At 43.7% G+C, this 288,358-nt stretch overlaps 2 protein-coding genes and 1 long non-coding RNA gene across 5 annotated transcripts; all 3 read right to left on the bottom strand.

The window, feature by feature from the left end:
* Nucleotides 1-17,836: 17,836 nt before the first annotated feature.
* On the bottom strand, nucleotides 17,837-32,698 carry POLR2M (RNA polymerase II subunit M). The gene is made up of 4 exons (XM_077263822.1): nucleotides 32,475-32,698; nucleotides 29,714-30,244; nucleotides 26,088-26,298; nucleotides 17,837-20,532 (listed from the first exon to the last, which is right to left on the bottom strand). The coding sequence occupies exons 1-4, from the start codon at nucleotides 32,585-32,587 to the stop codon at nucleotides 20,395-20,397; spliced, it is 993 nt and encodes a 330-aa protein (XP_077119937.1). The 5' UTR covers nucleotides 32,588-32,698; the 3' UTR covers nucleotides 17,837-20,394.
* A 45,346-nt stretch (nucleotides 32,699-78,044) lies between these two features.
* On the bottom strand, nucleotides 78,045-203,721 carry MYZAP (myocardial zonula adherens protein). 3 transcript variants are annotated; one of them, XR_013215665.1, is made up of 17 exons: nucleotides 202,882-203,721; nucleotides 159,412-159,501; nucleotides 137,185-137,268; nucleotides 114,430-114,591; nucleotides 113,973-114,065; nucleotides 109,833-109,946; nucleotides 107,030-107,182; nucleotides 102,624-102,749; nucleotides 96,317-96,445; nucleotides 96,102-96,196; nucleotides 95,094-95,199; nucleotides 86,871-86,954; nucleotides 85,603-85,703; nucleotides 82,050-82,139; nucleotides 81,446-81,493; nucleotides 78,540-80,278; nucleotides 78,045-78,381 (listed from the first exon to the last, which is right to left on the bottom strand). XR_013215665.1 is itself a non-coding variant. In XM_077263820.1 (16 exons), the coding sequence occupies exons 1-16, from the start codon at nucleotides 202,936-202,938 to the stop codon at nucleotides 80,164-80,166; spliced, it is 1,647 nt and encodes a 548-aa protein (XP_077119935.1). In that variant the 5' UTR covers nucleotides 202,939-203,721; the 3' UTR covers nucleotides 78,045-80,163. The 3 variants fall into 3 exon arrangements, 2 of the variants coding, with proteins under 2 accessions (XP_077119935.1, XP_077119936.1); XM_077263820.1 differs by having other exon boundaries at nucleotides 78,045-80,278; XM_077263821.1 differs by lacking the exon at nucleotides 82,050-82,139 and having other exon boundaries at nucleotides 78,045-80,278; nucleotides 202,882-203,720.
* A 30,230-nt stretch (nucleotides 203,722-233,951) lies between these two features.
* LOC143773556 (uncharacterized) lies at nucleotides 233,952-234,554 on the bottom strand. Its single transcript, XR_013215229.1, has 3 exons — nucleotides 234,484-234,554; nucleotides 234,241-234,303; nucleotides 233,952-233,967 (listed from the first exon to the last, which is right to left on the bottom strand). It is a non-coding gene; the product is annotated as an uncharacterized LOC143773556 (long non-coding RNA).
* Between the last annotated feature and the right edge of the window lie 53,804 nt (nucleotides 234,555-288,358).

Raw genomic sequence — 288,358 nt, 5'->3', positions numbered from 1 at the left:
CCCTCTTCTCTTAAGAGTCTTCAGAAATTTTTGGGCTTTGCTAACTTTTATCGTCGATTTATTGCTGGTTTTTCTGATGTTGTAAAACCATTGACTGATTTGACTAAGAAGGGTGCTGATGTTGCTGATTGGTCCCCTGATGCTGTGGAGGCCTTTCGGGAGCTCAAGCGCCGCTTTTCTTCCGCCCCAGTGTTGCGTCAGCCTGATGTTGCTCTTCCTTTTCAGGTTGAGGTCGACGCTTCTGAAATCGGAGCTGGGGCGGTGTTGTTGCAGAGAAGTTCCGACTGCTCCGTGATGAGACCTTGTGCTTTTTTTTCCCGTAAATTTTCGCCCGCCGAGCGGAATTATGATATTGGGAATCGGGAGCTTTTGGCCATGAAGTGGGCTTTTGAGGAGTGGCGTCACTGGCTTGAGGGGGCCAGACATCAGGTGGTGGTATTGACTGACCACAAAAATTTAATTTACCTTGAGTCTGCCAGGCGCCTGAATCCTAGACAGGCGCGCTGGTCGTTGTTTTTCTCTCGGTTTAATTTTGTGGTGTCTTACCTACCGGGTTCTAAGAATGTTAAGGCGGATGCCCTTTCTAGGAGTTTTGAGCCTGACTCCCCTGGTAATTCTGAGCCCACAGGTATCCTTAAAGATGGAGTGATATTGTCTGCCGTTTCTCCAGACCTGCGGCGGGCCTTGCAGGAGTTTCAGGCGGATAGACCTGATCGTTGCCCACCTGGTAGACTGTTTGTTCCTGATGATTGGACCAGTAGAGTCATCTCTGAGGTTCATTCTTCTGCGTTGGCAGGTCATCCTGGAATCTTTGGTACCAGGGATTTGGTGGCAAGGTCCTTCTGGTGGCCTTCCCTGTCACGAGATGTGCGAGGCTTTGTGCAGTCTTGTGACGTTTGTGCTCGGGCCAAGCCTTGTTGTTCTCGGGCTAGTGGATTGTTGTTACCCTTGCCTATCCCGAAGAGGCCTTGGACGCACATCTCGATGGATTTTATTTCGGATCTGCCTGTTTCTCATAAGATGTCTGTCATCTGGGTGGTGTGTGACCGTTTCTCTAAGATGGTCCATCTGGTTCCCTTGCCTAAGTTGCCTTCTTCTTCCGAGTTGGTTCCTCTGTTTTTTCAAAATGTTGTTCGTTTGCATGGTATTCCGGAGAATATCGTTTCTGACAGAGGGACCCAATTCGTGTCTAGATTTTGGCGGGCATTCTGTGCTAGGATGGGCATAGATTTGTCTTTTTCGTCTGCTTTCCATCCTCAGACTAATGGCCAGACCGAGCGGACTAATCAGACCTTGGAGACATATTTGAGGTGTTTTGTGTCTGCGGATCAGGATGATTGGGTTGCTTTTTTGCCTTTGGCGGAGTTCGCCCTCAATAATCGGGCCAGCTCTGCCACCTTGGTGTCCCCGTTTTTCTGTAATTCGGGGTTTCATCCTCGATTTTCCTCCGGTCAAGTGGAATCTTCGGATTGTCCTGGAGTGGATGCTGTGGTGGAGAGGTTGCATCAGATTTGGGGGCAGGTGGTGGACAATTTGAAGTTGTCCCAGGAGAAGACTCAGCTTTTTGCCAACCGCCGTCGTCGTGTTGGTCCTCGGCTTTGTGTTGGGGACTTGGTGTGGTTGTCTTCTCGTTTTGTCCCTATGAGGGTTTCTTCTCCTAAGTTTAAGCCTCGGTTCATCGGCCCGTACAAGATATTGGAGATTCTTAACCCTGTGTCCTTCCGTTTGGACCTCCCTGCATCCTTTTCGATTCATAATGTTTTTCATCGGTCATTGTTGCGCAGGTATGAGGTACCGGCTGTGCCTTCCGTTGAGCCTCCTGCTCCGGTGTTGGTTGAGGGTGAGTTGGAGTACGTTGTGGAAAAGATCTTGGACTCTCGTGTTTCCAGACGGAAACTCCAGTATCTGGTCAAATGGAAGGGATACGGTCAGGAGGATAATTCTTGGGTCACTGCCTCTGATGTTCATGCCTCCGATCTTGTCCGTGCCTTTCATAGGGCTCATCCTGATCGCCCTGGTGGTTCTGGTGAGGGTTCGGTGCCCCCTCCTTGAGGGGGGGGTACTGTTGTGAAATTGGATTCTGGGCTCCCCCGGTGGCCACTTGTGGAATTGTACTTGTGTGCATCATCCCCTCTGTTCACCTGCTCCTATCAGGATGTGGGAGTCGCTATATAACCTTGCTCCTCTGTCAGTTTCATGCCGGTCAACAATGTAATCAGAAGCCTTTCTGTGCATGTTCCTGCTACTAGACAACTCCCAGCTAAGTTGGACTTTTGTCCTTGTGTGTTTTTGCATTTTGTTCCTGTTCACAGCTGCTGTTTCGTTACTGTGTCTGGAAAGCTCTTGTGAGCGGAAATTGCCACTCTGGTGTTATGAGTTAATGCTAGAGTCTTAAAGTAATTTCTGGATGGTGTTTTGATAGGGTTTTCTGCTGACCATGAAAGTGCCCTTTCTGTCTTCTGGCTATCTAGTAAGCGGACCTCGATTTTTGCTAAACCTATTTTCATACTACGTTTGTCATTTCATCTAAAATCACCGCCAATATATGTGGGGGCCTCTGTCTGCCTTTTGGGAAAATTTCTCTAGAGGTGAGCCAGGACTGTCTTTTCCTCTGCTAGGATTAGGTAGTTCTCCGGCTGGCGCTGGGCATCTAGGGATAAAAAAACGTAGGCATGCTACCCGGCCACTTCTAGTTGTGCGGCAGGTTTAGTTCATGGTCAGTATAGTTTCCATCTTCCAAGAGCTAGTTCTCATATATGCTGGGCTATGTTCTCTCGCCATTGAGAATCATGACAGATCACGTAAAACTAGTGCAATGATATTACAGCAGTATGGTAATCTAGTGATGGGTTGTTGTCACACTAGACCGTCTCAGATATCTTTTTCAATACTACTAATTTAATTTATGTATGCTCTAGTGAGATTGGTACTGTATATTATATTTTATGGCCCTGTGGAGATTTACTCCTCTGGATAGGTTGCTATTACCATTTTATACACATTTTGACATGTGGTTTTGGTTAGCATTTACCATTAAATTGATTAATTATTATGGATTTGCAAGAGTGAGCTTGTTTTTTTTTTATATATACATATATACAGTATGTATATTATTGTTTTGGTTTTTTATATTTTTCTGTTGTCCTCATAATTCATATCTCTTTTTAGATGTTTTAATGTACAGTTCTGGCAAAAATTAAGAGACCACCACATCAAAACCCTGTCATGGGCAGCCCAATCTCCAGACCTGAACCCCATTGAAAACCACTGGATTGTAATCAAGAGGTTGATGGATAGTCAGAAGCCATCAAACAAAGAAGAACTGCTTAAAGTTTTGCAAGAGAACCAGTGTGAAAGACTGGTGGAAAGCATGCCTGCCAAGACGCATGAAAGCTGTGATTAAAAATCATGGTTATTCCACAAAATATGGATTTCTGAACTCTTCCTGAATTAAAACATTAGTATTGTTGCTTCTAAAGGATTATGAACTTGTTTTCTTTGCATTATTTGAGGTCTGAAAGCACTGGATGTTAGGGCTGGCGCAACGCACCGAGTAAATATAGATGTTATCATTGGTGCGTTCGCAGCCAGGGGTCCACCGTGCAGGAGGAGAACCTGCTGCTAGCAAAATGGCACTATATGGCGGTATAAGCGATCTCTGTTAATTCACAGAGTCGCAGAGATAGAAAAGCACTGTGTCCTGTTAAGCTCACAGGAATTCTCAGCTAATGGCTGAGCTGATAGCAGTCAGTGGTCATGCAGTCAGAGTAGCACACAAACAATTCCTCACCGGAGGTGCCGGCAGGGCCGGACTGGGACTAAAATTCAGCCCTGGCATTTGAAGTTACACAGGCCCACTTGTCACATGATGACTGTATAATATCTTTGTACACTTGTAGGCAGGGCAGGTTTTAGGCAAAGTGGGGCCCTAGGCAAATTTATAATGGGGCCCCAAATGCTAACATATTGCACATCACACAAAAGCATTTTGGTTGTATTTACATGCGCTGATCTCAGGCCGCTAAATGAGTTTGATCGACAATACTGAAGTTGTTCAACGCTTGTTTCCCGGCCTCTTTCCACCAGCTGAGGAATAAAGATGGGACAGAACGATCACTAATAGATCACTAACAGATCACCATACAGTATCATTTTATCAGCAGCACATCTACAGTTTACACTGGCGATGTGCTGCTGAGAACAATGATTTTTGTTCCAGCAAAAACAATCTGAATATGCAGCATTTTACTTGTTTAGTAAAATACACCCCATAGTCCTCCATATACAGTATTATAATGTGCTCCACAGTCCTCCATATAGTATAATACACTCCCTATAGTCCTCCATATATTAAAATACACTGCTCAGTCCTCCATATAGCATAATACACTCCTCATAGTGCTCCATATAGTATAATGCACCGCCATAGTCATCCATGTAGTACAATTCACTTCCCATAGTATTATGCACCCCATAGTTCTTCATATAGTAGCACAGCCCACATAGTAGTATACAGCACAGCCCACACATTAGTATACAGAACAGCCCACACAGTAGTATATAGCACAGCCCACATAGTAGTATATAGCACAGCCCCCATAGTAGTATATAGCACAGCCCACACAGTAGTATATAGCACAGCCCACGTGGTAGTATATAGCACAGTCCACACAGTAGTATATAGCACAGCCCACATAGTAGTATACAGCACAGCCCGCATCTCTCCTCCCCCCCTGAGAATGGCCCCACAGTCCAGTAAAAAAAAAATCTCTCCTCGTGCCGCGTTGCTCCGTGCTCCTGTCTCGGCGGCTGCCGCTGCACTGCCTGGGACACAGTGAGTGCACGCGCACCCGCAGTGTCAGAGGCAGAGCAGGGAATGATGGGAGAGGGCAGATGCGCTCTCCTCCATCATTGCATTTAACTGTACCGGCATCATAGACGCCGGTATAGTTGAATGCGGTGGCGCTGGTGGGGGGGGGAGTCGGCTTGCAGCGGCCCACTACTGGCACCGGCCCTTCTGGCATTTGCCAGAACTGCCCGATGGCCAGTCTGGCCCTGAGTGCGGTATTCTAGTGGCTTATTTCAGCCGGCCCTGAATACATGCAAACAAACTTCTCACCGGAGGTGCCAGTATTCTAGTGGCTTATTTCAGCCGGCCTGACCACAAGCATACATGACCACACTGGCGCAAAGCATATGACAAAAATTGATACTAGCGCATGGCCTTGCGGCCATGCAAACCTTTTATAGTTGCAGCAACTTCAGGACCTTCCTAGAGGACCAATGGGAGTTGCTTCTGGACCTGAGCACGTGACCCCTGACCTCCAATGAGAGGTCTTCCTTTGGGCATGCTCAGAAGGGAGAAAGCAGCACTTAGTCCCAGAAGCGAGTCTTCGCCGATCAGTAATGGCTATAATGGCAGAGCCTGGAAGAACAGCAGTAGCCAGGCGCAGAGTATCTGCCTGAGCCAGATGCTGGGACTGATGTCTCCGCTGAGCAGGCCCCACTGTGGCTTGAGAAGAATGGGAGACGGCAGAGGAGATGGTTCGAGATTCCCCCTGTGCCGAGGTGGGAACTCGACACCTAACATTGTTTTTTTTGCTTTTTTTTAATTTTGTCCATTTTTCTTCGTCAGAAAAAAAAATACAACATTTATTTCTTGGAAATTCGATGACATGTTGTCAGAAGTTTATAGAATAAAAGAACAATTTACATTTTACTCAAAAATATACCTATAAAGAGAAAAATCAGACAAACCGAACCTTTTGAAGTGCTCAATTTCTGCCACAGCTGTATATGGATGTTTGTCTTATTTGGTTTGCATAATTGCATTTATTATATTTCACATACAGTCATGGCCGAATGTGCTGGTGTAAGGATGTGACAGAGACCGTCATATACCTGCCCCTGAAGACAATTTAGTGTGAATATTAGCATGCGGTTGTATTGTGTTTTGATGGTAAAATATAAAATGCATAGTGTTATTAAGTACTGACGCTGCTGTGTGAGTACTATATTGGTAATGCCTAAGGTAACCTGGTACACTCAGTTCAGAGGTAGGGACAGTATAGAACATAGTTTAGAGTTTAGTTAGTGATAGATTGGAACATTAGGCGATACTGAGTGTTAAAGACTGATGTACTTGAACTGTCCAGTAAAGTTGAACTTCTTTATAATGAACAGAGCGTCCCCTGATGTGTGTGCGGTTGATTCTGGACCTAAGGACGTGGATCCAGCAGAGGCCTCCAGCCTGCAAGTGAATTCAATGCGATGTACACAGCACAAAACTAATGGACTGGGACACTGTTTGCGGGATGCTGGGGCATGGAGAAGCAGCAGCTCGCCCACGGCTACCACCCTGGGCATCTTTCCCTGGCACCCTTGAAATTGTTTCAGAAAATGAAGAATGCCTCCAAGAAAACTGTTATAATAAGATGTTTTGTTATATACATTTCCTTAGTGTATTGAAACACACACACAAAAAAAGCAAATTAGACAATTTACTCCCAAAAAAAATGTTGGCATCTTTACAATAATGTGGGTAAATAACTGTTTCCAGCATGTGATGCTTGTTCAAACTTACCTGTGGCAAGTAACAGGTGTGGGCAATATGAAAATCACACCTGAAAACAGATGAAAAGGGGAGAAGTTGACTCAATCTTTGCACTGTGTGTCTGTGTGCCACACTAAGGGCTTGTTTCCATTTGCGAGATATACGTCCGTGTCTCGCATGTGGAAACCAAGCTCTGGTGCCGGCACTTAGGAGCGGAGCATGCAGCCGCATAGGAACACATGGAGCTGCACGCTCCGCTCTGGAGTGCAGGCGCCAGAGCTTCGTTTCCACATGCGAGACACGGACGTGTTTCTTGCAAATGGAAACAAGCCCTCAGCATGGAGAACAGAAAGAAAACGAAGGACTTGAGAACCTACATTGTTGAAAAATATCAGCACTCATTTTTACAATCAACCTACAAGAGCCATAGAGTACAAAAGTCCCAATATGTAAAAAGTATCAATTTTTATTACACCAAATTAAGGTAACAATAATAAACATTAAGTCACAGAAAAGGCATAAGACAGGTGGCGCACGGTGCCAAAAAGAAACCATTGTGCGGTTCCACACATATAAATAACAGGCACGGGATAGATCAAAGCATCTTGCCAACATCAGTATAACATTGTTAAAATGGGCCTCCTTGTATAAAAATTCACTAGTAAAGATGTACATATAACAAAAAAAGGTCTTTACGCCCAATCAATTAGTCATACAGGTAAGCAAGACATTATTATTAAGACACTGTCTCACAAATCTGTTGTGCAATAAAAATCAATTCAATAAAATATAAGTATAAATGCACAAGAGATAATCTCACCCATGGTAGCCTGTGTGTGGTCACGCCTAACAATGGACGACAGCCCCAACGTGCGTTTTGCGTGGGCTTCCTCGGGGGGCCGTGACTCCATGTGTGCTCGATCGATGTTATATAGGAGCAGGTTAATCACTTTCCTTACCGTCAGATGTGGTGTTACGGAGTAGGCAGGGAAATCAACGCATGCGCCATGTGAATCACCGCCACAGTGACACCGCTTCTGACATTCACAGTGACGCTGCGGGTAGGGGAAATCCCCTAATAACATCATTTCCCGCAGGCGTCACAATCGGGCGCCATCGGCGGCGCCAACCAGCGTGTGGCCACAGAGCGCATGCGTACGGCCTGTACTCCGTTAATAGGTAGGGGCGAAATCATATGGTAACATAGCAACAAGGCAAATCTAGAATCGGCAAACTCCTGACCATACAATACTAAAAAAGCTGTGTAAAATGAGCGCGATCAGAATAAAGTGACAGTGCAAAGCGAACTCCTGTTGCCAAATGGCAACCATGGCAGAAAAATAGAAATACAGGCAATAACATATTACGTAATGCGTATAGTGACAATATGCATATGATAAAGTGACAGTGCACATACAATGATATAAATAAATAATATATATTGTCTATTATCAAAACATATAATGATAAATATCAACATAAATAACAGCCAAGTATACAGTAATGACTGGGTAACAATAATAATAATGTTGTAAGTGAAGAATTAAATTGCTGGTGCGCAGGACACAAAAGCACACATTTCTTCTCTTGTATGGCAATGCAGAAGCAGCCGACTCAATACTTCTCCCACTGATGAATAAACGCTCCAAGAGAATAAAGGTTAAAAAAACTAAAAAACAGTAAAAGACAAAAGACACACAATTAAAATAAGGTCCAGGAAAATTGGAGCTCACAAGCAGCTCAAGCACAGAAAGTATAGAAAAGAGGAGAAGCTAAGTTGTTCATTTAATCCAGCTGGTATCATCGTACCAAGTAACGTGATCCAGCGACATTCTAATTGCGTCAATTTTTTCTTCAGGTCTCCCCCTCGGACCTCACCTCTGATCCTATCAATCCCCCTCACTTTCAAATCAGCAGAATTGCAATGGTGAAATAATTTGAAGTGACGTGGGATTGTTTTTAAAGTTGTAATATCCAAAAATAGGTATTAAGCTTACCGTTAATGATGTTTCCAGGAGTCCATCCTGACAGCACCCTGGAGGACGTCCTCCTCCCCTTGCTGGGACAGGAAACACACGAGAGTTCAAAAGGTCCGGTCCCACCCCCAATCCTCAGTGTTGTAACAAGAACCGCCTCAAGGAAATGCAGAAAAATATACTTTAATGGTCAATAGAACATATTACATCATGTACCAGGAACATATTACATACATGTCAGGCTTATATTACATATGCATATCAATATTACCAGGGAAGGAACTACCAGTGCTGTCAGGATGGACTCCTGGAAACATCATTAACGGTAAGCTTAATACCTATTTTCCAGGACGTCCCTCCTGACAGCACCCTGGAGAGTACCAAAGCACTTCCTCAGGGTGGGATTACCGCTTGGAGAACTTTTCTCCCAAACACAGTATGTTGACCAGACAAAACATCAAGTTTATAATGTTTACAAAAGGTATTTGCACTAGCCCATGTTGCGGCCTTACAAATCTGCTCTAGAGAGGCGCCTGCCCTCTCGGCCCAAGAAGTAGCTATCCCTCGAGTAGAGTGTGCGTGGAGACCATTTGGAGGTGGAATTCCCTCCGACTGGTAGGCCTCAGAGATCACAGACGTGATCCAACGAGTGATAGAGGCCTTAGAGGCCTTTTTACCTTTATTCTTACCACCAAACAAAATAAACAAATTTGGATCAATGCGCCATGAGTTGGTGGCTGACAGGTAGTCAAGGACCGCCTGTTTGACATCAAGAGAATGCAGAGCTTTTTCTTTAGAATTAGAAGGGTTACTGCAAAAGGATGGTAACACGATTTCCTGATTCCTATTTTTAAGCGTTCCCACTTTTGGAATAAACGAGGGGTCCAGTTTAAGGATTAAGCTATCATCTCTAATCTGGAGGTACGGATCCCTTGTGCACAGGGCCTGAATTTCCCCCACCCTCTTAGCTGTGGTAATTGCTACTAAGAATGCTGTTTTACGTGTTAGGACTGGGATGGGCATGTTATCAGCTGAGGCGTAATTATCTTTACAGAGGAATCTGAGGACCAAATTAAGGTCCCAAGAAGGCGATAATGGTCTAATGGTGGGGCGCAACCTTTGGGTGGCTCTGATAAATCTAACTATCCACGGGTGAGCCGCTAGGGGATAGTCTAAAAAGGAGCTAAGTGCCGAGATCTGCACTTTCAAGGTGCTTGGTTTAAGCCCTTTGTCAAACCTGGCCTGCAGAAAGTCAAGAATTCTGGGTAAGTCGGGAGTGCCTGCTGCAACCTCAGACCTGCCACCCTCCAGACAGAAACGCCTCCAGATCTTCAAGTAAATTGCCGATGTGACCGGCTTCCTACTGGACTTGCGAGTGGCTATTACTTGGTTCGACAGACCTCTTGCCTTCAGGATGTTCCCTTCAGGATCCAGGCTGAGAGATGTAGCTTCTCTGGGTTCGGGTGATACACTGGACCCTGGTGGATTACATCTGCCCTGAGAGGAAGCTCTACTGGGTTCTCGATTGCCAGGTCCACTAGAAGAGAGATTCAACTCCTTCTTGGCCAGTATGGAACAACCAAAATAACTCGAGCTTGATCCTCCTTGATCTTTCTGAGAACAGCCGGAATTAGAGCCAGAGGAGGGAATGCATATGAGAGGGGTTCCGTCCATTGCTGGCTTAGACCATCTATCCCTTCCGGAAGATCCCGAGGGTTCAGCGAGAAGAATCTTGAGACCTTCGAATTTCTCCTGTTTGCGAAAAGGTCTATACTGGGAGTTCACCAACGAAGACACAAATCCCGGAAGATATCTTGGTTGAGTTCCCACTCTGTTGCAAACACCCTTTTCCTGCTCAAGTAGTCCGCTATGACGTTCTGGGAGCCCTCTAGGTGAATTGCCGAGATGGAAAGGACCGATCTTTCTGCCCAGCGAAATATTCTCCCCGCCAGCTCCTGCAGCGGATGGTGTCTTGAACCTCCTTGGTGCTTCAGAAAGGAAACCGTTGTCACATTGTCGGACAGTATCCTGACATGACAATTCTCCAGAGTGTGACGGTTCCTTCTCAAGGCTTCCCAAACAGCATACAGCTCTTTGAAGTTGGATGAGTTGTGAATGATGTCTGGAGGCCATCTCCCTTGAAAGATCCTGCCTTTTAAATGAGCTCCCCAGCCCCAGGCGCTGGCATCTGTAGTAACTACCACGTAGGGATCGGTAGACCATAGCACTCCGTTTCTTAGCTTCTCTGGGTCTGTCCACCAAAGGAGAGATCTTCGTACTGGATCTGGAAGACTTAAAATACTGTCCAGAGAAGACTGACGACGGTCCCACTTGGAGAGAATTAATCTTTGCAGTGGTCTTGAATGGAACTGTGCCCATCTTACACACGATATGCAAGCCGTCATTAGGCCAAGCACTCTCATGGCCATCCTTATTGAGACTCTGCATTCTAATAGAAGTCTGATCTGAATTTGTATTGCCTCCAGCTTGGACTCGGGTAGTAGAGATATTCTGTTTGCAGAGTCCAGACACACCCCCAGGAAGATCTTTCTGTGTTCCGGAATCAGGTCGGATTTCTGCCAGTTTATGATCCATCCCAATTGTTCCATCACAGAGATAGTTCGGTTCCTGTGATCTGACATAATTTCTGGTGTTCTTGCTACCAAGAGAAAGTCGTCGAGATATGGGACTATTATGATCCCTTGGTTTCTCAGGAAAGCCACAATCTCTGACACCAGCTTTGTAAATACACGAGGTGCTGAGGCAAGCACGAACGGAAGGCACTGAAACTGGTAGTGACAGATCCCGGAAGGCAGAACTACTGCAAACCTCAGAAGCCTCTGAGATAGACGGTGGACAGGGACCTGATAATAGGCACTCTTCAGGTCGAGAGTGCACATCACAGCGTCCTGATCTATGAGGAGGATAGCTGATCGTATTGACTCCATACGGAACCTCTTGTACCTGACCCAGGCATTCAGAGGTTTCAGATTTACTATTGTGCGAGAATCGCCGGATGGTTTTGTTATGGAAAATAGGGAAGAGTAGTGTCCCTGGCCTACTTCTAGTAGTGGTACTGGGACTATGACTTCTGAGGAAAGCATATCCATTAAGTCTATCATCATGGGAGAGTCTCGCATAACCACCGTAGGTACGATGTACCTGTCTGGTGGAGGGGAGTAGAGCTCGATACTGTAGCCTTCTGACACAGTCTGAAGGACCCACTGATTTTGAGTGATTCGACCCCAATTGCTCGCAAAATGACAAAGCCTTCCCCCTATAAGGGTGGAGTCATTGTGTCTTAGATTTAGAGGAGGGGCTGAAGAAGAAACTTCTGTTCTTATTACCCTGGCTACGGGAACCCCTATTAAAACCTCTATTGGACCTTCCCCCTCTGAAGTCGGACTGTCTCCTGAAGGGAAACCCTCTCCGAAAGGACTGAGACTTCTTAGGCTTGTCCTCTGGAAACCCCTTTTTCTTGTCAGAAGCCGACTCTAAGATAGTATCTAGGGAAGGACCAGATACCCTTGCTCCTGAAAAGGGAATTGAACACAATTTTGACTTGGAAGCATTATCGCCAGACCAAGACCTTAGCCAGACCGCCCTTCTAGCCGCATTGGATAATGAACCATTTCTAGCTGAAAATCTGACTGATTCAGACGTCATATCAGACAGAAAAGCCGTGGCAGATCTCATTATAGGGAGAGAATTTAAAATTTCGGACCTCGGGGTCTTATTAGAGAGATGCTCCTCCAATTGACCCATCCAAAGGTACATAGACCGGACTACCGAGGTAGCTGCAATGTTGGTCTTAATTAGAGCCGCGGAAGATTCCCAGGCCCTCTTTAGCAGTATGTCCGCTTTCCGATCCATAGGATCGCGTAAGTTTGATGAGTCCTCGAATGGTATAGCTGTCTTTTTGGCAACCTTTGCCACCGGGACATCTACTTTGGGTATCTCATCCCATAGTTTTACATCCTCCGGCTCGAATGGTAGACGCGCCTTGAAGTCTTTAGACAGTACCAGCCGACGTTCTGCCTCTTTCCACTCTTCGAGTACCATGGCTTTAATATGCTCACTAACTGGGAAGACAGTCTGCCGACGTGACATAACTCCCCCAAACATCAGGTCCTACCTGGATTGTGGCTTAGATGTCTCTTCTATCTGCATTGTGCATCGTACCACCTGCACAAGATCATTCGTATCCTCCGCCTGGAAGAGATATTTCCTTTGGTGGTCCTGGCTCCCTGAAGGAAGCTCACCCTCTTCTTCTGAGACAAAGTCTCCAGAGTCAGACTTGTCCTCGGAGGTAAATTCCAGCTCTTTTAAGTCTCGTTCCCATCTGGCTCTTTTGCGGCTGGGAATGGGGCTGGACTTTTCCACCATGCTAGCCAGAGAAGCCTGGACTTCTTCTCGTATTAGGGACCTCATTTCAGGCAATAAAGCGGGCTGCCCATCTCTCATAACCTTGGATGTGCAATCTGTACATAAGGTTTTCCCATGAGCGTCCGGAAGCTTCACGCTACATATAGGGCATCTACTGGACTTTCCAGAAGCCTTGCCGGACTTCTTAGCTGGACCAGGGGGGACAGCGGGGGTTCCCTTATCCTTAAATGACATAAGATAGGGAAAGTAATGGGGCAGCTGCTCGGGCTTGCAGATAGGGGAGTTTGCGCTATGCGCACTTACCCCCTCCTCGGCTGGCATGCCTTCCAAGATTGCCGAAGTAGCAGGTCCCCGCAGCTCACAGCGCCGAACAGAAGCGCTTCAGCCGCTGTGTGATCCACACTGGCGCGCACACACTTCCCCCGTACATACAGCGTTACCGGAAGTGACGGTAACGGATAACGCGAAACCGGAAGTGACGCGGTCCCTGGGAACTTCCGCCGGAAGACTCCGCGCCCGGCACCACGCCGTCTGGATGCCGATGCGAATCTCAGGAACCGCGTCCACAGCCGAGAGCCTCCCACCGGGAGGAGCGGCTGCTGGTCTTTGGAGCAGAGGGACCCCCCTCTGGAGGGTTTCTGCCCTGAGCCTCTTGACAGGGGGAAGGGTATTGGCAAGCCGCACGATCCCCCTGAGCTCCGGTAAGCTGCGCAGCTTCTCTCGTGCGTCCCTTGCAGGGACAGGAAAAACACTGAGGATTGGGGGTGGGACCGGACCTTTTGAACTCTCGTGTGTTTCCTGTCCCAGCAAGGGGAGGAGGACGTCCTCCAGGGTGCTGTCAGGAGGGACGTCCTGGAAACATCCTTTGCTGCCACTATGTCTCTAACATGCTCACGGATTCGAATCCGTAACTCCCGTGATGTGAGGCCTATATAAATCAAATCACAAGTACATGCTGCATAGTATACAACATAATCTGTACTGCATGAAATGTACTGCGTAATCTCATACTCCCTATTATGATCAGATGAAAAGAAATTAGTTGATCTTATTGTATTCCTACAGGCCAATCACCACAAGGAAAGAAACCCCATCTTTGTTTGCCTTCTCCAAAGGGGTTTCTGGGTTTACTGACATAGTGGCTATATACAAGGATGTCACGGAGGTTCTTACTTCTCCTGGAGGTCATAAGGGGCAATTGGGGTAGAGATTTAGATAAAGTGGGTTCTGTCATCAGGACAGGCCAATGTCGATTCAAAATTTTACACATTGTCTCCCACTGATGATTGTAAGTGGAGACAAAGCGTATTGCCGAATTTTCCTTCTTATTGTATTTTGAAATAAAATACAATAAGAAGGAAAATTCGGCAACCCACTTTATCTAAATCTCTACCCCAATTACCAGTGACGCTTGCGGGAAATGACGTCATTAGGGGATTTCCCCTACCCGCAGCGTCACTGTGAATGTCAGAAGCGGCGTCACTGTGGCGGTGATTCACATGGCGCATGCGTCGATTTCCCTGCCTACTCCGTAACACCACATCTGACGGTAATGAAAGTGATTAAACTGCTCCTATATAACATCGATCGAGCACACATGGAGTCACGGCCCCCCGAGGAAGCCTACGCGAAACGCGAGTTGGGGCTGTCGTCCATTGTTAGGCGTGACCAAACACAGGCTACCATGGGTGAGATTATCTCTTGTGCATTTATACGTATATTTTATTGATTTTTGTTGCACAACAGATTTGTGAGACAGTGTCTTAATAATAATGTCTTGCTTACCTGTATGACTAATTGATTGGGCGTAAAAACCTTTTTTTGTGTTATATGTACATCTTTACTAGTGAATTTTTATACAAGGAGGCCCATTTTAACAATGTTATACTGATGTTGGCAAGATGCTTTGATCTATCCCGTGCCTGTTATTTATATGTGTGGAACCGCACAATGGTTTCTTTTTGGCACCGTGCACCACCTGTCTTATGCCTTTTCTGTGACTTAATGTTTATTATTGTTACCTTAATTTGGTGTAATAAAAATTGATACTTTTTATATATTGGGACTTTTGTACTCTATGGCTCTTGTAGGTTGAAGGTTTGATAGTGTCCGTTTTTTGTTTTTGGTCCAATTACCATCAGTATGACATTTGGCGTCATATGTTTTTTCTGTTTGGTTGATATTGATTAACTCATTTTTACAAGTCCATCTTCAGAGACCTAAGCCATGGCTCTGTAGCTAATCTCCCTGAGCGTGCATGATATTTTGCAACGCAGGATAGTCTAGATAGTGGATAAGCAGCCCCAATGAAGTTTCAAAGAAATTCAAGCTGTCCTGCAGGCCAAGAGTGCATCAATGTCAGCGCGAACTATCCTTCGACATTTCAATAACATTGAACAGTATGGCAGGAGACCCGTGAGAACCCCACTGCTGACACAGAAACATAAAAAAAACTAAACTGCAGTTTGCCAAAATGTATGTAAGCTAAAATCCTTCTGAGAAAGTGGTTAGAGGTCAAACGTGATCAAGATAGAAATTTTTGGTAAAGCACATCATTCTGTTTACAGAAAAACAGAATGAGGGTAACAAACAAAAGAACACAATACCTACAATCTAATAGGGTGGAGGATGAATGAGGTTTCGGTTTTGCTGACTGTGTGTAAGGCATCATGAAATCTGAAGTTTACCAGAGGATTTTGAGTCATAATATAGTGCCCAGTGTCAGAAACTTGAGTTTGCGTCCTAGGTCATGGGTCTTCCTGCAAGACAATGACCCCGAACATACTTCAAGAAGCACCCAGAAATGGAAGGAAGCAAAGCATCGAAGAGTTCTAAAGTGGCCAGCAATGACTCCTGATCTAAATCCTGTTGAACACGTATGGAGAGATCTTAAAATTGCTGTGGAGAGAAGGCGCCCTTCAAATATGAAAGCCCTGGAGCAGTTTGCAATAGAAGAATCCTCCAAAATTCTAGTTGAGAGGTGTAAGAAGTTTGGTGATTGTTATAGGAAGCGATTGATTGCAGTTATTTATTCCAAAGCGTGTGCAAATATTAAGCTGAGGGTGCCGACAACTTTGTCAGGCCCATTTTTGTGGCTTTGCTTGAAATTATGTCCAATTTGACTTTTTTTTTTTCCTCTCAGTTTTTTTGTGTTGTTCAAAACACTCAAATGAAATAAACGTGTGTAATAAAACGTGTAGTTGCAATAATTTTCTGGAAGAAACACTTCATTTTCTGGAACAATTTCAATGGTGCCAACTAGTGATGAACAGGCATGCTCGTGCACATTGGGCACAGTTAAATAATATGTTTGAGTCCCTGCGGATGCATAATTCGCAGTCGTTAGGCAATTCCTGCATGTGTCACGGCTGTTTGTTAGGCAATCCCCGCATGTGTTGCAGCTGTGTAACAGCCACAAAATATGGAGCTGCAGGGACTCAAACATATTTGAGCACACCTGAGATACTCTGATAACACCTGAGCATGCTCGGGTAACACGATATCCAAGCATGCTCGCTCATCACTAGTGCCAACACTTTCTGCCATGACTATTACTTGGATGTGCACTGCTCCATTGTTATATGATGTGCACTGGCTTTATTGCACTTTGTTCATATTTGCTAACACATCAGTTGTACGCCGTACACTTTGCTTTGCCAGCATTCTCTGGCACACGACTTGAAGATTAATGACACACAGCACTCTGCTTGTCACCTCCCCATATATTCAAGCACCCCAGATATTGCAGCCATGGAGGACAACACTTACATTAACCTCTTCACACTGCAGCCCATTTTAGTTTTTTCATTTCCGTTTTTCCTCCCTTTCTTCCCAGAATTGCACCATTTTACTGCATAGTGTACTCGAAAAATGGGGGAAAAATTCCAAGTGCGGTGAAATTGTGACACCCCCCCAATTCTTACGGTGTACATTTTGTGGTAAAAGTGACCACGCAATATGATTCTCCTCATCAATACGATAATGGTGATACCAGACATGTCCAGTTTTTTTTATTTTATCGGTGAAAAAAAAAAATCTTTAGTTTGCAAAAAAAAAAAAAAAAAAAGGTTGGAGTTGTGTCACCATTTTCCAAGACTTGTAACATTTTTATTTTTCATCTGATGGTGCTGTATGATAGCTTATTTTTTTGCAGGGTGAGACGACATTTTTTTAGTACTATTTTGGGATAGATGTGACTTGATCGCTTGTTACAGCATTTTTTGTGGAATTGTAGTGACCAAAATAAAAAAACCATAATCTTGTCGTTCTTGAATTTTTTTATGTTTACCGATCGGATTAATTGTTTTTATATTTTGATAGATCTGACTTTTCTGAACTCGGCGATATCACGTGTATTTTTTTATATCTTTATTTTCACTGGCAAAAAGGGTGGTGATTTGAACTTTTATTTTTTTTCAATTTTTTTTTCTTACACTTTTTTCTTTTTTAAACTTTCCACTTATTTGGTTAGCTTCAAGATGTGATCATCCGATCACTTATGCTATATGCAGCTAAACTTCAGCATCACAGTCTCCTTTGAAGCTATGCCACATGCAATGTTTAAAAAAAAAGCTCTGTAATAGTCACAGGGGTGATCATATGACCTCCGGTTGCTATGACAACCCATCGTCGACCTGTGGTCATGACAAGGGGACATGGGTGCGCCAATAGGCGGAAATATACACACGCTGGTCGGCACGATTGACAGCGGCATTTAACAGGTGAACAATTGCAGGCGGAGGTCTGCTGCACCTGTGATTGTTAGCGGAAAGTCCTGGCTGTAATACTCAGCCTTTACCTGCTGGATATGGGGCGGGCTAGCTGAATGTTGTGAAATGGTTAAGAAAGGTAAACGTTACGGTGCAAACAACCCCTTTATATGAATATTTTATAGCGGTAAAGGACAATACACACATTTCATACAAAATACTTTATTGAAATATACAGCTTGTAAAAATTATTTGAGTCTAAATTTCAAATTAAAACATAAAAAAAAAATATTAGACATCCATGTGAGGCCTGGGAATTTTTGACTAGGAAATAATATATTTGTAAGAATATATGCAATATATCAATAAATAGAACAATAAATCAGTAAACAACGGTGTGGTGTGTGACTGAGGGTACGTTCCCATGTTCAGGATTTGCTGCGGTTTTGACGCTGCATATTTATGCAGCATCAAAAACGCAGCGGCCGGATGTTACAGCATAGTGGATGGATTTCTATAAATCCCATGTTCACTGTGCGTCAATGTGCACCTGCGGATCACCGGAGGAAACTGACATGCGACGCGTCTTTCAGATCCGAGGCATGTTCATTTCTCTTGCGGGTACACATGCGGATTTTCCCCATAGACTTGCATTAATGAGGAAAAGCCGCAAGTGTAAAAACAAATGCGTGTCCGCTTATTTGCACAATAGGTGCGGAAATGGTGTGGACAATCTGCAGCGTCAAAACCGCCGCAGATCCTGAAAGTGGAAACATACCATATAAGTGCACAGAGCATTAACTGCTAAGGCTTTGCGGGGATGGAAAGTTTACTCCAAGATGTGAAGACAACTATGTTATACCAGTTACACAAAAAGTGAATGTATTACTGTGTATGGTGGTTGGCAGGCTGTAAATGCAGGTTAACATAGAAGAGAATCCATATTTTAGACTTCATTGCTTCATATGTGGTAAATAGTTTGCTCGGAGTGATGCTGACAAGCTAAATCTTTAGTGATTCACCCATCTAGTCTGTCAACATGTTGGCTCTAATAGGAAGTGGTGGAAGCTTATCTTGTCCAACAACTGAAGGCAACTTCCACAGGTACTGGTGTTTTTCCTTACTTCCCTCCTAACTAGGAAGTGCCCTACTCTACATATACCTTCAATTGGAAAGTAACAGGAGCCACCATTATGCAGTTTGTATCTCGGATGACATCTGAAGCCCACCAGCCCATATAGCAGGTGGTATCCTACAGGAGCTCCACCCAATTTAGACCCTGCAGGACTAACAATTATTTTAGATATTTTTCACCACAATATTCTCCTAGCAGAATATTCCAACAAAACATAAGGAGGTGTTGGTGGATGGGGTCATTACACTACAGAGTCGCTTTAAGTGGCTTCTAAATATTAACCCCTTCCCGACTAGCCATTTATTTTCCTCTCTTTCTTCCAGGTGCTGTGTCCGATCACTTGTACTAAATACAACAAACACCAGTCTTGTTGGTGTTCATAGAGGAGTGATTTTTGTTTTATACAACAACGGGCTGGCTTCCATAGGAGTAGCGCCATGACAGTCTCAGGAGTTTTCAGCAGTTGCCCGACAGCCATGGCAGCCCATCAGGGTTGATGATGGGCAGTTATAACAGTGCGCCCAGTGGGCTGTAAATGCTGCTGTTATAGACTTCTAGGGGCATCTAACAATTTAACGGCCGGTAAGAGTCAACTGATGGCTGAATAACACAGCCAACATCTGCCGGCAAAGATTCAGCTCAGTACCTGAGCCCACATCAAGCACAGAGAGCCTACGTATGGCACATCATTACATCATGTCCGTAACAGGGTGAAGAAAACGATCAGTTTATGAACCAAAATTACGGGTTTTTAATCAAAATGTGCCATTTACAATGAAAAAAAAAACTTAAAACTACATTTCTCATAATCCTCAAATGTTTCTGCAGCGAAGCCTTCTCCCTCCCAGCCTGCGTGCCACCCACCTCTCCAATTGCAACCTACTGAACACGTATGGCATGCAAGTGGAGTAGGAGGAGGGCAATCCCCAAATAACAGGGCATCAATGTAGTTCTAACAGCAGGGCAGTGGCATAAAGACTGACTGTAATGTCATCACTTAAGGAGACTTTTGCCACAACAGGGCTTGAGCCCCTTTAACTCTGTCTGTGACATTGAGTGTGTAATCAGAAATTTAGTTTCACTGGTTAACACAGACGTAACTTTCCAGAATAAATGACTGACTATGGCAACGTCGCTATATTATTTGTCAAGAAAAGATGGTATCAGGCAGCATAATGGCAGATGAATCGGCTCACCAGTGTAAACTGCTCAGCATTCAAAACCGTCATCATTGTGAAATTAGTGACGTTTGAATGAAAACAAACCTGTTAAATCTTTAATGTAGCAATGTCAGCAGTTGTAAGGTTATACTGGAAAATGGCAGGTACCGATGCGGCTATAGATGCCTATAAAAAGTGGTATCACTAGCTAAGAAGTCCATGTCTCACTAAATGTTATGCCTTAAAGTGGAGTCACCTTTCATTTGTGAAAGCATTTCATTAGGTGGAAATCTCGTATAGAATAACACAGTAGGAAAACAGAAGTAAGCAGTGCATGCATTTGCCCAATCATACCTCCCACAGTGCATTCTTGTACAGGGCATATAGCAATAATGGGTAAGATTACTGTATACAAGGCCGATCAGGGCGATAAATAGATAACTGCACAGTCCATTCTTTGCTTATCACCTGCAGGTTATTCTTCTGTCCCAAATTTGTCTTCGTCTCTGTGATCTCTGTATTTCATGTACGAATCTCCTTCAGGGCTAAAAGGCTTCATTTCAAGGTTCAGCTTCTGGAAAAGTTTTTGTGCTGCAAGCTTAGCTTGTTTTTCCTATGGATATATAAAAAAAATTAAACCTTTTTAGAAAAAAAATCACAGCAAGAACATGGCGTTTATGATATGATATATACAAGGAGGGCTCATGTTCACATATTCCCTACGTGTGCGAGGAAGACCATGCAACAGCTTACAACCTGCTAAAAGACTGTCTGCTAACTGTGCTGCAGTGACTTGGCCAGAGGAAGAACGCAGCAGTCCTGCATGTCATAACGTAGGATCAACATGCATGCAAGTTACACACAAACAGTGGGGGAAATAAGTATTTGATCCCTTGCTGATTTTGTAAGTTTGCCCACTGACAAAGACATGAACAGTCTATAATTTTGGACTCACTGGATTGTAATTTTCTGACACAGTTACCTGCAGCCTAGTTCTGCTGCTCTAGGCGGTCCAAGTTTAATAAGGGGTGACCTGTCATATGCATTGCTATGTACTTACACATAAAACAGGTACAAAATTTTCTAAATGTTGGCAAAAAGACACCGGTTCAGAGAGGTCATACAGAAAAGAGATGTTTTTTTTTCTGGTGAGAGTAATGCCATTAGGTGGCATATAGAAAACGATTTTACATTTTATGTGCCAAATGCACATAAAAGAAAATCAGAACGGATGGAGCCAGAGGAACTGTCAAAACAACAAGAACAAAGGGTATATTCAGAGAACACAGAAGCCATGTTTACTGCATATGTTATGCAAACCATGAACGGTCTTTAGCAATTTACACACGCTGAAGTAACATACATACATACATACATATATACATATATATATATATTATTATATCTTGTTCTGCAAAAAAAAAAAAAAAAAAAACAAGCCCATACTCAACTATATCGATGGGAACATAAAAAATGTTATGGTTCTTTCTTGGAAGAAGAGGGAAAAAATAAAAGCACTAAGGCCATGTTCACACTTTGCGGTTTTTACCGCGGAACCGCGGCGATTTTGATGCTGCGGGTCCGCATCAGTTTCCATAGCGTTTACATTAACATGTAAACCCTATGGAAACCGCAAACCGCTGTGCACATGCTGCGGGAAAAACCGTGCAGAAACGCAGCGGTTTACAACCCGCAGCATGTCACTTCTTTGTGCAGAATCGCTGCGATTCTGCACCCATAGGAATGCATTGAACCGCTTACTTCCCGCATGGGGCTGTGCCCACGTTGCGGGAAGTAAGCGGTTAATGTGCGGGTGGTACCCGGGGTGGAGGAGAGGAGACTCTCCTCCAGGCCCTGGGAACCATATTTGGGTGTTAAAAAAAAGAATTAAAATAAAAAATCATGCTATACTCACCTCTCAGCGCTGCCCGCGGCGTCCGGTCTCAGTTGCTGTGCCGAACAGGACCTGTGGTGAAGTCGCGGTCACATGACCGTGACGTCACGAAGGTCCTTGTCGGCACAGCCGCTTGCAGCGCCGGGGAGATCGCGACGTCAGAGGGTGAGTATAGCCAATTTTTATTATTTTTTACATTACTATTGATGCTGCATATTGCTGCATATGCAGCATCAATAGTACAGGAGTAATCCCGCAGCGGAAACCGCGGAACAAACCGCGATAAATCTGCAGGGATAACCGCAGCGGTTTTGCCCTGCAGATTTTCAATTCCTCTGCGGGATTAACCCGCAGAGGAACCCGCAGCGTGTGAACGTGGCCTAAGAGTATTGTTGCCAACACATCGCTGTTACACAAACAAAACAATCATTTTTTTACACCAGCATGAAAGGTGCGTTTTGCTGACAAACGAACGCCAAGTTCACATAGTGATCTTATTAACACTTATTTGCCAGATTAAAGGCCCTTGTCAAAGAGTCTTAAAGGGAGTCTGTCATAACAAAAAGACTGTTCTTAACAAGCACACAGGCACTGAGTGCACCCTTGGGTTGGCTAAGCAGTTCAGAGGGAAGAAAAACAAGTAGATGGGAAGGTGCAGTGAACTATTTGGCAACACCAAGGGTACACTGATTATATCTGCGCTTGGATAGAACTGTAATTATGTGCTGATGGACTTCCTTTAAGGATCGTGCAGACAAACATATTTTTGGTCCAAATGTGAACCGAGAAAACACTGGATCACACTCTGACCAATGGTATTCAATGGGGCAGTGCACTTGTCAGATTGTTTCCTCGGACCGAGTCTATCCAAGGAAAAAAAATGTTAACATGCACGATTTGCATTTGTAAATCGGACTGCACTCAACCATGCAAATGAATGGGTCCATAAAAAAAACTAAAAAAACACCGCATTCTCATGACAACTGAATGCGGTTCAATTTTCTCAGATTGACAATAGAGAAGATAGAGAAATATTTTGTTCCTACCTTCTTCTCGTATGAGTAAATCGGATCACACTTTGATCAAATTCTCTTCAGTGTGTTTAGCATCACTGTACCGATTTTCTCGGTTGATAGAAAATACGGTCTTGTGACTCTAGACTTAAAGAGACTCACTGTTCAAACCAAGCACAAGCACTCAATGCATCATGGCGTGGCTAACCATTTGACTACACCATTCCACCTGCTTGTTTTCCATCTATCTCCACCTTTCTCTGGCTCTATCAAGCTAGAACTATCAAAGAGATGGAGGGAAAAAAAAAAAAAGAGTAGGTGGGAAGGTGTATATAAATGATTGGCCCAACCATGAAGCATCAAGTTCCTGTACTTGGCATGAACAGTCATTCTGTGCAGACAGAGGCCCTTTAACCCCTTTCTGCCCTCAGACGGAATAGTAAGTCTGAGGGCATAACCCCCGCTTTGATGTGGGCTCCGGCGGTGAGCCCCCATCAAAGCCGGAACATGTCAGCTGTTTTGAACATTCCGCCCGCACCTATTAACTAGTTAAATACCGCTATCAAACTCTGACAACAGCATTTAACAAGCGCTTCCGGCCATCCGGCCAGAAATGCGAGGACCGGTGACCCCCGTCACGTGATCGGGGATTATCGGCGCGTCAGCATGACAACCAGAGATCTCCTAGAGACCGCTATGGGTGTTGATGCCGGATTGCTGTGAACGCCAGCGCGCATAGCAACCCTGTGACATCCCCACCGTCATCATGGGTGATTTCAACATCCCCACTGCTTTTCCCCTCTCCCCATCTGCTTCTCACCTTTTATCTCTGACCTCCTCTTTCAGCCTCTCGCAGCATGCTAACTCTTCAACTCATGAAGACGGAAACTCCCTCGACTTGGTCTTCTCCCGGCTTTGCTCAGTGGATGATTTTACAAATTCCCCTCTCCCACTCTCTGACTACAACCTTCTTTCATTCTCTATCAACAACTACCATCCCGCTCAGGTCACCCCCACTTTCCACACTTATAGAAACATACAGGCCCACTAACACCCAGAAACTTATGAAGAACTTGCAGTCCTCATTGGCCCCTACCTCCTCCCTCTCATGTCCTGATTTTACATTGAAGCATTACAATGAAACCCTGCAAAGTGCCCTGGATGAAATTGCACCTCCTATACATAGAACAACTAAGCAGAGATGGCGACAACCGTGGCACACGCTGCAAACACGTTTCCTGCAACGGTGCTCCAGGTGCGCCGAACGTCTGTGGAGAAAATCTAACCTACCCGAAGATTTCATTCATTATAAGTTTATGCTTAAAAACATACAACTCCGCCCTTCACCTCTCCAAACAAACCTACTTCAATACCCTCATCACCTCACTGTCCAATAACCCTGAACATCTCTGACACTCTTCATTCCCTACTCAACCCAAGAGTGCAGATCCCAACCACGGATCTCTGCTCTGACGATCTGGCCAATTATTTCAAAGAAAAAATTGACCATATCCGACAGGAAATTATTTCCCAATCTTCTCATATCATGCACTACCCTCCCTCCCCCACTGCATCTAGCTCCCTCTTTGACTTTGAACCAGTTACAGAAGAAGTAGTAATCAGGCTCCTTGCATCCTCTCACCCGACCACTTGCACCAGTGACCCCATTCCGTCACATCTCCTCCAGTCCCTTTCCCCTGTTGTCACCTTTCACCTAACAAAAATATTCAACCTCTCTCTCTTCCGGTATCTTTCCCTCCTCATTTAAGCATGCCATTATACATCCATTACTTAAAAAAACCATCCCTCGACTAAAACTGTGCCGCTAACTATAGACCTGTCTCTAATCTTCCCTTCATCTCTAAACTCCTCGAACGCCTGGCCCACTCCCGTGTTATCCGCTATCTCTCAGATAACTCTTCTCGGCACTCTTCAATCTGGTTTCCGCTCTTTACACTCTACTGAAACTATTCTCACTAAAGTCTCTAATGATCTACTAACAGATAAACCTAATGGACACTACTCCATGCTAATTCTCTTGGATTTCTCCACAGCATTCGATACTATGGATCACCAGCTCCTCCTCACTATGCTCAGCTCCATCGGCCTTAAGGACACCGTTCTCTCCTGGTTCTCCTCCTATCTCTCCGACCGCTCTTTCACTGTATCTTTTGCTGGTCCCTCCTCCTCTCATCTTCCCCTTACTGTTGGGGTTCCTCAAGGATCAGTCCTAGGCCCCCTCCTCTTCCCTTTGTATATCAGTAGATTTGGGTTCCAGTACCATCACTATGCTGATGACAATCAATTATACACTTCTGCTCCTGATATCACGCCTGCCTTTTTAGAAAACACCAGTGATTGTCTTACCGCTGTTCCTAACATCATGTCCTCCCTCTATCTGAAACTGAACCTGTCAAAAACTGAACTCCTCGTGTTTTCTCCCTCTACTAACCTACCTTTGCCTGACATTGCCATCTCCGTGTGTGGTTCCACCATTACTCCCAAGCAACATGCCCGCTGCCTTGGGGTCATACTTGATTCCGAGCTTTCATTCACCCCCCACATCAGATCACTGGCTCGCTCTTGTTATCTGCACCTCAAAAACATTTCTAAAATTCAACTTTTTCTTACTTTCGCCTCTGCAAAAACTCTTACTGTTTCTCTTATTCATTCTTGTTTGGACATGGTAAAACCAATTGTGTCGTTCAAAAGTACAACTCTTCCCTAAAAAAAAACAAAAAAAACCCCTCACATGGCCATATTGACAGAAAAATAAAAAAGTTATGGCTCAGGAAGGAGGGGAGCGAAAAACAAAAGCAAAAACGAAAATACCACGGGTCATGGAGTGGTTAAAGGGGGAAAACAGTGACACAAATTATCTTTGATGGAACAAAAGCCATTAAAAATTAGTGCATGAAAATGGTAACACAAAGTTATAACTGAGCCCAACTCTTCTTCATTAGGTAAAAAGTTTACTTGGAATTTAGTAATCTTGATCTTTAAAATCATAGTGTATGCAAAGCAAATTAAAATTTAGCATAAAGACAAAAAAAGCCCATTTTTAATTTGCATTGGCCAGTGTGACCAATACAGGACAAGGCCATGCCACTCACAGGCTGCAATAAAGATACTTCTGCTCCATTATGAGATCTACAAACTCAATGACAAGACCACAGTGGTCACACTGCTGCTTGATTGTCTGCACTAGAATATGCCATCACCTCCACTATTTAGAAGCCTTGATGTCTGGAGAAAACATACCTCATAAATATTTTTCTGTTCTATCTGAAGCGCTAGAGATTCCTCTAGAGGTAGTAACTGGGCTGGAGAGTGATGAAGTGGTGGAAGCCTAGCGGCAGTGATGTCATCCAGATGTTTCCGGTCATGTAGTTTTCTCTGTTCTGCAGACAATGTAAGTGCTTTATCTCCTGGTGATTGATTTGGAGTTGAGCTGTTTGAGTCTGATGGCAATCTAAAAAAATAAATAAATAATGGCTTTGGTTACGAAGATTTTAAAGGTATATCAGAACACTGATTTACAATGCCCAATAAAAATACCTATTCTGACATTCGAAAATTATAATCTGGTAAGTGTCAAGGGCAGTCCCATGTTGGCTTATCAGGGTTATCCGGGCCGGGCCGGGATTACTTTTCTGCAATCAGTCTATATGACTGCAGTTTGTTGACTCCTAATAGTGTGCAATGTGAGTCCGCTCCATTTGTCTGCTGCAGAGGTCATCACTCATTTGTGATTTGTATACTTGAGATCATGTGTCAAACTACTTTTCCTGCTAAAAGCAAAAAGATAATACCAGTGGCACATGACCGCAGGCACTCAAATCGCAAATGAGCAATCATGTGACGACAGCACCAGTAGACAAATAGAGTGGAATCACGTTGCACACAGACACTCGTGTTGACATGGCCCATTATACTTTTCCTCCGATTGTTCCACTCCAGATTTTGGCTTACATATACTGACCAAATACAAAACTTGTGCACAATCTAGCCTGGCTTTGAAAAACCTTTCAAGGGTATGTGCACACAATGTCTAAACTCCAATTCCAAACTAACAAGGTTTTCCTAGTTGAAGTCGAATTCAGGAAATCGCTGGCAGTTATTTTCCTGAAGTGGCTTCGTGGGAACTTTTGCTGCCATTTTTTGTCTTTTTCCTACACTTTCAACTAAAAAAAAAAGTGTGTGATTTCCAAATGAAATCACCTGAGAAATGAACATGTTAATTCTTTCAACCACTTCACAGTTTCCTAACACTGAAGCAGTTAAAAGTATCAAAAGACTGAACAAATCACCAACAATGTTGTTTTTACATTGCTGTGCCTTACATTCATTTATTTTTTTTTTAGGAGGTTTTTGGCTGCTTTCTCAGGAAAAATCACTTCCTCAAGGGGTGCAGAAGAACCCCCAGATGAAGCAATTGAGAGCACATGAAACATGAGTCTAGGGAACTCTGCATGTTACACCTCATTATGGGTAATACTATTCATGTTCAAATAGGTATCTATACTATTAATACATATTTTATGTATGTTATGGTCATTATGCTTTACAATCATACCCACATTACAATGCGATATGCATCTCTATTGTCATCTATGAAACACTGCAAAGTGCCCTGTACGAAGCTGCACCTCCTACACATAAAACAACTTGGCACAGACCGCGTCAACCCTGGCACATGCTGCAAACATGTTTTCTCCAGCGGTGCACCAGGAGCGCCGAATGTCTGCGGAGAAAATTGAATCTGGCTGAAGATTTCATCCATTATAAGTTTATACTAAAAATATACAACTCCACCCTTCACCTCTACAAACAAACCTACTTCAACACCCTCATCATCTCACTATCCCATAACCCTAAAAGGACTGACACTTGACTGACTGTCACTCTCTCCTCAAACAGTACAGGCCCCCACCCCATCGATGAAGATCTGACCAATTATTTCAAAGAAAAAAAAATTACCATATCCGACAGGAAATTTTTTCCCTATAACCTAATGCTATGCAGTCTCCTCCCTTCTGCACTGCATCTTGCTCACTTCCTATGTTTGAACCAGTAACACAAGAGGAAGTGACCAGGCTCCTTGCATCTTCTCACCCTACTACCTGCATCAGTGACACTATTCGCTCACATATCCTCCAGTCCAATTCACCTGCTGTCACCACTGACCTAACTAAAATATTTAATCTCTCCCTCTAATTTGGTATTTTTCCCCTCATCATTTAAACACGCCAGCATACATCAATTACTTAAAAAACAGCCTTTGACCAGAACTGCGCTGCTAACTACAGACCTGTCTCCAATCTTCCCTTCATCTATAAACTCCTGGAAAATTTGATCCACTCCCATCTAACCTGCTATCTCTCAGAAATCTCTCTTCTTGACCCTTTACAATCTGGATTCCGTTCTTTATATTCTACTGAAACTGTCCTACTAACACCTAACTCTAAAGGTCACTGGTCCCTGCTGATTCTCCTGGATCTTTCTGCAGCATATGACACAATGGATCACCAGCTCCTCCTCACTATGCTCTGCTCTATCAGGCTCAAGGACACTGTTCTATCCTGGTTCTCTTCCTATCTCTCTGACTGCGCCTTCACTATCTTTTGCTGGCTCCTCTTCCTCTCCCCTTTCCTTTACTGTCAGGATTCGTCAAGATTCAGTCCTAGGTCCCCCTCCTTTTACACCGCCCCTATTGGACAAACAACCAGTAGATTTGGTTTTCAGTACCATCTCTATGCTGATGACACCCAACTACATACCTCATCTCCTGACATTAACCCTGCATTACTAAAAAAATACCAGTGCTGGTCTTTCCGCTGTCTCTAACATCATGCCCTCCCTGCATCTAAAACTGAATCTGTTAAAAATCTGAACTCCTCATGTTTCCTCCCTCCACTGACCTATGGCTATGACCGTGTGTGGCTTCACCATTACTACCCAGCAACATGCCCGCTGTCTTGGTGTCATCTTTGATTCAGATCTTTCCTTCACTCCCAACATCGGATCACTCGACGCTCATGTCACTTACACCTCAAAAACATATCTAGAATTAGTCCTTTTCTTACCTTTGACTCAGCAAATACGTTTACTGTTGCTCTTATTCATTCTCGTCTGGACTATTGCAACTCTTTACTAAACGTCTCCCTCTTACTAAACCCTTCCCTTTCCAATCCATCCTGAATGCAGCAGCCAGGATCATATTTGTTTCCAACTTCTACACCGACGCCTCTGTACCCGTCTGTCATTGTTCGTTTGTTTACTGTAAGTGATCTGTAATTTGCATGTAACCCCTTCTCATGTACAGCACCTTGGAATCAATGGAATAGTGCTATATAAATAATAATCTGGGTTTGTAGACCTGTGTTCCTTGGCATTAGAGCTGTCTTTTTATGGATCATATACAATAATACACATAATTTTAGCTAAAAACTAATTTTGCCTTTTTTGCTCAAAGTTGCTAAATAGTTACTACTATTGATACGATAGAGGCAGTTTTCATGTTGCATTAGCTTATTCTTAATTTGACTATGTACTTGGTAGATCTTATTTTTTTGAATTTGCAAATTCTAGTAGTGGAGTGAACTGGTGTCTTAGTAACACAAAACTGGTTCTCCTGCATTATAAAATGTCGCTGGCGCCATCACTCTCTGATAAATTTGGGATCCAGCTGCCAGCACCAGGCCAGTACCTAAAATCCCTGCACAGCAATGCTCCCTACAGTTTTAACGGCATTTAAGTAAATGTCTCCCCCCTAGCAATCAGAAAGTGATGGCAAATTCAAAAATAGACTGAAGGTTTTTATTTTAAACCATTTACTTGCCTGGTTACTTATTTTCCAATACTAGGTGTCTCCAAAATGTTCATACCTGTTTGTTCGGAATCTTTCCTTTCTCTGGACTGGGCTCATTGACCTTTTTTCTATAACTTCGACATAATGAGATTTCTGGGCTCCACTTGCACCTAGACAGGAGTTGGTCACCTTCTCCGCACTTTCTTTTATACTAATCATCTTCAGACTATTTGCCAGAGCATCTGCTGAATTTTCATCTGTGTGACAGTCATTATTGCGGGTCTCATCATTGATTATAACAGATGCAAGAGATCTGTGTGTGTCCAGGGCATGTGCCGCCTCGGCATCATTCTCATTAGCAGGCCTGGATGAGTTCTCTTTATCCTGTGGCACAGTCGGGGAAACTCCTGTTACCTTCTCCTTCTGCTCTCGGGAGGATTCAGCGGTCACTTTCATGTTACATTGTTGTTCCTGAAATTGTGACTTAAATGCAGAAAGGAGATCTGCGTTTTTTTTCCATTTATAATATTCAGCAATGGCTGCTCGGACTTTTTCAGCGTAATCTGAAATCTTTTTTCCTCGGTCTGGAAGTTTTGCAATGAATTTCCTGTGAGAGATAAAAAGAGATAAAGTCAAACAAATCCAAGCCTTACAATTGTTATGCAAACCATGAATTAAAACAATTGTGGAAGCCCCAATTTATTAGGGTGCTTGAGAGTGAAAGGTCTCACATACTGTGGATTTCAGACTATTACACTATGGTGACGGGGGATATCTACGGTTAAAATTTGCGCCAACATAATGAGCATAGTGTGGTGTAGAAATCAGCAGTGAATTTGTTCTTCCCTCCAGTTTTTTCCCACTACATGTAATGGTGTTTTTCAAAATCCCGACCACAGCAAATATATCATGACCTGAAAGTTAAGTACCACTTGGGCTAAGAAAAAAAAGCCTATTTTTCAGGTTTGGTTTGAGGAATGCAAACTTAGTGCCAGTGTCTGTATTACTGTCCTGGCATCCACATAGATGTCACCATGATGTGGGTGACTTTCCCATGAGGTAATGGAGCATATCTTCTAATTACTGGTGTGACCACCCCTCAGGAATTTTTCTGATGTTTGCATTGTATTTCTGGCATCGGAAGACACCACATAAGGCCTTGCTCAGATCTAGCTTTTCTTCTTACATACAGTAGGGTATCCACCAGGAAGAATTTCTGATAGACACATTAGAGGGAACCCAGACAAAGAAATATCAGCCGACAGCACCTCAGTCCCAAGTCCAATGACCCAATTGGACATAAAGTGATACAAACAATAGAAAGGAACAGCATCCAGTCCAGGTGATGAAAAAGAAAAAAGCCTTTATACATTGTATCATGGCGGAATAAAGGCTTTTTTCTTTTTCATCGCCTGGACTGGATGCTGTTCCTTTCTATTGTATGCATTATGTTAGAGGGTCCGTCAGCTAATTCATACTGCACAAACTGCGGGCAGCATGAATCAGAGCATGATCGCATGAGTGCAGCCAGGTATACTATATAAATAAAATTATTTTTATGCTTTTCTCTTAAACGCTCCAGTGAGTTCTGCCTGGGTTTCTCCCTTATCGGCAGACCTGTCAATCACCTAGAGCGGTGCGGGGAGGAGCCGGCCAGATCTTCAAGCTATGTTTTCTCTGAAAACCTGAAATGTTTCAGAGAAAAAAACATACCTGGCTGCAATGGTGTTAGCAGGCTCCGCACATAAATGCAGAGATGGCAATGTTTATGGGCTACAACCTGATCGGCTATATGGACTCCGCACCAGCCTAGAAGTGCCCCAGTATGGCATCCGTCACACATTGGCATGTATTGCATTCCATGTAAAGCATGACTCCAGTGGGTATTTGGTGGTTTTTTTTCAAGCGCTGGAGTGGCACTTTAAGGGTAAGTTAACACTTGGCGTTTTTTCAGTAGCTTTTTTTCTGCGGCAAACCCTGATCTCTTTGGCGGGAAAGAAGCTGCAGTCCTATTCCAATAGAATCAGGTTTTACCCCCCAAAAAAATTAAAAAAAAACACAGCAAAACAAGATATCTATGTTTTTTTCACCACCCACTCAAGTAAATGGATGAAAAATGCTAAAAAAAATTTTTAAAAAAAAAAACCACTGAAAGAAATGACACACTCCATTGTGCAAAAAAGAGGCAAAGCACAAAATCCTGATGACAAATAAAAACCCAACGTGGGCACGAGATTTCTGAAATCTCATGGGCTTTGCTGGTACTGTTAAACGCAGCCTGAAATTAGTATAAAAAACATCCAAAAACACACAGCAAAAACGCCCTGTGTGACCGTGGCCCAGAGGTAAGTCCCTTGTCGTATACTCGTCCTCCGAGGTCTTCACTGGCTGTCGGCACCACGTTCCCAGCGGCCATAAGTCAGAAGTTCTGTCACAAGAGCTCAGTGGAAGTCTATGAATGAGGTTCTCATAGACTTGTATTGAAAAGTGACCCCGTCGCGCTCCTGAGCTGCCAGCAGGTCACCTGTCGCCGGAGACTGATGGGAGCGACCTGGAAAGGCGGCTGCAGGTGAGTGTGAGGCAGGGGGCAGGGGGCGTACATGCAAAGCACCACTCAGGGGCAATAAGAAAACATCACTGGTGCGGGGCCTGAAAGAAATGGAAAAGTCCTAAAAGTCTAATAATATATAGGTTTAATAAAGACTATGTCAATCCTGGCACTGCCCGTAGTGACTGGGCCCAGAGCTGGTGCTCCCCACCACACGCCGGGTACAGCCCGCCCCGCCGTACTGCGCCTCTCCCTGCAGCGCTCATTACTAGCTATGGAGGCCTCATACTTGTTACTCAGCAGCTTCTCCTGCCGCTCCAGGATCTCGGCGAGTTCCCCTAAACTCTTCCCGCGCAGCTCCCCCGCGGCCTCGGCCCTGCCTCTATCCACCGGGGCAGACATGCCGGAATATTATCCCAGGGCTTCCAGCCGCGCACGCACATTCTCTGTAGGACCTGCATGACGTCACGGTCACATGACTCTGCCACGCCACGTGACCTTCCGTTTAGGAATAATAGCGCCGGATTTCCGGGGTCTAATATTGGGCGCTTGTGCCTCCACTTACAGGGCGATTAAAAGTGGAGTAATGGGGAGATACAATGGGAGGAACATAGGTATACGTTTTGGGGCTTCATTCCCCCCTGCATTTAAGTGGACACAGCCAAATGTGCAGAGGGTCAGGCTGAAGATAGATCAGACCATGCGCTGCCGAGGGGTGGCGACTATGTGCTCTCTGGGGGTCTGCCATCTCCTAAGGCCTCTTTCACACTAGCGTCGTGCACTACACGTCGCTAGGCGTCGTTTTGCAGAAAAAACGCATCCTGCAAAAGTGCTTGCAGGATGTGTTTTTTCACCATTGACTAACAGCGACGCATTGCCACACGTCGCAACCGTCGTGCGACGGTTGCGCCGTGTTGTGGCGGACCGTCGGCTGCAAAAAACGTTACATGCCGACGGACCGCCATTGCCGACCGCGCATGCGCGGCTGGAACTCTGCCCCCACCTCCCCGCACCTCACAATGGGGCGGCGGATGCGCTGGAAAAATGCATCCGCTGCCCCCGTTGTGCGGCGTATACAACGCTAGCACCGGTACTTCGGCCCGACGCACTGGGACGGGCCGAGTACGACGCTAGTGTGAAAGTAGCCTAAGACTTTTATTAGCGACGCAGTGCAACGCATTGCCACATGTCGCAACCGTCTTGCGTCGTGTTGCGTTGGACCATCGCCACCAAAAAACGTTGCTTGTAACGTTTTTTGGTGCGTCGTCTGCAGCATTTCCGACCGCGCATGCAAAACCTCACCAATGAGATATTAAAGGGAACCTGTCACCCCCCCCCCCCCCCCCAGTCGTTTCAAACTAAAAGAGCCACCATGTGCAGCAGTAATGCTGCATTCTGACAAGGTGGCTCTTTTAGTTCTGGGAGCTGTAACTACAGAAATAATCAGTTTTTTAATTTGTCAGAAATACCTGGTCTTCAGTCAAGGAGGCCGGCGTTTCCCCCCTGCTTCAGACGCCACACTGCTGTCACTCACATCTTGGCGCCGGGCGCCGCCTCCTCACCGCTGTTTTGAAAATAGCCGGCGCCTGCGCTCTTTTCCCCTGCCTGGTGCAGGCGCAGTGAGCGCTGGCCGTCTGTCCTCATATGCATCCCAGCTGACTGCGCCTGCGCGGCCGCCCTGCCTGTGAATCCCAGCCCCGCAATGTGAATAAATCATAAGTCACTACGGGGCTGGGAATCACAGGCAGGGCGGCCGCGCAGGCGCAGTGAGCGCTGGCCGTCTTTCCTCATATGCATCCCAGCTGACTGCGCCTGCGCAGGTTCCCTTTAAGAGTTCCCATCAAACAGCAGATCACATTCATAACCAGCAGCTTTTGTGCTGGCCAAAAGAATTTTTAAGCTGCCACCATGACACGGTAGACTCTTTTGTCCCAACCGTACTCTAACCTGTTAAATATAAATGTATTTTTATGTATTTTTCTTTAAGGGAATGAGTCACATTTTTAAAAATTACTATTAATACCATATACAAGGGACAAATACTGTCACACCATGACCAGACCACATATTACCACCACATAGTCACCAAATAATACCACATACAAGGAACAAATACCGCCACACCATGAGCAGACCACACAGTGACTGACTAGTACAATACTAAAAATTAAAAAAAAACAACACTAAGTGCCATTATACCTTTTATAGTGCCTTTAACCCTCCCACTTCATCATATTCAGTCTCCCTTAACCCCCATGCTTGGTCATGTGCAGTCCCCACCCCCACCCCCCCACTTCACCATTTGCAGTTCCCCCTCCTCCTCTCACCCATGTAATTCATTTTATAAAGAAAAAAGAAACGTTTTGTATACTTACATCACAGACATTCCTCAGCAGCTCTGCTTCCAGCGTCCGATACATGTTGGCGCGTACACGTCGCCGTCACCTGACAGGAAGTACACTGAAGACGTAGGGAGGTTAGACGGCCGTGCACAGCTCTGAGAAAGCTCCCGTGCATGTGCGCCGCAGCACGCACCACTTTAATGCACGCTCGGGCCCGGTGAGCAGATGCGCATAAGCGGGGCCCCGGACCTGCGGGCCCCTCTGTGTACTGCTGCTCACCGGGCCCCACACACCAGTAAGAGCAGTAATGCCCTGATGGCGGTCCTGCTACTGGGCAAGCTTTGAGAGTGACAAAGAAAGTTATTACTGGAAAATCTCTGTGTTTTGAGTTTTTGACTGTTCTATGTGATTAATCTATGTATACATGTACATCATGGTTCGTCAACAGGATGAATTATGTGTTGGATTCAGACACTGCCCTAATTAGAGTATGAGTTTTTACCATTGAAGTTTCTCTCTCAGTCTGTTTCACTAGGAGTTTAGAGCATGGTGCATTGATCAACAAATTGATGCCATGAAGCATTATAGAAATAAGATAACACAAAAGCTGCTGAAATGAAATGACATGAGAAATTATCAGTGGCACATCACTGGACCAGAATCTAAAACACCAGTGCAGTGAGGGCAGTCAGAGACTATTGTCAGATGCCAGTGTAAAAAGTGTTTTTTTTTCACTTTGAAAGACCTTTTGCTACAAAAAAACTAAAACAAAGTGCTCTGAGCAGTTTTTTTTATTTATAATAATTGACAGCTAGAAGTATTGTTAAATTATTGCAGGTTACATATTTTCCACTAGATGTCAGCATGGCATCCTCATAGCATTCCTCCTGTGTTCTACTCCCTGCATGGAGCTTGGAGATGAATGCACTGTGCTGTTTTAATTAACTATGCAGATTTTCCCTTCAGGAAGAGGACTGAAACTCTAGTGCCACCAGTTGGATGTAGCAGTACTAAAAGTCAATATCAACCCTTTAAAAAATACACCAGACACTATTTGCAGACATATGTTTTGAGGTGTTTGCTCCTCAGTCCACAACAGCAGGTCTGATGTGGCTGGATGAGAAGCCTCTGACGGTGCCTAAGGGGTAATGTCTCCCCTTGAGGAGAGTGTCGAGTTGGCGTAAGGAGATTTATAAGCATAGCTCCCAACCTTCCCTCATACTGCAGGACTGTCCCGATTTTGAGGCTGTGCCCCGCAGTCCCTCATGGGAGTCTGCTGCTCCCGCACAGCCAGCAGGAGTAGCAGCCGACACACCCCCTTGTATTAAGCTACGCCCCCTCTGTATCTTCTTCCGGTGGTTCAGAGAGGGAGTGAGGACATTCAGAGGTACCTGTGTGTGTTGCAGCTGGCCCTGCTGTGCTTACAGTACAAGGCATTATAACCAGGAGTATTGGCAACAGTTAGAGCAATCTAGTGCAGCCTGTTAGTCATAGGCAAGGTATATATATATATATATATATATATATATATATATATATGTGTATATATATATATATCCTTTATGTACTACAGCAGTTATGGAGTGGAGCCAGTAGTAGTGGTGTCTGAATGCATGCAGAGTTCTACATTACAATGTGCAGGATTTGTGAGGCAGCAGTGTGGACCGCGACAGGTGGTGAAATCTTTGCCTGCATTGTAAGCAGAGCTGCTGTGACAAATCTACAGCCCCGACTGTACACTGGTAACATCATGTGTGGCTATTATACAGTATTGATCATCATGTGGGACCATTATACTGTACGCAGCATCATGTTTGGCCATCATACAGTATGGAGCACTGTGTGGCCATTATACAGTATTGAGCATCACCTGGGGCCATTATACAGTATGGAGCACTGTGTAGCCATTATACAGTATTGAGCATCATGCGTGGCCATTATACAGTATGGAGCACTGTGTGGCAATTATACAGTATTGAGCATCATGTGTAGCCATTATACAGTATGGAGCACTGTGTGGCCATTATACAGCATAGAGCACTGTGTGGCCATTATACAGTATGGAGCATCATGTGGGGCCATTATACAGTATGCAGCACTGTGTGGCCATTATACAGTATTGAGCATCATGTGGGGCCATTAAACAGTATGGAGCACTGTGTAGCCATTATACAGTATTGAGCATCATGCGTGGCCATTATACAGTATGGAGCACTGTGTGGCAATTATACAGTATTGAGCATCATGTGTAGCCATTTGTTATGATCTGGTGGCCTAAGAGCAGCATGAGACGTACTCTGGAGAAGGTGGAACCTGTACTGACCGCAGACCCTGAACTTAACACCGCAACTAGAAGTAGCCGTGGAATGTACCTAGCGCTCCCTAGACATCTCGACACAGCCGGAGGACTAATTACCTCTAGAGATAGAAAAGGGAAAACTATCTTGCCTCAGAGAAAATCCCCAAAGGATAGACAGCCCCCCACAAATATTGACTGTGAGAGGAGAGGGAAAAAACATACACAGACTGAAATGAGAATTTAGCAAAGGAGGCCACTTCTAGCTAAATAGAAAGGATAGGACAGAGTACTATGCGGTCAGTATTAAAACACTAGAAAATATCCACCACAGAAAATACAAAATCTCCACAGCTAACTAAAGATATGGAGGGTATATCTGCATCTCCAGAGATACCAGCTTGGCTAAACAAATCCTTATACAGACCAAGCTGGACAAGACAAAAACATGGAAAAGAACTAAACAATAAGGCCCACAGCATGTGGACTGCAAAAATCAAGGTCAGAACTTATCTTTGTTGAAATGAACTGCAAAGCAGAAGAGACCAGGCAGGGATGTGAATCCTCCAGGAACAATGGACAACTGGCACTGACTAAAGGGTGAAGCAAGACTAAATAGCCCAGTCAAAATTGCAAAAAGTGAACACACCTGATAAATGCTGCGATTCAGAGACAGCAGCGCTACCACTTACAACCACTGGAGGGAGCCCAAGAGCAGAATTCACAACAGTACCCCCCCTTGAGGAGGGGTCACCGAACCCTCACCAGAGCCCCCAGGCCAATCCGGACGAGCCAAATGAAAGGCACGAACCAAATCATCAGCATGAACATCGGAGGCAACAACCCAAGAATTATCTTCCTGGCCATAACCCTTCCATTTGACAAGATATTGAAGCTTCCGCCTCGAAAAACGAGAATCCAAAATCTTCTCAACCACATACTCCAACTCCCCATCAATCAACACCGGGGCAGGAGGATCAACAGAGGGAACAACGGGCACCACATATTTCCGCAACAAAGATCTATGAAAAACATTACGGATGGAAAAAGAGGTTGGAAGTGCCAAACGAAAAGACACTGGATTGATAATCTCAGAAATCCTATAAGGGCCAATAAACCGAGGCTTAAACTTAGGGGAAGAAACCTTCATAGGGACATGACGGGAAGACAACCAGACCAAATCCCCAACCCGAAGCCGGGAACCAACACACCGACGACGGTTAGCAAAACGCTGAGCCCCCTCCTGAGACAACACCAAATTGTCAACAACATGAGCCCAAATTTGCTGCAACCTGTCAACCACAGAGTCCACCCCAGGACAATCAGAAGGCTCAACCTGCCCCGAAGAAAAACGAGGATGAAAACCAGAGTTACAAAAGAAGGGTGAAACCAAGGTAGCAGAACTAGCTTGATTATTAAGGGCAAACTCGGCCAATGGCAAGAAAGCCACCCAATCATCCTGATCAGCAGACACAAAGCATTTCAAATAAGTTTCCAAAGTTTGATTAGTTCGCTCGGTTTGGCCATTTGTCTGAGGATGAAATGCGGAAGAAAAAGACAAATCAATACCCAGCCTAGCACAAAAGGCCCGCCAAAACCTAGAAACAAACTGGGAACCTCTATCGGACACAATATTCTCCGGAATGCCATGCAAACGAACCACATGCTGAAAAAACAACAGAACCAAATCAGAAGAGGAAGGCAACTTAGGCAAAGGTACCAAATGAACCATCTTAGAAAACCGGTCACAAACCACCCAGATAACTGACATCCTCTGGTAAACCGGAAGATCCGAAATAAAATCCATAGAAATATGCGTCCAAGGCCTCTCAGGGACCGGCAAAGGCAAAAGCAACCCACTAGCGCGGGAACAGCAAGGCTTGGCCCGCGCACAAGTCCCACAGGACTGCACAAAAGAACGCACATCCCGTGACAAAGAAGGCCACCAAAAGGACCTACCAACCAAATCTCTGGTACCAAAAATCCCAGGATGACCAGCTAACACAGAACAATGAACCTCCGAAATCACTTTACTAGTCCATCTGTCAGGAACAAACAATTTCCCCACTGGACAGCGGTCAGGTTTATCAGCCTGAAATTCCTGAAGAACCCGTCGTAAATCAGGGGAGATGGCAGAAAGAATCACCCCTTCCTTCAGAATACCGACCGGCTCAAGGACCCCAGGAGAATCAGGCAAAAAGCTCCTAGAGAGGGCATCAGTCTTAACATTCTTAGAACCCGGAAGATACGAGACCACAAAATCAAAACGGGAGAAAAACAGGGACCATCGGGCCTGTCTAGGATTCAGCCGTTTGGCAGACTCGAGATAAATCAGATTCTTATGATCGGTCAAGACCACAATACGGTGCTTGGCCCCCTCAAGCCAATGTCGCCACTCCTTAAATGCCCACTTCATAGCCAACAACTCACGATTGCCGACATCATAATTGCGTTCCGCAGGCGAAAACTTTCGAGAAAAGAAGGCACACGGTTTCATCAAGGAACCATCAGAATTCCTCTGAGACAAAACGGCCCCTGCCCCAATCGCAGAAGCGTCAACCTCAACCTGAAAAGGAAGAGAAACATCCAGCTGACGCAACACAGGGGCAGAAGTAAATCGACGTTTAAGCTCCTGAAAGGGAGAAACAGCCGCAGAGGACCAATTCGTCACATCAGCGCCTTTCTTCGTCAAATCGGTCAGGGGTTTAACCACGCTGGAGAAGTTGGCAATGAAACGGCAATAAAAATTAGCAAAGCCCAAAAATTTCTGAAGGCTCTTCACGGATGTGGGCTGGATCCAATCATGAATGGCCTGAACCTTAACCGGATCCATTTCCATAGATGAGGGAGAAAAATGAAGCCCAAAAGAGAAACCTTCTGTACTCCAAAGAGGCACTTAGACCCCTTCACAAACAAGGCATTATCACGAAGGATCTGAAATACCATCCTGACTTGTTTCACATGAGACTCCCAATCATCTGAAAAAATCAAAATATCATCCAAATATACAATCATGAATTTATCAAGATAATTCCGAAATATATCATGCATGAAGGACTGAAACACAGATGGAGCATTAGAGAGTCCGAATGGCATCACAAGGTATTCAAATTGGCCTTCGGGCGTATTAAACGCAGTTTTCCATTCGTCACCCTGCTTAATACGAACAAGATTATATGCCCCTCGAAGGTCAATCTTAGTAAACCAACTAGCCCCCTTAATCCTAGCAAACAGATCAGAAAGCAAAGGCAAAGGGTATTGGAATTTGACCGTGATCTTATTCAAGAGGCGATAATCAATACAGGGTCTCAAGGAGCCATCTTTTTTGGCAACAAAAAAAAACCTGCTCCCAATGGTGAAGAAGATGGCCGAATATGCCCCTTCTCCAAGGACTCCTTAACATAGCTCCGCATGGCGGTATGTTCTGGCACAGACAGGTTGAAAAGTCGGCCCTTAGGGAACTTACAGCCTGGAATCAAGTCAATAGCACAATCACAGTCCCTATGCGGTGGAAGGGAACTGGACTTGGGCTCATTGAATACATCCTGAAAATCTGACAAAAAACTCAGGAATTTCAGAAGAGGGGGAGGAGGCAATTGACATCAAAGGAACGTCACCATGAACCCCCTGACAACCCCAACTAGTCGCAGACATAGATTTCCAATCTAATACCGGATTATGCACCTGTAACCATGAGAAACCCAGCACAATAGCATCATGCAAATTATGCAACACCAGAAAACGACAATCTTCCTGATGGGCTGGCGCCATGCACATGGTCAGCTGTGTCCAAAACTGAGGTTTATTTTTAGCCAACGGTGTAGCATCAATGACCCTCAAAGGAATAGGACTCTGCAAAGGCTGCAAGAGGAAACCACAACGCCTGGCAAAGTCCATTAAGTTTAGAGCGGTGTCTGAATCCACAAATGCCATGACAGAAAATGACGATAACGAGCAGATTAGGGTCACAGATAACAGAAATTTATGTTGTACAGTACTGATGGTAACAGAACTAGCGATTCTCTTGGTACGCTTAGGGCAATCAGAAATAACATGAGCAGAATCGCCGCAGTAAAAACACAACCTATTCTGACGTCTGAATCCTTGTCGTTCAGCTCTAGACACAATCCTATCACACTGCATAGGCTCAGGACTCCGCTCGGAAGACAATGCCATAGTGTGCACAACTCTGCGCTCGCGCAAGCGCCGATCAATCTGAATGGCCAGAGACATAGAATCACTCAGACCAGCAGGTGTGGGGAACCCCACCATAACATCTTTAACGGATTCAGAAAGACCCTTTCTGAAGATTGCCGCCAAGGCATCCTCATTCCATTTAGTCAGTACAGACCATTTTCTAAACTTCTGGCAATATGATTCTGCCGCTTCTTGACCCTGAGACAGGGCCAACAAGGTCTTCTCAGCATGATCCACTGAATTAGGTTTGTCATACAATAACCCAAGCGCCTGATAAAAGGTGTCTACATTAAGCAACGCCGGATTCCCAGGTTCCAGGGCAAATGCCCAATCCTGGGGGTCACCACGCAGCAGAGATATAACAATTTTAACCTGCTGGATGGGATCACCAGAGGAACGGGGTTTCAGAGCAAAAAACAGTTTACAGTTATTTTTAAAGCTCAGAAATTTGGACCTATCCCCCAAAAACAAATCAGGAGTTGGAATTCTAGGCTCTAAAGCCGGAGTCTGAACGATATAATCAGAAATACCCTGTACTCTAGCAGTAAGTTGATCCACATGAGAAGCCAATCCCTGAACATCCATACCAGCGCCAAACTCCTGAGCCACCCAGAGGTAAAGAGGGAAGAAAAAAACAAAACACAACAGACTACAGAAAAAAAAATGTCTCAGCACTTTCCTTCCCTTCTTCTGAGATGCGGTTAACTCACTGTTGGCCAGTTGTACTGTTATGATCTGGTGGCCTAAGAGCAGCATGAGACGTACTCTGGAGAAGGTGGAACCTGTACTGACCGCAGACACTGAACTTAACACCGCAACTAGAAGTAGCCGTGGAATGTATCTAGCGCTCCCTAGACATCTCGACACAGCCGGAGGACTATTTACCCCTAGAGATAGAAAAGGGAAAACTATCTTGCCTCAGAGAAAATCCCCAAAGGATAGACAGCCCCCCACAAATATTGACTGTGAGAGGAGAGGGAAAAAACATACACAGACTGAAATGAGAATTTAGCAAAGGAGGCCACTTCTAGCTAAATAGAAAGGATAGGACAGAGTACTATGCGGTCAGTATTAAAACACTAGAAAATATCCACCACAGAAAATACAAAATCTCCACAGCTAACTAAAGATATGGAGGGTATATCTGCATCTCCAGAGATACCAGCTTGGCTAAACAAATCCTTATACAGACCAAGCTGGACAAGACAAAAACATGGAAAAGAACTAAACAATAAGGCCCACAGCATGTGGACTGCAAAAATCAAGGCCAGAACTTATCTTTGTTGAAATGAACTGCAAAGCAGAAGAGACCAGGCAGGGATGTGAATCCTCCAGGAACAATGGACAACTGGCACTGACTAAAGGGTGAAGCAAGACTAAATAGCCCAGTCAAAATTGCAAAAAGTGAACACACCTGATAAATGCTGCGATTCAGAGACAGCAGCGCTACCACTTACAACCACCGGAGGGAGCCCAAGAGCAGAATTCACAACAGCCATTATACAGTATGGATCACTGTGTGGCCATTATACAGCATAGAGCACTGTGTGGCCATTATACAGTATGGAGCATCATGTGGGGCCATTATACAGTATGCAGCACTGTGTGGCCATTATACAGTATTGAGCATCATGTGGGGCCATTATACAGTATGGAGCATCATGTGGGGCCATTATACAGTGCTGAGCATCATGTGGGTCAATTATACAGTATGGAACACTGTGTGGCCATTATACAGTATGGAGCATCATGTAGAGCCATTATACAGTATGGAGCATCATTTGGGGCCATTATACTGTATTGAGCATCATCTGTGGCCATTATACAGTATGGAGCATCATGTGTGGTCATTATACAGTATGGAGAATCATGTGTGGCCATTATACTGTATGGAGCATCATTTGGGGCCATTATTCAGTATTGAGCATCACGTGTGGCCATTATACAGTATGGAGCATCATGTGTGGCCATTATACAGTATGGAGCATCATGTAGGGCCATTATGCAGTATGGAGCATCATATGTGGCCATTATACTGTATGCAGCATCATGTTTGGCCATTATACAGTATGGAGCATCATGTGTGGCCATTATACAGTATGGACCATCATGTGTGGCATTATACAGTATGGAGCACTGTGTGGTAATTATACAGTATGGAGCATTATGTGAGGCCATTATACAGTATTGAGCACTGTGTGGCCATTATACTGTACGCAGCATCATGTGTGGCCATTATACAGTATAGAGCATCATGTGTGGCCATTATACAGTATGGAGCACTGTGGGGCCATTATACAGTATGGAGCATCATGTCGGGCCATTATACAGTATGCAGCACTGTATGGCGATTATGCAGTATGGAGCATCATGTGGGGCTATTACACATTATTGGGCACTGAGTGCATTATACAGTATGGATCATCACGTGGGGCCATTATACAGTATTGAGCATCATGTGTGGCCATTATACAGTATTGAGCATCATGTGGGGCCATTATACAGTATGGAGCACTGTGTGGCCATTATACAGTATGGAACATCATGTAGAGCCATTATACAGTATGGAGCACTGTGTGTTCATTATACAGTATGGAGCATCATTTTGGACCATTATACAGTATTGAGCATCATGTGTGGCCATTATACAGTATGGAGCATCATGTGTGGCCATTATACAGTATGGAGCATCATGTAGGGCCATTATGCAGTTTGGAGCATCATATGTGGCCATTATACTGTACGCAGCATCGTGTGTGGCCATTATACAGTATGGAGCATCATGTGTAGCCATTATACAGTATGGAGCACTGTGTGGTCATTATACAGTATGGAGCATCATGTGGGGCCATTATACAGTATTGAGCACTGTGTGGCCATTATACTGTACGCAGCATCATGTGTGGCCATTATACAGCATGGAGCTTCATGTGTGGCCATTATACAGTATGGAGCACTGTGTGGCCATTATACAGTATGGAGCATCATGTGTGGCCATTATACAGTATGGAGCACTGTGTGGTCATTATACAGTATGGAGCATCATGTGGGGCTATTATACATTATTGAGCACTCTGTGGCCATTATACTGTACGCAGTATCATGTGGGACCATTATACAGTATGGAGCACTGTGTGGCCATTATACAGTATTGAGCATCACGTGGGGCCATTATACAGTATTGAGCATCATGTGGGGCCATTATACAGTATGGAGCACTGTGTGGCCATTATACAGTATGGAACATCATGTAGAGCCATTATACAGTATGGAGCACTGTGTGTTCATTATACAGTATGGAGCATCATTTGGGACCATTATACAGTATTGAGCATCATGTGTGGCCATTATACAGTATGGAGCATCATGTGTGGCCATTATACTGTACGCAGCATCATGTGTGGCCATTATACAGCATGGAGCTTCATGTGTGGCCATTATACAGTATGGAGCACTGTGTGGCCATTATACAGTATGGAGCATCATGTGTGGCCATTATACAGTATGGAGCACTGTGTGGTCATTATACAGTATGGAGCATCATGTGGGGCTATTATACATTATTGAGCACTCTGTGGCCATTATACTGTACGCAGCATCATGTGGGACCATTATACAGTATGGAGCACTGTGTGGCCATTATACAGTATTGAGCATCACGTGGGGCCATTATACAGTATTGAGCATCATGTGGGGCCATTATACAGTATGGAGCACTGTGTGGCCATTATCCAGTATTGAGCATCATGTGGGGCCATTATACAGTATGGAGCACTGTGTGGCCATTATACAGTATTGAGTATCATGCGTGGTCATTATACTGTATGGCATCAATATAAAGAGAACCTGGCACTCAACGTAGGTATAGGAAACTCAGCATTTATTGTGTAGTACCAATAAACGTTTCGGTCAAAGGCGACCTTCCTCAGTAACGTACTGGTAGACTTGGAGAGCGATAGTGGTGATTGATCAGACTGAATCCTGATCATTTATGCTTCTTAATAATGGTAGGTCATCCATCAAGAAGGATAGAGAAAGGGTATGAGCTGCTCACTGCGGGTCCTGGGTATGACGCGGAGTCCACCGATTGTCAATAAGGTGCACAGTGAGTGACTTCTTGATGGATGACCTACCATTATTAAGAAGCATAACTGATCAGGATTCAGTCTGATCAATCACCACTATCGCTCTCCAAGTCTATCAGTACGTTACTGAGGAAGGTTGCCTTTGACCGAAACGTTTATTGGTACTACACAATAAATACTGAGTTTCCTATACCTACGTTGAGTGCCAGGTTCTCTTTATATTGATGTCACATTGTGTGGGAACCTACCTTTGCACCCTTCCAGTAGTGCTCACGTTTTATTTATTTATTATACTGTATAGAGCACTGTGTGGCCATTATATAGTATTGAGCATCATGTGTGGCCATTATACTGTATGGAGCACTGTGTGGCCATTTTTTTTCTATTTATAATAATTGTTTATGAAGCAGTGTGATCAGTAGTGCTAAATGGGTGTGGTTAGGGCATGGATACGGGTGTGACTAGTTGTGAAATGGGTGTGGTCAGGGGCGTGGCCTGTGGATTTTGTGCGGATTTCTTCTGTTGTGAATTCCGCTCTTGGGCTCCCTCCGGTGGTTGTAAGTGGCACTTTTGTGAGTTCTGCTCTTGGGCTCCCTCCGGTGGATTTAAGTGGAACTGCTGCTCCTTGGATTTAGCAGTCAGCAGCTGCTTCCACTGATCGTCTATTCTGGCTCGGCTATTTATCCTGGCTCTATCCTTCAGCTAGTGCCAGTTAACAATGGTTCCTGTTTGGATTCACATCTCTCTTGGATTTCCCTGATATTCTGACCAGTTCAACAAAGATAAGTCCTTGCTTTGTTCTTTTGCTTTCCACTTGTTGTGGACTTAATCGTTCAGCATGCTATCACATGACCGCTCTGGCCTGTGATTGGCTGCAGTGGTCAAGTGATTAGAGCATTTCATCATCAGATGTTTGTCTGTCGATGCTCTTCTTGTCACGTGACTACTGAAACCAATCACAGGCCAGCGCAGACCTTTACCAGAGCTGGTAATGGCTGATCAGTGGGGCTGTCAGGTTTCAGGTATTGATGTCCTATTCTAAGGCTAGGTCATCCATCTGTGTCCTAGTAGTTGAACACCCCTTTAACTGTAGCCCAATTGGAATATCACCACTCTCACCTGGATATATCACCAACAAGACAATATTTTCTGTCATGTGCCTTTGTTATTTATTTCTTGTGTTCGTAGAAACTGTGTGGCTACTGTATGGCTAAATATTTGGAATCGATATGGCGATATTTATATGATGCTGTTTTCGATCGCCTGCTTAGTGTGAACAATGGCCTGGTTGTCATCCGCTCAGCTGTACAACAGTTTGCAGGGAACACTGGTGAGCAGTTACAGTAGGATTTCACTTAAGCCAATGAAAGGACAATGTCCAAACTGTTCCTGTGGATCGGGACGGCTATTTGCACTACATAACTGTAGGCCATAGAATAGAGCATCCGCCATTAGCAGCGCTGGAGTCCTGGGTTCTAATCCCACCCTTGACAACATCTGCAAAGAGTTTGTATGTTCTCTCCGTGTTTGCGTGGGTTTCCTCCGGGCACTCCGGTTTCCTCCCACACTCCAAAGACATACTGATAGGGAATTTAGATTGTGAGCCCCATCGGGGACAGCAATGATAATGTGTACAAATTGTAAAGCGCTGTGTAATATGTTAGCGCTATATCAAAATAAAGATTATTATTATTATTATTAAAGGCATCAGCTCACAGCTCTTATCCCAATGAGCTTCGGAGTTTGTATGTCTTACTTATTACAATCACTAGGGGGTGCTCATACATCATAAAATAGTAAGGAATCTTGTAGTGTCTGGAGCTTTACATTAGGTTTAAATCGTGATACAAGGTTTATTGAAAAATATTACAATGTGGGAGTCCTCAATGGTTGATGCCTTTTAATGGCTAACTGAAAAGATGGTAACAAATTGCAAGCTTTCTAGACTACTCAGGTCTCTTCATCAGTCATAGAATAACACAAAATATCAAGAATCACATATTTATGCACAAGAGGGCACAGGAATAATGCAATAGATAAGACAATGAGGACTCACATTTTAGTATTTTTCTGTCTACTGGCTAACACGGTACAAAGATGTATCTTTTTCCTCTAACAAGGATGTTTGACACTCCACAGACATTGCTCATTTTCTTCTGCAGAAGCTTGCTTCTACAGCAAGATATTCCTGTGTCAATAACTGGTTGGAATGTAGTGTCCCCTAAAGAGGTTCTTCGGCAGTTACAAAGTATGCATACAATAATCTGCACAACTTATATACATATGCCTGATAAGCATATCGAGTTATAAAGCCCACAGAAGTGCAAGTAAAAAAATGTTTTATTACTTAACATATGAAAATCGATAGGAAAGACTCAAATGAGAACACAGGACAGCAGATGACTATGGCTAACAAGTTATGTTATATAGTAGAAACATAGTGATATGGCCACAATGCATGTATGAAAAAGAAGCATACGGACATTTGAGAGACAAAACAACATACCAAAGATTAGATCACAATCCCTTGGCCACCTACTCAGTGGAATTAGAAACTATTTTTCACCAGGCTTTTGAGAAGGGAATAATTCCCCCCCAAAAAAATTAGAGGGCTTATTATTTAAATTTCCCAAGATTCTAACTATATACTTTGTATCCAAAATTCATAAAAATCCAGTGGACCCGCCGGGATGTTCTAATGTGTCCGGCATAGAGGGGTTGTGTAAACCAATCTGTAGATTAATAGATTACTACCTAAAACCCCTAGTGGAATCACTCCCTTTCCATGCCCTTGACACAATGGACATCCTGGTGAGGATTGATGGAATGGTATTAGAAAAAGACATGTTATTAGTAACAGCAGACATAGAATCTCTCTACACATGTATCCGCCACCAGAATGGGCTAGATGCGTGTTGGTTCTTTTGGAGGGTAGCAACTGGGGTGGCCCTATCTGTGACTTGGTTTTGGAACTGCTTATATATATTCTAACTCACAACTTTTTTGTTTTTCAGGATGTTTTATTTGCAGCGGTGCAGCACTGCAATAGGTGCGGCCTGTGCGCCCTCCTTCGCCAACCTCTTACAGGGGTTCTGGGAGACGGAGGTTTTTGGAGGGGAGGGCACCCAGGCCTCTGACCACGTGCAGTGCTGGCTACGTTATATTGATGACGTGTTCATCATTTGGCAGGGGACACAAAATCAGCGACAGGATTTTTTGAACGGTTTGAACACCAATAGATTTAACATAAAGTTAACTTATACATTCAGCAATACGGAGGTGGATTTCTTGGACATTAAGATCCAAGTGGATCAACATTTACAATTACACAGGGGTGGACATATCATTGGTGCAACCTGTGCCACCGCACAGGGGCCCAAGGGGTAAGGGGGCCCATTTCAACCTCCAAAGCAGGTGCAATTTTGCATTTTTAGGAGTCCTTGGGCAGCAAAGGGTCTATATATTGTTCTTGCACAGGGGCCCTTTTCTGTCTGTGTCCGCCAGTGCAATCACAGATGCATGTTTTTCGGAAGCCCACCTCGGCTAATGCTTTCCTGCATGCTGACTCCTGTCATCCCCATGCCACGATAAGGGCCATCCCGGTTGGCCAATATTTGAGAGCAAGGCGCATCTTCTTATCCGATGCGAAATTTTAACAGGCTGAGGATTTAAAGGAAATATTCCAAACTAAATGGTGGCCCGATTCTAACGCATCGGGTATTCTAGAATATGTATGTAGTTTATTTATGAAGTTTTCAGAATAAGGCAGTTTATACACAGGATTCGGCTGGCCGGCCGCGACCAATTAGCGAAGCGTGGTTCAAATTCCGCTCCAATTTGCTGGCGGACTGCGCCTGTCGCTGATTGGTCACGCCCGGCCGCGAACAATCAGTGAAGCCAGGGCCGGCTCCAGGTTTTTGAGGGCCCCGGGCGAAAGAGTCTCAGTGGGCCCTCCTCTTTAACACATACCACAATTCATGATGCACAGATACAGCAGAGAAATATAGCACAGCCAAGTAGCATATAACACAGCCCACGTAGCATATAGCACAGCCCACGCAGTATATAACACAGCCCACGTAGTATATTGCCCAGCCACGTAGTATATTGCCGAGCCCACGTAGTAAATAGCACAGACACGTAGTATATTGCCCAGCCACGTAGTATATTGCCCAGCCACGTAGTATATAGCACAGACACGCAGTATATTGCCCAGCCACGTAGTATATTGCCCAGCCACATAGTATATAGCACAGCCACGTAGTATATAGCACAGCCACGTAGTATATAGCACAGAGACGTGTATATAACACTGCCCATGCAGTATAGAGCACAGTGATGTAGTATATTGCCCAGCCACGTAATATATACCACAGCCACATAGTATATAGCACAGGCCATAGTATATAGCACAGAGATGTAGTATATAACACAGCCCATGCAGTATCTAACACAGCCCACATAGTATATAGCAAGGTGGGCACCATATCCCTGTTAAAAAAAGAATTAAAATAAAAAATAGTTATAAACGACGCTCCAGTCCCAAGAGTGTATTGCGGTCTCGCGAGATGATGACATAGCGGTTTCGTGAGACCGCTACATCATCATCTCGCGAGACCGAAATGCATGGACCGGTCACCGGAGTGTCGCGAGGAGCGGAAAAGGCCTGGGCTGCATCCAGGGGGCCGACGGAGGGTGAGTATATAATGATTTTTTATTTTTTTATTATTTTTAACATTAGATATTTTTACTATTGATGCTGCATAGGCCGCATCAATAGTAAAAAGTTGGTCACACAGGGTTAATAACAGCGTTAACGGAGTGCGTTACACCGCGGCATAACATGGTGTAACGCAGCCATTAACCTTGTGTGAGCGCTGACTGGTGGGGAGTATGGAGGGGACACTGACGAGTAGGAAGCGGCCATTTTGCTGCCGGACTGTGCCCGTCGCTGATTGGTCGTGGCCGTTTTGCCGCGACCAATCAGCGACTTGGGATTTCCGTGACAGACAGACAGAAAGACAGACAAACAGACAGAAGTGACCCTTAGACGATTAAATATATATAGATGAGAGGGTACAGCAATAGGTGTAGTAGATAGGGCTACACCAGAGCCAACAAAAGTAGTCGTGAGGCACTTCTACACCCTCCATGTAAAAATAAGGAATCACAAGATCAGATAAGGTTGATTTCAACCTTTAATGGAGAATGGTCTGCCATGAGGGAGTACCTCCAATGTTGGAATGTTCTACAAACAGAACCAACCCTGTCTAAGCATCTGCCAAAATACACTCTCATGACGGCTAGAAGGAGCCGAAACTTAGGTGACATATTGGTCCACAGTCATTATGTTCCCTTCACCAGAAACCCATTTCATTCTTGTGGGCAACCACAGGGATGTTTTCCCTGTGGAAATTGTGTTGCATGTAAAAATATTCTGCATGCTTTCTCGTTTGTGTCAGCAGATGGCATGCAAACTTACTCCATAAAGCAACATATCACCTGTGCTACCACTCAGGTGAAATATTACGCCAGCTGCAGCTTCCCCCAAAATTTATATTGGTCTAACATCCCGTCAACTTAAGATCCGTACACGAGAGCATGTCGTGACATAGCGGCTGCTGAAACTGCCCTGTCCTGTCCCATTTAAAATCCATCCCACGGCACTACAAAATGTTCCACCATTGCAACCCCAAGTCCTTTATTGTACAAGGTATCCAGCATGTCCAATGCAGAATTAGAGGGGGAGACATAAAACGTATACTCGCACAAAAGGAATGCAGGTGGGTCACCATCCTGGGGATCATGACCTCTCTTGGCCTCAAGGAATCCCAAGGATTTGCCTCTTTTCTTTAATTATATTTCTCAAATCATATCCAAATAAGGTCTCTGCTGCCCCCTGATCTATCTGATATTTTATGGCTGTTTATTTGGTATTTTACATCTAATTTCTTTCCATCTGTTTCCCCTGTTACAGTGACCTTTAGTGACCAACTTTCTTTTATAGCAACTTACATCCCATTATCTTCTTGTGATATGGACATTTCATCATCCAGTATCTCTGAATTGAACTAAATTGTGTTAGGAGAGCGAGTTACAACTGGAAGACACTTATTCAGCCTGTGGAGGTTTTACCTATAGTGTCTGTATATGCTTGCCAATAATTATGACTTTTTGACACTTTGGTTACAGTTATATTAGCGAACAAGTATAAATGTATGCTTCATTGACTTTCTGTACCCTATATTTTAATGGGGCGGGACTAATGAGACATATAATTATGCATTGCATCTTATACTTTATGTAACCTTTATACTTTGTTGTTATCATTCAGGTACACAGCTTTCTCCCTCTAGCCGGATATAATCTTTATATTATTGAAATACCTAATTTAGCACAAAGGCACTTTATAATCAAACATGCACCGTGATAACAATGTGTCCGATGTGTCTCGCCGATCTTTCTCAGCTGGGCGCCCTCCTGTACTTCCTGGTTTGATGCGGTTGCTGTGGATACAGTCAGGCGCCGGCCGCTCCACATGACTGCATTGAACCGACGGGCAGGCGAACAGCTGTGAGTTGTCTTGGTGCGGACACGCATGTGCCGATCTACCATCATGATTGGCTCCAGTCGACCATGTGACTGGAGGAGCCAGCTATTTATAGATTGACATGGGATTTAACAAGCCACGCCCCCTGAATAAATGAGTTAGATGCGAAACGTACGTTGGGGATAGCAGGCCCCGTGCTGTGCTTTGAGGAAAAGCTATGGGTAACTATTAGTACTTTCTATGCCCATCTTTTTATTTGTTACTTTACTGTTGCCTTGCTATAGCATGTGGAGCGCCCCCAGTAGGGCTATGGGGTACTCGGAGCCGGGCCCTTCGGTTTTCGGCAGGGATGTCACGGTGGCTGACCCGGTCTGTGGCCCTAGGGACGTCCGTTGTAAATGGGGGAAAGGTCTTTAAAGGGATAATGTTCGTGACGCCACCTGTGGTATTCGGTCAGGGTGACCGACGCTGCATAGGGGTCCGCTGGGGTGATTTTCTGGCAGCTAGATGGTATACCTTCCCACAGGTGAAGTGTATCCCCAGGGCTTCCCAGAGGTGTAGATGGTGATGGTGGATGGTGTAAGGCGCAGTGAATAATGAGGACACAAGGTTGCAGTCTCTTTACTGAAGGCTTCAGTGTCCACAATCCAGGGTACGGACCACAGGGTAGGCAGAGTCCTGCCGGTCTGAAGGCAAATCCAGAGTCCCCCTTATCCAGGTGGAACTCAATAGCCTTCCTCTAGCGCCTGGGTGTTGTAGTACCTCCCTGCTGAGCTTCTCGGTAAGGTCCTCACAACTATTGCAGATGTTATGTCTCTGTCTCTCTGTCCCCCTGATGAATAGGATAGGACAAACCCGTATGACTGATGGCCTGAGGCTTTTTACAGGGACTCTATCACGCCCCGGCCCCCACAAGTTGCCACCGTGCCTCCTGGGTATAAGGTCGGGCAGCCAACGTGGAATTAACTGTCCTGCCAGTCTCTGAAGTAAAGCGTAGAGATCCTTACTCCCTCGGTGTTCTGGCTACCGGATTACTGCGCCTCAGAAGGAGGCAGCCTTTCTCAGGGCAGAACTCCTGGTTTCCTCTCCTTTTTGCTATGACTTCGTTTCTCACTCACTACAATGCAAATCCCTTCATTGTCTCTCTCTTTGGATGCTGCCGCATGTGGGGCAGGTGCAGCTCCGTGGACCCTCGTCCTCCTCAGACCGCAGTCTGGATCTGACTGGAACTCACTCCAGCCAGCTTCTGCCTGCTTCTGGTGCTGACTGGGTGAAACCCAGCTCGCTTCTGCCTAACTTTCTGTCCAAATCACCAGTTTTACCTAACTGTGATGAGTGCCCTAATAGATAGGAGCGTGGCTCCCCCTGGCGGCCTGGAGTGTGAAGTGTGTTGTGTGGTTTGTGATACCTGGTAAGGGGATCTCTTTTATTGCCTTCAGACGTAACATCACTGCCCCTGGTGGAAGAACAATATTACTGCAACGACCAGGACTCTGGGGCACTGCACATGAATGTGTGTTTAGGCGTGTTTCTACTCACAAAATACCATCTACTGAGTGTACTTAGGGTTAAATGAGTAGTGGATTCCTACCATACTGTGGCCACAGTGCAGGAACTGTGTGGAGATCCATTCCCTACAAGTAGGATATTTGGAGATCCAACTCCACAGACTAATACTATATCCCATATACACATCATTTTTTGTGCATGCAGCTTATCTGGACAAATGATACACAATTTTTACTTAAAAATGGGTATATTTGACGTATAAATTGTAAATCATTTAGCTGATACCCTTTATTCCTCACACATTGTTGTGGGCCGCATCATCTCTGTGTTTATTGTCACTGTTCTGCTCTATATGTATATATATATTTTTTTTTTCTTGCCCATTTTCTATGTATTTAAAGGGAACCTGTCACCCCCAGCATCAGGGGGCTTATCTACAGCATTCTGGAATACTGTAGATAAGCCCCTGATGTATCCTAAAAGATGAGAAAAAGAGGTTAGATTGTACTCACCCAGGGGCGGTCCAGTCTGATGGGTGTTGCGGTCCGGTCCGGCGCCTCCTATCTTCATCAGATGACGTCCTCTTCTTGTCTTCACGCTCCGGCGCAGGCATACTTTGTCTGCCCTGTTGAATTGTATATAAGGCAAAATAGATAAGAGAAAAAAAAATGATCATGAGAATAAAACTTATTTATTGGATCACTTTAAAAACAATCAACATACAGACAACCATGTAGAACTATTATTTCCCTCACACTGTAGATTCTGATTAGCACTACCTGTCAGCGGAGGTTGGCACCCTAGAAATATCACGAGATTGGCGCCCCCGCTCCTCGGCGACTGTCCCTAAAGCTCCTGTATGTCACCTATAAACAGTGAGCAACAGATGAATCATCATTCGGTCACAACAGGAAAATTGAAAGTGGACAGTAATTGCCGATTAATGCATGGCAGTCTTTAGACAGTGTGCAAAGAAGTGAATGACAAAATAACAAAAAAAGTGCATAAGTGCATAATATACAGAGTACCTCACTACAGCTGTTCCCTTGCCTCCTCAAGGTGATATTACCAGTGTTGATATATTCCTCAGTCTTGTGGAGAGAGACTTACGTAAAATCCCATCGGGATTTCTGGAATCTAACTTAACAGGGTGTGAACAGGAGGCATTGCCTGAACTTATGAAAAACAATGCCTTGGTTATAAAACCCTCAGATAAACGGGGGAACTTGGTAATCATGACAGAACTAGATTATATAAAGATTTGCAACACCGTTCTGAGAGATTCTGAAACTTATGAAATTCTGCCATCTGACCCCTCAGTAGTCTACAAGAAAGAACTAACATCTATACTGGAGACAGCAAAAATAAAAAATCTAATTTTCAAAGATGAGTTTGATTTTCTCCTACCAGCATATCCCTTGATTGCCACGTTTTACACCTTGCCGAAGGTGCACGAGGGTCTGGACCCAATCAAAGGCCGCCCTATTGTTTCGGGCTCTGATTCGCTAACACAGAACTGTGGGGTGTATATAGACAAAATACTTCATCCCTTTGTACTTACTCTTCCCTCCTATATTAGAGACACCTCAGATCTCCTTAAATTAGAGGGCATCCATGTCACTGAAGGCTCCTTCCTGGCCTCCATAGATGTAGAGGCTCTGTACAGTAACATACCACATGAATCGGGCTTACGAGCAGTAGAAAATTTTCTCAGATCAAGAGCAGTACAGTATAAGACCCACAGCCAGTTTGTTCTTGACCTCCTGCGATTTACACTTACCAAAATTTTTTTCATATTTGATAGGAAGTATTTCCACCAGCTCAGGGGCACGGCTATGGGCAGTCCCTGTGCCCCTTCTTATGCAAACCTGTTCCTGGGCTGGTGGGAGGAAACCATTGTCTTTGCTGATGACACACAATAGTGGCAACAGCATGTGGGGGTCTGGTACAGATTTATTGATGACATATTTGTCATCTGGCAGGGCACACACCAGGAATTCATTGATTTTATGACAGAACTTAACAATAACATAATTGGAATGAGGTTTACTTTTAATTTAAATCTAACCTCACTGTCTTTCCTGGATGTACAGATCCCTAAATACATTGATGGATCATTAAAAACACAGATCTTTCATAAGCCCACAAGTACAAATAGCCTACTCAGATGGGAGAGCCACCATCCAAGAGCACTAAAGAGTGGCATTCCCAAGGGCCAGTTTCTGAGGCTGAGGTGGAATTGTTCGGACATGGGTGCCTTCCTTCAACAATCAGTGGACATGAAGAAAAGGTTCACCGAGAGGGGATATCCAAGAGGGATAATAGAGGCAGCATATAATCATGCCCTCTCAAAGGATAGGAATTCTCTACTACAAACACAGGCGAGGGGTTGTGAGACGAATACAACTGTAACCAGGATCATTGGCAAGTACGATTGTCAAAATAACAGGGTTAAGAGAGCCCTTACAAAACACTGGGACATTATAACAGCAGACCCTGATTTGGCAAAATTTGTAGGACCAAGGCCCTTAGTAACTTTTAGAAAGGGTCACTCACTTAAAGATAATCTGTCACAGTCACTTTAAAAGATCTGTTCCGATGGGTACCTGGCTGGACCGTAAATGTGTGTTTTTTTTAGATGTGGAAATTGTATAAACTGTAAATTTATGAAACCATGCAGGTCCATCATTAGCTCCTCTAATGGTAGGGAATTCTATCTTTTTGACTTTTCGAACTGTAAGACTAGTGGCCTGGTATATGTGGCCACTTGCAGTTGTCCCAGAGATTATATTGGTAAAACAAAGAAGGAGTTCAGGAGGAGGTTGGGTGAGCATATCGGAGACATTAGGCATAAACGTGATACCCCCATTGCCAAACATATTAATGAGGTACATCAGGGTAACACTGGTGAAATCTTATTTAGCATTGTGGAAATATTCACCCCAAACCCTCGAGGTGGCAATTTTGACAGACTATTGCTCCAAAAAGAGTGTGCCTGGATTTATTGGTTTGATTGTTTAACACCGAGGGGCCTCAATTAAAATTTATCATATTCATGTTTTCTCTAGGCATTAATAAATCTTCCAACTCATATAACTGGTCCCACTGTCTGAACCTATGACTTTAAATGTACACCCGCCTTTGACCTTGTAATGCCTGGTCGTCCTTCATTTACAGCTTTTCTCCAGGGTTTATATTATATAACACTTGCCGTGTGTGGCCTTAGTCCACATTATATACAATGGGGCTCACAAATTATTGTGGATATCAAATTTTATCAACAATGGTTCATGATCATCTTCTTTATTATTATTTTAACATCTATGTGCTCTACATTAATGTCCCCTTAATTTATCTATTGCCATATGTAATACTATATTTTGGGCTGCCTTGTGTAAAAGGGATGAGTAAAGTGCTCCATCTTCAGCCTGGGGTTCATTATACACTTCCCCTGGCTAGGACTAAGGTGTAATTCACAGTGGGCACCCAATCAGACATGCGCGGTATCACTGGGAAGCATATTTGCTTCCAGTGATGCGCGCGCTCATCACTTTGTCAGTGGCGCCCAATTGGACATGCGCAGTATTGCTGGGACGCATATCTGCGTTCCAGTGATGCGCATGCGCACTTGTTCGGGTTGAGCGATTTGTTTCCGGACATGCGTAGTGGAGTGGTGGATGCACCGACACTTTATGTGGAACGCACGCCGGACAGTCTTCCGGTGTGGAAACTGCTACAGGTATTTACATATTATACCTCCCACCAATGATTGAACTTTATGTCTGAACAAGGCACCACTATTGGGAATGTAGGGGAAGAGATGGGAATTGAACACAATATAGCGGGATTGCTCTGGTCCCCATTATGGCATTTTTGAATCCCTGCCTCTATCGTTTGTAGGAAGTTCCTCCCTATTGGTGCAGGGTTTATCTATAGCCATATATATAGCAGAATCAGCTGGTCACCATGCAGCATCTGTTTATCTGGGCCTTTTGATGATCCCAAACAGTGAAAAGCAATGAGGTGCTCCTTTCCTGTACATCTGATATGATGAGTACCATCATTTTCTTGAAGCTAAATGGGACACCAGTCTTTTCTCTGCACTGTGTGTCTACATGCTTTAGTTGAAATCAGCCTGCTTCTCACCAAGGTTCTGGCCACTGGTTGGGCCTAATATATAATGTTCCTGGGGCCTATAAGTTTTGATTCTAGGGACCTTTCAGGGTAAGTCATCGTTGAGTAGGGCGCCATATCCGCTGAACAGTAGGGTGCCAACCCCCACAGTTAGGCAGGTTGTTCATATAAGCAGGGAACAGCTGTAGTGAGGTACTCTGTATGTTATGCACTTATGCACTTTTTTTTGTTATTTTGTCATTCACTTCTTTGCACACTGTCTAAAGACTGCCATGCATCAATCAGCAATTACTGTCCACTTTCAATTTTCCTGTTGTGATCGAATGATGATTCATCTGTTGCTCCCTGTCTATAGGTGACATACAGGAGCTTTAAAAACAGAAAAAATCAAAACCTCACCCTCTTCTTTCATTGTGAATAATCAAGTCTCAATAGACAAGGGGGCACACTTCCAAAACCAGGGAGCCCCGTCTGGACCAGTATCAAGACTATAGAAAGCACAGAAGGACAGCTGTTGTGTATCCGCTTTTTGGGCTCCCCTGGTGGTTGCTGGTGGTATTGGTGACTTGTTTGCACTTTGCTGCTTCTGTTCACCTGCTTCCATCAGCGTTTGGGAGTTTCCTATTTAGCCTTGCTCTCCAGTCATTTCCTTGCCGGTCATCATTGTAACCAGAGCCTTCGGTTGCATGTTCCTGCTACTAGTCTGCTGATCAGCTAAGTGGACTTTGTCCTTTTGTTTTGTATCTTTTGTCCAGTTTGCAGTTTTTGTAATTCTCTGTAGCTGGAAGCTCTTGCGGGCTTAAATTGCCACTCCTGTGTCATGAGTTGACACAGGAGTCTTAAAGTAATTTCAGGATGGTTTTTGAAAGAGTTTTCAGTTGACCGTGAAGTCCTCTTTTGTATCTTTCTGCTATCTAGTAAGTGGACCTCTCTTTGCTAAATCTACTTTCATATTGTGTATGTCTTTTCCTCTTAATTCACCGTTATTACATGTGGGGGGCTGCTATCATCTTTTGGGGTATTTCCCTAGAGGTAAGTCAGGTCTGTTTCTTCCTCTACCAGGCGTAGTTAGTCCTCCGGCTGGCGCGTGGCATATAGGAAGCCGTAGGTATGCTCCCTGGCTACTATTAGTTGTGTGGTAGATTTAGCTCACGGTCAACTCGAGTTTCCATCACCCGAGAGCTCGTTCGTTATTTATATGTTTCTTACGTTCCCTTGCCATTGGGAACCATGACAGTATGACCGGCCATAGTTAAAACTTATTGGCAGAAGAAAGGAGAGAAAAAAGAAGTCTGTAAAATTTATTTATTTTTTTTTCTTCTTTTTCCCTATGCTTGCTCCATAGTTGGATCAGTTGTATTTCAGCTCTAATTACTGCCTTTGCCTTTCTCTCCTTATAATCCTTGAATGGCTCTGAGCTCACCTGTTTAAAGATGGATCCTCAGAGTTTGGCTGCAGGTTTAAATAATCTTGCTACGAAGGTTCAAAATTTACAAGATTTTGTTATGCATACTCCTATTTCTGAACCTAAAATCCCTACACCAGAGGTGTTTTCCGGAGATAGATCTCGGTTTCTGAATTTCAAATATAATTGTAAATTGTTCCTTTCTCTCAGACCTCACTCCTCAGGAGATCCTGTCCAGCAGGTTAAGATTGTAATTTCTTTGCTGCGAGGTGACCCTCAAAATTGGGCATTTTCATTGGCACCAGGGGATCCTGCGTTGCTCAATGTGGATGCGTTTTTCCTGGCTTTAGGGTTGCTTTATGAGGAACCTAATTTGGAGATTCAAGCTGAAAAAGCTTTGATAGCCCTATCTCAAGGGCAAGATAAAGCTGAGATATACTGCCAAAAATTTCGTAAATGGTCTGTGCTTACTCAGTGGAATGAGTGCGCCTTAGCGGCAAATTTCAGAGAGGGCCTTTCTGATGCCGTTAAAGATGTTATGGTCGGGTTCCCTGCGCCTACAGGTCTGAATGAGTCCATGACATTGGCAATTCAGATTGATCGGCGTTTGCGGGAGCGCAAACCCGTGCACCATTTGGCGGTATCTTCTGAAGAGATGCCAGAGAAAATGCAATGTGACAGAATTATGTCCAGAAGCGAGCGGCAGAATTATAGGCGTAAAAATGGGTTATGCTTCTATTGTGGTGATTCTGCTCATGTTATATCGGCATGCTCTAAACGTACTAGGAAGGTTGACAAGTCTATTTCAATTGGCACTTTACAGTCCAAATTTATTTTGTCTGTAACCTTGATTTGTTCATTATCAGTTATTACCGTGGATGCCTATGTGGACTCTGGCGCCGCTCTGAGTCTTATGGACTGGTCCTTTGCCAGGCGCTGTGGGTTTGATTTAGAGCCTCTGGAAGTCCCTATACCTCTGAAGGGTATTGATTCTACACCTTTGGCTTGTAATAAACCACAGTTCTGGATGCAAGTGACTATGCGTATGACTCCAGACCATCAGGAGGTGATTCGCTTCCTTGTGTTGTACAATTTACATGATGTTTTGGTGCTTGGATTACCATGGTTACAGTCTCATAACCCAGTCCTTGACTGGAAAGCTATGTCTGTGTTAAGCTGGGGATGTCGGGGGGCTCATGGGGGCACTCCTTTGGTGTCCATTTCATCATCTATTCCATCTGAGATTCCGGAATTTTTGTCTGATTATCGTGATATTTTTGAAGAGCCTAAAATTGGTTCACTCCCTCCTCACAGGGATTGTGATTGCGCCATAGATCTGATTCCTGGCAGTAAATTTCCAAAGGGTCGTTTGTTTAACCTATCTGTACCTGAACATGCTGCTATGCGCGAGTATATTAAGGAGTCCCTGGAAAAGGGACATATTCGTCCTTCTTCATCACCTTTAGGAGCCGGTTTTTTCTTTGTCTCTAAAAAGGATGGCTCTCTGAGGCCTTGTATTGATTATCGACTCCTGAATAAAATTACAGTCAAATATCAGTATCCGTTGCCTTTGCTGACTGATTTGTTTGCTCGCATAAGGGGGGCTAAGTGGTTCGCTAAGATTGATCTTCGTGGGGCGTATAATTTGGTGCGAATTAAGCAGGGGGATGAGTGGAAAACCGCATTTAATACGCCTGAGGGCCATTTTGAGTATTTGGTAATGCCTTTCGGCCTTTCTAATGCACCTTCTGTCTTTCAGTCCTTAATGCATGATATTTTCCGTGAATATTTGGATAAATTTATGATAGTGTACTTGGATGATATTTTGATTTTTTCTGATGACTGGGAGTCTCATGTTCAGCAGGTCAGGAGGGTTTTTCAGGTTTTGCGGGAGAATTCTTTGTGTGTAAAGGGTTCAAAGTGTGTTTTTGGGGTTCAAAAAATTTCCTTTTTGGGGTACATTTTTTCCCCTTCTTCTATTGAGATGGACCCTGTCAAGGTTCAGGCTATTTACGACTGGACGCAGCCTACTTCTCTGAAGAGTCTCCAGAAATTCTTGGGCTTTGCTAATTTTTATCGTCGATTTATAGCTGGTTTTTCTGGCGTTGCTAAACCTCTGACGGATTTGACTAAAAAGGGTGCTGATGTTGCCAATTGGTCCCCTGCTGCCGTGGAGGCCTTTCGGGAGCTTAAGCGCCGCTTTTTGTCTGCACCTGTGTTGCGCCAGTCTGATGTTTCTCTTCCCTTTCAGGTTGAGGTCGATGCTTCCGAGATCGGAGCGGGGGCGGTTTTGTCGCAGAAAAGTTCCGACTGCTCAGTGATGAGACCTTGTGCGTTCTTTTCTTTTCGAGTTAGTCCTCCGGCTGGCGCGTGGCATATAGGAAGCCGTAGGTATGCTCCCTGGCTACTATTAGTTGTGTGGTAGATTTAGCTCACGGTCAACTCGAGTTTCCATCACCCGAGAGCTCGTTCGTTATTTATATGTTTCTTACGTTCCCTTGCCATTGGGAACCATGACAGACAGCGCCACACTGGATGGTGAAGAAAATAGCTTACATTCTTTATTCTGCCTCCTGTAGCGACGTTTCGGTCCCACAAAATCGGTCCTTGATAAAGGTCGTGGGACCGAAACGTCACTACAGGAGGCAGAATAAAGAATGTAAGCTTCTATTTTCTTCACCATCCATTGTGGCGCTGTCCTTCTGTGCTTTCTATGGTCTTGATACAGGAGCTTTAGGGACAGACGCCGAGGAGCGGGGGCGCCAATCTCATGATAATTGTAGGGTGCCAACCTCCACTGACAGGTAGTGCTAATCAGAATCTACAGTGTGAGGGAAATAATAGTTCTACACGGTTGTCTGTATGTTGATTGTTTTTAAAGTGATCCAATAAATAATAAGTTTTATTCTCATGATCAATAAGATACAAGGTATTTTCTGTTTTTTCTTGATTTTTAGACCTTGAATTGCATTTTGTCCTTGGTTTCTTCTGTAAATGGAATGAGGCCTACAAATAAAAGTTAAATAGAGCACTAAAGTGTCTCCTCCACCTGTTGGGAGGTGCCTGAGCAATGTGTTTAGTCAGTGTGCATGCTAGCTAGTTCTCAGGTCCCCTGTGTGTAACTGCCAGTACCTACCAGTTCCCGCTATTACCTGCCTGTACCTACCAGTTCCCGCTTGCTCTTGCTTGTTCCTGCTTGTGTATTCCAGTGTGCCTTCCTGCACATGCCATTCCAGTCTGTACACCACCCATACCTGCCCGCACCTGCAGTGCCAGTATGTATATGAGCCATACCTGCCTGCACCTGCCGTGCCAGTCTGTATGCCAGCGGTACCTGCCTGAACCTGCCATGCCAGTTTGTATATCTGCTGTATCTGCCTGCATCTGCCATGCCAGCTGTACCTGCCTGCACATGCTGTGCCGGTCTGTATTCCAGCCGTACCTGACTGTACCCACCGTACTTGTCTGTTTACCAGCTGTACCTGCTTGCAAACTGTTGTGCAAGTCTTCATACTAGCTATATTGGCTTTCACCTGCCTTGTCTTCCCGTATTCCTGCCGTGTCTGCCTGTACCTGTCAAGTCCATTTATTCTTGGCCGTTCCATCTTCCTGCCCCTTTGAGAGTAAGCTGCCGTGTATCCAAGATCGGCCCTGGAGTAGCACCTGCCGTCCATCCGGCGCCAAGCCTATCTCCACCATCAGGGGCTCTAGCGAAGAGACAGGTGTTCACCTAGTCAAGCCCCTCCAGGCTCTCCTTGGGCTACGGCACTGTGGTTCCACTACCGTGGACATTACACTTATTGTAGTTTTCCAATCCTTTATTTTAAGATCTTTTAATTAAAATATACTTTGTGGGACAAGCCATTTAAGTGTCTTTCCATATGAAAAGATTCATCATTGTATTTGATGATAAGGAAAAACTTCAATTATTCAATTTTTTAATAAATAGCAAAGTTGGCTCATGAATTTGTCCACACTTTTAGTTTTGTCCCTTTATGTATTTGAGTTTGACATCCCTGTTTTAAAGAGTTGTGCACCATTCTATGTCATTTTTACTGAGTCTTTTCCATAGCCTTTGAACCCCAATAGAGTAGTACTGCTCAGTCTCATTGCCCTGCTGAATGCATATGTAGATCTTCTTGCAGGGATCAGCAATAGTCATAATGTCTCTAGCCTGGTTACAGTATCCTCCTGAGTCACACTCTACCCCAGGGTGAACCCAAGACAGCTTGTCAGGTATCTCTCTCCAGCTAGATGAGTATATTCCCACCACTGCGAACCCCATCAAGTCTCCATTCCTCTTGAGTGCATCAGGTGAAAGAATATGCCTTTAAACAGTGGCCTAATTAGAGATTGATGGACTCAAAATGCAAAATTTAGACCTGGGCCCCCATCTGCATGTTGGTTAGTGTTCTAGTTCCAATAAAGAGATGCATGTTCGCCCCTCATACAGTGGGTACAGAAAGTATTCAGACCCCTTTACATTTTTCACTCTTTGTTTCATTGCAGCCATTTGGTAAATTCAAAAAAGTTTATTTTTTCCTCATTAATGTACACTCTGCACCCCATCTTGGCTGAAAAAAACCCAGAAATGTAGACATTTAAAAAAAAAAAAAAAACTGAAATATCACATGGTCATAAGTATTCAGACCCTTTGCTCAGACACCCATATTTAAGTCACATGCTATCCATTTTCTTGTGATCCTCCTTGAGATGGTTCTACTCCTTCATTGGAGTCCAGCTGTGTTTAATTAAACTGATAGGACTTGATTTGGAAAGGCACACACCTGTCTATATAAGACCTCACAGCTCACAGTGCATGCAGGGGCGGATTATCAGAGGGTCAATATGGGCGGTAGCCCAGGGTCCAGTGGTGTGGGGGGGGGGCCCTGGGCTACCGCACAGATTGACCCTCTGATAATCCGCCCGAGTGTGACTGTGAATGCCCGCCGGCATTTATGTGCCCCCGGACCCGGTGGGCAGAGAGAGGGGGCCCGCATCGGGCCCCTTCTCATCTGCTCACCGGGCCCCTTCCGGTGCTGCGGCGGTTTCCTATTGACGTGCGGGCGCGTGCCCGCACGTCAATAGTTAACAACAGCCGTCAGCCAATTGGAGGCTGGCAGGTGAAGTCGGCCGCAGCGCACACGTCGCCGGCGTCTGACGTCATTGTCAGTCGCCGGCGAGTGTGCGCTGCTGGAGGGAGCTCGCCGCCTGGAGCACTGGTCAGGTCAGGAGACTCTGTTTTTTTTGTTTTGTTTTGTTTTTTGATAAGCTAACGGTGGACACACTGGGGGCAATGCTGGAGGACAGACTGGGGCAATGCTGGAGACACTGGGGCAGATTGCTGGACACACTGGGGGCAATGCTGGAGACACTGGGGCAGTTCGCTGGAGACACTGGGGCAGATTGCTGGAGACACTGGTGCAATGCTGGAGACACTGGGGCAGATTGCTGGAGACACTGGGGCAATGCTGGAGACACTGGGGCAGATTGCTGGACACACTGGGGCAATGCTGGAGGACACACTGAGGCAGATTGCTGGAGACACTGGGGCAATGCTGGAGACACTGGGGCAGATTGCTGGACACACTGGGGGTAATGCAGGAGGACACACTGGGGGCAATGCTGGACACACTGGGGGCAATGCTGGAGACACTGGGGCAGATTGCTGGAGACACTGGGGCAATGCTGGAGACACTGGGGCAATGCTGGACACACTGGGGGCAATGCTGGAGGACACACTGGGGCAGATTGCTGGAGACACTGGGGCTATGCTGGAGACACTGGGGCAGATTGCTGGAGACACTGGGGCAATGCTGGAGGACACACTGGGGCAGATTGCTGGAGACACAGGGGCAATGCTGGAGACACTGGGGCAATACTGGAGATACTGGGGCAGATTGCTGGACACACTGGGGCAATGCTGGAGGACACACTGGGGCAGATTGCTGGAGACACTGGGGCAATGCTGGAGGACACACTGGGGCAGATTGCTGGAGACACTGGGGCAATGCTGGAGACACTGGGGCAGATTGCTGGACTGTTGTGGATTCTGTTTGTGGGCTCCCTCTGGTGGTTACTGCTGGTACTGGGTGACTTTGGTGGGTTGCGGCCTTTGGTTTCCACCTGTCCATCAGAGGCTGGGTGTTTCCTATTTTACCTGGCCTTTCTGTCATTCTCTTGCCGGCTATCAATGTATTCAGATGTGCTCTGTTTGGTTCCTGCCTACCTGCTCCCAGATCTTTCAGGATAAGCTAAGTGCTGATTTTTAGTTGTTTGGTTTTTGTCCAGCTTGCTTATCATGTCTCTATGCTAGCTGGTAGCTCTAGTGGACTGAGGTTCTCCCCATGTGCCATGAGTTGGCACATGGGTTCTTGTAATCTCAGGATGGTTTTTTTGATTAGGGTTTTTTGCTGACCGCTCAGTCCCCTTTTGTATCGTTCTGCTTTCTAGTTTACAGCGGGCCTCAATTTGCTAAAGCTATATATATCATCTCTATGTGTGTGCCTTCCTCTCATTTCACCGTCAATACATGTGGGGGGCAACTATATCTTTTGGGGTTCATTCCTCTGGAGGCAAGTGAGGTCTTTATTTTCTCTGCAGTACTAGTTAGCTCTTAGGCTGGTGCGTGGCGTCTAGAACCAACGTAGGCACGCTCCCTGGCTATCTCTAGTTGCGTTTGTCAGGCGTAGGGCAGCGGTCAGCCCAGGTTCCATCACCCTAGAGCTCGTCCGTTATTTATTTGTACTTTGCTTGTCCTGTGCTATCCCTAGCCATTGGGATTCATGACAGTATAGCCGGCCCACAAAGTGTTAATTGTTTGGGCTGAAGCAGGAGAAAAAGAAGTGTTTAAGGGAAAATTTTTTTTTTTTTTTTTTTTCCCTTCAGAGTTTTGCTGCCTAGCCCTTAATTGCTGTCTAGCTGCTTCTTACCTCCTCTTAACCCTTGAATGGCTCTGATCTTAGCTGTTTAACATGGATGTCCAGAGTTTGGCTTCCAGCCTGAGTAATCTCGCGGCAAAAGTTCAAAACATACAGGATTTTGTTGTTCACACTCCCATGTCTGAACCTAGAATTCCTATTCCAGAGTTCTTTTCTGGAGATAGATCTACCTTCCTGAATTTCAGGAACAATTGTAAATTGTTTCTTTCTTTAAAATCTCGCTCCTCTGGAGACCCTGCTCAACAGGTCAAGATTGTAATATCTTTCCTGCGGGGCGACCCTCAGAATTGGGCATTTGCATTGGCACCAGGGGATCCTGCATTGCTCAGTGTGGATGCGTTTTTTCTGGCATTGGGATTGCTCTATGAGGAACCTAACCTGGAGATTCAGGCTGAAAAGGCTTTATTAGCCCTCTCTCAGGGGCATGATGAAGCGGAAATATATTGTCAAAAATTTCGGAAATGGTCGGTGCTTACTCAGTGGAATGAGTGCGCCCTGGCTGCTAACTTCAGAAATGGTCTTTCTGAGGCCATTAAGGATATTATGGTGGGGTTCCCTACGCCTACAGGTCAGAATGAGTCTATGGCTATGGCCATTCAGATTGATCGGCGTTTACGGGAGCGCAAACCCGTGCACCAGTTGGCGGTGTCTTCTGAACAGGCACCTGAGACTATGCAATGTGATAGAATTCAGTCCAGAAGTGAACGGCAAAATTTTAGGCGGAAAAATGGATTGTGTTTTTATTGTGGTGATTCAGCTCATGTTATATCAGCATGCTCTAAACGCACAAAAAGGGTTGATAAATCTTTTGCCATTGGTACTCTGCAGCCTAAGTTCATTTTGTCTGTGACTCTGATTTTTTCACTGTCTTCCATTTCCGTCGATGCCTATGTGGATTCGGGCGCTGCCCTGAGTCTTATGGATTGGTCATTTGCTAAACGCTGCGGTTTTAGTCTGGAACCTCTGGAAGTTCCTATTCCTCTGAAGGGAATTGACTCTACACCATTGGCTATGAATAAACCGCAGTATTGGACACAAGTGACCATGCGCATGACTCCCGTTCATCAGGAGGTGATTCGCTTCCTTGTACTGTGTAATTTACATGATGTACTAGTGCTTGGTCTGCCATGGTTACAAACTCATAATCCTGTCCTGGACTGGAAAACAATGTCTGTGTTAAGCTGGGGATGTCAGGGGGTTCATGATGATGCACCTCCGATTTCAATCGCTTCATCTACTCCTTCTGAGATCCCTGCGTTTTTGTCTGACTATAGGGATGTTTTTGAGGAGCCTAAGCTCAATTCGCTCCCTCCCCATAGAGATTGTGACTGTGCTATAGAATTTATTCCTGGCAGTAAGTTCCCTAAGGGTCGTTTATTTAATCTGTCACTGCCAGAGCATACTGCTATGCGGAATTATATTAAGGAGTCCTTGGAAAAGGGACATATTCGTCCATCTTCGTCCCCTCTGGGAGCAGGTTTTTTTTTCGTGGCAAAAAAAGATGGTTCCCTGAGGCCTTGTATAGATTATCGCCTTCTGAATAAGATTACAGTCAAATATCAGTATCCATTGCCATTATTGACTGATTTGTTTGCTCGCATTAAGGGGGCTAGGTGGTTCACTAAGATAGATCTTCGCGGTGCGTATAATCTGGTGCGGATAAAACAGGGTGATGAGTGGAAAACCGCATTTAATACGCCTGAGGGCCATTTTGAGTATTTGGTAATGCCTTTTGGACTCTCCAATGCTCCGTCAGTCTTTCAGTCCTTTATGCACAATATTTTCCGTGAATATCTGGATAAGTTTATGATTGTGTATTTGGATGATATTTTGGTGTTTTCTGATGACTGGGAGTCTCATGTTCTACAGGTCAGGAAGGTGTTTCAGGTTCTGCGGGCCAATTCTCTGTTTGTGAAGGGCTCAAAGTGTCTCTTCGGAGCCCAGAAGATTTCTTTTTTGGGGTACATTTTTTCTCCTTCTACTATTGAGATGGATCCCGTCAAGGTTCAGGCGATTTGTGACTGGACACAACCTACATCTGTTAAGAGCCTTCAGAAGTTCTTGGGGTTTGCTAATTTTTATCGTCGGTTCATTGCTAATTTTTCCAGTATTGTTAAACCTTTGACTGATTTGACTAAAAAGGGTGCTGATGTTGCTGATTGGTCTCCTGCGGCCGTGGAGGCCTTTCAGGAACTTAAGCGCCGGTTTTCTTCTGCTCCTGTGTTGTGTCAACCAGATGTTTCACTTCCTTTTCAGGTTGAGGTTGATGCTTCCGAGATTGGAGCGGGGGCGGTTTTGTCACAGACAAGTTCTAATGGCTCGGTGATGAAGCCATGTGCATTCTTCTCTAGAAAATTCTCGCCCGCCGAGCGCAATTATGATGTGGGTAATCGGGAGCTTTTGGCCATGAAGTGGGCATTTGAGGAGTGGCGTCATTGGCAATGCTGGAGGACACACTGGGGCAGATTGCTGGAGACACAGGGGCAATGCTGGAGACACTGGGGCAATACTGGAGACACTGGGGCAGATTGCTGGACACACTGGGGCAATGCTGGAGGACACACTGGGGCAGATTGCTGGAGACACTGGGGCAATGCTGGAGGACACACTGGGGCAGATTGCTGGAGACACTGAGGCAATGCTGGAGACACTGGGGCAGATTGCTGGACTGTTGTGGATTCTGTTTGTGGGCTCCCTCTGGTGGTTACTGCTGGTACTGGGTGACTTTGGTGGGTTGCGGCCTTTGGTTTCCACCTGTCCATCAGAGGCTGGGTGTTTCCTATTTTACCTGGCCTTTCTGTCATTCCCTTGCCGGCTATCAATGTATTCAGATGTGCTCTGTTTGGTTCCTGCCTACCTGCTCCCAGATCTTTCAGGATAAGCTTTTTTAGATTTTTAGTTGTTTGGTTTTTGTCCAGCTTGCTTATTATGTCTCTATGCTAGCTGGTAGCTCTAGTGGACTGAGGTTCTCCCCATGTGCCATGAGTTGGCACATGGGTTCTTGTAATCTCAGGATGGTTTTTTTGATTAGGGTTTTTTGCTGACCGCTCAGTCCCCTTTTGTATCGTTCTGCTTTCTAGTTTACAGCGGGCCTCAATTTGCTAAAGCTATATATATCATCTCTATGTGTGTGCCTTCCTCTCATTTCACCGTCAATACATGTGGGGGGCAACTATATCTTTTGGGGTTCATTCCTCTGGAGGCAAGTGAGGTCTTTATTTTCTCTGCAGTACTAGTTAGCTCTTAGGCTGGTGCGTGGCGTCTAGAACCAACGTAGGCACGCTCCCTGGCTATCTCTAGTTGCGTTTGTCAGGCGTAGGGCAGCGGTCAGCCCAGGTTCCATCACCCTAGAGCTCGTCCGTTATTTATTTGTACTTTGCTTGTCCTGTGCTATCCCTAGCCATTGGGATTCATGACACTGGACACACTGGGGCAATGCTGGAGGACACACTGGGGCAGATTGCTGGAGGACACACTGGGGCAGATTGCTGGAGACACTGGGGCAATGCTAGAGACACTGGGGCAGACTGCTGGACACACTGGGGCAATGCTGGAGGACACACTGGGGCAGACTGCTGGACACACTGGGGCAGATGATTGCTGGAGACACTGGGGCAATGCTGGAGACACTAGGGCAATGCTGGAGACACTGGAGCAATGCTGGAGACACTGGGGCAGATTGCTGGACACACTGACGGCAATGCTGGACATACTGGGGCAGATTGCTAGACACACTGGGGGTAATATGCTGGATACACTGGGGCAGATTGCTGGACATACTGGGGGCAATGCTGGATACTCTGGGGCAATATGCTGGACATACTGGGGCAGATTGTTGAACACACTGTCTGGGGGCAATGCTGGATACACTGGGGCAATGCTGGAGACACTGGGGCAATGCTGGAGACACTGGGGCAATGCTGGACACACTGTGGGCAATGCTGGACAATTGGACATACTGGGGCAGATTGCTGGAAACACTGGTGGTAATATGCTGGACACACTGGGGCAATGCTGTACATACTGGGGCAGATTGCTGGACACACTGGTGGTAATATGCTGGACACACTGGGGCAGATTGCTGGACACACTGGGGCAGATTGCTGGACACACTGGGGGCAATGCTGGACACACTGGGGGCAATATGCTGGAGTCAGACACTGGGGCAGATTGCTGGAGACACTGTCTGGGGGCAATGCTGGACACACTGGGGCAGATTGCTGGACACTGGGGCAATATGCTGGACATACTGGGGCAGATTGCTGGACACACTGGGGGTAATATGCTGGACACTGGAGGTAATATGCTGGACACACTGGGGGTAATATGCTGGACACACTGGGGCAGATTGCTGGACACACTGGGGGGCAGGACTGGAGGCATGGGCAGAATATAGACATGGGGCATGATTGGAGACACGGGGCAGAATGAAAGACATGGGGCAGGATTGGATCATGGGGCAGGATGGATACGATGGAGACAGATGGGGCAGGATGGGGAGATCATATGGTCTAGAATGGATACTCATGAGTGCAGGATGGGAGAACATATGGCTGGAGCCAGGAATGAGACACACGGGGCCAGGGTGGGGAATATTATTACCATAGGGGCTAACTAAGGGATAATATTACTGCAGTGATGTATTTATTTTATTTTTTGAGTATACTGTTTTAAATGGGGGGGGGCGGTCCTGTTACTGTGCAGAGTGACACTATATCGCCTTTTTTTCTCCATGTGGTATAATGTAGAAGTTGTGAAAAATTAAGTAATGTGTTCTGCAAGCAGAGCTCGAGATAACTGTGTTATTTCCTGCAGAAACGAGTCCTGGCTGGAAAAAATGATGGCGGTCTGTGCTGGATGAAAGATGAAGGACTTCACCTAGAGACGTCACTGGTGAGTCAGTGTTACCTATACACTGACACTATACACTGTATACTATATACAGAGGTCCTGTGTACAATGTCACCAGTGATCACTGTATTACCTATACATTATATACAGAGCTCCTGTGTATAATGTCACCAGTGATCTCTGTATTACCTCTACACTGACACTGCATACTAAGTACAGATCTCTTGTGAATACTGGCACTTATGGTGATAGTATTGTGTTTGTTTGTTTTTTAATTACTGATCAGTATTGTAGTATTCAGTCACTATGTGGTGGTAATATGTGGTCTGGAAATGGTGTTGTGGTATTTGTCCCTTGAATGTGCTATTTGGTCACCAAGTGGTGGTAATATGTGGTCTTGACATGGTGCAGTGGTATTTGTTCCTTGTATGTGATATTATTCGATCACTGTGGTTGTAATTTGTGGTCTGGTCATGGCGCGGTGGTATTTGTTCCTTGTATGTGATATTATTGGTCAAAATATACCTAAATTGTATTGCAGATTTTAACAAATATTTAATAGGTTACAGTAGAGTAGGGCCCGGCAATTTTTCTTGAATAATCTGGTTCGGGTATAACATGACCCCCGTCACATGACCCCCGTCACATGACTCCCCGTCACATGACCCCCCCGTCACATGACCCCCGTCACATGACCCCCGTCACATGACCAGGGGGGCCCACAGTGTCTGAACAGCCCGGGGCCCTGGCTACCCTTAATCCACCCCTGAGTGCATGTCAGACCAAATGAGAATCATGAGGTCAAACGAACTGGCCAAGGAGCTCAGAGACAGAATTGTGGCAAGGCACAGATCTGGCCAAGGTTACAAAAGAATTTCTGCAGTACTCAATGTTCCTAAGAGCACAGTGGCCTCCATAATCCTTAAATGGAAGAAGTTTGGGACCACCAGAAGTCTTCCTAGACCTGGCCGTCCAGCCAAACTGAGCAATCGTGGGAGAAGAGCCTTAGTGAGAGAGGTAAAGAAGAACCCCAAGATCACTGTGGCTGAGCATCAGAGATGGAGTAGAGAGATGAGAGAAAGTTCCACAAAGTCAACTATCACTGCAGCCCTCCACCAGTCGGGCCTTTATGGCAGAGTGGCTCAACAGAAGCCTCTCCTCAGTGCAAGACATATTAAAGCCAGCATAGAATTTGCTAAAAAAACACATGAACGACTCACAGACTATAAGAGAAATAAGATTATCTGGTCTGATGAGATGAAGATAGACCTTTTTGGTCATAATTCTTAGCGGTATGTGTGAAGAAAACCAGGCACTGCTCATCACCTGCCCAATACAATCCCAACAGTGAAACGTGGTGGCAGCATCATGCAATGGGGGTGTTTTTCAGTTGCAGGAACAGGACCAACTGGGTGCCATTGAAGGAAACATGAATGCTGCCAAGTACAGAGATATCCTGGATGAAAACCTCTTCCAGAGTGCTCTGGACCTCAGACTTGGCTCAAGGTTCACCTTCCAACAAGACAATGACCCTAAGCACACAGCTAAAATAACAAAAGAGTGACTTCAGAACAACTCTGTGACCATTCTTGACTGGCCCAGTCAGAGCCCTGACCTAAGCCCAATTGAGCATCTTTGGAGAGACCTGAAAATGGCTGTCCACCAACGTTCACCGTCCAATCTGACGGAACTGGAGAGGATCTGCAAGGAAGAATGGCAGAGGATCCCCAAATCAAGGTGAGAAAAACTTGTTGCATCATTCCCAAGAAGACTCATGGCTGTACTAGCTCAAAAGGTGCTTCTACTCAATACTGAGCAAAGGGTCTGAATACTTATGACCATGTAATATTTCAGTTTTTCATTTTTTAAAAATTTGCAAAAATTACTACATTTCTGTTTTTTTCAGTCAAGATGGGATGCAGAGTGTACATTAGTGAGAAAAAAATGTACTTTTTTGAATTTACCAAATGGCTTCAATGAAACAAAGAGTGAAAAATATAAAGGGGTCTGAATACTTTCCGTACCCACTGTATAATAATGCCCTCTATCCTGGATCCTTCCTATAATAATCACCCCATCCAGGCCTCTCCCAGGAATAATGTTCCCCATCCTGGGCCCCTCCCTGACCTTTTCAGTAAGAAAGACCCCCATTATGGGCCCCATGGTATAAGAATGTCCATCATCTAGGGCCCCTACCTGGCATAATGTCCCCCATCCTGGGCCCTTTATTTAATCATTTCCCCCATCCTGGGCTCCTTCCCATAATAATGTCCTCTATGTTTAGCAAATTCCAGTAATAATGTCTCATCCTGGCCCCTTCCAGTAATAATGTTCTCTGTCCTGGGCCCTTCCAGTAATAATGACCCCATCCTATAAAAATGACCCGCATCCTGGGACTTTTCCTGGTATGATGTTCACCATCCTTTTATAATGTCCCCCATCCTGGGCCCCTTCTTGATATCATGTCTATTATCCTGTACAATGCCCACACATGCGACTTCTTCTATAGCAGGCACAGAAGCTGGCAGCTAACTTCAGTGGGCCGGCATGGTCAATGCATAACATCAATTCCATGTGCCGCCCGTCACAGGCAATCCAACGTGTCTTGTGATGTAGGGAGCCGGCGGGTCTCTGTGCCGCAATACATTTCATCTTAATATGCATCTGAGAACATAATTCCGGCTGAAATAGTTGTTGGTGTCGGCAGGTACCCTTCCTGCATGGTTGCGTGGGTTTGCTCCAGGTTCTCCGGCTTCCTCCCACACTACAAAGACATACTGATACGGAACTTAGATGGTGAGCCCTGATGGGAACAGTGATGTTGATGTTTGTAAACTGCTGCAGAAATTAATGGCGCTATATAAGTGAGTAAAGTAAATAATAAACAATTCTGTATATTTCTGCTCTGTAACACCTATGCACTAACATACAAATTTGGCTGGTGAGAGGAAAATGCACAAAAAGAAAGCTTGGGTGCACTATGGAGTCGTCTTTTCAGATGAAGCACACGTGGAAACTTCTTAGGGCTTACGGTATTCTCTTTATTTCCATTGAAAGATGCTTTGTGAACATTTATGTGATAGTTATTCAATACGAAGCATTATGAAGGTAATGCTATACAGTTCATTCTTCCTACAGCTGCTGACAGAAGTAAAAGCTAGCTATACATTGTTAGCACTCATTCACGTGAATGGTGGCTAATGCTGGGTCACTGTAGGATTCACAGCATTGGCACTCGGGGAGCCACAAAACCTGGCCTAAGCTTCAAGTGTTCTGAAGCAGTTTCACAATTTTATAGAAGCCATAAAACTTAATTCTTCATTTTGGGAAATGCTGTGAATACCACTAGCAAGAACGCCCATGGGGGACTCTAGCATAGTAGACAAGCTTCATAGAATAATCAATGGTCCCTTAAAGATGTTTATCTCCCTGGTGGCTCAACACACTTTATCAGAACTAAGACTAAAGGTACCTTCACACTCAGCAACTTTGCAAAGAGAACGACACAATCCGTGACGTTGCAGCGTCCTGGATAGCGATCTCGTGTTTGACACGCAGCAGCGATCTGGATCCCGCTGTGCCATCGCTGGTCGGAGCTAGAAGTCCAGAACTTTGTTTTGTCGCCAGGTCGGCGTGTATCGTCATGTTTGACATCAAAAGCAACGACGCCAGCAATGCCAGACATGGAGCTATCAACCAGCGAGAACGATAAGTGAGTCGCCGTTACGTCACTGGATCGCTCCTGCATCGTTCTGGAGTTGCAGTGTTTAACGTCTCTACAGCGACCTAAACAGCGACGCTCTAGCGATCTAGTTTAGGTTGGCTCGTTGTCTATATCGCCGCAGCGTCGCTGAGTGTGACGGTACCTTTAGGGATAGATTGTTGCACAGAGATGTAACTGCTTTTAATATTTACATTTGTACGTGAATAAAAGTTCACTGGTACTTCATTTTACTAATGTTCTAAAGCAGGCCTGCTAATGGGTCATCTTCTAGTATTGCCATAAAAATATTAGACTTTGCTTACAGTCATTATTTGGCCCCCATTCATCATTTCTGTTTCTCCATTTATCTGGAGTAATTTCCTCCCTTATATTGGCTTTAGTATTTGACCCTTATTCTCTATACATTTTGCTTCATTTTTCAAGTTACCTTTCTTTTTTTAATTAAAAAAAATGGAAGAAGCTCACCCACTCCTGCCAATTACCAGAGAAACCAGAGGGTGCTTGAATCAGCTAGTGGAGCACACAAGTAATCGGCAAAAAGGAAAGATATTCAGCATATACAGTACATCCCATAAGAATGAATAAAAAAAACTTTATTTACTTAATTACAAAGAAAAATAAGGGAGAGATTATAAAACTGATGCGTTTCTGGTGCACTCCGCACCCTTAGTGATAGTATGTTACTAGAGTTTTTTAATCTCTCCCTTATTTTTCTTTGTTTTTAATGGACTAAATAAATATATTTTTATTAACTCCTACAGGATGGATGTTCTCAACAACTTTACTTTCTTTTTTTCTCATTTTATAGTCTTTCCTCAACAATTTTTACAACTTTTCCTCAACAACTTTAACTTTTTACTTTTCAGTGACATGAAAATAGACATGATTTGGATAATTCAAACAGATTCATGAAATGTGACTTTAGTCAGACACGCAAAAAATTCTACATTTTATTAAAGTCACCACAAACCCAACTCGCACTGGGGTGAGGTTTCTGGAAGAGTTTTCAATTTGGCGCATTTTTGCTACTTTTCAAAGGATTTGTGAATTTTGGTGTAAAAAAAAAACCCGTCACCCCTGGATGACGAAGAAAACAAAGAAAATTTTTGAATTTGCACCAAATTCACAAACCACAATTTTGAAGAATTTGGAATAAAAAACATTAGCAAATACCACACAACATAAAAAGAGAATTGACTTCAATAATAATCAAATGATGATTCCGGCCCTTTGTTCCAAGAACTAGGTTCTCTTCCGGTTTTGTTTTAAGCAGCCCATAAAAACCAATGACATGTACAGGAAGGCAAATCTTTCAGCAGGCACATTACTCTCACAGTTAGTATTCCGAGTCCATACACACTCCCTGGTCAGGTTACTGTACACATTACATAAGTCTGCCTGTTACAGGTTCTCCAGATTAAAAGGAGATCAGGAGCTGGGACAAAACTTGTGCCATGCCAAACCTTATGCATTTATAGTGAATAAAAGTTTACAAAATATACCTTTGCAATCTCATGTATTATATTCTGCATTTTGTACAACTCCATTTACCATAATTATATCAGTAGTTAGAATATTTATTGCAGTAGGGTTTTAATTTAAAAAATCAGATTGCAGACATTTTACCCAAATATGTTTCAACTGATGTTACATTTATAGTATCGAGTCTGTATAATGTAATGTAACACCGCAAAATATCAAAACTTGCATATGAATATTAAAATATCAAGAAAGTTGCATTTAAGGCAAATGGCAGTATTTACATGTAGAACATCTGTGTTAACACATATAGTCTTTTTATTATGGTTATAAATAAATGTACACTGGAGGCAAGGTTTACAGCTATAGATACAGTATACCATATGTCCATTGTAGCTAACTATCTGAGTTATAGGTTGAACAATGTAAAAGATCTATTACCGCCTGCTGAAGATTTGTACAATACAGTACTCAGAGACAATGTTTTCTGTATGTATAACCAGAAAGAAAGGCACTGTGTACTTTGACAAAATTCAACATATTTCGTGATATGTTCATTAGCTTTCTTAAAATCGGAGCTGTTACCAAATCCTAACATATCTGTTTAGCTAATATTTGTTTTCTTCATAAAATTTCATTTCTGGAGCACCTTTTCTTAAGGGTCCTATACACATTAGACTAACATTGATGAACTCTAATAACACACTTTTAGTGGCTGGAAAAAAGTCAGATGCTTTTAAAATTTTAATTCGATCTAGTCAAAGTTATATTATTCATGAATGATCTTTCCTTATCAAAACATTCCCATAAAAATAAATAATATTGAACATGTATGAGGAGTTCAAATGACTGCAACAGCCGATTGTGGATGTCTGTATGGTTAAACAATTGTTCACCATATGATAGATTATTCACCATTAGTGATGAGCGAGTATACTCTTTACTAGGGTTTCCTAGAGCATGCTCGGTGGTCTCCGAGTATTTTGGTGTGCTCTGAGATTTAGTTTCCGTTGCCTGCAGATGCATGATTTGCGACTGCTAGACAGTTTGAATACATGTGGGGGTTGCCTGTTTGTTAGGGGATTCCCACATGTGCTCAGCCTGTCTAGTAGTCGCAAATCATGCAGCTGCGGCGACAAAAACTAAATCTCTGAGCACTAACAAATACTCGGAGACCACCCAAGCATGCTCGGGGAAACCCGAGTAACGAGTATACTCGCTCATCACTATTCACCATTGTTCAGCCATAAACTTACTTCTAGCTAACGCATATGACAACCTTTAAATACGTTTTGTTCTATTTTTCAAATAAATTGACAACTGAGTGTTATCATTTTCTTGACAAAGGGGCATGTCACTATACAGATTGGTACTGGCAGCACTGATTGGACAATGCCAGGCTGTGCAGGAACATACCCCTTAATGGGTTACACCAAGTTGTCCATTTATTCATACATTACTAGGAGCAATAACTGAGGTGTAGCACAACAGAGTGTTCAAAGAAAAAACTAATAAATTGTTATTTAACGGAATAGAAATAAGAGACATGGCAGGAGAGCGGACAGGCTTTTCATAGCCAAAAGTTTCTTTTTCATTAGGGAAAATATTTACATAAGGCCTCATGCACTTGGCTCTATATCTATCCATACAAGTTGTACACAGCCATAAAATGGATATTTACTTCTTCTGATTTTCCATATTATAGAAATATTGCCTTGGCAGAACAACTACTTATCAGCTTTGACTACTGTTTTGGAGTAAAATTGATTTGGTCGTGGAGCCATTTGTCAATGTGAGGCCACATTTTACTCATGATACTTTGAGCAGCCAGCATAGCCTAAACAAGCTACCATGGCGTGCAACAACTAGTCTCCCATCGAGCACATTGGGGCATCATTAGTCGGCAATTGCAAAAGGAGCTGCCAGCAGCGAATCTTGATGATTTGCCCAAGTGCATTCAGTGTAGCAGAACTTTCCTCAGACAACCATTAAAAATATCATTGATAGCATGCCAAGGTGTGTTGTTGTGTATATTGCTGCCAGTGGTGCTCGTACTTGATACTGAATAAACAGAAATTTTTGCTTTCATCTTTTTCATCATTTGTATATCATCAACCTGTCTATCGATGCTGTGATTTCAATAAATATACATATTTTTCTACCTGGAATTGCAATGTCGGCGTTGAGCATAATTATCAGCTCCAGTATATGTAGTGTAATATTTCCATTAGTTTCTGATGATGTTCTAATTCCCAGCCATTTCTAGGTTCTTGATATATCTAGTATTGTGTTCACTAAATCTATTTGATTATCCATACAAGTTGATGAAGAATTTGGAACACTGAGTATTAACTAAGATATTCATTACCATCATATACCAAAAGACATCTCCCTTTTTCACATGGGAATATAGAATACACAGAGTAATGGCTGACAGACATTATAAAGTATTTGTCTTCAATGAAAAAAAAAACACATACCGGTATATTCAGTAACATTGCAAGTTCATAAATTCACCTATAATATTACATAGCGTGTGAATATTACTCATTACTATACAGCGTATTTTCCAGTGCCATTACAGAGAATACACTGATATCTGTCCCTGCTCCAGGAGGAGCTCACAAACTAATTTTACTTTACTCTCGCACAAACATTAAGTCAGAGGTGTCAAACTGCATTCCTCGAGGGCCGCCAACAGGTCATGTTTTCAGGATTTCCTTAGCATTCCACAAGGTGCTGGAATCATTCTGTGCAGGTGATTAAATTATCACCTGTGCAATACAAGGAAATCCTGAAAACATGACCTGTTGGCAGCCCTCGAGGAATGCAGTTTGACACCTCTGTTGTAAGTACATACATACACCATTCAAAACCATTTAAATAGAGCCAAACTGAACAGCATTCTGCGTTTCCTTTTACATCAATCCTTAAATATTGTTATATGGTGTTGTGAGGTAATAGAGCCCACGACTTTTTAATTATTTAAGGCATATCTACCCATGTTCCACGTCTACAGCTATGTTATGCTGGTCTATTTGATTTCAGGCAGTGATTCATAAAATCTATCAAATATATATGACTCTTATAAGAAAACCATTTGACCTGAAGTTTAAAAAATAATCACCTTTGTTGTATTATCATATAAACTGTAGTATTATAATGCTAAAATGCAGTTTTAATAAGGCACAGCAGTATCATGAAAATACAAGGCTCATATATGTACTGTTATAAGTTAGTTATTCCAACTCTTTCCCTTTAAAAAGAGATCTTATTTCTAGGGGCAAGAGCAGAAAACTTAATGAGGACCAGATTCATGAGACAACACCTTTAAACATATTTGTACCTTTGGAAATCAAGTCCAACTATTACTTTTGGATCATTTGCATTCCTAAATTTGTAAGAAAATCAAGGGCTCTCTCTTGCTTAAAATATCAATCCCTTTTTTTTTCTATAACTGCACCCCCAGCTTGGTTATACTCTACATTTTTATATGTAATGTACTGTTGCTTTCTTCCCTTAAGACAGCATCTTGATTGTTAGCTTACATTTAGCAATTTATAAATGTATACTCTGTTATAAATCCCATAATGCATCAGAACAACATCTCTTAACCAACTTGTGCCGATATTATTGCTGTCCGCTGGGAAGACATGATAATTATCCTAACCATCTATATTCTTTCTCCTAAATATGGAAATAAATTATAAATATAAAGTCAGGAGGCTGAATTGTAATTGTGTGGCGGGAGCTGTGCTGTCATTATCATGATATGCGATAGAAACTTCTTCTGTCTTCTGCCTGTGAAGAACTTCAGTGGTATAGTAAATGCAAATTCATCATACAGTAACTTCTATTGACTAAGATGGTGATCTCTTTAGGAACATAAAAGCATGTAATTCCCACAGAGAAGTATGTCATTAATTTCCTGATATAAAGAAACAAGTAAGGTAGACTAGCTGAGTTATACATTTTGGGGTCCAGTGAAAGTATGATTTAAAAAATGGAGTGTTATTTTAGAGGGCTGGGTTGTGGTAAGCCTCTCTTCTTCATGAGTTATAGATATTTAATAATATACAGTAAGTGCAGTATATATGTGTACAGTGCAGCAATAGTGTATACGTGGGTATCAACGTATAGCGAAGTGCATTACCTTTGGATAAAGGATCAATATAGCAGTGACAGATGCGTATTTTCCAGACCCAAACAGGAGTGCAATAAAAAACTGTTTCTTGTTACCAATTCATACTTAGGAGCTCAAATGTGAGGCAGCTTTTAAATAATATTTTGATGCTTCCGAGATCATTTTGGCACCTGATTATTTTGGATACTGTAAAACTGTCCTGCTGCAGTTGCCTGCATGTGCCATATTGCTGAGTTGTTTGTCTTAAACCAACACTTAAGTCTGAATGTAGAAGTGGGAAGATTTTTGGTGGAATGTTTCTTTTCTTCAGTAATCTTGAGCTTAGGACACTTTATTCTTCATACTCAACTCTAGGACTCTCATGTAAGGGGTGTATGATCTTTGAGGAGGTCCTTTAGATTCAGGTGCAATGCCATTTGGTTTACAGCTATCAATCCTATTAAAAAGAAGTGGAAATAATTATTATATAGTAATTGCATATTAACTACAAAAGAAAAATCTTTACTACCAAGATTTTTACGTTTTCGGAAAAGAATAAGACAGAATAATCTCTCATTGTCAGACTGTGATGAGTTTTATAAAGTAATCATTTGTATAATGTGGATGCATGTATGTTTTCCCACATTTGTCATGTTGAACTGGACATGCCATGTAATTGTTGCTACAGAACATGATAACATTTTTTTATTTATTTATTTTTAATTTCGCCTATCCAAAAAGAAAACCTTTTATTCTACTCCAAAGCCACTGTTGCATTGTGAACAGTTCAACAGGAACAATTTGATGAAAGATACTCTTAATTATACAATTGTTCACAATGATCATACTAATCAGATTGATTTTTGTACAATGATTTCATATAAACCTAATTAACTTTAAAAAAAAAAAAAGAAAATTGGGGAAAAAGCTCTAGAATCGCTGCAGGACTGAAACATAAGGAAACAATGCTGAAGAAGTAGTAAGTAAAAGGAAAACTTTATTTTTACATTAGACAAAGCATTTCAGCATTGTATGGATGTCAGCAGGCCATTGATAACACTTCAAAACCTAGGCCAGTTGGGGACCCCCAGCTGAGGATCCTTCTCAATGAGCTAACAAACAATGTCTTTTGGTCTGGTGGATCTGCTCCACCATGGACGGCCATTCATCTGATGATATATCACCACCACAGATCAACTGATGGTCTGATCATCATCAATAGTTTCTTTTTGCCGAAAAGTAACAGCTAACCTTGATTCAAAAGACTCAGTCAAAGTAGAAAATATTTCAAGTAGCTTAATAGTGCCCACTTAGTAGTTTCTGCTACAATATTTCCCAACCAAATGTGGGTGCTACTGTTCCCAGATAATAAAACATTTCTCAAGACTTGACTGGACATTTAGGTTTTTCCCTACCTCATAAGAAATACCTGTATGAAAGAGAACTACACATTTAGGTCACATTGTGGCCATGTTGGTCATTGACTATGAAGATCAAATTCCATACAATATTTAGGAAATTAGCATGCATAGCCTCATACCACAGTAGACCTTGCCTTCTGGATTCATCTTTTTTAATTAATACCATACTAATATTTTATTCGTTATTACAGATTTTAACTTACTCGGTAGTAGTTGCAGTGTTTGTACTTGGAGGTGAATCTGATGAGAACCTGCGAAGAGAAAATACACGACACTAAAACAATGAGATTTTTCCACATGCTAACTGCTTTTCCATGATCACATACAATGGGAACGACGGGCTGAGAGAATCTGAGTAAAGAAACACATGTAAAGCACTTTTGGGTGGGACCATTTCATCTTTGTTAATGTTGCTTACTACAGTGAACAGAACAGGATGTTGTTCTTACTACACAATACCCAGGGGTCCCTGGAACAAAAGGTTACCAAATGCACGGTTATAGCACAATGTACAAAATAACTTTAGAGAGCCATAGACGTATACTATGGCATCTGACTAACAAAAGCAGTACTGCTATCCACAGGAAAAACTGTGTGCAAGGTAATAAAGAACACTAAAGGTTACAAACCTTCATTGCCCTTCAAGACTCACAATAAAATAAGCATTTTTACTCCTGAGCCAACAGTGACCTGGTCATGAGTAACACGACACAACATATACATACCGGTGACGATAACTAAACACCTATGTCCACTCTGTGTTTCCCAGGCTGCTAATATAGTGTTCTTTAGATTAGCGGTCCTTACCTGCCTACCTCTGGATCGTAGTTATACATTTTCTTACTGGACTGAGTAATGGCCAATACTATCCGTGGTTGTTGGGGCTGCACTTTTTCCCTGAGTAACAAGGGGAAAGATGGTCAAATTGGTAGCATTTAGGGTACAATATCTATAAAACCCGGCTGCAGGGAAAGGCAAAAGATAAAAACCAGATGAGTTTATATAATGATATTCTAGAAAGCCTATAAAAAATGTTCTTTATTACCAAGTACTATAGCAGTACTGTTTAAGTCACCATGTCTGTACCCAAACTATACAGTATGCACAGGTCTATGACAAATCATTTATTTGGTGCCGGTTAGTACAAGGCATTTTGTGCAAGTGTCTTCCGAAAACTAAGAACTTTGCTATGCATGATTTCCCAATTATGTTCTGTTCAGCACTTTGTGATAAAACAAATATATGCTGAAAGAAGGAGTGTCATATAGAAATGTTTACTGGCATAATATTGATTGTCATAGGCAAGACACAAGGTTGTGGAAAGGAATGCAATAAAAGTAGAATAAACATTTCTCGGGTCTATAAAATGCCAGTGCCTCCACTTTATGGTGTTCTTGCCTTTCTCATTTTCATTTTAAGACTGCTTATATTGCAAGTCATCTTCTGGTCAAAAAAATATTCTACATTAAAAAAACCTCCTAAAACATTGTCTAAGGCTTCATTCAAATGTCTGATGTTCACATATGTTTTATCTACTTTTTGCATGACTACGGCTCGTACTTTATTATAGCCATATGTCTATGTTTAGCTTTTTTGGACTACGTGTTCACCAAAAAAGCTCCTGTTTTTGTTCTGGGTCAAGAATGAAACATAGAGGTATATAATTCTGTGAACATCATGACATCGTAAGGGCTCTTTTGTATTTTCAGTCCGAGTGCTGCCATGAAAAAAATGGACACCACTTGAAAAAATGTTATTCAGTAGAACAGTGCAGATGAACAATTTTTTTCACTGACAAAGGGCTCGTTCACACCGCTGTATATTCTCTCATGGAGAGACTCAAGCCAATTATTCAATGACACTGATCAACTCTGTCAGAGTTTGACCCAAGTGTCATCTTTCTATGATAGAATTCGATCACATGAGTGAATCGCAGAACAGGTGCGGAGAAGATGGAGAACTAAATTTCTCCATCTTCTCCATTGTCTCCGTGCGCATACATCGAACTGCACTGGGATAACATACGAGTGCAGTCCGATGTTTCACACCCACCCAATAGACTTTTATGGGTGCACGTGATCTGATCACCAGAGGTACTCACAGACTCGGCATGAGAAATCGTATAAGAAAAAAAATGCAGATCTGCACTGCCCCATAGTCTTTGAGCCGAGCGCTATCAGATAAAACATCGCATAGCACTTGGCCGCGTTTCTTCTGTACATCGGCTGAGACTCCCCCATTCAAATCAATTGGGTGTGTAAAATAATTCGATACCATACAGATCCACAGTATAACATTCAATTTTTATGGTTACATTACAATTCTGTAAATGTTCCTGTAAAAAAATAATTTGCACACAGATAAAAAGAAAAAAATTTATTTTTTTTAATTATCTTTCCATACTAGAAAATCACTGATGAAACACTATGGTAAAAACTGAAACACTGATAAAAATCTAATTCAAAACACTGATTAAAATCATTTAATTTTTTCATGTAAGTGAAAAAAAAAAGATGTCTGAATAGGCCTAAAGGTAAATGTTATAATTAAAAAAAAGGCTTTGTCATGCGTTATGCTGTTTTTTTTTTTACCCTATCAGAGAACAATTTAGCTCTGCTTTTTAACATATTATTAGCATGACCTAATATCAGCGCTGTGATTTGCAGCGATTTTCCAACTAACAGTGCAAGTTTTTAAAGTGCCCAATGGCTTCTTTTGTACCTTATGAAAGGAAAGCTAAAAATGCTTTGCTATAAGTACAGCCTTACCTAAAAAGGATTATATTGTTTGAAAGTAATCTTTGTGTTTCTACATTTTTCCTATTATTATCCATTTTAACTTCCACTGTTACATTGGCCACTGGACCATTTCATATGCTGACACTTTTCATCAGTGTATTTTTCAGCTTGTGCTGTGTACACTGTGTGCAGTATCAGGGTATGTTTCCACGGTCAGTAAATGTTGTGGGTTGGATGCTGCATACATTCGCTGCGTCCAAACCACAGCGGCCAGATGTTACAGCATAGTGGATGGGATTTCAAGAAATCCAATCTCCACTATGCGTGCACGGACACATCCAGCTTCCCTGCGGAGACGGACATGCGGTGCGTCTTTCCAGACCGCAGCATGTCTATTTATCTTGCGGAGATACATATCACCTGTCCAATGTATTGGGAGCGGTGATTCCGCACAGTTCAGTGAACACATGCGGAATCACCTGCATTCAAAAGCCGACAGCACTTTGGACGGAGCGGACATGTCCTGAGTCCAAAGCGCTGCCAGTTACTGACCATGGGGATGTAGCCTCAGCCATCATCTCATTATCTTCAAAGCAGAATTAGGCCATGTGCACACGTTCAGGATTTTTCACGTTTTTTTCGTGTTTTTTCGCTATAAAAACGTAATAAAAACGCGAAAAAAACGCTTACATATGCCTCCTATTATTTACCTAGGAGTGCATTGATCTGCTTACTTCTCGCACGGGGCTATGCCCACCATGCGGGAAGTAAACAGATTATGTGCGGTTGGTACCCAGGGTGGAGGAGAGGAGACTCTCCTCCACGGACTGGGCACCATAAAATTGGTAAAAAAAAAAAGAATTAAAATAAAAAATAGTGATATACTCACCCTCTGATGGCCCCCGAAGTGTTCCCGCCTCTCCGGTGCATGCTCTCTCTTCCGTTCCTATAGATGGTGTGGTTCAGGACCTGTGATGACGTCGCTGTCTTGTGATTGGTCGCGTGACCGCTCATGTGACTCACGCGACCAATCACAAGCCGCGACGTCATCACAGGTCCTGAACCACACCGGCATCTATAGGGACGGACGCCGCTGAGGAGATTGGCTGTCTGCAGAGGGTGAGTATAACCATTTTTTTATTTTTTTATTATTTTTAAACATTCTATCTTTTACTATAGATGCTGCATAAGCAGCATCTATAGTAAAAAGTTGGTCACACTTGTCAAACAGTATGTTTGACAAGTGTGACCAACCTGTCAGTCAGTTTTTCAAGTGATGCTACAGATCGCTTGGAAATCTTTAGCATTCTGCAAGCTAATTACGCTTGCAGAATGCTAGAAAAAAACGGGAAAAAAACGCCAAAAAAAAATGCGGATTTCTTGCAGAAAATTTCCGGTTTTCTTCAGGAAATTTCTGCAAGAAATCCGGACGTGTGCACATACCCTCACAGTGAAAGAATGAGATTAGCGAGAATCACATCATTGCCAATAGATAATGGAGACAGCACAGCTCCTCCCTGTGACTGCGCAGTAACCTCTGCACATGAAACAGAGCATGCTCACAACTATCTTACAGAACTAGTTTTCTAAAGATTTCCTATTTCCAAGTGCCTGTTACTTACGTTTGTGGAGGTTCACATGAAGTTGAAGCATCTTTGGTTTCTGGGGCTTCTTTTGGTTGGTTTGCCATCAAGTATTCCATTTTGTCTTGTAATTCATTATTCTAAAATAAAATACAAATAATTTAGGATGATGCTGTAGTATTTTAATACAGTGAAGCAAATATTATCATAAGTAACAATGCTTTACACCACATAAAAATATTAGACATTTTAGGCTTTGCAGCACTAAAATGATCCTAATCTTCCTTGCACAATTCAGTAATAATAATACAGATTGCAGAAGAGACATAAGTTATGAGACATAATTAATGACTACTAAAAATTCCACACTTTATTGAAGTCTGTTAAAGTAGTGATAACAACAGAAAAATGCACCTATCAGCATGTGGCACCTGCGCATTTTTGGGGCGTATAGCATTCTTACTCATGGTCCCATAATTAAAGATGCTATACACACCAGAAAAAGGCAGGCACTATATGCTGATTGGTGAAATTTTTCTGATCTTATGTTAACTTGCTTCAATAAAGTCTGGAATGTTTTACTCTGTCTCTGTCTGATCTCCCCTATATCCTTAACCATATGATGACCATGGCAGTGACAATATTTTCGACTCTGGAGAACGTCACGCTTTATTGGCGAGCTGGATTTTTCCTTTTTTGTCTTACCACAGTAAAAAAAAAAGGGGTCTGGAAAACCAGTTTAATGTATCTGAAGCAATCCCATCCAAATTTTTCTATTAATATATTTCAATCATCATATTATATAGCACTGGTACTTACAATTGCTCATTTTACCTTTCTACCCAGATAATTATGTTCTTTTCCATTAGGTCTTTGATAACAATGTGATTAAAAACTGACTAACTTAATCCTTCTGAGCTCTATGTAGAAACAAGAGGTCAATTTTCCCTGTACGAATCATCAGTCACTGCAAAAGTCCCTGGCAGGGTGGAGGAGGGAGCAGCTGGGTCAAGAGTTGAAAAGGGAAATGATAAATGCAGGTAAAGGAGACTTCCTGTTTCCACATAGAGCATAGAAGGATTCAGTTGGTCAGTTTTTAATCACGTGATGTCATAGACCTAATGGAAAAGAGAAGAATTTACTGGGTAGAAAGGCAAAATGAGCAATTGTAAGTACAGTGCTATATAATATGATGGCTGCAATATATTAAGAGGATAAAAACTTTAATGGGAGGAGTGCTTCTTTAAGGTTTAATATCCTACTAGTATGTGTTTATGCCATGTTACAGTTAACAGCTGTCTTCTTACCTCTCCTTCCAAGATCGCTATTCTTTCTAGAAGCTGCTGAATAAGTAAATCCTTGTAGTGGACCTTTTTCCTTAATAGCTCAATCTAAAATAAAAAAAGAAAAAAAATTGATTCTGATAATATCTGGTAGTTATTAACCCCTTCATGACTTTGGGATTTTCCATTTTTCCGTGTTCGTTTTTCGCTCCCCTCCTTCCCAGAGCCATAACTTTTTTATTTTTCCGTTAATATGGCCATGTGAGCGCTAATTTTTTGCGGGACGAGTTGTACTTTTGAACAACATCATTGGTTTTACCATGTCGTGTACTAGAAAACGGGAAAAAAATTCCAAATGCGGTAAAATTGCAAAAAAAGTGCAGACCCACACTTGTTTTTTGTTTTGCTTTTTTTGCTAGGTTCAATAAATGCTAAAACTGACCTGCCATTATGATTCTCCCGGTCATTACAAGTTCATAGACACCCAACATGACTAGGTTATTTTTTATCTAAGTGGTGAAAAAAAATTCCAAACTTTGCTAAAAAAAAATAAAATAAAATTGCGCCATTTTCCGATACTTGTAGCGTCTCCATTTTTCATGATCTGGAGTCGGTTGATGTCTTATTTTTTGCGTGCCGAGCTGGCGTTTTTAATGATACCATTTCAGTGCAGATACGTTCTTTTGATCGCCCGTTATTGCATTTTAATGCAATGTCGCAGCGACCAAAAAAACGTAATTCTGGCGTTTCGAATTTTTTTCTCGCTACGCCGTTTAGCGATCAGGTTAATGCTTTTTTTTTATTGATAAATCGGGCGATTCTGAACGCGGCGATACCAAATATGTGTAGGTTTGATTTTTTTTTTTATTGATTTATTTTGATTGGGGCGAAAGGGGGGTGATTTAAACTTTAATATTTTTTTATTTTTTTCACTTTTTTTTACTTTTATTTTTTTTACTTTTGCCATGCTTCAATAGCCTCCATGGGAGGCTAGAAGCTGGCACAACGCGATCGGCTCTGCTACATATCAGCGATCATTAGATCGCTGCTATGCAGCAGAAATGCAGGTGTGCTATGAGCGCCGACCACAGGGTGGCGCTCACAGCTACCGGCGATCAGTAACCATAGAGGTCTCAAGGACCTCTATGGTTACAATGCAGAAGCATCGCTGACCCCCGATCATGTGACGGGGGATGGCAATGCGCTCATTCCCGACGCCCGGCCGGAAGCGCCGGTTAAATGCCGCTGTCTGCGTTTGACAGCGGCATTTAACTAGTTAATAGCGGCGGGCAAATCGCGATCATCACGAAATCAAAGCGGGGGATCTGACCTCGGACGTACTATCCCGTCTGAGGTCAGAAAGGGGTTAATAACTCTTTTTCATTGTTGGAGAATACATTGGATTCTGCTATCAACACCTAACTCACAATGAGAGCATGGACACACAACCTTTATTAAAAAAGTAGCCACCTATACAGTGAAAACTCTTTTTAATTAAAATGATGTGTGTAACATGTCCTTTAAAAAAAAACATTTAGCTAATTATAACTACGATAAATTCATTTTACAGTGATATATAACATGGAAAAAATTTCTGTGAGCCAATGCTGTACTTCCATACACACTATGACATGTTCCAGCACGTCATACTGAGGCCCCAAACTCTGCCACACAGAGTGTGCAGTTCAATAGTAGGCAGGGACCCTGGCATCCGAGCAGGAGCAAGCTCTGACCTGTTGAACATGTAATCAAGTGTATGAAGCCAATTGTCTTATTTTTACTTGATATCTTTTTGTTGAAAAAAAATATAAAGTGTGTAAAAAAACAAAAGAATGCAAACCATGGAAAAATGTTAACAGCGGTCATAACTATAAAGATATCCCAATAAATATTGAAAATAAGACAAATCAAATACTTCTCAGCACATTAAGGGCTTGTTCACACGATCCTTTTTTTGCTGCGTTTTTTTTCAGGTCCTGATTTGGAAAACCCGCATTGCAAAACTGCACTGCTGATTTTCCTGCTTTTTCTTCTGCGGATTCCTCTGCGGGTTTTCAACAGCACTTTCCTATTGGTGCATGTTGAAAACAGGAGTGGAATCCGCAGAAAGAATAGACATGGTACTTCTTTTTTTCTGCAGGCAAATCCGCGCGGATTTGCCTGCGAAAAAAAGGATAGTGGGCACAGCGGATTTTGTTTTCCATAGGGTAACATTGTACTGTACCCTGCATGGAAAACGGCTGCGGATCCACAGCCTCAAAACCGCTGCGGATCCGCAGCAAAAAAAGGATCGTGTGAACATAGCCTAAATGTCAATGTTGCAGTCTATACAAAAAGAGAATCCATGTGTTTGTTTCAGAAGTATGATGATATGCTCAACAGAAAGCAAACCAACAGAAATCAAAGTAGTAGGAAGAAAAGGCTATGAAACAGTAGTGGTAATGAGAGGTTTAGAGAGGGAGAGGAAGGGGGCATGCAGGAAACAATTACCGAATTAGCGTACACCTTGCCATTATAATAAGTTCTAGAATCAACCCTGCCATCTTTCTAAACCAGGACCACAAGAAAAGTTCCAACAGGAAGCCCAAGTGTTATAAAACTCATCAAAAAGACCAAGGTCATCTGCTAATATTTCCTTCATCACAATCAGGAATTTAATCGTTGAGACCCATTCCTCTATGGTGGGAGCTGAAAGCTAAATGTCTTTTGACAGTCGCGTTACACCTATTTCATTCTCTCACAATGCCCTTTCTGAATGTGAAATGAAAATGTGCCCTCCTAAATTCTCACCTGTTTTATAAATATGGCTTTATTTTTTAGAACCCTTCTCTATTTTTTATTTTCTCCTAGTAATAACTTTGCTTGTCACTGCACAATAGCCGAATCTTATTGCCTTGTCAAAAAATATCTTTTGAGATTGATGGTTGACATACTAGAACATGAATTCTGCTGTGCATTCAACCTAAGAGTTTGTGCAGTTTCAGTCAACACCTTGGTTTGGAAATAGATCTAACATTTACCATATGTCATTCTACTATAAGGAAGACTGAGAATTGAGATGTGACACTAAATCCCAGTTTAAAACAAAAAATTGTTGAAAGATCAGCAGCCTAAAGAGAGCAAGACTAATGGGCTGTTATGTGTTCTCTCAAGGTTCCGTGCCATTATTTAGTCAGGCTGAATCTCCTTTGTATGAACTATACAATGTGAACTAGATGAGGACTTCTGCATGTCTACAAATTGTGCTGCTTCGTGTTACAGTTGATCATCCTTATTCCTAGCTGTTCACTAAGTAGGTTAAGTTGATGTTTTTCCAGGAAGTTAAGCTTTTCTTAAAGCTTAATCAGTGTAGTTTAAGGACACAAATAGTCAGTACTGTCAGAACTGCTCATTGAAAACCTTTAATAAAAAGCAGCTACAAATTTCAAAACTATCTAGAGCACTAGAAAGAAACAAACACTTCCCCACACCTGCAATGAAATCATAATAGGTGCTCTGCCGGGGTCATTTTCTTTCCTTGGTCAAGATTCAAATTGTAGACAAGTTGGCAATTATCTTCCTTGAAAAAACACTCTTTATTAATATATGTGCTTAAACACCAATCTACCCGAAACCTGTTTGCACCTTCCTGGCCCAATTTTACAATTCTGACCAGTATCAATTTATGTGGTAATAACTCTGGAACACTTCAACAAATCCCAGTGATTCTCAGATTGTTTTTTCATGACACCCTGTACTTTATGGTTGTGGTAAATTTAGTTTTACATTTTTTTGTGTTTATTTGTGAAAATATCAGCATTTTTGCAAAGATTTTGAAATTTTCAAACTTTCAATTTTTTTATATCCTTGAACCAGTTAGTCATGGTGTACAAAATAATTTATAAATAATATTTCACATATGTCTACTTTACATTACTTTCATTTTTTTAAACATATTTTTTTTTTGGTAGGAAGCTAGAAGGGTTTCTCAGCAATTACAAAACAGTTTTTTAGGGACCACATCACATTTAAAGTGTCTTACAGGGGCATATACGATGGAAAATACCCAAATGTGACACCATTTAAAAAACTATACCCCTCAAAGTGCACAAAACTACATTCAAGAAGTTTATTTACCCTTCATGTGCTGTACATAATTTAAAGGAATGTGGAAGGAAAAAAGGAACATTTTAATTTTTCCCACAAAATCTTAATTTAGCCCTAAATTTTGCATTTTTACAAAGAAAATGAACCACACAATTTGTTTTGCAATTTCTCCTGAGTACGCCGAAACCCCATATATGGGCAAAAACTTCTGTTTGGGCACACACCAGGTCTCAGAAGGGAAGGAATGCCATTTGACTTTTGGAGTTCATAATTGGCTGGAACAGATAGCAGATTCCATGTCGCGTTTACAGAGCCCTGATGTGCCTAAACAGTGGAAACTCATAAGTGGGAACTTGCTTTTTTTAGTGGATTGAGTTGAAGCTTTTATTGGGAACATTTTACATAACATTTTGGATCACATTTATCCTGAGCTCTACGCTGAGCACTTACATCAGGATTCTCATCTAAATCTCTGAATTACGCTATTCAGATGAAATCTTTAAAGGATCCATTTACTATAATGAGGCAGCAGCATTACTTTGGACTCTGTCTGGCCTTTGTTCTGTAGTGTCCTTCTTTTCAGATGTGCACAAAACTGTGATCGACCAAGCTTTTATGCAGGCTTTTATGCAGGCTTTAAAAGACGGACACTGCTGGATCATAGGCAAGACAGCATCCACAGTGTCTCTATCTGCCTCATTATAACATTATAAGGAAGCTGGTGGTTCCATCTGAATCATGTATTTCAAAGATTTACATAGAAACCCGGGTGTAAGCGCTCAGCATAGAACACAGGATAAATGTGAGCTGAGCTTTACTGAGATCTTTGTGAGGCAGAATGAACAAATCAACAGCAGGTGAAGAATCTGTTCCATTTAATTTTAACGCTGTTCCTCATTTGCTATAAGGGATTAGATGAGTTTATCCTCCAGGTCGGAGTGATTACAGCGATGCCAGATCAAGTCCTATCAGTTTAATTAAACACAGCTGGACTCCAATGAAGGAGTAAAACCATCTCAAGGAGAATCACAAGGAAATAGATATCATGTGACTTAAATTATTATTATTATTTATTGTTATAGCGCCATTTATTCCATGGCACTTTACATGTGAGGAGGGGTATACATAATAAAAACAAGTACAATAATCTTAAACAATACAAGTCATAACTGGTACAGGAGGAGAGAGGACCCTGCCCGCGAAGGCTCACAATCTACAAGGGATGGGTGAGAATACAGTAGGTGAGAATATGATTGTTTGAGCAAAGGGTCTGAATACTTATGACCATGTGATATTTCAGTTTTTCTTTTTTTAATAAATTTGCAAAAATTACTACATTTCTGTTTTTTTCAGTCAAGATGGGGTGCAGAGTACATTAATGAGAAAAAAATGAACTTTTTTGAATTTACCAAATGGCTACCATGAAACAAAGAGTGAAAAATTTAAAGGGGTCTGAATACTTTCTGTACCCACTGTACTGTAGTCTTGACGAGAATGGTATAGGGTTGTTTGGGAATATGGGTTTTGTGATTTTTGTGCTTCAAAATAATTTTTTGCACTTCAAAATAATTTTTTGCACAAGCAAGGGGAAAAATTCAAGAAACAAACATAGGGAGATGCTGTATTGACTAAAATATGGAAAGATTGTTCTGTGTTAAATTATTTCAAGACTCATATCTGTTCAGTTTCAACAAATGTTGCAGGCTGAATAATTCAAATAGTTGATGTTGCCTTGAATTACAACAGGGGCGTACATTTGCTACAGCCTGTGCTCTGTAAGCGTTGCATTGTAAGGTACATACTGTATATTGGTATTCATAGCAACTGTTGATTTGAACCTTTTTCCCTCATCAGGAACAATGTTTAGAAAGGTTTTATTTTTAATTAAATGCATTCATTTGGGGCTAAAAATCATTTTTGCAGTTGGGTTTTATTAAGAATCTGTAAATTTGGGGTTTTACAGGCTCTTGAGTTTTAGGCACATGCAACTATGATAAAGTAGCTGAGAACAGCTCAGAAAAAGAGATTAAACAGTTACAAATTCCTCATGAGACTGAGGCGAGCTGACTGATGGATTCTTAACCCATTCTGCAGCCAACAATAAATTGTGCAACACAGAGGTTATAGGTAGTGATTTTTTTTTAATCCAACGCAATTGTAAATATGATTTTTAACCTCAATTATGCACATTTAAGTAAAGGAGGACATCTCCTTTAGCCTATTCCTGACCTTCGCCGTACTTATCCAGCGTAAATCGGGACCAGGTGTACGGGATGGGCTCAGAGGCTGACAAGAACAGCCATTATCGGCCTCTAATAACCGTGGTGCAAGGATAGGGGGGCATGATCACGGGTGCTGATAGGTTGTCGTAACAGCTGGGTCTGCTGAAGACCTCCATGCCTGCCATTATCTGTCTCCATTGAAACACAGCCTGTGAATGGGCTTCATAGAAGACCATGCTTTTTACTATATACTGCAATAGTTGTATAACAATATATTATAGAATAAGCAAGTTCAAGTCTTCTAATGAGACTAAAACATATAAAAAAAATAAAAGCTCAAATCATCTCATTTTTTCCCCATTAAAAATAAAGATATCAATATGTACATATCACTGCATCTGTAAAAGTCTAATCTTTCAAAATATGAATCCCACAAAAAATTGAAATGGCAGAATTGGTTGGTTTTCAGACAACCATCAAAATGTCATATATATCCCAAAAATGGTATCACTAAAAATGTCAGCTTGCACTGCAAAACAAGCCCTCCAAAAGCTCAATCAATAGAAAAATTAAAAGTTACCGGTCTCAGAAAATGCTGACAAAAAACATTATTTTTTAAAAAAAAGTTAACATTTTTTTTTCACCACTAAAGTAATGACAAAAATAGACATGTTTTGTATTGCCTTAATTCTACTGACATTAAGAATCATGATGCCAGATCATTTTTACCACAAAATTAATGGCGCAAAATTAAAACACTCAAAAATGTCTGCATCACAAGGGGTTTTTACAATTTCACCACACTTGTATTTTTTTTCCATTTTCTAGTACATTGTATGTTCACATAAATGGTGTTATTCAAAAGTACATCTCCTCAAAAAATTACTTCATACATGATACATTGAAGAATAATTAAAAAGTTCTAGAAGAAGGTGAGCTAAAACGAAAATACAAAAATGAAAGTTTGCATGCGTCAGGAAGGACGGAGGTGTAATGAAATATTTTGTGGATAACCCAGACTTTACCAGATTTTCATCAATAATATGCTGTACTGTTATGATCTGGTGGCCTAAGAGCAGCATGGGACGTACTCTGGAGAAGGTGGTACCTATACTGACCGCAGACCCTGAACCTCACACCGCAACTAGAAGTAGCCGTGGAATGTACCTAGCGCTCCCTAGACATCTCGACACAGCCGGAGGACTAATTACCCCTAGAGATAGAAAAGGGAAAACTATCTTGCCTCAGAGAAAATCCCCAAAGAACAGGCAGCCCCCCACAAATATTGACTGTGAGAGGAGAGGGAAAAAACATACACAGACTGAAATGAGAATTTAGCAAAGGAGGCCACTTCTAGCTAAATAGAAAGGACAGGACAGAGTACTATGCAGTCAGTATTAAAAACTAGAAAATATCCACCACAGACAATACAAAAACTCCACAGCTAACTAAAGATATGGAGGGTATATGTGCATCTCCAGAGATACCAGCTTGGCTAAAAAAAATCCTAATACAGACCAAGCTAGACAAGACAAAACATAGAAAGGAACTGAGCAATAAGACCACAACATGTGGACAGCAAATCAAGGCCAGAACTTATCTTTGATGAAAAGAACTGCAAAGCAGAAGGAACCAGGCAGGGATGTGAATCCTCCAGGAACAATGGACAACTGGCTTTGACTAAAGGGTGAAGCAAGACTAAATAGCCCCGTCCAAATTGCAAAAGGTGAAAAGACCTGATAAATGCTGTGATTCAGAGACAGCAGCGCTACCACTTACAACCACCGGAGGGAGCCCAAGAGCAGAATTCACAAAACTGTACACCATTTGGTTGAGAGGAGAGAACTGTGCCAACTGGAGACCTTCAACTTACAATGTCGCAGCTGCAAAAAAAAGGCTCATGTTCTTTCATCATTTTAAGCCATACTGATAGCCTCACCTCTTCAATCATATGTTTTACTTTCTTCTGTTGGCAGTGTACCATGTCATCTAGGTGTTTAATGCGCTCCCGTAAACTTGTTGCAGCTTCCTCTAAATTTTGGGTCCTGAAGAACAAATATTATTAAATGAATCGCAAAATTATAAAACAAAAACATTTTTTACAACTAGGTTTCCTAACAAATGTTTCTACGGTGAGAAAAGGGATTGGGGTCCAGTGCTCAGGGAAACTGAAGATGGGTTGTTCCTCAGACTTGGGCATCTTTCTGATGTCAGTGATTTTTCTGGTACGCAGAAAAAGGTACAATTTTCGACAGTGTCTTTGATCTGAATTTCAACAGTGTTTGGTCAGTGAGTCAGTTTTTGTCAGTGTTCCATCAGTGATTTTCTAATGAACATTAAAGCTTCTTCTATCCTTTATAATGTTAATCACGGACTGCACATTGATGACAATGTGGGTTGTCTGTGATTTTTCATGAACCAATTAATAGATTTTGGTCCATGACATGTCTCAGTTTTTTTTTTACAGACCTTTATATCCTTAAATAGACATGGGCATGTGCCCAATCACATAAACTATAAGTAAGCATTCTATCCGTGAAAATTACAGAACACGTACGTGATTCACAAACGAATGAATGAGGCCTTAATTGTATTAAATGTAGGGAACACAAGAGATAAACAGATCATCGTAATAATATTTTGTGCCACTGTTACCATATTATGGCTCTAAAGAACCACATATTCTATGGGGCACAATTAATAGGGAGGTGCCTTATTTTGCTAATTTGGGACATTGTTATTATTATAGAAGTAAATCTGCAAAGATATTTTACAGCATCGAAGTAATGGATGAAATCTTTGTCTCACACAATATCTTTTTATTATAGCATGTTACTATGTTGTGCTTGAGTTTTACTAGTTCCTTCTGGGCAGAGATGGTTGGTTGTATGGTGGAGAAGTTGAGATTGAATCTGTTCGACAGAACCTGGGCTAGTTGAAATTTTACCTTGCTCGTTCTGTCGATGTTATCTCCATCTTTTGATCAAGTCTCTGAATTCGTTCCTCATGCCGTGTTAGCTGAACCTGGAGTTGCTCTCGTTCCTACAAAGAACACTTTGTTCATACACCTCCAGACATGTAGACCATATAAAACACAACATGTCACAGTAACAAACAGACCATGAGACCTGAAAAATTAGTTAAAATTAGGAATGCAGGTACCTGATGCATTCTATGAACTAGTCTGTCAAGTTCTAGAATTTTAACATCTCGTTCTTCTATTTTTGCTTCTGCGACTTTAACTTTCTCACTGGCATCTTCGATGGCCCTGAGATACTGCTCTGCTTGGCTCTGAAATACAAATAATATATAAATATTGTTTTAGTGGAAAAACTAGCTGAGCAGAGGATTATTAGCTGGAAAACTGCACTGTCCAGTTACATTTTAAAAAAGGAAGCACATGATAATTTAATTCCTTTTGCAGTTGGAAACACTGAGTAAAGTTATGGAGGGTATTCAAAATACGGATTCCCTTATACTACCTGTATGTCACTGATATTGCATCCATACTTTACCTTAAAGAATCTGCCTTACATTATTCAATTTCCTGCTTAGACGACAGCTCTTCAGTATTACAGAGTCAAAGTATGGATGTAAATACATCTCTAAATCCCTTATTAATGCACTTAGGTTATTAAACTATTTTCCTCTGTATTTGCAGCTTAACACTCCAAACTATTTATATGCACATGTAGCTCTTTCAGAGACAATTCCAGAAATACCTTTTAAGCCTCTTTCACACTTTGGTGTCTCCGGTACGTGAGGTGACAGTTACCACATGCCCAGGAGAAACTTACACACATACAGTGCTTTTCAAAATTATTCGGCCCCCTGGAACTTTTCACATATCATGCTTCAAACATAAAGATACCAAATGTAGATTTTTGGTGAAGAATCAACAACAAGTTGAACACAATTGTGAAGTTGTATGAAATTTATTGGGTATTTTAATTTTTTGCGGAAATTCAAAAACTGAAAAGTGGGGCGTGCAATATTATTCGGCCCCTTTAACCCCTTCATGACCCAGCCTATTTTGACCTTAATGACCTGGCCATTTTTTGCAATTCTGACCAGTGTCCCTTTATAAGGTAATAACTCAGGAACGCTTCAACGGATCCTAGTGATTCTGAGAATGTTTTTTCGTGACATATTGAGCTTCATGTTAGTGGTAAATGTAGGTCGATAATTTTTGCATTTATTTGTGAAAAAAATCGGAAATTTGACGAAAATTTTGAAAATTAAGCAATTTTCAAATGTTGAATTTTTATTCTGTTAAACCAGAGAGTTATGTGACACAAAATAGTTAATAAACAACATTTCCCACATGTCTACTTTACATCAGCACAATATTGGAAACAAAATTTTTTTTTGCTAGGACGTTATAAGGGTTAAAATTTTACCAGTGATTTCTCATTTTTACAACAAAATTTACAAAACCATTTTTTTTAGGGATCACCTCACATTTGAAGTGAGTTTGAGGGGTCTATATGGCTGAAAATACCCCAAAGTGACACCATTCTAAAAACTGCACCCCTCAAGGTGCTCAAAACCACATTCAAGAAGTTTATTAACCCTTCAGGTGCTTCACAGCAGCAGAAGCAACATGGAAGGAAAAAATGAACATTTAACTTTTTAGTCACAAAAATGATCTTTTAGCAACAATTGTTTTATTTTCCCAAGGGTAAAAGGAAAAACTGAACCCCGAAAGTTATTGTACAATTTGTCCTGAGTACGCCGATACCCCATATGTGGGGGGGAACCACTGTTTGGGCGCACGACAGGGCTCGGAAGGGAAGGAGCGCCATTTGACTTTTTGAATGAAAAATTGGCTCCAATCTTTAGCATGTCGTGTTTGGAGAGCCCTTGTGTGCCTAAATCTTGGAGCTCCCCCACAAGTGACCCCATTTTGGAAACTAGACCCCCTAAGGAACTTATCTAGATGCATAATGAGCACTTTGAACCCCCAGGTGCTTCACAAATTGATCCGTAAAAATGAAAAAGTACTTTTTTTTTTACAAAAAATTTCTTTTAGCCTCAATTTTTTCATTTTCACATGGGCAACAGGATAAAATGGATCCTAAAATTTGTTGGGCAATTTCTCCTGAGTACAATGATACCTCATATGTGATCAGAAACCACTGTTTGGGCGCACGGCAGAGCTCGGAAGGAAGGGAGCGCCATTTGACTTTTTGAATTAAAAATTTGCTCCAATCGTTAGCAGACACCATGTTGCGTTTGGAGAGCCCATGTGTGCCTAAACATTGGAGCTCCCCCACAAGTGACCCCATTTTGGAAACTAGACCTCCCAGGGAACTAATCTAGATGTGCGATGAGCACTTTGAACCCCCAGGTGCTTCACAGAAGTTTATAAAGCAGAGCTGTGAAAATAAAAAAATCATTTTTCTTTCATCCAAAATTATTATTTAGCCCGCAATTTTAACAGGAGAAATTGGACTCCAAAAGTTGTTGTCCAGTTTGTCCTGAGTACGCTGATACCCCATATGTGGGGGGAAACCACTGTTTGGGCACACGTCAGGGCTCGGAAGGGAAGTAGTAATGTTTTGGAATGCAGACTTTGATGGAATAGTCTGCGGGCGTCATGTTACGTTTGCAGAGCCCCTAATGTGCCTAAACAGTAGAAACCCCCCACAAGTGACCCCATTTTGGAAACTAGACCCCCCAAGGAACTTATCTAGATGTGTGTTGAGCACTTTGAACCCCCAAGTGCTTCACAGAAATTTATAACGCAGAGCCGTGAAAATAAAAAATCATTTTTTTCCCACAAAAAAAGTTTTCAGCCCCCCTTTTTTTTATTTTCCCAAGGGTAACAGGAGAAATTAGACCCCCATAGTTGTTGTGCAATTTTTCCTGAGTACGCTTGTGCCCCATATGTTTGGGTAAACGACTGTTTGGGCGCATGTCGGGGCTCAGAAGGGAAGGAGCACCATTTGACTTTTTAAACACAAGATTGGCTGGAATCAATGGTGGCGCCATGTTGTGTTTGAAGACCCCTGATGTGCCTAAACAGTGGAAACCCCTCAATTCTAACTCCAACACTAACCCCAACACACCCCTACCCTAATCCCAACTCTAACCATAACCCTAATCACAACCCTAACCCCAACACACCCCTAACCCTAATACCAACCCTAACCACAACCCTAACCCTAATCCCAACCCTAACCATAACGCTAACCACAAGCCTAACCCTAAGCCCAACACACCCCTAACCCTAATCTTAACCCTATTTCCAACCCTAACCCTAATTCTAACCCTAACTCTAGTTCCAACCCTAACCCTAAGGCTATGTGCCCACGCTGTGGATTCGTGTGAGGATTTTTCAGCAGATTTCCAGTGTTTTTTGTGCGGATTTCACTTGTGGATTCCTATTGAGGAACAGGGTTAAAATGCTGCGGAATCCGCACAAAGAATTGACATGCTGCGGAAAATACAACTCAGCGTTTCCGCCTATGGGGGTGATAAAGGGGGGGTTTATTTATTATTTTTTTATTTTGATCACTGTGGTTCTATCACAGCTATCAAAATGTACCTGGAATAAATCTGCTGGCTGGCAGATTCGGTGGGCACACTGCGCATGCGCCGGCCATTTTGGAAGATGGCGGCGCCCATGGAGAAGACGGACGAACACCGGGAGGGACACCGGAGCTCGGTAAGTATGCGGGGTGGGATCGGACCACGGGGGGGTGAGATCAGACTGCGGGGCGGCAGACAGGAGGACGGAGGGGAGTGGAGGACAGCAGAGGACAGGACGGAGGATGGGGCGGTGGATCGGTGGCGGGGCAGATCGCGGTCTTCAGCCATGGCCGATGATATTGCAGCATCGGCCATGGCTGGATTGTAATATTTCACCAATTTTCATTGGTGAAATATTACGATTGCTCTGATTGAAAGTGAAAGTGAAACGTCACTTTTAACAGCCAATCAGAGCGATCGTAGCCATGGGGGGCGAAGCCACCCCCCCCCCCCCCGGGCTCAAGTACCACTCCCCCTGTCCCTGCAGGTCGGGTGAAATTACAGTTAACCCTTTCACCCGACCTGCAGGAGCGCGATCCGACCATGACGCATATGCTGCGTCACAGCTCGGATTGGTACAGGTTTTCATGACGCATACGCTGCGTCAAAGGTCAGAATGGGGTTAACTTAATACTTTGTTGCACCACCTTTTGCTGCGATTACAGCTGAAAGTCGCTTGGGGTATGTCTCTATCAGTTTTGTACATCGAAAGACTGAAATTCTTGTCCATTCTTCCATGGCAAACAGCTCGAGCTCAGTGAGGTTTGATGGAGATCGTTTGTGAACAGCAGTTCTCAGCTCTTTCCACAGATTCTCGATTGGATTGAGGTCTGGACTTTGACTTGGCCATTCTAACACCTGGATACGTTTATTTGTGAACCATTCCATTGTAGATTTTGCTTTATGTTTGGGATCATTGTCTTGTTGGAAGACAAATCTCTGTCCCAGTCTCAGGTCTTTTGCAGACTCCAACAGTTTTACTTCAAGAATGGTCCTGTATTTGGCTCCATCCATCTTCCCATCAATTTTAACCATTTTCCCTGTCCCTGCTGAAGAAAAGCAGGCTCAAACCATGATGCTGCCACCACCATGTTTGACAGTGGGGATGGTGTGTTCAGGGTGATGAGCTGTGTTGCTGTTACGCCAAACATATCGTTTGGCATTGTTGCCAAAAAGTTCGATTTTGGTTTCATCTGACCGGAGCACCTTCTTCCACATGTTTGGTGTGTCTCCCAGGTGGCTTTTTGCAAACTTTAAACGACACCTTTTATGGATATCTTTCAGAAATGGCTTTCTTCTTGCCACTCTTCCATAAAGGCCAGATTTGTGCAGTGTACGACTGATTGTTGTTCTATGGACAGACTGTCCCACCTAAGCTGTAGATCTCTGCAGTTCATCCAGAGTGATCATGGGTCTCTTGGCTGCATCTCTGATCAGTCTTCTCCTTGTTTGAGATGAAAGTTTAGAGGGACGGCAGTGTCTTGGTAGATTTGCAGTGGTATGATACTCCTTCCATTTCAATATGATCGCTTGCACAGTGCTCCTTGGGATGTTTAAAGTTTTGAAATCATTTTGTTTCCAAATCCGGCTTTATACTTCTCCACAACAGTATCACGGACCTGCCTGTTGTGTTCCTTGGTCTTTATGGTGCTCTCTCCTGCCTGTTGTGTTCCTTGGTCTTCATAATGCTCTCTGTGCTTCAAACAGAACCCTGAGACTATCACAGAGAACGTGCATTTATACGGAGACTTGATTACACACAGGTGGATTTGGTATCTTTATGTTTGAAGCTTGATATGTGGGAAAAGGTTGAAAAGTTCCAGGGGGCCGAATACTTTCGCAAGGCGCTGTAGACCCATTCAAATCTATGAGTCAGCGCACAAGTCAGTGTGTTTCCATAGATCGTGTGTCCATGTGCAAAACACGTTGACTTGTCCTTTTTTTTTTACAACAGAATATTCCGCAATACGTCCCACACACGTGCACACTGATGGCACACGGACTGATGTTAATAATCTGGGAATGGGCCAATAACCCTATAGGTTTCTAGCTTGTTAATAACAGCTCACAGCTATTTGCTTAGCCTTTACTGGTTATTATAAGGGGACCCCCAAAAAAATGGAGTGTGGTTCCCCCTATATTTACTAACCAGCAAAGGATAAACAGACAGCTGCGGGCTGATATTAATAGTTCGGAACAGGGCCATGAATATTGGCTCCCTCCCAGACTAAGAACTAAGGAAAAACTAGGACGGACCCCATACCGTTTTTTTAAATTTAATTATTTATTTAATACGTGCAATACACAGATGGCCAGGGCTGACTACAAGTCTCATCAGCGTCGCCTAATCTCGCTGATCGTAGGGAGTCAGGCGACAATGATGAGATATGCATTCAGCACCCAGCGTGTGGGAACAGCGATAACTGTAACTGCTTTTTCCAAGCACCTGTACATGTGACACTGATGGCACACGGATGCCACACGTATGATATACATGGATAAACGGACACGGATAGCACCAGTAGTGGTGAAGGAAGCCTTACATAGCTAGTCCGTTTTTCCATTATTGAGGAATAAGTGTTTGAATTGATATTTAAATGGATATGGTAGATCTAAAGCCTCTGTCTCTCCAGCTCTATTCCCCACCCAGTACCGCTTCCAGCTGAATGACTGACAGGTCCTTTGCCCCAAGTCATACAGCAAAGAAGATATCGGTCAAGAAAGAGGAGAAACGCTGGGTGGGGAATAAAGCTGGAACGACTGATGCTTTAGATCTAACATATCTATTAGCATATAATTTTAAACTATTATTTCTTATACATCCTACACTTTTTTTAATCTAGAAGCTGGAAAAAAACTCAGCTATGGACTAAATATAACCAGAAAGAAAACCCATACAACAATATAACATTTCAAAAATTTTGAAAGTACGTACAACCATGGCTTCTCTTTCTGTTGTATATTTCACCTCCTCCTCATGTAGTTTCTGCTCATACTGACTATATAGCTTTCGTGTCATATCTCTCATGACATTGGCATTAGCTTCTTGAGAAGATTCTACCTGTTTAAAAAAACCCGCAAGATAAGGTTACAAAACATTATTCCTGAGCCAACTGAGTAAATATTCAAGATAAGGACAAGAAACATTGATCTGATATCTGGAACATTCCATTGTCCTTTTACAAATGAATGCCAATTCTAATATTTTCTCTTGTTCATATTGGAATGTTCTCACTGTGAGTAGGTTAAATGTGGAATAATATTTTGCCATATCACAGAAAGAGTAACTCTAAAAAGGAAAGAGAAGTAGTGGAAGGAGACTAAGGTATCGATAAGACTAGCCGAAGTTTAAAGGGAATCTGTCACTGGATTTTTGCTATGTCATCTGACAGCAGCACAATGTGGAGGCAAAGACCATGATGCCACTGATGTATCACTTACTTTACTGGGTGCTACAGTTATCTGCTTCAAATCCAGCAGTTCTCTAAATTCTGAACTCTGTAAAACCCCATCCACACCACTGATTGGCAGCTTCCTGTGCACTCAATGCTTAATGAAAAAGTTGCCAATCAGTGGTGTGGAGTAGTTGGACTACCTGACAGCATGTTTACTAGTTCTCTAGTGATTATCTCCCGCTGATAAAACTGGGATTTTATTAAAACAACACTAGGTAGCCCAATAAGTGTCACATCGCTGGAATCAGGAACTCTGCCCATACATCATGCTGCTCTTAGAATAGGTGGAAAAACCTGGTGACAGACTCCCTTGAAGAGGATATATCACCTCCTGGGACACCTCACAAAATAAAAAAAGACCAAATATAAACTGCTCTTCAATATATGTAATTAAGAAAAACTTTCCACTAAGTTAATAAAAGCTCTAGGAACTGTTTGGCTATTCTGGAAGAATTGTGAACTGGGAGATACCACTGTTTGGGAGGAGACTGGGAGAGTGCAGCATGTAAACACAGGAGAGTCTCTTATCTCATGCTAAATGTAGTTATATTTTCCTCTGTAAAATGGATCCTCGTTAGAGATGAGCCAATCTCCTGAAATTATTTTCAACCAGATTCAAGTGAATCGTCCAACAGTTTCAATTTGGTCCGAATCAAAAGTGCCACAATTCCCCAGGACTCCAAAGCATACTAAACAGGGGAGGTTAGAGGTTACAAAAATAATAAAAGATTACATTTACCTGTGCAAGGCCTCACACGATTACATAGGGCATGACGCATCACTATTCTTTAACCAGTCCTCAAAAGAATCCACCAAAATAGACCCCAGCTGTCTGTTATTTTGCTTGATTTGTGCAGATCAAATACCTATAATTTTGAATATACCAGAACCCTTTTCATGCAGCTATGTCCTCCTTTTAGAAGATTAGCTATGTTGGAGACAGCTATGCAGTTTAACCCTTTAAAAACTCTTCTTTAACTGGTATGGAGAATACATAGGGACATCCTATTACTTGTCTGGTATATATCAATACTGAGTATTAATTGAAGTTTGTGCTACTGACTGAAAGGAAGAAGATTTCCATCTGACTTGCGTGTCACCGATTGCGTGTCATGGAATGCATTCGTGAAACAATTCACCTTTATGGGAATACGTTTATGTGAATAGAAAGATAAGATACAGACTGTGTATCTCACACTCTGTCAGTATGGTCACTGCAGTGACAGGAGTCGCAACACTGCAGGCTACCATAGGCTTGCTTTACTCTTAGGCCTCTTTCACACTTCCGTTTTTTACAATCGGTCACAATCCGTCAAAATGTTGAAAAGACGGATCCTGTGCAGATTGTAAAAAACGGATGCACTGGGTCTGTTTTTTTACGGATCCATCCAGGCTATGCGCACACGTTGTGTATGCATCTTTGCCGCATTTTTCCGCTGTGAAAACGCATACACAACATAACCCATGTTAAAAATAATAAAAAAAATTAAAAATCGTGATATTCTTACCTTCCTGCATCCCCCGCATCTTTCCCGATGCTCCTGTTCCCAGTGATGCCTTGCGAGACAATGACCTGTGATGATGTAGCGATCTTGCGAGGCCGCTACGTCATCGGGCCATTTCGCAAGGCATCACTGGGAACGGGAGCTGCCGGGAGCATCGGGAAGGCTGCGGGGGACGACAGAAGGTAAGAATATCACGATTTTTTTATTTTTTAAATTATTTTTAACATTATATCTTTTTATTATTGATGCTGCACAGGCAGCATCAATAGCATAAAGAGAGAGAGAGAATTTCCCTGACTGGAAATTCTTCCGCGCATTCTCAGTTTCAAAAGATGGAACCCGTCTCTGGATTCCTGCCTTTTGACAGTCATCGACGGATCCTGAGTGTGCATAGACTTCCATTATAGCCAAAGACTGGCGGCGCAGGATCCGTCGCTGAGCGATTTTCCAACGTGCACAAAAAACGTTTCAATGTGCGTTGTCTCCGCCTGACGGACAGCAATTTTACGACGGATCCAGCGCAAGACAGATGAAACGGAAGGCCATCTGTCACAGTCCGTCTCTAATACAAGTCTGTGAGAAAACAACGGATCCAGCAGAAACATTTGCTGGATCCGTTTTTTTTCACAAAACGACGCATTGTGACGGAAAAAGAAAGACGGAAGTGTGAAAGAGGCCTTAGGCACAAGCTTATGCTTGAAACAAAAACAGACGGAAACACAGATGCCATATGTTTTGTATCTCTCTGAATCTATTTGAACCATTTATTGTACAACTAATGAAGGTCTAACAGATGAAAAGTTTTGTACACTTTCTTCACATTGAAAATAAATTCACCAAATTGAGTGCCAGATTCTTGGACTTTCTATATATAATGGCTTGGGACCCTATTCGTGCACCTAGCTACAACACAAGAGTGCCGTTCTGTCCTCACAGTAAAATTAAATGAAAATCTGCTTTGCAGTGAAAACAACGGATTTGCTCTGATTTTCTCAGAACTGATAGGTCCTATTTAAAGGAGTTGTACCAGAATAACAAGTTATTATTTATCCACGGGTTTCCTGTTCTCTGTTCTGGGACCCCCATTGAACCCTAGAACATGGAGAGGAAGTCCGGCATACATGCCACCATGCCACTGTCCATAGCACTCCCGATGATAGCAGAATACAGAGCTCAGCCATCTCTGGCAGTCCCATCTATATATATAATTGTCTAAGGGGTACTTCCGTCTTTCTGTCTGTAACTGCCGTCACGGAAATCCCGCGTCGCTGATTGGTCTCGCCAGCTGCCTGTCATGGCTGCCGCAACCAATCAGCAATGGGCACAGTCCGATTAGTCCCTCCCTACTCCCCGCAGTCAGTGCCCGGCGTCCGCTCCATACTCCCTGCAGTCACGGCTCACACAGGGTTAATGCCAGCGGTAACGGACCGTGCTATGCCGCGGGTAACGTTACCGCTGCTATTAACCCTGTGTGTCCCCAACTTTTTACTATTGATGCTGCCTATGCAGCGTCAATAGTAAAAAAATCTAATGTTAAAAATAATAAAAAAACAAAAAACCTGCTATACTCACCCTCCGTAGTCCGACGATGCGCTCGCGGCAGCCGCCATCTTCCGTTACCAGAGATGCTTTGCAAAATTACCCAGAAGACTTAGCGGTCTCGCAAGACCGCTAAGTCATCTGGGTAATTTTGCAATGCATCCTGGGAACGGAAGATGGCAGCAGCCGCACACATAGGGACAGCTTCGCTGGATCCCAGGGGGTGAGTATATAACTATTTTTTGTTTTAATTATCTTTTTTTAAAAACGAATATGTGCCCACACTGCTATATACTACGTGGGCAGTGTTATATAGTGCGTGGGCTGCATTATATACCGCGTGGGCTGCTATATACTACGTGGGCAGTGTTATATACCGCGTGGGCAGTGTTATATACCGTGTGGGCAGTGTTATATACCGCATGTGGCCTGTGCTATATACTATGTGGCTGCTATATACATACATACATACATATTCTAGAATACCCGATGTGTTAGAATCGGGCCACCATCTAGTAGACAATAAACTGAGTGGAGGCGAGAATGTTGATCTGTCCCTCAGTTCATTCAGGGTATTGCAGACCCTTTTCTCATGATCAGTGGTGGTCTTAGCCGTAGCTGGACTCACCTTATGGACGGGACTGTTCCCCCCCCCCAGCCAGTAAATTACTTGCATGTATAATGTTGTCTACATAAAACTTGCATATAAATGATGACGCAGTCAGTAAACCAACTGGAAAATACAGCTGGAGTTACAGACTGTGTTATGTCTAGCACTCCTAAACCCTAAATCTAAGCTTGCAGCTGTGCATATGATGACTGTGGTTATTGAATGTATTTACCTTAACTTTTAACAACTGGTTTTCAGCTTGTGCTGCTTCCAACAAATGCTGTTTTTCTTTCAGTTTATCTACAGATTCATTATAAGAATGTTTCAGATTCTTCACTTCGTCTTTAATGTTGCAGTTTTCCAGGGTCATATCTACTAATGATTTCTGAAACAAAGATGAATACATGCAATAATGGTACTGAAAACGTCATTTATGGCAGTGATCACCAATTAAGCACCGGTTCCCCACCTTTTTTGATGTGGTATACCTAATAGGAATGATAGCGACATGTTAGGCCGGCATCACACTGGCATATTGCATCCGATGCGAGAGCATCGGATGCGATATGCTAAGGACACTCGGCTCCTGCTCGCAGCACAGCAGGCGCCGAGTGTCATGCTGCGATTGTCTCGGACCGAGGAAAACGGCCGACAAAAAGTCGTCTGGTGGGAGCTGCCCCATAGCTTAACATTGGTCCGATTTTTTATCGCATTGCACTCGGCTGTTTAAAACACCATTGTGACGCCGGCCTCAGTGTTATAATGTTACTAGTACAGGAAGGCAAGCATTGAATGAAACTATTCATATCTCCTATAATGTTAATACTCAAAATCCATGTAGCCAATCATAGTGACACAACATGTGTCTTGTAAACATCATCATAGTATATTTCATTGTGCCGTTACTTAAATGCTTAAAGACTGAGCCAATTTTACAATTCTGACCACCGATTCTGAGGTTAAAATTCTGGAACGCTTCAACGCATCCCACTGATTCTGAGAGTGATTTTTCGTGACATATTGTACTTCATGATAGGGGTTAAATTTCTTCAATATGGCTTGCGTTTTTTTGTGAAAAAAAATAAAATTTGGCAAAAATTTTGAAAATGTTGCAATTTTCAAACTTTTAATTCTTATGACCTTAAATCAGACCGTTATATCACACAACACTGAACGATGAAAACGGGGATCATTGTGGGACTCCATTTGGATTATGTCGGACCCTATGTATTACTTTTTTTTTGGTACTAAATGGGTAAATGATGGGGAGTGATTTTTATAAAATAAAGAACTTTTGTGTGTGTGTGTGTGTTTCTTTCTTTTGACTACTGGGTTAGTAATGGGGGTGTCTGATAGACACCTCTCTATTACTAACCCCTAGGCTTGATGTCAGCTGACATTACACATCTGACATAAATCCCAAAACCATTATCCTGATTGCCACCGCACCAGGGCAATCGAAAAGAGCTGAGGCTAAGTGCCAGAATTGGCATATCTAATGGATGCGCCATTTCTGGGTTGGCTGAGGGCTGATCTTATTAGGCTGGGACATGAACACGGCGGTGAGCCCAAATCAAAGTCGCGACATGTCAGCTGTTATGTACAGCTGACATGTGTGCGCAATAGCGGCAGGTGGAATCGCGATCCACCTGCTGCTATTAACCAATTAAATGCCGCTGTCAATCGCTGACAGCGGCATTTAACTACCGCTTCCGGACGCGCTGCCAGAAATGCTCGCATCGCCGACCCCCGTCACATGATCGGGGGTCAGCGATGCGTCAGGATAGTAACCATAGAGGTCCTTGAGACCTCTATGGTTACTGATGCTGGCTTGCTGTGAGCGCCACCCTGTGGTCGGCACTCATAGCAAGCCTGCATTTCAGCTAAAAATAAAAAAAAAATAAAAAATGTTTTAAAAAATATGAAAAAAATAAAAAAAAATAGTTTAAATCACCCCCCTTTCGCCCCATCCAAAATAAAACAATAAAAAAAATCAAACATACACATATTTGGTATCACCGCGTTCAGAATCACCCGATCTATCAATGAAAAAAAGCATTAAACTGATCGCTGAACAGCGTAGCGAGAAAAAAATTTGAAACGCCAGAATTACATTTTTTTGGTTGCCACGACATTGCATTAAAATGCAATAACGGGCGATCAAAAGAACGTATCTGCACAAAAGTGGTATCATTAAAAACAACAGCTCGGCACGCAAAAAATGAGCCCTCACCTGACCCCAGATCATGAAAAATGGAGACGCTATGGGTATCGGAAAATGGCGCAATTTTTTTTTTAAGCAAAGTTTAGTATTTTTTCTCACCACTTAGATAAAAAATAACCTAGACATGTTTGGTGTCTGTGAACTCGTAATGACCTGGAGAATCATAATGGCAGGTCAGTTTTAGCATTTAGTGAACCTAGCAAAAAGCCAAACAAAAAACAAGTGTGGGATTGCACTTTTTTTGCAATTTCACCACACTTGGAATTTTTTTCCCGTTTTCTAGTACAAGACATGGTAAAACTAATGGTGTCGTTCAAAAGTACAACTCGTCCCGCAAAAAATAAGCCCTCACATGACCATATTAATGGAAAAATAAAAAAGTTATGGCTCTGGGAAGGAGGGGAGCAAAAAACAAAAACACAAAAACGAAAAAGGGCCGCGTCTTGAAGGGGTTAAACAAGGTCTTGTTTTGTTTATAGGACAGAACTTCACCTAAAGGAATGAACTGAGATCTGCATGAAAATACTGCTAGGAATGTAGAAATCCTCAGCAGCAGTAAGTCTCATGCTTTGTTTTGTTTCCTTAACTTATTGGGTTATTTTATTAAAAAGGCAATTCACAGAAAAAACTCACAAATTCCTGCCTAAATTGGGGTCATAGTTTTGAAATCATCATGGATTGTGACTGACTTGTGGAAGCTCTGGAACAAAACTGCATTTTTTGGAAAAATACAGAAAATTAAAACACTGTGGATGAAAAAATATCGTTTTGACAGTTAAATAATTGTGTGTCTAGCAATCATTTAACATACCTGTATTTCTATTGATGAACTATTTAGCGAACTATTAATATCTCCTAGACTGTCAATGGCAGAAGCTTGTGCCTGTGTATGATTTTCCAAAAGTTCTTGTTGAGCTGTTGAGACCTAAAACAAAGAAAAACTATGAATAGAGATTTTGTATAGATATTTGTAAATGTGAGGATAGTCTTTTGGTTAAAGGAAATCTGTCAGTAGGATCAACCCTCCTAAGCTGTCTATATGGGCACGCATGTCATAGGAAACTAAATAAAATGATACCTTATCTGATATCCTATGTCATATTCCAGAGAAATCCACTTTTTCTTATATGTAAATTAACTGTTAAGAACTATGGCCCGGACAATGATCAGCATGAGAATCTGCCTCCAGAAATTATTTTAAATGAATGGAGGAGTTACCAGTGTGAGGCATGTAACTAACACAAAGAGTAGAACTGAATTTTGTCTCATGACAAACATTTGCTGCAGCTTTCACAGCTCTGCTGTATTGAAACACTGTCTGTGAGATGGAAGATGAAGCAATGAGAGGCGCCTACTTATGTGTCAGTTATAATCACACACAGCTCTGCAGTGAGATTAGCCAATACACATAACACTAGGCACCATTATATATCACATTGGTAACTCCTTCTTTCTAGTGATGAGCGAATATACTCGTTACTTGAGATTTCTCGAGCACGCTCGGGTGTCCTCTGAGTATTTTTTAGTGCTCGGAGATTTAGTTTTTTTTGCTGCAGCTGAATGATTTACATCTGTTAGCCAGCTTGATTACATGTGGGGATTCCGTAGCAACCAGGCAACCCCCACTTGTACTTATGCTGGCTAACAGATGTAAATCATTCAGCTGCGGCAAGAAAAACTAAATCTCCGAGCACTAAAAAATACTCGGAGGACACCCGATCGTGCTCGGGAAATCTCGAGTAACGAGTATATTCGCTCATCACTACTCCTTTCATATAAAATAAGCTTTGGAGGCAGATTCTCATGCAGATCACTGTCCGGCCCATAGTCCTGAACAGCTCATTTGCACATAAAGAAAACATGGATTTCTTTGGCATAACACATCGGATTGTAGATATCAAGGTATCATTTTATTCATCCTTTTGTGACCTGCGTGGCCATATATACAGCTTAGGAGGGTCTTACTGACAGATTCCCTTTAGCATGCAGGTCTGTTTACACGTGACAAAAATAGTTTTGATTTGTTTATTTCTATTTTTAATAATTAGTACTTTGTCTAACGGATAATTCTCTGACTACACAGTGCCTCTAGCCAATTAACTTTTCTAAGCCTGCTTTCACACATCAGGTTTTTGCCGTCAGGCACAATCTGGCAAATTTTGAAAAGAACGGATCTGGCAAAAGTGGCCGCCGGATCCGCTTTTTTCTCATAGACTTGTATTAGCGCCGGATTGTGACGGATGGCCTCACGTTTCATCCGATTTTTGCCGGATCCGTTGAAAATTAGTTTTCCGGCGGCCGGAGAAAACATACATAAGAACTTTTTTTTTGTCCGGCGAAAAAACAGACTGTGACGGATCCGGCGAAAAACCTATGAAACGTGAGGTGAAATGATGGAATTCGGCGACCAAATCCATTTTTTTTAACACAAATCCTGCATTTTCCATTCGAATCATACACTCTCTCTCCCTCCCCCCCGGGTCATGAATTCCAAACTCTATCCCCGGGTAGAAAAAAAAAATCAGATCCAGCAAAAAAAAAATGGATCCGTCGCATCAGTTTTTCACAATTTGCAACGGATCCGTTTTTTTTCAAAAATTGCCGGATTGAGCCTGATGGCAAAAACCTGATGTGTGAAAAGGGCCTAAGCCATGTGTGGATTTTTTTGTGCATGACTGGTATACTTGAAACAAATGGTTATAATGTGTTTTACTTGTCCAAGCTGCCAAAACCACATCAGATACCTATAACCGTTTTAAACCTTTTAAAACCACTGATATTTTGTTGGTTGCTGTACATAATTAAGGCTTTTAGAATTACTAAATTAATTTTAAATCTTGAATGTACAAAAAGAAGGAACAAAAACTTTGGTTTTTACTTGTATTGAGAAGCATAGGAGCCAGTAATCACAACACAAAGGTATTATATAGGAAAAAGAGTCATTGCAGCATTTAGTGATTACAAAAAGTAGATTGCTGGGCAATTGTGGCATGTAGTGACAGCAAGTATTAGGGTATGTGCACACGTCAGGATTTCTTGCAGAAATTTCCTGAAGAAAACCGGAAATTTTCTGCAAGAAATCCGCATTTCTTTTTTTGCGTTTGTTCCCCGTTTTTTTCGCTTTTTTTTTAGCATTTTGCAAGCGTAATTAGCTTGCAGAATGTCAAAGTTTTCCAAGCGATCTGTAGCATCGCTTGGAAAACTGATTGACAGGTTGGTCACACTTGTCAAACATAGTGTTTGACAAGTGTGACCAACTTTTTACTATAGATGCAGCCTATGCAGCATCTATAGTAAAAGATAAAATGTTTAAAAATAATAAAAAAAAATAGTTAAACTCACCTGCAGACAGCCGATCTCCTCAGCGGCTTCCGTTCCTATAGATGGTGTGTGTGCAGGACCTTCGATGACGTCGCGGTCACGTGAACGCGATGTCATCGCGGTCATGTGACAGCGACGTCATCGCAGGTCCTTCACCACACACCATCTATAGGAACGGAAGCGGTAGCATGCACCGCTGAGAGGCGGGAAGACTCCGGGGGCCATCGAAGGTGAGTATATGACTATTTTTTATTTTAATTCTTTTTTTTTACCAATTATATGGTGCCCAGTCCGTGGAGGAGAGTCTCCTCTCCTCCACCCTGGGTACCAACCGCACATAATCTGCTTACTTCCCGCATGGTGGGCATAGCCACATGTGGAAAGTAAGCAGATAAATGCATTCCTAGGTGTGCGGAATCCCCGCAATTCCGCAAATTTAATGAACATGTTGCTTTTTTTTCCGCGATGCGATTTTTTCGCGGACAAAAATTCAACATTTGCATAAGAAATGCGGAATACACTGAAAATAATGGGAGGCATATGTAAGCGTTTTTTTCACAGTTTTTTTTGCGGTTTTATCACGTTTGTATAGCGGAAAAAACGCTAAAAATACTAAATGTGTGCACATGGCCTTATGCTTCTAGTACAGAGCTGGGCAAAGAGTGGCCCGAGAGCGACATCTGGCCCTCTGGCTTCTCCAGTCTGGCCTGTTGACCGAAACAGCTGAAGGGCTGGAACAGTGGCCCACAGGCTGCACAGTACACTCCCCCGCCCGTCCCCCGTTTGCTGCCCCCGTTCACCATCGCCACCTGTGTCTTTGAGATGCAGACAGTGGTGAATACATTAGTGGAGGAGGGGCCGCTAGCCTCTTCTTCCATCAGTGTGTGAGACAGCTGATGCGATGATGTCATTTAATTGCATCAGCTGTGCACTGCGGAGAGTCAGTGTACTGGAAATAGGAGCAGAGGCAGAGGACAGGGAATGAGAGCGAGGTGAGTATGTGTTGTTGTTTTTTTATGTGTATGGTATTTTTGTATGTACAGAGGAAGCTATGTGGGGGGCTCACGCTGCATGTGGGAGGCTATGTATCGGGGCTTACACGGTATATGGGAGGCTATGTGGGGCTAATACTGAATATGGGAGACTTTGTGAGTGGGCTCGCACTGTATATGGAAGGCTAAGTGGGGCTCACATTGTTAATGGAAGGCCATGTGTAGCTCATACTGTATATGGGAGGCCATGTGGGGCTCACGTTGTATATGGAAGGCTATATGGGACTCATGCTGAATATAGGTGATGTGGGGGCTCATGCTGTATATAGTAGGTTATGTGGGGGCTCATGCTGTATATAGGAGATTATGTGGGGATCATACGTTATATAGGGGGGTTGTGTGCGACCTGATACGGTATATAGGGGGATGTTAGCTTATTTTATTCCGCTCAAAATTAAGTGAGACAATTATTATTAATATGAAACAATTATAATGAATATGTTAATATTAATATTGAGCAGAATTCATTTCAGCCTATTGGTTCGGCCCTCCACAACAGTCACAGCCTCTCATGTGGCTCCTTGGGAAAATGAATTGCCCACCCCTGTTTTAGTACAATGTGACATTTTAGAATTTACCTTCATTTCTCGAGTAAGATGTTTAATTTTCTCTTTCATATCATCGTATTCTCCAAACATTCTTTCTCTTATCTTTTCCAAGGTCACTCTTACCTACAGTGCAATAAGAATTATATATGCATTAGGTCAAGAAAAGAAAAATGCTTGAAGAATTGCAATATGATCCAGATAATCTAAAGTTATGACTTCTTAGTATCATTTACCCATTCCTCATTTCACAAATTGATTTTTGTTGCATTAAACCAATCTCCACCATGTAGCTCTCCAGCTGTTATGAAGCAGAGTTGTTTTCTATATAAACGTGAAAATCTCTAATATTTTCACAAATTTCCTTTAATACTTTTTTTCTTAATTTTGGCAATGGTTACTGTAAATGCTGTACCTGTTCCATACAAACTTCATAGGTTTATCCTTACAGAATATGAGTTACTGACATGGACAACTATGCTCTACTCACATCTTTAATGTAATTCATTTCTTCTTTCAGTTGATGGGAGGACCATTCATAAACAACCACCTCATTTTGATGATTGTTTTCAGTCCTTTGTACAACTCCATAAACCACTCCATGAGAAGGTGCTCCCGGTGGTGGATTGCCTTTGGGTACAGAATAGAGGTGCTGTAAAGACAATCAAGAAATAAAATAAGCAAAAATTATATATAATTGTATAAGTAAACATTTAGCAAAATTCACATTTAAATTTGTTAAAATTACTCTATAGGTATTCTATAATATATTAAAAATGTGTAAACACAGTTATAACACGTCATTGTCACATCATCAGTTGTGATTATGATAGTCACAGCAGGTTTTTACTACCACATCTGAGAGAAGCATGATGTAGGCAAAGAAACCCCGAATCCATGATGTATCACTTAGATTACTGGGTGCAGCTGCTCTATTAGAGTTTTTAGATTTATCAATGCAGCAGAGCTAAGAAAGCTAACCCCTCCAACACCAGGATCTGTATATACATTGTCTATTGACAGCTAGCTGCTTATCACAGGAAGGGGCAGAGTCAGGCTAATTACTGTAGTCTGGACAATCATAATCACCAGGTGAAAAAACTTTCAGCGTAAGTAAACAACAGAACACAGTCTAACTAGTGATACATCATTGAATTCAGTGTTTTAACCCCTACCCCATGCACTCCTTAGATTACAAACCAAAAATCTGCTGACAGATTCCCTTTAACAGCGCTGATGAAGAATTATATTACCTATATATTAGATTAAAAAAGTATCATAAAACCTGTTTTTCTTAGTAAGTTTCTGATTTGCACATTCATTTAAGGGACTTCGCTCTGTCTGCCTCCTTCAGAGATTATCTTTTCTTATCCTCTAAAAGTATTATCATAGCTGAGGGCTACTATGGCAGTTTGATGCTTTTATACTGTAACTGCCTCATTATACTCGTTTACCATATTGACCAGCAATAACATATAAAGAAGGGTGCAAATAATGATGACAACAATAATAATAATAATAATAATAAAGGAAGGAGATTACTATGGAATGGAATAGAATTCTTTTATAAAGAAGACATCCCATCAACATTTTTAGTTCGTAATCCCTCCAAATTACATTTGTAATGATATGAACGTGTGTTAAAACACCTACCGATCACTTTCTTCTCCGGCTTTCAGTGATGCTCTGGTTCCACGTGACCGCTCCTCTTATTTGCCTGCTCACACATGGACAGTTGGGTAGAACGGAGCTACTTACAACAATGTAAGTCTATGGAGACTAAGAACGAGACTCCATAGCTTCACATGGAAAATTACTACCGATGCACACATAAACCCCTCTGTGAGCCAGTTAGTCACATGGACCAGAACAGGGCTGAAATGACACTGGATACTGGGGAACATAACGACTGGTAAATAGTTTAATCTACTTACACACAATTACATACGGTGCTTAGTTAGGAGAAATTAAGAAATAAAAAAGTTTAATGGGATATCTTCAATATTAAGGGTTTATGAATTGCACTAGAAGATAAAGGGTTTTCAAAATGTATCTTCCACGTAAATTAGTTATTGGTATGTCCACAGAAATCTTCTATATACGGTGGTTTACGGTGTATCTTTTTACTGTCTTTTTTAGTCTTTATTTGACTTTTTTTTACCATGACCTATAATGCTGGAGAGTTAGCCATTGCTAAGGGTTATTTTCAGTTGGATAATTTTAACAATGCTATGGCTTTGTGCTAGCACCCTGTAAACTACTGTTGTAAATATTTCCTCAGTTTAACCCTTTAAGGACCAGTCCTCTTTGTAGCTTTAAAAGGGTTGCCCAACCTAAAATGAAAAGTCTACAGTTAATCTGTGGGACTGCAGACTTGTGAATCCTCGCAATGCACCCACTGTTTGCTGCAAGGATTCTCCATTGTCAGCCCCAGGAATGGCAGTCAAGTATACAATATGCATAGTCCCAGGCAGAATGCATCTAGTGGACATGGCCTCTTTCAATACACTTGCATTGAGTAAGGCCAGGCCCATTAGATGACCATGATCACTAGACGGGGCACGTACTCACTCAATACACTTGTATTGACTGAGCTCGTGCCCACTAGACGGTTTCTGCTCAGGAGTATGCATATCACATACTTAACTGCAATTCCCTGGGTAGATAGCGGTGAATGATCACAGGGCTAGGAGGATTCAAAAGTCTGCAGACAATTCCTTTTAACTCCTTAAGCCCCGAGGATGGTTTGCACGTTAATGACCGGACCAGTTTTTTACAATTCTGATCTCTATCCCTTTATGAGGTTATAACTCTGGAATGCTTGAACGGATCCTGGTGATTCTGACATTGTTTTCTGGAGACATATTGTACTTGATGATAATGGTAACATTTCTTTGATATTACCTGTGTTTATTTGTGAAAAAAATGAAAATTTTGAAAATTTTGCAATTTTCCAACTTTGAATTTTTATGCCCTTAAATCACAGAGATATGTCACACAAAATACTTAATAAGTAATATTTCCCACATGTCTACTTTACATCAGCACAATTTTGTTTGGAACCAAATTTTTTTTTGTTAGGGAGTTATAAGGGTTAAAAGTTGACCAGCAATTTCTCATTTTTACAACACCATTTTTTTTTAGGGACCACATCACATTTGAAGTAATTTTGAGTGGTATATATGATAGAAAATACCCAAGTGTGACACCATTCTAAAAACTGCACCTCTCAAGGTGCTCAAAACCACATTCAAGAAGTTTATTAACCCATCAGGTGTTCCACAGGAATTTTTGGAATGTTTAAAAAAAAATTGAACATTTAATTTTTTTTCACAAAAAATTGACTTCAGCTCCAATTTGTTTTATTTTACCATGGGTAACAGGAGAAAATGGACCCCAAAAGTTGTTGTGCAATTTGTCCTGAGTACCCGGATACCCCATATGTGAGGATAAACCACTGTTTGTGTGCATGGCAGAACTCGGAAGGGAAGGAGTACCATTTGACTTTTCAATGCAAAATTGGCTGGAATTGAGATGGGACGCCATGTTGCGTTGGGGAGCCCCTGATGTGCCTAAACATTGAAACCCCAAACAAGTAACACCATTTTGGAAAGTAGACCCCCTAAGGAACTTATCTAGATGTGTGATGAGCACTTTGACCCACAAGTGCTTCACAGAAGTGTATAATGTTGAGCCGTAAAAATAAAAAATATTTTTTCACAAAAATGAATTTTCGCCCCCAATTTGTTATTTTCCCAAGGGTACCAGAAGAAATTGTGCTACAAAACTTGTTGTGCAATTTGTTCCGAGTACGCTGATACCCGATATGTGGGGGTAAACCACTGTTTGGGTGCATGGCACAGCTCGGAAGGGAAGGAGCGCCGTTTGACTTTTCAATGCAAAATTGGCTGGAATTGAGATTGGACACCATGTTGCGTTGGGGAGCCCCTGATGTGCCTAAACATTGAAACCCCCCACAAATGACACCATTGTGGAAAGTATACTCCCTAAGGATCTTATCTAGATGTGTTGTGAGAGCTTTGAACCCCCAAGTGTTTCACTACAGTTTATAACACAGAGCCGTGAAAATAAAAATTCTTTTTTTTTTCCACAAAAATATTTTTTTAGCCCCCAGTTTTGTATTTTCCCAAGGGTAACAGGAGAAATTAGACCCCAAAAGTTGTTGTGCAATTTGTCTGGAGTATGCTCATACCCCATATGTGGGGGGTAACCACCGTTTGGGCGCATGGCAGAGCTTGGAAGGGAAGGAGCGCCATTTGGAATGCAGACTTAGATGGATTGGTCTGCTGGTGTCACATTGCATTTGCAGAGCCCCTGATGTACCTAAACAGTAGAAACCCCACACAAGTGATCCCATATTGGAACCTAGACCCCCCAAGGAACTTATCTAGATGTGTTGTGAGAACTTTGAACCCCCAAGTATTTCAGTACAGTTAATAACGCAGAGCTGTGAAAATAAAAAATATTTTTTTTCCACAAAAATTATCTTTAACACCCAGTTTTGTATTTTCCCAAGCGTAACAAGAGAAATTGGATCCCAGAAGTTGTTGTCCAATTTGTCCTGAGTACGCTGATACCCCACATGTTAGGGTAAACCCCTGTTTGGGCGCATGGGAGAGCTTGGAAGGGAAGGAGCACTGTTTTACTTTTTCTACACAGAATTGGCTGGAATTGAGATCGGACGCCATGTCGTGTTTGGAGAGCCCTGATGTGCCTAAACATTGGAAACCCCCAATTCTAACTGAAACCCTAACCCAAACACACCCCTAACCCTAATCCCAACCATAACCCTAACCACACTCCTAACCCTGACACACCCCTAACCCTAATCCCAACCGTAAATGTAATCCAAACCCTAATCCTAGCCCCAACCCTAACCCTAATGGGAAAATGGAAATAAATTTTTAAAAAATTTTTATTTTTCCCTAACTAAGGGGGTGATGAAGGCAGGTTTGATTTACTTTTGTAGCATTTTTTTAGCAGATTTTTATGATTGGCAGCTGTCACACACTAAAAGACGCTTTTTATTGCAAAAAATATTTTTTTGCGTTACCACATTTTGAGAGCTATAATTTTTCCATATTTTGGTCCACAGAGTCATGTGAGGTCTTGTTTTTATTGGTAACATTTTCGGGCACATTACTTTTTTATCGCTTTTTATTCCGATTTTTGTGAGGCAGAATGACAAAAAACAGCTATTCATGAATTTCTTTTGGGGGGGCATTTATACCATTCTGCGTTTGGTAAAATGGATAAAGCAGTTTTATTCTTCAGCTCAGTACGATTACAGCGATACTTCATTTAGATTTTTTTTATGTTTTGGCGCTTTTATATGATAGTATTTTATAGAAAAAATAATTATTTTTGCATCGCTTTATTCTGAGGACTAACTTTTTTATTTTTTCACTGATGATGCTGTATTTATGGCGGCTAGTTTTTTTGCGGGACAAGATGACGTTTTCAGAGGTACCATGGTTATTTATATCTGTCTTTTTTATCGCGTGCTATTCCACTTTTTGTTCGACGGTATGATAATAAAGCGTTGTTTTTTGCCTCGTTTTTTAATTTTTTTATGGTGTTCACTGAAGGGGTTAACTAGTGGGACAGATTTATAGGTGGGGTCGGATGCAGCGATACTAAATATGTGTACTTTTATTTATTTTATTTTTTTTTAGATAAAGGAATGTATTTATGAGAACAATATTTATTTTTTCTTTATGTAGGAATTTTTATTTATTTCTATTTTTTTTACACGTGAATTTTTTTTTTACTTTATAAAATTGCCCCGGGGGGGGGGGGGGCATCATGTTATAGGGTCAGATCGCTAATCTGACACTTTGCAGAGCACTGTGTCAGATCAGCGATCTGACAAGCAGGGCTGCAGGCTTACCAGCGCTTGCTCTGAGCAGTCACTGGTAAGCCACCTCCCTGCAGGACCTGGATGCAGCCCCGCGGCCATTTTGGATCTGGGGCCTGCAGGGAGGAGATGCTCGGTACAAGGTGAGCACATCGCCTTGTACCGAGGGTCTCAGGAAAGCCCGCAGGGAGCCCCCTCCCTGCGTGATGGTTTCCTATGCCCCCGGAACACTGCGATCATGTTTGATCGCAGTGTGCCAGGGGTTAATGTTCCAGGGGCGGTCCGTGACCACTCCTGGCACATAGTGCCGGATGTCAGCTGCAATAGTCAACTGACACCCGGCCGTGCTCCCCCCGTAAGCGCAGCTGATCGCGCTGGACGTACTATCCCGTCACTGGGAATTAAGTCCCAGGTCACCTTGACGGGATAGTACGTCCAATGGGATTAAGGGGTTAAAGACCATATGTTTTTCTTTTCAATTTCTTTGTTCAATTTTTTTTTTCCATTTTCCTTTTTTGTTGGTATTTTTTTTCTTCTTTTTCTTGTACTTTTCAACTGCACATTTTTGGAGTACTTATAACTTATGCACTAGCTTTTACTAAATCTTTCTGGGGATAAATAGATAAAAAAACACAGTATCTGCAGCTGGCAGTTCCACTTACAAATAATGACCAATGATGTCCCATATGTGCTCAATGAAAGACAAGCACGGAGATGCTATAGACCATATTGGCACATTCAGGTCATACAGTAACATGAGCAACATGAGGTTAACCTGTTGAGAAACGACTCCTGGGACACTTTGAAGGAATGGGTGTTGCACTAGTTCCACCACCAAATCATTTCACCATTGAGTTGTTAATGTACCAGCAATGAAGACAAGAGGGTTTCGGCTTCAAGTTTATTATGCCACCTCATATCATAATCCTGGGAGTAAAACTTGTGTAACTTTCCCTCATAAAGGCCTTTTCATCACTGTCCCCATTGGAGCTCACAATCTAAATTCCCTATCAGTATGTATTAGGAGTGTGGGAGGAATCCTGAATATTTAGAGGAAACCCGGGAAACAAGGGGAGTTCTTCTGCTTCCAGATGTTGTCCTTGGTGGGCATAGCTCATGTAGTCTTCAGACCAATCTCTGGCTATCATTTCCTACAAGACAATAGCGGGACGTATTGCTGAACAGGATAGATGTCCATTCAAGCCTCCATTCTTCTGTTGTTGTGCACCTCAATAGCCTTTAAAGGGAACCTGTCACCCCCCCCCCCCAGTCATTTCAAACTAAAAGAGCCACCTTGTGCAGCAGTAATGCTGCATTCTGACAAGGTGGCTCTTTTAGTTCTGGGTGCTGTAACTAGAGATATAATCCATTTTTTAATTTGTCAGAAATACCTGGTCTTCAGTCAAGGAGGCCGGCGTTTCCCCCCTGCTTTAGACGCCACACAGCTGTCACTCACATCTTCTTGGCGCCGGGCGCCACCTCCTCCTCACTGCTGTTTTGAAAATAGCTGGCGCCTGCGCTCTTTTCTCCTGCCTGTTGCAGGCGCAGTGAGCGCTGGCCGTCTTTCCTCATATGCAGCCCAGCTGACTGCGCCTGCGCAGCCGCCCTGCTTGTGATTCCCAGCCCCGCAGTGACTTATGATTTATTCACATTGCGGGGCTGGGATTCACAGGCAGGGCGGGCGCGCAGGCGCAGTCAGCTGGACTGCATATGAGGAAAGACGGCCAGCGTTCACTGCGCCTGCACCAAGCAGGGGATAAGAGCGCAGGCACCGCTTACTTTTGAAAACAGCGGTGAGAAGGAGGCGGTGCCCGGCGCCAAGAAGATGTGAGTGACAGCTGTGTGCTGTCTGAAGCAGGGGGGAAACACCGGCCCACTTGACTGAGGAGCAGGTATTTCAGACAAATTATAAAACGGATTATTTCTCAAGTTACAGCAACCAGAACTAAAAGAGCCACCTAGCCAGAATGCAGTATCACTGCTCCACAAGGTGGCTCTTTTAGTTTGAAATGACTGGGGGGTGACAGGTTCCCTTTAAGAATGATGGCATGAGGTCAATGGAACACCTGTAACTGGATGTATGGCTCATAACGCAATGTTGTGCCAACATCTTCTGAAGGTTTGTGTAGATACTGTTTGATGCCTTAGACTTGGTTTGTAACTTATCATTTTAACTTCATAAGATAAGCTAGATCAATCGTGGAACCAGTGGTACATCCATTTCTCCAATGTGTCCCAGGAGGCAATTTTTTAAACACGACAACACCAGGTCGCATGTTGCTTATGCTACTGTGGCCCAAACTATAGACTGCAGCATCTTTGAACTTGTCTCTCATCAAACAAATCTGTGCAATCACAGATCGATCTGTTAACAGCAGCAGATTTTGATGATTTGCGTACCCAATTGCCTTCTGTGCAGCATATCATTCCTCAGACAACCATTAATAACTTAATTGACCAAAGGCGGATAAGTGCAATTATTTCTCATAGTGCCCTTAGTACACGTGCACTTATTCAATATGACAATGAGCCAAAACATATACAATATATGTTGCATTTCTGAACAGGGTGAAAACTATTCAGTGGCTAAGTATGTCTCCTGATCTGTACCCAATTGAACACCTATGGGAAATTCTGAAGAGACAAGTTGAGCATCATCTAAAAGAGGTCATACTTGAAGAATGGAAAAAGATGGATATTGCAATATGTCGACAGTTTGATCATTCTATGCCTAGTAGAGATGCCCTTAAAAATCATGGTGGTCATAGAAAATACTATATGTAGTTGTTTTCATACAATTACTTTGAGTTAAACTTAAGATTTTGTCATGAAAGGTATATTATTAACCTTACTTTCATGTTATAGGTAGTGTTGAGCATTCCGATACCGCAAGTATCGGGTATCGGCCGATATTTGCGGTATCGGAATTCCGATACCGAGATCCGATACTTGCCGCATATCGGATACCGGAATCGGAAGTTCTCAATTCAAACAGCACGAATTCAGCCAATGAGGAATGATTACAAGTGTGGGCACATCCTGTTCAGCATGGTGGGCATGAAACTACTGGCAAGGCTGTGATTGGCTGCTGAAATGATGTCATGCTGCAGTTTAAAAGTCGCTGGAGCCATTTTGCGCTCACTCTGCTGTTCTGACTGAGGGACAGTTGAGATAGCGATTTGCTTGGTTGTGCTTTTCCCAGGCTAATTTAGCAACCGCTGTGTGTTCACCTTGCTTTTGCCTTGCAGCGCTGTTTTCACAGCAATCTGCAAGGTCTCTGTGTGTGTGTGTGTGTGTGTGTGTGTGTGAGTGAGTGCAGCCCACTCTGTAGTCTGTGTGCAGCCATAGCCGGTTGTATTCAGCTCAGGGTGGTTCACTGACTCATACAGTTCTATCCATTCCATTGTCCTTTTTTGCAAATAGTGCAGCCCGCTGCACATTTTTTCAAATAATTCCTATTAGTGGCTTTCCACCCGTATCCAGCTAAATAGTGGAAAAACACTACATAGGATAACCTAGAGGAGGTTTTTGGGGCCTTGCAGCGCCGTTTACGGCTGTCTGCACGGTCTCCGTGTGAGTGCAGCTCGCCCTGTAGTCTGTGTGCAGCCACAGCCGGTTGTATCCAGCTCAGGGTGGTTCACTGACTCATACAGTTCTATCCATTCCATTGTCCTTTTTTGCAAATAGTGCAGCCCGCTGCACATTTTTTCAAATAATTCCTATTAGTGGCTTTCCACCCGTATCCAGCTAAATAGTGGAAAAACACTATATAGGATAACGTAGAGGAGGTTTTTGGGGCCTTGCAGCGCCGTTTACGGCTGTCTGCACTGTCTCCGTGTGAGTGCAGCTCGCCCTATAGTCTGTGTGCAGCCACAGGCGGTTGTATCCAGCTCAGGGTGGTTCACTGACTCATACAGTTCTATCCATTCCATTGTCCTTTTTTGCAAATAGTGCAGCCCGCTGCACATTTTTTCAAATAATTCCTATTAGTGGCTTTCCACCCGTATCCAGCTAAATAGTGGAAAAACACTACATAGGATAACGTAGAGGAGGTTTTTGGGGCCTTGCAGCGCCGTTTACAGCTGTCTGCACGGTCTCCGTGTGAGTGCAGCTCGCCCTGTTGTCAGTTCAGCCCCCAAAAAATAAATAAATCATAAAGTTCACCAAACACACCACTTTACAGTTGTGTAGGCCACATTAGCTCATATTAAAGTCTAGTCCACACTTTAGAAAATTAGTGTTTCTTATACCTGTTAGGAGCTGTTCAGGAATAAGCACACTAAGCCGTTAGTACTTTTCTGCTTATCTTTATCAGTCAACCAAGATGAAGAAGGCAGGAAGTAAGGCACGTGGGCGCGGAGCAGGGAGAGGATTTGGGGATTCTGTGCCTGCTGCGGGCACCGATGACTCATCATCACCCAGTTTCAGCAGGGAACAGTCCTTCATGCGCAGCTGTGTCGGAGAGCGCCGTACACCGCTGCTGCGTGAAGACCAAATTGAAGCTGTTGTCGGATGGATGGCAGCTAACGCATCGACTTCAATTAGTGCCACATCCTCTAAGACACAGAGCACTGGAGAGCACCCATCTGTCTCTTCACCACCTGCCAAATTGCCCAGGCAGACAGAGAGCCCAGGACAGGAGCCGTCTCTACTTCTGTTCTCTGAATCTCTTGGCTTGGAAACAGGGGGCCAGCCAAGCAGCATTGGAGAAATGGAAGAAGAGGCAATGTGCAGTGATGCCCAACAGCTTTTTCTCTCTGAGTCTGAAGAGGCGGGTAGGCCAGTGCCTCCGGTCACCACACCGCAGAACGCATGCGCTGATGACACTCAGGTGCCACTTTCTGGTGCGTGCTGTGCTGCTGAGACTACCCAGGAGGAGCAGTTGGTGGCAGAGGGTAGTGTAGATGATGAGGTCCTTGACCCATCGTGGCGTGAGGGACAGGAAGGTGGTGGGAGCAGCTCTGAGGAAGAGATTCCCCGAACGGGCCAAAGAGGGAGAGGGAGGGGGAAGACTGCGGAGCCTGTAGCCTCCACTTTGGCACCCGTTAGGAGCATGTCTCTTCCAAAAGCCAAAAAGGGCGCTCCCAAGACTTGCAGTGCCTGGTCCTTTTTTGACACAGTTGCAGATGACATTTGCTTTGTCAAATGCAAGGTGTGTCATCATAAAATCAAAAGAGGGAAAAATGTCAGCAACCTCAATACCTCCAATATGTGGAAACATGTGCGGACCAGGCACGCGGCGGAGTTACAAAAACACACTGAAGACCTAGGCCAACCAAGAGCGGCAGCTACCACCTCTTCAGCTCGTGTTGCCTCTTCCTCCAGCTCACACACAGCTGGTTCAGCTTCCTCCCAGGATCACCATGGAAGAACCTCTGGCACTGTTGTCCAGAGACCCACTGTAATTCCACCCGCAGCAGCACCACGTTCCCAGTCATCCTCACACTCCCAACCCAGTCTACAGCCATCGGTAGTACAGGCATGGGAGAAAAGGCGGACTTTCTCGTCAAACCACCCATGAGCACAGGCTCTGACTGCAGGCATTGCCAAACTTCTGTCACTGGAAATGCTGTCATTCAGGCTGGTGGAGACTGACAGCTTCCGTGACTTGATGTCATTGGCAGTCCCACAGTACAATGTGCCCAGCCGCTTTTATTTCAGCAGGCAAGCCATCCCTGCCCTGCACAAGCATGTGGAGGGACACATAAAACACGCGCTACTGAACGCCGTCAGTAGCAAAGTCCACCTCACCACCGCTGCGTGGACCTGTCACCATGGACAAGGGCGATACCTTTCCCTCACTGCCCATTGGGTTAATGTTGTTGAGCCGGGTACAGATCGTGCGAGTGGCGCAGGACATGTCCTGCCCACTCCAAGGATTGCAGGAATCCAGTCTGTACGCATTGACTCCTCCTCTTACACAAGTTCATCAGAATCGTCGCTGCAGGAGCCATCACAGTCCACCTCCACATGGACCCGTGAACTTTTACCTGTTACGACCGACATGAGCACAGCCATGGCCAAACGTCAACAGGCCGTCTTGAAATTAATTTCTTTGGGGAATCGAAGCCACACAGCGCAGGAGCTCTGGAATGCCATCAAGCAGGAGAGCGATGTGTGGATTGTGGCAGCGAATCTCCAACCAGGCATGGTAGTGTGTGATAATGGCCAAAATCTGGTGGCAGCTCTGGGCCTCGGCAACCTCACTCACATCCCATGTCTGGCACATGTGCTCAATTTGGTCGTGCAGAGTTTTTTGAGGGACTATCCGGATCTTGATGCACTGCTGCACAAGGTCCGCCTAGAGTGTGCTCACTTGCGGCGTTCCAGCACGGCAAAATTGCGCATTGCGGCTCTGCAGCGCCGATTCTGCCTTCAGGAACATCGCATCATATGTGACCTACCTACCAGGTGGAATTCCACGTTACATATGTTGGAGCGGTTGTGTGAGCAGCAGCAAGCAGTAATGGAGTACCAGCTGCATCAGGCGCAAAGAAGTCGCACTCCGCGCCGTTCAGACTTCACAACTACAGAGTGGGCCACTATGAAGGACGTCTGCCAGGTTTTGCGTCCCTTCGATTATTCCACGCGGATGGCGAGTGCAGATGATGCACTAGTCAGCATGACTGTCCCCCTTATCTGCCTGCTTGAAAAATCACTGCAAGCGCTAAGGGATGATGTTGTGGAAGAGGTGGAGGATGAGGATTCACCATTTCCGTCATCTTCTGGACAGTCAGCGCCACGTGGTTCCTCACAAACGCGTAGGCAGGGGACACTTTGTGAGGAGGATGAGGAGGAGTCAATGGAGGAGGAAGACATCGGTGCAGAGGAGGGAGTTACACAATTGTCCAGTAGTCAGTGTGTACAGCGAGGGTGGGGTGATGACGAGCGGGCAGAGATCACGCCTCAAGCAGGGGACAGCGTTTCTTGGCCAGTTGGCAGTCTGCAGCACATGGTTGATTACATGCTGCAGTGCCTGAGAAACGACCGCCGCATCGCCCACATTCTCAACATGTCTGATTATTGGGTGTTCACCCTCCTCGATCCTCGCTACCGGGACAACGTACAAAGCCTCATAACACCGTTGAACCGGGAGCGTAAAATGCGGGAGTACCAAGACACACTGGTGAATTCCATCATCTTCTCCAGTCCAACTGAGAGAAGTGCTCCTAGTGCTTTACAAAGCAGCTCAGTGCGTCCAGGCAGTGGAGGAGGCTCTGCACAAAGAGGGAGCAGAAGCAGTGCCTCTGCCCAAGGCAAGACCAGTATGGCCCAACTGTGGCACAGTTTTGTGTGCCCGCCACAAATGTCTACACCATCACAGGTGCCTCCAGTCAGCAGGAGGCAACGGTTCCGTCAGATGGTGACAGACTACATGTCTTGCCTTCTTGCTGTACTCCCAGACGGCTCTTCCCCTTTCAAGTTTTGGGTCTCTAAGCTGGATACATGGCCAGAGCTAAGCCAGTATGCATTGGAGGTGCTGGCTTGCCCTGCGGCTAGTGTATTATCGGAACGCGCCTTTAGTGCTGCAGGTGGTGTACTAACAGACCGTCGCATGCGACTATCCTCCGATAACGTTGACCGGCTTACTTTCCTGAAAATGAACCAGGCCTGGATCTCGCAGGAATTTGCCACTCCTCTTCCTGATTAAATAATTGGGTGACTGTCTACAGTATCCAGGTCTCCTGTTGTGTTCATCTTTCTACCACCTGAACTGTAATTCCTGGGCTCCAACACCGCCAGTTGAGGCTCAGAAGTGCCGTCTGCACAGTCGAAACATACGACCCAGTGTTATTGGGTGTCAGTAACGTCAGCTGATCCCCAGCTGTGTAGCCGGCAATGTGTCCTGCGACCACCACGCTGACACAACAACTGAAATGTAAGGGAACCTGTCCCCCCCCCAGGCGTTTGTTACTGAAAGAGCCACCTTGTGCAGCAGTAATGCTGCACAAGGAAAAGGTAACTATTTTTGTTTAGCTCCTTGCACACGCAGAACTTAACACTTTTAAAGTGTGTCCACTGATACCGTAAAACCATCCCGGAGGTGGGACTTTCCTTTGTAATGTGACGCAGCACACCCGTCTTTCCTACCCCCTTAGCGCCGTGCGCCGCCTCCTCCGTGTTGTTTAATTCTGTCCCGGAGCCAGCGCTGTTATGTTATCCCTTGGCCAGGCACATTTTGCGGTGCCCATCTTCTGACATCATTTGGTGTCAGGCTGGCGCCTCACAGTGTCTTCTGATTTAATCACACTGCGGGCCTGGGATCCATGGGCATGCGCAGTGCATATCTTCACCTCAGGCTGCTGTCACTCATCTCCCTCCGCCTTCTTCAGACTATGCGCCGTCAGCTGATCCCTAATAGCATGCCACGGCCGTGACACCGCACAGTCTGAAGAAGCCGGAGGGAGGGGAGTGAGAGGCGAGGATATGCACTGCGCATGGCCACGGATCCCAGGCCCGCGGTGGGATTACATTAGACGACACTGCGAGGCGGGATCTAGGCCAGCGCGGCCGCACAGGCGCAGCCAGCCTGACACCAAATGATGTCAGAAGATGGGCAGCGCTAAGTGTGCCTGGCCAAGGGATAACATAACAGTGCTGGCTCGGGGACAGAATTAAACAATGCGGAGGAGGCGGCGCACGGCGCTAAGGGGGTAGAAATGACGGGTGTGCTGCGTCACATTACAAAGGAAAGTCCCACCTTCAGGACGGTTTAACAGTGTGAGGGGACACATTTTACAATTGTTTAGTTCTGTGTTTGCAAGGAGCATAATGAAAAGAGCCACCTTTTCCTTTGGCATTCTTTGTGATGCAAAAGCTGGCTCTTTCAGCTACAAACGCCTTTTGTGGGGGGGTTAAAGTTTCCCTTTCGACTTGCTCCAATCAGGCTTCGGCCTAAACGGTGTTCCTCTGCTCCTCCTGCTGTCCCTGGGCTCTAACACCGCTAGTTGGTGCCTGGAAGTGCTGTCCGCACAGTCAACAGTCGCTCCTGTTATTGGGGTTCAGTAACGTCAGCTGCTCCCCTGCTGTGTGTGCTGCAATACCTCCTTTCTGCTCCTCCTGCTGTCCCTGGGCTCCAACACTGCTGGTTGCTGCCCGGAAGTGCTGTTTGCACAGAGCCAAACACCTCGTCAATGTGTTAGTGGGGTTCAGTAACGCCTGCTGCTCCCCTGCTGTGTATCCGGCAACGTGTCATGCGACCGCCACGCTGGCACACTAGCAGATATTTACATGCCTCCAGTGCAGGCTTCGGCCTACACTCTGATCCTCCTGCTGTCCCTGGGCTCCAACACTGCTGGTTGCTGCCCGGAAGTGCTGTTTGCACAGAGCCAAACACCTCGTCAATGTGTTAGTGGGGTTCAGTAATGCCTGCTGCTCCTCTGCTGTGTATCCGGCAACGTGTCATGCAACCGCCACGCTGGCACACTAACAGACATTTACATGCCTCCAGTGTAGGCTTCGGCCTACACTCTGATCCTCCTGCTGTCCCTGGGCTCCAACACTGCTAGTTGCTGCCCGGAAGTGCTGTTTGCACAGAGCCAAACACTAGTGTTGAGCATTCCGATACCGCAAGTATCGGGTATCGGCCGATACTTGCAGGTATCGGAATTCCGATACCGAGATCCGATACTTTTGTGGTATCGGGTATCGGTATCGAAACAACATTAATGTAAAAATGTGTAAAAGAAAGAATTAAAATAAAAAATATTGCTATACTCACCTCTCCGACGCAGCCTGCACCTTACCGAGGGAAGCGGCAGCGTTCTTTGTTTAAAATTCGCGCTTTTCTTTCCTTTACGTGAAGTCCCGGCTTGTGATTGGTTGCGTCGCAGTCACATGGGCGACGCAACCAATCACAGCAAGCCGTGACGTAATTTCAGGTCCTTAAGGATTTTAAAATTACGTCCCGGCTTTGTGATTGGTTGCGTCGCAGTCACATGGGCGACGCAACCAATCACAGCAAGCCGTGACGTAATTTCAGGCCCTTAAGGATTTTACAATTACGTCCCGGCTTTGTGATTGGTTGCGTCGCAGTCACATGGGCGACGCAACCAATCACAAGCCGTGACGTCACGGGAGGCTGGACACGCGCGCATTTTAAAATGCGCGCTTGTCCAGCCTCCCGTGACGTCCCGGCTTGTGATTGGTTGCATCGCGGTCAACCAATCACAAGCCGGGAGGCTGGACACACGCGCATTTTAAAATGCGCGCTTGTCCAGCCTCCCGTGACGTCCCGGCTTGTGATTGGTTGCATCGCGGTCAACCAATCACAAGCCGGGAGGCTGGACACGCGCGCATTTTAAAATTTTAAAATGCGCGCGTGTCCAGCCTCCCGGCTTGTGATTGGTTGACCGCGATGCAACCAATCACAAGCCGGGACGTCACGGGAGGCTGGACAAGCGCGCATTTTAAAATGCGCGCGTGTCCAGCCTCCCGTGACGTCACGGCTTGTTATTGGTTGCGTCGCCCATGTGACTGCGACGCAACCAATCACAAAGCCGGGACGTAATTTCAAAATCCTTAAGGGCCTGAAATTACGTCACGGCTTGCTGTGATTGGTTGCGTCGCCCATGTGACTGCGACGCAACCAATCACAAAGCCGGGACGTAATTTTAAAATCCTTAAGGACCTGAAATTACGTCACGGCTTGCTGTGATTGGTTGCGTCGCCCATGTGACTGCTACGCAACCAATCACAAAGCCGGGACTTCACGTAAGGAAAGAAAAGCGCAAATTTTAAGCAAACAACGCTGCCGGTTCCCTCGGAGAGGTGAGTATAGCAATATTTTTTATTTTAATTCTTTCTTTTACACATTAATATGGTTCCCAGGGCCTGAGGGAGAGTTTCCTCTCCTTCAGACCCTGAGAACCATCAGGAATACCGTCCGATACTTGAGTCCCATTGACTTGTATTGGTATCGGGTATCGGTATCGGATTGGATCCGATACTTTGCCGGTATCGGCCGATACTTTCCGATACCAATACTTTCAAGTATCGGACGGTATCGCTCAACACTACCAAACACCTTGTCAATGTGTTAGTGGGGTTCACTAACGCCTGCTGCTCCCCTGCTGTGTATCCGGCAACGTGTCATGTGACCGCCACGCTGGCACACTAACAGACATTTACATGCCTCCAGTGCAGGCTTCAGCCTACACTCTGATCCTCCTGCTGTCCCTGGGCTCCAACACTGCTGGTTTCTGCCCGGAAGTGCTGTTTGCACAGAGCCAAACACCTCATCAATGTGTTAGTGGGGTTCAGTAACGCCTGCTGCTCCCCTGCTGTGTATCCGGCAACGTGTCATGCGACCGCCACGCTGGCACAACAAAAATTTAAGGGAACCTGCCCCCCCCGGGCGTTTGTTACTGAAAGAGCCACCTTGTGCAGCAGTAATGCTGCACAAGGAAAAGGTAGCTCTTTGAGTTTAGCTCCTTGCACACGCAGAACTTAACACTTATAAAATGTGACCACTGATACCGTAAAACCGTCACGGAGGTTGGACTTTATTCGTAATGTGACGCAGCACAGCCGTCATTCCTACCCCCTTGGTGGCGTGCGCCGTCTCCTCAGCGTTGCTTGAATCTGTCCCGGAGCCTGCGCTGTTATGTTGTCCCTTGGCCATGCACACCTAGCGCTGCCCGTCTTCTGACATCATTTGGAGTCAGGCTGACTGCAGATGTGCGGCCGCGCTGGCCGAGATCCCGCCTCGCAGTGTCTTCTGATTTAATCACACTGCAGGTCAGGGATCCATGGGCATGCGCAGTGCATATCTTCACCTCAGGCTCTCACTCATCTCCCTCCGCCTTCTTCAGACTCTGCACCGTCAGCTGATCCCTAATAGCATGCCACGGCTGTGATGCAGCACAGTCTGAAGAAGGGAGGGGAGTGAGAGGCGAGGATATGCACTGCGCATGCCCATGGATCCCAGGCCCGCAGTGGGATTACATTAGACGACACTGCGAGGTGGGAACTCAGTCAGCATGGCTGCACGGGCGCTGCCAGCCTGACACCTAAATGATGTCAGAAGACGGGCAGCTCTAAGTGTGCCTGGCCAAGGGATAACATAACAGCGCAGGCCCCGGGACAGATTCAAACAACGCTGAGGAGGCAGCGCACGCCACCAAGGGGGTAGGAATGTCGGCTGTTTGCGTCCCATTAGGAAGGAAAGTCCGACCTCCGGGACGGTCTCTCGGTATCAGGGGACACATTTTATAAGTGTTTAGTTCTGTTTTTGCAAGGAGCATAATTAAAAGAGCCACCTTTTCTTTTTGCATCGTTTGTGCTGCACAAGCTGGCTCTTTCAGCTACAAACGCCTTGGGGGGGGGTTAAAGGTTCCCTTTCGACTTGCTACAATCAGGCTTCGGCCTACACTCTGTTCCTCTGCTCCTCCTGCTGTCCCTGGACTCTAACACTGCCAGTTGGTGCCTGGAAGTGCTGGCTGCACAGTTAACACTTGCTGCCGTGTTATTGGGTTTCAGTAACGTCAGCTGATTCCCAGCTGTGTATCTGGCAAACCAAATCTGCTCCTCCTGCTGTCCCTGGGCTTCAACACCGCTAGTTGCTGCCCGGAAGTGCTGTCTGCACAGTCAACAGTCCCTCCTCTGTTATTGGGGTTCAGTAACACCAGCTGCTCCCCTGCTGTGTTGCGGCAATACCTCCAGCCTGCTCCTCCTGCTGTCCCTGGGCTTCAACACCGCTAGTTGCTGCCCAGAAGTGCTGTCTGCACAGTCAACAGTCCCTCCTCTGTTATTGGGGTTCAGTAACGCCAGCTGCTCCCCTGCTGTGTTGCGGCAATACCTCCAGCCTGCTCCTCCTGCTGTCCCTGGGCTTCAACACCGCTAGTTGCTGCCCGGAAGTGCTGTCTGCACAGTCAACAGTCCCTCCTCTGTTATTGGGGTTCAGTAACGCCAGCTGCTCCCCTGCTGTGTTGCGGCAATACCTCCAGCCTGCTCCTCCTGCTGTCCCTGGGCTTCAACACCGCTAGTTGCTGCCCAGAAGTGCTGTCTGCACAGTCAACAGTCCCTCCTCTGTTATTGGGGTTCAGTAACGCCAGCTGCTCCCCTGCTGTGTTGCGGCAATACCTCCAGCCTGCTCCTCCTGCTGTCCCTGGGCTTCAACACCGCTAGTTGCTGCCCGGAAGTGCTGTCTGCACAGTCAACAGTCCCTCCTCTGTTATTGGGGTTCAGTAATGCCAGCTGCTCCCCTACTGTGTTGCGGCAATACCTCCAGCCTGCTCCTCCTGCTGTCCCTGGGCTTCAACACTGCTAGTTGCTGCCCGGAAGTGCTGTCTGCACAGTCAACACTCCCTCCTCTGTTATTGAGGTTCAGTAACGCCAGCTGCTCCCCTGCTGTGTTGCGGCAATACCTCCAGCCTGCTCCTCCTGCTGTCCCTGGGCTTCAACACCACTAGTTGCTGCCCGGAAGTGCTGTCTGCACAGTCAACAGTCCCTCCTCTGTTATTGGGGTTCAGTAACGCCAGCTGTTCCCCTGCTGTGTAGCCGGCAACGTGTCCTGCAAAAGCCACGCAGACACAAGGCTGCCGCCAGTGCAGGCTTCGGCCTACACTCTGCTCCCTCTGCTCCTCCTGCTGACCCTGGGCTCTAACACTGCAAGTTGCTGCCCGGAAGTGCTAGCTGCACAGAGAAAAACACCCGCCAATGTGTCAGTGCGGTTCAGCAACGCCAGCTGTTCCCCTGCTGTGTAGCCGGCAACGTGTCCTGCAAAAGCCATGCAGACAAAAGAACTGAAATTGAAGGGAACCTGCCCCCCCCAGGCGTTTGTATGTATAACAGCCACCTTGTACAGCAGTAATGCTGCATTTGTACAAGGTGGCTCATTCAGTTATTGTCCTTGCACATGTCGAACTGAACACGTATAAAATGTGTCTCCTGAGACCACGAAACCGTCCCTGAGGTGTGACTTTCCTTTGTAATGACACGCTGCAACCCCCTTGGTAGCGCTGCCCGCCTTCTGACATCATTGGTTGGCTGGCTGCGCCTCTGCGGCCGCCCTGCCCGACACAACGCCCCTCGGTGTCTTATTTATTTTGACTGCGAGGGTGTGATTGATGGGCATGAGCAGTGCATATCTTCACCTGGCTGTCACTCATCTCTTTCCGCTTTCTTCAGACTGTACGGCTTCATGGCCGTGGCATGCGATAAGGGATCAGCTGACGCTGCACAGTCTGAAGCAGGTGTAAGGACACGAGTGTGAGAGGCGAACATATGTACTGCGCAAGGCCATGAATCCCAGCCCCACAGTGTGAATAAATGAGAAGACACTGTGGGGCTGGGATTCATGGGCATCGCGAAATGCACCGGCCGACATTAAATGATGTCAGAAGATGGGCAGCGCTAACAGCGCAAGGCCAAGGGATAACACGACAGCGCAGACTCCTGTCCAGCAAATAACGACGCTCAGGAGGCTGCGCCCAGCACCAAGGTGGGATTTTTGACAGCTGTGCTGCGTCTCATTAAGAAGGAAAGTCACGCCTCCAAGACAGTTTGACTGTATAAGGGGCTAAATGTTATACGTGTTTCATTCAGCATCTGCAAGATTCAAAACTTAAAGAGCAACCTTTGACTTGTGCAGCATTACAGCTGCACAAGGTGTGGCTCTTCTAGTTTGAAACACCTGAGGGGGGGTTAAAGGTTACCTTTAAAATTGGTTCAATTAGGCTTCGGCCTACACTCTGCTCCCTCTCCTCCTGCTGTCCCTGGGCTCTAACACCGCCAGTTGGCGCCCGGAAGTGCTGGCTGCACAGAGCCAAACACCTCGCCAATGTGTCAGTGGGGTTCAGCAACGCCAGCTATGCCCCTGCTGTGTAGTCGGCAACGTGTCCTGCAAACGCCACGCAGACACAAAGCTGCCGCCAGTGCAGGCTTCGGCCTACACTCTGCTCCCTCTCCTCCTGCTGACCCTGGGCTCTAACACCGCCAGTTGGCGCCCGGAAGTGCTAGCTGCACAGAGAAAAACACCCGCCAAGTTGTCAGTGGGGTTCAGCAACGCCAGCTGTTCCCCTGCTGTGTAGCCGGCAACGTGTCCTGCAAACGCCACGCAGACACAAAGCTGCCACCAGTGCAGGCTTCGGCCTACACTCTGCTCCCTCTTCTGCTGACCCTGGGCTCTAACACCACCAGTTGGCGCCCAGAAGTGCTAGCCGCACAGAGAAAAACACCCGCCAATGTGTCAGTGGGGTTCAGCAACGCCAGCTGTTCCCCTGCTGTGTAGCCGGCATTGTGTCCTGCAAATGCCACGCAGAAACAACAGACCTCCAAATGCCTCCAGTGCAGGCTTCGGCCTACACTCTGCTCCCCCTGCTGACCCTTTGCTCCAACCCCACTAGTTGGGGCTCTAAGAAGACAAGCTTAAATAGGTCCCCATCCTGGTTCCAGTACCGTCAGCTGGTTCCGGGCAGAGCCTTTGGCTTAGGTGCCTCCCTCTGGGTATCCGAGTTCCACCAACATCAGGTGGTCCTTGGTAGTGTCAGGCACGGGTACCTCCTGCTTAGTAACCGGGTTCCAGTAACGTCAGCTGGTCCTCGGTAGTTCTATTGGCTCTTGGACCTTCGGCTACCCATCCGGGTTCCAGTACCTTCAGCTAGTTCTCAGCAGTGTCTTTTGCTCTTGTACCTTCTGCTCCCCATCCTGGTTCCAGTACCGTCAGCTGGTTCCGGGCAGAGCCTTTGGCTTAGGTGCCTCCCTCTGGGTATCCGAGTTCCACCAACGTCAGGTGGTCCTTGGAAGTGCTTTCAGGCACAGGTGCCTCCTGCTTAGTAACCAGGTTCCAGTAACGTCAGCTGGTCCTCGGTAGTTCCATTGGCTCTTGGACCTTCAGGTAGCCATCCGAGTTCCAGTTCCATCAGCTGTTTCTCGGCATTTTCTCAGCCTTCTTGTACCTTCTGCTACATTTCCAAGTTCAAGACCCTAAAGATGATGACCCGGAAGACCACCCCTAAGATGACGACGACACCAGAGACGACAACCACTGAGATGACGACGACCCTGGAGACGACGACGACATTGGAGACCGAGAAGCAGAAGAACAAGAGGCTGCAGAACAAAGAGCAGAAGAACATTAAGCATAACACTAAATATCAGAGCAAAAGATATTATCTAAATTATAAGCAGAAGAAGACTAAGCAGTGTATGGGGGTGAGTCCGTTCCTCCTTGTGGTGCCCCTGGATAAAGCCTGATGCTGCAGGCCAAACTGAACGCGGACAAATGTAACTCTTTTGTGACAGGCAGAACGGAAGGTGTAATCTTCAAACTTTTATAGATAACAACTACGGGAATGCCTGTCACAAATAAGAATATGATGAAGAACTTCAATATGAAGAAGAATAAGAGTTAAATAAAAAGAATATGAACAATGTAACAAAAAAAATAATAGGTAGAAGATGAAGAAGAAGATGAATAAGGTGAAGAAGAACTTGATGTCAAAGATGCTGATGATGATGAAGAAGAAAGTGTGGGAGAAGTAAAAAAGAGGGTGAAGGGCATGGAAGTAGTGAAGCATCAATATCTGACAAAATAAAAAAAATCTTAACATAATCAATATCTTTGTAACTCCGAACGTCTTAAAATTTTTTTTTAAATTCCTGCTATTCTATTTGATTGGGCTAAACCTCTATGCCTTTAATGTCTCCGCCACCTCCCCCAATACATCCTACATTATTCTTAGTTGTTTCCTTCATGTAGAATGAACCTACAAGGAAAGAAAGGATTTTTTTTAATTCCGATATTTTCGTCCCATTGACTTGCATTGGTATCGGGTATCGGTATCGGCGAGATCCGATATTTTGCCGGTATCGGCCGATACTTTCCGATACCTATACTTTCCGATATCGGAAGGTATTGCTCAACACTAGTTATAGGTTAACAAAATATTCAATGACACTCAGTCTTGTCAACATTTTGGAAATTGTTCTTGTATTCAGTGAAATATTGATTAACATCTCACTTTTTAAGCGTGGTGTTAGGGGTGTGGAAAAAATACTGCAAAGTAAGAATGCTTTCATAAATAGAAGTGGTAATAGTTTTTTTATCCATTAAAAATATGCAAAGTGAATGAACAAAAGAGACAATAAATGTTTGGTGTGAACACCCTTTGCCTTCAAAACAGTATCAATTCTTCTAGGACACTTGGACAATTCTTCTTGACATTTGCACACTGTTTTTGAAGGAACTTGGCAAGGAAGATGTTCCAATCATCTTGGAAAACTTCCTTTCCCTAGTTATCAAACTTTCTTATCATCACTTTGTACTGTATAAAGTTTAGATAATTTGTTACTCTAGGCTTCTTTGACCAAGAACTGTACATAGTGGTACTGAAAGAGAGCAGTATCGAAGTGAAAAGTCCTTACCAGGGTTTGTGGTTCTGACGTGCTTTTCTCAGAAATGTAGCCATTTCGTTTTCTTCTCCTTTCCGGTGTATGTCTGGGGTCCACCTTCATGGAGAAAAGAATTTGTTTTTAATGTCAGAACTAATTTAATTATCCAAAATTATAAATTCTTCCCAAAAAAAGAAAAAAGGATTTACTTAAATGTACAAAAAAAATTAGACACTGTCAACATTTGTCAAAAGTCATTTGTAGCTAAACTAATAGGGAAGAATACAAATGTAGTTCAAGTGCTATTTCTTCCAGGAAAGTTCCAGGCACCATAATGGAAACCTGATGGACATCATTGTCGCTAATGTAGTCTGAGGCTACTGGTGTCCTGTATACACGAGATCCGGCACTGGCATTACTTTTGTGAACTTGGCATAACATATTTCAGTGATAGGGTTTTGGGCAACTGTATATACCATAATTTCTGCAATCATATTTCCATTGAATGAATATAACCTTATATTTTGAAGAATCAATAATGTAAAATGCAAATTTCATAAGTTAGACTTACATATACACAGACAATTTGTATAAATGAGCATAGAAAACAGAAAAATGATAAGACCTCATCTATTTATAGGATTTACAAAATTTACAATATTATTGAGGGAAATTATTTAAATTCATAGATCACTGACTAAAAATGCAGCTATAAATGTTTCCGAGTTGACACAAAATAAAGCTGAAAAGACAATAAAAAGTGTTATTAATAGTAAAAGGATAGGCTTTATGGCATGTGAAAAGAATAACACATTGATGTGAAATATCAGGGAGTGCCATGTAGCATTTACTAAACAGCAGTGTAAAAAGATAATGTGGTGGCTTTTAATTGCATAGAAGCATTGTTACATGCCTGGGAAAACACTGTCCAGATGCTACAATACATGTCAGAGGTTATATAGAAGTTTTACATCACATTAGGCTATGCAATACTTAAAGAGGTGTCTCACGTTCATAAAACAAAAAGGGCAAAGTGCTTGTAAAAACTAGCAACTTTGCAATCTACTCCTTATGAAAAATCCTTTCTTAAGAGCGGAAGAATTTTTAGCTCAATAGTTTACAGCACATTGCCTAGGTTACCAGCTACCATGCAATCTCAAGAGTGGTCGGTTACCTAGGCAAAGAGTGCATGGCATAAGCAGGCTCTGTGTTGTGTAGCTGGCAGGGCTGCTTCAGTATTCTTGTACTTCTCCCAAGCTGCAGAGGTGCAGTTACCACTCATAGCAGCCTAGAAGAGCGCTCAGTTCTGACCAGCGGTACGACCACGACGCTGGCCTGGCACATTATGTATTACCATTATTAATTATTAGCTTGTAACCATTGTTTTCCTGTACTCTTACCTAATCTGAAAATTAAATTTTTATAGCTACTTTTCCTTGGATGTTAAGTATGTGTGTGGTCATATTACTCCAACAATCAACCTTTAATGCCTTACATTGTGTCTCCAACATTGAAGATATCAAGTGTCACAGAGTTCTGCATTTACTGCAAGTGATAGTACAATACACCTGCTGGTCATAGTATACTGGCACGGATCAGGTGCTCACCCCGTTGTGCCAACATTATCTTAAATGACTCTATTATGTTCAATTGCTAAAGCAAAATGTGCAAATGTAATAAATGGTGATTAATCCCATAGCCAGTACTAGATAGCGACTGAGACATCTTTCCTGAGATACATTTTTCCAAACAAGTAAATCTTTTACTTGGTATCAAGAATTTTCTATCTTTAACTGAGACATAATGGGGCAGATTAATCTATATACAGCATAAACTTTGTCATAAATAGTCTTAAAAGACACCAAATTTATAATCGTGGATCATGCTCATTGATACATTTGACACATCACTTCCTAATGGGAACCTGTCATCAGGTTTTCACAATATAAACTAAAGCCACCACTTCTATCAGTTTGTTTTGGATCTTCTTGGTAGAAAATCTGCACTGAAAGTCTGCAACAAAATACAATACAATCCAAGTGGTGGAATTATCTGCATACATTTTAGGGTGAGCTGCAGACTATCAATCTTAGATCTTGTGTATTTCTTGCAGAGTTTTGCTGCAGATTCACACATATATGAATGTATTGAAGACAGAAAAATGATTCAGAAGGATCTAGATAAGCTTGAAAAATGGGTAGTGACTAACAGAATGGTACTTAAAGAGAAATGCAAGATTATATATCTGGACAATAAAAATGAAAATTACATCTACAGAATGGGAGGAACAGAACTAAGCAACAGCATGTGTGAAAAATACTTTGGCATACTAATAGATCACAGACTGCACATGAGTTACAGTGTGATGCAGCAGCAAAAAAGGCAAGAGAAGCCTAGAGTCTAGATTGCATGAAGTACTTATTCCTCTCTACTCTTCCTTGGTCAGGCCTCATCTGGAATACTGTGTCCAGTTCTGGGGATCACACTTTAAAAAAGACATTTCAAAAACTGGAGCAAGTTCAGAGAAGAGCTACCAGGATGGTGACCAGACTGCAGTGTGTCCTAGGAGGAATGGTTAAAAAATCTGGGAATATTTAGCTTGCAAAAAATAAAGCTAAGAGGAGACTTAATAGCGGTCTACAAATATCTGAAGGGATGTCACAGTGTAGAGGGATCATCCTTATTCTCATTTGCACAAGGAAAGACTAGAAGCATTGGGATGAAACTAAAAGGGAGAAGATACAGATTAGATATTAGAAATTTTTTTTTGACAGTTAGGGTCATCAATGAGTGGAACAGGCTGCCACGAGAGGTGGTGAGTTTTCTTTCAATGGAAGTCTTCAAACAGAGGCTGGATAGACATCTGTCTGAGATGGTTTAGCGAATCCTGTACTGAGCAGGGGGTTGGACATGATTATCATAGAGGAACCTTCCAACTCTAACATTCTATGAAATGCAGTCTTTGTGCATGATAATTTTGCTGTAGATTTGCAAGCGACTTACCTGCAGAACTATTTGTCCATGTTTGTACATGGCTTAAGAAACATAATTGTACTTTGAAGTACCTTGGAGGTGGGACAAAGCACAGTTATGTTATTTTTAACCTCATTACATAAGTTGAACAGAAGAGTGAAACTGGGTACTTACATTGGTACACATAATGGGTAGGTCTACAGTAGGGCAATTTTAGTATTGTGCTCATTGTGGCCATTATGGTTAAAGGGGTATTCCCATCTTATTTATGGAATATGCCACTAATGGGCACTGGGACCCATGTTTATTTTGAGTATGTAACTTTGCACAGTTATATCTTAAATGTGTGACATGCCCCTTTAAAAAAATTGTTTCCTTACACTAGAAACCCTAATATTGTCTCCTTTGATAAAGATAGATGAAGAAAGAGAAGGTGTAGACAAATTAACTCTCTGAAGTTATTTCATATTTCCTGCTCTTCTGCTAACAGTTTCAGGCATTACCCCTTTATTCAACTATTCGTAATAAAATAAGACAGAATTTAGCAATCCTAATTACTAATTTTCCATTTTATCTATTGCATGCCTTTTTGAAATTACATGGCTTTGTAAATTAAAGGTCAATCACAACAGATCTTTTACAAGTAGAAAAGGAAATACCCACTCATGTAACAAAGGAACATGTCTTGGTTCTGGATTTATAGTTTATAATTTTATAAAACAAAACAATGCAACTTTAACTTTGCATTTTTATACTTGCAATGTTTAGAGTTTTCTCTCCTCATCCCCCTTTTTTTTGACTGAATTGCCTACTAGTAGAGATGAGTGAATTGATTCATAGGAACCTTTTCCAGCTGCCTGGTTACTATCCCATATCCACCAGACAGAAGACGGGTGAATTACCTTATACCAGCGGAAATCCATGACATTTCTCCAGATTAGTAGGCCCACCGGGTTGGATCATGGGGTTCCAGTATGGTGGTCAAGGAATACGGATGAGGTCACTAGTCCAGGGTCTAGTAAATCGATTTGCTCATCTCTACCTACGAGGCATGGTTTGTAAATCTCCTAGTAATGAGCAGCAATTCTCAATGTAACAAGGTATACTCGTGTAACTCCACACTATACTGCCTTCTTTATATCCAGTATACTGTATTAACTCACTCCTAAAGTGATGGCTAATGTGGATAATAGTCTCAACTGAAAGTCAGATACAATTTGTCATTCAAAAGGAATTTTTCATGGTGTACCAAGAACAGACATCATCGTACAACAATAATTGTACAGTACAAATGACAACGATAATTAGCACATTTTCTCTCTGAACAGCCATCATCAATTCTTGACTCATCGTATATAAATACCAGGAATAGGAACTGCTTGTAGTAAGCAAATAATTCATTGTATACTAAAAATAAATTACGCTAATGTGAAATATTATGTAATACAAAATGATATATCTATGCTCTATTTATAGACATAATTCCATAATTCGAGATTTCCCTCTCAATGCAACCTCGCCTAAAACAAGCCGTAGCTGTGCCCTGATTATATTGCTATAATTAGGATGGGAGGAAATATACCAGATCAGCATTATACTTATATAATCCCTGCACTTTTATTGAACAGTTTTACTCAGACTTTCTGACAGCTGTGGAGATTAAGACGCACCTCTCATTGTCTATAATTAGGAGGAACAGTGGGTATGTGCCACTGTTGCTTTCTGAACGATTTGTTCATGGTTTGCCTGCCATAAGTTTCCATGTGTTAAGGTGTTTACACAGGGCAAAGAGGTTCAATCCCCATCATTGCTCAATGTAGACCCTCCCAGCCATCAAACGAGAGAAATAATCAAAATAATTGTGACATAAAAACATATGCTACCTGTGTTTTCCATGGATGTTCAATATGTGCAGTGCAAAATAACCAAAAATTGCAGAGCGTTGACACAAAGACATTGTCATGACACCACAATTGTGACATGCTATGTAGTGTATAATAACTATTATTTGCTAAAAACAACTTTCAAAATAAAACAACAATACCAGACAACAATTGAAAAAGTACAAATACAGTTTGACTTTTTCACAGGTATCTTCCTTCAGTCAGCATCTGTGGTGTTCTTTCATGTCATACAAATGTTCCAATAAGGCTACTTTCACACTATAGTTTTTTGCAATCCGTCGCAATGCGTCGTTTGGCCGAAAAAACGCATCCTGCAAAAGTGCTTGCAGGATGCGTTTTTTCCCCATAGACTAACATTAAGCAACATATTGCGACGGATTGACACATACATATTGCGCCGTGTTGTGGCGGACTGTCAGCACAAAAAAATGCTACATGCAACGTTTTTTGCCGCCGACGGTCCGCTTTTTCCGACCGCGCATGCGCGGCCGGAACACCGCCCCCACCTCACAATGGGGCAGCGGATGCGCTGGAAAAATGCATCCGCTGCCCCTGTTGTGCGGCGTATACAACGCTAGCATCGGTAACCTCGGCCCGACGCACTGCGACCGGCCGAGCCCGACGCTAGTGTGAAAGTAGCCTTAGTAAAAAGTAGACTGTCAGCCCACAGGCAGGATAAAATCTCTGTATTGTGGTAAGCTTCACACTCGCCTTGTCTTTATATTTGATACTACTTTAGACTGGCTTGAAAAAATAAACATTTTTAAAAATACATTACAAGGTCCATTAGATGCCAGGTCTGACTCAAAATTACCTTGAATAGTATAGTTAGGGAATAATCATAATAGACATTTAATTAAGCCTTTCCAGACATGTCAAGTACATTGTTGCCACATTTTGGGTAAAGAATGGGATGTATAATACTGCTGGCACCTGTGTTTTACAGACGTGATCAAAGTGTGGTCTGATCGCTGTTATTTAAAGAGGTTGTCCACTACTAGGACAACCCCTTCTTGATCTAAATGTTTGGCCCCAATAAAATAAAAAATCCTATAGTCACCTCCCTTGCCGGCGCCGTTCCATCTGTGTTAGCACTCGCAGTCCCAGAACTCTCGTGCTGTTGTTTGACATGTGAGCACAGCGCCCAATCAGCGCTGGTGTCACAGCGCTGGTGTCACTGCCCTCGCCTTTATATGAATTGACCATGAAGAGGAAGTTAGGGCTGCAGCTCATCTCTGACTTCCTCTTCATATTCAATTTGTACAATGGCAGGGACAGTGATGCCAGCGCTGAATGAGCACTGGGCTCACATGTCATAACAACCGCATGAGAGCCCCAAGACCGTGAGTGGAGGCAGTTACTTAGCCCATCATGCACCCCCACACTCGCAACGTGTAATGCAATCATGGGGTGCCGGTGGAGTTACCAAGGCCTACTGAAGGCCCCATTGCCAACAGTTTTGTACTCCTTTTGAAGCCCAGTTTGTTCTTGAGCTTTGTAGGTGATCAGTAAATTAACAATATATAGCAGTGCTAAAGTATTGCAGCATATTGTACAAGCAATCAAGCAGATTCTTATCTTCTAGTTTAGCTTAAAAAAGATAAAATCATAACAAAATACTGTAATAAAGTCTAAAAAAATAAAACTTTAAATCACTCTCTTTTTCCCTCTCCAAGGAATTTTTTTTTCAAATTGCCATATCTGTAAAGGTCCAAACTATCAAAATATAAGATTATTTAACCCATATGGTAGAGCCTATAGGAAAAAAATAGACCAAGATGCCAGAATTCCTGTCACATCAACCCCAACTTGGAATTTTGTTTCCCAATTTTCTAAAAAACTATTTTACTTACAGACATGATTGTCACTATCCCTGTTTGGACTTATAATCTAAATCCCCTAACAGTAAGTCATTGCAGTAAGGGAGAAACGTAGGGAGAACATATAAATTCCTTTCAGATGTCGTCCTTGGTGAGATTTGAACCCAGGTTTTCCGCACTGCAAAGTTACAGTTCCTGACAAAAATGAGCAGTTTCATTTAAAACTACAACCTTTCCTGCAAAAAAAAAAAGTTCTGATATGACTATGTTGACAAAAGAATAAAAAAGTTTTGACTTTTATAAAAAGAGAAGGAGAAAATGAATGTGGAAAAAAAAATTTGCTCCAACAGGAACGGGTTTACAAGAATTGCTTTGTGTTAACTATTGGAAGCTGTCTACCAAAACCTTCACTTTTAAACACATTCATTAAAATATCCTACAATTCTACAGCTCATATTTAGACATATGTTTGTCCAAAGTAACAGACTATATGCAAACAATGTATATTCTGATCCTGTAATCTGTAATGACTAATCACTCTGTGCACTGCCCCTACAACTGAAAGCCGGTGGCTTCCAAAAGAAAATAAGTTCATTTTCTCCCTGTAGCTGCACTTTCAATAAGGCGGCTGGGCAGCACTGCAGAGTACCATGTTTTCCTGCAGGTTAACCCTATATTAGCAGATAAATAGCATTTTCCAAAGTGACAGGTTCCCTTTAACTGTCATGGATTGGATTTTTTTCTCATAGCGATTTAACACAATCTACGAAGATATCATTTTGGTGGGATGTGATGTAATTAAATGTCTATGATGGGCCATTGACACAAGACTGTGATGAAAGCTTACCAAAATTGGATCAGGCAACAAATATCTAATGCGTTTTGCAGCTGCGTATTTTCTGCCAAGAGATGCGGAAATGGTGCAGAAATTTTACTCAACGTGTGCACATACCCTTATAATGGCTAAATAATTCAATTCAAAACCGCCATAAGTAGAATTATGTTTTTGTCACTACTACCATTATTTCTAGATTTGATACTAATATCACCACTACCAATATTACTAAATATAACACAAAGACTTAATGCTAGGTCATTATTTTCTTTTCCAATACATTATCCAATATCCAAAACACTAAAGTTAAAAAATTAATGAAAGTATTAAACTACACAAACTTGATACATTACCTGGGAGCTGGGCGGCCTGCAGTCCATGCTTCGTTTTTGTATACCAGGGAACGTACTTTGTTTGTATATTGATGAGATATGAAATGGTATAGTACCAGCCATTGGTAAACAGACTGTATAACATAGGTAAAAATGAGCAGTGAAATGATTATGATGTTTGAGCTATATAACATATGTCTGACAAGTTAGACACAGTACTGCATATCCCTAAAGTATCTGCTGCATACAGATTGAGCAAAGGTTAAACTGACTCATAACATGGCACTGGGATATCACGGCACAAAAAGGGAAATTTGACACCTAACTTGACATTGGCCAATGACTTTTTCGACATTTACTTATCTCAATCCTCTTAATAACTTGTCACAGAAGGTTATAATCACTTAAGATGGTGCGTTGTGAGTCATGAAATCCTTACAGACATCGGTGTTGTGGACACACAGCACCCACTGTGAGCAGAATGTAGGATTGACCAAAAATACCACTACTTGGGTTATAAAATGGAGGCATATGTTGCACACATGGAAATGTCCATTAGATATTCAGAAGAAAACTTCTGTGTATAAATTCAGCTTTAGTGAGAAAACGTTCAATAAAAATAATATTTAGTTGTGTCATGCAATTCAATTGATATTGTTTATTTGCTAATTTTTAAGAACAAACATTAATAAAAATGTTAATTGTTATTAGTATATAATACACAATATCTATTAAGGAGTGAATAAATAATAAGTAAATGCAACCAAAAGATCAAAATTATAATACAATGAAAGGTGGTATAAAATACATAGTGAAGATCCCAAACGAAAAGGAGGAAGGACAAATGGCACTAGTGTATGGGTAAAGGAATATATTGAAAAAAATATGAACAGGCAGATAGTCTGGTGACACTTTTCAAACAGATGCATGTAGAATAACAAAGTAAATGCATCAATGAATAACTCACAGTTACCCAATCAATACCATGCAAACAGTATATAGTGTCCGGAACGCCGGAAAATGTATCTAACAATAGCAGTTGTTCCTCCTGTTGCAGGAGGTACTTATCCTGACACACGTCTTATGGGTAATTACTCTTTTTTATTAATTCTTAATATCTTTTTGGTTACTTAGGAATCTTTGCTCCAGTATACCTATGGTTGTTCCTCTTTACCACTGTTGTTAGCTACATTTTCCAGGTTTCCATAGACAGTATATACTGTTTACAGGGCACTGATTGGGTACTTGTGATTTATTCATGTATGAGGGGCGTTCATTAAAGATTTCCTCCGACACACTTCTATTTATCACAGGATGCTGAAACTGCACTTGTTTAATTATATAAGTCTCTATAGGTTACATGCCAATTTGTAACTCAGAGTTAATAACGTCTTGATTGTACTGGTGCTGAAGTGGTGTAAGGTTTGATAATGGACCCAGTGCAATACAGAGTAGTCATCAAGCTCCTTTACTTGAAAGGCCGCACACCAAAGGAGGTGCTTGATGAGATGAAAGAGGTTTATGTTGATGATTCCACATCATATGATGTAGTCAAGAACTGGCATTGTCTCAATTCAAATGTGGTTGGACTTCGGAGCAAACAGCTCCAATTACAGGGAGATCCCACTCTTCAATTAAGGAACACACCATCCATGAAGTGGAGGTCACCATTTTGGAAAATCACCACGTAATCATTCGCCACATAACCCAAAATGTCAAGATTAGTGTGGGGTCTGTGGAAAAAAATCATCCAAGACCATCTTCACATACATAAGGTATCCACTCGCTGGGCTGCTTACACCTTTCCAGAAGCAGGAACAAGTCAAATGCTCAGGCTCTATCGATGATGTGCCATGGAAACCAGGAGGATTTTTTCAACAGACTGCACAAGATGAAATCTGGGTCCATCACTGTGATCCTGAAACTAAAATCCAGTCAATGCACTGGAAGCATCATGACTCACCACCTCCAAAGAAGGCATGTGCCCAACCCTCGGCAGGCAAGGTCATGCTCACAGTATTTTGGGACCTGCATGGAGTAGTATTGATACATTTCCTAGCAAACGGCACAATAATCAATCGGGCATACTATGCTTCACTGCTGAGGAAATTGCGGGAAGCCATTAAAACCAAGAGACATGGCATGCTCACCAAGGGTGTCCGCCTTCTGCAAAACAATGCACCAGTTCACAACTCACATGTTGCCCAAATGGAAGCTTGCTCCTGTGGCTCTGAAATTCTACTGCATCCCCTTTATGCACCAACCTCGCACCATCAGAATTCCACCTCTTTCCAACAATTAAATTATTTTTGAAAGGCAAGCATTTTCCAGATGATGACACTCTGATTTCCAAAGTCACAACGTGGCTTTTGAAGCAACCTGTCGACTTCTACAAGCGAGATGTTTACAGTTACTTAAAGAGATGGGAGAAGTGTATGTCCATAGGTGGCACCTACTGTATGTAGAGAAGGACTGTGCCATGTTTCATTGCTCTCAGTCCACAGAAAGTGGGTCAGGGGAAATCTTTCATGAACGCCCCTCATATGTATTCACTTTGTTATTCTACATGTACCAATTTGATAAGTGTCACGAGACTATTTGCCTGTAGACAATTTTTGGGAGTATATTCATTTACCCGTATACTAGTGTCTTTTATCCTTCCTCCCTTTCGTTTGGGATCTTCACTATGTATTTTATACCACCTTTCATTGTATTATAATTTTGTTCTTTTGGTTGTATTTACTTATTACTTATCCACTCCTTATTGAGATCATATTTATATTGTATACTAATAAAAATTAACACTTTTATTAATGTTTGGAGATCTGTGACTCTTTAGTTTTGTAGGAAAAAAGTATTATTTGGAGGTTTTTTCCACATATACTTGTTTAAAGATCTTCAGGATTTCCTTCCTCTTTTTAAGAACAAAGTATTTTTTCTTTTTGACCTGGTTTTTAGAAAATGTTGAAAATTTTATTTTTTAAGATGGTTTGCATGCCATCAAATGGAAAAGGCATAAAGTAATGTAAAGCCTTAAAGCTATTCCTGACAGGTTGTAATTTTGTCTTATAAAGTAACAATGGAGCTACCTGCAGTAGAAGACATTCCCATCACTAAAAGCCCATAATAGCCCCAGGGGTTGTCATAACCATGTAGCTGTTGTACTGATTTTCTCTGAAATGTGATAAGTAATGCATTACAACTTTTTTTTTTTTACAAATAAGAAACATTAAATGAGAAGTTAAAAAATCCTGTAATATAAATATTGGCCTTATAGCAAATGTGAGTTGTTATTATTATTTTTTGTTGGTGTTGTTTGTTTTTTTAAAGGGGTTTACCACTAAATATATTGATCCTCTTTCAATTGGTCATAAACTGTGGATCCAACCAGTACCAGAACAAGGATGCCAACGTTTCCTATGTGCATGGGTGACCACCACCAATATTTTTACTTCAATGGGAACGGACAGAATGGCTACCTCCATTAGTCACATAGAAGTAATGGAAGTGTTGGTCAGACACGCACCACTATTCCAGTATCTGCTGTTTGTAATTCTGCTAGTTGCCTGGTAGAAAAAGACAATGGCTTAGTGCCATTCCCCTGTAAACCATGTATCTTACCTGCTTGGTTTCGTCCTTGTAATTGTCATCTAAGCTCCCATAATAACCTGCGTTCTAGTGACAAAAGTATCTTTAAGGCTAGTTTCACACTAGCGTTCGGCAGGTCTGCAGATGGCAGCCTTCTTCCTCCGTTAAGCCCGCCCACTGTCGCACCTCTTCCTTCACTCCACCTATGTCTGCATGCGTCCTGTGTACCCTATCTTTAACATTGGGTACGAAGGCCATGCGGACATATGTGGATGCCTCCGCATGCGTCGTTTTGACGCTGTGCCGACCACAAAAAAATGGAACATGTTATGTTCGATGCAGTTCAGTGCAGCGTCAAAACGACACATGGGGAGGCATCTGCATGTATCCACATGGCCTGCTTACCCAATGTTAAAGATAGGTACACAGGACGCATGCAGACATAGGCGGAGCAGAAGGAAGAGGTGCAGCAGTGGGCGGGGCTTCACAGAGGAAGGCTGCCATCCAGAGCCCTGCCGAACGCTAGTGTGAAACCAGCCTAAGCTTGCAGAATAAGCTTTAGCAATAATAGGAATTATTGTTTGCCATGTTATAGATATATGAGTTCTCACCAGTCCTACAAGCTTGTTATACTTGTCACCTCACTTCCTTACTTTTCCTCTCTAATCAATGCCCATGCTGCAGAAATCACACAACTTTATAAACTAGCAGTTTCTCTGTACTGACACACAAACTGTTTGTAATTCCCTGTTGTGTAAAATATTTATATTTATTTCACACAAGATGCATTACTCTTGATCACACTTTAACTCTATGGATCTAATCTGCACTTGCTGTTAATATCAAATGGATCTCTAAGTGTTTGAAAGATTATTATATATATAAAGTATAATGACCCACTAAGCCAAATCTGTGGGTCCCACGAATCAATACAAAATGCTGGAAAAAACGCTTTTACTGAAAAGCCAGGTCTCTTTTAATGTGGTGTAGTACTGGCACTCGCCAAAAGGGGTTAAAAAACATTCACTCCATTTAGTCATGTTAAAATCCAACTGTAGAAAATGTTCCTAGCGCGTTTACATGCAATCCTATTTTCCTGCACCACAAACTGAATACCCACTGTGGTTCATATACATTGAAGGCTGAGCTGAAACCATAATTTTCCCTGTTCACAGATTTTTTAGGGTACTGCAGCTGAACCCATTCATTCAGCAGATGGATAAAGGTCCTGTGGGCGTGACCTCCGATCATTGATGTCCTAAGGAATGTCAACATTTTTCCAATCATCACAAAACACACACAATTCATCCAGTAATTTTACTTCAACCATCGCTCAACATAAAAATCCCCATGGAAGTCTATCTTTAAAAGAGTTGGCCACCCTTCAGGACATCTGAACCAAGAAATAAAGTAGCACTCTGTAGCGCTATAGCATGCAAACATGAAGTGTATCTCCTGTAAGACTGTCACAACAAGCTCAAGGATGGATTCTCATGTGGAGACGATGGCCATAGCTCAGCTGAGAGGAGCTCAGAAAATGAGAGACAAAAGAGCTGCAAACTCTCCTTTTTGACCTTCAGAATGAGGTTACTGACAGATTCTTACTTAACTCTTGCTGCAACTGGCAATAGACCATGCAACAAAGAGGCTAAAGAGGACAAATGGTGCAAAATATCTTTAATGAAACCCAATTGCAAAAATTATTTTTAACCCCCAAATACATGAATTTAAGTAAAACAAAATAAATCCAAAAGGGTGGACAACCTCTTTAATATTTGTTTCAGACACTAGAAACAATTACCGTATATACTCGAGTATAAGCCGACCCGAGTATAAGCCGACCCCCCTAATTTTGCCACAAAAAACTGGGAAAACTTATTGACTCGAGTATAAGCCTAGGGTGGAAAATGCAGCAGGTACCAGTGAATTTCAAAATTAAAAATAGATACTCCATACCATTCATTATGGCCCCATAGATGCTCCACATAAAGCTGTGCCACATATAATGCTCTGCACCATTCATTATGGCCCCATAGATGCTCCACATAAAGCTGTGCCATATATACAATGCTCTGCACCATTGCCCCATAGATACTCCACATAAAGCTGTGCCATATATACAATGCTCTGCACCGTTGCCCCATAGCTGTGCCATATATATAATGCTCTGCACCGTTGCCCCATAGCTGTGCCATATATATAATGCTCTGCACCGTTGCCCCATAGCTGTGCCATATATATAATGCTCTGCACCGTTGCCCCATAGCTATGCCATATAGTGCTCTGCACCGTTGCCCCATAGCTGTGCCATATAGTGCTCTGCACCGTTGCCCCATAGCTGTGCCATATAGTGCTCTGCACCATTGCCCCATAACTGTGCCATATAGTGCTCTGCACCGTTGCCCCATAGCTGTGCCATATAGTGCTCTGCACCATTATTGCCCCATAGCTGTGCCATATAGTGCTCTGCACCGTCCATTATTGCCCCATAGCTGTGCCATATAGTGCTCTGCACCGTTGCCCCATAGCTCTGCCATATAGTGCTCTGCACCGTTGTCCCATAGCTGTGCCATATAGTGCTCTGCACCGTTGCCCCATAGCTGTGCCATATAGTGCTCTGCACCGTTGCCCCATAGCTCTGCCATATAGTGCTCTGCACCGTTGCCCCATAGCTGTGCCATATAGTGCTCTGCACCGTTGCCCCATAGCTCTGCCATATATATATAATGCTCTGCACCGTTGCCCCATAGCTCTGCCATATAGTGCTCTGCACCGTTATTGCCCCATAGCTGTGCCATATAGTGCTCTGCACCGTTGCCCCATAGCTCTGCCATATAGTGCTCTGCACCGTTGCCCCATAGCTGTGCCATATAGTGCTCTGCACCGTTGCCCCATAGCTCTGCCATATAGTGCTCTGCACCATTGCCCCATAGCTGTGCCATATAGTGCTCTGCACCGTTGCCCCATAGCTGTGCCATATAGTGCTCTGCACCGTCCATTATTGCCCCATAGCTGCTGCTGCTGCAATAATAAAAAAAAAAAAACATGCTCACCTGTCTTGCTTGCAGCTCCTCGGCGCCATCTTCCCGGCGTCTCCCTGCACTGACTGATCAGGCAGAGGGCGCCGCGCACACTATATGCGTCATCGCGCCCTCTGCCTGAACAGTCAGTGCGGAGAGACGCCGGGAAGATGGCGCGACGCCCGGCGTGTGGAACGAGGACAGGTGAATATGCGATACTTACCTGCTCCCGGCGTCCCGCTCCTTCCCCCGGACAGCTGGTCTTCGGTGCCGCAGCCTCTTCCTCTATCAGCGGTCACCGGCACCGCTGATTAGAGAAATGAATCAGCCCTATGGGAGGTGGAGCAGCCTATTCATTTCTCTAATGAGTGGTCCCACGTGACCGCTCAGGGGAAGAGGCTGCGGCACCCGGAGACCGTGGGACGGGCAGGGGGAGCGACAGGATCGCCGGGACTAGGTGAGTATATGACAGTCCTCACCCGCCGACCCCACCACCGATCATGACTCGAGTATAAGCCGAGAGGGGCACTTTCAGCCCAAAAATTTGGGCTGAAAATCTCGGCTTATACTCGAGTATATACGGTATCTGACTTTTCTATGTCTGGACCTCACATAGCGGATCTCCATCACAGGTTATTGGTATATTTTAAGGGATTGTCCATTACTAGAACAACCCATTATTAACTACTATATTCCTCCATATAAAGAAAAAATACCCTATACTCACCTCCTGTACTGGTGCCATGCCACCATTCCAGGAATTTCGGCACCCGAGATTTGTGTGTCATTGTTATGCCACATGAGCTCTATAGCCAATCAGTTTTTGAGCTGCTGTGTTCTCATTTGTGATGAAACTCTGACATCCGAAAGATGTGTGTGAAAACTGCAGCCCACCAGTGACTGCTATTTGGCTGCAGTACTCACGTAGCATAACAATGTCATGCAAGCCTCGAAACGCCCAGTGCTACCATCACTGTAACGGCACTGATGTGGGATTTGAGTATAGGGTAGTTGAGTATAGGGTACAATGTGAAATATAGTATTTATCATTTATGGATTTTGGCATATGGGTGCATTGGTTCTGATTTTACCTTCCTTAAACTACCCTACACATGGAAATGTAAGTGAAAAGTGTTTATATCTGGATTAATTGATAATCTTATATAAAGTATTAATCATGGAGCTTGCTGTGCCTCAGTCTCTCTTCCTAATATGACCGTATGATAGCCACTTCTTAGAAAGATTCCTTGCCTGGACGTCAGCGCTCTTTACATTCCACTCATTGTTTCTTGTTTAACTTCTAACCTGCTTAACCAGAAGTAAGTTGAACATTGTTAGGAGAATGAATGCAAAATATGTTGTTTCTATGTACTTCATAAAGCGCTTCTCTCTGTCTGGAGTTCCTCTTCCCAAATATACCTTAGGTTATATACATACTGGTTATGCGGTGGATCTTTCTGCAGATATGCGGACACAAAAGTAGTAGAAAATCACAGTAACATAAACACACTGCAGAAAAATGGAGTCATGGAACTTGACCTTCAATGTGAATTTTAATCTGTAACAAAATCTGCAAGTTGAAAATCATATTGGGCATAGATCCTTGGCAAAATGATGGAAAAACTCTTACATGGGTATATTTATATGTGATAGAAAAAATTGTGTGTTTCACCAAGCTTAAATTTCCACTCAGAATTTTTTCTTTTGCAGAGCATGGATGAGATTTCCTAAATGTTCTGCTACAATGAGACAGAAAATTTCCAGTATGGCGTCAATGAGAGGTCTAAGGGCTCCTTCACATGTTGCATTTTTGCAACATTTTTCTGCCTGTTTTTACTGTGGAAAAAAATGTTTTGCAGCACCAGCAAAGTGAATGAGATTTCTGACATCTCATGCACACACTGTTTATTTTTTTCTTGCAGGTTTGAACCATCCAAGCCTTTTTTCAAATCTGCAGCATGTCAATTCTTTTAGCGTTTTTGCAGCATTTTCACCCTTTAAAAAGAATCAAGAAAAACACACAAAAACACATATAAATATGCCTAAAAAGGTGGCAAAAACATTCATTTTTTTGCAGCTTTCTTTGTTGTAAACACTTTTTTTCAACAGAAAAATCTGCTGCAAATACTTAATGTGCATACATACAGTATACTTAGAATGACACTTATTGCAAAGCAGAACAGTGCAGTAAAATACAACAGCATCCAAAACTTCCTGAAGGTTTTTGCCAGTCTCTAATCATTAGGTGAAATAGCAGGCAATAGAAATTACTGCGTCAGAAAATGTCTTAAAAGCATGGGAATAAATTATAGTTTATTTTAGTGGTTCATAATCCCTGTGGGCAGATGAAGGCAGAAGGAGAATTTTCTATTGTGTATTTGTAATAAATAGTAGTTAGTAGATGGCATTATGATATCCACTATATAATCATTATATAGCATACTTAGCCATAGGCTTTGTGCTGATCTGTTTATCATTGTCTTTAAGATGATGTCATGCTGTGACTGTATGTGATTAGGGAAAGGGGTCCTGCACAGTCCCTAGGACTGAGTCCCTAATTATCCCTGCTCCAAAAGGTACCTCTGATGGTGAGGAGGTTTGGGCCACATGCCTTACTGTTCTACTGTTATACTCTAAGATTCCCCCTCCCCAGGAGGCCCCTGACAGAAATGTTAGTGTATAACACGTAAGACAAACAGGGATAAAAAAAGGCAACTAACATACAAAACACTCACCACAGGTAGACATGTATATAGGGAAGGATAGGAATGTGTGAACCAAATGGAAATAAGGCAGTGAGGAAAACATACACCCAAAAACAGCATACAACAATGTCCAGCAGCAAAAAACGATCTTCAACTCAGCACAGCTCCTCCAGGGAACCAGGAAGTAACTTTCACTGGTGAGGAAGAGGAGATCTTGCCAGATTTTATAGAGAGAGGAAATGAACAGGTCAGGAGCAGCTGTTAGATGGTGCTCCATGTTTCTAGCCAGCAAATAAAGGGTTGTTAACCTCTTCAGCATCAAAGGAAACAAAATGCATTTAATACGGGACACGAAACACACAGGCTAAATGGAAGACCTGCGATTCACAATACATAAACATTTTCTAACCCCAGATCTCCCAGGAGGCCATGACACACTCGTGACAGATGAACTAAATTTTACTTTACATATTCTAGTCATGTGTTGCGACTTCTTTGAAAAAATATTCTAAAACACTTCCATGATAGTTCAGTCTGTTTGTATAGCTGTATTACTGAGTTCATCAGCCGGTTAATAACGTTATGAACCTGCTCAGCACCTGCCCTTAGAGCCTCCCTGTTGGAAGGAAATTAACTTTCCATTTGAGTTTCAGTCACAGGGTGGTGTCAGTGCAGGTTCAGTCACTGCTTTGTGTATAGAGACTAGTCACAGCTGCCTCTCTCTATGCACTGAGCGGTGACTGAACCTGTGCCGATACCACTACTAAGACTGAATGCCGAAAGATATTGAGGGAGAAATAAAGACAATTTCCTCCCGGCATTGGGGTTCTCAGTGTGGGCGCAGGGCAGGTTCAGAATGTTATTAACCTTTAACCCTTTAAGAAATTGCCATTTGTAGAAGTGATACTATTATTAGTATATATATTTATCCTATGCACCAGTTCATGACCTAAATCACTGTAGGTTCCCACACTAAAAAGATCAGGATTTTTAACTTTTGATAAAATGTTGATAAATTATCCATATATTTGGCCTTCGTCTCGCAGTTAGAGGCAGCTATGCTGATAAGAGCTTTCTGATGACGTGTTTTTCCTGCTTCCCCTGGGAACATGAGCTCTGATTCACAGATAAATACAAAACAAGTAACTAGATGTTGTTCAGCGACTCTGTGGTAATATGTCACTGTGCTATAAAATCCTTATACAGTATTCAAAGGGATTGACCACCATTGGGGAATTTTTTTTACTTAAATGAATGTACCGTAATTTGGGCTAAAAGTAATTTTTGTCATTGGTTTTCATTACAAGTTTTGCACAGTTTGGCTGCTACATGGTTTTTCTTTCCCTGCAGATTCAACTTTAATTCAATATGGGGCTATAAATCAGATGAGAGACGCTCAGAAAAAAACAGATGAAAGAGTTATAAACTGTATTGTTAGACTGCCAGAATGACGGATTATCAGATAAAGAAGTCGGCCACTTTCTCTTATTAGTACAGTTTTCCTCTTATATTGACCAGCACTTATGTCTATAAAATGGCGGCCAGTGGAGGAGCATGTGACCAGCTTCCTCCAACAGAAAAGCAGATATCACACATGATATGTTTTACAGATGTGTGTTAGTTGTTCATTTATTTTTATTATTCATTTATGTTTTATGTTACTACTTTCCCCAATTTTAAAGTACTATTTTTTCATAATAAGGGAATTACTTATTCAATTCTATACAAATATACCTCAGCTTTTGATAAGAGAAAAGAAAGAGAAAACACAGTTTCATTGTAATAATATTTTTTTTTCAGGCTGCATCGGATGTGTGTATGTGTTTTCATGGCTGGATTATCTTTTGTATTTATGTGACTAAATTACTAATCCATTAAAATGACATGTAGCTAATAAGCAGCGTAGTGTCATTACAAGGACGGCCAGCCCCCGTCGGATTCATGGGCTTCAGCATTGTCCACTGCTTTGTATTTATCCTATTGTCTCTGTGGTAAAGTGTTGTGCATATTTAATGCCAAAACTAACAAACAGAACGGCAAGGACACATAAATATTATACCGGAAGAAAACTGTGCACAAAAGCAAACAGTAGCAGGTTGCCAGTAATAAAACAAAGAGCGATTGTATGTGTCTTGTTTGACATAACACAATTGTAGGTTATACAATGCCAACCCTGATAATTCTGATACCATGTATTACTGCATCCATGAGATTCCTAAAATTTGTCATCTTGGCCAAAATCGTTAAAATAAAGAAAAATAATTTGTTGAGTCACTGAAGTCATTGTCAAATAGTCAATACAGTAATTGGTGACTTTTTAATTCCAATTCACTCCATTTTAGAATGTCAACCAAAAATCTGTAGAAAAAAAGCCATCCCTCCTGAAGGGTTTTCCACATCTGGCTGAAGAAATGTAACACAACGGCTATAGAAGGCTAACAGTGCAAAATTTTAAAGAGACAACCAGGTCTTTAAAAAAAGTATGTGCCTAAGCACTTACTGGCAGGTATTTGCTATCTACCTGCCTGTTGTGCAGGGCACCATTCTCCGCCAGCACAGAGTGGTCACAGACTTCTAACGTCTCGTTAACAAAGCGACAGTTTGTCTTCCTGTTGACAAAGCAGGACTACTGGTGTTATGCTGATTGACAGGCGAATTTCTGCTGCCTAATTTGGGAAACCGGCCATCAATCAGCATGACACCAGTAGTCCTGCCATGTCAACAGGAGGAGAAACCACTGATCTGTTGACAGGGAGCAGCTGAATCTCTTTCAGGAGCAATCAGTGACCACGTCGGGTACAACAGACAGGTAGTTGCCTCTACATGCCTTTTTTTAAAAGTCCTGGATATCCCCTTTAAAAGAGATTTTTAGCCCCCAAAAACAAGTATTTAAGCAAGAAAACAAATTGTTCCAAAGGTGGACAACCCCTGTTTTTATCAAATTGATAAAATAATAATATAAGTTTTTACCCCTGCTACATTTTTTGTTACATTACGTCAGTACTGCTATGGGAGGTCATCACCTGACTGCTTTAAGTAATGGTTCGTAGGCTTTATGTGTATGGCCAGATAATGCAAAAAGCTGATGGGAAATGCAATGATTTCGTTATGCTAGATGACTGCAAGGTCACGCATAACACTGAACGTTGCCCTTATGACTTATATCTCCATGAGGTCTCTGAGCATCAGGGGACAGAAGTATAAACTCATTGGGACTCACTATTTGGGTGGCTACCACCAACTTGAAAATGTATTATGAGAAAAAAGTTCATAGGACAACGGCTGAAAAGAGCAATTAAAAATTACCCACACCGTTACACTTCCAACATTACGAAGAACACAAGGATGAGTATAATATTACACAGATGACAAAGAGCTACTAACTTGGCTGAGGAATGTGTTTTGACCTTGTAAATATTTTATGTGATGCGCTCAGAATTGACGGTGAGTTAGTCGGCATGGTTTGTCAGTGTTTCATCCCAATTCTTTGTTACGAAGTATGTTTTGAATTTGGTCTCCATGTTTGTTATTCTGGCATTTATTTGCTAAATCAATTCAAAGAACCATATTTCCTCATGTTCTTATGGACAGGGAAAGAGAAGCGTTTTGGTTAAAGACCTTGGAAATTAGGAATTGCTAATATCAGTAATTCAAATTTGTATCCCAAATTCTCATTTTTAAAGCACCACTCCAGCAATTCGGGTTTTTTTCACTGCTGGAGTGATGCTTTAAGCATAAGTCTTCTGCTCCGGTCATATACTCGCTCTCCGGTGTCTTCACCGACTGGTCTGGTCCCGCGGCGCTATCTTGTGAACACATCCTCTGACTGGTGGAAACTCAGAAGCTATATCATAGGCTCTTAATGCAAGTATATGAGAGTCAGAACAAGACTCTCATAGACTTACATTGATTAGTGATCTCCAAAGTGCTCCATGAAACACTGGACAAGCCAGCAGTTCACAAGCTGCTGAAGCATTGGCAACAACTGATGAAAATGCTGGAAGGTTGGTATTAGATAGGAGTTAGGGGACATGGATTTTAAGCATCACTCCAGTGATGATGTAAAAAAAATGCTGGAGTGGTGCTTTAAAGGGAATCTGTCACCTCATTTTGCCGCTATAAACTGTAGCCATCGCCATTAGGGGCTTATCTACAGCATTCTGTAATGCTGTAGATAAGCCCCAGATGTAACCTGAAAGATAAGAAAAACAAGTTAGAGTAAAGTACTGCAGTGCGCAGGCACAGGTAAAGGTCAGAGAGGCCCGGCGCCTGAGCACTGCAGTACTTTACACTGCCCTCAAAAATTTACACTGCCCAGGGCAAATCAGTACACCTGCACAGGAGCAGCAACAGAAGCAAGGAAGAAGACGTCATCGCATAAAGATGGGAGGTGCCGGACCCGGAACTGCGACGCCTATCGGACCCAAACCGAGCCGGGACTGCCCCTGGGTGAGTATAATCTAACTTGTTTTTCTCATCTTTCAGGATACATCGGTGGCTTATTTACAGCATTACAGAATGTTGTAGATAAGCCCCTAATGGCGGTGGCCGCAGCTTATAGCGGCAAAATGAGGTGACAGATTCCCTTTAAACACTTTTATAGTAACTTTAAATTTGTCTGCAGTTTTTACACATTTTTTCAAAATTTTCCATATAGTAAACTATAGGAAAGAATAATAATACACTAAAATGTAGCATTTACCCATAACAACCTAGAACATTTCACACTGCAACCTATTTGGTAGCTATGGGAACCCTTTAAACTATTTCACTTTGTATTATTTTTTTTTTCTGAAAGGAGTTTTCTGGCTTAAGGGTACAAGTCTGCAGCCACGTTCTGAATCCTCACATCGAGTGCAACTGCAAAGACACGCGACTGCAAGTATCTGAATTGTCACATATAGCATCTGCAGAGTTGTAGCCTAAGGCCAGACAGCCCCTTTAATGTCCACTTAAAGTAATTTTAAATCTAACTGTAGTTCAAACAAAATATCTTAAGCCTAAAATTAACGTACCCACATTTTTTTGTCTGTTGATCATTTCTACCAGGGATTTATTGGTTAATAATTAACAGTTTACTTACATGCAATTGTTTCTCCTTGTTCAAATCGTTCTGTTCTGTTTTCGATGTTCCATCGACCGGTAGTGTGAGACGTAGCCGACAGATGTTCCCCTGTAGATCACAGAATGGTAGCTTACATTACTTTTCAGCATGTGATGATGATGATAATACAATAATAATTTTGCTGTATGTATATGTAATTGATGCAAATACTAAAATGTAATAAAGGACAAAAAATCCATTGGCTGTGGCACACATCAGAACAAAAGTGTTGGTTCCTGCTATTAATATAATAGTTATTATGGGTTGCCATTTTATTAATTCCATAAGCCATCTCAGCTGAATTACATACAGGTGCAGCTTACAAAATTAGAATATCATCAAAAAGTTAATTTATTTTAGTTCTTCAACACAAAAAGTGAAACTCATATATTATATAGAGTCATTACAAACAGAGTGATCTATTTCAAGTTTTTATTTCTGTTAATGTTGGTGATTATGGCTTACAGCCAATGAAAACCCAAAAGTCATTATCTCAGTAGGTGGAGGTGATCAGTCTGTGGCACTGCTGAGGTGTTATGGAAGACCAGGTTGCGTTGATAGCCTTCAGCTCATCTGTGTTGTTGGGTCTGGTGTCTCTCATCATCCTCTTGACAATACCCCATAGACTCTCTATGGGGTTAAGGTCAGGCGAGTTTGCTGGCCAATCAAGCACAGTGATACTGTTGTTTTTAAACCAAGAATTGGTACTTTTGGCAGTGTGGACAGTTGCCAAGTGCTGCTGGAGAATGAAATTTCCATCTCCAAAAAGCTTGTCGGCATAGTTAAGCATCAAGTGTTCTAAAATTTACTGTTAGACGGCTGCGCTGACTTTGGCCTTGATAAAACACAGTGGTTCTACACCAGCAGATGACATGGCTCCTGAAACCATCATTGATTGTGGAAACTTCACACTAGACCTTTGAAATCAAGGTCCAGAGTCTGGAGGAAGAGTGGAGAGACACACAATCTAAGCTGCTTGAGGTCTAGTGTGAAGTTTCCACAATCAGTGATGGTTTGGGGAGACATGTCATCTGCTAGTAGAGGTACTCTGTGTTTTATCAAGACCAAAATCAGTGCAGCCATCTACCAGGAAATTTTAGAGCACTTCATGCTTCCCTCTGCAGACAAGCTTTTCGGAGATGGAAATTTCATTCTCCTGCAGGACTTTCACCTGTCCACGCTGCCAATAGTACCAATACCTGGTTTAAAAACAACATTATCACTGTGCTTGATTGGCCAGCAAACTCACCTGACCTAAACCTTATAGAGAATCTATGGGGTATTGTAAAGAAGAAGATGAGAGACACCAGACCCAAGAATGCAGATGAGCTGAAGGCTGCTATCGAAGCAACCTGGGCTTCCATAACACCTCAGCAGTGCCACAGGCTGGTCATCACCATCCCACGCCGCATTGATGCAGTAATTGATACCAAAGGAGCCCCAATCAAGTATTGAGTGCATTTACTGAACATACATTTCAGTAGGCCAACATTTTGGATTTTAAAATCATTTTTCAAGCTGGTGTTATAAAGTATTCTAATTTACTGAGATAATGACTTTTGGGTTTTCATTGACTTTAAACCATAATCATCAACATTAACAGAAATAAACACTTGAAATAGATCACTCTGTTTGTAATGACTAGGGTTGAGCGACCTTAGCTTTTTTAGGATCAAGGTGGGTTTTGTGAAACCCGACCTTCTCGGATGTCGGATCGTATGGAATCGGCCGATTCTACTGTAAAGCCGGACCCGGAACACGAAACCCAATGTATGTCAATGAAATTATTTTTTTTATTCTCTCTCTCTCTCTCTCTCTCTCTCTCTCTCTCTCTCTCTCTCTCTCTCTCTCTCCTCCGTGCAAGGCATATGTTATTTTTTGACTCCGGAAATTACTACGTCCGAAAACGTAACATAGCACTATGATGCCGCAGGAGCCGGAACCTATGTCATCACGCTGCCCACAATTAATTGGCTCAAAAAAATGGCGGGGAAGGCGTCATTCGAAACGCGACTTTGGCGCCAAGTTCGCGTTCCACGTGGCCGACCCACACTGGGATCGGATCGGGTTTCATGAGACGCCGACTTTGCCAAAAGTCGGCGACTTATGAAAAGGAACGACCCGTTTCGCTCAACCCTAGTAATGACTCTATATAATATATGAGTTTCGCTTTTTGTATTGAAGAGCTGAAATAAATTAACTTTTTGATGATATTCTAATTTTGGGAGAAGCACTTGTATTTGCTTCACCTGTTAATAAGATATTATTCAGGGATATTGGATGGATCTGGTACTAACTGTTATTGGCCTCTACTCTGCGTGCCTCCAATTTTATAGAAATTTGAATCCATGGGAAATAAAATATAATGTAATATTGAACATATTTATTCTCCCATAGCATTGCATCAAGCTGGCCTTTGAGTTTTGCCTTAAAAAAAGTGCAGACTTGATCTGTTCTTCCACTAGATTATGACACTCTTCTCTTACTGCTATGACCATCCCAATTATTCAAGAAATTTATGATGATGAAAAATATGTCAGCATTTTGGATGAATCTAGCCAATGGGAATCTGCACATAAAATGTATTAGTGATTCATTTAAACCTGCACGTACTGTAGTTTATGAATAGCGTGCAAACTAGCATCACATCCAGAGAGTGACGACCCTCGATCTCCGTGCTCCTATGGGGACCAGTGTAGTCTGTCCACCCAGAATATACTCATAGCTGTAGTCTATGGCACATTGCTCATTGCATAGGAAGCGGGTTTTTTTTTACATGTCTGCATGTACATTGACAATAACAGATTCATAGTTGGGAACATTTTGAACATCTACGGAAACGTTGGTTATGCAAACACATTGGTGCAAGGTTTGTCAGGAGCTTGTATTTGTCAGAACATACAATAAAGAAGATGAATTAAAATTGTCTCTTTTTTATACTACCATTAGACTATACAGTCTTAAAACGGACTAGATTTATCCCTTTGGCTCATGCTATTCAAGATTATAGTCAACATTTTCACCATTATTATCTTTGTGCCAAAATTGTGACGCAAATTTTGGTATGTGATGCCACATATTAGGCCAAAGCTATTTTCCACCTCTTCTATACTCGCTTATCAGACAAGCCAAAGAGAGTGCTGAAAGTATTCTGTAGGATAGCAAATCTGCCACACTGTTTTCAAATATCCCCTATATACTATCTTCACTATTAATCCTTACAGTGAGAACACTATAGATATACCATAAATATATAAAGTGTACATGATAAAAATACCATACTGATGGGTATGATAGTTTGTCATGTGAGAGTTTACAACATGGGGGGAGTAGGCTTTCTTGGATCAATCATTTGCTGGATAGCATATTAAAAGTTGGGATAGTCCCAGTAAATTTGAGACTATTAACAAGTATGCGAACTTGATGTTATTTTATAATGGATATAAAAAGTTTCCACACCCCTGCTAAAAATGCCATTTTTTTGTCGTGTAAAAAAGTAATAGCAATAAAAATAATTTTCAGAACTTTTACACCTTTAATGTCACCCTAGATCTGTACATATCCATTGGAAACACATTGATATAATTTTTAGGAGGAAAATAAAAATAGCAAAAACTAATATCTGGGTGTATAAGTGTGAACATCTGTTAAGATCTGGTGGCCTAAGAGCAGCATGGGACGTACTCTGGAGAAGGTGGTACCTGTACTGACCGCAGACCCTGAACCTAACACCGCAACTAGAAGTAGCCGTGGAATGTACCTAGCGCTCCCTAGACATCTTGACACAGCCGGAGGACTAATTACCCCTAGAGATAGAAAAGGGAAAACTATCTTGCCTCAGAGAAAATCCCCAAAGAACAGGCAGCCCCCCACAAATATTGACTGTGAGAGGAGAGGGAAAAAACATACACAGACTGAAATGAGAATTTAGCAAAGGAGGCCACTTCTAGCTAAATAGAAAGGACAGGACAGAGTACTATGCGGTCAGTATTAAAACACTAGAAAATATCCACCACAAAAAATACAAAAACTCCACAGCTAACTAAAGACATGGAGGGTATATCTGCATCTCCAGAGATACCAGCTTTGCTAAACAAATCCTTATACAGACCAAGCTGGACAAGACAAAACATGGAAAATAACTGAACAATAAGACCACAGCATGTGGACAGCAAAATCAAGGCCAGAACTAATCTTTGTTGAAAAGAACTGTAAAGCAGAAGAGACCAGGCAGGGATGTGAATCCTCCAGGAACAATGGACAACTGGCACTGACTAAAGGGTGAAGCAAGACTAAATAGCCCTGTCCAAATTGCAAAAAGTGAAAACACCTGATAAATGCTGTGATTCAGAGACAGCAGCGCTACCACTTACAACCATTGGAGGAAGCCCAAGAGCAGAATTCACAACAAACATCCTCTTATAATTGTGGATGTGGTTGTGTTCAGAATTAGTCATTCACATTTAAACTCATGTTAATTAGTAGACACAGCTGCCATCATTTACAGTGACTCTGATTAGCACCATATAGAGTTTAGCTCTTCTATGAGGATTTTCCTGACATTTTCATAGTTGCATTTTACAGTAAAAGCAATGACTGTAAACAGCTTACAACACAGCAATGGGATCTCTTTGTTGAAACTTATCAGACAGGAGAAGGGTACACATTTCTAAGGTATTAGATATACAGTGGCAAACTGTGAAGACAGTTATCGAAAAGTGGTTTAAATTTGGCACAATAGTGGCATTGCTGGATGATCCTCAAAAAGTGATGAAAAGACAAGAAGAAAATTGCTCTGGGAGGTTGCAAAGACGTCTACAGCAACATTAAAGGAGCTGCAGGAATTTCTGGCAAGTCCTAATTGTGTGTGACAACAATCTCTCGTATTCTTTATATGTCTGGCCTAAGATGTAGGTTAAGACGGAAGCCTTTTCTTACAAAGAAATACATTGAAGCCCAGCTATGTTTTACAAAAACCTACATTAAATCCGCCAAAAGCATGTGGAATAGCGTGTTATGAACTGATTAGACCAAGGTTGAGCTTTTCGGACATATCTTCTAAAGGTATGTTTGGCACAAAGCCAAAACTGCGCATGATCAAAAGAACACCATACCCACAGTGAAGTACGGTAGAGGCACCATTATATTTTCAGGCTGTTTTTCAGCATCTGGAACTCTGGCCTTAGTCAAGGTGAGGGAATTTTTAACAGTTCCAAATATCAGTCAATTTTTTTAAAAAAAATTAAGGCTTCTGCTGAAAAGCTGAAGTTTAAGACAAATTTCAACTTTCAGCATGACAACAACCCTAATTACATCTCCAAATGAAAAAAAGAATACATTTGCCAGTGGAAGATCAAAGTTTTGGAATGGCCCAAACCAACACATGGCCCAGAAATGAATCCTATTGAAAATTTGGGTTGATCTGAAGAGAGCTGTTCCAAGGAAATGTCATCTCAATCTGGCAGATTTAGATTGCTACTGTAAGGAAGAGTGGGAAATGATTGCCAACTCTAGATGTATCATGCTCTTAGACTCTTTCCCAAACGGCTGACATAAATTTATTTGTTTAAGGGTCTGCATATTTATGCAACCACATTATTTTAGTATTTAGCTTTTTTTCTCCTGAAAAGATTTTTTTTTCAATGAAATTGTGCAGATTGTGGGTGACATTGAGGTGAAAAATGTTCTGAAATGATTCTCCTTGGTGTTATTTACTCACATGACAAAGACCTGGCATTTTAACAGAGGGTGCAGACTTTGTATATCCACGGTATTTTAATTAATTTTTCCATTTACTACATTTTCTTTTGTTCCATTGTTACGGTAATTACTGTTGTTTTTAACAATTGATTTGTTGCATAAACAAAACATCATAACATTTTTAGTGGTGGTGTTATATATTTGTATATAGAGATAGTGGATTATTAGGCTCTCACCAATGACTATGAGCCCTACCCGTGTATAGAAATAAATATTTTTCATAGTGTAGTGTTATTATAATTTTTTACTGATAAATATTATCGTTTCAGCTGGAGACAGGGCACAACTTATAATGACTCCACAAACAAGCAGCATTTCAAAGAATATAATCCTCTTGCCCAGCTTACTGCGGGTGACTTACACAGAACCCTCTGTCTACTGTGTGCGGTTTGGGAAAAAAACAAAGCTGAGATTTATCAAATGAAGGAAGGTAAAGTCTACCGCAAGTACAAATATGCAAGAGGGACATTCCAGGGTGTGCACTGAGCTCCAAGAGCCACATGCCATACATGATTAATATAGCGTGCGACAGGTCTGGCAAGGTACGTTTAATAGAAAAAAACATAGTGGAATGCGATATTATCAGTAGCACAACATGTTGGCTTAGAAGCTATTGAGATTCATTAATATTGTACATCGGTGTAACTGTGCATTTCCACTAGTCAATTATAAGAATGCTAGTTTCCCTATAAATGGCCAGTATAAACAGGCTGACAATCACCCAACGAATAAGAAAAAGGTTGTTCATTGGGTGTAATGATTTTCAGACTTTCTTAAAAATCATTGTTCTCACTGGCACCTTGTCCTGTGTAAACAGGACATGTTCTGCCAAGAACAATGATATTCTAAGTGTACAGAATGTATTACAAATTGTTGTGTGTGCATGGAAGTGCCGCAGAACAATTATAAGACTGCCAATCTGCTTCTATTTATTTTACTTATTTATATAGCGCCATCAATTCCACAGCGCTTTACAGACATCATCATCACTGTCCCCATCGGGGGCTCACAATCTAGATTCCCTATCAGTATGTTTTTGGAGTGTGGGAGGAAACCGGAGAACCCAGAGGAAACCCAGGGAGAACATACCAATACAGACTTGTACCTGATTATTGCTCTGGTAAGCATATCCAGTTATCTGCCACCAAACAAGCAAAGAATGTGGTGTTAATCTCATTTTTTATGCAAGTCTAATGGTCTATTAGGCTTCACTCTTTCATTTTTTCAGCATATTTTATATCACATACTGAATGCCATGTTTTGCAAAAATGTTGCTGCAGTTTATTGTAATATACCGTATTTAAAGGGTTTGACCACTGCTTGTTTATTGTTGGCATATCTGTGCAATAGGCCATTAATATCTCATCGGTGGGAGTGCGAAGCCCGACATCCTCACCAATCAGCTGTTACCGGTGCTGGACGGAAGTTGTCGGATGTTGCTAGAGCACAGCAGCCATTTTTTTTAGAAGCAGTTACCAAGGAATGGATCCATCATTTACCTTCCTAAGGCTGGAAATATAAAAGAACCTCTGATCTTGTATAATAATAGCTTAGTCGCCACGTAAAATTTTAACTTCTCACATCTTTATACAATACTAATAAAAAGTATTTCCCCCAGTGAACACATTCCTCTGTATAACAACATTAAGCTACAATCAATTTATTTGCCTCTATTGGCTTAGCAAATACCGCATTAAGGGTTTAGCTTGGTCAATTAAAGTTCTACATCAGAGGCTAGGAGAATGAATGAACTTAATCTAAAGGCATTACAACATTACTCATAGTTTTCCCTTTTGTTACAGTTAATTACATGAAGCGTTTTATAGTTGTAAGACCTTCATTACAGTCCTGCCTAAACCAGTCCTTTGTTATTAATATGTCATACCTAGAAAGTCTACAAAAGTAATCCCTTTGATAAACATATTTTACTTGAAATACAGCTGCAATTTAAATTATTCAACCTCCCTTGAAAATTAGTTTTATAAGCAAAATTTACAAACTTTCTTCTGTTTGCATTAACCAATCAAACAAGAGCATTTTAAATAGCTCCATACAGCAACTAGTTTCTTCAAATTCAACACAAAATGGCACTTTTACTGACTACTGCAGTCTCATAATGATTCACTCCCCTGAGTACAATGCCTTATAAAAGTACACATTTACCAATCAGGTGTTTCTTAAGAACACCTTATGTAATTATTCAATAACTTTATTAGTTTCAGAAGGTGTATTTGGCATAAAGCACAACAAATACCTGGACAGGCTTAAGTTTTGTGGACTGTAACAATTGATTGCATGTTAGCAATATGGCTAAGTTAAAGAGGTTGTCTACTACTTTAACATTGAGGGTTTATCCTTAGAATATGCCATCAATGTCTGATCGGTCGGGTCCCCAGCAACCCCACCGATCAGTGTCGGTGGCTGCCAGCCAGAAGTGCTCAATTGCCGAGCTGCTCTATGTTCTGATAGTGGCCATGGCATTGTACTGCACATTTGCCTCCTATTAATTTGAATAGTTGGTGGACAAACAGTACCCTGCCTAAGCCAACATCAGAAGACAAAGCTGCTCCACTATTGAGAACTTCCAGCTGGCACCCACTACCAACAACAAGAAGAGCTGATCGATGGGAGTGTTGGGTGTTGGACCCCAACTGATCAGACATTGATGGCTTTTCCTAAGGATAGGTCATTGATGATAAAATAGTGAACAGCCTCTTTAAGAGAGTGGTCAAAAAAGTTGAGAATAGAAGTCATTGTCCTGCAGAAACAAGGAAAAGGATACAAGAACATAACGGCATTGAATGATCCTAGAGATACAGATGGAAGCATAGTTCGCAAGTTTGAAGTTTAAGGAATACTGACCACTATCTGGAGGAGGGCAGAAAGAGGAATGTATCACTGGCTGCCAACAGATCCTGGAGGATGTAGTTGGTCAAAAACTAGAATGACTGCAAAAGACCGGCAGCAAGATTTGGTGGCAGCAGGCACTGAAGTTTTTGTTAGCACAGTTAAGTGCATATTAAATGCTGAAGTGCTCCATTCCCAAACTCTCTAAGATGGACTCAAAAGCACAAGAAAAATTAGTTCTAGTATGCAGAAAAAACCATATACAGATGTCAAAGGCTTTTTGTGATCCTGTTCAGTGGAGTGGTGAAACAAAAATGAAACTTTTCAAGTCTATGGCCCAGCCATAGAGTCTGGAGGAGGTAGAATTAAGCATATGTTTAAAAGAGCTTCCTGCCTACAGTGAAACTTGGAAATGGCTTGGTGATCGTTTTGGTCTTTTTTGCTTCCTCTGGCATTAAAAACTTGCAGTGTGTGGTGGCCACGATGTAATGAATCAAGTATCAGGTAATCCTAAGAGAAAACATCATGCGTTGTATGAGGAAGCTGAAGCGTGAGTATCATTGGACTTTTCAACAGGGCAGTGGTCCCAAGCTGCTAACGCTTGGTTTCAGAAGTCCTTCAACATTGATTATCACAGTTGCCTGCCTTGAACCCATAGAAAATCTTTGGTGAGATATGAGGAATGCGGTTGCAGCTTGCAAACCCAAATATATTAGTGAACTGGATGTATTGCCCATGATAAACTCTGCAAGAGTCTTCAGTATTGCTACCAAATACTGGTAACTGGCTATGTATCTCATTTGCGGTAGGTCATAACAGCCAAAGGTAGTATACTAAATACTAAAGTTGCTTGCAGTGAGGGGTTAAATCATTCTGAGATGGTAGTAGTCATAAAAAGTGTTACATTGTTCCTGTTTGGTTTATTGCAATCAGCATAATGTTCAACTCCATATAATGGTAACCACAGAGAGGATCCACATAGGGCTACATATAACATTGTTATCTATGTTAATCTAATTTTTAAAGCTCATCAGACATTGTCAGACAGCCTTTTTCCAAACAACTTAACGTTCATGCTCGGTCAGTGAAGGTTGCCGTTTTGTACAACAACGCAATAGGTTAAAATGACAAAACAACGTGAGGAATACTGCTTCGAAGGCAGACTGAGTGGCTCCATGTCAGAAGGCCTTACATGTCAATAGAAGTACAATATCTTCCATGCCATATCTATATAATCAGAGTTGGACACAATCCATGGATATATTCATGATCAGGGAACATATTTGCTACTGTGTTTAAAATCACAATGGTGTAGGTAGCTTGCAACCACAGGAACACAATATCTCCCTGAATCATGGATACATCATTCTCATGTGTGGTATGTATACAATGCTTGAAGTGTGTTCGGTAAGATAACTGCCATATTGTTTCTCTAGGAGGTTCCTGTGGATTGATATTGCTCCTGGTGTGAATGCTGCTAAGTTACTCTGATTGCTAGCCTGCTCATAACCACTAGATTACCTTTGGACTGGTTCCTGGAATTGACATTGGGCGGATTAACCCTTCGTTTGCCTGTTGACTTTGTATCTCATTCTGTCTCTGTTTTTGACCGCAGCCAATGTCCTGATGCTGTATTTGTTTATTGATTCACAGTAAAGGCCAGATCCTTGTACAGAGGTGAAAAGAGTTCCCTGGCCAAAGAGTTCCCTGGAAACTGTTAAGCAAAGTACTAGTGTAAAAACTATCCATGAATGCCCAACCTCTGTAAGTTCTTTCAATTTTTCAGATTTTCACATTAGTAACAGTATGATAATTCTTCCAGAAACACAAAAATCAGCTAATTCAGTCAACCAAATCCAGTATCTCTGTTTTAGTTGACATCATTCCTTTGCCCTTTTCTTATTTGAAACTGGAATTCACAGTTGTAATTGTACATCAATGAGTTATTATGTGAAGACTAAAAGTAAGAAGTTCTTGGTCGTATTTGGTTGACTGGAGGTTTTGTACTTTACTAGTCAGTTGAATCATTGCAGGACACTCTTCTCACATAAAAGTTTCAATAAAGCTGTAAATGTTGCCTCAAAGTAGAATGGTGACATTTTGTGGACCACAGCCTTTGATCTGATCACATGCAAGGCAGATTAACAAGAAGAAAACGCCTTAGTTTAGCTTTCCTATCACCGTGTTCCACTGCCCAAGAACAAATATATATAGACTAGCTATTGAACCTGTTCTACGCCTGGGTGGCGAGCATTTATACTGGTATATGGTCTCCATCCTGGTATGTGCTGCTTCCATCCTGCGCCTTAATCTTGTCCTGTGCTGCTACCATCTGGCACCCCCTTCCTGTCATATGCAGCCCCCATCCTGCGCCCTCTTCCTGTCATGTGCAGCCCCCATCCTGCGCCCCCTTCCTGTCATGTGCAGCCGACATCGTGCACCCTCATCCTGTTTTGTGCGCCTCCATCTTGTCATGTGCGCCGATGGTGACCAGCACCCAGTTAGCGTCCTCCCGCAGCCGCTCGTAGGTGCTGATGAAGTTCTAGGGCACGCGCAGGGCTGGCACAGCTGGTAAATTGGCATCCAGTGTTCATTCATCTTTTCCTCATCTAGCAGGTACCGCAGGAACTCGGAGAAGGTGACGTCGTCCCCATTGGATGCAGTGGCTGGCGGGTGTTGGCGGTACCGGCTCACGATCTCCAGGCCGTATCACTGCTGATACTCCTTGATCTCCCTGAACTTGTTCCTGTAAGCGGACAGCAGCCGTTCCAGGGGCTCCCGCACGAACAGGAACTTGTAGGGTATGTGCACACCTTGCGGATTTGCCTGAGGACTTTTCCGCACTGAATCCAAATCTCTTGGCAGAAAACGCAGGTAAAAATCCATGCGTTTTTGGTGCATTTTTTATGCGTGTTTTTGTGCGGATTTGATGCGTTTTTATGTGTTTTTGTATGTGTTTTTGAAAGCTAAATATAGATCTATTATTGAACTAAAAAAAAGATTTGTGATGTAATTTCTTGTCCAACCTCCAACCTCGTACCACGACGATCTCCCCTATAGAGCGGTCACATCATGAGATGTGACAGCTCTATAGACCTTCAGTGACACACTGACAGGAGATTATAGCAAGTGACAGTATGAACTGTACTGTACTCTTAGTGGCAAAGGGATACAGTGTAGAAGGATACCTTCCATCATTGTATCCCGGAGCCCCTGGAGAGCGATCGCATCAGCTGATGTTACAACTCTCCATGGGAGATTGTCGTGGGACAATCGTATTAATTGGATTACGGTGGACACAGGGAGTATATTGTTGGTTTATTATGTACATTTTTTTTCAGGTGAGCGAGGGCCTCGGGGATTAGCTGTAGATGACCAGTATGAACTATATATGTACTGTATGTGGTTTTTTTTGTTTGTTTTTTTTACATTCAACACATTAGCCGGATGATGGGACTACTACTGAGCCAACATTGGCTAATGTGTCAATCACTGTCACTGTAGCCGGCATAGCCAGATGGGACTTGTAGCCCGCAAAGCCCTGCAGATCCCTGGACAGCCCCGCAGACCCCCGGCAGGCCCGCAGACCCCCGCACAGCCCGCAGACCCATGGACAGCCCTGCAGACCCCCACACACAGCCCTGCCGACCCCGCATACAGCCCCGCGAGCCACACACACACACAAACACAGTCACTGCCCACACTCCGCCTACACACTTCCCTCCTCCTGTGCCACAGCGTTTCTCGCAGGGTGCTCTGTCCATGGAGCTGGGACACGGTGCCGGAGATCGCAGTATGCGCTCAGTGCTTATGCATACCGCGATCTCTACCGTGATCTCCAGGGCCACAATCCTCATCCCCGAATGCATAACTCTGTGGAGTCCAGACTGCACAGGCGAGTCGTGCTTGCGCAGTCTATAAAGGCTTTGGACAGAGTGGCGCTCCCAGCGTTATATTATAGATTGTCAGTCACAGGCATAGACATAACATAATAGAATGATTCAAAGAGAAGCAATGCCAGTATGTTCACAGTGCACTAAGGGGTAATGGAAGCATGGTCTACCCTGGAAGTTGTAATAAAATACAGTAAGGAAAGTGAGATAAGGATAGAGCCTCTGCATTTGGAGATATTAGAATATGTAGATAAATAGGGACATGAAATATGGAAGCATGTGCCCTTATTAAAGGATTAGGATCAAATTCTGCTACAGGTATGGAACAAAATTAGGACTTCCATATCCTCCATCTCTTCAACCTATCACTAACAACTGTTGTTTTCCCCTCAATCTTTAAACATGCCTCAATCACACCTATCCTCAAAAAGCCCTCTCCTGACCCATCCTCTGTATCTAGCTATCGCCCTATATCACTTCTCCCCTATGCCTCAAAACTACTGGAACAACACGTCCATCTTGAACTGTCCTCCCATCTGTCTTCCTGCTCCCTCTTCGACCGCTTACAATCAGACTTCCGGTCACACCACTCCACTGAAACTGCTTTAGCTAAGGTCACCAATGACCTATTAACCGCCAAGAGCAAGTGACACTACTCTATTCTCCTCCTCCAGGACCCGTGCTCTGCCTTTGACACAGTGGACCATTCCCTGTTGCTGTAGACCCTCTCACCCCCTGGCATCACAGACTTGGCCCTATCCTGGATCTCGTCATACCTAACTGACCGGAAATTCAGCATCTCCCACTCACACACCACCTCCTAACCTCGCCCCCCTATCTGTCGGAGTCCCGCAAGGTTCAGTTCTAGGGCCCCTGCTCTTCTCCATTTACAATTTTGGCCTGGGACAGCTTATAGAATCTCACAGTTTTCAGTATCATCTCTATGCTGACGACACACAGATCTATATCTCTGGACCAGATATCACCACCCTACTAACCATAATCCCTCAATGTCTATCCGCTATTTCATCCTTCTTCTCCGCTAGATTTCTAAACCTTAACATGGACACAAAAAAAAATTCATTGTCTTTCCCTCATCTCACGTGACCCCCCTCAACGAAACTATCCATTACAGTAAACGGCTGCCCACTTTCCCCAGTCCCACAAGCTTGCTGTCTCGGCGTAATCCTTGACACTGATCTCTCCTTCAAACCACATATCCAAGCCCTTTTGCCACCTTCAACTCAAAAATATTTCATGGATAAGTACATTCCTAAACAAAGAGTCTTCAAAAACCCTAGTCCATGCCCTCATCATCTCCCTCCTTGACTACTGTAACCTCCTGCTCTGTGGCCTCCCCTCTAATACTCTCGCACCCCTCCAATCTATTCTAAACTCAGCTGCCCGACTAATCCACCTGTCACCCCGCTATTCCCCGGCCTCTCCCCTCTGTCAATCCCTTCACTGGCTCCCCATTACCCAGAGACTCCAGTACAAAGCCTAAACATGACATACAAAGTCATCCACAACCTGTCTCCTCCATACATCTGTGACCTCATCTCCTGGTACTTTCCTGCACGCAACATCCGATCCTCACAAGATCTCCATCTCTACTCCCCTCTTATCCCCTCTTCCCACAATCGCATACAAGATTTCTCTCGCGCATCACTACTACTCTGAAACTCTCTACCACAACATATCAGACTCTCACCTACCATCGAAACCTTCAAAAAGAACCTGAACCTCTTCCGACAAGCCTACAACCTGCAGTAACCACCGATCGACCAAACCACTGCATGACCAGCTCTATCCTCGCCTACTGTATCCTCACCCATCCCTTGTAGATTGTGAGCCCTCGCGGGCAGGGTCCTCTCTCCTCCTGTACCAGTTGTGACTTGTATTGTTCAAGATTATTGTACTTGTTTATATTATGTATACCCCTCCTCACATGTAAAGCGCCATGGAATAAATGGTGCGAAATAATAAATAATAATAATAAATAATAATCTTTCAGGCTTCACTGACTTCAGCACTTTCTATCTGCATAGGTTTAATCTGTACAGAACATAAAAAGAATATAGCCATCTAATTGTCTGTATCAAATGTGATATTTCAGATTGGTAATGTTTTGGCATATTGCAACTTTTTGGTTTTGATCTCTGGGACGCCACTGAAGATTCAATGGATCAAGGTCCCTAAGGCTCATCTCTTACACATCGAGGTCAGGAGAGCCTGATATTGTTCTTTACAGAAAATCAATTGAATTCAGCTGAGCAGATATCAGTAAATACAGCTCTGGCAAAAATTAAGAGACCACCACATCACTCTGTCATGGGCAGCCCAATCACCAGACCTGAACCCCATTGAAAACCTCTCGAATGTAATCAAGAAGATGATGGATAGTCACAAGCCATCCAACAAAGAAGAACTGTTAAATTTTTGCACCAGAAGCAATGTGAAAGTCTGGTGGAAAGCATGCCAAGACTAAGGGTGGGTGAACCTGAACTGCAAAGTTCGGGACCGTACTGAACACATAGTGTTCGGTCACATGGTCCTGAACACCGGTTTATAGTTCTGATCCAGTTTGGACTGTAAAAAAAACCCAGAAAATTAATTTTAATTATACTTACCTGTCCAGTGACGCCTCCTCCTGTGCCGCTGTTTCCCGTCCGCATCTGCTTCCGGGGCCGCTCATTACTTTCTGCCGGTATTCACTGCACTCAGCAGTCTTCAGCTTTTTCCGGCAGTTTTTCACGAACACTGCCGGAAAAAGCCGAAGACTGCCGAGTGCAGTGAATACTGCCAGCAGTTAATGAGCAGCCCCGGAAGGAGATGCGGCCAGGAGACAGCGGGACGGGAGGACGCGTCGCTGGACAGGTAAGTATTAATTTTCTGCTTTTTTTTACAGCCCCCACATCCCATATATGTAAAGTCCAAGTTCGGGGTTCGGACGCAAGTTCATGTCATGTCCAGCCCCGAACTTGAACTTTACAAAAAAATTGGGTGAACCCGCCGATCCCGAACATCCGGGGGTTCGCCCATCACTAGCCAAGATACATGAAAGCTGTGATTAAAAATCATGTCTATTCCACAAAATATTGATTTATGAACTCTTCCTGAGTTAAAACATTAGTATTGTTTCTAAATGAATATGAACTTGTTTTCTTTGCATCATTTGAGGTCTGAAAGCACTGGGGGGTTTTTAATTTTGACCATTTTTCTTTGTCAGAAAAAAAATACAAAATGTATTGCTTGGAAATTCAGAGACCTGTTGTCAGCAGTTTATAGAATAAATGAACAATTTACATTTTACTCAAAAATTTACCTATAAATAGAAAAATCAGACAAACTGAACATTTTGAGTGGTCTCTTAATTTTTGCCAGAGCTGTATAGGCAAGTTAGACTGGACAAATCTGAACTCATCATCTTTCCTCCATCTCATAGATCTTCCTTACCTGATCTATCTATCACCATTAATTACATCACGCTTTCTCCCTTACCGGAAGTCCGCTGCCTCGGAGCAACCCTTGACTCTGCCCTGTCCTTCAAACCGAACATCCAAGCTGTTTCCACCTCCCGTCGCCTCCAGCTCAAAAATATCTCCAAAAGACGTCCTTTCCTCAACCGTCAATCTACTAAAATGCTTGTGCATGCCCTCATCATCTCCCGCCTTGACGACTACTGCAACATCCTTTTCTGTGGCCTCCCTGCTAACACTCTTGCACCTCTCCAGTCCATCCTTAACTCTGCTGCCCGACTAATTCATCTCTCTCTTCACTACTCCTCCGCTTCCCCTCTCTGCAAATCTCTTCACTGGCTCCCATTCCCTCAGCGTATCCAGTTCAAATTACTAATACTGACCTACAAAGTGTCACGGGGATACAAGGAGGGCGAGAGCTAATAACCCGGGCCCCTGCAATTTCCCTCAGACTAGGGAAACCCTGTCTGACCCTCTACCTGTAGTTTACACTGAAGGTGTGCATGTTCAGGCCTCCACCCTCACCCTGATTCCTGAATCAGCCCTAGACTGAACACCACCGACCACCACCCAGTGAATGCAATAGACCAATACCCACAATAATAACAAACAAGGATAAAGGAAAATATACACCACGCCGCAGTCAATCAGGAATACACTATAAAGGTGCAGGGCAAAATAAATACAAATATAGGAAGGAGTAAATAGACAAAGGAAAATACACCACCAGCAACGATTCTCCAAACAACCAGCTCTCCACTCCGGACCGAGATAACTACGGATAAGACAGAAGCTATAATCGGCGACGCCCAAAGATCAGGAGAACCATTTAAAGGAAATGGGCATGGCCCAGCTTCCAATCCGAGTATCAGATAAATTAACCCCGGAGCAGCCAGACAAAAACTAGCCGACGCCAATGAGCAAACAGTGGTCAAACACGGAATTACCGCTGTCTGTCAGACGACCTGGTCTGAACAGTGTCTGACATGACACAAAGCCATCGATAACCTGTCTCCTCCATATATCTCTGAACTAATCTCCCGATATCTTCCCTCACGTAATCTCCGGTCCTCCTAAGACCTCCTTCTCTCCTCTACACTTATTTACTCCTCACTAGTGTTGAGCGATACCGTCCGATACTTGAAAGTATCGGTATCGGAAAGTATCGGCCGATACCGGCAAAGTATCGGATCCAATCCGATACCGATACCCGATACCAATACAAGTCAATGGGACTCAAGTATCGGACGGTATTCCTGATGGTTCCCAGGGTCTGAAGGAGAGGAAACTCTCCTTCAGACCCTGGGATCCATATAAATGTGTAAAATAAAGAATTAAAATAAAAAATATTGCTATACTCACCTGTCCGACGCAGCCTGGACCTCAGCGAGGGAACCGGCAGCGTTGTTTGTTTAAAATTTGCGCTTTTACTTGGTTACGTGAAGTCCCGGCTTGTGATTGGTCAGGGCGGCCATGTTGCCGGGACGCGGACCAATCACAGCAAGCCGTGACGAAATTACGTCACGGCTTGCTGTGATTGGTCCGCGTCCCGGCAACATGGCCGCCATTAACCAATCACAAGCCGTGACGTCATGGGAGGCTGGACACGCGCGCATTTTAAAATGGGCGCGTGTCCAGCCTCCCGTGACGTCCCGGCTTGTGATTGGTTGCGGCGCGGTCAACCAATCACAAGCCGGGACGTCACGGGAGGCTGGACACGCGCCCATTTTAAAATGCGCGCGTGTCCAGCCTCCCGGCTTGTGATTGGTTGACCGCGCCGCAACCAATCACAAGCCGGGACGTCACGGGAGGCTGGACACGCGCCCATTTTAAAATGCGCGCGTGTCCAGCCTCCCGTGACGTCCCGGCTTGTGATTGGTTGCATCGCGGTCAACCAATCACAAGCCGGGAGGCTGGACGCGCGCATTTTAAAATGTGCGCGTGTCCAGCCTCCCGTGACGTCACGGCTTGTGATTGGTCGCGGCGGCCATGTTGCCGGGACGCGGACCAATCACAGCAAGCCGTGATGTAATTTCAGGTCCTGCAGGATTTTAAAATTACGTTTCGGCGTTGTGATTGGTCCGCGTCCCGGCAACATGGCCGCCGCGACCAATCACAAGCCGGGACGTCACGGGAGGCTGGACACGCGCGCATTTTAAAATGTGCGCGTGTCCAGCCTCCCGTGACGTCCCGGCTTGTGATTGGTTACGTCGCCCATGTGACCACGACGCGCCCAATCACAACGCCGGAACGTAATTTTAAAATCCTGCAAGGACCTGAAATTACGTCACGGCTTGCTGTGATTGGTCCGCGTCCCGGCAACATGGCCGCCGCGACCAATCACAAGCCGGGACTTCACGTAACCAAGTAAGCGCGCGAATTTTAAACAAACAACGCTGCCGGTTCCCTCGCTGAGGTCCGGGCTGCGTCGGAGAGGTGAGTATAGCAATATTTTTTATTTTAATTCTCTCTTTTACACATTATTACATTAATGTTGTTTCGATACCCGATACCCGATACCACAAAAGTATCGGATCTCGGTATCGGAATTCCGATACAGCAAGTATCGGCCGATACCCGATACTTGCAGTATCGGAATGCTCAACACTACTCCTCACCCAACCGCCTCCAAGACTTCTCCCAAATATCCCCCATCTTCTGGAATTCTTTGCCCCAACATGTCCGACTATCAACCACATTCGGATCCTTCAGAAGGAACCTGAAAACCCACCTCTTCAGGAAAGCCTGCAGTCTGCACTGACCCCGCTGCCTCCACACCACTACTGGAGCTACCGCCTCATCAACACCGAAGCTCCTGCAACCCTCGACCTACTGTCTCCATCTCCACCATCCTCTAGAATGTAAGCCCGCAAGGGCAGGGTCCTCGCCCCTCTGTATCAGTCTGTAATTGTTAATTTGCTTACTGTAAGTGATATCTGTAATTTGTATGTAACCTCTTCTCATGTACAGCACCATGGAATCAATGGTGCTATATAAATAAATAATAATAATAGTGTTTCTTTATTAGGGCTCGATCAAACAAGTGAAATATATGGATCTGTGCTGTCGGAGCAAAAATTGGACAGCATACTGACCAATGTAATTAAATAGGGCTGTTCAGATTAAATTCTTTTCACATGGACTTAGTGTCCCTTTTCACATGGACTTAGTGTCCATATTAAAAAAAATTGCAGCTTGCACTAGATTCTCCTAATTATTGGATGAGAATCGCCCATGCAAGTCTATGGGTGCACAAAATCGTCTCCCAAACAAATAATCCATACAGCATCCCATTTTTACAGATATAAAAATGCCCATCTGAATATTACTGTTGTAATGTGCAGTTATTTGACTTCTTATTGCAATTCTGTCAATTTGAACTAGTCTGACGATTTTCTTCTAATATGTCTCATTCACAAGATAGTTTCACACTAGCCACCCACGTTAGTGATCACTGGGTACTTTTAAAGAGGTTGTCTGCAATCAGTCTGTGTGTCTGCAGACTTATGAATCCCCCTTCCCAGTGCAGTCACTGTGCGCTGCTGGGATTCGCCGGTTTCTGAGCCGGGACCGAAGGATATGTATGCAATATACATACTACCGTCTGGTGGGCGTGGCCTCTCTTTCATACACTTGTATGGAGCTAGACTGCACTCTCTAGTTGGCCACACCCACTGGACAGCCACGTCACTAGACGGGGCGCATCCTCGCGCTATACAAGTGTATCGAGTGAGCCCATGCCCATTAGACAGGCCCAGGCCGGGAGTATGTATAACGAATACATACCCTCAGTGTTGTGAATTTGCTTTTTGCTCCCTCTAGTGGTTACTAGTTTTTTGACTCTGGTTTTTCTGTCATTCCTTTTATCCGCACCTGGGTCGTTAGTTAGGGGTGTTGCTATATAAGCTCCCTAGACCTTCAGTTCAATGCCTGGCAACGTAGTTATCAGAGCTAGTCTGCTGTGCTCTTGTCTACTGATCCTGGTTCCAGTTCTATCAGCTAAGTCTGCCTTTTGCTTTTTGCTATTTGTTTTGGTTTTGTATTTTTGTCCAGCTTGTTCCAAATCTATATCCTGACCTTTGCTGGAAGCTCTAGGGGGCTGGTGTTCTCCCCCCGGACCGTTAGACGGTTCGGGGGTTCTTGAATTTCCAGTGTGGATTTTGATAGGGTTTTTGTTGACCATATAAGTTACCTTTCTTTATTCTGCTATCAGTAAGCGGGCCTCTCTGTGCTAAACCTGGTTCATTTCTGTGTTTGTCATTTCCTCTTACCTCACCGTTATTATTTGTGGGGGGCTTCTATCCAGCTTTGGGGTCCCCTTCTCTGGAGGCAAGAAAGGTCTTTTGTTTTCCTCTACTAGGGGTAGCTAGATTCTCCGGCTGGAGCGTGTCATCTAGAATCAACGTAGGAATGATCCCCGGCTACTTCTAGTGTTGGCGTTAGGAGTAGATATATGGTCAACCCAGTTACCACTGCCCTATGAGCTGGATTTTTGTATTCTGCAGACTTCCACGTACCTCTGAGACCCTCGCCATTGGGGTCATAACACCTCAGGTCCCGGGTGACATACTGGTGAATCCTCACAGCGTACAGTGCATGCTTTAGGGGGATTCGTAAGTCTGTAGTCACACAGGGTGACTGCAGACTTATTGATTTGTCCAGACAACCCCTTTAACATCTACTGCCCATCCCATACTTGGAATGAATATAGGCAGCATGGTGGCTCAGTAGTAACATTGCTTGCAGCACTCTCCTTTTTTGATCATTGGGTGATGGATGGCAATTTCTGTAAAGCACTACCGAGTAAACTGGCACTCTACAGGGAACAGAAATTACTAATAAATAGTATAGAAGAAATGTGTAAATACCCCACTGTTTATTAATGAGTTATTACTTGAGTGTCTTTTGCACATTGCTTAGGGTATGTACATGTCTTTTTCAGGTGGGTACATTCCATAACCCAACTGTAAAAGTGCTAAATGAACACTATAAAGAATGAACATATGCATTGTACTGTACAAATGACTTGCTGTGCACTTATTCCATTTATTGAGCTTCTTTTAACCTCTTCATCCCAAAGACAAGAAGCTGTTAAAAGAAATGACTTCATCATTCTTCAAGTAGCTTCCACTTGGAAGTCGCTCACTAGTGTATTCAATATATGTATAGTAAAAAGTCAGCGTTCAATGAAAATGACCAAAAAGACGCAAAAAAAAGATGCTGCAGGACAAAAGACGCCATAGTGTTCTGAAGTGTCTTCCTCCTAAAAACTTATCGGGTTCGCATACTAAGACATTGTGTGAATAAGCCCATAGTCAGTTTGTGAGATACTGAAACCACCTTGTCAGGCAGCATCCAGTCCTGTACTATGTCTGTGTGCTGAAGTGAAAAAAATCTGTTGAGTTGGGTGGTAAACGCTGAACTTGGAGACAAATCCAAAACAGTAGTCAAAGTAGGAAGCAGCAGCGCTCAAGAGTTGATTATATTTGCAAAAATTGTCAATATTTATTACATGTAAACAAATATATCACCACAGAGCATCAAGAAGAGTTACCTCCACTTTTTTGATGCTCTGTGGTGATAAATTTGTGTATATGTCTGTGTGCTGATATCTTAAATTTAATGGTGGATGCATCCTTCAGTCAGAAGCCGGGATGGACTGTGCCTGCATAGTGTGGCGCCAGAGTCAGCGCATGTGCATATCGCAACTGTGAGGGACGAGGGAGACGGCATTTTGGATTTGTTAATTTAAGGCCCAATGTATTGTCCAGAGATCTTTTTCTTTTCCCGAAACTGTGGCTCCACCCATGGGATAAATACACAAACTCCCAAAAGAACAGGAACGTGCCATATGGCCAGAGAATTAGAGGCCACGTGTTAATTAATGCGGGGAGGAACAGAGCTGGGACCCCCTGCTGTTTTTTTGAGCAAGGAGGCCAGCATCAATCAGCTATCAATGGAAGGCATAGACGGTTAGGCATCGATATATAGAGATGAATTATGAGAGTACCGTGCATCTCAGGTTAAGTCCAATATACCACCAGAATCTTGGGAGACCGTCACACACACACACCTGGGTCTCATCGTTCTCTAGCTGTCCCAAATACCGAGATATCAATATTAGAACTCCAGAGCCACTTAGCCAACCCAAGTTTGGATTCTCCATATTGCTCAAGCCCCAACGAACCCGTTGAGACGTCCCGTTTGGACCTCCCACTAGGAAGTTGTGACCCATCCTAGATATTGGGAATTATTTCAGCTAGGTGGACAGGGGAGGAGATTTCAGGCAGTGGCAAATATGGGAGGGGGAGCGCTAAGGGTTAAAAGATAGCTACACATCTTGAGAAAGTGTCATTGTTCTGTCACGGAAGCCGCGTTACGTGACATGTGGAGACGGACCAGAAACTAAGAAAGTACCTGTGGACTCATGCACTTCCCTGGTTCCACATGTTATAAGGAATGGTAACACATACAGCTAACTGCAATGCGATACCTGTACCCTACTTTATATGTACTTCTGGCTGTAATATCTGTATATTCCTCTGTATATATTTGTATTATCTAGTGTGTCTTTCGGCAATGAAAATATTATTTAATTTTTTGGGGGGCTGCTCTTTTATCTCAAAATCTGATTTCCCATGTCAGTGAGTCCGATTAGTACTCATACGCTACCTGGGGTTGGTTTCTGACCCGATATAAGCTTGATAATGGACCGAGCTTATATCTAATGAGGAACTGGTGGCAGCATACCTTTCTGGTGTTATTGAGGGATCCTGGCAGTGAGAGACCGGAGGTTTATATATATATTCCCGGCCTGGGACTGGTGATATATATACTGCCCTCATTGCAGAGTGTAGCCCCTCCGGCGACTACTTATCCTAGGTGCAGTTCCCTGACTGACCTGAGGGGTAAGAGGGCACCAGAGAGCTGTGAATGGGTAAGCTCCATCACAGATTGGTGGCAGCAGTGTAATATCTGTATCCTTGCGCTCTTGTTTCGTTACAGCAACTACAGTGCCATTTTAATAAAGATACCATGTTTGCGAATTTGTGTTGGATAGCGCAGTATGCGCACGTGCTTACTCTGGTGCCATTTTATTGAAGAATTCTACTACAACATCAACATAGCAGTTTGCACACGCCGGCCATCACCATTGACCGGCACGTGCGCACTGTCCGGCATGTGTGCACTGCTATGTTGACTTTGTAGTACATTACTTCAACAAAATGGGGCCGGATATTGCAAGATGTTCACGCGTTGACTCTGGCACAATTCTATTGAAGAATTCTACTATAACATCTACATAGCAGTGCGCACGTGCAGTTGCCATCGCCATTATCCCTATGTCTGACCCGTATGCACTGTTATGTTGACGTTGTGGTACATTACTTCTATAAAATGACTCTAGAGTCAGCACATGCTCATACTGCGATCTCTGGAGCCATTATATTGAAGACACTGTACAGTATATGCGAATTCACAGACACAGTGTCTTAAAAAAATCTACGCCATATAACATGGTACACGTACGCGCTAACTCAGATACCATTTTATTGAAGAAGTCTATTACAATGTTAACATAGCAGTGCACAAGCGCCAGTCATAGGCCGGCGTCACACTCGGCGTAAGACAATACGGTCCGTATTTTACGGCCGTAATACGGCCGAAATACGGTGAAATGTTCCCAAAATAGTGATCCGTAGGCAGGGTGTGGCAGCGTATTTTGCGCATGGCATCCTCCGTATGTAATCCGTATGGCATCCGTACTGCGAGATTTTCGCGCAGGCTTGCAAAACCGACATCTAATGGATTTATGTGCTCAAATGTTCATTAAAACATATATACAGTATATATATATATATATATATATATATGTCATTGAGACACATATATATATATTCTGTATTTAGATTTCATTCAGCGCGATATCTGTGAACAGCCGGTAATTCAATTGCCGGCTTTTCATTTCTCCTGCACAAACCCGACAGGATATGAGACATGGTTTACATACAGTAAACCATCTCATATCCCCTTTTTTTTTGCATATTCCACACTACTAATGTTAGTAGTGTGTATGTGCAAAATTTCAGCGCTGTAGCTGCTGAAATAAAGGGTTAAATGGCGGAAAAAATTGGCGTGGGCTCCCGCGCAATTTTCTCCGCCAGAATGGTAAAGCCAGTGACTGAGGGCAGATATTAATAGCCAGGAGAGGGTCCATGGTTATTGGCCCCCCCGTGGCTAAAAACATCTGCCCCCAGCCACCCCAGAAAAGGCACATCTGGAAGATGCGCCTATTCTGGCACTTGGCCACTCTCTTCCCACTCCCTGTAGCGGTGGGATATGGGGTAATGAAGGGTTAATGCCACCTTGCTATTGTAAGGTGACATTAAGCCAGATTAATAATGGAGAGGTGTCAATTATGACACCTATCCATTATTAATCCAATTGTAGGAAAGGGTTAAAAAACACACACACACATGATTAAAAAGGATTTTAATGAAATAAACACAGCGGTTGTTGTAATAATTTATTGTTCTCGCAATCCATTTCCAGGCCCTCACTTGGCAAAATAATAAACGCACAAGATACATACCTTCTGGTGAACCGTCTCGTCCCACGAAGTAATCCATCTGAAGGGGTTAACTAATATTACAGGCACAGCTGCGATAAACCACTCGCTCGTGCCTGTAATCCCCGGGTGCTGAAAGGAAAGCAGTGATCTGTACTTACATTGAGTCGCGGTGATGCGCCCTCTGGTGGATGTTCTCATGAACTGCAGCCTGGGAACTTTTTCCCACGCTCCAGGTCATATGAGGACATCCACCAGGGGGCGCATCACCGCGACTGAAGGAAATGTAGGTCATTGACCTACATTTCATTCATTCGCTGGGGCTTACAGGCATGGAGCACAGCTGCATTTAGCAGGGCTCCTGCCTGTAATATTAGTTAACCCCTTCAGATGGATTACATCGTGTGACGTGATCTGACATCAGAAGGTATGTATATTGTGCGTTTATTATTTTGCCAAGCGAGGGTTTGCAAATGGATTGCGAGAACAATAAATTATTACAACAACCGCTGTGTTTATTTCATTAAAATCCTTTTTAATCATGTGTGTGTGTGTTTTTTTAACCCTTTCCTACAATTGGATTAATAATGGATAGGTGTCATAATTGACGCCTCTCCATTATTAATCTGGCTTAATGTCACCTTCCAATAGCAAGGTGACATTAACCCTTCATTACCCCATATCCCACCGCTACACGGGAGTGGGAAGAGAGTGGCCAAGTGCCAGAATAGGCGCATCTTCCAGATGTGCCTTTTCTGGGGTGGCTGGGGGCAGATGTTTGTAGCCACGGGGGGCCAATAACCATGGTCCCTCTCCTGGCTATTAATATCTGCCCTCAGTCACTGGCTTTACCACTCTGGCGGAGAAAATTGCGCGGGAGCCCACGCCAATTTTTTCCGCCATTTAACCCTTTATTTTAGCAGCTACAGTGCCCAAATTTTGCACATACACACTATTAACATTAGTAGTGTGGAATATGCAAAAAAAATGGGGATATGAGATGGTTTACTGTATGTAAACCATGTCTCATATCATGTCGGGTTTGTGAAGGAGAAGGAAAAAGCCGGCAATTGAATTACCGACTTTTCACTAACACCGCTGCGTATTTCTCGCAAGTCACACTGCAGGTCCGTGTGGAATCCGTATTTTTCTCGCCCCCATAGACTTTCATTGGCGTATTATTAGCGCAATACGCTGACAAACGCAGCATGCTGCGATTTTGTACGGCCGTAGAAAGCCGTATAATACTGAACCGTAATATACGGCTGATAGGAGCAGCCCCATTGAGAATAATTGTGCCGTATGTAATGCGAGTTTTACGGACGTAGTTTCTGCGCTCTTACGTCCGTAAAACTCGCCAGTGTGACGCCGGCCATAGGGATAATGGCAATGGCTGGCGCATGCATACTGCTTTGTTGATGTTGTAGTACATTACTTCAATAAAATGGCGTTGAAGTCAGTGCATGCACATACTGCGATCTCCGATACCATTTTATTAAAAGAGACTTGCCATTCGGGCATAGAATGGGTTCAGTAGCTAGTACTTTATTTATTAGTTGCTGCTGCAGGATTGATATTTGCATTAATCAGGTTTACCTAAGGAAAACTGGCTTCTGACTGTATAATCTGTTTCTATGGGCATAAAGTACAAGCCGGAAAAAGAGCAAAATATACTTTATACAAGTTTTCCAATTAACTTTATGCATATTTTCAATGGAAATTTCTACAATATTTTAATTTTGCATTTCTTAAAAAAAATCTAAATATTGCTGTTTATAAAAGAAATACTCACCCAAAATATTTCATTCCAGGGCAGGAATTCAAGAGACACAATAGTATCTAGCTTACAGAAGATTGAATAAACAGATATCGAATGTTAAAAAGTAAAATAATATTTGTGGTCTGAAATGAGAAAGATTTGAAATATTCCATTGCACATACCGTACTTGTCATAGTCACACTGAGCAACACTAGGCAGAATGCGGTTTCTGTACTTGTCATGTCCCAGTAACAAACAGATCCCAGCCCCGCACTTTGACTTGCAAATCTCCCAGTGATGACACACAGTTCAATGTTCACGTGAATTTTACCTTTAGCAGCTAGCACTTACAGTTAATTATGGAGTTATATAATATCATGAAGCAGATGCTCTACTCTTTCTATCGGCTATAAGATACTAAATTGTTTTAACAAATGAAGACAAAAAATCAGCAAAAATATACAGTATATAAATAAAAAATGACGTTATAATTATTGTTAGTATTTAAGTATAGCTTTGTTTCTGGTTTCACAATAAGAGTTGGCAAAAGATTGGAACAGATTTTATGGAAAACTACCGTATATTAACCCCTTCACAGCATGGCCATTTTCCATTTTTTTAGTTTTTGTTTTTTCCTCCCCTTTTTCTAAGAGACATAATGTTTTTATTTTTCCATCCAAATAGCCATATGAGGGCTTATTTTTTGCGGGGGATTATTTACCATGTTCATTACACAGTAAAACTGACCCACCATTATGATTCTCCAGGTCAGTACAAGTAGGCAGATACCAAATATGCATAGTATTTTTTTATTTAAGTGGTAGAAAAAAATTCAGCTATTCATAAAAAAAAAAAACTTTCTTGTGTCACCATATTCTGAGACCTGTAATGTTTTCCTTTTGGGGATCTGGATGAGAGCTTATTTTTTTGCACCCTGAACAGACATTTTTACTGATACCAATTTGGGGTATATATGTTGTTATGATGATTTGTTATTGCATTTTAGCGCTGCCAGTTGCAGTGGCCAAAAAAAACAAAGTTCTGACGTTTCGATTGTTTTTCTCATTACACTGTTTACCGATAGGGTTAATTTATTTTATAGTTTGATAAATCGGACTTTACATGCACAGCAATGCCAGATATGTTTATTTTTTATTATTGTTTTATTTTTAATGGGGCAAAAAATAGGTAATTTTAACACTTGTGTTTTTTTTATTTTTTTTCATATTTTTTAAACTTTTATTTTTTATTTTACTATATTTAATAGTCTTCTTAAGGGACTTGACGTTGCAAGCACCCGATCACTTGTGCTATACATAGCAGGGCATGAGTACTGCTATGTATAGCTAATATCACGATCTCCTATGAATGCCAGCCACAGGCGACTCTCATAGGTGGATTGTAATTACAGGCACTGGGGTCTTCAGCAGACCCCCAGCTGTCATGACTACCCATCGGTGCCCCCAATCACGTTACAGGCAAGCCGATGGGCTTGTGGAATGATGTGCCCCCCCCCCCACGGAGCATGAAAAATGCTGCCGTCAGGGATTGAAAGCGGGATTTAACTCCAGCCACGGCTGTTAGAGGCACATGATGGCTGATGAAATGCGTGCTCGCATCAAACTCAGAGAGCCGGCTAATGACGTACTGGTATGTCATATGCCTGTTAGGGGTTAAAATTAGAGTTGAGCGATTTTTATCAAAATTCGGTTCCGATTACGATTGGTGGCAAATATTGTTTTTGCAATATTTGCCAAACACAGCCGAACGTCATTGGAGTAAATGGGAGTAGAAATGAACGAATATGTTCGGAATCGATCGTCAAACATAAATTCGACACGAATAAGGTACCAATATGGCACAAATATGGCATATTCAGATTCGGTGACCGATTCCAAACATTTTCATTCAACTGTAGTTAAAATGCTGTATCTTAACATGTCCATATTTCTCATCTTGAGTCTGGAGGTAATGCATACGTGCTCAGATATTTTTTTTTACCTGTGACACGTAGAAGCTCCTGATGGAAGGGTTTACCTAATGCAAATTCTTGTTGTGACAGCGAACAATATTGTCTCCAACTCCGGGAATATTCCCAACATTGTCTCATAAATAAAACCAATAGATGTGTATATTGTTTCCTAATGAAAGTTTGAAGGTAGAATCCATCTCATTCAAGTGCTAATATAGCAATAGCATATTACACTATTCAGGGACTTTCACCATTTATATAAGCTCCTGTACAGCAAAGTGGCTCACGTGTCTAATTTCCCTATGTCATACACACAGAGAGAACCAAATTCCCCTCCCTTTTTACATGTAGGAGCAAGCATGGTAAAAACTGTTGTTGGTTGGACTTGATCCCAGAGCCCCAGTGCTAAACACTAACACTGGTGGATGTCTGTGCTGACTTTGGTCTTGATAAAGCACAGTGGACCTACACCAGCAGATGACATGGCTCTCCAAACCATCACTGGTTGTGAAACTTCACACTAGACCTCAAGCAGCTTGTATTGTCTGTCTCTCCACTCTTCCTCCAGACTCTGGGACCTTGATTTCCATGGTCAAGTGTGAAGTATCCACAATCAGTGATGGTTTGGGGAGCCATGTCATCTGCTGGTGTAGGTCCACTGTGTTTTATCAAGACCAAAGTCAGTGCAGCCATCTACCAGGCAATTTTAGAGCACTTCATGATTCTCTCTGCCAACAAGCTTTTGCAGCTGCAGCGCCGATCAGCTGATCAACCGGCGTGATCCAGGAAGTCGGGTTCCCTCTGCAGCTTATCCGGCAAGCACTATAGCTGGCCGAATAAGAAGGAATCTGAACAAATTTGCTCAACTCTGCTTACCGTCAGTCTGGACTTGGCCCAGAAACTGATATTCGGCACGTCAGGTAGAATTGCAAGAAATGTTGAAAAATAAGGGTCAATAATGTATATAAAAGTGTAAAAAAGTAAGAAATGCTGATAATTGTACTCCAGTAACCATAAAAACATTTGACTAAGGCGGTGAGCACGTGATCCGGATGTAGCAGAATTTTGGATGCAGCGCATGTTCGCTGCGTCCAAAGCGCTGCCATCTATTGAACATAGGTGAATCCGCCTTTATTTACTGATCCGTGTGGATTCACTCCATCCAAAACATTCTCTTTGAGAAAAGCCAGAAATCTCTTTGAGACGCCAGTCTTTGCAAGAGATATTGACATGCTGTGGTCTGGAAAGACGCGCCGCATATCCATCTCCGCCGGTGATCCGCAAGCATCTGTGGACACATAGTGGACATGGGATCTCTTGAAATCCCATCCACTATGCTGTAATATCTGGTCGCTGCGGGTTTGCCGCTACATAAGTACACAGCATCAAACCAGGATCATGTGAGCATACACTAAAAGATCAAAAAACACTGAAGCAATAAACTTTGTGAAAAACAAAATTTGTGTCAGTCTCAAAACGTTTGCCCACCGCTGTACACAGACAGATAGAACTAAAACATTATTAATACTTCATAGCCCTCAAATCAGTTTACTGTCTCTGTTACACTGGTTACTTCAGTAGAATCGAATCTGTATTTGTCACAATATTTGTATTGTAAATTCACATAGATGAATAAAAATGAATAGAATACAGATAATTACTGATATGCTGTATATTCTAAGAAGAATAAGCACAGATATAGAGTATAAAGTAACACAGCTGTAAGCTTCATCTTACTGAACTGCTCAACACTTTGATCCTGACTGTTTATGTGCAGGAAATCCTTGTGCTCCTTCCCTTCTATACTTCCACAGAGCACACAGGAGTCCCGGAGACATGCCGAAGAATGTTGCCAGCCTGGAACAGCTCTCCTTGGTCATTTTCCTAAGCAATACATGATGTTAAAGGTACCGTCACACTCAGCGACGCTGCAGCGATATAGACAACGAGCCGATCGCTGCAGCGTCGCTGTTTAGGTCGCTGTAGAGACGTCAAACACAGCAGCTCCAGAACGATGCAGGAGCGATCCTGTGACGTAGCGGTGATGCACTTATCGTTCTCGCAGGTTGTTAGCTCCATGTAAAACATTGCTGACATCGTTGCTTTTGCTGTCAAACACGACGATACACGCCGACCTGACGACCAAATAAAGTTCTGGACTTCTAGCTCCGACCAGCGATATCACAGCAGGATCCTGATCGCTGCTGCGTGTCAAACACAACGAGATCACTAACCAGGATGCTGCAACGTCACGGATCGTTGTCGTTCTCGTTGTAAAGTTGCTGAGTGTGAAGGTACCTTTAGGACTGAATGTCTTCTAAGTACTATTGTAATACAGATTGTTTACTTAAGGGAACATTTAAAGGAGTTGTCCACTATTTTTTATATTTGTTACCTGTTCTCGGGATGACCTCTCCTATTTACTTCAATAAAGACAGAAGAGCGGACAGAACTCCAATCTATCAATCCAAGTGCACGCTTCGTGTTGGATAATCAAAGACAGACCACCACATAAGAGTAAAAATCTTAGAAGAAGGAGACAGCACTCCAAGCATTTTGCAAACAAGTGTAGTAGTCAAACATTTAGGCTACAACATTAGCTTTTCTCAAGCATGTTTCCGCAACTATCTACATGTTTCCAAATCAAACAGTCTTTTAAAAGAGAACGCTTGTAAAGAAATCAGGGCTTAAAGGGAACCTGTCAGCAGATTTTCCCATTATAAACTAAAGCTACCACCTTTAACTTCCCAAATTACTCTGCATATAAAAAAAATACTTTATATGATTTTTCCAAATCAATTGTTAATTGGTGTCATCCGGTCCAGTGGGTGTTGCTGGTGTTTGCCTGGCTCTATCCAATTAATCGTGTGTTCCTATCTTGATTGATGTGGATGATGCATCCTATGTCATCCACACAGCACTGAAAATCTTACACCTGTGCAGTTGAAGCACAGGCCTGCGCAGGTGCGCTTTGCTTTGTCCCTACTAGTGGATGTGCAGACGCGTTGTAGGACTTTGGTCTGTTCTTAGTAGGGCAGAGCACAGTGCACCTGCGCAGGCATGTGCTTCAACTGTGCAGGCGTGAGACTTACAGCGCTGTGTAGAGGATGTAGGATGAGTCGTTCACATCAAACCAAGGCAGGAAGACACAATTGTGGGGACAGATGAACCAATTTGTATATGGCATGGTAGACTTCTCAAACGCAATTTTTGTATATGCAGGGGGAGTTGGGGGCCTAAATAGATTTCTGGATTGTGACACAACACAGGTTAAAGTTGACAACTTTGGTTTATATTGGATTGGGAAGACCTTCTGACTGGTTCCCTTTAATCTGATGACCAGTTTAATTTTGGCTGGTAAATGATTGAAGGGTGAGGCTTAGTTAATGGGGCAGAGATTAGTCATCTTTTGTGTCATGCTCCAAACAGCCAGTTCTCTCTCAGCCATGCTCAGCATAATGGGGAGCGGGCAGATTTCTTACGTTACACAGAAACGATATTTTTTTATTCTTTGTTCATTATCTATAGTATGTTTTGTGTTTAATTTCCCTTCACAGAAGCAGTGCCAAATTAGTATATGGGCTGTGTTTGGTACCGTAGGTCAGCCTTGTCAGCCGAATATGGCTGAAGAGCAATAAAAGACGCAATTCATGAGCAGGAGTGACAGTGCCAAGAAATAAAAAAGCAAATCCTTTTTATGATCTTGCAGAATTACGCTAAGCTTAGAAACCATGGGAAACCCCAAAGGTCCAAAGGCTGATTTTATTAAATAGGAGAGTGAGTTTAATATCTTATCAGTCCTAACTCTCACACCCAACACGACCTGTAATTCCCTCTCCCAGAAAGCTTGGGAAACTACAAGATGAAATGAATACAGGAAAATACAGGGAAATCCTGGAGGAAAGCCTGCTGTAGTCTCCATCTGAACTGACATTTGGGAGAAGAATTATTTTGTAATACAACAACAATCCCTAACCTGAAGTTAAAGCTACACAGAAATGCACTAAAACATGGAGATAGCCAGATCTAAGCACTATTCTGAATATTTGGTGGTTCACCCATGTTCACACACAACAGTACCTAATCCATGTGTCCACATGTATACCTTCTATAGGCTCTATGCAGGACTGAATCAGTATGCACATGCTGATGACTGGAGCTGCACACATTTCTTTTCCAGACTGAAAGGGTCAAAGTCTTGGTTGTTGTGGTCCAAGTGCAGAGACCTCCACGAGTCTCTAGATGCAGAAGAATTACTTTCCCAAGAGCCGTGACTTTTAAAAAAGTTGAGTCCAGACTTAAGAAAATACATTTACACTAAATCCAATAGACTATATTTCTCTCATTAGATCTGTCAGTTATCAAACCATAGATCAAATTAACTTCTTCAGGGTACTGAGTTAACAATATGTAAACTGCGCACATGAGCACTTCCATTTTGTAAGTTTCAATGTTTAACTTAGGGACAAGGAGCAATTTTGACCATACATGTCCCCTGCGGGGAAAATGTAGTCTTACCTGCCCACCGTTCAGGGGGTCCTGAGCGAGATATCCCCTATATAACGTCCCGCTTTATAATGCTTTCTTCTATACACATGCAAACTCATTTACTGTATGTGCTCTGAATGGAGTAATCAGCTTCCAGACACTTCTGACAGAGGCTCATCTATTTTGAGAATAGGGGATCCCACAAGTTTCCAGTTCAACTTTCCTGATCATTATTTCTCCCGACGTAGGCCTATAAACATCAGAAGAACATGTCCTATACACCTCATCTTTCTATTCTATTTTTATTTGGAGAAAATGCATATATTTCACTTGTAATTTATTGGTATTCAGCAGGCATAAATCAGCCAATGCTTTACTGTAGCATTTGCTGATATTCTCCTTTTTGAAACAAATTACAGCATATACATTTTTATATTTTTTGTAATTAGCGCTCCATCTTGTTTTTGACATGCACGCAGACCATTTAAATTCTGGCTTCATTAAAGCATGAAATATGTGCTGATTATTTCATCTTGTGACAGAAATCTTATTCTGTAACAAGAAATTTTGTAGACAATTGAAATATTCATTAAGACATTCACTGAGCCTCTGTCCTCCCATGACATTGAGCACAGTGCAGAGCAGATGATCATGGCAGCTGACGTTCCGTACAATCACTTGATTTACCATCACAAGTCTTCATTAATCTGCCCAATAGTTATGGTTAGATAATTTGCAGATTTAAAATCTGAAAAAGATTATTTTTCTAGGCTTTGAAAGTAATTCAGAAAATTAACCCAATAGGGTATATTTACTGGTAATTTGCGTCTTTTGAAGCACGATTACCGTTGAGCGACATGGCTTGGAATAAAGTTATTAGTTACAGCAGTAGACAAGACGCTGCAAAGTCGAAGTCATGAGTAGACATGAGAGAACATAGTCGGCTCCCTCCTTATGTGGCTCGCTAATGGAGCTTACTGAATAGCTGCAGCGTTAACCCGGATGCCTGGATTTCTCCCGATAATCATGCAAATTGCCTCTTCTGAGAAAAAGAGGACTTAACCTCAGAAGAGGCAATTTGCATATTTAAATTCCCAGAGGAGCATTGTACGATAATCAGGTGTCCGGCGCCGCAGCTGCATGTGTTGTGGCTGTGTGACAGTCGCAACACATGTATGGAGAGCCTGTGTGTTGTGAATGTCACACAGCCGTGACACATGCAGCTACGGAGCCGGACACCTGATCATCAGGAGGGATCCAGGTATCCGGGTAAACGCTGCAGCTATTTGGTAAGTTCCATTAGCGAGCTGAATAAGGAGGGAGCTGACAATGTTCGCTCATGTCTAGTCAGGAGAACTGAGAACTTTTTACATGACCCCATATGCTTTACAGAATGATTCAATAATAATGTAACCTATTCTTTCCTATCTCTACCAATGCTTCTCATCTCAATCCCTTCTGAGGCAGAAAAGTGGAGATCTCTACAGATTTTTAACAGTTCTACATTGTTAAACTGTTTCTCTCATGTACCCCGACATGCATCTTTCAATATCAGACTGTTTTTTTTACTGGTATAGCCCCTTAACAGAACTATTCAGGATTTAAGCATTAAAGGTACTGTTCGGCTTTAGGCTACAAATCTGCAGTCACTCTATGAATCTTCACATATTGCGTACTGCGCACTGTGAGAGTTCTCAGGTGCTGGGAGCAGTCGGTCATATTACCGTAAGTAGGCGAATTGCATACTTCCAGTCACATTCAGACTAGACGTGTCCAGCCTCGCTCAATACCCTTGCACGTCTAGTCAGCACTTGGCCGCATGTACTGATATTGTATACCTGCGATCATGGGCCCGCTGCTCTCAGCATCGAAGAATCTTCACAGCACAAAAAAATGCCCCCTTTTATTAAAAATAAGCTCTGGAGGCAGATTCTCATGCACATCAGTTTCCGAACCATTACCCTGAACAGCTCATTTACATATTAGAAAAGCTTGGATTTCTTTGGAATAAGACATCGGATCACAGATATCAAGGTATCATTTTATTCATCTTCCTATGACCTAAATGCCCATATAGACAGCTTAGGAGGGTTGATCCTACTGAGAGATTCTCTTTAAATACAAAAATTCTACAGACATCCACCTGCCAGTTGCTGAAGAAGGCAAAGAATAGTATTCTATAACACTAATATTACTCTGCCAGCTCTGGTAGCAACTGCCACCTGAATAAAAAGAAATTTGGAATTCAAACTGTCCGCTCCTTTTCTCCCCCAACATGTATTAATGTCAGGGGGCCCCTATACACAAGTCGACGGGTTCATCTAACTTTTAATCTAATGTAAATAGGGGCTTTAAAATTAAGAGGAGTGCAAAAATAGTTCTCATAAAAACAAAAGTTAGAAATAAAGTATGTTAACAATTTTATTTAAGTAGAGAAAAGTTTAAGAGCACTGGTGAAAAAGAATTGTTTGGAATTACAAGTCAACTTGAATGCAATAGGTTTGTGCAGACTGTCAGTTTATATTTACATATCACTTACATGAAGTTCTAAAGAAAAATAAAGCACAAGTGTGTTAGTGTGTAGTTTTACAAAGCTTCAAGTCAATATTTATTCTCCTTCTTATGTTGTTCATGAACTCTTCTCAAACTTATTAGCCTAGAGGCTCGAAATTTTGCTAGGTGCTTACTGCCATTTGTTAATTTTTTTACACATATTTTTTCTGAACTATTTATTATTTTTTACATGCAATATAGAAATTAGAACAAAAAAAACATTGTGCACAGAACACAATCTACATTTGTGGCATCTTCAAACACCAAATTCCATAAGCTTAGAATGTTCCCAATCAGTTTGGCTCAGATGTATAAAGTAAATGCTACTCTGAAACTAGTCTGTGGGATACATCTGGATAGGTTAAGCATGGGTATGCACTTGCACACAAAAATATACCCTGTACAGCCTTATCACTATATAGTCAGTACTCCTTCTTAGGATGATCCATACTATTATAATGCTGCATTAGCTTATGGTCTTGTAATGTTGTGCCTAGTCTGTCAGGATGGTGGGAAAGTGGTATCCACAGCAGAGTCAGGATGATGGGAAGCTGTTTTCCATTGCAGGGACAGCATACACAGCCATTGTCACCAGTAGGCAGAGTGCCCAGAATGCAGGTAAGGCACTGCCTTCTGGAACCATCATCCAGCGGGATGATAGAACCAGTTATGGACTCAGAGCAGGTTCCAAAGGGTTCCAGTGTGGTTGGGGCCTTTAGTCAAGGCGGCTATGCATTCAGATGCCTATCAAGATGTATTGAGGGACCTCGCAGAGAAGCCCATCTCCGAATCCAACAATGAGAGAGTATTCTGGGACCAGGGGAGGTTGTACCGGGAGACTCTTCCCTGTAACCCCCCAACTGGAGTGGTTGAGGGAAAGACAGCTGGTCATGCCCTCTCGATTTAGAGAGGGGTTGTTGCGGATTGCCCATGAGAGTCCATTAGCTGGACACTTGGGGGCCCGGCTATCCCACCACTTCTACTATTACTTACTGATCTTTTTGCATTGCATTGCTGCCCCCACTGCAGTAGGGCAATGACCCCAAACATACAGATGATGTCATTAAGAATTAGCATCAGCATAAAAAAAGACAAGGTGTTCTGGAAGTGATGTTATGGCCCCCACAGAGACCTGATCTCAACTTCATCGAGTCTGTCTGGGATTTTATGAAGAGACAGAAGGGTTTGCACGGAAGATCTGTATTAAGTTCTCCAACATGTTTGGAACATCCTTCTTGCTTTTCCCTAAAAAACTGTGTGCAAGTGTACCTAGTAGAATTGATGCAGATTTGAAGATAAAGGGCAGTCACAATTAACTTTGATTTGATTTAGATTTTTCTTCTGTTCTTTCACTTTGCATCTTGTTAATTAATACAAATAAGCTACACCTGCCTAAAACATTTGCACATTACGGTATATCTTGCATGTTGTTCTATTTTGGTGGGGTAGCTATTTGGATTCATTCCCAATTATGGCTTAAACCTATACCTGTAGTAACCCCTTCACCACCGCACCTGTTTTTACCTTCCTGACCAAGCCAAATCTTACAATTCTGATCAGTGTCACTTTGTATGGTAATAACTCTGGAACTCTTCAATGCATTCCAGTGATTCTGAGACTGTTTTTTTTCATGACACATTGTACTTCATGTTAGTGGTAAATTTAGGCTGATATTTTTTGCATCTACCGTATTTTCCGGCGTATAAGACGACTGGGCGTATAAGACGACCCCCCAACTTTACCAGTTAAAATATAAAATCTTCTTAAAAGTCGGGGGTCTTCTTATACACCCTATGTCGTCTTATAGGGCCGGTGAATATGTGCCTTTTGGGGGGGGGGGGGGGGAGTGATCCTGATGACGAGGGGGCGTCTCACAGGAAAGTGAGTATCCCCCATTACCTTATCGTAGCGGTGCAGCGTGGGGGTCTCAGTGCTGGGAGTGGCGGCGGCGGCTGCTGTGCTCTGGTGCGGCGGCTGCTGTGCTCTGGTGCGGCGGCTCCTCTTCTGTGTGGGGCCTCTGTGCTGTGCGGTGGCGGTGGCGGCGGCATATCTTTATCCAGTTGGGGCTCCTCCGGCATCTCCTTAGCCCTGGAGGCCCCGCCGCAACTCCATCGGTGCAATGCAGCGGCCATTTTCCCGGAGGCAGCTCAATAGGTGCGATGCGGTGGCCTCCGGGAAAATGGCCGCTGCTCAGATTCAGATCTCGTCCCGAAATCTCGGGACACGAGATCTGAATCTGAGCAGCGGCCATTTTCCCGGAGGCCACCACATTGCACCGATGGAGTTGCGGCGGGGCCTCCAGGGCTAAGGAGATGCCGGAGGAGCCCCAACTGGATAAAGATACGCCGCTGCCGCCGCCACCTCACAGCACAGAGGCCCCACACAGAAGAGGAGCCGCCGCACCAGAACACAGCAGCCGCCGCCGCTCCCAGCACTGACACCCCCACGCTGCACCGCTAGGATAAGGTAATGGGGATTACTCACTTTCCTGTGAGACGCCCCCTCGTCATCAGGATCACTCCCCCTCCCCACCCACCATATACACCGGCGTACAAGTCGATTCCCGGCGTATAAGACGACCCCCGACTTTTAAGAAGATTTTCGGGGGTTAAAAAGTCGTCTTATACGCCGGAAAATACGGTATTTGTGAAAATATCGGAATTTTGACACACATTTTGAAAATTTAGCAATTTTTATTCTTAAGCCTTTAAACCAGGTAGTTAGATCACACAAAATAGTTGATAAATAACATTTACTACATGTGTACTTTACAGCATTTTGAAACATATTTTTTTATTGTTAAGAAGTTAGAAGGGTTAAAAGTTAATCAGCAATATCTCAATTTTCCAACAAAATTTACAAAACCAATTTCTGTAGGGACCACATCACATTTGAAGTGATTTTGAGGGGTCTAAATGACAGAAAATACCCAAAAGAGACACGATTTTAAAAACTGTACCCCTCAAAGTGCTCAAAACCACATTAAATAAGTTTATTAACCTTTCAAGTGCTTTACACGAATTAAAGCAATATGGTTGGTAAAAAAATACAATTTTACTTTTTTCCCACAAAAATGTTGATTTAGCTTCAAATCTTGCACTTTTCACAAGGGTAATAGGAGAAAATGGACAGTTTGTTGGGCAATTTCTCCTGAATACGGCAATATCCCATATGTGGTGGAAAACTACTCTTTGGGTGCACGGCAGGGCTTGGAAGGGAAGGAGCACCATTTGACTTTTGGAGTGAAAAATTGACTGGAATAGATAGCGGACACAGTGTTGTGTTTGGAGAGCCCCTGATGTGCCTAAACAGCAGAAACCCCCACAAATGACCCCATTTTGGAAACTGCCCCCTCGAAGAATGCATCTAGTGGTGTGGTGAGCAACTTGATCCTTCAGGTGCTTCAAAGAATTTTATAACATTGTGTCCCGAAAATACAAAAAAAAATACATTTTTCCCATAAAAATGTTATTTTTGCACCAAATTTTTCCTTTTCACAAGCATAATGTGAGAAGATAGACCATACAGTTTATTGTGCAATTTCTCCTGAGTATGCCAATACCCCATATGTGTTGGAAAACTACTGTTTGTGTGCACGTCAGGGCTGGGAAGGGAAGGAGCGCCATTTGACTTTTGGAGTGCAAAATTGACTGGAATAGATTGTGGATGCCATGTCACATTGAAGAGTCCCTGACATGCTAAAACAGCAGAAACCCCCACAAGTGACTCCATTTTGCAAACTGTACCCCTTGAGGAATTTACCTAGGTGTGTACTGAGCATTTTTAACCTTCAAGCAATTGACAGAAATGTATAACATTTAGCTGAGTATATGGAAAATTACCATTTTTCCCACTAAAATGTTGCTTTGGCCCCAAGTTTTTAATTTTCTAAAGGTATAGTTGGAGAAAATGAATAGTACAATTTGTTACACAATTTCTCCTGAGAACGCCAGTACCCCATATGTGGTCAAATATCCGGCAGCGATCATGAGAGCACTGCTGCAGTGCCCACAGGATCGCCAAGACGTATATTTATGTCTTTTCACGGGAACCCCTTTCTGACCATAATGTAAATGTATGTCAAATGTTGTGAAGGGGTTAAAATTGCTTGCTTGCATGTATCCTCTAAAGCAGTGATTGTCAAATTAAGACTGTCTAACAGGATATGATTTTAGGATTTGCTTAGTAGTGATCATTCAGCCATCAGCTGTCTAACGTGTATGACTATCTTAAGAAAATCAGTTCTATCAACGAAGGTTTTCCTTAGGCATTAGCCTTTATGGATTGGTTGGTATCATGTGACAGTGTAGCTAGTATGAATTTATGCTATATGACTAGCATTATGTGAGCATTATTGCTAATATGTGTTCAATGTGGCATGTATTAGATATAGGCAATGATTAGTTATCTGTAGTCAATATTTCTGATAATCTCTGGGCAGTAGCTGGTAATATATAGAGCTGGTTTACTGCGAGTTGCATTTTGTGGCATTGTGGCTGGTAATTTGTGGCACTGCAAGTGGAATTTTCTATGCAGTTTGGCTGGTATTATGTAAAGACTGCAGCTGCCATTATAGTTGAACAATGACTGATGCAATGTGAACAAGGTTAACTGGACAGTATGGTTTGTGTTATACGGGCAGAATTACAGGTTTTATGTGGACATCATGGCTAACGTAAGAGTAGGTCTGTACTTAAGACAATGACTATTTGCTAGGCTATAAGCGGATAACAGTGTGTCCTGTGGATGGGTCCCACCAATAACACATATTCTGTAAGGATAATGTGTGCAAACTGTAAAGCGCTGCGGAATATGTTAGCGCTATATAAAAATAAAGATTATTATTATTATTATTATTATTAAGGGAACCCAGTAGTAATGTTAATGTGATGTTGCCTGTTGGACCATTGAAGGAGAAATTCCACAGTCTATTATTATAATTTGGATGTCTACGGTGCACAGATGTGCCAAGTCTTCTTTGTAGCAGTTTTCTGCTTTTACTAAGAATTGAGGGTCCTAATCAAGATACTCCACTGTATTCACTCAATGACGATGTGTTTTCATAAATCAAACAGCTGAAGAATGGAAAATATTGGCTATATGTAGCACAGATAACATTTTATTTGTGATACACATAGCCAAACATAGAGATTTTACACCATTTCAAAATGTATTTCTGAGTGTGAACAATATGGAGTATATTTTACATTTTATAAATGTTAATTGACATGTAATATGCTATGTTCAGAAGTAATCATATACGAATAAAAACCCAAATATAAATCCATCGTCATACTGAAAAAATGAATCAACATAGATGGTAAATTTCATATTTATGTGTATTAATTTGGACATTTACATGTGAGTTTTGTACACGTAATTTGCTCATAATTTGAGTCATCAGAGTGATTGTCTACACAGCGATCCAGCAATCCCACATTCCTAAATGAAATATGTGTGCCTGACAGGTATTTATCAGGTGATAGGACACGTTACAAGTGGAGGAAACAAGCTGTCACAGACATGATTTGTCAACATCCCTACGAGCTATTTCAAGAAAGCTGAACTGTAGAAGGAGACATTGGGGAACATTTTTAAAAAACTGAAGACATGTTTTTGATCTGAAATAGCAAAAGCATATGTGTCACATTTATAGAGAATGGGTTCTGCATGTTATCCTTCTTTCAGTTTGTGGAGGTGATTTATTTAGTACAAAATATGCATCAAATTATAAACCATACAGAATAGAAAACTGATGTAAATTCTTTAGTAAGCCTCCTCCTTTGTGTTCCCGTGATAAGATTTCCTTTTCGTTTCTGCATTATAATCCCAACACCCAGACCCTACAAGTTTCTTCTGAAGCAAAACTTTGATCACTATAGGGACTTAGAGAGATATAGAAAACAACTAACACATTCTCATTCTAGTAACATTTTACTACACTACATTCTATGATAGTGAACAACCAAAAAAAGCTCATGGTCTCAGTGCAATACAGTAGTTACAAAAACAATAACGGTGAAGGTAGTGTGTGAAGTGTTAGGCCGGGTTCACATTGCATTAACAGCAGCCCGTTCAACACATGCGTTAATGGGCTGCTGTTAACGCAAGTGTCGGCATTCCATCGCGCTAGCGCAGATAGAGCTAGCAGATGCTCTATCTGCGCTAGTAGTGACGGACCCGGAAACGCTGCAGCCCATGTCCCAGGGTCCGTCACTCAATGATGGCACATCGCTAGTGCACGCCCATTGTGGGTGTGCACTAGCGATGCGTCCGACATAGGAATTAATGGTAGCGCTAACGGACTGCGTTACACCGCGTTATGCCACGGTGTAACGTAGTCCGTCTAACGGAGGCCTGCAACGCTATGTGGACCCAGCCTTAGAGAAATACTGTACTAATAGGTAATGGACAGTCACCTCGGGGTCTTAAAGAAGCACTCCCATGAAGATTTTTTATTAATAAATCTGTGTATTTATACATGTATTTTAGTGCGACTGTGTTATTATACTCACCGTCATCTCCTGTGTCTAATGCTGTTCTACTACTCTTCTCAGTAATGTCACCGCTCTTCAGACTCTCTGAGTCACGCTGCGCTCTGCGTGACCCAGAAGTGACTTCTACAGTTAAAGTCTATGGAGCGTCAGAATGAAGCTCCATAGACTTACATTGTAAAACAGGCCTCCCCTTCACGCATAGAGCATAGAGTGAGCCGGAACATCTGAAGTGTGGTGATGTCACTGAGAAGAGGAGAAGAATGGTGCTGGATCCCGGAGAGAGCAGCCGTAGGGGAGTATATTAACGTATACACACTACATTACATAAATAGATTAAATATAAAAAAATTCTTCATGGCAGGGCTTCTATAAGGTACCCAGAGATGCACCTGCCACAAAAGAAAACACCAGTAATGTAGCCAGAACCTGGTAAGGAGGAGGGAGACAAAAACAGATTTTCCATTGGTACCTGGGAGCCACCTCTCATGATTTTCTTAACAGTTCTCACAACAGTATCTAATTCATAAAATGGCTACATTATTGCATAATTATAAAATTATTATCTATTGCATATTTTAAACATGAAAGCAAGGAGATGAACATTAATGTAGCTTGTTATTTGTAGACCATTGGACAATCTCTTCTTAGGCTGAAGCAGCTGAGCACTTTGGGAACAGGTTCTTCCACCCCAGCGATGGGCTTTAAACCCAGTGTTAGCTCAATGCAGCCACTGTATACTCAATGTAGCAGTAAATGGCAACCATGGAAATCGATGGCTGACAATATAACACATGCCTATACTGAGACCACCACAGCTCTTCACAGAGACTCTCTTCTCTAGTTTATAGAGCGGGCTTTTTCTGTGGCAGACCTTTTCAATGTTGGCCATGTGCAATTAAATGTTCTCATAATTTGCAGAAAAAAAGATTCTAAATCACTTACACTTGCTAACTTATCTTCTGCAACAGCTTAATCATCAGATGAGAGTATGAGGACTAGGGGAACAGTATGGTCTGATGACATCCTTGTAGATTGTAAGCTTGCGAGCAGGGCCTTCACTCCTCCTGTAACTGTTCAACTGTCTTACCTTGTATTGAATTTATTGTTTGTATATGTTACCAATTAATTATAAAGTGCTGCGGAATATGTTGACGTTATATGAATAAAATTATTTCTATTTATTCTGGGTGTCCATGGACAGAATTTACGTGTGTAGAACTCTATGGGCAGCTTGGTGGCTCAGTGGTTGGCAGTTTTGCCTTGAAGCTCGGGGGTCTTGCTTAGAGTTTGTAAGTTCTCCCAGTGTTATCTAATTTTGTTTCTATAAAACTGATCATGTGAGTTTGTGAGATTAATAATTAGCTTGTGAGAACTATTTGGGGACAGAGACCGATAAGAGTGATGACAGTATCCGCACTGTGGACTATGTTGATGCCATATAAGTAGCATATATACATGTGTGTGTATGTGTTTGTATATATTTACTCCGCATTAATTTCTGATAAAGTGTTATGACATGGTGTCGCATCTTTTAAACTGTGACCTTTTAATGACGCCTAACCAAGAATTAAATATGATTATTATGTAATCCAGGAATTTACAGAATACGTATCTCAATTCATCTATACTCACTGATTTCTGGGAAGTCTCTGAGGTCGTCACAGTTGACGCTGTTTTATATCGCATCATCTTGTTTAAGTCCAGATAGTCCAACAAGTGACCCGAATGTCTGATTCTTGTATCTTAGTGCCTGCTCAGTTGCTCCTCACATCTGTAAACATGTCCAAGAGTTCCAGAGACTGTCTGAGAAAGGATTTTCGCAGTGATCAGTGGAAGTCCTGTTAAATCCTTCTCCACCCCTTTCCTGCTGCTGTAGATGTCTTCAACCAGTAATCCTCAGTACACAAGTGTCAGCCCTTTACTCGGCGTAGTAGACAACTTCCCAGCCTGTGTTAATGCCTCGAACTCTGAGCACCTGCACGGACCACTGTCATGTTGCCAAGAAACACTCTTGCGTTGTTTTTTCTCCAGGTCACCTCACGTGGAGTTTCCTACTCGACTTGTCAGGCAGCATTCATATTAGATCCTTACCTGGACATACGCATGTGGCAGTCAGCGACGACACCCTCCCCGCACGAGGGTGGGGCCTTGTCGTAACAATCCTTCATAATTATTAACATCTTCAATGCCGAACACTGTCTGAGAGTTTCATCCGGAGGTTTACATTCATTCTGGCTCTTTAGCAACTTCTAGTGGTATTAAAAGTCTTAGAATATGTAAAGCTGGCCACAAACAATTTTATTTTGTTTTTTTTTAAGATTTTACCTTCACTATTGCACCCTTAAGGTTTTTTTAAGTGGTTTTTTCATGCATTTATTTTTTTCTACATTGATGTTTATATTTTCTTCTTTTACATATTTTATATTATTATTATTATTATTATTATTATTATTATTATTATTGTCATCGAGGTAAATTCAGATGTGGAAGTTTCCTGACACACAACAGGTCACACAGGCACACCCTTAGAGAAGTTGACAAGGGATGCGGAGCATGCAGGCAGCACTAAAGGGCAAACAAGCACAGTACACAGCGACAGCTGATAGTACAGGCAGATCCTGTTACCAGACCTTCCTCACACACAGGGAGGTGGAGTGTTCGCCACAGCTGTCACACACAGGCCAACCTCAACCCTTTGTTTGCCAGAAACCACCGTATCGTAATGGTTAAATGCCTCCCATAATGTGAGAAGTACTTGCAAAAAGAACAGAGAGCGCATTGTACATCATTACACAACTCAATGACAGCGGCAGTACATGACAGTAGACAGTATGCACTGATATGCGATTTATTGTCAGGGTGTGGACCCATCCAGAAATATTTTTCTGCAATTCATTATTAGCAATGATTACCTACGTGTAAGGGATCTTATCTATACAGGGTTGGTCGTTACTGATGACCTGATGTGTAGTGGAAGCACAGCAATTCGATTATGTCCGGCCGCTCATCACTGCCTCTGTTATTACACGGAGATTAGGAAGTTATGTGAATGCATTTTTATCTATTCCCATTCCGAAATGATGTCCTAAAGGTCGATCTGTGATGTCCCCAATATAAAGGGTGAAAAAAAAAACAGGATGTGATGCTGAATTTGGGGAATTATAGTTTTTTATGATCTGATTTAATATTTCTATGCAGATGCTGCCAGAACTGATAAAAACTATGTGCCCTGCTTCTCCCATGCACATGGAGTTGATTGACATTTCTCTCTACATATAAACTTATGCAGGAAAAGTTGTCAATCACTCTGTGTTTGCGAGGCAAGCAGGATTTACAGAATGTCTCTTGGAGCACTGGCAGCATTGCGTTTACATGAAAATACTGAATTAAAAGGATCCTGTCACCATGAAAATACAGTTCAGTCTGCAGGCACCATGTTATAGAGCAGGGGATGCTGAGACAATTAACATATTGTTTTATTGGAGTGGATTCAGTACAACCTGTGTTCTCATCATTTAATCCTTTGCTCTTTCTGGGATTTTCAGTCCAGTGGGTGGTCCTATCAATGACTGACAGCTTTCTCTGTTAAGCATGTGCTCAGGGAGCTGTGAGTCACTGATAGGACCGCCCACTGGACTGAAGATCCCAAAAGAGCAGAGGATTAAAGGATTAAAACACAGATTATACTGAATATTTTCTCCCAAAACTGTATATCAATCTTCTCAGCTCACCCCAGCTCCATAACCTGGTGCCTGCAGTTTGGACTGGTTCTCTTTAAATCATTGTTATATGTCCTCAAGACAGCCTCTCATTTTTTAGCTTCCCTTACATAGGTTAGCATAGGAGACTTCATAGCTCCACTGTAAATATCAGGATATTTGTCTATGTCTGGGAATTTAAAGCCAATCTAATGTAACATTTAAATGTTCTCTATCCAGGAGTGAAATCTTCATTGTTTAGGTCACATTCCCTTTGTATGATTAAGATCAGGTTCTTCATTTATTAAAAACATTTTAGAACAACTACTCTTAATTCCTAAACTGTAATGTGTACAGGTCTACTCTTTGTCCTGAGACATGTTCAGTGACCTCCACTGAATTAGGTTCCAGCATCAACTAGTGCCCTTGCCAATAAATTGTCATCCACAGTAAGTGCCCATATAATATTCCAAGCCACAGTTTGTGTTCTAAGAAACTCCCAGCCAGTTCCCGAAGTTAATGTGCCTGTGATGACTCAGCTGTTGGGTGACCCGGGACCAGGGGCTCCTTCCCTGTCCCTAGTACTAAGGGGCACCATAGCTCGCCCTATTCCCTGAGAAACTTCTGAAGGTGAAGATGCCGTCACCCTTGCCTTATCTCCTGAGTCAGCCCTCCGTCTGTTCTCTTCCCGCACCCAGGGAAGAGGGGCACTACCGTGCACCTCAGTACACCAACCCGACAAACAAGGCTTCACAAACAAGGGATACAAAGTGTTCACTCACATATAACAGAGGAATGGACTGGGGAGTGGAAGGTAGGAAAAAAACAAAGTAGAGGAGGGAAGGGAATTACCACACTTACAAACCACACAACAATCACAGATAACTCCTCCAAAACTCCCTCTCATAGGAACATCTCTCCTCCTAAGCCATGCAGCAAAAGTTAGCTCTGACATGGATTTGAATCAGGACCCAGATTATAAAGGGGATGGGAGTGGCTAACAACTGAGCTCAGAGTTTCCAACTTGGTCGATTAACCCCTGTTCTGCCAGAAGAAATAAACACCATTAAAACAAAGTGCTTCTTCTCAGAGCAGGAGTAGGAACAATCAGATTCTGCGGTCTTGTGGCTCCTCTCTGTTGTGGTAGCCCTGTGACAGTACCCCCCTTTCTACAAGGGACTTCCGGAACCTCAGGACCTGGTTTATCAGGGTGTGCCACATGAAAAGACCAGATCAGTCTGGCCTCATGAACGTCAGATCCTGGTTACCACATCCTCTCCTCAGTATCATAACCCAAACCATTCCTCTTCAAGTAATCCAGAGGGAGAATTTTTATTAAATGAGCTGAACTGAGGATGGAACCCATACGCCCTGAAAAATGGGGACTTACCAGTAAATTCATGACAATGATTATTTACAGCAAATTCGGCTAGCTATAAGTAGGTAACCCAATCCTCCTGATTTTCAGACACAAAATACCTGAGATACATGTCCAAATTCTGGTTAACCCGTTCAGTCTACCCATTAGAGGTGGATGAAATGCAGATGAAAATGACTGATGGATCTGCAGACGGGTGCAAAATGCCCTCCAAAACTTGGAAACAAACTGTTCCCCTGGTCAGCAACAATATCTGTCAGAATCCCATGTAATCTTACAATATTACTGATGAAAATTTGCGCCAAGGACTTGGCGTTCGGTAAAGCGATAAGACATCTTACTGAATCTATCTACCACCACCAGAATTACAGTATTCCCCGCCGACATTTGCAAGGCATTAGACGTTTCACCGATTCCAAATATATTAGGTTCTTATGATCCATGTTTACCATAACCGGATGAACTGCTCCCTCCAAAAAATGACACCACTCTTCAAAAGCCCACTTGATTGCCACAAGTTCCCTGCTACCGAAGTCATAATTTTTCTTAGCAGATGCCAGACTTTATTAAATAAGCACATGATCGCCATTCACCAGGAGACCCAACCTGCGACAACACAGCCCCCAATCCCACCTCAGACCCATCAACCTCAACGATAAAAGGCCTAGAGACATTAGGCTGCATAAGGATTGGTGCAGATGAGAAACACCTCTTAAAAGTATCAAATGCCTTTCTGATGGGACTGGACCACTTGGAGAAGTCCTTCCCCTTCCTAGTCATATCCATCAGAGGTTGTTTACTACCGAAAACTTTTTGATGAACTTATAAGGTAGTAGTTGGTGAAACCTAAAAACTTTTGCAACGCCTTCAAATCCTCAGTACCATCCCAATCCAATACCACCAAGACTTTCGCCGGATCCATGTGAAAATCGGTGGATGACAACACATATCCTAGGAAAGGGATCTCCTTAACTGAAAATATTCTCTTCTTGGGTTTGACATATAATATATTGTCTCTGAGTATATATAAGACCTGCCTGACATGTACCTGATGTGACTCAGGGTCAGGTGAATAAATTAATATGTCATCTAGATAGATAACCACAAATCTGCCTGCCAGGTGACTAAAGATGTCATTTAGAAAGTGCTGAAAGACAGCGGGTGCGTTTTTTAACCCAAAAGGAATCACCAGGTTCTCATAGTGTCCATCAGGCGTATTGAATGCGGTTTTCAACTCATACCCCTCTTTAATGCGATTGAGATTATTCACCCCCTGAGGTCCAGTTTTGAGAACAGCTTTGCTCCTACAATCTGATTAAATAGGTCCAAGATAAAAGGGAGCGAATAAGGATCACGGACCGTGATCATATTGAGTTCACGGAATTCCAGGTATGCCCGTAACCCCCATTTTTTTTATTTACAAAAAATATCCCCATGGCAATAGGGACGAGGATGGTCAGTTATGACCCTTTTCAAGGCTTTCCGCGATATAGTCCTTCATGACCTGCCTTTCTAGACCAGAGATATTATATTGTCTGTTTTTAAGCAGCTTAGCACCAGGAACAAGTTTAATGGCACATTCATAAGGATGATGGGGAGAAAGTTCTTGGCAACCCTGCTCCAAGAACACCCCCCAAAATCAGACAGGTATTTCGGCACAGACTGGGTATCCACCCTAGCAAGTCGGGTACCCAAGCTGTGTCCTTGACAATACTCACTCCACTTTACGATTTCCTGAGTCTGCCTATCTACTAAAGGATTGTGCAGAGCCAGCCAAGGAAGTCCAGGAACCACAGATGAGGACAGACCCTCTAACATATAACAGTCTATTACCTCAGAGTGCATGGCCCCTACCTGAAGATGTAAACCTCGGACGACTTGAGTAAAATAGCCCTGTTTCAAAGGGGCAGAGTCGATAGCGATTATGGCTATGGGTCTAGACAGGGTATGTGGAATGAGGCCTCGGACCTGGATGAATCTAGCATCGATGAAGTTAAACCCCGCCAAACTGCCCAGAAAAGCAGACACATCTACCTTAACTTTACCCAGCTGGATTTCAGCTGGTTGAAACTGTTGTGTCCTACCCACGGAGGTGATGAGCCCACCTGGGTTGCAAACCTCCCCACAACTTGGGCCACCTAGTTTTCCAGTGGCTGTTTATTGTGAGGTAGGGAAGGACGCGAGCCCATGAAATGGCACTTTTTACCACAGTAAAAACCCACTCCCCTTTTCGCTGAACAACAGACAGTTTACCAGAGTGAGATGCACCCACCTGAATGGGTTTCTAAGTTGACTCAGTCCTGATCTCCCTTGATCCCGGACCTCCTGCACACAAGGGTGTCTCCCTATGTCTCTGGCGAAGACGGCGATCAACCCGGATCGCCAGAGACATGGCTGTCTCAAGGGAGACTGGAGTCTCATACAGTGCCAAAGCATCCTTCACCCTTACTGTAAGTCCCTCACAGAACTGGCTACGGAATGTGGGGTTATTCCACTTAGTGTCCTTAGCCCACCTCCGAAACTCAGAGCAATACTCCTCTGCCGGTCTCCTTGCTGAAGTTAGCACAGTGTGGACTCAGCTAAGGATACGCAGTCGGGGTCATCATATATAAGACCTAGCTCCAGAAAAAATTCCTCCACCGTCTGAAGCGACTGGGAGTCAGTCAGGAGAGAATACACCCATGCTTGGTGGTCCCCCTGGAGCAGCGAGATTATTACCCTCACACGTTACTCTTCTGTACCTAAGGAAACAGGATTTTACCTAAAGTACAGTTTACAGACCTCTCTGAAAACAACAAACTTGTCATTAGGGTTGAGCGAAACGGGTCGATCATTTTCAAAAGTCGCCGACTTTTGGCTAAGTCGGCGTCTCATGAAACCCGATCCGACCCCTGTGCTTGTCGGCCATGCGGTACGCGACTTTCGCGCCGAAGTCGCGTTTCAATGACGCGAAAAGCGCCATTTCTCAGCCAATGAAGGTGAACGCAGAGTGTGGGCAGCGTGATGACATAGATCCTGGTCCCCACCATCTTAGAGAAGGGCATTGCAGTGATTGGCTTGCTGTCTGCGGCGTCACAGGGGCTATAAAGGGGCGTTCCCGCCGACCGCCATCTTACTGCTGCTGATCTGAGCTTAGGGACAGGTTGCTGCCGCTTCGTCAGAAGCAGGGATAGCGTTAGGCAGGGTCCACTAACCACCAAACCGCTTGTGCTGCAGCGATTTCCACTGTCCAACACCACCTTCGGTGTGCAGGGACTGTGGAAGCTATTTTTTTTTTTTTTCCCCTCAGCGCTGTAGCTCATTGGGCTGCCCTAGAAGGCTCCGTGATAGCTGTATTGCTGTGTGTACGCCACTGTGGAAACCAACTGCTTTTTTCAAAGCACATATCCTCTTGTTCCTTCCTTTCTGCACAGCTATCTTTTTTGTTTGTCCACACTTTTTATTTAATTTGTGCATCAGTCCACTCCTATTGCTGCCTGCCATACCTGGCTTAGATTACTGCAGGGAGATAGTAATTGTAGGACAGTCCCTGTTTTTTTTTTTTTTTTTTTGTGGGAGATTAAGATTGGCATTTCTGCTACAGTGCCATCCCTGTGTGTGCCATCTCTCACTGAGTGGGCCATAGAAAGCCTATTTATTTTTTCCGTGATTTGTGTTCTAAATTCTACCTCAACACAAAAACACTACATCAATCAGTGGGAGAAAAATATTGGCCTCAGTCAGGGCTTGTGTGCCACTGCTGTGTGTGCTATCTCTCATTCAGTGGGCTATAGAAAGCCTATTTTTTTTTTTTTTTTTTTTAATATTATTTGGTTTCTAAAGTCTCCCTGAAAAAAAAAAAAATACCTAAAAAAACAGTGGGAGAGTAATATTGCCCTTTCAGCTTGTGTGCCAGTCTTGACTCCTGGGTGTGCCACCTCTCTCTCTCATTCAGTGGGCCATAGAAAGGCTATTTTTTTTTTTGTTTTTTTTAATATTATTTGGTTTCTAAAGTCTCCCTGAAAAAAAAAAAAAAACATAAAAAAACAGTGGGAGAGTAATATTGCCCTTTCAGCTTGTGTGCCAGGCTTGACTCCTGGGTGTGCCACCTCTCTCCCTCTCATTCAGTGGGCCATAGAAAGCCTATTTATTTTTTTTTTAAAATATTATTGGGTTTCTAAAGTCTCCCTTAAAAAACAAAAAATACATAAAAAAACAGTGGGAGAGTAATATTGCCCTTTCAGCTTGTGTGCCAGTCTTGACTCCTGGGTGTGCCACCTCTCTCTCATTCAGTGGGCCATAGAAAGCATTTTTTTTTTTCCTTGATTTGTGTTCTAAAATCTACCTCAACACAAAAACACTACATCAATCAGTGGGAGAAAAATATTGGCCTCAGTCAGGGCTTGTGTGCCACTGCTGTGTGTGCTATCTCTCATTCAGTGGGCTATAGAAAGCCTATTTATTTATTTATTTTTTTTCTTATTATTTGGTTTCTAAAGTCTCCCTGAAAAAAAAAAAAAAACATAAAAAAACAGTGGGAGAGTAATATTGCCCTTTCAGCTTGTGTGCCAGTCTTGACTCCTGGGTGTGCCACCTCTCTCCCTCTCTTTCAGTGGGCCATAGAAAGCCTATTTATTTTTTTTTAAAATATTATTGGGTTTCTAAAGTCTCCCTTAAAAAACAAAAAATACATAAAAAAACAGTGGGAGAGTAATATTGCCCTTTCAGCTTGTGTGCCAGTCTTGACTCCTGGGTGTGCCACCTCTCTCTCTCATTCAGTGGGCCATAGAAAGGCTATTTTTTTTTTGGTTTTTTTAATATTATTTGGTTTCTAAAGTCTCCCTGAAAAAAAAAAAAAAACATAAAAAAACAGTGGGAGAGTAATATTGCCCTTTCAGCTTGTGTGCCAGTCTTGACTCCTGGGTGTGCCACCTCTCTCCCTTTCATTCAGTGGGCCATAGAAAGCCTATTTATTTTTTTTTTTAAATATTATTGGGTTTCTAAAGTCTCCCTTAAAAAACAAAAAATACATAAAAAAACAGTGGGAGAGTAATATTGCCCTTTCAGCTTGTGTGCCAGTCTTGACTCCTGGGTGTGCCACCTCTCTCTCTCATTCAGTGGGCCATAGAAAGGCTATTTTTTTTTTTGGTTTTTTTTAATATTATTTGGTTTCTAAAGTCTCCCTGAAAAAAAAAAAAAAACATAAAAAAACAGTGGGAGAGTAATATTGCCCTTTCAGCTTGTGTGCCAGTCTTGACTCCTGGGTGTGCCACCTCTCTCGCTCTCATTCAGTGGGCCATAGAAAGCCTATTTATTTATTTTTTTAAATATTATTGGGTTTCTAAAGTCTCCCTTAAAAAACAAAAAATACATAAAAAAACAGTGGGAGAGTAATATTGCCCTTTCAGCTTGTGTGCCAGTCTTGACTCCTGGGTGTGCCACCTCTCTCTCTCATTCAGTGGGCCATAGAAAGGCTATTTTTTTTATTTTTTTTTTAATATTATTTGGTTTCTAAAGTCTCCCTGAAATAAAAAAAAAACTTAAAAAAACAGTGGGAGAGTAATATTGCCCTTTCAGCTTGTGCGCCAGTCTTGACTCCTGGGTGTGCCACCTCTCTCTCTCTAATTGTGGGCCATAGAAAGCCTTTTTTTTTTTTTTTTTTTTTTAATATTATTTGGTTTCTAAAGTCTCCCTGAGAAAAAAAAATAAATAAATTAGGTGGGAGATTAATATTGACATTAGTGCTTGAGTGACAGTCCTGCGTGTGTGTCATCTCTGTGATTTTGTGCCACAGAAAACAGAGTGTGTAACATTGTGCCTGATTTTCCTTGTGGTCTCACCAACCTGTTAAGGGATATTGAAATCATACTGAAGTTATAGCTCACCGTGTAAGTTGTTTGACAGCAACAAATAAAGTTACTTTGGTTAAGATTTTAAAACAATGAGGAAGTCTGGTGCAAGAGGTCGTCGTGGGCGTTCATTGTCAGCTGGTAATGATGGTAGTGGTAGTGGAGCATCAGGTGGTCGTGGGGATAAAAATATTCCACCTAAGTCTGGAGCTGTGGAGCCAGTTTCGTCGTCAGGCTACACAAGGCCTCGAACGCTCTCTTTTCTGGGAGTAGGAAAACCGCTTTTAAAGGCGGAGCAGCAACAGCAAGTTTTGGCTTACATTGCAGACTCAGCCTCTAGCTCTTTTGCCTCCTCTTCCGAAACTGGTAAATGTAAAAGCAGCGCGTCGCTTGTGGATGTTCACGGTCAGGGACAAGTCGCTTCCTTGTCCTCCTCAGCAAAAACTACAACAAGAGAGAAGGATGCAGCAGGCGACACAACGGGTCACTCCATGGAGCTCTTTACACATACCGTCCCTGGCTTAGAAAGTGAAACATTTAACAGGCCATGCCCATTACAAGTATATTCTGACATGGAGTGCACTGATGCACAGCCACAGCCAGAGTACTATGCTGCTCCTTTGACTCAGACCACCACATTGCCCTCTCAGGGTACAGATCCACAATCAGACCCTGATGAGACTATGTTGCCCCGCCACGAACGCTATACCACCGACCGACACAGTGACACAGACGAAGTTGCACACGAGCTCGAAGAGGAGGTAATAGATGACCCAGTTATTGACCCCGATTGGCAGCCATTGGGGGAACAGGGTGCAGGCGGCAGTAGTTCAGAAGCGGAGGTGGAGGAGGGGCCGCAGCAGGCATCAACATCGCAACAGGTTCCATCTGCCGGGCCCGTATCTGGCCCAAAACGCGTGTCAAAGCCAAAACCTGTTGGAGCACAGCGTTGCCATCCGGTTAAAGCTCAGTCTGCAATCCCTGAAAAGGGATCTGAGTCTAGGAAGAGTGCAGTCTGGCATTTTTTTAAACAACATCCAACTGATCAGCGCAAAGTCATCTGTCAAAAATGTTCAACTAGCTTAAGCAGAGGTCAGAATCTGAAAAGTCTAAATACTAGTTGCATGCATAGACACTTAACCACCATGCATTTTCAAGCCTGGACTAACTACCAAACGTCCCTCAAGGTTGTAGCACCCTCGGCCAATGAAGCTAGTCAGCAACGCAACATCCCTTCCGTCACTGTAAGGCCACCATTTTCCGCACCACCGGCAGTATCTGTGCAGGTTTCTTTGCCAGCCAAAAGCAGTCAGGGTCAGGGAATCACCAGTTTTGTAGGAGGAAATATTGCATCTAGGGCACCGGCGGAAACAATACCGTCTCCAACCGTCTCTCAGTCTGCCATGTACACCGGCACACCCGAAAGTTCCACGATCTCCAGCTCTCCAGTCCAGCTCACCCTACATGAGACTCTGGTTAGAAAAAGGAAGTACTTATCCTCGCATCCGCGTACACAGTGTTTTAACGCCCACATAGCTAGACTAATCTCGTTAGAGATGATGCCCTACCGGTTAGTTGAAAGCGAAGCTTTCAAAGCCCTGATGGAGTACGCTGAACCACGATACGAGCTACCCAGTCGACACTTTTTTTCCAGAAAAGCCATCCCAGCCCTGCACCAGCATGTTAAACAGCGCATCGTCCATGCACTCAGGCAATCTGTGAGTACAAAGGTGCACCTGACTACAGATGCATGGACCAGTAGGCATGGCCAGGGACGTTATGTGTCCATCACGGCACACTGGGTGAATGTGGTGGATGCAGGGTCCACAGGCGACATCAATTTAGGGACAGTTGTGCCTAGCCCACGGTCTAGGAAACAGTTGGCTGTAGGCGTTCGCACCCCCTCCTCCTACTCCTCCTCGTCCTCCTGCAGAAGCTACAGCTCTTCCACAGAACGCAGTCTGCCAACCACTCCATCGGCAGATGACACTGTTGCACACCAGTTGTCCCATTATGGGCCAGCTACTGCCAAGCGTCAGCAGGCTGTATTGGCTATGAAGTGCTTGGGCGACAACAGACACACCGCGGAAGTTCTGTCCGAGTTCTTGCAACAAGAAACGCAGTCGTGGCTGGGCACAGTAGATCTTGAGGCAGGCAAGGTAGTGAGTGATAACGGAAGGAATTTCATGGCTGCCATCTCCCTTTCCCAACTGAAACACATTCCTTGCCTGGCTCACACCTTAAACCTGGTGGTGCAGTGCTTATTGAAAACTTATCCTGGGTTCTCCGACCTGCTCCTCAAAGTGCGTGCACTTTGCTCACATATCCGACGTTCGCCTGTACACGCCAGCCGTATGCAGACCTATCAGCGGTCTTTGAACCTTCCCCAGCATCGCCTAATCATAGACGTTGCAACAAGGTGGAACTCAACACTGCACATGCTTCAGAGACTGTGCGAACAGAGGCGTGCTGTTATTTATTTGTGGGAGGATACACGGGCAGGCAGTAGGATGGCAGACATGGAGTTGTCAGGTGTGCAGTGGTCTAAGATACAAGACATGTGTCAAGTCCTTCAGTGTTTTGAGGAATGCACACGGCTGGTTAGTGCAGACAACGCCGTAATAAGCATGAGCATCCCCCTAATGCGTCTGCTGATGCAAAGTTTGACGCACATAAAGGAGCAGGCGTCTGCACCAGAGGAAGAGGAAAGCCTTGATGACAGTCAGCCATTGTCTGGTCAGGGCAGTGTACAGGACGAGGTAGCGGGCGAAGAGGAGGTGGAGGACGAGGAGGATGATGGGGATGAGTATATTTTTAATGCCGAACCTTTCCCGGGGGCACAGGAAATTGGTTGCGTGTCACGGCCGGGTTCTGGTTTTTTGAGGGACACAAGTGACGTAGATTTGCCTGCAACTGCCCCTCAACCAATCACAACCGGAGATTTGACAACTGGAACTTTGGCCCACATGGCGGATTATGCCTTACGTATCCTAAAAAGGGACACACGCATTACGAAAATGATGAACGATGACGATTACTGGTTGGCCTGCCTCCTTGATCCACGCTATAAAGGCAAATTGCAAAATATTATGCCACATGAGAACTTGGAACTAATATTAGCAACCAAACAATCAACTCTTGTTGACCGTTTGCTTCAGGCATTCCCAGCACACAGCGCACGTGATCGTTCTCACACGAGCTCCAGGGGGCAGCAGACTAGGAGTGTTAGGGGTGCACACATCAGAAGTGGCGTTGGACAGAGGGGTTTTCTGACCAGGTTGTGGAGTGATTTTGCTATGACCGCAGACAGGACAGGTACTGCTGCATCAATTGAAAGTGACAGGAGACAACATTTGTCCAGTATGGTTACTAACTATTTTTCATCCCTTATCGATGTTCTCCCTCAACCGTCATTCCCATTTGATTACTGGGCCTCCAAATTAGACACCTGGCCAGAATTGGCAGAATATGCATTGCAGGAGCTTGCTTGCCCGGCAGCAAGTGTCCTATCAGAAAGAGTATTCAGTGCTGCAGGTTCAATATTAACCGAAAAAAGGACTCGTCTGGCTACCCAAAATGTTGACGATCTAACATTCATTAAAATGAACCACAACTGGATTTCGAAATCTTTTGCCCCACCTTGCCCGGCCGACACCTAGCTTTCCTATGAAAGGCTCTTGCCTGTGAATTACTTTTCTAATGTCTAATTTGCTGCAGCTGATTGTACAGCATACGACATGTTTACACCTCCCTAAATGGCCAAACTCCCCACACGGGGCCGTGGTATCGCGACTTGGCGCAAGCACCCGTGAGACTGCTGTTTGTCTGAAGAGGTGGGTGTGCTCGCTTTTGGTTGACGGCATTGCTACTGGGTCCCTCATAGTACAATGTAGTGTCTCTGGCGGTGGTGGTGCGCACCCAACGTCAGACACACCGTTGTAACATGAGGGGCCCTGGGGCGGTCCCGCCGGCCTCTAGAGAGTTCCCCCCTACCCCAGCTCAAAATGTGCTCTACCACATGCAAAATTATGTCGCACAGCTCCACCAATCTTTAGCCTATTCGCTGACATCATTCAATGTCTGGCACTGACAATACAAATTTGTAGACATCTATGATGCAACTTAAAGTAGTCTGTGTCTGTGTCCTATATTGGCACCATTAAATAGTTACTGCCAAATTACTATGTCAGAAACTCAGCAGATGAGCCCACCCCTGTACCTAAGTATGCCACCTTTTTTTTTGTTTTGGTTGTTTTGCGAGACATTAACATCTATTTATATTTTGGGAGTACTGGGACAGACACTCCTTGCACTACTCCTCCACTCACCACCAAGCTGCCCGTGTATCCATGTAACCGCTGTAAAACTGCCATGAGCCTATTGTTTGTTATTTTAGGCCTTTGAAGCCTGTCTGCGGTCCCTCCTTCCACTAGTCCTCCACTGACCAGACCACTGCTGCCCGTGTACCCCTGGAACCAATTATAAAGTGCCTACAGCCAGCCCATTTTTTTATGTTAGGCCTTTGAAGCCTGTCTGCGGTCCCTCCTTCCACTAGTCCTCCACTGACCAGACCACTGCTGCCCGTGTACCCCTGGAACCAATTATAAAGTGCCTACAGCCAGCCCATTTTTTTATGTTAGGCCTTTGAAGCCTGTCTGCGGTCCCTCCTTCCACTAGTCCTCCACTGACCAGACCACTGCTGCCCGTGTACCCCTGGAACCAATTATAAAGTGCCTACAGCCAGCCCGTTTTTTTATGTTAGGCCTTTGAAGCCTGTCTGCGGTCCCTCCTTCCACTAGTCCTCCACTGGCCAGACCACTGCTGCCCGTGTACCCCTGGAACCAATTATAAAGTGCCTACAGCCAGCCCATTTTTTTATGTTAGGCCTTTGAAGCCTGTCTGCGGTCCCTCCTTCCACTAGTCCTCCACTGACCAGACCACTGCTGCCCGTGTACCCCTGGAACCAATTATAAAGTGCCTACAGCCAGCCCATTTTTTTATGTTAGGCCTTTGAAGCCTGTCTGCGGTCCCTCCTTCCACTAGTCCTCCACTGGCCAGACCACTGCTGCCCGTGTACCCCTGGAACCAATTATAAAGTGCCTACAGCCAGCCCATTTTTTTATGTTAGGCCTTTGAAGCCTGTCTGCGGTCCCTCCTTCCACTAGTCCTCCACTGGCCAGACCACTGCTGCCCGTGTACCCCTGGAACCAATTATAAAGTGCCTACAGCCAGCCCATTTTTTTATGTTAGGCCTTTGAAGCCTGTCTGCGGTCCCTCCTTCCACTAGTCCTCCACTGACCAGACCACTGCTGCCCGTGTACCCCTGGAACCAATTATAAAGTGCCTACAGCCAGCCCATTTTTTTATGTTAGGCCTTTGAAGCCTGTCTGCGGTCCCTCCTTCCACTAGTCCTCCACTGGCCAGACCACTGCTGCCCGTGTACCCCTGGAACCAATTATAAAGTGCCTACAGCCAGCCCATTTTCTTATGTTAGGCCTTTGAAGCCTGTCTGCGGTCCCTACTTTAAATACTCCTCCACTGACCACCAAGCTGCCTGCCCGTGTATCCATGTAACCGCTGTAAAACTGCCATGAGCCTATTGTTTGTTATGTTAGGCCTTTGATAGCCTGTCTGCGGTCCCTACTTTAAATACTCCTCCACTCACCACCAAGCTGCCTGCCCGTCTATCCATGTAACCGCTGTAAAACTGCAATGAGCCTATTGTTTGTTATTTTAGGCCTTTGATAGCCTGTCTGCGGCCCCTACTTGCAATACTCCTCCACTGACCACAATGCTGCCTGGAGTGCCTGCCTGTGTATCCATGTAACCAATGTAAAACTGCCATGACTGCCTACTGTTTGTTATTTTAGGCCTTTGATAGCCTGTCTGCGGCCCCTACTTGCAATACTCCTCCACTGACCACAATGCTGCCTGGAGTGCCTGCCTGTGTATCCATGTAACCGATGTAAAACTGCCATGACTGCCTACTGTTTGTTATTTTAGGCCTTTGATAGCCTGTCTGCGGCCCCTACTTGCAATACTCCTCCACTGACCACAATGCTGCCTGGAGTGCCTGCCTGTGTATCCATGTAACCGATGTAAAACTGCCATGACTGCCTACTGTTTGTTATTTTAGGCCTTTGATAGCCTGTCTGCGGCCCCTACTTGCAATACTCCTCCACTGACCACAATGCTGCCTGCCTGTGTATCCATGTAACCGATGTAAAACTGCCATGACTGCCTACTGTTTGTTATTTTAGGCCTTTGATAGCCTGTCTGCGGCCCCTACTTGCAATACTCCTCCACTGACCACAATGCTGCCTGGAGTGCCTGCCTGTGTATCCATGTAACCGATGTAAAACTGCTATGACTGCCTACTGTTTGTTATTTTAGGCCTTTGATAGCCTGTCTGCGGCCCCTACTTGCAATACTCCTCCACTGACCACAATGCTGCCTGGAGTGCCTGCCTGTGTATCCATGTAACCGATGTAAAACTGCCATGACTGCCTACTGTTTGTTATTTTAGGCCTTTGATAGCCTGTCTGCGGCCCCTACTTGCAATACTCCTCCACTGACCACAATGCTGCCTGGAGTGCCTGCCTGTGTATCCATGTAACCGATGTAAAACTGCCATGACTGCCTACTGTTTGTTATTTTAGGCCTTTGATAGCCTGTCTGCAGCCCCTACTTGCAATACTCCTCCACTGACCACACCAATGCTGCCCGTGTACCCCTGGAACCTATTTAAAAGTTCATAGAGCCTAGTTATATATTTTATTTACTATTAATAAGGCCATGATGGACTACGCTGTACCACGCTACAAGCTAACCAGTCGACACTTCTTTTGCGAGAAAAGCCATCCCAACCCTCCACCAGCATGTAGAAGACCGCATTGTCCATGCACTCTGGCAATCTGTGAGTACAAAGGTGCACCTGACAACAGACGCATGGACCTGTAGGCATGGCCACGGAAGATTACGTGTCCATTACGGCGCAATGGGTTAATGTGGTGGATGCATGGTCCACAGGGGACAGCCTACTAAGTCTGTCTGCAGTCCCTAATTCAAATTGTCCTCCACTGTCTAAATCGGAGCTTCCACCTTCTGGCTTTCGGCCTATAGTATCAGAAATTAAACTGCATTTGGCCTTCAACTTTGGTTAGGGCCTACTAACGGCTTCTGCCCCTCCCTGGTGTTGCCCTCAACTAAATAAAGCTGAGCTTCAACCTTCTGCTCCAAATTACCATTTTAAAAAATGCAATAGGCTTTTCCGGCCTACTAAAGGTGTCTGTCTGTGTGCCCCTCCCTGGTGTTGCCCTCAACTAAATAAAGCTGAGCTTCAACCTTCTGCTCCAAATTACCATTTTAAAAAATGCAATAGGCTTTTCCGGCCTACTAAAGGTGTCTGTCTGTGTGCCCCTGCCTGGTGTTGCCCTCAACTAAATAAAGCTGAGCTTCAACCTTCTGCTCCAAATTACCATTTTAAAAAATGCAATAGGCTTTTCCGGCCTACTAAAGGTGTCTGTCTGTGTGCCCCTGCCTGGTGTTGTCCTCAACTAAATAAAGCTGAGCTTCAACCTTCTGCTCCAAATTACCATTTTAAAAAATGCAATAGGCTTTTCCGGCCTACTAAAGGTGTCTGTCTGTGTGCCCCTGCCTGGTGTTGTCCTCAACTAAATAAAGCTGAGCTTCAACCTTCTGCTCCAAATTACCATTTTAAAAAATGCAATAGGCTTTTCCGGCCTACTAAAGGTGTCTGTCTGTGTGCCCCTGCCTGGTGTTGTCCTCAACTAAATAAAGCTGAGCTTCAACCTTCCGGCTCTCATTAAGTGGTTTTAAAAAAAAAAAATGGTGGTTAGGGCCTACTAACGGCTTCTGCCCCTCCCTGGTGTTGCCCTCAACTAAATAAAGCTGAGCTTCAACCTTCTGCTCCAAATTACCATTTTAAAAAATGCAATAGGCTTTTCCGGCCTACTAAAGGTGTCTGTCTGTGTGCCCCTGCCTGGTGTTGTCCTCAACTAAATAAAGCTGAGCTTCAACCTTCTGCTCCAAATTACCATTTTAAAAAATGCAATAGGCTTTTCCGGCCTACTAAAGGTGTCTGTCTGTGTGCCCCTGCCTGGTGTTGTCCTCAACTAAATAAAGCTGAGCTTCATCCTTCCGGCTCTCATTAAGTGGTTTTAAAAAAAAAAAATGGTGGTTAGGGCCTACTAACGGCTTCTGCCCCTCCCTGGTGTTGCCCTCAACTAAATAAAGCTGAGCTTCAACCTTCTGCTCCAAATTACCATTTTAAAAAATGCAATAGGCTTTTCCGGCCTACTAAAGGTGTCTGTCTGTGTGCCCCTGCCTGGTGTTGTCCTCAACTAAATAAAGCTGAGCTTCAACCTTCTGCTCCAAATTACCATTTTAAAAAATGCAATAGGCTTTTCCGGCCTACTAAAGGTGTCTGTCTGTGTGCCCCTGCCTGGTGTTGCCCTCAACTAAATAAAGCTGAGCTTCAACCTTCTGCTCCAAATTACCATTTTAAAAAATGCAATAGGCTTTTCCGGCCTACTAAAGGTGTCTGTCTGTGTGCCCCTGCCTGGTGTTGTCCTCAACTAAATAAAGCTGAGCTTCAACCTTCTGCTCCAAATTACCATTTTAAAAAATGCAATAGGCTTTTCCGGCCTACTAAAGGTGTCTGTCTGTGTGCCCCTGCCTGGTGTTGTCCTCAACTAAATAAAGCTGAGCTTCAACCTTCTGCTCCAAATTACCATTTTAAAAAATGCAATAGGCTTTTCCGGCCTACTAAAGGTGTCTGTCTGTGTGCCCCTGCCTGGTGTTGTCCTCAACTAAATAAAGCTGAGCTTCAACCTTCCGGCTCTCATTAAGTGGTTTTAAAAAAAAAAAATGGTGGTTAGGGCCTACTAACGGCTTTTGCCCCTCCCTGGTGTTGCCCTCAACTAAATAAAGCTGAGCTTCAACCTTCTGCTCCAAATTACCATTTTAAAAAATGCAATAGGCTTTTCCGGCCTACTAAAGGTGTCTGTCTGTGTGCCCCTGCCTGGTGTTGCCCTCAACTAAATAAAGCTGAGCTTCAACCTTCTGCTCCAAATTACCATTTTAAAAAATGCAATAGGCTTTTCCGGCCTACTAAAGGTGTCTGCCCCTCCCTGGTGTTGTCCTCAACTGAACAAAGCTGAGCTTCCACATTCTGGCTTTCGCCCTATACTATCAGATATTAAACTGCATTTGGCCTACTAGTGTGGTTAGGCCCTTGAAACAGTGTCTGCTGCTCTTGGGTTTGCTACTCCACTGAACAAAGCAATGCCGCCTGTTTAGTCCTGTTACCAATTTTGAACTGCATGTAGCCTACTTTATTCTTTGGCCCTATATCTGTTTCCTCCTCATCCTGCCCATTGCCCAGCCACTGCTAAATGAGTCTGCTGGTACATTGACCTAGACCACTACATTCCCCTTGTACTCTACACAGCCAGAATCTGACCCTGCTGAAAGTAAGGTTCCCCTTCCCGCATGTTATACCACCTTACACAGGGACAAAGAGGAAGGTGCAGATGAAAGTGCAGGTTCCTTCATCAGGTGGGGGGGCATACTCGTTGGCGACGTCACTGGCACAGGGCCCCTCAGAGTACGCAAAAGTGTCGCTGCTGGTGGGAGGCGCCCCCGCCATGCAAACACACCGCCGTACTTTGAGGGGCCCTGTGCCAGTGGCAATGCGAACGAGTGGGCCCCCCCCTGCTTGCTCAGGATCACAGCACTTGCAACGTTTAAATACTTACCTTTCCCTGCAACACCGCCGTGACGTAGTCCGCATTTCCTGGGCCCACGAAAAACTTGAGCCAGCCCTACTCCCCCCACAACTTTCCCCCAATTCCCTATGCCCAACTATTATTATACAGTTAATTAAGATTGGCAAGCTTCAGAAACAAGAATGGATGTTTTTGGCATTAAAATGGGCACTGTAGGTGTTTTCCTGGCCTCCACTCACTGCCGACTATGCTTCCCCATTGACTTGCATTGGGTTTCGTGTTTCGGTCGATCCCCGACTTTTAGCGATAATCGGCCGACTGCACTCGACTCGACTCTGGACAAAATCGGGTTTCCCAAAACCCTACTCGATCTTAAAAAAATGAAAGTCGCTCAACCCTACTTGTCATGACTCCCAGAGAACCTGTTAGACAAAGCGATCTTGGGCTCTACTACGGTTTACCTGGGAGACGTGATTTCCACATCAGATGTATATGGGTACTGCAAAATGAACCGTGGGTAAATCTGTCACCTCCAGGCTGATCTGCTGCAGTTGCCCTGTCAGAGAAGTGATAGCAACCTTAACCCCTTCCCGACCTTTGACGCCACGTAGGCGTCATGAAAGTCGGTGCCGATCCGACCTGTGACGCCTATGTGGCGTCATGGAATGATCGCGTCCCTGCAGATCGAGTGAAAGGGTTAACTCCAATTTCACCCGATCTGCAGGGACAGGGGGAGTGGTACTTCAGCCCAGGGGGGGGTGGCTTCACCCCCCCCGTGGCTACGATCACTCTGATTGGCTGTTGAAAGTGAAACAGCCAATCAGAGCGATTTGTAATATTTCACCTATGAAAATGGTGAAATATTACAATCCAGCCATGGCCAATGCTGCAATATCATCGGCCATGGCTGGAAAACCTAATCTGCCCCCCCACCGCCACCGATTGCCTCCCCAGTCCTCCTTTCTGCCCCGTACTGTGGTCCGCTCCCCTCCGTCCTCCTGTCCGCTCCCCCGTCCTCCTGTGCGCTCCCCCCGTGCTTCGATCCACCCCCGTGCTCCGATGCCCCCGTGCTCCGATCTCCCCTCCCTCATACTTACCGAGCCTCGCGGTGTCCATCCATCCGTCTTCTTCATGGGCGCCGCCATCTTCCAAAATGGCGGGCGCATGCGCAGTGCGCCCGCCGAATCTGCCGGCTGGCAGATTCGTTCCAGGTACATTTTGATCACTGTGATAAAACCGATCACAGTGATCAAAATAAAAAAAATAGTAAATGAACCCCCCCTTTGTCAATCCCATAGGTAGGGACAATAATAAAAATAAAGAAAATATATATATATTTTTTTTCTTCCCCCACTAGGGTTAGGGTTAGAGTTAGGGCTAGGGTTATGGTTAGGGTTAGGATTAGGGTTAGGATTAGGGTTAGAATTAGGGTTAGAACTAGAGTTAGGGTTAGATTAGACTATGTGCACACATGGTGCGGATTTGGCTGTGGATCCGCAGCGGATTGGCCGCTGCAGATTCGTAGCAGTTTTCCATCAGGTTTACAGTACCATGTAAACCTACTGAAAATCAAATCTGCTGTGCCCATGGTGCTGAAAATACCGCGCGGAAACACTGTGTTGTATCTTCCGCAGCATGTCAATTCTTTGTGCGGATTCCGTTTTACACCTGCTTTTCAATAGGAATCCGCAGGTGAAATCCGCAGAAAAAAAAACACTGGAAATCCGGGGTAAATGCGCAGGTAAAACGCAGTGCCTTTTACCTGCGGATTTCTCAAAAATGGTGCAGAAAAATCTCACACGAATCTGCAATGTGGGCACATAGCCTTAGGGTTAGGGTTGGAATTAGAGTTAGGGTTGGAATTAGGGCTAGGGTTGGAAATAGGGTTAAGATTAGGCTTGTGGTTAGGGTTAGGGTTAGGGGTGTGTTGGGGTTAGGGTTGTGGTTAGGGTTGGGATTAGGGTTAGGGGTGTTCCATCCATCAAAGTCTGCATTCCAAAACATCACTACTTCCCTTCCGAGCCCCAGCATGTGCCCAAACAGTAGTTTACCCCCACATATGGGGTATCAGCGAACTCAGGAGAAACTGGACAACAACTCTTGGGGTCAAATTTCTCCTGTTACCCTTGGGAAAATTAAAAAATTCTGGGCTAAAAAAATATTTTTGAGGAAAGAAAACATTTATTATTTTCACGGCTCTGCGTTATAAACTTCTGTGAAGCACTTGGGGGTTCAAAGTGCTCACCACACATCTAGATAAGTTCCCTTTGGGGTCTAGTTTCCAAAATGGGGTCACTTGTGGGGAGTTTTTACTGTTTAGGCACATCAGGGGCTCTGCAAATGCAATGTGACGCCCGCAGAGCATTCCATCAAAGTCTGCATTTCAAAACGTCACTACTTCCCTTCCGAACCCCGGCGTGTGCCCAAACAGTGGTGTACCCCCACAAATGGGGTATCAGCGTACTCAGGAGAAACTGGACAACAACTTTTGGGGTCCAATTTCTCCTGTTACCCTTGGGAAAATAAAAAATTTTGGGATAAAATATCATTTTTGAGAAAAGAAAAATTATTTTATATTTTCATGGCTCTGCGTTATACACTTCTGTGAAGCACTTGGGGGTTCAAAGTGCTCACCACACATCTAGATTAGTTCCTTGGGAGGTCTAGTTTCCAAAGTGGGGTCACTTGTGGGGGAGCTCCAATGTTTAGGCACACAGGGGCTCTCCAAAGGCGACATGGTGTCCGCTAATGATTGGAGCTAATTTTCCATTCAAAAAGCCAAATGGCATGCCTTCCCTTCCGAGCCCTGCCGTGCGCCCAAACAGTGGTTTACCCCCACATATGGGGTATCATCGTACTCAGGACAAACTGGACAACAACATTTGGGGTCCAATTTCTCTTCTTACCCTTGGGAAATTAAAAAATTCTGGGCTAAAAATCATTTTTGAGGAAAGAAAAATTATTTTTTATTTTCACGGCTCTGCGTTATAAACTTCTGTGAAGCACCTGGGGGTTTAAAGTGCTCACTATGCATCTAGATAAGTTCCTTGGGGGGTCTAGTTTCCAAAATGGGGTCACTTGTAGGGGAGCTCCAATGTTTAGGCACACAGGGGCTCTCCAAACGCGACATGGTGTCCGCTAACGATTGGAGCTAATTTTCCATTCAAAAAGTCAAATGGCGTGCCTTCCCGTGCACCCAAACAGTGGTTTACCCCCACATATGAGGTATCTGCGTTCTCAGGAGAAATTGCCAAACAAATGTTAGGATCCATTTTATCCTGTTGCCCATATGAAAATGAAAAAATTGAGGCTAAAAGAAATTTTGTGTGAAAAAAAGTACTTTTTCATTTTTACGGATCAATTTGTGAAGCACCTGAGGGTTTAAAGTGCTCACTATGCTTCTAGATAAGTTCCTTGGGAGGTCTAGTTTCCAAAATGGGGTCACTTGTGGGGGAGCTCCAATGTTTAGGCCAACAGGGGCTCTCCAAACGAGACATGGTGTCCGCTAATGATTGGAGCTAATTTTCCATTCAAAAAGCCAAATGGCATGCCTTCCCTTCCGAGCCCTGCCGTGCGCCCAAACAGTGGTTTACCCCCACATATGGGGTATCATCGTACTCAGGACAAACTGGACAACAACATTTGGGGTCCAATTTCTCCTCTTACCCTTGGGAAATTAAAAAATTCTGGGCTAAAAATCATTTTTGAGGAAAGAAAAATTATTTTTTATTTTCACGGCTCTGCGTTATAAACTTCTGTGAAGCACCTGGGGGTTTAAAGTGCTCACTATGCATCTAGATAAGTTCCTTGGGGGGTCTAGTTTCCAAAATGGGGTCACTTGTAGGGGAGCTCCAATGTTTAGGCACACAGGGGCTCTCCAAACGCGACATGGTGTCCGGTAACGATTGGAGCTAATTTTCCATTCAAAAAGTCAAATGGCGTGCCTTCCCTTCCGAGCCTTGCCGTGCACCCAAACAGTGGTTTACCCCCACATATGAGGTATCTGCGTTCTCAGGAGAAATTGCCAAACAAATGTTAGGTTCCATTTTATCCTGTTGCCCATATGAAAATGAAAAAATTGAGGCTAAAAGAAATTTTGTGTGAAAAAAAGTACTTTTTCATTTTTACGGATCAATTTGTGAAGCACCTGAGGGTTTAAAGTGCTCACTATGCTTCTAGATAAGTTCCTTGGGAGGTCTAGTTTCCAAAATGGGGTCACTTGTGGGGGAGCTCCAATGTTTAGACACACAGGGGCTTTCCAAACGCGACATGTGTCCGCTAAAGATTGGAGCCAATTTTTCATTCAAAAAGTCAAATGGCGCTCCTTCCCTTCCGAGCCCTGCCGTGTGCCCAAACAGTGGTTTACCCCCACATATGAGGTATCAGCGTACTCAGGACAAATTGAACAACAAAGTTTGTGGTCCAGTTTCCCCTTTTACCCTTGGAAAAATAAAAAATTGTTGCTAAACTTCATTTTTGTGACTAAAAAGTTAAATGTTCATTTTTTCCTTCCATGTTGCTTCTGCTGCTGTGAAACACCTGAAGGGTTAATAAACTTCTTGAATGTGGTTTTGAGCACCTTGAGGGGTGCAGTTTTTAGAATGGTGTCACTTTTGGGTATTTTCAGCCATATAGAACCCTCAAACTGACTTCAAATGTGAGGTGGTCCCTAAAAAAAATGGTTTTGTAAATTTTGTTGTAAAAATTAGAAATAACTGGTCAAATTTTAACCTTATAACTTTCTAGCAAAAAAAAATTTTGTTTCCAATATTGTGCTGATGTAAAGTAGACATGTGGGAAATGTTATTTATTAACTATTTTGTGTCACATAACTCTCTGGTTTAACAGAATAAAAATTCAAAATGTGAAAATTGCAAAATTTTCAAAATTTTTGCCAAATTTCCGTTTTTTTCACAAATAAACTCAGAAATTATCGACCTATATTTACCACCATCATGAAGCCCAATATGTCACGAAAAAACATTCTCAGAACCGCTAGGATCCGTTGAAGCGTTCCTGAGTTATTACCTCATAAAGGGACACTGGTCAGAATTGCAAAAAACGGCCAGGTCATTAAGGTCAAAATAGGCTGGGTCATGAAGGGGTTAATGGATCAGAAAAAATGTTTATGGTCAGAGCTAATGTCACGACTCAGCTGTCGGGTGACCCAGGAATAGGGGATCCTTCCCTGTCCCAAACACTAGGGGGCGCCCTAGCTTGCTCTATTCCATGAGATACTTCTGAAGGTGAAGATGCTGGGGCCGCCTCCCTTGCCTTATCTCCTGAGTCAGCCCTCCATCTGTTCTCTTCCCCCACCCAGGAAAGAGGGGCACTACTGTGCACCCCAGTACACCAACTCAACAAGCAAGGTTACACAAACAAGGGTAAACTGAAAACACCAGGCATACAAAGTATTCACTCACATATAACAAAGGAATGCACCGGGGAGTGGAGGATGGGGAAAAATACAAAGTAGATTAGGGAATTGAATTACCACACTTGCATACCATGCAACAGTCACAGATAACTCCTCCAAAACTCCATCTCATAGGAACATCTCTCCTCCTAAGCCATACAGCAAATGCTACCTCTGACATGGATTTGAATCAGGACCCAGATTATAAAGGGGATGGGAGTGGCTAACTGTAATAATTATAGGGGATAATTCAGGAGACTCTTTGCGTGGAACAAGACAACAGGACACAGTTTTATAAGTGGTAAAGTTTATATTATTACACGGTGATTCAAACAGGTGCAGAGAGAAACTCAAGTCCACAACACTTGGTGCAAATAATAAACGCAGCTTAGCAGTCAATAGGAAACTTCAGAGGTAGATGCAAACAAACAGAAAGTCTATGAAGCACAGTTATTCTTGAGGAAACTTGACACGAATAGATCCTTGACTTAGTCCAGGTACAGATAGATATGCTATAAGGCAGTTCAAATCATATCTTAGCTCAACCAGGGAGGCCTGGTTAATAGTCTCAGGTTTTGCAGAGCAGCAAACAGCTTACATGTCCAGCAAATGCAGATGGCAACACGAGCAGCAGATGAAGGAGGATTACTGAACACTGGTGTATGCAGCAGGAACTCAGAGCAGAGTAGCAGGATCACCACACAGGTTCACAGGAGCAGGTGCAGGTGCAAGGCCAGGGAGTAATCAGGAGCTGGATGCAAAGCAGAATAATCTAGCACAGACTGAAGGCTGGGGTGGAGTTTTATAGCAGGAAGACAAGTGGACATGAGACCAAAGATGCCATGTTGGAAAAGGGCAGTAATGCACAAAAGGTAAAAAATGTTCAGAGTCCTGACATTACTCCCTCCTTAGAAGCGGCCTCAGGACGATCCTGGACCTGGTTTCTCAGAGAATCTCTGATGAAAACGAGAAATCTTCTGTTGGGCATTGATGTTTTCCACTGGTTCCCAAGAGTCTTCCTCAGGGGGATATCCCTGCCATCTTATCAGATATTGGAGCCGATTCCTGCGAATCCTGGAATCAACAATTTCCTCCACCACAAATTGTTCTTGCCCATCAATCAACACAGGCTGCGGAGGTGGCACAACACGTCCCTGGAAGGTATTAGGAGATACAGGCTTTAGTAAAGATACATGAAAAACTGGGTGTACCTTCATTGTCTTAGGTAGCTTCAGCCGGCAGGCCACAGAGCTCACAATACTGTTGATCTTGAAAGGGCCAATGAATTTCTGTCCAAATTTTTATGAAGGAACGTTTAATTTCAGATTCTTAGTTGCTAACCACATGGAATCTCCTACCTTGAACATGGGTGCACGTTTATGGAATCTATCAGCCGATCTCTTAAAACATTCTTGAGCCGTGGTCAGGGATTCCTTCAGAACCTCCAGATTTTGTCTCATCGCAGTCAGCCTTTCCTCCACTGCTGGAACCGGAGAATTAATTGGAGACCTAAGTAAAATACACGGATGATAACCCAGATTTGCAAAGAAAGGTGTAAATTTAGTGGAGGCGCTCTGAGAATTATTATATGAAAATTCGGCTAACGGCAACAACTCCAACCAATCATCCTGGAGATGGCTGACATAGCATCTTAGATATTGTTGCAGCGTCTGGTTGGTACGCTCAGTCTGACCATTTGTCTGGGGATGGTAAGCAGAAGAGAGACAGACAGTAATATTGAGTGCAGAGCAAAACCCCTTCCAGAATCTTGAAGTGAACTGTACTCCACGGTCAGAGATGATCTCATCCGGCACCCCATGCAACCGAAAGACATTCTGTATAACCAAGTTCACTGTATCTTTAACTGAGGGGAGGCCGGTGCACGGAACAAAATGAGCAGCTTTAGTCAGGCGATCAACTACCACCATGATTGTATTCATGCCCCCCGATGTAGGCAGCTCCACAATAAAGTCCATTGATATAGACCCCCAAGGGCGGGATGGAACAGGTAATGGTTGTAGAAGACCCGTAGGTGCCACATGAGGAGTCTTGTAATGGGCACATACCTCGCAAGAGAGAACATAGTCCTTGGTATCCTTCAGGCAAGTTGGCCACCAGAAGAATCGGCTCAGGAACTCTTGTGTCTTCTGTACCCCCCTGCGACCAGCCAACTTGGAGTCATGTACCAACTTGAGGATCTGCAGACGGACGACCTCTGGAACGTAGATACGTCGATCTCTGAACCACATGCCACCCTTAAAGACAAGATTAATATCCACAGGTGGGTTGGCCAGAAATACCTCACCTTCATAGGCCTCCCTGCACTCCTTCCACAAGTCCTGATCGTGGATAACTCCGATGAAATTGGCATCTGATAGAATGGTCTTGGACGAGGCTCCAGGTGCGGAATCTGCAGCATGGATTCGGGATAAAGCATCAGCCTTCCCATTACGAGAACCTGGACGGTACGAGATAACAAAGTTAAATTGATTTAAGAATAAGTTTCAACGAGCCTGACGAGGAGAAAGACATCTAGCGGATCTAAGGAACTCTAGATTGCGATGGTCAGTTAGCACTATGATCTGTTGTGCAGCTCCTTACAGATGATGCCTCCATTCTTTGAAAGCCGCAATAATAGCCAGCAATTCTTTGTCTCCCACGTCGTAATTCTTCTCTGCTGAGGTTAGTCTATGGGAAAAGAAAGCACAAGAATGTAGCAGACCCTTCTCTCCAGTTCTTTGGGAGAGAATAGCCCCCAAAGCATTATCAGAAGCGTCCACCTCCACAATGAAAGGATGTGTTGGATCTGGGTGTATCAACAGCGGTGCTGATGTGAAACAGATCTTCAGCCGATCAAAAGCTTCTTGAGCCTGTGATGACCACTTAAAGGGCTTTTCCTTCTTTGTCAAGGAAGTAATGGGACGGACAATATCAGAAAAATTTCGAATGAAGCGTCTGTAGAAATTTGCAAAACCAATAAAACGTTGGACCTCCTTAACATTCTTGGGTGCCGGCCAGTCAAGGATAGCCTGAATCTTACCAGATTCCATGTTCAGCCCCTGGGGAGAGATGATATAACCCAAGAACTGTATCTCAGAATGATGGAACTCGCATTTCTCTGGCTTGATATACAGTTGGTTCTCTTTCAGACGTCTTAAAACAGTTTTGACATGTTCTTCATGTTCCTGTAGAGAGTCAGAAAAGATTAGTATATCATCCAAATAGATCACCACAAACTGGTCCAACAAATCTCTGAAGATGTCATTAACAAGGTGTTGAAATGCTGCAGGGGCGTTACAAAGCCCGAAGGGCATCACAAGAGATTCAAAGTGTCCATACAGGCATCTGAATGCTGTCTTCCACTCATCCCCTGGACGAATACGCACCAAATTATAAGCCCCACAAAGATCCACCTTAGAGAACACCTTAGCGTGGCGGACTCTTTCCAGTAATTCGGGAATCAGAGGCAAAGGGTAACGGTTTCGTACGGTTACCTTATTGAGTTCCCAATAATCAACACAGGGTCTCAGGGTCCCATCCTTCTTCTTTACAAAAAAAATGGGTGCCCCTGCTGGTGAGGAAGAAGGATGTATGAAGCCTTTGGCCAGATTTTCATCAATATACTCCTTTAAGGCTTGAAGCTCAGGTGCCGCCAAAGAGTATACGTGACCAAAGGGATATCTGCCCCAGGAATCAACTCAATGGAACAGTCATAATGCCTGTGTGGAGGAAGCTGATCTGCATTCTTCTTGTCACAGAGGTCAGAGAACTCTTTATATGCTGGAGGTAAAGAAAATACCTGTACATGTGGTTCCGTAGCCGTGGACTCAGGGACAGCTTCTGTTAACGCTGAGTTGCTCCTTGTTGGAAAGATAATCTCCTTTGTCTCCCAGTTGATAATTGGGTTCTGAGAACGCAACCAAGGAATGCCTAAAATCACAGGAAAATTAGGAGAAGAAATTAGCAAGAAAGAAAGTTGCTCCTGATGATTAGGCTCCAACAAAATTTCAAGGGGTACGGTCTCCTGATCCACAGGCCCAGAGATTAAAGGTGACCCATCCACTGTTTCCATGGTAATTGGAGAGGCTCTTTGCTGAATTTTAATACCATGTTCCTTGGCAAATGCGATATCCATGAAATTGCCACCTGCACCAGAGTCAATCATAGCTGAACTGGAAATCCACTGTCCTGAACACAGGATCTTAATAGGGAGAAAACAGTGAGAGTTCTTTTCCTTCAGCTCCTTGGGGGGTGAAGTCATAGAAAGTGAATGGAATACAGCGTTTAAAGGCAGGCTACATTCAGAGATGTCAGATTCATCATCACAGTTGTCATACTCCCCTATTGCTGCTAGCACCTTGTTAGGCAATCTAGGACACTTAGGACAATTGATCAAGAAGTGGTCAGACTGGCCGCAGTAGAAACATAGACTTTCACGAAGGCTCATGCTCCCGGCGCTCATTGATCTCACGTCTCTGAATGGAATCAATTTGCATGGGCACCTCCTCCACTTCCCAAGATGTTTTACCTGCAGGCTCTTTGGAAGGAAGGGAAAAGTTAGAAATACGGTTATATGCAGCAAATTTCTCCTGCCTACGCTCAGTAAGGCGAATGTCTATGCGCACACAATGCTGTATAAATGTCTCTAGTTCTTGTGGTGACTCCGAGCGAGCTAGTTCATCTTTTATAATACTAGACAGACCCCTTTTAAAAATAGGCAATTGTGCATAACTGTCCCAATTGGTATCTACCGCTAATCTCCTGAATTCAGTGGCATTCTCAATAACAGAACGTTTAGCCGGGCGTAAAGACAACAAAGCAGATTCAGCAGTTGCACGGCGATTAGGGTCATCAAACATTAATGCCATAGCGGCCAAGAAATCATCGAAGTCATTTAACCGTGGGTCACGAGACTCAATCATCGGATTCGCCCAGGCGAGCGCTCGTGAGGTCAGTAGCATTATTACACACAATACTTTGGATCTATCAGTAGGAAAACGGTCAGCATGCACATCAAAATATAGCATACATTGATTCACAAAGCCACGAAATTTGTCGCGATCACCATTAAATCTGAATGGGGGCAACTTAGGTGGGCTTGCTGTTGGCGGTTGCCCAGAGGGTAAAGTCACTTGTGCAGCTATTTGCGTGCTTATGTCCTGAAAAGCCCATCCATACTGAGACTCTATGCCAGCAAGTTTGTTCTCCTGGGCTGCCATGCGATTGCTTAAGTCCTGCAAAGTTTGTCCAAACACTTGTTGATTGTGTTCAAAGCTTCCAAATTTCTTTTGCAGACCTTCCACATCTTTCTGCAGTGATCTAATTATGGAAAACACCTGCTCTAATCTGCTCTCTGCAGTCATTGTTCCAGCAGTCTCCTTTTTTTCATATGGCTAGATTATCCTGTAATAATTATAGAGGATAATTCAGGAGACTCTTTGCGTGGAACAAGACAACAGGACACAGTTTTATAAGTGGTAAAGTTTATATTATTACACGGTGATTCAAACAGGTGCAAACAGCTTACATGTCCAGCAAATGCAGATGGAAGTAACACGAGCAGCAGATGAAGGAGGATTACTGAACACTGGTGTATGCAGCAGGAACTCAGAGCAGAGTGGCAGGATGTCCAACACAGGTTCACAGGAGCAGGTGCAGGTGCAAGGCCAGGGAGTAATCAGGAGCTGGATGCAAAGCAGAATAATCTAGCACAGACTGAAAGCTGGGGTGGAGTTTTATAGCAGGAAGAAAGTGCACATGAGACCAAAGACGCCATGTTGGAAAAGGGCAGTAATGCACAAAAGGTAAAAAATGTTCAGATTCCTGACACTAACTGAGCTCAGCTGAGAGCTCAGAGTTTTCAACATGGCCGATAAACCCCTGTTCTGCCAAAAGAAATAAACACCATTAAAACAAAGGAGAAGTGCTTCTTCTCAGCGCAGGAGTAGGAGCCATCAGATGCTGCGGTCTTCTGGATCCTCTCTGTTGTGGTAACCCAGTGACAGTGTCCTTATAATTATTCCAACAGACTCAATATTCCAATACCAATGAAAGCACCCTCTTGTGCTCACTGTTTACTAGAGGAATGTAGCCATTTAATGTATCACTCCTACATGGCTTCTTTGTGTAACTTTTATGTGATGTTACTATCATTCCATTTTTTAGTACATTTCAGATTCAGCTTATAATGATCTGTCTGATAATGTTTCTTTAACTATCAGCTAATATGTTTGTTTTATTTACATTGTGCATAGAGAAGTAATGTTCAGCAGCATTTCCTCAAGCTCTGGAAATGTTCATGTTGGCCTTGGTTAAGTAAAGTATGCCTATGTTTGCTCATTCATTATTTATTTGGTCTCACTATTCAAACACAATATATTTATTTTTATATTGGGTTTCAGTCCTACTTGCATTAATTATGTTCTGGTGCAATGTACACCATATGCATTTCCAATTAAGATCTAAACATAATAGTGACTCACTCAATAATTCATTGTAATGCCAAAATCCATGTGAGATCAAGCATATCTTCAAGGAAATGACAATTGAAATAACAAACCTGTGGCAAGTGGGTAAAGCAACACCCATATGTTAAGTAGAGTTTCCCAGTCATATAAATTCTTCAGCTGAATTTGCTCACATGTTTTGCCTGTTAAAAAGAAAATATTAATACTAATAATTGGAACTGCTATGGGTTCTTTGCTAGCACCAGGCTAAAAAGCACTGTCAATTCAGCATGCTGACGCCTAACTTATCCCTCGTTCAGACTGGTGGCAGGTACAACGGATATGATTTTTAATAAACAATTCTACCACTATTTTAAGAATGGAATCTGATCTAAAAACATGCATAAAGTTGATAGACAATAGAAGAAACAATGTAGAGGGTTATTAAATTTCCCTCCAGGTCATTTCCCTGTTACCTTGATTTTTAGAATTCTACGTGATGATGTACTAGCGGTGGTCATCAAGTCATACTGAAGATTCTGAAGGAAGAGAAACAATGCAAAATCAGTAAGGTAATTATGTCGCAATGTTTACTATGTAACCTTTTTCTATTAGCCTTGTAATGATATTTAATATGCAGTATGTTTTGCATCCATTTGTAAAATGCAACCTGAAATGTATTATAAGGTAATAGAACATGCTTGCTTTGTAATGCTAACTTTACTATGATCAGTATTCTCTAGGCTTCTGCATTTAGTTTCAGCTCTACATGTATGACACGACAGACACCACTGGGTAACCTGTAGTTATGTAGAAACTTTCCTATTAAACATTGGTGAATACTGCTCAAGAATTCTTCAGACTATATATGGAATGGTATACTCTATGTGACGTGTTTAGGAAGAGTGGAAGCATAACAATGATAGTATATGCCTAAGGACTACAGGGAGGGAGAATAGCTCACGCAATTGGCAGCACACCAACTTTAAAGGCCTGGTGAAGAAATAAAGAACTATTGTAATTATACCTACAGCTCAAAATGGGTTTCCACAGTCAAACTTGGCACTCCGCTTTCTGTTTGGCAGCATCTAAGGAATTCTCAGGTATGCATCCTTTAACACATGTACTGAGATTTGTGTAGCTGGGGCTCCTAATATTTGTTTTCAGAACAGGAGGTAACTAGTAGGGCAGATTGAGAAGAGTAATCAAACAAGACAGAAAATTACTAGACCGGGATATAATGTGAACCACAAGGCAAGGTGAGAGAAAACTCAGGTTAGTATCCCAGAGAGACAGGAAGTCTATTTAGGAAAACAAAGAATTGAACAGGCCGAGATCAATTCCATAGTGGGCAAATTTTTTAAAAGTAGTATAAATATAATATATATTACATAGTATACAAGTTCTGATGCCCAAACTGGATTCTGTAATGGGAGAGGAACCCATGATTACTTTGCAAACCTAAAATGAAATGGATCATAGAAAAGATGAAGGAGTATCAGAAGGAGCTCTACTTGTGCTTCAATAATTATAACAATGCCTAAAGCTGTGTTGAGCATGATAAGTCTTGAAAAGTGCTGAGTAAGGAAGAAGTGGACAAACTTATGCCTTCTACCAACAAAAAAGTCCATATAAAGATTAGGGTTGAGCGAAACGGGTAGGCAATTTTCAGAAGTCGCCGACTTTTGGCAAAGTCGGGTTTCATGAAACCCGACCCGACCCCTGTGTGGGGTCGGCCATGAAGTCGGCGATCTTCTGAATCTGGAATCGGAATTCCGATACCGATTCCCGATATGTTTAAGATATCGGGAATTGGTATCGGAATTCAGATTTAAGTGTAAAATAAAGAATTAAAATAAAAAATATCGCTATACTTACCCTCTGATGTGCCCTGGTACTAAGCGGGAACCTTCCTTCCTTAGAATCAGCCTTCCAGGACCTTGCGGTGACGTCGCGGTGACGTTGCGGCTTGTGATTGGTCGCACGGCCGCCCATGTGACCGCTCGCGCGACCAATCACAAGCCGCGACGTCACCGTGACGTCACCGAGGGTCCTGGAAGGGCTGATTCTTAGGAAGGAAGGCTGCCAGAAAGAAGCAGGGCATGTCCGAGGGTGAGTATATACCTAATAGGAATATACTCACCCTCGGCTTCTTTCCGGCAGCCTTCCTTCCTAAGAATCAGCCCTTCCAGGACCTTCGGTGACGTCACGGTGACGTCGCGGCTTGTGATTGGTCGCGCGAGCAGTCACATGGGCGGCCGCGCGACCAATCACAAGCCGCGACGTCACCGCAAGGTCCTGGAAGGCTGATTCTAAGGAAGGAAGGTTCCCGCTTAGTACCAGGGCGCATCAGAGGGTAAGTATAGCAATATTTTTTATTTTAATTCTTTATTTTACACTTAAATATGGATCCCAGGGCCTGAAGGAGAGTTTCCGCTCCTTCAGACCCTGGGAACCATTGGAAACCCAATGCACTGCATTGGGTTTCGCGTTTCGGCCGACCCCGACCCCAACTTTTTTATAGGATCGGCCGATTTCACTCGACCCGACTTTTGAAAAAGTCGGGTTTCGTGAAACTCGACCCGATCCTATAAAACTAAAGGTCGCTCAACCCTAATAAAGATCACAGAAAAAGAAACAGAAGTGCTCAATAGCTTTGTTTTTTTGGGAGTTCCTCATAAAACACAGTGGCAGAGATCAAGTGTTGAATAGCTGTTCTGCCTTCCTCCACGTATGATGCTGTGTGGATTCTAGCATACGGCTAAACCTTCATCAATTTCCTCAGTAAACAGACTGTATAGGTTCTTAAGTCTATATTTATTGAGATGGTGAACGATGAACAACAATAGTGGATGATATTGCGAGATATGCGATATAATGGATGATCAGGTAAAAACTACAAAGGAAATAACAGTTCATCAGTATTTGGCACATTACAGCATGTTACAGGATGCAATAACATGAACAACAGAAATTACAGAGCTAACACAGAACAAGGCAGATACACAGTTATTATGGCTATCTTAGGGAAAGTTCAGGCTGTCAGCTTTGTATTACTTTATACAGGCAAACATCTATCTGCATACAGAGAAGCAGCAATATGACCCAAAGCACAACATGCCTAACTACACACTCTGCTACACAGTGGCTGCATAACTGTTCTAACATAACACACATGTACTGTAAGTACATTTGTGCCTCACCGGAATCCGCTTATCAAGAGCAATGATCTGCAGAAAGAGAGAGCCAGGAACATATGTGTAAGACTCAAGGTCCGGGGGAAAATGGCTACTCTTGCCCGGGAAACCAGGGGGGCGGTTCTAGTCAGAACACAGGCTTAAAGCAAAATGCTCCTGGATACAGGAACAGGATAAATGTGTACCTAATGACCTCTAATGGTGACAACTGGTACTACATTGTGAATTAACTTGCTGCACATTAATGGGCAGAACACTCCCCGCTTGGCATCAACGGATGTCACCATTTGTTTCCTTTGGGGAAAGTATCAGTACAAGTTCAGTAACTGGCCTCAGGAACAGTTTGTTCTCCCCAAGCTTGCACACTCTGACCTCTACTTTGCGCATGTTCCCATCCTTGCTGGGAAAGGGCTTGGTGACGAGTGGCCACTCGTTTCGATGCGACTGACTGTCTTTGACGAGAAAAACATCGCCAGGTTGGATGTTTGGGCGGTCTTTCTGCCACTTTGTCCTGATTTGCAGAGTGGAGAGATACTGCCTTCTCCATCTGTTCCAAAAGACATTGGACATGCTTTGCACTTGCCTCTATTGTCACCTGTAGAGGTCTTTGTCATTGAATTCTCCGAGTGGAGCTCTCGGGACACAGGTTTTCTGCGTGAGTAGTATTGCAGTAGTAAGGACTGTTGGGTCTCCAGAATCGCTGGAGAGAGCTGTCAGCGGCCTGGCGTTAATGATAGCTGAGACCTCAGCCAAGAACATAGTTAAACTGGTTTGAGTCTGGTGTTCACTTGTAAGAAGATAGAGTCTAGTATTTTACATGCTATCCCTATCATTCTGTCCCAGGCACCTCCCATGTGTGAAGAATGTGGGTGTTTGAAAGTCCAGGTACAGCCTTGCTCGCCTAGATACCTTTCAACATTAACAATGTCTGAATTGGAAGGGATTTGGAGTTCTCTTGCCACTCCGATGAAATTTGTACCTCAATCAGAACGAATATGCTTCACAGGGCCTATGATTGCGATGAAGCGTCGAAGTGCATTTATAAAATTTGAAGTGTCCATAGATTCGATTACTTTGATATGAACAGCTCTGATGGACAGACAGGTGAATAGAACTGCCCAACACTTTGCTTCAGTATGGATCTTCCTAGTGCGTCGTGTAGCCATAGACCAAGGAACGAATCTCTTCCCACTCCTTCCCCCTGGCGTCCTGCCTCCTGACTACTTGGAGATTGTCCGCTCTTTTCCTCTTGGTTCCCAGGGTATGGTATTGGGTCCCATAGACGGGGATCTTTCAGCGCACTTTAGGGCAGCACAGATTAACTTTTTTTTTTTTTGGTTTAATTGAATTTGCTTTATTTGACCCTGCATCTCCTCTTATTATGGGTTCTTTCCCACTACCAGCTATCATCATTGTGCTGCTGTGCTCTTGTACTAGATATATTCCCTGACTCCTTCCTGGGCCCATAACCTTTATTACCAGCTTGCACTATTCATCCTTCTTCGGGCTGATATTGTTTTTGATTATTTTATTGGGGACGCCCAATTTTGGTTATTTTGTTGGATAGGAAGAGTTTGCATGCTGCTGATATATTGCACCTTGATGTGTTATAACATGTCTTTTTTGTAAATATTACCATGTACTATCTATATGAGAGCGGACCTTATTTCTGGTCATATTATTTCTCCAGGGGGAAGGGTGGTTGTTCCACTTGGTTTTAATTGTTTTTAAATTGACTGATGTGTTTTTGTCTTGGTATTTTGCTCAATAAAAATTGTTATATTTTTCTACATCATTTGTTCAATATATTCAGGTGTGCGCTGATTTATGCATAGGCTTTTCTTTTTTTTTTATTTCCATGGTCATGTAATTTCTATGCAGTTTGGCAGCACCCTATGCAACTTATTTATTTATGTGTATAGGCCCTGTTTTGACAGGCTATTTATATTTATATAGACAGTGCACCTGAGACCTTTTTGTTTGTTTTTCAAGGAACGAATATGTCTAGTCCGACGTTAGTGAAGGGGGGTTTAGTACTAAGTCTGTCGGGTGGCAGATTGTCCATCTTTGGATTTTGGAACATGCCTCTGCGTTTGCGACACGTAAAACAGTTGAAGACGAGTTTGCTCACTCTTCTCTTTGCTCTGATTATCCATAGTCCAGCTGCCCGTAGGTTCCCTTCAGTAAACAAACTGCCTTGGTGTCTCACTAAATTGTGATGATGCTGAATGAGCAAGGTTGTGACGTGATGACGTCCAAGAATTATTATTGGATGTTTCTCTAAAACTTCCACCTCAAGTTCTTGAAGACGGCCACCTACTCTCAGCAGCCCGTCTTGGTCGACAATCGGATCGAGCTCCTTCAGCACACCATCTCCAGGAATGGGTTGTGTCTTGTTGAGGTTGTCCATTTCTCTGGTCTAGGTTTCCTTTTGTACAACACAAAGTATTGTAACCTTGGCTCTTTCTAGGTTGGAAACGGTAAAAGCCTGTTTGCAGTGATGTCAACCTTTACAAGGTCTCTGGCTTGCAGGTAGTGCTGACTTGTAGGACTGGGCTACATGAAGTAGACAAGCGATGGCTCAAACAAGTGACTTCCAGGTTGAGGACCTGATGAACCGATGAGATTTGAGGTGTTGACCTGAAATCACTGTATGTAGAGCAGACACTCGAGGACGGAGCTCTTCGTCAGTATCTGGATCCACTAGTTCGAATATATCAGACCTGCTGATTTGAGGCATAGAACGGTTCAAGGAGGCAGGGCCTGTGAACCATGTAGTGTCCTTAAGATAACTTAGTGCAACGGATCTAGTCGCATGGTCTGCAGGATTGTGGTGGCACGTAGCGCCACTGATTAGGGCAGGTGGATCGTCTTATCCTCAATACCTGGTTGCTGACGTAGACATAGAAGCGTCGTGTTTCATTGCAGATGTATCCCAGTACCACCTTGCTATCAGTGTAGAACTCTGCATCTTTGATCTCCAGATTCATCCCATCTGAGATAAGCTTGGCTAACTCCACTGCAAGGACAGCAGCACAGAGTTCCAATCTGGGTATCGTTTGTTCACGGAGTCGCACCAGTTTAGTATGGCTCATCACAAACCCGATAAGGCATTGTTCATTCTCGTCTATGGTTTTGAGGTACGCTACTACTGCGATTGCTTTGACTGATGCATCACAGAAGATACAAAGTCTTTGTGTTTTGACTTCTGTGGATAGCACAGAAGCATACGGTCATTTCGCACGAAGGTCAGTCAAGGCTTCGAGAGACTTCCTCCACTCTGCCCACAGGTCAGCCTTTTCTGCAGGAAGTGGATCGTTCCAATCAGATGTGTCTTGGGTGAAGTCCCTTAGCATCATTTTTCCTTGGATGGTTACCGGAGCTACAAATCCTAGGGGGTCATATAGACTATTCACAAAAGAAAGAACTCCTCTGCGCTTGAAGGGTGTGTCATCCTTGCAGATCTGAAATGTGAAGGCATCCGTCTTCAGATCCCAAAGCAATCCAAGGCTCTGTTGCATGGGAAGTGAGTTGATGCTTAGGTCTAAGTTTTTTAGATCGCTGGAATAGTCTTCAGATGGAAAGGCTTCCATCAACTCTCGGCTGTTGGAGGAAATCTTGTGTAACATTAGGTTAGACTGAGCGAGCATTTCTTGAGCCCTTTTTAGTAGACTGATGGCAGCTTCATTTGTTGGTGTGAACTTCAAACAGTCGTCTACGTAGAAGTCCTTTTCTACGAATGATCTGACATCTGACCCATACTCTTCTTTGCCTGCTTTGGCGGAATGCCGGAGGCCGTAGATAGCCACTGCCAGGGAAGGGCTGTTCCCGAAGATGTGTACTCTCATCCGGTACTCTGCGATGTCTTTGCCTGGGTCATTGTCGCGGTATCAGAAGAACATCAAGTAGTTCCTGTGTTCCTCCTTGACGAGAAAACCATGGAACATCTGTTGTATATCAGCAATAAATGCCACCGTATCTCTGCGGAAACAGAGTAGTACTTCTAGAAGTGTGTTATTCAGATCTGGGCCTGACAGTAAGACATCATTCAATGAAACGTCGTCGCATTTGGCGCTTGAGTTAAATACCACTCTTATTTGCCCTGGCTTCTTAGGATGGTACACTCCGAAGATGGGCAAGTACCAGCACTCCTCTGAGAGCAGAAGTGCAAGTGCAATCTCTGCGTGGTTGTTCTGGAATATCTTCCCCATGAAGGTAAAGAAATGTTCCTTCGTCTCAGGTGACTTCTGAAACTTGTGTCTGAGGGAGATGTAGACCAGTTCCCTGTTGTTGGGTAGGCGTCTTCTCCGAGGTCAAAATGGTAATGGTGCTACCCAACTGTTTGACTTGTCCTTGACAATTTGAATATCCATGATGTCCAAGAACGTCCTGTCTTCTATAGACATCGCTACCTTGTCTTCCTTCGTCCAGTGGAAGACTGTACATCCTGTGTGGTCTTGTTCACCTTCACAGGCGTGGTCTTCGTCGGTAAGAACTGAGAAAGGGCAAGGTAGGGAAGTGCTGTTTGGTAATTCCTTTACCAGTAGACTATTGTGACATTGCTGGAAGAGAGACGGACATCCATTTTCAAGTGTGCTGGTAAGCATACTGTTGACTAAGGCAAGCATGTGTGCTCCTCCTAGACAGACGTCTCCTATAATGACCCAACCAAGGTCGAGCCTCTGTGCAAATGGAGCATTCCGAAAGCCGTTGATATATTCTCTAGTCTTGTAGGCTCGTAGTATATCTCTTCCCAGGAGTAAAGCCATTGAGGCTTCTGGGTCCAACTCGGGTATCAGGTGGGCTATACGCTTCAGGTGGGCTTGATGTGTTTCCGCCACCGTTGAAGGTATCTCAGACCGTTTTTCGGGAATCTAGTTGCACTCCAGGATGGTCGGTAGTGATAGGCAAGTCTGGCCATCTATGGACTCCATCTTGTAACTGGTTGCTTTCCTCCCCGCCATCTCAACGGTACCTGAACACGTCCTCATGGAGTAGGGAGAACCGGGGCCTACAATGCGGAAGTTGTCAAAGAAGATGGACTTAGCTAGAGACCTGTTACTTTGGTCATCCAGGATTGCATATATCTTGAATGCTTTATCCCTGCGGCCTGCTGGGTAGACTCGGACACGGCAGATTTTTGAACAGGATCTTCCTCCTGTGAGTCCCTTACAGATCTCCGTACATTGAGAGGTAACCACAGGGGTGTCTTCATCAGTGTTCTTTTGCTTCTCATCATGCTCCTCTGCTTGCGACAATGCTCGTGGAGGTAGTCCAGAGTGCAAGGCTGTGTTGTGATCCGTGCTGCTGCATTCTGCATATTTCATGCTAGCTTCACAGTTCCTGGTGAGATGAAAGGTTGTGGCACAGCACTTGAAGCAGATGTTGTTTTCCTTGAGGAAACCTTTGCGATCCTCCAGAGACTTCTCCCTGAAGGCTCTGCATTTCAGTAGAGGATGTGGTTTCCTGTGTAGAGGACACTGCTTACTGACATCTTGAGGTTTGTTGTCTTCTGGAGGGGGCTTACTTGTATTGTGAGGAGGACCTGTGGAAACAATATTAGTTTTGTGGACTGCCACAGGTGTCTTACTGGGTTTGACACCAGGGGCAGTGGAACATGACAGAGTGAAGTCAAAACTAGGGTCATTTCTGATCCTAGCTTGTTGGGTGACAAATTACACAATAACAGTAACATCTATCTGCATACAGAGAAACAGCAATATGAAACAAAGCATAACATGCCTAACTACACACTCTGCTACACAGTGGCTGCATAACTGTTCTAACATAACACACACATGTAAGTACATTTGTGCCTCACCGGAATCCGCTTATCAAGAGAAATGATCTGCAAGAAGAGAGAGGCTGGAACATGTGTGTAAAGGCCCCGTCACACATAGCGACGCAGCAGCGATACAGACAACGATGCTGATTGCTGCAGCGTCGCTGTTTAGTCGCTGTGTGGTCGCTGGAGAGCTGTCACACAGACTGCTCTCCAGCGACCAACGATGCCGAGGTCCCCGGGTAACCAGGGTAAACATCGGGTTGCTAAGCGCAGGGCCGCGCTTAGTAACCCGATGTTTACCCTGGTTACCAGTGTAAAATGTAAAATAACAAACACTACATACTCACCTTCGCGTCCCCCGGCGTCCGCTTCCTGCACTGACTGAGCGCCGGCCCTAACAGCAGAGCGGTGACATCACCGCTGTGCTGTACTTTCACTTTACGGCCGGCAGTCAGTCAGTGCGGGAGGCGGATGGCAAGGGACCTGACGGACACCGGAATGTGAGTATGTACTGTTTGGTTTTTTTTACATTTACGATGGTAACCAGGGAAAACATCGGGTTACTAAGCGCGGCCCTGCGCTTAGTAACCCGATGTTTACCCTGGTTACCAGTGAAGACATCACTGAATCTGTGTCACACACACCGATTCAGCGATGTCAGCGGGACCTCAACGACCAAAAAAGGTCCAGGCCATTCCGACACGACCAGCGATCTCACAGCAGGGGCCTGGTCGCTGCTACGTGTCAAACATAGCGAGATCGCTACTGAGGTCGCTGTTGCGTCACAAAACTTGTGACTCAGCAGCGATCTCGCTAGCGATCTCGCTATGTGAGACGGGGCCTTAAGACTCAAGGTCCGCGGGAAAATCGCTACTCTTGCCCGGGAAACCAGGGGGGCGGTTCTAGTCAGAACACAGGCTTAAAGCAAAATGCTCATGGATACAGGAACAGGATAAATGTGTACCTAATGACCTCTAATGATGACAACTGGTACTACATTGTGAATTAACTTGCTGCACATTAATGGGCAGAACAATAGCACTGGGGTGTGTATCCATGCTGATCATGGAACAAATATAGAATTGCAAGGATGTCTCAGTCTCTATCAAACAAGGATTAATCATTGCAATGATGTTCCCAATGGCAACATATTACCGTAGTACAAGAACTCTCAAGAAAGCAGACAGAAGAAAAATTGATACCTTTGAGCTGTGGTGCTGGAGAAGACTTCTACAAATCCCATGGGCAGCTAGGATCATTTACAAAGATGTTCTTGATCATATAGTCTAGTTGTCCCTAAAAGGCAAGATCATTAGTCTGAAAATGATCTATTTTTGAAATGTGATGTAGGCAAATTAACTATGGAGGGAGATGCTAATCAGAGTGGTCAGTGTTAAAAGAAAACAGGAGACCAAAGGATCGCTGGTTGGATACCATCAAGAATTACTTCAGAATGCACATCAAACCACAAAAAGAAGCAATCGAAAATAGAGAAACATGATGAAAAAAGACCTTTTAGAGTATCCAAGGGTTGGACATGACTGAACAAATAGAAGCAGAATAACTATACAGATAATACATATACTACCTAAAATTATACCCTTTAATTCCCTGAAGATACCACTGGTGTAGTAAAACATGTTGGGGGTACACAGCGTTATGTTTTAAACGATCAGTCATTTGAGCATGCTTTATATCGCTGCCGGCCACAGTGCTGCTGTTTAATAATTCATGCTGACACCAGTAATCATTTTACAAGTTACTGACTACAGATGTGTCCAATTCTAATCTCTCTATATCAATATAAATTAAGTAGTGGTCCTATTGGTAGGCAGCTCAAGGATCATATGAGAAGTAAAATGAAAGAAATTCAATGCTAATGCTCTGTGGATAAACAACAGTAATTTATTAGCTGTGAATATAAACAGTGATATGTATGACACCCCCCATCTAAAGAGGGCACCACTGACTGCAGCAGCGATATGTAAGCTCCTAATAAAGGGTGGCCAGCAGATGCCCTTTTGTGTTCTAACAGACTCTATTCCCATTAAGACCAGGCAGCAGAATTTCTGTGTCTCCTCCCAACCCCGTTTTTTCTGCTCTTAATAGTTCTATCTGTCTGGGCTCTGAATTCAAGCCGTTCCTTAGCCCCCTATTCCCATGTATCTGGTGGTACCACACAAATTAATAGAAGCCCCACACTTACCTTCAGCTTGCTCTGTTCCAGATGCCTTTTCTGGAGCTAAGTATTGAAATACATACCAGTAACATTTGGTCTCTATTGAAGGCTTAGTGGAATTGGTAGGTGCCAATTAAGTAAGTACTGTCACAGTAGCTGCCAGCAGCAATGTTGGTGTTAAAATTGCCAACTAACAAGCAGAGGTGCCAGTATCAGCATTGGCCCAAGAGAAAGACAAATGCTGACATGAGTGTAAGGCCCCTTTCACACATCAGTTTTTTGCCATCAGCCACATTGGTGGGTTTCCAAGCATGAACCGCCTTTTTAAGGTCATGCCTCAGAATCTCAATCTGATTAAGATCAGGACTTTGATTAGGCCACTCCAAAGTCTTAATTTTGTTTTACTTAAATCATTCAGAGATGGACTTACTAGTGAGTTTTGGATCATTGTCCTGCTGCATAACCCAAGTGTACTTCAGCTTGAGGTCAGGAACAGATGACAGACATTTTCCTTCAGGATTTTTAGTAGACAGCAGAATTCATCGTTCCATTTACCACACCAAGTATTCCAGGTCCAGAAGCAGCAAAACAGCTCCAGACCATCACACGACCACCACTATAATTTACTGTTGGTATGATGTTCCTTTTCTGAAATACTGCTACTTCTATGGCATTTGCAATGGGACAAACACCAAAAAAAGTTCAACTATGGTTTCATCAGTCCACAGAGTATTCTCCCAATAATCTTGGGTATCATCTGGCAAAACTGGGAGGAGCCTTTATGTTCTTATTGCTCAGCAGTGGTCTTTGTCTTGGAAATCTGCCTAGTCTCTTTCTTATAGTGGAGTCATGAACACTGACTTTAACTGAGGCAAGTGAGGCTTACAGTGGGGTCTTTTTTGACATCTTAGATGAGTTATCGCTGCGTTCTTGGGGTAATTTTGGTTGGCCGCTCACTCCGGGAAGGTTCACCACTGTTCCATGTTTTCATCATTTGTGGATAATGGCACTCACTGTGGTTCACTGGAGTCCCAAAGCTATAGAATTGGCTTTATAACCTTTTCCAAACTGATAGATCTCAACTACTTTGTTTCTCATTTCTTTCAGAATTTCTTTGGATCACGGCATGGTGCTTTTGAGGTTCTTTTGGTCTACTTTACTTTGTCAGGCATGTCCTATTTAAAGTGATTTCTTGAAAACAGATGTGGCAATAATCAGGCCTGGGTGTGGCTAGGGAATTTGAACTCAGCTTCTTAAAGATGTGACAAACCACATTTAATTTATGTTTTAAGGGGGGGGGGGGCAATCACTTTTTCACATGGGCCCTATAGGTTTGGATTTATTATTATTTATTATCTGTCAATGGAAATATAGGGGGTTTCCATGTTACTGGTAGGACCACTTCTGCATTTTTCACCCACTCCTGGTTTTGGCTTACAAATACTGATGTAAAATACTGTCCAAATAATGAACATGGCCTTAGGATAGGTAAGTACTTGTTTTCACTGGATAACCTCTGTAAGTGCATATTTGCTACTGTGTAATAGACACAGGACAGGGAGGGGTTAAACATCCAAGTAATTAATCTCTATTGGAAATAAAAAATCTTCCCCCTATTGATATCAGAGAGAACAAGTGACCTCCATACACAACACGTTCCCCTATAACAAGACCAATAATGACACATACAAGAAAAAAATGACCAGACTACATATTACCAACACATAATGACAGAATAATACCACATACAAGGAACAAATACCAAAATGCAATGACCAGACCACATATTACCACCATATAGTGACAGAATAATACCACTTACAAGGGACAAATACCATATTTGCTATTCACAAATTTGTAACTTGTTATATACCTGTCCCTACTGGGATCTCCACGTGTCATTTAGACCTCTTTTCCTCATACAGAGCAACTTTGTGATCAAGGCCCAAGTGGGTTTAAATGTTAGAGTCATTTCTTTGTATATGCCTTCACTTTGTCTGCCACTTGCACTTGTGTTGAACAATCATTAAAAATAATTTGAATGAAAACTCTCGAGTGTGCAGTGAAACTATTTATCTACTACAGTACAAAGTGTATGCGTACAGGTAATACAGGCTTCACCGGTGACATTAGACACAGGAGCTCTGTATATAGTGTCAGTGTACAGGTAATACAGTGATCATCAGTAACATTATACACAGGAGCCCTGTGTAAAAAGTCAGTGTACAGGTAATACTGGGATCACCGGTGACATTATGTACAGTAGCTCTGTATATAGTGTATAGTGCACAGGTAATACAGTGATCACCGGTGACATTATACACAGGAGCTCTGTATAAAGTATACAGAGTAAGGTAATACAGTGATCACCGGTGACATTATACACAGGAGCTCTGTATACAGTGTCAGTGTACAGGTAATACAGTGAGCACCAGTGACATTATACACAGGAGCCCTGTGTAAAAAGTCAGTGTACAGGTAATACTGGGATCACCAGTGACATTATATACAGTAGCTCTGTATATAGTGTATAGTGCACAGGTAATACAGTGATCACCGGTGACATTATACACAGGAGCTCTATATACAGTGTCAGTGTACAAATAATACAGTGATCACCAGTGACATTATGTACAGGAGCTCTGTATATAGTGTATAGTGTACAGGTAATACAGTGATCACCAGTGACATTACACACATGAGCTCTGTATATAGTGTATAGTGTACAGGTAACGCAGGGATCACCAGTAACATTATGCATAGGAGCCCTGTGTATATTATATAGTGTAAGTGTACATCTAACACACTGACTCACCGGTGACGTCTCTAGTTGAAGTCGTTCATCTTCACTATGCATGGGTTAGTTATTTAAGCAGTGGTAGCAGCATGAGTTCATTGAACAGTCTATTATAGATTGCTGTATTGTTATTATCTAGCAGACTCTCATTTATTCATTACAGCCTGTGGGTATTTGTTGAGTATTATACTCCCGATTTTTGGATCTTTTTTGTATGATTTATCCCAAGTGGATTTTTAGTTGTTTTTATTGTGTTAGGTAAATAATAGCGGATCACCACGCAATAACTGAGATAGATTGAATAGTGTATACTCACACAATAGACGAGTCTGTATGGAGCGTGCTCAGAGATTAATGTAATTGCTCATTCGTTTGGATAGTAAGGCTGAAGAAAATAGTGGTGAAAAAATCATAAATAAATATTTTTTTTCTTTCATAAAAAAAAATATATAAAAATATATATAGATAAAAAAGAACACAGCAGCACATGTACATGAATCTAGGCCATGTGAAGACACAGACAAATATTCAATATGAATTATACTTCTCAAAAATATTTTTTTCACAAATTTTTTCAAAAATTTTTTTTTTCATAAAACTTACAGTAATAGATGAAATGAAGATTCTTAGCGCATAAATTGGCCAATTCATGTGTGCCCATCAACCACGGCAAGGTGATCTCCCTCTGATGGGTCCTACTCTAACATACATGCCGCTTTTGGGCCACCAGCCTACAACTATGGACAAAACATGTCACTCTGGGCTAAACCTACAATTTATGGGCAGGTAGAGTTGATTACCGCCACCTGCAAGGTCAAAGGGAGGAGTGCAAGATCAGTCTGGATGCAGTCAACATCCAATAACTAAATAGAGAAAAAAAAAAACAACCAGCACTCCTAATGTGAACACGTGCAAGCTGCAAACTGCATCATATAGATAAAAAAAGAAGAGCAGCACATGTACATGAATCTAGGTGATGTGAAGACACAGACAAATATTCAATATGAATTATACTTCTCAAAAATATTTTTTTCCCAAATTTATTTATTTTTTTTAATTTTTTTTCATAAAACTTACAGTAATAGATGAAATGAAGATTGTTCATTTACAATTTAAATTTTACCAATAAAAGTTACATTTTATATTCCTATCCAGGCAAATCCTTGTACTGTTTGCAGTTTCCTTAATAGCATTTTAGGTACTAGTGGCTCCATAATCAATTGCACTGTTCAGGACCAAACAATCACAGTCCCAACCATCTATTTTTTTTTTTCTTCCCCCAAGCCCAATCAATTGTTAATTGAGACCCACATTGGCAAGTCTAGATGAGCTGGTATATAAGGACGGGCAGCACAGCAGCAGGCACATCCCTGACGAAGAGGGGTGACACCCTTGAAAGGCGTAGGAATTGTGTACCTCACGCACCCGTCCTTGCTTCCCTGTGATGTCACTGAAGTTTTTTTTTCTGACGCTGCTACACTCAGCGCTGCTTCTTTTGGAGCATGGGAGAAGTCTGTGTTCTCCTCCAGCTCACGGAATGCCTGAATCTCCACCGCTCAGCACCTTCATGTTGTCTATTCATCTGATCACTGGGCTTCACTAGTAAGTGCACCATATCTCGTATCTAGTATTTAGCCTCAGACGGGACCAATAATAACTGTCACCACCATTTATTTAGTGCACACCTCCAGTGTCTTCATTGATTGAGCCATTACCACTCATTTACTTCTGTCTTGCTTCTCCTGCTCATACTGCACACCCTGCTGCTTAATTGACCAAGCACATTAGCCAGCAAATACACGGGGTCCAACCATCCTGTCAAATCAGCACTCAGCACTTTATTTTAGTGCTATCTCCCTTTTTCATGGATTCCTGCATGCACCAGTGAGTATATTGCTTCCTTAATAATTATTATTATTATTATTTATTTATATAGCACCATTAATTCCATGGTGCTGTACATGAGAAAAGGGTTACATACAGGGTTATAGCTATCATTTACAGTAAACAGGTTTACAGTGACACACTGGTACAGAGGGGAAAGAACCCTGTCCTTGCGGACTTACATTCTCAGTAGATAGTTCAATTACACACATATATATATATATATATATATATATATAATTATTTTTTTTTTATTATTATTTTTTTTAAAGAACGAAAAAAAAAATTATTTATGATTTTTTTCACCACTATTTTCTATTTACTATCCAAACGGATGAACAATTACATTAATCTCTGAGCATGCTCCATACAGACTGGTCTATTGTGTGAGTATACACGATTCATCTATCTCAGTTATTGCGCCGTGATCCGTTATTATTTACCTAAACCAGTATTTTTACAGGAGCTGGCACACAGCCTGTTATTTTCACCAGCTGCATCTGAGATCCTTTGCACTTCCTTTCTCGAGTAGGCAAGCACCAGTGTGTATATCTCTCTATTTAGCAATTTGGTTTTTATTGTGTGTTTTGAAATAAAAACATTGTATTTTATTATTCAACAATTTTTGGTGATCCCTGTTTCCTTTGCATGTACTCTTCCTTTTTTCTCCTATTAGGTGTATGTATTCTAACGACCACGCATACTGGTGGGACCCCACTATATCCGTCATGGGGGCCCACCGAGGACTCGTGGCCCACCAGAGTATCGTCTGGTGTCTCGGTGGACCAGTCCGACGCTGTGTACAAATAGGGAAAGGGTTTTGTCACATACAAATTGTCATGTTCATTTTCTGTTATCACCGCTATTGCAAATTAAAATGTTGAGGCTAAAGTAACATTTTAGCAGAAAAAACTCACATTTTTCATTTACACTGTCTAATCTCGTAAAATTCTGTGATGTAATTTGTGAGTTAAAAATGCTTACAACACCTCAGGATGAATTCTTTGTGGGGTTTAGTTTCCTAAATATTGTCACTTGTGGGGGTTTCTACTTTTTTGGGGACCTCAGGGGCTCTGCAAACGTGATATGGTGTCTGCATTCTATTCTAGCTATAAAAACCAAATAGCACTTCTTCCCTTTCAATCCCTGCAGTAGTTTTTGACCACATATGGGATATTACCACAATCGATAAAAATTATGTGACAAATTTTGCAGTCCATTTTATTTTATTACTTCATGTTAAAATGAAACGTGTGCAACTGAAGCAATATTTTACGGAAAAACTTTTAATTTTTCATAATTTTTTTTTTTTTAATTTTTTCATTCATTTTGCCTTATTACCTGTATAGCATCTGAAGGATTAACACCAGTAGCTTAGCTACCGGTGCTCAGAGGTGGCCCACCCGGAGCTACGCTACTGTAACTGTATCGGCGCTATTCTGCTGCAGAGAAAGGAGAATCGATCTCCCTGCTCTGCTGCCCGCTATGGGGCCCCTGAGCAGGCCTTGGGGGAGCCCAGTGCCAGTAGTGGGGCCCCCCGCCCGTCAACGCACTAATGAGGGAAGGAGCGCTGCGCTCCATCTCCCATCATCCCCGTCAGCATTTGGCATCGCTGACGCTGACAGTGGGCGCAATGACATCACCACCCGGTGCCCGCTGTCAGAAGATAAGCGGGAGGTCGGAGCACTGCTGGAACAAGGCGGAAGAGATGTGAGTATGTATTTATTGTTTTTTTTGGGTGCTGCCTTAAACTTCAGGATCTGCCTATAGGGGGGCTGTCTTATACCACAGGGTTTGCTTATAGGGGTGCTGCCTTATACTTTAGGATCTGTCTATAGTAGGCTGCCTTATACTTCAGGATCTGCCTATAGGGGTGCTGCCTTATACTTCAGGATCTGCCTATATCGGTGCTGCCTTATACTTCAGAATCTGCCTATGGGGGTACTGCTTTTTACTACAGGGTCTGCCTATGGGGTGCTGTCTTATACTACAGGGTCTGCCTATGAGGTGCTGCCTTTTACTAGAGTCTGACTATGGGGTGCTGCCTTATACTACAGGGTCTGCCTATTGGGTGCTGCCTTTTACTAGAGTCTGCCTATGGGGGGCTGCCTTGTACTACAGGGTCTGCTTATAAGGGTGCTGCCTTATACTTCAGAATCTGCCTATGGGGTGCTGCCTTATACTACAGGATCTGACTATGGGGTGCTGCCTTATACTACAGGGTCTGCCTATTGGGTGCTGCCTTATACTACAGGGTCTGCCTATGGGTGCTGCCTTTTGCTATAGAGTAGGCCTATGGGGAGTGCATTATACTATATGGAGTCCTATGGGGAGTGCATTATACTATATGGAGGCTTATGGGAAGTGCATTATACTATATGGAGACCTATGGGGAGTGCATTATACTATATTTAGGATGATCTGGTGCATTATACTATATGGAGGCCATCTAGTGGGCCATCATACAGTGTGGAGATTACAGTGAAGGGGCCATAATACAGTGTTGGAGCCATCAAACAGTTTGGGGGCCACTAAGGGGTCAGTATACTATGTGGATTGTACTATACAGTGAGGGGGCATTATACTGTATAGGGGTACAGGGGGGCAGACTCTGGACATTATTAAATGTAAAGTGGGCACTTCTTGTTATAGGGGATCTCAGGTTACTGTGACTATCAAAGGGGCACACATGGCAATATTACTTTCTAGGGAGAAAAATGTGGGCACTGTTTTCTAGGGCACTTGCACCCGGCAAAACTATATTATAGAGGGGTACTTTAGAATTTAGAGGGCACAGAGAATCACACAGCAGGTGCAGTAATAGGTACACATACGGCAGCAGTGGCTCAGTATTGGGGTATCAGGGGCAGTAATAGGGACACATACGGCAGCAGTGGCTCAGTATTGGGTATCAGGGGCAGCAATAGGGAAACATATGGCAGCAGCGGCTCAGTATTGGGTTATCAGCAGGATGAGGAGTTTGTGCAGGTTGGGAATAGATGGTGATGGGGCTGGAATATGAGAAGTGATATGTATCTTTGTTGTATTCTCTGCAGACGAGTCCTTGCTGGAAGAAGTTGTCATGTCGGTCTGTGCCAGATGGAAATGACGGGAAAAGTGAACAATTCCAACAGAGAACATCAGCGGTAAGACATTATCTGTAACTGTGCCGTGATCTCTTATATGTTCTGTAGGACTGGTATCTACCACTGACCATATGACGGTATTATCCATGTTGGTCGTTACAGAGCAGAGGCGTAGCTAGGGTTTTGGCTCAGGGGGATGCGAAGCTTCTGAGTGGGCCCCTAACCAGGTAACCTAGATTACAACTCGGTGATGCGCCCTAATAGTGGAGGAGAACCTCAGCAGATGACAGCACTGTTACTGAAGATAATCTCTATATAAAGACCAACATGGATATTACCGCCATATGGTTAGTGGTAGATACCAGCCCTACAGAACATAGATCACAGCACAGTTACAGATAATGTCTTACCGCTGATGTTCTCTGATGGCCCAGACCGACATGACAACTTCTCCAGCCGGGACTCGGCTGCAGAGAATACAACAAAGACACATTTCAGTTCTCATATTCCAGCCCCATCATCATCTATTCCCAACCTGCACAAACGCCTCATCCTACTGATACCCCAATACTGAACCACTGCTGCCATATGTGTCCCTATTACTGCCCCTGATACCCCAATACTGAGCCGCTGCTGCCGTATGTGTCCCTATTACTGCCCCTGATACCCCAATACTGAGCTGCTGCTGCCGTATTTGACCCTATTACTGCCCCTAATACCCCAATACTGAGCTGCTGCCGTATGTGTCCGTATTACTGCACCTGATATCCCAATACTGAGCCGCTGCTGCCATATGTGTCCCTATTACTGCACCTGATACCGCAATACTGAGCCGCTGCTGCCGTATGTGACCCTATTACTGCACCTGCTGTGTGGTTCTGTGTGCCCTCTAAATTCTAAGGCACCCCTCTATAATATAGCAATGCCAGGTGCAAGTGCCCTAGAAAACAGTGCCCATATTTTTCCCCCTAGAAAGTAATATTGTCCTGTGTGCCCCTTTGATAGTCACAGTAACCTGAGTTCCCCTATAACAATAAGTGCCCACTTTACATTTAATAATGTCACAAGTCTGCCTCCTGTACAGCTCCCCTATACACAGCATGATGCTCTCTTATACACAGTATAATGCCGACTTAGTAGCCTCCAAACTGATGGCTCCAACATTGTAATCCCCACACTGTATGATGCCCCTCTAGATAGCCTCCATATAGTATAATGAACCAGATCGTCCTCAATATAGTATAATGCACCAGATAGTCCTCAATATAGTATAATGCACTCCCCATAGGCCTGCTCTATATTGTATAATGCACCCCCCATAGGCACACTCTATAGCACAAGGCAGCACTCATAGGCAGACTCTGTAGTATAAGGCAGCACCCCTATAGGCAGACCCTGTTGTATAAGACAGCACCCCTATAGGCAGACCCTGTAGTATAGGCAGCACCCCCATAGGCAGACCCTGTAGTATAAAGCAGACTCCCCCAAAAGCAGACCCCCCATAGGCAGACTCTGTAGCATTAGGCAGACCGCCCCGTAGGCAGACCCTGTAGTATTAGGCAGACCCTGTAGTATTAGGCAGACCCCAATAGGTAGACCCTGTAGTATTAGGCAGACCCCCTCACATAGGAAGACCCTGTAGTATTAGGCAGACCCCCTCACATAGGAAGACCCTGTAGTATTAGGCAGACCCTGTAGTATTAGGCAGACCAGCCCCATAGGCAGACCCTGTAGTATTAGGCAGACCCCCTCCCATAGGCAGACCCTGTAGTATTAGGCAGACCCCCATAGGCAGACCCTGTAGTATTAGGCAGACCCCCCATAGGCAGACCCTGTAGTATTAGGCAGACCCCCATAGGCAGACCCTGTAGTATTAGGCAGATCCCCCATAGGCAGACCCTGTTTTATTAGGCAGACCTTGTAGTATTAGGCAGACCCCCCCATAGGCAGATTCTTTACTATAAGGCAGCACCCCTTAAAAAAAAAATACTCACCTCTTTTCTCCCTGGTTCCTGCACTGCTCTGAGCTCCCGCTCTTCTTGGCACCGGGCAGTGACTCATCACACCCCCTGTCAGCGTCGCCGACATCAGACGCTGACAGGGGTTGATGGGGGAAGGAACGCAGTGCTCCTTCCCTTATCATTGCAGTTAGCTGTATCTGCTAAATGCCGATACAGCTGACCCTGCAATGACAGGCGGGGGGCCAACTGCTGGCACCAGCCCCCCTGCCTGCTCAGGGGCCCCATAGCGGCTGGCGGCAGAGCAGGGAGATTGATTCTCCCTGCTCTGCCGCAGAAGGTAACTGTAATGGCGCGCTGCGCGTGCCGATACAGTTACAGTAGCATAGCTCTGGGTGGGCCCCCTCTGAGCACCAGGCCCGGGGCGCCCGCACCCTCTGCCCCCCCCCCCCCCCCCCCCCGGTAGCTGCGCTACCGTTATATAGAGATTATCTTCAGTAATAGCGCAGTCATCTGCTGAGGATCTCCTCCACTATTAGGGCGCTTCACCGAATTGCAATGAAGGTTACCTGGTTAGGGGCCCACTCAGAAGCTTCGCTGGTTAGGGGCCCACTCAGAAGCTTCGCCCCCCCCCCAACCAAAACCCTAGCTACGCCTCTGATTAACACACTTTCTTTCAGCAGTTTAACATATACAGGTCCTTCTCAAAAAATTAGCATATAGTGTTAAATTTCATTATTTACCATAATGTAATGATTACAATTAAACTTTCATATATTATAGATTCATTATCCACCAACTGAAATTTGTCAGGTCTTTTATTGTTTTAATACTGATGATTTTGGCATACAACTCCTGATAACCCAAAAAACCTGTCTCAATAAATTAGCATATTTCACCCGTCCAATCTAATAAAAGTGTTTTTTAATAACAAACAACAAAACCATCAAATAATAATGTTCAGTTATGCACTCCAATACTTGGTCGGGAATCCTTTGGCAGAAATGACTGCTTCAATGCGGCGTGGCATGGAGGCAATCAGCCTGTGACACTGCTGAGATGTTATGGAGGCCCAGGATGCTTCAATAGCGGCCTTAAGCTCATCCAGAGTGTTGGGTCTTGCGTCTCAACTTTCTCTTCACAATATCCCACAGATTCTCTATGGGGTTCAGGTCAGGAGAGTTGGCAGGCCAATTGAGCACAGTAATACCATGGTCAGTAAACCATTTACCAGTGGTTTTGGCACTGTGAGCAGGTGCCAGGTCGTGCTGAAAAATGAAATTTTCATCTCCATAAAGCATTTCAGCCGATGGAAGCATGAAGTGCTCCAAAATCTCCTGATAGCTAGCTGCATTGACCCTGCCCTTGATGAAACACAGTGGACCAACACCAGCAGCTGACATGGCACCCCACACCATCACTGACTGTGGGTACTTGACACTGGACTTCAGGCATTTTGGCATTTCCTTCTCCCCAGTCTTCCTCCAGACTCTGGCACCTTGATTTCCTTAGCAACAGTCCAGTGCTGCTTCTTTGTAGCCCAGGTCAGGCGCTTCTGCCGCTGTTTATGGTTCAAAAGTGGCTTTACCTGAGGAATGCGGCACCTGTAGCCCATTTCCTGCACACGCCTGTGCACGGTGGCTCTGGATGTTTCCACACCAGACTCAGTCCACTGCTTCCTCAGGTTCCCCAAGGTCTGGAATCGGTCCTTCTCCACAATCTTCCTCAGGGTCCGGTCACCTCTTCTCGTTGTACAGCGTTTTCTGCCACACTGTTTCCTTCCAACAGACTTACCATTGAGGTGCCTTGATACAGCACTCTGGGAACAGCCTATTTGTTGAGAAATTTCTTTCTGGGTCTTACCCTCTTGCTTGAGGGTGTCAATGATGGCCTTCTTGACATCTGTCAGGTCGCTAGTCTTACCCATGATGGGGGTTTTGAGTAATGAACCAGGCAGGGAGTTTTTAAAAGCCTCAGGTATCTTTTGCATGTGTTTAGAGTTAATTAGTTGATTCAGAAGATTAGGGTAATAGGTCGTTTAGAGAACCTTTTCTTGATATGCTAATTTATTGAGACAGGTTTTTTGGGTTATCAGGAGTTGTATGCCAAAATCATCAGTATTAAAACAATAAAAGACCTGACAAATTTCAGTTGGTGGATAATGAATCTATAATATATGAAAGTTTAATTGTAATCATTACATTATGGTAAATAATGAAATTTAACACTATATGCTAATTTTTTGAGAAGGACCTGTATATATTTTAATTTTTTTATACAAGCACTTAAAGTAACAGTGTGAGGGAGAGAGCTGCAGCCTGAACCAATTAATTGACAAGAGGTGTATCAAAGACTACCTCTAACTCCCTGTAGACACTTTAGCTAAGCTGTAGTTGCTGATCACAACTCTGCCTTAGGGCTGTCCCACACGTCCAGATAATTCCGGTACCGGAGTTATCCGTGTCCGTGTGCCTGGGAACTCACGTAGGCCATACGTGCGGCACACATGTGCCGCCCGTATGGCGAGTGGGTACCACACGGAGCGTGTGGTACCCACACGTGTGGTACCCTGCATCGCGCTGAAGCCGCGATTCATATGTTCCCTGCAGCAGCGTTTGCTGCAGAGAAAATATGAAGAATAGTGTTTAAAATAAAGATCTATCTGTCCGCAGGCCCCCCCCCACCCCCTGTGCGCCCCCCCCCCCCCCCCCCCGCTGTTCAGAAAATACTTACCCGCCTCCCTCGCTGCTTCCTGGTCTGGCCGCGGCTTCTAGTGTATGCGGTCACGTGGGGCCGATCATTTACAGTCATGAATATGTGGCTCCACCTCCCATAGGGGCGGAGCCAACTATTCATGATTGTAAATGATCGGCCCCACGTGACCGCATACAGTAGGAGGCGCGGGGCAGAGAGGAAGGAGTGACAGCCAACGTGGGAGCGGGTGAGTATTTTCAGGACAGCAGGGGGGGCGCACAGGGGGTGGGGGGGCGGCGGACACATAGATCTTTATTTTAAACACTATTATTCATATTTTCGCTGCAGCAAACACTGCTACAGGGAACATATGAATCGCGGCTTCAGCACCAGTGGGGGGGACAGCGCTTACTGTAGCGCTGTCTCCTGCACGCACACGGACCCCAGACGGAGAACGCCCGTGTGAGGTCCGTGTTTTACACGGACCCATTGACTCTATTGGGTCCGTGTAATACGTGCGCTCCCACGAACACTGACATGTCTCCGTGTTTGGCACACGGAGACACGGTCCGCAAAAAATCAATGACATCTGCACAGATGCATTGATTTTTATGGGTCTACGTGTGTCAGTGTCTCCGGTACGTGAGGAAACTGTCACCTCACGTACCGGAGCCACTGACGTGTGAAACCGGCCTTAATCGAAAGGAGCTTAAACAGATTCCAGACAGTGAGAAATGATAAGGTAATAAATAACACATTGTTTCCCTGTAAGGAATGATTTACATATTTTTATGTCATGGATAGGAAGTCAGTTTAAAGTGAAAATCATTTGGTTGTTACAGAGAGTTTTAGTTTTAATTACCAAGGCCTAATAGCTTCATATATTTCAAACAAATTTTCTATGCAAATATTTATTTGTACAGTAAAAGGTATTACACAATGTACCTGCTTTTCCCTGCTATTTCAGAATGTGGTTGTGTTGTCCCTACAAAATATATTGCGAACTTTGCCAAATATCTCATTCCACGAATGCTGCATATTCCACCTTGTCTCCTTTAAAGGAGAACCTGTATGAAAATTTCTGCTACCAGTTTATTTTGCTATAAGGAGCGGCCACAATAAAGATAAAAGAGAGCTTCCCTTTCCTCTCACGATACAGACATACCGAATTGTTGTGGGTGTGAGGATTAGAAAAGTTATTGCAGTGACCTTTGTATCTAAATACCTACAGCAACAACATAAAACACACTAAACACTATATAGATGTCAGTTTTATGCAGTTCTCCAATACAAAACATTGCTCCATTTCAAAGCTTTCTTAGAATCAGAGAATCATAGAATCACAGAATGTTAGAGTTGGAAGGGACCTCCAGTATCATCATGTCCAACCCCCTGCTCAATGCAGGATTTACTTAACCATCTCACATAGATGACTGTCCAGCCTCTGTTTGAAGATTTCCATTGAAGGACAACACACAAGTAGAGATGAGCAAACCTTTCAAGGTTCAGTTCGGATCCCAGAACGGTTCAGCAAACATACCCGAATCTCACTGACTTCAATGGGAGGCAAAACCAAACGCATAGATAACACCTTTAGAGGGGCCAAAAAGCTGCCAAAACAGCTAAAATTGGGGGCAGATGTAGAAAGATAGACTGGGCCGGTGGTGCTTCTCTTGTGCCGGTCCAGGAACCATCGGGACTGTCACCATTGTGGCAGAGGGGAAAGCATTTAGACCTGGACAGACCTTTGCACTTGTCTGAAGGGGGCTTGACAGACATAAAAGGCATTGCACATGGGAAAAGGGGAGACTCGGTGAGAAGGCAGAGTACGCAACAGGAGTTAACTCTCAATCCGTAAGACGACGTCGCAGCACCGACCCTCACTGCTGTACGCTACCTCGCTCCCCTGCTTGCCGTGAGAGAATTGACTGTGCGCCTTCACCTAGCTGTAACATTGAATTTACCGCACTTGCCGTTCCTCAGTCTAACGCGGGCGCGCGGCCCACTGCTGAACCAGACAATCAGCCAGAGCCGTCCGGCTTACATCTCGCCTCCGCCACTGAACTCTGCAGCACTCCAGCAGATCTACAGACTGTGTCACGACCTATATATTGCTCCGTCCCCACAAGATCTCGCTCAAGAGAAACGCTTCCTTCAGGAGACAGTGCCTCGGTTTCCTTCAGGACCAAGCCAGCGACTTCACGCGCTTACTACGGCGCCACCAAGGAGTACAAGCCTTCACAGCCCTGAAAACTTCAGACTGATAAGTTTGCCTGTTTAGCCAACTGTTTCGTAATGCTTGTTTATGCATTGCCCTTTCACCCCCACTTCATCACTAATATTCTCCCTGCGTGTAGTATCCCCTGTAATAAACCCCTTAACTCTAGTTCTGCCTCCTGCTCATCACTGCATCCTGCATTCCTGCGATTTCTACACTTGGTGTCAGGGCTGGACTGGCCATCTGGCAATTCTGGCAAATGCTAGAAGTTCCTGTCTGGTCATGGGCTGACTTGTCTGCTACATTGTTAGAAGAATCGGTGTTCTCAAGACACCCATACTGTTAAGATGTCGCGCTTACGCCCTGACTGGTAGGCGTGAGCCAGGGGGTTTGTGGACCCACTGTGCCACAAACCAGACTACCCTGGAAGGGGTGTGACTAGGACAGCTGCCTTGGTTTTCGCTGGAGCCTCTGATGGTGAGGTCAGGCTTGTGTGGCAGGCAGCTGGCAGGTGCTACTACAGGGTGGTGTCTGGCTGTGGCTGCTGATCCCACTTTGGAAACAGGAACACTAGGACAGGTGTGGGCGACAGGCAGGACTGGCAGATGAGTACGGCTGAAAATCGGACAAGCAGGCAGGCAGGCATGGCTGAGACACAGGGCAGGCAGGCACATTTGAGACACAGGGCAGGCAGGCATGGCTGAGACACAGGGCAGGTATGGCTGAGACACAGGGCAGGCATGGCTGAGACACAGGGCAGGCAGGCATGGCTGAGACACAGGGCAGGCAGGCATGGCTGAGACACAGGGCAGGCAAGCACGGCTGAGACACAGGGCAGGCTGGTGTAGTGTATGTAGGAACAGGTAGAGACCTGTTCACACAGCAGATGCTAGTACTGGAACAGACAGGAGCAAGTGGAGTATGAAGGAACAGATTCACCTGTTCACACAGGAGCTGCAGGTACGGATACAAGCAGGAAGGAATGAAGTATGAAGGAACAGGTTGGGACCTGTTCACACAGGAGGTGAAGATACGGATACAAACAGGAAGGAATGAAGTATGAAGGAACAGGTTGGGACCTGTTCACACAGGAGGTGAAGATACGGATACAAACAGGAAGGAATGAAGTGTGAAAGAACAGGTTGGGACCTGTTCACACAGGAAGAGAACCTGTGTGAGGTTAAGGCTGCGGATAAGAGCAGTAGAGCAGCAAGAGATAGTGCAGCAACAGAAGCTAAGCAGAGCGGAACCGCAAGGAATGCGGAGAGTAGTTGCAGCAAGAGATTTCTGCAGTAGCGGAGCAGAGTAGATGGGAGCAGGAGTGTGGAGCAGAGGTAAAGCTGCAAGAGAGCGGAGCACAGGCAAAGTCACAAGGGTACAGAGCAGGCAGAGCCGCAAGAGTGAGGAGCATAAGCAAACAGAGAGGACACAAGGAAAGACACAGCAGGGAAAGAAGCCACAGACAAGGAGACAGAGGTAGGGCAAAGTTCAGACAAGGTAATGGAACAAGACAAGGTACAAGAACAAAGACACAGGGACCAGGATATTCTGCCTCCTGTAGGGCAGACAAACAAGACCAAGGCAAGGCTAGAACAAAGACAAAGAACAGGATATACAGCCTCCTGGAGGGCAGACAAACAAGATCAAGGCAAGGCAAAGAGAAAAGCCTCCAGAGAAGGCAAAACACAGAGCAAGGCCTGGCAGCTCAGAAGCAAAACACTAACTGAGTTAACACATTGCACAGGCCCAGTCTATAGGGTGGAGCTGCCCTAAATACTGGAGGTCTCTTGGTAATTGGTCAGGAACACATTAGACAGGTGCACCCTGATTCCATAAGAACCAGAGAGTTCTGGCACCGCCCCCTTATGCACACAGCCAGGAAGCAAGCAGAGAGCAGAGGCACAGAACATGAAGCCGGCAAGACAGAACACAACATGACATGGAGCAGTGAGTAAGATGGTGTGTGAGGGATGGGAGGTCATGCAGTGATGCCAGCAGAGTAGTTACATAAGAGTTGTGAAGGAGCACAAAGTCACTGACTCCATCAGTTACCCCAGCAGGTCACAAGTACCATTAGAAATATTGGTCTTGTTGTAAATCTTCCTTTCCTCCATCCAGGGTAATATTAGCAATATATTCACAACTGGTGCTTGGGGATGGGGACCATATGGGCCTGTGTGATTTCAAATGCCAGGACTGAATTTCAGCCCTAGTCCGTACCTTCTTGGTGTAGTTGGCAGGATGCAGTCTACCAGCATGGAAGCGGCAGATCAAGCAGTTGGGGTGAACCCATGAACCATCATTTCTCTGGGGGCAATGTTGAATAAGCTGCCCAGGTTCATAGGGTGTAACTCTATGCTATGGAGTTGGAAAGAACGCATGAGGATGAATGCACCCCATGACTTCTGCCCTAGAAGCTGAAGTGGCCATGATGGCTTTAGATGGGGAAGCTACAGACTCCGTCATGTTGCAACCCCCGGGGGATCGAAACCCCTTTAACAAAGTGCTACAAATACTAGAAGAGACTCATGGGGACCCCACAGACATAGGAGAGTTAAGGTCATGTCTATTTAGCCATATGTAAAGAGAGGGGGAGACGGTGATGCAATACGTGAATGCCCTCCAAGATATTCATACTGCTATCCTTACAAAAGGTGGCATAGGCGTATGACCAACTGATGTAGTGCTAAGCGATCAGATCGTGATGGACTTATGGGACGTCTTAACGAAACAGGCTTTGCGGGTTAACCCTCGCATGACCTTGTCTGAAGTGGGAAGTGAGGCACGCACATATGAGCAGGAGCAAAGTGTGACAGTCCCGGTGGGAAGGGTCTGGAGCAGAGACGTATCAGTTAATCTGATCAGCGAACCCCACTGGGTGGAAGAATTGCAGAAGGGAATCCAGGAAATTCGAGGAGAGCTGGCTGAAGTTAAAAAAACAGTAGGAGCTGCACACTCGCCCTGGATTAGAGGGGCCCCAAGCTCCATCGAGAAGCCAGAATGTTCCGTAGAGGGAGACCTCCTGCTTGTTACACTTGTGGAGAAGGAGATACAAAAACCCCAATAACAAAATATGCATGTCCAAAGGACAGCAAAATAAAACGAAACCCGCTCAAAAGTAAACTATAATTTTGAGGAGAAAAAAGAGCAAACAGGTATACTAAAAGTAACAAAATTTTTATTATAATAAGTCACCAAAATACATATCATCACAAATAATTTTTTGCAGGAAAAACGACACCAAGGGCATCACAGTATCTCAGTATTTGGTCAATTATTGCTGAAAAAACCAATATATTTCTCAAGATAAAGTGCACAGTGCAATATCATCATTACATATATGGGGCATCTTCATAAACCTATAGTAAAAATGCTAGCAACAGCTAAATCATATTAGGGACGAGATGCTCACCTAAGATTTCTCAAGTAAAGTGCACAGTGCAATATCAGCATTACATGTATCCGGCATCTTCATAGACCCATAGTACAAATGCTAGCAACAGCTAAATCATATTAGGGATGAGATGCTCACCTAGGATTACTCAAATAAAGTGCACAGTGCAAATCAGCATTACATGTATACGGCATCTTCATAAACCCATAGTAAAAAGTGCTAGCAACAGCTATATGATGTTGGGGATGAGATGCTCACCTAAGACCAAAGAGCAGAGATACCGGACCGGGTGTGGATGCCCGTGGAGAACTTGTGGAGAAGTTGGACATTTGGCTCAGGAATGCCCACGGTGGGGTAGGCCCTTTCAACGACATCCATTAAACTAAAAGGCTACAAGCCTGGGGGACGCTGCCCAGAGCCTGAACTGTCACGAAGGAGTAACAAAAGTCCCACAAATTTAGTCTCCGCATTCCCTCTCATGTGGACCGAACTGGATGGCCAAGCAGTATGTTACCTGGTGGATATGGGCTCACAGGTGACTACGATGTCTAAAATCTATTTCTGAAGACACTTCACTGAAGCAAAGCGGCCTGAGTGGGGCCCCGTGATAAAATTAATAGCTGCCAAACACTTGCCCATCTCAGTCGCAGGGGTGGTCTGGATGCAGGTGACCATCTGCGGCAAAGATCTGGGACGGAAAGGGCTAGTGTTGAATCAGGGAGAAGCAGATAATGGACAAGCAGTCACCCTGGGAATGAACATATTGAAAGTGTTTGGGAATCTCCTCCTTAATGAGCCCCCAGAAGTAACCCTGAAACAATTGAGCCCGCACACACCCCAACAAAGAGTGTTTCATAAGTTAATACGTGTGGCGCAGGCCCAGGAAACGGCCAGTGAAGGGGGAACATTGGGAAAGGTGATTGTGCCGACCTCTGCCAAACTTGTCTTGCCACCAGGACAGACTGTGCTCACCTTGGAAGGAGTTGAGATCCAAATTGAACCAGCTACCAATGAACAGCTACCCTCAGGCCTCCTTGTGGCATGAACACTGGCCATTGTACGGGACAGGATGGTTAATTTTGGAGAAGATAACATCACACTAACTAATAGAAGTGAAGTGGCCTGAATCACTGGAAAGCCAGAAGAGATAATACCATCCCAGGCTGAGCAGTTGACTGTGAATCAAGGGGACCCTTGGATTGTGGCGGCAGCATGTTTGTGAGGGGCGGCATATATTGGAGAAAATGCAAGCTGAGCTGACCGACCTCACCTCGTCACAAATTCAAGGCTCTGTTGGGACGATAGCAGGACGCGTTTGTCCTCCATGAGGATGATTTTGGCTGTACTACAGCAATCACACATGAAATTCTGACTGGGGTGGCTGCACCCATCAGAGAGCGATACCAACAGATTCCGCCACCCTCCTCTATACAGCCTGATTCGACCACTCAAGGTGACTCAATTACTCCTTATGACTTAAGACGCTCCGAACGAACAACAGCTGGAATACCACCCAATCGATACAATCAGGACCAATTTGTTTGGAAGCAAACTGTTCAAGAAGCCACAGAGCCCCAACATATTTTACAAAAACTCTCGCCCATTAAAAGGCGAGCTCAAGGAGAGAGGGAGTGTAGGAAGATGGACTGGGCCGGTGGTGCTTCTCTTATGCCGGTCCCGGAACTATCGGGACTGTCGCCATTGTTTCAGGGGGAAAGCATTTAGACCTGGATAGACCTTTGCACTTGTCCGAAGGGAATGTGACAGACATAAAAGGCGTTGCGTGTGGGAAAAGGGGAGACTCGGGGGGGGGGGGGGGAATGCAGAGTACACAACAGGAGACAGTTAACTCTCGCTCCGTGAGATGACGTCGCAGCACCGACCCTCACTGCCGTACACTACCTTGCTCCCCTGCTTGCTGTGAGAGAATTGACTGTGTGCCTTCACCTAGCTGTAACACTGAATTTGCCGTGCGTTCCGTTCCTCAGTCTAATGCTGGCACTCGGCTCACTGCTGAACCAGACGATCTGCCGTAGCCATCTTGCTTACATCCCCCTCTGCCACTGAACTCTACAGCACTCCGGTGAATCTACAGACTGTGTCATGACCTATATGTTGCTCTGTCCCCGCAGAACCTCGCTCAAGAGAACCCAGACACACCACTTCCTTCAGGAGACTGCCTCGGTTTCCTTCAGAACCAAGCCAGGGACTTCACGCGCTTTCTATGGCGCCACCGTGGGAGTGCAAGCCTTCACCGCCCGAAAACTTCAGACTGATAAGTTTGCCTGTAGTTTAGCCAACTGTTTTGTTACCCTTGTTTATGCGTTTCACTTTCACCCCCCTTCATTACTAATATTCTCCCTGTGTGGAGTATCCCCTGAAATAAACCCCTTAACTCTTGTTCTGCCTCCTGCTCATCACTGCATCCCGCGTTCCTGCGATTTCTACACAGACACCTGGAAAAGTGCATCAATTGACCCATCAATTGCATTATAAATAAATATATTTTTTAAAATAATGACATGGGTTCCCCTGTACTTTTTATAACCAGCCAGGCAAAACTGACAGCTGCAGGCTGCAACCCTCTGCTGTCAGCATTAGCAAGGCTTGTTATCAAGAATAGTGTGGGCCTCATGTTTTTTATATAAATAATGTGTAAAAATGGCATGGGTCCCCCCTTCATTTTTGACAACCAGCCAAGCTAACGGATATAGCTGGGGGCTAGTATTCTCAGGCTGGTAAGGGGCCATGGATATTGTCTCCTCCAGCCTAAAAATAGCATCCTGCATCCACAGCAGAAAAGGCGCATCTATTAGATGTGTCAATTCTGGCTCTTTGCCCTGTGGCGGTGGTGAGGGTCATATTTGTGGGGTTGATGTCACCTTTGCATTGTCCAGTGACATCAAACCCACGATTTAGTAATGGAAAAGTTTCTATAAGATGCCTATCCATTACTAATCCTATAGTTATATTGTATATAAACACACAGGCAGAATAAAGTCCTTTCCAGACTCCTTTAATGAATCTAAATTAAACCATACTCATGTCATCACCCATTCCACTGAAGCCATTGACTTATGTAATAAACCAAAAGAAAAATAAAAATACAAACATATCCATCACCTGTCCGTCTCTTTGTCTCACACCATAATCCATATCTAGGGATAAACCGTTTTCAAGCTGGACAGTGTCAAGACGCAACCATCCAGGCTCAGAATCAGTGACTAGCGGTGACGTTACAGAAGCTGCGTTGATAGTTGGACTCCTGAACTGTGGTGACCTCAGTGAGGACCCCTCTATTCTTGATAACCAGCCTTGCTGAAGCTGACAGCTGAGGGTTGCAGCTCTAAGCTGTCAGTTTTGCCTGGCATGTTATCAAAAATACAGGGGAACCCACATCAGTTTTTGGGGGTTCCCCATTTTAAGAACCAGGAAGGGTTAAGTATACATCTGTGAGCTGACATTAATAGCCTGGGAATCTTTATGAATATTGTCTCTTTCCCAGAATATTAACCCCTTCTTGACCTTGGGATTTTCCATTTTTCCGTGTTCGTTTTTCTCTCCCCTCCTCCCCAGAGCCATAACTTTTTATTTTTCCGTCAATTTGGCCATGTGAGGGCTGATTTTTTTGCGGGACGAGTTGTACTTTTGAACGACATCATTGGTTTTACCATGTCATGTACTAGAAAACGGTAAAAAAATTCCAAGTGCCGTGAAATTGCAAAAAAAGTGCAATCCCACACTGGTTTTTTGTTTGGCTTTTTTGCTAGGTTCAATAAATGCTAAAACTGACCTGCCATTATGATTCTCCAGGTCAGTTCGAGTTCATAGACACATAACATGACTAGGTTATTTTGTTATCTAAGCGGTGAAAAAAAATTCCAAACTTTGCTAAAAAAAAAAAAAAATTGTGCCATATTCCGATACTCGTAGCGTCTCCATTTTTCATGATCTGGGGTCGGGTGAGGGCTTATTTTTTGCGTGCTGAGCTGGCATTTTTAATGATAGCAATTTGGTGCAGATACGTTCTTTTGATCGCCCGTTATTGCATTTTAATGCAATGTCACGGTGACCACAAAAACGTAATTCTGGCGTTATCGATTTTTTATTTATTTTTTTTTTTTTTCTCGCTACGCCGTTTAGCGATCAGGTTAATGCTTTTTTATTCATTGATAGAGCGGGAGATTCTGAACACAGCAATACCAAATATGTGTAGGTACGATCGGCTCTACTACATAGCAGCGATCAGATGTTCGCTGCTATGTAGCACAAAATGCAGGTGTGCTCTAAGCGCTGTTATGATCCGGTGACTTTGGAGCCGCATGGGACTTTCTCTGGAGTAGGTGGAACCTGTACTGACCGCAAACCCTAAACTGACACCGCAACTAGAAGTAGCCGTGGGGTGTACCTAACACATCCTAGACACCTCGACACAGCCGGAGGACTAAATACCCCTATAGATGGAAATGGGAATTCTATCTTGCCTCAGAGCAGAACCCCAAAGGATAGGCAGCCCCCCACAAATATTGACTGTGAGTATTAGAGGAAAGACACACGCAGGCAGAAAACAGGATTTAGCAAAAGAGGCCACTCTAGCTAAATAGAAAAGGATAGGACAGAATACTAAGCGGTCAGTACTAAAGCCCTAAAAATATCCACAGCAGATAATACAAAAATTCCACCATCTAACTAAAGACATGGAATGTATATCTGCATCTCCTGAGAATCCAACTTGACTGAAAAAATCCAAACACAGTCTAAGCTGGACAAGAAAAAACAATAAATAGTACTGAATTGTAAAGCACACAGCATGTGTGCTGCAGAAACAAAACCCAGACACTTATCTTTGCTGATTTGGTAGCAGGGCAGGAGGAACCAGACAGAGATGTAAAACCTCCAAGAACAATGGACAACGGGCAAGGGCCAATGAAACCCGCACACCCAAATACCCAGTCAGAGCTGCAATCAGCAGGGACACCTGCTCAGGATTGCAACCCAGGGACAACTGTATTACCACCAACAACCACCGGAGGGAACCCAAGAGCAGAATTCACAACAGTACCCCCCCTTGAGGAGGGGTCACCGAACCCTCACCAGAGCCCCCAGGCCGATCAGGACGAGCCAGATGAAAGGCACGGACCAAATCAGCAGCATGGACATCAGAGGCAAAAACCCAAGAATTATCCTCCTGGCCATAACCCTTCCATTTAACAAGGTACTGAAGCTTCCGCCTCGAAAAACGAGAATCCAAAATCTTCTCAACCACATACTCCAACTCCCCATCAACCAACACAGGGGCCGGAGGATCAACAGAGGGAACCACGGGCACCACATATTTCCGCAATAAAGATCTATGGAAAACATTATGGATGGCAAAAGAGGCCGGAAGGGCCAATCGAAAAGACACCGGATTAATAATCTCAGAAATCCTATAAGGACCAATAAACCGAGGCTTAAACTTAGGGGAAGAAACCTTCATAGGAACCTGACGAGAAGACAACCAGACCAGATCCCCAACCCGAAGCCGGGAACCAACACACCGACGACGGTTAGCAAAACGTTGAGCCTCCTCCTGAGACAACACCAAATTGTCCACCACATGAGCCCAAATCTGCTGCAACCTGTCAACTACAGAATCCACACCAGGACAGTCGGAAGGCTCAACCTGCCCCAAAGAAAAACGAGGATGAAAACCAAAATTACAAAAGAAGGGCGAAACCAAGGTAGCCGAACTAGCCCGATTATTAAGGGCAAACTCGGCCAATGGCAAGAAAGCCACCCAATCATCCTGATCAGCAGACATAAAGCATCTCAAATAAGTTTCCAAAGTCTGATTAGTTCGCTCGGTCTGGCCATTTGCCTGAGGATGAAATGCGGAAGAAAAAAGACAAATCAATGCCCAGCCTAGCACAAAAGGCCCGCCAAAACCTAGAAACAAACTGGGAACCTCTGTCGGACACAATATTCTCCGGAATACCATGCAAACGAACCACATGCTGAAAAAACAACGGAACCAAATCAGAAGAGGAAGGCACTTTAGGCAAAGGCACCAAATGAACCATCTTAGAGAACCGGTCACAAACAACCCAGATAACCGACATCCTCTGGGAAACCGGAAGATCAGAAATAAAATCCACAGAAATATGCGTCCAGGGCCTCTCAGGGACCGGCAAAGGCAAAAGCAACCCACTAGCATGGGAACAACAGGGCTTGGCCCGCGCGCAAGTCCCACAGGACTGAACAAAAGAACGCACATCACGTGACAAGGCCACCAAAAGGACCTACCAACCAAATCTCTGGTACCAAAAATACCAGGATGGCCAGCCAACACAGAACAATGAACCTCAGAAATCACTCTAATAGTCCATCTATCAGGAACAAACAGTTGCCCCACTGGACAGCGGTCAGGTTTGTCAGCCTGAAATTCCTGAAGAACCCGTCGTAAATCAGGGGAAATGGCAGAAAGGACCACCCCTTCTTTCAGAATGCCGACCGGTTCAAGGACCTCAGGAGAATCAGGCAAAAAACTCCTAGAAAGGGCATCAGCCTTAATATTCTTAGAACCCGGAAGATATGAGACCACGAAATCAAAACGGGAAAAAAACAAGGACCATCGAGCCTGTCTAGGATTCAGCCGTCTGGCAGACGCGAGGTAAATCAGATTTTTATGATCGGTCAAGACCACAATACGGTGCTTAGCTCCCTCAAGCCAATGTCGCCACTCCTCAAACGCCCACTTCATAGCCAACAACTCCCGATTGTCAACATCATAATTGCGTTCAGCAGGCGAAAACTTACGGGAAAAGAAGGCACACGGTTTCATCAAGGAACCAACAGCTTCAATCTGAGACAAAACGGCCCCTGCCCCAATCTCAGAAGCGTCAACCTGAACCTGAAACGGAAGAGAAACATCCAGTTGACGCAACACCGGGGCAGAAGTAAATCGGCGTTTAAGCTCCTGAAAGGCAGAGACAGCCGCAGAGGACCAATTCGTCACATCAGCGCCTTTCTTCGTCAAATCGGTCAAGGGTTTAACCACACTGGAGAAGTTAGCAATGAAACGGCGATAAAAATTAGCAAAGCCCAAAAATTTCTGAAGGCTCTTCACGGACGTGGGCTGAATCCAATCATGAATGGCCTGAACCTTAACCGGATCCATCTCCATAGACGAGGGAGAAAAAATGAAGCCCAAAAAAGAAACCTTCTGCACTCCAAAGAGACACTTAGACCCCTTTACAAACAAAGCATTATCACGAAGGATCTGAAATACCATCCTGACCTGTTCCACATGAGACTCCCAATCATCGGAAAAAATTAAAATGTCATCCAAATATACAATCATGAATTTATCAAGATAAGTCCGGAAGATATCGTGCATGAAGGACTGAAAAACAGATGGAGCATTAGAGAGCCCGAATGGCATCACAAGGTATTCAAAATGGCCTTCGGGCATATTAAACGCAGTTTTCCATTCATCACCCTGCTTAATACGAACAAGATTATATGCCCCCCGAAGGTCAATCTTCGTAAACCAACTAGCCCCCTTAATCCTAGCAAACAAATCGGAAAGCAGAGGTAAAGGGTATTGAAACTTGACCGTGATCTTATTCAAGAGGCGATAATCAATACAGGGTCTCAAGGAGCCATCCTTCTTAGCAACAAAAAAAAATCCCGCTCCCAACGGTGAAGAAGATGGCCGAATATGCCCTTTCTCCAAAGACTCCTTAACATAACTCCGCATGGCGGTATGTTCAGGCACAGACAGGTTGAAAAGTCGGCCCTTAGGAAACTTACAGCCTGGAATCAAGTCAATAGCACAATCACAGTCCCTATGCGGTGGGAGGGAACTGGACTTGGGCTCATCGAATACATCCTGAAAATCAGACAAAAACTCTGGAATTTCAGAAGAGGAAGAAGAGGAGATTGACATCAAAGGAACGTCATTATGAACCTCCTGACAACCCCAGCTAGTCACAGACATAGACTTCCAATCCAACACAGGATTATGTACCTGCAACCACGGAAAACCCAGCACGATAGCATCATGCAAATTATGCAACACCAGAAAACGACAATCTTCCTGATGGGCTGGCGCCATGCACATGGTCACCTGTGTCCAAAACTGGGGCTTATTTTTAGCCAAAGGTGTAGCATCAATGCCCCTTAAAGGAATAGGGTTCTGCAAAGACTGCAAGGGGAAACCACAATGCCTGGCAAACTCAAAGTCCATTAAGTTCAAGGCAGCGCCTGAATCCACAAACGCCATGACAGAAAATGACGACAATGAGCAAATCAAGGACACAGATAACAGAAATTTAGGTTGTACAGTACTGATGGTAATTGAACTAGCGATCCTCTTTGTATGCTTAGGGCAGACTGAAATGACATGAGAAGCATCGCCACAATAAAAACACAACCTATTCTGACGTCTGAATCCTTGTTGTTTCGTTCTAGACAGAATCCTATCGCACTGCATTGGCTCAGGCATCCGCTCTGAGGATAACGCCACAGCGCGCACAGTTCTGCGCTCCCGCAAGCGCTGATCAATCTGAATGGCCAGAGACATAGAATCAGACCGAAAGGCGTGGGAAACCCCACCATAACATCTTTAACGGATTCAGAAAGACCCTTTCTGAAAATTGCTGCCAAAGCATCATCATTCCATTTAGTCAACACAGACCATTTTCTAAATTTCTAACAATACAATTCTGCCGCTTCTTGACCCTGAGACAGGGCCAACAAGGTCTTCTCCGCTTGATCCACAGAATTTGGTTCATCATATAATAATCCTAAAGCCTGAAAAAAGGCGTCTACATTAAGCAAGGCCGGATTCCCAGATTCCAGGGAAAATTCCCAATCCTGAGGATCGCCACGCAGCAGGGAGATGACAATTTTAACCTGCTGAATGGAATCACCAGAGGATCGAGGTTTCAGAGCAAAAAACTGTTTACAGTTGTTTTTAAAACTCAAAAATTTGGACCTGTCCCCAAAAAACAAATCAGGAGTTGGAATCTTAGGCTCTAAAACTGGAGTCTGAACAATATAATCAGAAATACCCTGTACCCTAGCAGCAAGCTGGTCTACACGAGAAGCTGATCCCTGAACATCCATGCTAGCACAAGACTCCTCAGCCACCCAGAGAAAAAGAGGGAAGGAAAGACAAAGCAGGCTACAGAAAAAAAAATGGCTCAACACCTTTCTTCCCTTCTTCTGAGATGCATTTAACTCTTAGGACTCTAATAGGACCTGTTGAAGTGCATTAAGCACGAAACAGCTGTCGTCCGAGTGTTCACCACCCTCCCTGCAGCACATTAAGTTATGTCCGAATAAAGACTTGGAATAAAGACTTGGATTTACTACCGGTGAGTGCGCTTCATCTTTTTTCTTTTTTCTTTTTTGGATATCATTTATGGACTATTATACAGCAGCACCCCGGTAAATTTATTCCATATTTCAGGCTAAAGCGGCAATTGGCAATAAAATAGGGAGACTCAAGGGTCTAACTTATAACAGCAGTGCGGAAGTGTTTTTTTTTTTTTTTTTTTGCATTTAACTCTTTGTTTTCCAGTTGTACTGTTATGGTCCGGTGACTTGGAGCCGCATGGGACTTTCTCTGGAGTAGGTGGAACCTGTACTGACCGCAAACCCTAAACTGACACCGCAACTAGAAGTAGCCGTGGGGTGTACCTAACACATCCTAGACACCTCGACACAGCCGGAGGACTAAATACCCCTATAGATGGAAATGGGAATTCTATCTTGCCTCAGAGCAGAACCCCAAAGGATAGGCAGCCCCCCACAAATATTGACTGTGAGTATTAGAGGAAAGACACACGCAGGCAGAAAACAGGATTTAGCAAAAGAGGCCACTCTAGCTAAATAGAAAAGGATAGGACAGAATACTAAGCGGTCAGTATTAAAACCCTAAAAATATCCACAGCAGATAATACAAAAATTCCACCATCTAACTAAAGACATGGAATGTATATCTGCATCTCCTGAGAATCCAACTTGACTGAAAAAATCCAAACACAGTCTAAGCTGGACAAGAAAAAACAATAGTACTGAATTGTAAAGCACACAGCATGTGTGCTGCAGAAACAAAACCCAGACACTTATCTTTGATGATTTGGTAGCAGGGCAGGAGGAACCAGACAGAGATGTAAAACCTCCAAGAACAATGGACAACTGGCAAGGGCCAATGAAACCCGCACACCCAAATACCCAGTCAGAGCTGCAATCAGCAGGGACACCTGCTCAGGATTGCAACCCAGGGACAACTGTATTACCAACAACAACCACCGGAGGGAACCCAAGAGCAGAATTCACAACAGAGCGCCGATCACAGGGTGGCGCTCACAGCTGCCGGGGCTCAGTAACCATAGAGGTCTCAAGGACCTCTATGGTTACTATTCTGAAGCATCACCGACCTCTGGTCATGTGACGGTGGTCGGCGATGCGTTCATTTCCGGCCGCCCAGCTTTCCCTCTGCCTCTGCTGATTATGAAAATTGCGGGAGTTGAGATCACATGGAGGTAGACGCAGATACACTGCGGCTTTAAGAACTTAGTTTTGGTTTATTGCATAAAGCAAGGTGTAGCAAAAAAAAAAAACATCCCTCTGGGCAAAACAGGAAAACAAAACAAAATGGTGGCAGAACAAACACAGTCCTTCTGTGAGCGGGTTCCTCACACTCATGGCTGGCAGAACACACACTGTTCAGGTTTACAAGTCGAAGCCACACTTTCCTGGAGTGCTCCCTCTCCAGGCACACACTGAACACTGAAAGCTCTGGCCTTAAGCCATTTAAGCCCAGACGTTGTGATTCCTCCATCATGTGTCTAATCACATGATCTTGACATCACACAGGTCTTGTCAGGACTCTGCATGTGGAGATACGGTGTACCCCCTCCCACCCACTCTTTAGAGGTCCACTAAAACCAGCCCACAACATAACTCTCATTTCATCCTCTCAACATGTAGTGTGCTGGTGGAAATTACTCTGGTTTTTTCTTACTGACGCCATAATGCGCAGTGAGTCAGTGACACGTTTCTCCCCTCTATCACTTCACCAGTGACTGGCACAGCTTAGATAATCTTAACAATATGCCCCTGCTATGCCCTGTGTAATGTTTGTATCTGCCTGTGCATGAACATGGTCTGATCATACCACATCTCCAGGGCAGGAAAGGAAGCAAGAGGGAGTTTGTTCCTGCATGGTCAGACACAACTATCACACAGTACATAGCAGGGCACATTTATAAAATTATCTCTGCACAGGAACATTTTTTAACATATCCAATTGTGGAAAAATTGTAGTTTTCCAAGATCTATTAATTAAAATGTGCTTTGTTCATGAAACAACCTCTTGAATTAAAATGTAATTTTGTCTCCTAGGACTTTCATTGAGGTGTACTCATTTTTACAACATGGTCTTAAATTAATTAGGAAAATAACTTTTGGGGTATGTAAAATAGCAAATCTTGTTTGTAATCAATTGCCTACCTTTGTGTTACTATTTTGGAGTATGGTATCCCATAGAAAATGTTGATTCTGATACCAAACTAAAGGTCTTCTGACAAATCTGTTGGGGGGAGCTCATTTATGCTGAACAGTGAGCACTATAAATATAATGGTGCTAAAACATGTAGTTCTATAGTTCTGTTTAAATTGACACAGTCTTCTTTTCTTTGAGTATGTAGGTAAACTGATTTGGTCATGAACAGCATTCCCATAGATATTTATCTGTCCTCATAGGTTGTAAGCTTGCGAGCAGGGCCCTCATTCCTCCTGGTATCTGTTTTGAACTGTGATTTCTGTTATGCTGTAATGTCTATTGTCTGTACAAGTCCCCTCTATAAGTTGTAAAGCGCTGCGGAATATGTTGGCGCTATATAAATAAAATTATTATTATCAATCTCATGATCATTCATGTTATAAAAAGGCCCTCTTACATCTGGAGAATTCTAACAATTAGGAGAGAATTGATGATCATAGAAGAAGTATAGCATTGATTTCTGGGCTATGACACATTTATTTGCTTGGTACCTATGAGTATGCTGATAAAACATAGCATGACTTATCACAAGAACTCTGCTAGGTCTATATTTTTCAGGGTAACATCAATGCTACTGAGAAATTGAAGTCTGTGCCTTTATTTCCAGGAGATAATGTGTTATCCTGCTGAAAGCTTCAGGAAACATAGTTCAAAATAACCGGGAAGAACAACATACCAGAGAAGTGTAATGGGAATAGACAGGACATCAAGTTCATCCAGATTATTCAACTATGTAGAGCTATACAGTAACCCAAGTATTGCATATAAACCTGTACATAAGAGTTCAGAGTCATCCTAGTAGCAAAACTATTTATGATTTGATTTATCTTTTTAATATTATCCTGAGTTATTCTTCTAAATATGACAAAATTACTTAAATAAGAATTATATATCTATATATCTGATATTTTAATCTTACAATATCTCACTACATGCAGCATTATTCTCTAATTAATATGCAATGTACCAGTAAAATATCCAGAGAATCTATTGGAGAGATTTTGGCACCCACTAGTGGTTTTAGTGAGTACTGTTTCAAAGTGAATATAGTTGAAAGAAAAAAAAAAAGTTTGGCAGTGTGTTAGGCCTTCTTCATAAATCAGTTATTTATATCCGTATGCGGTCCATTTTTAAAGATCGGTGCTGTGTTGTTCTGATCTTTTTACATCCGTACAGGTGATAGAACTCCTGGAACACTTCTGCTTCTGGACCAGGGTGTGAATCCGCTTGGGTCAACAGCTCTTTTACCAGATGGACTGCTGGGTCACTATCCTGCGTTTCTGGCCATCCATGGAGGGGCAATGGGTTCAGCATGGCTTCTCGCCTGTCATTGCGCTTATTCTTCACATGATGGGAATACTGTAGTATACTATACTGTATAGTTGGACAACCGGGCCATCCATCGCTGCTCCAATGCACCTAGGTTTGTCATTTCCAGGTGGGTCAGCGGATTGTTGTCGATGAAAATGGGGAACTTTGCTGAAGCCAGGTAGTGCTTGAACCGCTCAGTTACTGCGCAGACTATGGTGAGGAACTCCAGCTTGAAGGAACTGTAGTTCTCAGGATTCCTCTCAGTGGGACGAAGCTTCCTGCTGGCCTAGGCAGCTACTCTTTCCCTGCCTTTCTGTACCTTTGACAGCACTGCTCCCAATCCCATGTTGCTGGCTTCTGTGTAGAGCACAAATGGTTGGTCATAGTCAGGGTAGGCCAGTACTTCATCATCCGTCAGAGTCAACTTCAACCGGGTGAAAGATCTTTCCAGCCTGTCATTCCACTCAAACAGAGGACCCTTGTTCTTGGTCTTCTTTTATTGGCCCACTAACAGGTCTTGCAGGGGTGCGGCTATCTTAGTGAAGTCCTTAACGAACCTTCGGTAGTAGCCTACCAACCCGAGAAACTGCCGTACTTCCTAGATGTTGCTGGGTTTCGGCCAGTCCCTGATCACGGTGACCTTGTCAGGGTCTGGTGCCACTCCTTCAGTGCTTACCACATGGCCCAGGTACTGTACTTGGACGGCTTTACCTTCAGGCCAAAGTTAGACAGAGCCTCAAACACCTCGGCCAGGTGCTTCAGGTGGTCTTCATATGTCTTGGAAAAGACAATGACATCATCCAGGTACAACAGGACAGTTTCAAAATTCTTGTGCCCGAGACAGCACTCCATCATCCTCTGGAACGTTCCTGGTGCGTTGCAAAGCCCGAACAGCATGTAGTTGAATTCGGAGAGGCCCATCGGCGTCATGAAAGCGGTCTTCTCTTTATCCTCCTCTGCCACGGGAACCTGCCAATACCCACTAGTGAGATCTAAGGTGGAGAAATAGCAGATTTTAAAGGAGTTAATGACTCTTCAATTCTGGGCGACAGGTAGGCATCCTTGTGTGTAATAGATAGCTAGTAGATAGCCTGTAGTCAACACACATCCTCATTGTACCATCCTTCTTTATAACGAGGACAAATGGAGCTGCCCAGGGGCTACAACTGTCTCTGATTACCCCATCCTCCTTCATTTCTCATAACATAATGTGGACCATCATTGTGTGGCACCCCAGGAGTTCAGGTACCACAGTGGTATTGCCTTCCGCTCGGGGAGGGTGATGCCATGCCTGGAGACGATGGGGATTCCCTTTGGCAGGTAATCTGTACATGCAACACTTTCTGACTCCAGGCCAGAAGTGGGAGCTCTGAACCCAGTTTCAGGGGAGCTTCCCCAGATAATATACATTCTGGTAGTGAGCTGGAGGTACAGGCCGGTAGCCCCCCTTTAAGGGGCAGATGACCTCCAGTGGGGATATGATGTTGAACCCCTTTTACCTGCCCGAAATCTAGTGGGTGCTTTCTGAATACCCGCTTGGATCGCCCCCAGTGTAGGGCAATGGGGTACTCGGTACCGGGTCCTGCGGTTCGGGGGATGTCACGGTGGCTGACCCGGTCCGTGGCCACTCAGGGGTGTCCAGTAAAAGAGTTTATATATGGGCAAGGTGCAATAAAGAACGAGGAGACAGGTTTGCAGTCTTTTACCTTCTTTACTGAAGACTTCAGATGGTATCCTCAGCCCCGGAGCACCAGATGACAGGGCAGGCAGAGTTCGGGCGGTCTGATTCCAGAGTCCCCTTGTCCAGGTGGAAATCAGTAGCCTTCCTACTAGCGCCTGTGTGTTGTAGTACCTCCCTGCTGAGCTTCTCGGTAAGGTCCTCACAACTCTTGTAGATGTTCTAGATGTTATTTCTTCCTCTCTGTCCCCCAGATGGTATGGATAGGACAACCCGTATGACTGGGATAGCCTGGGGCTTGTTTGTAGGGACCCTAGAGATGCCCCGACCCCCACAATTTGCCACCGTGTCTTCTTAGGTATTAAGGTCAGGCAGCCAACTTGGAATTGACTGTCCTGCCGGTCTCTGGAGCAAGGCTTAGAGACAGTTGCTCCCTCGGTGTTCCTGGCTACCGGCTTCTGCGCCTCAGAAAGGAGCAGCTTGTTCCTGGCTGATCTCCCTCTGATATTCCTCTCCTGTGCTCTGCTTTCCTGCACACTCTCTGCAGTATGTTCACCTTTTTGTGTCTTTTTCCAGGAGTTGCAGCACTTCAGGCCAGCAGAGCTACACTTCTTCTGTCTGCCTGACAGGAACTGAACTCCTTTCCCTCCAGATCAGGATGTAAATAGGGGAGCTTACCCTAAACAGGCTTAGAGCTCCCCCTTCTGGTCTGGAGTGTGAACATGTTGCATGCGTGTAATACCTGAACATGGTTGTCTTTCATTGCCTTCAGACATGACATCACTTCTCCCCTGAAAGGATAATGACATCACTGCGACGACCAGGACACTGGGGCGCCGCACGCTCATACTCATGGACCACCCAGTAAGCCCCATGTTTTTGGTGTGAAGGGGTAGAATCAGTGCCCACGTGTAACTGCTGGCACCAATCCTCCAACTGTCCTGCAGAGCCATTGTCACCCGCCTGGTCAGACCGGACCAAGGGTTCTGTTGCTTTTATTGCATTATCATTAACAGTGAACAAGTGTGGCATATCTGGGCAAGTGGACCTCTTTCTCCCCACAATTAAGGACACGTACTGGTACCCTCCCCTTATGGACATCAACCACCCTCTGGCTGTCAGGATTGTGGGCCTACTATCTGAATACACAGGTTCTACCAGGGCCTGGTAGTCTTTACCTCTGAGGCCTATTGCTGCCCGACACCAGATCATCACTCCTGGGGGGTATTGCAGTGGAGATCAGATCACTCACTGTGACGCTGCCAACTTCTCCACCAGACAGCTGCACCTGTTGTCTCTGCATCAAGGCTCTGATTTCTTTTAGCCGGACACGCTGCTCACTGGAATCAGCAGTTTCGTCCACCTGTTGTAACAAGACAATAACCTCAGTAAGACAGTTTTCTGTGACATTATTACTTAAGGTCATCATAGGGTTACATTCTTGCCGGTCAATATCAACAATCACCATTCTTTGGGCCTTCAATTCTACTTGCCCCACCTTAATGGTCACCTCCTTGTACCCCACTTGTGGCAAAGGCTGACCATTGCTGCCTACTATTGTCGAGTCACTATCTGGGCCACGGGTAATATCAGAGTCATCCCAGTACCATTTGTAGAGAATGTAAGACATAGTCGTCACCTGAGAGCCGGTGTCCAGTAAATCGTTCATCGGGATGCCATCGATTCGATCACAATGGGGAGGACCGGTCGTCCTCCAACGTACTTGGCTCACCAGCTTTGTGGGCCTGGTCGTTCTACTCCTGGGGGTTGGCCCGATGCCCCAGGGGGTCACTCGTTTAAATGGCAGAACCTTGCAATGTGTCCCCCCTGGTTGCAGCGGCGACAAATGGGTCATCCATCCTGATGATTGGTCGTTGTCTCTTCCTCTGATCTGTGGGATCCTCTTCTGTTGTCGCCAGGGGACTTCATCTGGACTGGAAGCCAGCTGGATCTTTCCTTTCGGAGACACCTGCAGTGACTGCACGGTTTTAGCTAGTGCAGCTACGCTTTTAGTCAGTTCCTGGACCTGGAGGCGCAGTTCTGTTGAGGGATCATCCCCAGGATCTATGCGTCGGCCTAACCGACGATCTAATGGAAGGATGCCACCTACTGATGGTACGTGAACTGGACGGCTAGGGGGCACTTTGCAGGAAGTGGTTCATGCAGCACCCGGATGACCCTGTCTAAAATGTGCAAAGTCCAGGTCAGGGTTTTGCAAGGCCTGGATGCGCAGCTGTGTCCTGTGAGTGCTCAATGAACTGCTCTTTAATAGCTTGTCCCCATCCTGAATGCTGTTCAGGTCAACCTGCTTAATGGCCCGCAGTGCCTCCTGGAGATTAAGGGCATAGACCTGTATGCTATCCTGTGCTCTTTGTTTGCACCCGAAAAACCTCATCTTGATTTCTGCAGCAGTGCGGGTGTCAAAAGTGTTTTTTAATTTAGCTAATATCTGTTCCACAGTTCCTTTTTCAATATCCAGCCAGGATTTTACCTCCCTTTGTGCTGTGCCAATTAGTTGACCAGTTAGAATGCTGACCTTTTGATGTTCCGTCAGAGGGTATACGTCAAATAGGCTGCAGAGCCTTTCTAAAAAGTCACTCAGCGTGTGAGACTCCCCTGAATATTGTGGCAGCCAGGCCGCTCCCAGTATATAAGGCATGGATAGCGGCATTATGGAAGCAGTAGCTGCGGGGGAGTCTGGCCGGTTTACAGGAGTGGTGGCCACCGCGGGGCCTGGTGGCATCACGGGGCTGCAGCTGCGTCCGCCGCGGGGCCTGGTGGTATCCTGGGGGCTGCAACTACAACCGCCACTAGATCTCCTCCCGGGTCGAACATGTCCCTTCCCCCATGCTAACCTCATGCAGGCCTGACGTCCTGTCACTGGAGTCTGCAGCGTTTCCTCCTGCGCTCGGTACGGTGCTCCTTCCAGGGCTTCCGCCTTCTTCATTTGCGGGTCTCTCTGCATGGTGCCTGCTTCCTCTTAGCGCTCTTTTTCCAGGCTCCACCCAGAAAGGTACACCTCGTTTTTCTCCTTGTGCTCCACGCGGCGCGGCAATGGCGGCTTACAAACAAATTCAATGCAGTCTATGGCACACAGTATCCGGCAATGCTGGGGCGCGAATCCTGTTCTTGACGCCAAGTTTGGAGCGCCCAGCCAGGGCCTAGGGGTTACTCGGTATCGGGTCCGGTGGTCATTAAAGGGGAAGTCATGGTGGTAGCGACCTGGTCTGTGGCCCTGGGCGTCCAAGTAAAAGGAACGGTCTTTAAAGGTTTGTAAAGTAATAAAAGTTTGTGACGCCACCTGTGGTACTTGGTCAGGGGTGACCGACGCTGCTTAAAGGGGTCCTCTGGGGTGGTGTTATGGCAGCAGGGATGGTATGGCTTCCCACAGGTGAAGCTGGGTCCCCAGGGCTCCTGATTCGCTTGGCAAGGATGGTGTGGTGCCGTAAATAAATGGAGCAGTCTCTTTACCTGGTTTACTGATGGTAGACAGCCTCAGTGCTGGGTACCAGCAACAGGTGTTGATGGAGTCCAGGCAGCCTGAAAATGAGTGGGATTCCCTTTGCCAGGTCAGTTTGGGAGCCTTCCACTATGCGCTGGTTACTAGTCCCCTTCTGCCTGTGGCTTCCTGACAAGGTCCTCATTTAATCTCTATCCTGGGACAGTCCCTGCATGGTAGGCAATGCAAGCCGTTTCCTTGGGGTCTCTTTACATGGTGACTCCGAGCTCTGGATATTTCTGTTCCTCTGGTGTAGTGTGAGCAAGTCACTTTCAGCTTCCTGCCCTCCGGTTCTGCCATGGGACTTGTAGTTCTACACGGCCTCGGGCTCCTGGTGCCCAGTTTCACTCTTTAGCTTAGAGGGAGCCCACTCGAAGCTCTCCTCTAGCTCCTGATTTCTCCTGTGCTCCTTCACTCTTCCTTGTCTGCACCAGAATGTATATTATCTGGGGAAGCTCCCCTGAAACTGGGTTCAGAGCTCCCCCTTCTGGCCTGGAGTCAGAAAGTGTTGCATGTTCCTGCAAGGAACCTGAAAACTCATCTCTTCAGGAAAGCCTACAGCCTGCACTGACACCGCTGCCGCCTCATCACTATCGAAGCTACCGCCTCACCAACACCGGGGCTCCTGCAACCCCCAACCTACTGTCTCCTTCCCCATAATCCTGTAGAATGTAAGCCCGCAAGGGCAGGGTCCTCGCCCCTCTGTGTTAGTCCGTTATTGTTAGTTTGTTTACTGTAAGTGATATCTGTAACTTGTATGTAACCCCTTCTCATGTACAGCACCATGGAATCAATGGTGCTATATAAATAAATAATAATAATAATAATGTACAGATTACCTGCCAAAGAGAATCCCCATCATCTCCAGGCATGGCATCTCCCTCCCAGAGAGGAAGGCAATACCACTGTGGTACCTGAACTCCTGGGGTGCCACACAATGATGGTCCACCCATCTTGAGAAAATAGGGGGTAGATAAAAGCTGCCTGAGGTAGTCACCAGCCAATATTTGTAGTGCTTTTGGGTGCGTTGGAGTTTGTTGGAAAATTGTGTTCAGAGTAGGGAATGGGCTATATATAAAAAAGACTTTGATTAGGAAACAAGATAGGCTGCCCTAAACAGATGTGTTTTAATGGAGCACCTAAAACTGTGTACGTTGTGGTTAGTCCTAATTTCTTGGGGTAGAGAGTGCAAGACATGAATTATCTAGGTAGGTGATTGAACAGAGCCAGACAAAGACCAGATCAAGGGTGCTATCGTCTTTGTGTGTCTCAGAGGTTCAAAGTTGTGAGAGGCCAAGAGAAATGGTTAGAGGTAGAAGCTGGGATGCAGCTGGGAAGGTGGTGCTGTTTATGGGGATGTTGAAGTCTTCCAGGATAAGGGTTAGCAATTCTGAGGACATGAAGTGCGGCAGCCAGGCAGAAAAGTGTTCAAGGAAGTGTCTGCGTAAGCCTGGGAGAGGGTATATGACCGCTACTCTGAGGGAGAGGGGATGGAAGAGCCTGATAATGTGGACCTCAAAAGAATGGTTTCCAATCAGCCTGTATTTATTTAAAAAAAAAAGGATTGGCAGTGGCATCGAATAGTGTGGGGTTATCGTGGAGTTAGCAGTGATCGTACTATACATATATTCCATGCATTATAGTCTGTAGGTGTTAATGCCGTACACTCACTGTTCAATTTCCGATAACTAATTATTGGCAACAGCCTATGGCCTCCTCAGTTGATTGTTGCCAAATTGTATAATTGTCTGGAAGATAGGGGCCAGCTGAGAGCTGTTTGCTCCAAAGATCACAGAGGGTAGTTCTGCGTAACTCCTGGCCTGTGATCTCGGTGATAATGGGATGAAATCCTTGACAAATTTGTTATCCAATCTGTTGTCCATGAAAATGCAACCTTTCTGCCTTGTGGATACAGATGGTTTCCGAAAGCAGTCCCCCAGTACCAGTTGCCCAGTCGCCATTACTTCTCTAAGAAAAATGTGCTTGTGCTACACCAGCATATCGCAGACATCATCACAGGGCACCTGAAAAAAAAAATTTTCTGCCAGGTTGTATTTCACCACTGAAACCTGGACAAGCAAACATGGGGAGTTACATCTCGCTGACTGGGCACTGGGTGAGCCTGGTGGCTGTGGGGGGCAGGCATGGAAGGGGCTGCTCCACAAGTCTTGTAATCCCCTAGGCTTGCAGGGCATTTGGGGATGGAGAACTAAACCACTACACCAAATAAGTTGGATAACTCAACTACTAGACAACAGGGGTTGGAGAACTAAACTACTTAACACCTAGGTTTGGAAAAATAAAGCACTACACACCAGAAGATGGAGAACTAAACTACTAGACACCATGTGATGGAGAACTAAATCACTACACACCAGGGGATAGAGAACTAAGCCAATACACACCAAGGGATAGTGAATTAAAACACTAGACACCAAGGTGTCACTAGACAGCAAATCTTGGAATCCCCAAGGATTGTGAGACAAATCTCTGCATCTTGCTTGAAAAAGATCATGTAGATCGAAACATCGCCACAGGGAGCAGAATAAAGGAACTGCGATTTTTCACCAACGTATGAGGCTCTGTCTTCATTCTCTATTTGAAACTTTGGATATGCAGCGTCCCAGAGTCCTGGTCGTTGCAGTACTGATGCTCCGCCACTAAGGGGAGTGATGGTACGTCTGATGGCACTAAAGGAGTTCACCTGACCAGGTATCAGTCACACACTACACTTCACACTCCGGCCACCAGGGGGAGCAAAGGGTTCTATGTATTAGGCCACTCCTCACACTTTGGTAAAACTGGGGGTTGGATAGGAAGTTAGAGAGAAGCTGACTGGGTTTTGCCCAGGTAACATCTAGTGAGAGAAGAGCGTTGCTTGGGAAGATTCAGGGGGGTCCCTGTCAGGGGTGGGATCCTGACAGAGGCCTAGCGAAAGGACAGATCGTTACGGAGCCGTGCCTGCACTTCATTGCGGCGGCATCTTAAGAAAGGACACGAAGCGAAGTATATTGTGGAGAAGTGAGAAACGAGATCACAGCACAAAGGCGATAAAACCAGTAGGAGTCGTGCCCTGAAATCGGCAACATCCTACTGAGGCGCGTAGCCGGTGGCCGGAACGCCGAGGAAGTATTGGGCTCTACGCATTACTTCAAACCAACGGCAGGGCAGTTAATTTTAGGTTGGCTGCCTCACCTAAATCACCTAAGGAAGACAACGGAGGCAATTGTGGGAGAGGGGCGTCTCTAGGGTCCCTATAAAATAACTCCAGGCCTACCCCGTCATACGGGTGCATCCTATCCATATCATCTGGGGGACGGAGAGAAAGAACAGAAACATACACGACAGTTGTGAGGACTATCCCGTGGTGCTCAGCAGGGAAGTACTACGACACCCAGGAGCTAGTAGGTAGGCTGTTGTGGATTCTGTTTTTGGGCTCCCTCTGGTGGTTACAACTGGTACTGGGTGACTTTGGTGGGTTGCAGTCTCTGGTTTCCACCTGTCCATCTGAGGCTGGGTGTTTCCTATTTAACCTGGCTTTCCTGTCATTCCCTTGCCGGCTATCAATGTACTCAGATGTGCTCAGTTTGGTTCTGACTACCTGCTTCCAGATCTCTCAGGATAAGCTAACTTATGCTTTTCAGTTGTTTTGTTTTTTGTCCAGCTTGCTAAATATTACTCTATGCTAGTTGGAAGCTCTAGTGGGCTGAGGTGCTCCCCATGTGCCATGAGTTGGCACATGGGTGCTTGTAATCTCAGGATGGTTTTTGATTAGGGTTTTTTGTTGACCGCTCAGACCACTTTTGTATCCTTCTGCTTTCTAGTTATAGCGGGCCTCGTTTTGCTAACTCTATTTTCATATCTATGTGCGTGCCTTCCTCTCATTTTCACCGTCAGTACATGTGGGGGGCAACTATACCTTTGGGGTTTATTTCTCTGGAGGCAAGTTAGGTCTTTATTTTCTCTGCAGTGCTAGTTAGCTCTTAGGCTGGCGCGAGGCGTCTAGAATCAACGTAGGCACGCTCCCTGGCTATTTCTAGTTGTGTTTGTCAGGAGTAGGGCAGCGGTCAGCCCAGGTTCCATCACCCTAGAGCTCGTCCGTTATTTGAGTTATTTTTTGCTTGTCCAGTGCGATCCCCTAGCCATTGGGATCCATAACAGTATAGCCGGCCCACAAAGTGTTAATTGTTTGGGCTGAAGCAGGAGAAAAAGAAGTGTTTGAGGGGAAAAAAAAAAAAAAAAAAATTCTCTTCGAGTTTTGCTGCCTAGCCTTTAATTGCTGTCTAGCTGTTTCTTACCTCCTCTTAACCCTTGAATGGCTCTGACCTTAGCTGTTTAATATGGATGTCCAGAGTTTGGCTTCCAGCCTGAATAATCTCGCTGCAAAAGTTCAAAACATACAGGATTTTGTTGTTCACACTCCTATGTCTGAACCTAGAATTCCTATTCCAGAGTTTTTTTCTGGAGATAGATCTACCTTCCTGAATTTCAGGAACAATTGCAAATTGTTTCTTTCTTTGAAATCTCGCTCCTCTGGAGACCCTGCTCAGCAGGTCAAGATTGTAATATCTTTCCTGCGGGGCGACCCTCAGAATTGGGCATTTGCATTGGCACCAGGGGATCCTGCATTGCTCAGTGTGGATGCGTTTTTTCTGGCACTGGGATTGCTCTATGAGGAACCTAACCTGGAGATTCAGGCTGAAAAGGCTTTATTAGCCCTCTCTCAGGGGCATGATGAAGCGGAAGTATATTGTCAAAAATTTCGGAAATGGTCGGTACTTACTCAGTGGAATGAGTGCGCCCTGGCTGCAAACTTCAGAGATGGTCTTTCTGAGGCCATTAAGGATATTATGGTGGGGTTCCCTGCGCCTACAGGTCTGAATGAGTCTATGACTATGGCCATTCAGATTGATCGGCGTTTGCGGGAGCGCAAACCTGTGCACCAGTTGGCGGTGTCTTCTGAACAGGCACCTGAGACTATGCAATGTGATAGAATTCAGTCCAGAAGTGAACGGCAAAATTATAGGCGGAAAAACGGATTGTGTTTTTATTGTGGTGATTCAGCTCATGTTATATCAGCATGCTCTAAATGCACAAAAAAGGTTGATAAATCTTTTGCCATTAGTACTCTGCAGTCTAAGTTCATTTTGTCTGTAACTCTGATTTGTTCACTGTCATCCATTTCCGTCGATGCTTATGTGGATTCGGGCGCTGCCCTGAGTCTTATGGATTGGTCATTTGCCAAACGCTGCGGTTTTAGTCTGGAGCCTCTGGAAGTTCCTATTCCTTTGAAGGGAATTGACTCTACACCACTGGCTATGAATAAACCGCAGTACTGGACACAAGTGACCATGCGCATGACTCCCGTTCATCAGGAGGTGATTCGCTTCCTTGTACTGTATAATTTACATGATGTACTAGTGCTTGGTCTGCCATGGTTACAAACTCATAATCCAGTCCTGGATTGGAAAACAATGTCTGTGTTAAGCTGGGGATGTCAGGGGGTTCATGATTATGCACCTCTGATTTCGATCGCTTCATCTACTCCTTCTGAGGTCCCTGCGTTTTTGTCTGACTATCGGGATGTTTTTGAGGAGCCTAAGCTCAATTCGCTCCCTCCTCATAGGGATTGTGACTGTGCTATAGAATTAATTTCTGGCAGTAAGTTCCCTAAGGGTCGTTTATTTAATCTGTCAGTGCCAGAGCATACTGCTATGCGGAATTATATTAAGGAGTCCTTGGAAAAGGGACATATTCGTCCATCTTTGTCCCCTCTGGGAGCAGGTTTTTTTTTCGTGGCTAAAAAAGATGGTTCCCTGAGGCCTTGTATAGATTATCGCCTTCTGAATAAGATTACAGTCAAATATCAGTATCCATTGCCATTATTGACTGATTTGTTTGCTCGCATTAAGGGGGCTAGGTGGTTCACTAAGATAGATCTTCGCGGTGAGTATAATCTTGTGCGGATAAAGCAGGGTGATGAGTGGAAAACCGCATTTAATACGCCTGAGGGCCATTTTGAGTATTTGGTAATGCCTTTTGGACTTTCTAATGCTCCTTCAGTCTTTCAGTCCTTTATGCACAATATTTTCCGTGAATATCTGGATAAGTTTATGATTGTGTATTTGGATGATATTTTGGTGTTTTCTGATGACTGGGAGTCTCATGTTCTACAGGTCAGGAAGGTGTTTCAAGTCCTGCGGGCCAATTCTCTGTTTGTGAAGGGCTCGAAATGTCTCTTCGGAGTCCAGAAGATTTCTTTTTTGGGGTACATTTTTTCTCCTTCTACTATTGAGATGGATCCCGTCAAGGTTCAGGCGATTTGTGACTGGACACAACCTACATCTGTTAAGAGTCTTCAGAGGTTCTTGGGTTTTGCTAATTTTTATCGTCTGTTCATTGCTAATTTTTCCAGTGTTGTTAAACCTTTGACTGATTTGACTAAAAAGGGTGCTGATGTTGCTAATTGGTCTCCTACGGCTGTGGAGGCCTTTCAGGAACTTAAGCGCCGGTTTTCTTCTGCTCCTGTGTTGTGTCAACCAGATGTTTCACTTCCTTTTCAGGTTGAGGTTGATGCTTCCGAGATTGGAGCGGGGGCGGTTTTGTCACAGAGAAGTTCCGATGGCTCGGTGATGAAGCCATGTGCGTTCTTTTCTAGAAAATTCTCGCCCGCCGAGCGCAATTATGATGTGGGTAATCGGGAGCTTTTGGCCATAAAGTGGGCATTTGAGGAGTGGCGTCATTGGCTTGAGGGTGCTAGACATCGTGTGGTGGTCTTGACTGATCACAAAAATCTGATTTACCTTGAGTCTGCCAGGCGTCTGAATCCTAGACAGGCTCGTTGGTCGTTGTTTTTTTCTCGTTTCAATTTTGTGGTTTCATACCTGCCAGGTTCAAAGAATGTGAAGGCAGATGCTCTTTCCAGGAGTTTTGTGCCTGACTCTCCTGGAGACTCTGGGCCTACTGGTATCCTTAGGGATGGGGTAATATTGTCCGCCGTCTCCCCAGACTTGCGTCGTGCATTGCAGGAGTTTCAGGCGGATAAACCTGATCGTTGTCCACTAGAAAGACTGTTTGTTCCGGATGATTGGACCAGTAGAGTCATCTCCGAGGTCCATTCTTCTGTGTTGGCTGGTCATCCGGGAATATTTGGTACTAGAGACTTGGTGGCCAGGTCTTTTTGGTGGCCTTCCTTGTCAAGGGATGTGCGCACCTTTGTGCAGTCTTGTGGAGTGTGTGCTCGGGCTAAGCCTTGCTGTTCTCGGGCCAGTGGGTTGTTGTTATCCTTGCCTATCCCGAAGAGGCCTTGGACGCACATTTCCATGGATTTTATTTCAGATCTCCCTGTCTCACAGAA

Source organism: Ranitomeya variabilis, chromosome 5 (genome assembly GCF_051348905.1).
Source record: "Ranitomeya variabilis isolate aRanVar5 chromosome 5, aRanVar5.hap1, whole genome shotgun sequence".
Lineage (NCBI taxonomy): Eukaryota > Metazoa > Chordata > Amphibia > Anura > Dendrobatidae > Ranitomeya > Ranitomeya variabilis.
Note: the sequence above shows the minus strand (reverse complement) of the source record. Positions and strands in the feature narration are given on the sequence as shown.

Excerpts from the sequence above, each read along its gene's own strand:
- POLR2M (XM_077263822.1), bottom strand. The coding sequence starts at position 32,587 with ATGTCTGCCCCGGTGGATAGAGGCAGGGCCGAGGCCGCGGGGGAGCTG. Across the intron at positions 30,245-32,474 it reads GAGAAGCTGCTGAGTAACAA|GAAATTCATTGCAAAACTTC; the intron begins GTATGAGGCCTC and ends TATCTCTCACAG. Across the intron at positions 20,533-26,087 it reads AACAGAAAAATATTTATGAG|GAAAAACAAGCTAAGCTTGC; the intron begins GTATGTTTTCTC and ends ATATATCCATAG.
- MYZAP (XM_077263820.1), bottom strand. The coding sequence starts at position 202,938 with ATGATGCGATATAAAACAGCGTCAACTGTGACGACCTCAGAGACTTCC. Across the intron at positions 114,592-137,184 it reads CGTCAGAACCACAAACCCTG|CACCTCTATTCTGTACCCAA; the intron begins GTAAGGACTTTT and ends TTGTCTTTACAG. Across the intron at positions 102,750-107,029 it reads ACCAGTTGTTAAAAGTTAAG|GTAGAATCTTCTCAAGAAGC; the intron begins GTAAATACATTC and ends TTTTTTAAACAG.